Here is a 288,358-nt window from a genome sequence, read left to right on the forward strand (position 1 = left end):
TTAGGTGAATTCATATCTCTGCAAACCATACATTTGGTCAGATAACCATATTTCTCAATCATAATCACCTCTACACATGCTATACTTCTAGCCACTTAGATACAAACATAATTTAAAGTAATAAAATTAAACTTGGAACCAGCAGAGGAAAGCCTTGTCGAAATCAGGCCACCAAGTCGGTCACAACCAGTGAGGGGACTGCGTGGTCAGTGATTTTGTAACTCTTCTGTGATGACAGAACACACTTGTTACCGATGTGTGACACATCATGCAGGAGTACAACCCAGTTAGATGGCTGGGGAAACAGCCGGAATAAGCACGAAGTAGGACGCTCAAACCAGCCCATCACAATCGAATTGCTGGGCACTACTGTGACGTAGAGACTGTGCTACTCTGCACCACACTGGTGACACATAAGCTTCTGCCTCAGCCAAGATACCTAAGAACTGTGTCGAGGGACAGCAAATCATGGTGCCAATTGGATGAGCTGGTCACCTGTGCTCGGTGGTCTCTGATCAAGTTATTGCTGTTCTTTTAGAGCTACACTAAAAATAAAGTGGTATAGAAAATTTTCACCGAAATGCTTGTGTAGGCATCTTCTAGTAGGTAAACATACACATTTGAATGTAAATGTTGGCTTTAATTTGTCATCTGCAAATGGAAAATCTTTAATATCATTTAAGTAAAATTAGGCTTCTAGCAAGCATGTCATGCTCTGCAGCATATTCTGCCACTTGATAGTTAACTCTGTTCTTGGCAACAATTTAGCAGTGGCCATTTGTTAAGATGGAAAGCTGGTTTCGTGGTCATATCCACATAAAACGCCGTGCAGAAAGTTACACAACCGGCCATTAAAATTGCTACACCAAGAAGAAATGCAGATTATAAACGGGTATTCATTGGACAAATATATTATACTAGGACTGACATGTGATTACATTTTCACGCAATTTATGTGCATAGATCCTGAGAAGTCAGTACCCAGAACAACCACCTCTGGCCATAAAAACGGCCTTAATACGCCTGGGCATTGAATCAAACAGAGCTTGGATGGCATGTACAGGTACAGCTGCCCACGCAGCTTCAACATGATACCATGGTTCATCAAGAGTAGTGACTGTCGTATTGTGACGAGCTTGTTGCTCAGCCACCATTGACCAGACAATTTCATTTGCTGGGAGATCTGGAGAATGTGCTGGCCAGGGCAGCAGTCGAACATTTTCTGTACCTGGAGAATGTGCTGGCCAGGGCAGCAGTTCAACATTTTCTGTATCCAGAAAGGCCCGTACACGACCTGCAACATACAGTCGTGCATTATCCTCCTGAAATGTAGGGTTTCGCAGGGACTGAATGAAGGGTAGAGCCACGGGTCGTAACACACCTGAAATGTAGCATCCACTGTGCAAAGTGCCGTCAATGTGAACAAGAGGTGACAGAGACCTGTAACCAATGGCACACTAGTATGTGCGTTCACCGCGATGTTGCCAAACATGGATGCGACCATCATGATGCTGTAAACAGAACTTGGATTCATCCGAAAAAATGACGTATTGCCATTTGTGCACCCAGGTTCATCGTCGAGTACACCATCGCAGGCACTCCTGTCTGTGATGCAGCGTCAAGGGTAACCACAGTCATGGTCTCCAAGCTGATAGTCCATGCTGCTGTAAACGTCATCAAACTGTTCGTGCAGATGGTTGTTGTCTTGCAAACGTCCCCATCTGTTGGCCAAGGGATTAAGACGTGGCTGCACGATCCGTTACAGCCATGCGGATAAGATGCTTGTCGTCTTGACTGCTAGTGATACAACGCCGTTGAGATCCAGCACAGTGTTCCGTATTACCCTCCTAAACCCACCGATTCCATATTCTGCTAACAGTCATTGGATCTTGACCTATGTGAGCAGCAATGTCGCGATACGATAAACCGCGACCACGATGGGCTGCAATCCGACCTTTATCAAAGTCGAAAACATGATGGTACGCATTTCTCCTCCTTACACAAGGCATCACAACATCATTTCACTAGGCAATGCCGGTCAACTGCTGTTTGTGCATGCGAAATAGGTTGGAAACTCTCCCCATGTCAGCACGTTGTAGGTGTCGCCACCCCCATCAACTTTGTGTGAATGCTCTGAAAAGCTACTCATTTGCATGTCACAGCATCTTCTTGCTGTCAGTAAAATTTCGCATCTGTAGCATGTCATCTTCATGGTGTAGCAATTTTAATGGCCAGTAGTGTACTTTTTAATCTAGTTGACATATATACACAATTTTAATTGTATTTGTTTTCTTTTTAATGTCACAGGTGAAATAAATGTGTGATCTATGTATACACTTATTGTATATTACACTCCTGGGTCGGCTGTGTACACCGAGGTCATGAACCTGTAGTGATACACAGTTTAATTTGTTCAGTAGAGAATGTTTGTAGTGCCCCCCAGAATTTTACGAAAGTCTGGAGTCACTTGTGTTCCTGCCGCTTCGAACACACATTATTTTGTAGTGGGTTGTAGCATAAACAGATACACACAGCCGCAGAACTTTATTTGTGCAGGGTAACCGAGAAAGAAGAGCAAAACCGGACCAACAATTGACGCAGACGGTTGCAGCAAAGAGAAAAGATAAACTTCCGGCCCAGAATTCCGTGGAAGAATTTCATGCACGAAAAACATTGGTGATTGTTGTGTGTTGTGGAGAGACAATGGAAGAAAAAAATGATTATTATTAATAGTGATTTGGTTTTGAGCAGACGGAGAATGTATATTAGTAATGTATCATTGAGAAAAAATGTTATTTAATTTGGTTGAATCCAGTCGTGTGCGAATGCCCTAAGAAAGTGTGGGCTTACTGTTTAATGTGGCAGTGAAATGGTGTATTGAATTTTGAATATAGAATATGTTAACAGCAACTGAATTTTGAGAGAGTCTTTATTTGGACTAGATAATAGGATTGTGGAATAGTAGATGAATTTTCACCTTATTCAAAATATAGCATCTTCGAAGAAGAGTTTGGTGCAAGCAGAAGACGCCGGAGCTGCGGGGAAGCTGAGCCTGTATCTGACATTCAAGTAAGTTCACACTGATAGTCCAAGGAGCGCAGCTCTAAGTTTTAGAGAAGATACAAAGGGGCACTGCATAATGTGGCGAGCGGTAAAGAAAGGACCTGTGAAGAAGTTGAAAAGATTGACTAGTGTTGCCATAGCAATGAGTAACAACGAATGAGATTCGAAGATATTTATCGAAAATTGTCCTGTTGGTTAATGATGATAGAAGCAAGGAAATCGAGTAGAATGAACGCCACAGTCAATCCATCAATTATAAATTTTCACCAATCACCAGAAATTTTATCTCCACCAAGTTGTATCTCAGTCCTAGGTAATTGCATTGATGAATTAAAGTCACCCAACCCAGTTGACATAATCTGCCTCTCTCAACACCATGTGACCTCTGGTATAGGAACTAGGCCTAAGCACAATGAGAAACTCAGACAGGAGAGTACTGCAAATGTTAGAATAAGGAAAGGTTCTCATAAAAGTATAATTAAAAATAATCTAAGTATATTTCATCAAAATAATGGGAGTTTGAAGAATAAAATAGATGAGCTTCTGGTATGTTTAGAAGATTTAGAAGCTGAGGATGAAATATGTCTGAGCATCACATTGTAACTGATATGGATATGGTAAATGTAAGTGGATATAAGATCTCTGCAGATGTAATTAGAAAAAATATGGAGAGAGGAGGAGTTGCCACATATGTCAAACGTTATCATTGTGCAAAAAGTATAGAAACAAAAAAGTTTTGTGTAGAGAAACATATAGAAGCATATGCCTGTGAGCTTAAATTAAATAAAGGCACATTTATAATTGTAACTGTATATAGGTCCCTATTGGGAAATTTTCATCTATTTCTGAAAAATTTGCACTCCTTGTTGTGCTATCTCTGTCAGACAGGGGGAAGCAAATTATTATTTGTGGGGACTTCAATGTAGATTCTCTGAAAGAGGATAATAGGAAAATGACCTTGAAGTATTACTCGGTTCTTTCAATTTGACACCCGTTATTGATTTTCCTACTCAGGCGGTAAAGGATAGCAGCTCACTGATAGATAACTTCTTTATAGACCAAGATAAGTTTAACCAGATAAATGCTCAGTCTGTTGAGAATGGTCTTTTTGATCATGGTGCACAGCTAGTTACAATATATGACATAGCTCCATTCAGCAGTACTAAACAGTCCTCCAAAGTAGTACCTTCAGTAAACGATTTAACAATTGCAAATTTCAGGTAAAGCCTACAGCAGTTAGACTGGGATGAGGTGTACCGTGAACCCGACGCCAATTTAAAATATAATTTATTTCATGACACTTTTGTAAATGCATTTGAAAACTGCTTCCCCAAGAAAATAGTTAAATATACTCATAAGAAACCATGTAACAAACCATGGCTTACTAAGGGTATAAAAACAGCTTGTAACTGGAAAAGGGAACTGTATCTGACAGCAAGAAAGAGTAGTGACCCAGAAACTATCAAACATTATAAAATCTACTGTGCTATATTAAGAAAAGTTTTTAAAAAATCCAGAAGTATGTGTATCATGTCTGAAATCAGCAACTCTCATAATGAAATTGAAACAATTGGGAATGTTATTAAAAGAAAAACACGTCAACCAAGAGCACAGGAAGACAGTATTACCATCAAATAGAATGAAAACTTTATGAACAAAAAGTCAGAAGTTGAAAATATTTTTAATAATCATTTTCTAAATGTTGTGCATATAGTAGGATCCAGGTGTTCATTAGAAGATGCTAGGCAGATAATGGAAGAGGCCATTCCTATGCAATTTGATACAATTGAAATCTAACCCACCTCTCCCTCTGAAATTAGGAAAATAATAAACTTGCTTAAAAGCAAAAACTTACATGGAATTGATGGCATTTCCAGCAAAATACTAAAAACTTGTTCTCAACAGATAAGTAAGACTCTCAGCCACCTGTGTAATAGCTCTCTGGAACAGGGCATTTTCCCTGATAGACTGAAATATGCTATTGTTATACCTTTGCATAAAAAAGGGGATAGATCTGATGTCAACAATTACCGTTCAATCTCCCTTCTAACAGCTTTATCCAAAATTTTTGAGAAAGCAATGTATCCAAGAGTAGCTTCAGATATCTGTAAAAATGAAGTGCTAACAAAATGTCAGTTTGATTTCCAGAAAGGTTTTTCAACAGAAAATGCCATATATGCTTTCACCAATCAAATTTTGAATGATCTGAATAACTGAACACCACTCATTGGGATTTTTTGTGATCTCTCAAAGGCTTTTGATTGTGTAAATCACAAAATTCTGCTAGACAAGCTCAAGTATTGTGGCATGAGTGGCACAGTGCACAAATGGTTTAATTCGTACCTAACTGAAAGAGTGTAGAAAGTTGAAACAAGCAGTTCTCATAATATGCAAAGATCAGTACATTCCTCAAACTGGGGAACTATTAAGAAGGGGTTCCACAGGGGTTGTTCTAAATATATATTAATAACTTGCCGTTCTATATTCATGAATAGGCAAAGTGAGTTCTCTTTGCTGATGATACAAGTATAGTAATCACACCTGACAAACAAGAATTAACTGATGAAATTGTCAATAATGTCTTTCAGAAAATTTCTAAGTGGTTCCTTGTAAATGAACTCTCACTGAATTTTGATAAGACACAGTACATACAGTTCCGTACAGTAAATGGTATGATGTCATTAATAAATATAGACCTTAATCAGAAGCATATAGCTAAGGTAGAATATTCAAAATTTTTAGGTGTGTTCATTGATGAGAGATTAAATTGGAAGAAACACATTGATGATCTGCTGAAACGTTTGAATTCAGCTACTTATGCAATAAGGGTCATTGTAAATTTTGGTGATAAACATCTTAGTAGATTAGCTTACTATGCCTATTTTCACTCATTGCTTGCATATGGCATCATATTTTGGGGTAATTCATGAATGAGGTATAAAGTATTTATTGCACAAAAGCGTGTAATCAGAATAATAGCTAGAGTACACCCAAGATCATCCTGCAGACATTTATTTAAGGATCTAGGGATATTCACAGTAGCTTCTCAGTATATATACTCTCTTATGAAATTTGTTATTAACAACTAAACCCAATTCAAAAGTAATAGCAGTGTGCATAACTACAATACTAGGAGAAAGGATGATCTTTACTATTCAAGATTAAATCTAACTTTGGCACAGAAAGGGGTGAATTATACTGCCAATAAAGTCTTTGGTCACTTACCAAACAGTATCAAAAGTCTGACAGATAACCAACAAGTATTTAAGAAGAAATTAAAAGAATTTCTGAATGACAACTTCTTCTACTCCATAGAGGAATTTTTAGATATAAATTAAGAAAAAAAAAAAACAAATTTATAAACAAAGATTTTTAAAAAAGCAAAGAAAAGTTGTTATATTAACTTAATTATGTTGTTATATTAAAAACAAAGTTTCCAAGACTTACCAAGCGGGAAAGCACCGGTAGATAGGCACAATGAATAAAACACACAAACACACACACACACACACACAGAATTTCGAGCTTTTGCAACCGGTGGCTGCTTCGTCAGGAAAGAGGGAAGGAGAAGGAAAGATGAAAGGATGTGGGTTTTAAGGGAGAGGGTAAGGAGCCATTCCAATCCCGGGAGCGGAAAGACTTACCTTAGGGGGAAGAAAGGATAGGTATATACTTGCGTGCACACACACATATCCATCCATATATATACAGACACAAGCAGACATATTTAAAGGCAAAGAGTTTGGGCAGAGATGTAGGTCAAGGCGGAAGTGTGGAGGCAAAGATGATGTTGAATGACAGGTGAGGTATGAGTGGCGGCAACTTGAAATTAGCGGAGATTGAGGCCTGGTGGATAACGAGAAGAGAGGATATATTGAAGGGCAAGTTCCCATCTCCGGAGTTCGGATAGGTTGGTGTTGGTGGGAAGTATCCAGATAACTCGGATGGTGTAACACTGTGCCAAGATGTGCTGGCCGTGCACCAAGGCATGTTTAGCCACAGGGTGATCCTCATTACCAACAAACACTGTCTGCCTGTGTCCATTCATGCGAATGGACAGTTTGTTGCTGGTCATTCCCACATAGAAAGCATCACAGTGTAGGCGGGTCAGTTGGTAAATCACATGGGTGCTTTCACACGTGGCTCTGCCTTTGATCGTGTACACCTTCCGGGTTACAGGACTGGAGTAGGTGGTGGTGGGAGGGTGCATAGGACAGGTTTTACACCGGGGGCGGTTGCAAGGGTAGAAGCCAGAGGGTAGGGAAGGTGGTTTGGGGATTTCATAGGGATGAACCAAGAGGTTACGAAGGTTAGGTGGATGGCGGAAAGACACTCTTGGTGGAGTGGGGAGGATTTCATGAAGGATGGATCTCATTTCGGGGCAGGATTTTAGGAAGTCGTATCCCTGCTGGAGAGCCACATTCTGAGTCTGATCCAGTCCCGGGAAGTATCCTGTCACAAGTGGGGCACTTTTGTGGTTCTTCTGTGAGAGGTTCTGTGTTTGAGGGGATGAGGAAGTGGCTCTGGTTATCTGCTTCTGTACCAGGTCGGGAGAGTAGTTGCGGGATGTGAAAGCTGTTTTCAGGTTGCTGGTGTAATGGTCCAGGGATTCAGGACTGGAGCAGATTCGTTTGCCACGAAGGCCTAGGGTGTAGGGAAGGGACCGTTTGATATGGAATGGGTGGCAGCTGTCATAATTATGTTGTTAAATTAATTTAATTATGTCATGTATTGGAAAATTTGACTCGTTCCACATCATTACAAAATATCATGTTCATGATCCATGGAACTAGTATTAATCTAATCTAATCACAAACGCCGAAGCCGCTGTTTACAACGCCGATGCTGCCGTCTACACCAACAATGACACCGCCGGTAGCAGATCGTCAAGTCACACTGGGTGAGCGAACTTTGACTTTTGTTCAATTGCGCAGTGTAAGACTTGTGAGCAGGTGGTAGTGTGAATGTTGACTTGACTTAAGGCTAAGAAGAATAAGATGGAAAGGGATAATCAACAATCAGAAGAGCATGTTGGGGCTATGGGGATAGGAATCCCAGGACATGATTTGAGTGAATTAATTAAGTTTATCAAAACTCTGTTTGAGTCACAGAACACAAGAAAACACGAACTGAAGGCAGAATTAAATTCTAAACTAGATTTACAGAACTCAGAATTAAAGTCTAAATTAGATTTACAGAACACTCAAATGCAACACCTCAAGTTATACTTTAAGAAAGAATTGTCTGACTCTCTAAGAGAAAGAGTAAATATTTTGTTTAAAGACTTAGAGGAGAGACAGGAGAAAAATTTATGGGAAACAGCCCAGAAATTAGAGTATGATGTCGACTGTAAATGTAGTAGCCTAGAAACCAGAGTCAACAAAAATTTTGATTCCTTGAAAGATGTCTGTAAGATCACATTTGATGTGGTTAAACAAGAATTGCTCTCATTAGTTCAGGCGCAAATTTCAGGAGTTAGCTCACGTTTAGAAACTGTAGAACAAAATCTCAAAGAAAAGTTAACTACAACTGAGTTGATCAATCTAACGAGTATAGAGGAACAGGTGGATGAGCTAATAGAACGAAAAGTGGAAGAAAAATTAAGTGTTGACATTCCTTCGCCTACAATGACCTCCGAATTAGATCATACTAAAGAAGACTTAGATAACCTAAGAAGGGAATTCAAAATTGTTCAGCAGAAACTTGAAAAGAGTACAGTGTCTCAAAATCTTGTTCTAAATAAAGCAATAATTAACAATTTGCAATGGGGATCGAATTCAGGCTTTTCCTGACAGTTCCCTAGGATTAAGCCAGATGGGGAAGTACACCCCACCCATTTCCTAAAATGATTTAATAGGCCATGCCTAAAAGTTCGGAAGAGGCTAAGAAAATAGAATTTCCGATTATTTGGAGGGTGAAGCTTCAGAATGTAGCAGAAAAGATATAAGGAGATATGTACAAAACCCCCAGGGACATTGACATTCTGTGTTAACGGGTGGAGTGACGTCCACCGGTTCCTGAGCTGGAACCGGTGTTGCTTTTACTTTAGTTTTCCTGCACCAGATTCCCTTCACTTCTTCAACTATTCGGTCATCTATTCTCATACTATAAATTGATAACTGGTCATTTTCACTTCAGCCTGAAACGACTGTGCTGACAACTGGGTTCAGGGTTATCTCATTTTTGAATTCTGAAAAAGTAAAACCCGCAGATGTAATCTATGAAAGCTAGGACCCCCATAGACTTGACATAAATTTGTCAACTTTGAAACTGCATTTAGATCTCGACATATTCTGCTGAGGAAGCATGCCGACAAACCAGGACACATGATCACACTATATCACTCAGATAACTGACGATAAACAAGCAGACAAGAACCACCAGATAAGAAGTAACAACCATCATGTGTAAGAGGGGCAAGTAGTGCTAGTCTAGGACTAGAGCAGTTGGGTATGAGGATGACGGTTGCACTTCTCAGGGGGTATGATGCATTTAGAGTAAGTTAAAATAAACTGTTCCTATGATGCGTTTAGAGTAAATTAAAATAAACTGTTCCTAGACATGGTAGTACCTTGTAGAATAAGTAGAGCTAAGGGAAGATAAAAATTAAGCCAGAGAAGAAAACCACTACCAGAACCTGTATCAACAGATGGAGTTCATAAGTTTCTGAGGATAAGAATAGGATTGTGCACCCCGAATAGCCTGATAAGAAACAATAGAGTAATAAAAAATAGGAGGAGGATAATTAAGTGTTAAAGCTATGGAAGCGATCTGTAAGAAAAAGGAATCAAGGAGGACACGTATATTTGACCAGGTAATTTTAAAGAGAATTGTATGAAGAGGTATATGCCAGAGGAGTGACTTATGAACACTGTTGAGAGAGGATAAGCAGGGGGCACCCGATATTGTTGAAATGAGAGAAAGTGACAGGTAGGCAGACCCGGAGGAGGCTGACCTATACTGTGCGGGCAGGGGCACCAAAAAGGGGATTGACCTGTACCATAGTTTTAAGTAAGTGGAAGGGGCGTACCTACCTGTATGTGAGGAAGAAAATTATGTTCATAGGATCATACCTTATGTCATTGATAGATACAGTATCCGCAGGAAATGTGAGATATCGTAATTCTAATTTATTGTGGAAAAGTTTCCCCTGATAACTTTGAATTCTTTTTTCCTTATCTACAGATGATGGATTCTGAAACAACAGGTGGTTACTGTTGCAACCATAGAGTAAAGAAGAAAAGAGTTATTTGATGAGAACAACACCTGAAATTTGTGACTGGCTAAGGCGAGGGATTTATTTTGCATGATTCTAACATAGCCCGAAGGAAGGCTTATATTAGATTAACTGGTCCATATTTGTTATTAAATTGCTTGTACTACTAAGTCTATTGGTAGAATGATTGACCATCTGGGGGAATGATATCAATGAGACAAATGTATTTTTTAGTTCTGTGCTAAAGCTTTTCTGTGGATAATAAGTGCAACAGATAATATATGTTGTATCTAAAATAACAAGTGTTCCAGCTAAGGGGAGGGATATGTAGTGCCCCCAGAATTTTACGAAAGTCTGGAGTCACTTGTGTTCCTGCCGCTTCGAACACACATTATTTTGTAGTGGGTTGTAGCATAAACAGATAAACGTTATTTGTGCAGGCTAACTGAGAAAGAAGAGCAAAACTGGGCCAACAAGTGATGCGCTCAATTGCAGCAAAGAGAAAAGAAAAACTTCTGGCCCAGAATTCAGTGGAAGAATTTCATGCACGAAAAGCATTGGTGATTGTTGTGTGTTGTGGAGAGCAACAGAAGAAAAAAATGATTATTATTAATAGTGATTTGGTCTTGAGCAGACGGACATGTATATTGGTATTGTATCGTTGAGAAAAAATGTTATTTAATTTGGTTGAATTCAGTCATGTGCGAATGCCCTAAGAAAGTGTGGGCTTACTGTTTAATGTGGCAGTGAAATGGTGTATTGAATTTTGAATATAGAATATGTTAACAGCAACTGAATTTTGAGAGAGTCTTTATTTGGACTAGATAATAGGATTTTGGAATAGTAGATGAATTTTCACCTTCTTCAAAATATAGAATCTTCGGAGAAGAGTTTGGTGCAAGCTGAAGATGCCAGAGCTGCGGGGAAGCTGAGCCTGTATCTGGCAATCAATAAGTTCATACTGATAGTCCAAAGAGTGCGGCTCTAAGTTTTAGAGAAGATACAACGGGGCACCGCATGTTGTGCCTCCCAGAATTGTATTCTTTAGGTCTGCTTTTTCATCCAAATGATATTGACAGTTGAGTTAGTTGACTACTTTGATTCTATAAGGATGAACAGTGTAACACACATCACCTAATGACATCCTAGCACTGATATCTGTAGGTCTTATTATAAGATTGTCCTGACTGTAACGAAGTTGTCTAGGTACACAGGGTGTGAACAGACTCCTTATGCTCCCTAGAAAGCCTTTAGTTGTGAAAAAATTCCCAAGGAGTGCTTGGAACTATTTATAAGAACAAAATACTCCTTAGAAACTCCTTATACATATTATCACGATGCAACAACTGCACAACTTCAAACAAGTGTAATACCACTATGGAAATTTTTTTCAATGTAACATGATTGCAAAACAAATGGCAGTGCTCTTATTGCATCGTTCAGCTCAAGCACAATGGTGATTGGATCAGACTCTTCTACAACCAGAAGAGAAAGACAGTTCTTTGAGAGATTCACTTCCCTCCTTGTCCTCCTCTTGTGAAGCTCCAAAAAGTAGTTATCAACAGTGTGGCTTGATTGGGGGTAATTACCCAGAATTTGGGTATTTTGAGTGGTGATCTTAAAAAATCAATTCTCAAATTAGTGCAAAGATTTTTGAAACCAAGATTGTTGAATAGGGTAACTATAGTTGACTTAATAAAAGTTGAATTCAATAATCCTAAGAACCAGCTTCCTACAGAAAAAGTTGACCTTGGGTTTGGTGCTGAGAAACACATTAAAGATGTGGCTTTATGTATGGATGTAAAATCTGTGCTAATTAAAATGGTACCAGTTAAAATTTCAAAATTTCCAATAATTTTCAGAATTATAAGAAATTTATTGTGTTTAATACCAATAAATTTAGTAGAAGAGAAACAAAATTGTATGATGAAGATGAAATGCCTTCTAAGTAGTTTACAAGTATTAAACAATGTGAAAACTGCAGATTGTGATGATATTCATGCAGGTTTTGTCAATGAAACTGTTTGTGAGAATAATGAAGAATTTTTATATTCTGATAAACAATTTATGAGATTTGACAATTTCCTTCCCTCCCAATTAAAAATGAAATTTACAGAGGTATGGCCACGTATCCAGAAGCTTCTTTCATTAAGCCGTTGCCAATAAAATGTGGAAAGACTAATTCTAGCATCAAAAAAACATTTAAATCAAAAGTCTTAAAGAAGATTCATATGTAGCTTCGAGGATAAATTGTGATCATCGAAATAGCTTAGATGGAGATGTAATAAAAGCTATTATCAATAAAGATTTGCTCAGCTCTGTTTTGATTGTAAGACATTGTTGTAACCAATATCTTGAAGAAGTAAAATACACAGAAAATACTAAACAAGACATAAAGACTGAGATTGATGGCCTTACTAAAAATTAATTTAAAATGGAAATAAAATATCTACAGTGCTGCATAGATGAGCGTACAAAATCTGCAGATGAATTTGCTAAACAGCAGAGAAACAAGATGATATTACTAAACAAAATCAGATAGTCTGAGGAAGTCTACAAAATGAGAAAGAAACGAACTGCAGAAATCAGAAGAAACAAATAATTTCAAAGCAATAAATTTGCTTTAATACATTGTTTCATGCAGCATATACTTCTGCCCTCAAAATAGTTTTATAAAAATTTTCCACCATTTTTTTCTTTTTGTATAAATGTTACTTTTATATGTCTTTGCTATAACATCAAGTTGAACACATATATTTCAAAGATGACACAATACATGTAAGTCACAGAGCAAGGAGACAAAGTAAGACATGTGTACACTTTAACAGTCAAATCAGCACTGAGTCTAAGTCTAGCAGTCGCTGGCTGGCTGGCCACTTAGGTGGTGCGGCTGCTGCATGGCTGGCAGACAGCGCCGCATGTAGAGGACGCACGTAACTGCGCGGTGGCACTTTGAAAGATCGGAGAGTCACAACACTTTTCCCCCCCTTTGAATTTTGTGCACTGGTCTTGATGGAGATGGCCTGTAGATTGCTAATGTCCATAGGTATTGTTTGACTGGCTGTAAAGTTTCGAGGAGGAGGCTTCCCATATGGACAGAAGTGTTCCCGATGATAAGTGACAGGAGACGTAGGGGTCGAATCTGCTGGGGTCCCATGCACCAATCTACCTGCTGCGGCAAGTTCGGTAGTTATAACAGGAGACATGGGTGATGTGTCGGCGTCCATAGGAGAAGGAAGCGAGTCGAGTTGCTCCGACAGATGATGGTCATCCGGCTCCTGCATGGGTATGTCTCCTGGTGGCATCCGTGCTTGTGCTGGCACCGAGATGATGGTGAAAGGGCTGTGTTGTTAGTAATGAGACGTGCAAGATCCCAAGCGTCAGGTAGAGTCAAAGGTGGTGTAGCAGCATTCGGAACAGGCGTTGCCAGCACACGAGGCTGAAGCTGGCCCGAAAGACGCACTGCAACACCCATGTCCGTCTGGGTTTCATACAGGCGTCGGCCATGGTGTCGTAAAATGTGGTCAGGACTCCATTTTGGCCGCCAACCATATCCCCTTACTGATAAAACGTCGGCGGCGGTGAACCAGCCAAGCGAAGGCACCCGCGGCCGTGAGGTGGAAGGCCACAGAATATGAAGTAGCATGGGGGGCTGTCGGCCAGAAATGAATTTCATAATTGAAACAAGACAAGTAAAGAGCCCAACGCTGGAGGCGGTGTGCAGCCTTGTCAGGAAATGTTGATGGATGAAACAAGGAAACAAGTGGTTTGTGGTCTGTAACAAGATGAAATTTGGATCCACAAACAAAAACACCAAACTTATGAAGAGTATAAATAATGGCCAAAGCTTCTTTTCCAATTTGAGAATATTTTCATTGGGCATCCGTGAGCATTTGGAGGCATAATCAGTGGGTTGTTCAGAACCGTCAGAAAAATGGTAAGCAAGGACTGCACCAACCCCATATTGAGAGGTAGCCAGGCATGGGGCCTGTTTCAGCATAGTCTTCAGTTTCTGGAAAGCTGCATAGCATGATGTGGACCAGTGAAAGGGCACGTTTTTTTGCAACAGGCAATGCAATGGCTGAGCCACCAAAGCAGCAAACGGTAAAAACCTGTGATAGTATGCGATTTTCCCCAAGAAGGCCTGTAGTTCCTTAACAGATGTAGGGCGAGGAAGGGCATCGATCGCAGCGACAGTTTGCTGAAGCAGACGAATACCATCCCAAGAGAGTTGAAACCCCAAGTACGTGGTAGAAGCCTGAAAAAAATTTGATTTCAGAAGGTTACACTTAAGACTGGCAGTATGTAAGACATGAAAAAATGTGCAGAGATTCTGAAGATGTTCTTCAGTGGTGGAGCCAGTGACAACAATGTCGTCCATGTAATTTATACACCCAGAGACAGGGAGCAATAATTGTTCCAAGAATCGCTGAATGTGAGCAGGGGGCTGGCAACCCCGAATGGCAATCATTGGTATTGATAGAAGCCGAAAGTCATGTTAAGGACCAGAAACTGCTGGGAAGCAGCATTGAGAGGAAGTTGATGATATGCTTCTGGCAGGTCAAGTTTAGAAAATACTGGCCCCCAGCAAGTTTATTGAACAATTCTTTAGGTCGTGGCATAGGGTAAGTGTCGATGAGGCATTGGACATTTACAGTGGCCTTGAAATCGCCACAGAGACGAATATCACCATGTGGATTAGCAACAACAACGACAGGAGAAGACCACTCACTTGAAGTGACAGGAAGCAAGACCCCTGAAGCAGTGAGACGATCCAGCTCCCATTTGACCCGATCACTAAGGGCCACAGGAATGGGCTGAGCCCGAAAAAACGTAGGCCGAGCAGTGGGTTTGAGCCTGATATGGGCTTCTAAGTCATTTGCATGGCATAACCCAGGAGAAAAAAGGGATGAGAATGTCGTCTACAAGGAATCCAATTGAGCATAAGGAATGGCATCAGAGACGATATTGACAGAGTCATCTATGGAGAACCCAAAAACGCAAAAGGCATCAAAACCAAAAAGATTCTCTGTGTTTATATGGTTGACCACAAATATGGGAACAGTACAAACGACGGATTTGTAAGATTCCTCAGCATAAAATTGTCCCTAGAAAGAAATCTTCTGTTTATTGTATGTCCGTAATTGCCTAGTGACAGGTGATAGGGTTAGAGAACCCAACTGAAGATATTTCTGAGAACTGATGATAGTGGCAGCAGAACCAGTATCCACCTGCATGCAAACATCCCGACCAAGTATTTGGACAGTTAGGAATAACTTCCCTGAAAGGGAAGAGGTACCATTGACAGACAACACAGAAGCAGAATCAGCGTCACGGTCATGAACATCAGGTATGCGGTCGGATTTGCAAACGGATGACACGTGACCCTTCATTTTGCAATTGTGACAGAAGGCCCAACATTGGGGACAATCCTCCCATGAATGTTTCGTAAAACACTGTGGACATGAAGGAATTGCCGGGGATTTTGCTGCAGTTTCTTATAGGTTTGTTTACGGTTAGACCGAGGCTGTGCTTGGGAGCGTACTGTGGCCACGTCAGCCAGCGGGGACATGCCGCACACATCTTCAACAGCTCACAGAGGTTGTATTGCCTTGACGTCACCCCACGCCTCTATTTGCACCTAGCAGTGCAAGAAATTTCAAAAGACTTCGCTAAGGATAGGACTTCATCTAGAGTCAGATTTGCCAACTGAAGGACACATTGCCTAATTTCTTTGTCGGGGGCTGACCGGATAATAGCATCCCGTACCATGGAATCATCGTAGGATTCTTTGTGAACTTCAGTAACATATTGACACTTCCTACTGAGGCCATGAAGTTCAGCAGCCCAAGCACGATAGGATTGATGCGGTTTTTTTTGACAACGATAAAAGGCAACACGAGAGGCTACCACATGCGTATGCTTTTGAAAATATATGGACAGAAGTGAGCACATTTCAGCAAAGCACAAAGATGCAGGATCTTTCAAAGGAGCCAATTGCAACAACAACCAATACATTTGAGGTGAAATATGTGAAAGGAACAGAGACTTACATGTTTGGTCGTCCATGACATGAAATGCCAAGATGTGCTGCCGAAGACTTTTTTCGTAATCAGACCAGTCTTCCACCGTCTCGTTGTATAGACAACTATTAAATTCTAATAGAATAAAATTGGTTTGAAATCTTTTTCTGCAAATGGGGCATTAAAATTGCTGTTTGTGCTCATGTTACATACATGAAAAATGTGGGTTAGCTACACTTTGAATACTCCATGATTTTTTCTTGTCAACACTGTATGTTGAATTAAAGCATAATGCTTTAATTTTTCCACTGTCCAGACCATGTATCATTGGTTTCTTCGCCTATTGTGTAAAATCTGTGTGTGGAATTTATACCATTTGTTTTCTGTCTCACAGTGTCAACATCTGCGATGGAGAAACAGTAGAAATGCTGATTCAGTTAGATGGTGCAGCTCTGAAGTACGAAAGGACTGCTACAGTCTGTTAATTTTGTGATGATTGAGTGAATCCATGTTTTCATTTCTAGAGTTGGCTAACTTAGCATCTTGTTCATGTTAGTTGTACTTCCCCAATACATTTTTCACATACCTCATATCTGAATCCAGATGGCCTTTGTCAGAGACACTTTTTAACTGAATACATCAGGGCAGGTTTAAAACTGCTTGCTTTTGGGTTGAATGATGAAAACTTTACAGTCTGAGGTACATGAGCAGTGTTTAAAGAGTATCAGACCTTCTTTCTCACATAAACTAACGCAGTGCAGGAGACTATATTTGCTGGAGATGTGGTGGGGAATTTCTGTTAAGTTTGGAAGGTAGGAGACAAGATACTGGCAGAAATAAAGCTGTGAGGACAGGGCGTGAATCGTGCTTGGGTAGCTCAGATGGTAGAGCACTGGCCCGCGAAAGGCTAAGGTCCTGAGGTCGAGTCTCGGTCCGGCACAGAGTTTTAATCTGCCAGGAAGTTTCATACATTAGCATAATCTGCATTTTCATAAAAGACAAAGGTTGGCCCTCACTTGTAAAAAATATAGCACCAGTTCTAATTTTGTGGTTAGTTTTATATATGTAATTGATTTTCTAATTTATTTTGATTATGCCTAGTAAGCAGCTTTTGTTATAGGGTGAAATTAGTAATTGTTTAGTAATTTAAATTATATTGTTGACTTATAAACATTCTATAACAATTATAAACATTTGGAGGAACAACTAATAGTATTCTAATAGGATTAATTTGGCTCTGTTTGAAATGTGTTAGCAAAGCCAGCTTTTAATCAATTCCAAAGTAATTTAGAGTTTTTTCAAAGGCATTGTTGCATAACTATATTTGTTAATTCCATGATTTAAACAAATAATATGGATAAACCATTGTAATAGACGAAACTGTTAAAAAGACACAATTTTTTGATGTATGCAATTAATTGAAGGAGTTAATTTCTGTGGATTAAACATTGAACAGTGTGTAGCTCCAGTGCCTATTATTGTGATTATATATAAGAGCCAGATTTTTGGTCCCAAGACAGTCTGTCCACGGCCGAGTTTCAGACGAGGAACCTGTATTGGTTAGATCAACAACAATGTATCCACTTAACTATGAAATAAGTGTAATAGGCTGTGTGCTAAAACAGGAACAGTGTCTGTTCAATATGTATAGTATTATGCAGCAACAACTGCATGGTTAGGTTTTTACTGTTCGTAGATGCAGAGGCTTATCTCTCAAGGGTTAAGATTGATACTGCCTACAGGAATATTAAAGAGACCTTTGGAGAAAAGCGAACCACTTATATGAATATCAAGAGCTCAGATGGAAGCCCAGTTCTAAGCAAAGAAGGGAAAGCAGAAAGGTGGAAGGAGTATATAGAGGGTCTATACAAGGGCGATGTACTTGAGGACAATATTATGGAAATGGAAAAGGATGTAGATGAAGATGAAATGGGAGATACGATACTGCTTGAAGAGTTTGACAGAGCAATGAAAGACCTGAGTCAGAACAAGGCCCCGGGAGTAGACAACATTCCATTAGAACTACTGATGGCCTTGTGAGAGCCAGTCATGACAAAACTCTACCATCTGGTGTGCAAGATGTATGAGACAGGCGAAACACCCTCAAACATCAAGAAGAATATAATAATTCCAATACCAAAGAAAGCAGGTGTTGACAGATGTAAAAATAACTGAACTATCAGTTTAAAACGTCAGGGCTGCAAAATATTAATGCAAATTCTTTACAGACGAATGGAAAAACTAGTAGAAGCTGACCTCAGGGAAGATCAGTTTGGATTCCATAGAAATAATGGAACACGTGAGGCAATACTGACCCCACGACTTATCTTAGAAGGAAGATTAAGGAAAGGCAAAACTACATTTCTATCATTTGTAGACTTAGAGAAAGCTTTTGACAATGTTCTCTGGAATACTCTCTTTCAAATTCTGAAGGTGGCAGGGGTAAAATACAGGGAGCGAAAAGCTATTTACAATTTGTACAGAAACCAGATGGCAGTCATAAGAGTCGGGGGGCATGAAAGGGAAGCAGTGGTTGGGAAGGGAGTGAAACAGGGTTGTAGCCTCTCCTAGATGTTATTCAATCTGTATATTGAGCAAGCAGTGGAGGAAACAAAAGAAAAATTCAGAGTATATATTAAAATTCATGGAGAAGAAATAAAAACTTTGAGGTTCGCCAATGACATTGTAATTCTGTCAGAGACTGCAAAGAACTTGGAAGAGCAGTTGAACGGAATGGATTGTGTCTTGAAAGGAGGATATAAGATGAACATCGACAAAAGCAAAACGAGGATCATGGAATGTAGTCGAATTAAGTCGGGTGATGCTGATGGAATTAGATTAGGAAATGAGACACTTAAAGTAGTAAAGGAGTTTTGCTATTTGGGGTGCAAAATAACTGATGATGGTTGAAGAAGAGAGGATATAAAATGTAGACAATGTAGACTGGCAAAGGCAAGGAAAGCGTTTCTGAAGAAGAGAAATTTTGTTAACATCAAGTGTAGATTTAAGTGTCAGGAAGTTGTTTCTGAAAGTATTTGTATGGAGTGTCGCCATGCATGGAAGTGAAACATGGACGATAAATAGTGTGGACAAGAAGAGTATAGAAACTTTTGAAATGTGGTGCTACAGAAGAATGCTGAAGAATAGATGGGTAGATCACATAACTAATGAGAAGATATTGATTAGGATTGGGGAGAAGAGGAGTTTGTGGCACAACTTGACTAGAAGAAGGGATCGGTTGGTAGGACATGTTCTGAGGCATCAAGGGCTCACCAATTTAGTATTGGAGGGCAGCGTGGAGGGTAAAAATCATAGAGTGAGACCAAGAGATGAATACACTAAGTAGATTCAGAAAGATGTAGGTTGCAGTAGTTACTGGGAGATGAAGAATCTAGCACAGAATAGAGTAGCATGGAGAGCTGCATCAAACCAGTCTCAGGACTGAAGACCACAACAACAACAGATGTTCAACAGTAAACTATTGTAGCAGTATATTGATGTTTGCTTGCAACCTATTAATGAGACTTATCGAATGTTGAACAATAGTGGACTTGCTGTATAACTGTGTATTATTAGGAAGGGGAGGGGGGGGGGGGGGGGGGTAGTTGTGAGCAGTCAAAGTAAAGAACTGTGAAACACAAATGTGCACCTGTCAGCTACATCACTTATAGTAGTCAGTGTTGTACTCCACCTCCAAAACTTTTCACCTAGTGTAGCAACACAGTACGTAGACACCGAAGACAATCAATGAAGAAATAAAGCAGGCGAATGCCACAAGCTTACTCATTGTACGGTTAAGCTCTGAATTTTTTCTTCTCTTTTGATAATTTTGAAGGTGTGACTTTATAGCTGTAAACTTGCAATTTGTAATTCTAGCATTTTACATTGCTTCTGCACTTATTTCTACAGTTTAATGTTGTAATGTTGTAGTTTTCACTTTGCATCATTTGTGTCGGGACAGAATGTTCCACAGAAGCGAAAATTTGAATGCCATGTCCTCATATATTTATAGATTATGATTTGTATAGCAGATATTTTTCTTATGTTTCCTGTAAAATATTAAGATTTTGGTTTTGGGATCACTGTAATTATGTTCTGTAATACGTCAATCTAAATCTCTATAGAAATAGAACTATACGTGATTCTTAAGTTGGAGATTTGAAGCAGTGTTTCTGGCATAACTTCATTTTTAATTAACAGCCTGTTACTCACACTCATAAAGATCATTCTGTCTAAAGTATGTTGGATAATGATGTCTATAAACTGGTGTAATCAATATTCTTGTAGTTAATATGATATGTATCAAATACGTCTAGACATATTTGTTGTTTTGACATAGAGAAAGGTACCTCTGCCTGTAGTAGGGCCTAAATTTGTATCAATAGCTTAGGATAGTGACATAGTGTTATCAACATGTATATGATAATGACATAGTGTCATCAACGTGAATACTCCCTGCGTAATATAAATCTGTATAATGTTTTCCTTTTTATTGTAAAATTAATAATATATAAAATTCCAAATGTGTACTTTTGTACTACACTAAATTTCATATGATTTATTTATACATTGTTATGAGAATATAATGATCTTTATACTGTAATTGAACTTATTGACGAAGCCCATTGTATAAGAAAATACTGAACAGCTAATAAAGATTCTTATTCTTATGAATTCTTCTTTATGATGGTTAATGTGCTTACACTTGTGGTGTTTACTACATTTGTAGGAATAATGTTTCACTTTTGTATTATGTTCATTTACATTAAGTTGTTATGGTAATATTTTTCTATAATATTTTAGTATTATTTTTACATAACATTAACAGACACTTAAACCTCATTCATTGCAATTTAAAGATTACACTACATTAGACTTTGGTGACTATTGACCAAGTCACATATCAACATCTTTGTCCTCCAAGCTCTTTGGGGACAGTCTGTGGCCTCGCACAAAACTGTAAACACATGTGTATACAGGGTGTTACAAAAAGGTAGAGCCAAACTTTCAGGAAACATTCCTCACACACAAAGAAAGAGAATATGTCAAGTGGACATGTGTCTGGAAACACTTACTTTCCATGTTAGAGTTCATTTTATTACTTCTCTTCAAATCACATTAATCATGAATTGGAAACACACAGCAACAGAACAAACCAGCTTGACCTCAAACACTTTGTTACTGGAAGTGTTCAAAATGTCCTCCGTTAGCGAGGATACATGCATTCACCCTCCATCGCATGGAATCCCTGATGTGCTGATGCAGCCCTGGAGAATGGCGTATTGTATCACAGCCATCCACAATATGAGCACGAAGAGTCTCTACATTTGGTAACGGGGTTGCGTAGACAAGGGCTTTCAAATTCCCCCATAAATGAAAGTCAAGAGGGTTGAGGTCAGGAGAGTGTGGAGGCCATGGAATTTGTCCGCCTCTAATAATCCATCGGTCACCGAATCTGTTGTTGAGAAGCGTACAAACACTTGAACTGAAATGTGCAGGAGCTCCATCGTGCATGAACCACATGTTGTGTCATACATGTAAAGGCACATGATCTAGCAGCACAGGTAGAGTATCCCATATGAAATCATGATAACGTGCTCCATCGAGCATAGGTGGAAGAACATGGGGCCCAATCAAGACATCAAATGATGACGTGATTACACAATTGTGTGTGGATTCTCGTCAGCCCACACATGTTGATTGTGAAAATTTACAATTTGATCACGTTCGTGATGAACACTAACCTGTTGATGCTATGTACTGATGTGCTTGATGCTAGTACTGTAGAGCAATGAGTCGCATGTCAACAGAAGCACCAAAGTCAACATTACCTTCCTTCATTTGGGCCAACTGGTGGTGAATCAAGGAAGTACAGTAGATACTGACGAAACTAAAATGAGCTCTAACATGGAAATTAAGTGTTTACGAACACATGTCCACATAACATCTTTTCTTTATTTGGGTGTGAGGAATGTTTCCTGAAAGTTTGGCTGTACCTTTTTGTAACACCCTGTATATATGCTTCAGACCAATAAAATCATACTTATTACATGGTGTATAGTGTACGACATTGGATCTGGAAATTCTACAACACTAAACCCATACTGATGATCCAGAATTTATTCACGAGTGCTACAATGAACTCTCATCCCACTGTGCACTACACAATGGACCGTTTGCCTTCTGTTACACTGCACACATGCCAACTAGTTTTCCCAATGGACGCACTGCCGTCATTTTCCAACAACCTGCCTCATGCTCAAAATAATTCGATGCAGTTTCTGAACACACCGACCAGCTGTACTCAACAGGACAGTGTTTCTACATCTCCATAGACAATAACTTTTCGATATCCTACATGACGGTGTCATGAACTGGTACACCGCTACTGCACCCAAGGAAGTTACGCTGCAGTGCTAAAGACAGGGAGTGGCAGCCTCTGGCATACCATTATGCCAAGACTCCCCCATCCATTAGGCTAAACTACTCCTCCTTCGCAAAGACCACCCATGCACACGGTTTGCCTCAGTTGACCACATCCTGCAGCTACAGCACGTCGCTGATGACAACTCTAAATTCCTTTGCTTACTGTGTCACCTCCATGGTGAACCGGGCCTGATCTGCGATTTTGTGGCTTTGCCTCCTGCTATGGACAAATATGCATTCGCCCACTGCATCATCCTTGAGCACCTATCCAGATCTACAGAGGAAGCTATCTGCCTTATCATCAGTAACGAATCACTGGGTTCCAGATCCCCATCACAGCTCCGGCGTCATTCCACGCTCCGATTGACACACATCATATGCCAGATGCTACGTTTTGGACCATCTGGTTGTTCGAGCAGTCTCCGGAAGTTCAAATTCCCCTTCTCCATCTAGCTTTGGTCCCACTGGATGCTAAACTGAAGACAAAGACCAGGTTAACAACATCCTGCCACCCCTGATAACCACCATTGGGAGGCTCTCAGGCCTCAGGGGTTGGCACACCTGCACTGCAGTTTCCATCATCCAGTACAGAGTGCTCACAACTTGCTCCGTGAATGCGAGCAGACCCAACACTGCCTGGCAGCAATGACCATTACTCCTCACCTACCAACTCTACTGCAGCACTGCCGTTGGAGGTACCTACAAACACAACACCCTTCACTGCCACTTCGGCCTCAGGCAGCTCGATGGACGATGCTACGTGCCACTCTGCTTGGTGTTATTTCCATTCCCACTTTGTCATTCCCCATGCTCATTCCCAAACTAATAGCGCAGCCCCATGCAGGTGCTAAGGTCTAATGAGTGTTTGAGCTAAGGGAGAGATATGTAGTGCGCCCAGAATTTTATGAAAGTCTGGAGACACTTGTGTTTCAGCCATTTCGAACACACATAATTTTAAAGCAGAGCTTAAGGATGAGCATGGGATACTGCATCCATTTATTTTTTGAGCAGGGAAAACTGGAAGGGTGATAATTTGTCGGCACTGGCAAGTGTTCAGTGCAACCATCCAAGAATAATTAAATATGGCCTGGAAGCTCCGTGGCTGGCTGCAAAGAGTAATGTAGCTTTGTATTCTTTGTATTGTTGAAAACCAAATGGAGGGACTTGAGATAGTGACTGTTTTATTAGACATTGAACTGCTGTTGAGACTACGTGCACTGGACATGGATAGTCAGCCATGATAAAAGCTAATGTATTAATTGTATTAAAAATGTGTAATTAACTGTTTCTGGGTGCCAGGTAATGTGCGGGCTTACAGCATAAAGTTTAGTGGTTTTTTTTTTTTTTTTTTTTTTTAACAAAGTGGAAATAAATATGTTCTGGTGCATTGAATGATATTCCAAGAGTAGCCTATTTTTTAAATAAGGAGAGAGCGAGAGAGTGAAAATTTCCCCTTCCTAGCAGTGAAATCTTTGGAGAACCGTCTGGTGCTAGCAGAAGACATCAGCGCTGCAAGAAAGCAGAACCAACTTTCTTCAACAAGTAAGTCCGCGAAAACACTTAAGCTGTATAGAGAGAGCTTAACATTACATCGGGCCACAACAAGAACGTGGCAACCGTAAAGAAAGGAACTGGGAAAGAAGGGGAAATATTAAAGAAGAAGCTATAAAATAAAAAAAAAAAAACAGTTGGGAGTTGCCATAGCAACCGATAACAGCAAGGCTGAAGAGCGATTCCAGGATACTTATCCAGAAATATCATGTTGATAAATGGTGAAATGATTAAAGGAATCAAGAAAATCGCACAATGTTGTAGTTAGTCTCAATTCGCTGCCGCCACTGCACACCAATGCCGACGCCGCCATACACCAATGCCGACATCGCATCACACCAATGCTGATGCAGCTGTCCACAAAAGCCGATGCCATCATGCACCTATGCCGATGCCGCCGTCCATAGATGCTGACGCCACCGTACACCAGTGCTGACGCCGCCTTCCACCAACGCCGGGTGAGCTACTACTGACCTTTGATTGTTTGTGAAGTGTGGGGGGTTGTGGAAATAAGCGAGTGTACTTTTAAAGATAACTAGATTAAAGGCAAAACAAAACACAATGGAAAAGGAACATCAATTGGTAGAGTCTGTTGGGGCTATGGGAATTGAAAAACAGGGTCCATATTTAGGCGAATTAATGAGGTTTATCAAAGCACAGTTTGAAACACAGAACACAAAACAGGACTAACTGAAGACAGAATTAAACTCTAAGTTAGATTTGCAAAACACAAAACTAGAGGCTCAAGTTAATATCATAAGTAATCAGATGCAAAAATGGAAAAAAGAATTGTCCGATTCCGTGAGTGAACAGACAAATATTTTATTTAAGGATTTAGAACAAAGAAATGAAGCTAATCTAAAAGGTTTAGTTCAAAAATCAGAATATAATGTAGACTGTAAATGTAGTAATTGGGAAACACAATTTAACGAAAAATACAACTCTTTGAAAAATGTATGTAATGTTACATTTGAGGTGGTTGAATGAGAATTAACTATGCTGAAAACCAATGTCCAGAAACAAGATAAGTTGCTCCCCCTAGTACAGGCACAATTTTCAGGGGTCAAATCACGGGTGTAAACCGTTCAAAGAAAATTTAATGACTGCAGAGCTTATAAATTTGAATGGCTTAGAAGAACAAGTAGAAGAATTAATAGGACAAAAGGTTGAAGAGAAAGTAAGTGTTGATATCTCTTTGCCTATAGTAACTTCTGATTTAGATAACACCAAGACATAGAAACGTTGAGGAAAGAATTTAAGCTTATGTAGGAAAAATCAGAGAAAGACACAGTTTCCCAAAATATTATATTAAATAAGGACATGATAACTGATTTGCAATGGGGATCAAATTCAGCCTCGTCAAGACAGTTTTCTAAATTCAAACTAGATGGGGAGGTACACTCCACCCATTTCTTAAAACGGTTTAACCAAGCCATACCTAACAGTTGGGAGTATGCTAAGAAAATAGAGTTTGCGGTAGGTTATGTGGAGGGTAAAGCTTCAGAATGGGGCACAGTAAATATTGAAAACTTCACATCCTGGGAAGATTTTAAGAGAAAGTTTAAGGAAAAATATTGGTCTTCAAGTGCACAAGAGAAGTTGATCTCAGATTTGTGGGATCCTAAATACCTGGGGAACAATGCGCAAGTATTTTGACTGGCATTTGACAAGTGTGAAATATTTAGAAGATCCTGTGATGGGAGAGGAAAAGGGAATGTATAATGTTAAGGATATAAAATGATATGTACAAAACCCCCAGGGACGTTGATGTTCTGTGTGAATTGGTGGAGTGACATCCGCCGGTTCCCGAGTTGGGTTCGGTGTTGTTTCCACATTAGTTTTCCTACACCAAACTCTCTTCAAATCTTTGATTATCCTGTAATCTATTTATAGGCCTTAAGCTATCCTATCATATTAGTATTAAAAGAGACCAATTATGACTACACAATTATGACTAATTTAAGGAGTCACAATAAACATGAGATAAAACTAACAGGGTCACATTCTAACAGGAGATATAATATGATGGTACTGTTTAGGAAGAATGATACCTAGATGACATAAACTGAACATGGGTATGAAATATAAATTGAAGTGACTAACTGAATAACTATTTGATTATAGTGTATATAATTTCTATTTTTATAGAATTTTTTATATTTTTTGTAAAGTTTGATGTGATTGGGGAGGGTTTATATCTAATTTTGAAAGGGGTGGGTAGCGTAGGCACAGACACGACCTACACACCACGCACTTCATACAATCCTTGCAAACAAGTGTGACTGGTTCTTCATCATTTGCCATTCCATAGGAGTTGCTAAGATCTTCTCTTCGTGGACTTCAAAGGTGACGGTGAGAATGTCCATTCTGCAGGAGACACCGAATGTCATACCTCCTCTGGCTTCTCACTTAAGTACCGGCGAAGTGGAAATCCTGGGGAAGGGGGGTGGGAAGGGTTTCCTGTCTTTTGGACTGTCTTCTTTCTTTCTTTGATCTTAGCAACCAATTCTTTCATTTCCTTTCTTACTTCTCTTAAGAGTACCAATCTATCTTTCCCTCTGTCCACATCCATATTCTTCTATCGCTGAAGTCCTTCTCCTTTCTGTGGTTTCTAAAAATCTTTAACAAAAAACTTTAGTGGCCCAAAGAATCAGGACACACAATCACAATTCCACACTCAAACAATTAAATACAAAGACGCAGACAAGTATTGCACAGGGAGATGTAACTACCGTCACAAATAAGGGGGGAGGTAGTGCTCAGGAAGGGCTCGACGACTTGTGCTAAGTAATGACGGCTGCACATCTCAAGTGAAGTGGTATAGTAAGCTTAAGCTAAAGAAACAAAGGGGGACAAAGTGTATATCCACCTGAGTTCATAGCTATAGTAGTACAAAGTAATATGAATGGAGATAAAAATAAATAGATATTAAGCCAGAGATATCGAGTGAAATAAGTTTCTGATTAATAATAGGATTGTGCAGACCGAATAGCCTGAAGAAAAGAAATAAAGTTACAGCCATGGACAAAACATATTTAGTTATTAAGGCTATATAAGTGAGCTGTAAGCAATGAACAAGCGAAGAATTTAAGCAGGTAGGCTGAAGGACTCAGGAGGAGGAAAGAAGAGGTAGATAGAATTTTTGCCAGGAAATTTAAATAAAATAGTGTGCAGAGGAGTACGAAAGAGGCAAGACTATGAATCATTGTTAGAGAACATAGGGAAGGCACATCCGATACAGATGAAATGAGATAAAGAGAGGCAGGTAGGCAGACCCAAAGGAGGCTGACCTATACTGTGTGGGCAGGGGCACCAAAAAGGGGATTGGCCTGTACCATAGTTTGGTATAAATGAAAGGGGCATACCTACCCAAGGATGAAGAAGATGATTTTCATAGTATCAACCCTTACGTAGATTGGAACCCAAAGGGAAAGGGTGGTATAGTGACCTGAGATTGTAGTGGAAAGCTTCTCCTGGTAAATTGGAATTCTAAAATTTTTTAATTAGAAAAGACGGGTCCTGTGTGAGGAGATTGAAAAATGAGAAAACCCCCAGTACAACTAATGTTTTTTCAGTCCTGGAAAACTGGTGGAAGAGTAGATAAATCTATTGGAAATAGCTAATACTTGTTGTACTATTAGTTTATCATACTACTATGTCTATGGAAGATATTACCAACAGCTTAATTGTTATAACTTCAAGTTGAACAAATATATTTCAAGGACGACACAATAGATGAAAGCCACAATTCAAGTAAACAGAGTTAGACGTGTGTTCACTTTAACAGTCAAATCATAACTGAGTCCGAGTCTAGCAGCCACTGGCTGGCTGGCCGCTTACGTGTCACTGCTGTTGCATGGCTGGCAGACAGTGCCGCATGTAGAGGATGAGCGTAACTGCGCGGCAGCGCTTTGAAAGATTGGTGAGTCACAACACTTTTCCCCCCTTTGAAGTTTTTGCATAGGTCTTGATGGAGGTGGCCTGTAGATTGCTAACGTCCATAGGTGTTGTTTGACTGGTTGTAATGTCTCGAGGAGGAGGCTTCCCATACAGATGGAAGTGTCCCTGATGAGAAGAGATGTGGGGGTCGAATCTGCTGGGACCCCGTGCACCAATCTGCCCGTTGCGGCAAGTCCGGTTGTTATAACAGGAGACATTGGCGAAGTGTCCGCGTCTGTAGGAGAAGGAGGCGACTCGAGTTGCTCCGACAGATGATGGTCATGGGCACGTCTCCTGGTGGCATCAGTTCTTGTGCTGGCACCGATATGATGGTGAGAGGACTGCGTTGTGAGTGATGAGAGATTCCAGTATCCCGAGCGTCAGGTAGAGCTGAAGGTGGTGTAGTGGCATCCGGAACAGGCATTGCCAGCACACGAAGCCGAAGCTGGTCCGAATGACGCACTGCAACACCCGTGTCCATCTGGATTTCATACAGGCATTGGCCACGGTGTCCTAAGATGCGGCCAGGACTCCATTTTGGCCGCCTGCCATATCCCCTTACCCATACAAGGTCGTAGGCAGTGAACAGGCCAAGCGAAGGCACCCGTGGCTATGAGGTGGAACACCGCAGAAGATGAAGTAGCATGCTGGGCTGTCGGCCATGTAATAGCTCAGCCGGGCTGTGGTCGCCCATGGGGGTGAAACAGTAAGAAGCCAGAAATTGGAGAAGTGCATCATCAGCAACAGAAGAAGTCAGGAGTTTCCTGATCTGAGTCTTAAACGTGCGGACCAGTCGTTCAGCCTCACCGTCTGACTGTGGATGGAACAGAGGGGCCGTGACATGCATGACGCCATGACGGGCACAAAAATCTGCAAAATCGGAAGAGGCTAATTGCGTACCATTATCAGCAACAAGAGTAGAGGGAAGGCCTTCCAAAGAGAAATTACGAGCTAGAGCATTGGTGGTTGCCACAGTGGTAGGTGACGTGCAACGGACAATGAAAGGAAAGTTAGAGTAGGCGTCAATAACGAAAAGCCAATAAGTACCTAAAAAAGGTCCCGTGAAGTCAGCATGAATATGCTCCCAGGGCTTCTCAGGTGAAGGCTACGGTGTGGTATACACCACTCCTAACAAACACCGAACAACGTGCTCCAGTACGTGGGCGAGTAATACATTGCTGGCCGCACTTCTCCGGGCGGCTCGCAGCTACCATCGCTGACCGCCATCATGGCGTATGGTAAACATTCCATTCCAGTCCGCGGTCAAGTCGACTTGCCGACGACATACCGGAATGTCACCTGCCAGGTCACCCGCCAGGTCACCCGCCAGGTCACCTTCTTAGTCATTAACAGGGATTCCTCTGAGAATTTATTTGGGCTGGACGCATTTCGGAAATTTGGTTTTTCAATCGACGATTCTGTGAATTTGGTGTTGGACGTGGTTCCATACTCGGATCTGGACAGGCTTTGCCAGGATTATGCAGGCCTGTTCACCCCCGGCCTCGGTTCCGCAAAGAATTTTGAGGCACACATCACACTGAAACAGAATGCGCGGCCTCGGTATTTTCATGCCCGTGCCATTCCTTTTGCTCTCAGAGATCAAGTGAAGATGGAGTTGGACCGCCTCATGGCAAGTGGCGTTCTTGAGCCTATTCCTTCTCGTCAGTGAGCTACTCCCCTCGTCGTTCTTTGGAAGCCGCTAGGGAAGCTCCATGTCTACAGCGACTTTAAAGTAACAGTTAACGCCCAATCAGAGATCGAGACATATCCTATTGCAAAGCTGGAGGAGTTGCTGTCCAAATTGAAGGGTGGAAAATTCTTCTCGAAAATAGACCTCGCTGATGCCGCATTTCAGCAGTTCCCAATTCTCAACACATCGCATGGGTCATATCATCTGAAACGCCTTATGTTTGGGATAGCCAGTGCCCCTGCTATTTTCCAGGGGTTTTTGGAACAATTAGTCCTCCTTAAAGTGGATGAATGCATTTACTATTTGGACGACATCATGGTGATCGGTCGTACGATGGAGGAACACCTTCATAACCTGCAATCTTTATTCTATGTCTTACGGGAGGCTGGCCTAAAATGTAGGAGAGAAAAATGTTGTTTTTTCCAACCTGAAATTGAGTACCTGGGCCACGTCATTTCCTGTTCGGGTGTTCGTTCGTTAGAGAAACATATAGAAGCCATCATCAAGCTGCCACAACCTACAACGCTGACACAAGTTCGTTCCTTTCTGGGGAAGATTTCATATTACCGAAAATTCTTACCCGCGGCTGCAACGGCAACTGCCCGCTTGTCTCAGTTATGCAAAAAAGGGGTGCCTTTCGAGTGGACGCCGGCATGCGACTTCGCCTGCCACAGGTTGAAATCCCAATTACTGCAGGCCCCAGGCCTCACACGTTTTGACCCTACTAAGCAAATCGTCATTGCGACAGATGCCTCGGATACAGGCATCGGGGCGGTCTTGGCTCACAGGGAGGCAGATGGGTCACAGCACCCTGTGGCCTATGCATCAAAAACATTAACCGATATGCAACACTGGTATTCCCAAATTGAAAAAGAGGCACTGGCCATCATCTTCGCCTTAAAGAAGTTCCATGTTTTTGTGTATGGTACAAAGTTTCACCTCATTACGGATCATAAACCCCTCATATCATTATTCAATCCTGCAACAAAGATCCCTGACTGGACTGCTCACTGTCTTCAGCGTTGGGCTTTGTTTTTGGCATGATACCAGTATGAAATCCACTTTCGCAATACAACTGAGCATGCCAACGCTGATGCCCTCTCCTGCCTTCCATGGGGACCGGATTTGGATTTCAACAAAGAGGAAATTCTGTGTTTTCACGTAGATGAAGAAGCACAGGCCGCAGTAGAGGCGTTTCCCATTACCAGCTCTCGGGTAGCAGATGCAACCAGTAATGACGAGGTGCTCCGACAAGTTGTAACGTGCGTAATGGTTGGCCCGAACGACCGCCTCCCACGGCTTCTGCGGCATTTCGTCAGTTCTTTACTGTCCGACATCAGCTTCAGTTGGTTGACGGGGTCCTTCTACTTCTTTCGGACAATGGACATCCACGGGCCATCATTCCTCAGTCTTTATGTCAGCACATTCTGCACCTGTTACACCAAGGTCATTGGGGGATATCCCAGACAAAGCTTTTGGCTCGCCGGTTCACATACTGGCCCGCTATGACTCAGGAGATTGAACGCCTCACGTGTCCCTCCTGCCAATGCCAGCAGGCAGCTCCACGACATTCCTTTGCCTCTTGGCCACCATGTGCTCACCCTTGGGAACGGGTAAACATTGATTTTGCTGGGCCGGTGTTTAATGCCATGTTTTTTATTGTCGTCGACGCATATTCCAGGTTTCCATATATTGTCCGCTGCAACTCCGTTTCCACCTCCACCACTATTGCAGCCTTAGAAAAAATATTTGTCATTGAAGGGCTGCCAGAGGTTCTCGTCTCGGATAATGGTCTGCAGTTCCGCAGTGAGGATTTTCGGGTTTTCTGTGCCCAGCATGGCATTCGCCACATTCCGACGTCCCTCTTCCATCCTCAATCTAATGGCGAGGCAGAGAGGATGGTCCGCACCTTCAAAACGCAGATGAAGAAATACCTCTAAGATCAGTCCCCCAACGCATCTCTTACTTTTTTCTTGAACAGTTACAGGTCCACGCCCATTGGAGATAAAAGCCAGGCAGAACTTCTTCATGGATGGCAGCCCCGGAGCCCCTTAAGTCTGCTTCCGCCGACACGTCGGTTGACTCTGTCGCTGTCTGCTTCTCATTTCCGCCCAGGTACTCTGGTGTGGGCAAAGCGATTCGGCCAACAACCAGCCTGGATTCCGGCCACCATCATCCAGGGCAGGTGCCGGAAAGTCTTCCGGGTTCAACTTCCCGACCGGGAGGTAGTTCGCCATGCCAATCAGCTTCGCCCTCGCCTGCCTTCCCAATCGTTTTTCTCCTGCCCCCCTCAGCATATTCTCCTCCAGTCCCCTGCTTCCCCTGATTCCCCACGCCAACCAAAGGAGGACACACCAGGGTGGTCCTCACAGTTGGCTCCCAGTCAGCTCATGGACGACACCTCCCAGCCAGAGCTTCTTTCCCCGGACGTGGACGAGACCCAGCCACAGCCAGCCGGGGACTCCAAGGTCTCCCACGATCGTCACCCCCAGGTCACTCTGGATGCCGATGAAGACATGCCACTGGTTCCTCCTGCACTGCCTCCTCTGCTGCCGTGGTCCACATGCTATAATCTTCGCCCCCGGCCAGGGCGTTTTCACCCATATGCTCCTGTGCCCAGTCTCACTACCGACACTGAGGTTTCGGAGGAGGAGGACTCCATGGATGTGGCGTTCATTCGAAGCCAATGTTTCCACACTTCCCACAGGGGAAGGGGTGTGGTATACACCACTTCTAACAAACACCAAACAACGCTCTCCAGTACGTGGCCACCAAATACATCGCTGGTCGCACTTCTCTGGGCGCCCCGCTGCTTCCATCGCTGACCATCTTCACACGCATGCTCCCTTACGTGGCCGAGAAATACATCGCTGGCCGCACTTCTCCAGGCGGCTCGCGGTTACCATCTCTGGCCGCCTAACGCGCGCTTGTTTGTCAGCACGCAGCAGTTGGCTACGCCAGGAAACATTGCAGTTGGTTTTCCCTGGGATACAGTGATCCCAGCCGACGGCTCCATTAACTAGCAAGCCTTATATAAACCCGGCCACCGCCACAAACGACAGTTCTCATCGGGAAGTGCAGTACGCCATGTTCCAGTTCCTTGTAGATGACTCGCTGCACCACTTGAGGTTACCTGGCTACTCGGCGGAAATCTTGCAACTTCACTTGGAGAGACTGAACTTCACTGGACTTGGGAATAACTACGGGACGTGCACCCCACCATGCACATTTGGACATCGGTAATTATGCATTACTTCTGAGTGTGAGCCTAGGTAGACGCTTGGCTAACATAATTGTTAAAAAGTGATTTGTGATTTAATAAACCAGACTGAAGAGGTTATTGTGTTATTCCTGGTTATAACACACTGTGACAAAGATAACTTCAGGGTGGCGGCCTGTGATGCAAAAGGGCTGCAGGCAGCGACCATGTGTGCGACTTCAGAGTCGATGCCGGGCCAGTACACATGACGGCGCGCCAGAGATTTTGTGCGAGAGACACCCCAGTATCGTTGGTGAAGAAGGCGCAAGTCCAAAGCACACAAAGACACAGGTACCACAACACACGGCTAAGCATTTTCCGTGAAAAGGAGGATAACACCATCCCTAGCTGTGAGGCGGTAACGCAAAGTGTAGTAGTTCCTCAACAGATCAGAAGTTTTAGCGGACGGACGATCTGGCCAACCCTTCTGAATACAGTGGAAAACCCGGGAGAGGGTAGGGTCAGAACCCGTAGCAGCTGCGAGCCGGTCCCCAGTCATGGGGAACCTGTCCACAACGCGTTGCTCGGCAACGTCCAGGTGGAAACTCAAAAGTTCGTCCCTATCGAATGCCAGATCAGGACCAATGGGAAGGCAAGACAGTGCATCAGCATTTGCATGTTGTGCCGTCAGCCAGAAATGAATCTCATAATTCAAACAAGACAAGTAAAGAGCCCAACACTGGAGGCGGTGCGCAGCCTTATCAGGAAGTGACGTTGATGGATGAAACAAGGAAACAAGTGGTTTGTGACCCTTAACAAGATGAAATTTGGATCCATAGAGAAAAACACCAAACTTATGAAGAGCATAAATAATGGCCAAAGCTTCTTTTTCAATTTGAGAATACTTTTGTTGGGCATCCGTTTGTGTTTTGGAGGCATAAGCAATGGGTTGTTCAGAACCATCAGAAAAACGGTGAGCAAGGACTGCACCAACCGCATATTGAGAGGCGTCCGTGGCAACAACAAGATGTTGGCCAGGTCGATAAGTATCCAGGCATGGGGCCTGTTTGAGCATAGTCTTTAATTTCTGGAAAGCCACATCGCATGATGCGGACCAGTGAAAGGACATGTTTTTATGCAACAGGCTATGCAACGGCTGAGCCACCAAAGCAGCAAACGGTAAAAACCTGTGATAGTATGCAATTTTCCCCAAGAAGGCCTGCAGTTCCTTAACAGATGTAGGGCAAGGAAGGGCATCAATCGGAGCGACAGTTTGCTGAAGCAGACGAATACCATCCCAAGAGAGTTGAAACCCCAAGTACGTGATAGATGCCTGAAAAAAATTTGATTTCTGAAGGTTACACTTAAGACTGGCAGTCTGTAAGACATGAAAAAGTGTGTGGAGATTCTGAAGATGTCGACAATGTCGTCCATGTAATTTATACACCCAGAGACAGGGAGCAATAATTGTTCCAAGAATCGCTGAATGTGAGCAGGGGGCTGGCAACCCCGAATGGCAATCATTGGTATTGATAGAGGCCGAAAGTCATGTTAAGGACCAGAAACTGCTGGGAAGCAGCGTTGAGAGGAAGTTGATGATATGCTTCTGGCAGGTCAAGTTTAGAAAATACTGGCCCCCAGCAAGTTTATTGAACAATTCTTTAGGTCGAGGCATAGGGTAAGAGTCAATAAGGCATTGAGCATTTACAGTAGCTTTCAAATTGCCACAGAGATGAATATCACCATTTGGCTTAGCAACAGTGACAGGAAGCAAGACCTCTGAAGCAGTGAGACAATCCAGCTCACATTTGACCTGATCACGAAGGGCCACAGGAATGGGCCGAGCCTGAAAAAACTTAGGACGAGCAGTGGGTTTGAGCGTGATATGAGTTTCAACGTCGTTTGCACGGCCTAACCCAGGAGAAAAAAGGGACAAAAACGTCATTGACAAGGAATCCAATTGAGCATAAGGAATGGCATCAGAGACGATATTGACAGAGTCATCTATGGAGAACCCAAAAACGCAAAAGGCATCAAAACCAAAAAGATTCTCTGCATTTATATGGTCGACCACAAATATGGGAACAGCGTGAACGACGGATTTGTAAGATACCTCAGCATCAAATTGTCTCAAGAGAGAGATCTTCTGTTTGTTGTACGTCCGTAATTGCCTAGTGACAGGTGACAAGACTGGAGAACCCAACTGAAGATATGTCTGAGAACTGATAATAGTGGCAGCAGAACCAGTATCCACCTGCATGCGAACAGCTTGACAAAGTATTTGGACAGTGAGGAATAACTTCCCTGAAAGGGAAGAAGTACAATTGACAGACAATAGAGAAGCAAAATCAGCGTCATGCTCGTGAACATCATGTATGCCGTCGGATTTGCAAACGGATGACACATGACCCTTTTGTTTGCATTTGTGACACATGGCCCAACATTGTGTACAATCTTCTCGTGAATGTTTCATAAAACACTGTGGACATGAAGGAAGTTGCCAGGGATTTTACTGCAGTTTCTTAGAGGTTTGTTTACGGTTAGGCCGAGGCTGCACATGGGAGCGTACTGCAGCCACGTCAGCCGGTGGGGACACGCCACACACTTCGTCAACATCGCACAGAGGTCGTATTTCTCTGACGTTGCTCCATGCCTCTATTTGTGCTCTAGCGGCACGAGAAATTTCAAAATACTTCGCGATGGATAGGACTTCATCTAAAGTCAGGTTTGCCAACTGAAGGACACATTGCCTAACTTCTTTGTCAGGCACCGACCGGATAATAGCATCCCGTACCATGGAATCGGTGTAGGATTCGTTGTGAACTTCAGTAACAAATTGACTCTTTCTACTGAGGCCGTGAAGTTCAGCAGCCCAAGCACGATAGGATTGATGTGGTTGTTTTTGACAATGATAAAAGGCAACACGAGAGGCTACCACATGCATATGCTTTTGAAAATAGATGGACAGAAGTGTGCACATTTCAGCAAAGGACAAAGACTCAGGATATTTCAAAGGAGCCAATTGCAACAACAACCGATACATTGGAGGTGAAATCCATGAAAGGAACATAGACTTCAATGTTTGGTCGCCCGCGACATGAAATGCCAAGAAGTGCTGTCGAAGACGTTTTTCGTAATCAGACCAGTCTTCCACCATCTCGTCGTAAGGAGGAAAAGGAGGTATAGACAACAATGAGAGACGCCCCACACTTGATGCCGCAATGGAATCATGAATCACATTTGTGAGAAGCATTTGCTGTTCTATGAGGCCTTGCAATAGTTGCTCTAAAGTAGCCATGGGAACAGGTGAGTCAACGATGAAAAAGAAAAATTCACTACCTCGTCGCCAATTGTTATAACTTCAAGTTGAACAAATATATTTCAAGGACGACACAATACATGAAAGTCGCAGGTCAAGTAAACAGAGTCAGACGTGTGTCACTTTAACAGTCAAATCATAACTGAGTCCAGCCGCTGGCTGGCTGGCCGCTTAGGTGGCGCGGCTGCTGCATGGCTGGCAGACAATGCCGCATGTAGAGGATGCGTGTAACTGCGTGGCGGCACTTTGAAGGATCGGTGAATCATAAAATTAATGAAATACCTTACATGGAAGAGAGTTTTTGTACCTAATGTTTTTATGTAGTAATAAGTAAAAAGATAAGTGTTAAAAAAATTATTAAAATATATGTTGTGTGCAAAATAATGTGTGCTTGATCAAAGGGGAGGAATATGTAGTGCCCCCATAATTTTACAAAAGTCTGGAGACACTTGTGTTCCAGCCATTTCGAACAAGCATTATTTTAAAGCAGGGCGTAAGGATGAGCATGGGATACTGCACCCATTTATTGTTTGTGAAGGTGAAACTGGAAGGTAGATAATTCGTTGGTGCTGCAAGTGTTCAGTGCAACCTGCCAATATTAATTAAATACAGCCTGGAAGCTCTGTGGCCGGCTGCAAAGAGTAATGTAGCTTTGTATTATCGAAGAACAAATGGAGGGACTCAAGATTGTGACTGTTTTATTAGACACTGAACTGGTGTTGAGAGTATGTGGACTGGACGTGGATACTCAGTCATGATAAAGGCTTATGTATTAATTGTGTTCAAAAATGTGTACTTAACTGATTCTGGGTGCCCAGTAATGTGTGGGTGTACGTCATAGAGTTTAGTTGTTTTTTTTTTCAACAAAGTGTAAATAAATATGTTCTGGGGCATTGACTGATGTTCCAGGAGTAATGTATTTTTTAAATAAGAAGAGAGAGAGTGAGAGAGTGAAAATTTCCCCTTCCTAGCAGTGAAATCTTCAGAGAAGCATCCGGTGCTAGCAGAAGACATTGGCACTACAAGAAAGGAGAATGAGCATTCTTCAACAAGTAAGTCCACAAAAACGATTAAGTTGTATAGAGAGAGCTTAACATTACACCGGGCCACCACACTGTATAGAGAGAGCTTACCATTACACCGGTCCTCCGCAGTCTGTGTTGCAGCTCACAGACCCCTGTCTCTTAATACTTCTTCATCTCATGCTCCAGGATGCTTGTACGTGAAAGACATAGTGTCTTGTCTTCCATTTTTAGTTGACACGAGGGCTGAGGTCAGTGCCATACCTTTGGCTGCAGGTATTAAATTTGACCTTCAGCCTTTGAGCTGCCAATAATTCTTTGCTCCAATCTCATGGCATAACTAATTTAAATCTTAAACTGCAGTACTCAGTGGACTTTCATTATCGCCGAAGTGGATGAACCCGTGCTCAGGGTAGATGTTCCCTTAGCCAACGCTCTTTCATCTAACCCACAATGTGGTACACTAATCTTTAACTTGCTGTCTCTTAAATCACAAAATGAAGAGCTTCAGGAAAACAATGACACCCTCCACTTATACACCACCACTATGCAAGCCAAGCTCATGGATGCTCGTAAGGTCACCCATCTGTCCCACATGGTCATGCCAACAGCCTCCAAGCCACCTCCTTGCACTTGACGCTGATGCCACATGACTTTTCTACTGCTGGACAGAGGCTGTGTTCATGACACCACAAAGTATCCCACTGAGTTCCACAACAGAGACTGTTGTTGTTGTTGTGGTCTTCAGTCCTGAGACTGGTTTGATGCAACTCTCCATGCTACCTTATCCTGTGCAAGCTTCTTCATCTAGCAGTACTTACTGCAACCCGCATCCTTCTGAATCTGCTTAGTGTATTCATCTCTTGGTCTCCCTCTATGATTTTTACCCTCCACACTGCCCTCCAATGCTAAATTTGTGATCCCTTGATGCCTCAGAACATGTCCTACTAACCGGTCTTTCCTTTTTGTCAAGTTGCGCCACATACTCCTCTTCTCTCCAATTCTATTCAATACTTCATCGTTAGTTATGTGATCTACCCATCTAATCTTCAGCATTTTTCTGTAGCTCCACATTTCAGAAGCTTCTATTCTCTTCTTGTCCAAACTATTTATTGTCCATGTTTCACTTCCATACATAGCTACACTCCATACAAATACTTTCAGAACCAACTTCCTGACACTTAAATCTGTACTCGATGTTAACAAATTCCTCTTCTTCAGAAATGCTTTCCTTGCCATTGCCAGTCTACATTTTATATCCTCTCTACTTCGACCATCATCAGTTATTTTGCTCCCCAAATAGCAAAACTCCTTTACTACTTTAAGTGTCTCATTTCCTAATCTAATTCCCTCAGCATCACCCGAGTTAATCAACCACATTCCATTATCCTCGTTTTGCTGTTGTTGATGATCATCTTAAGTTCTCTTTTCAAGACACTGTCCATTACGTTCAACTGCTCTTCCAAGTCCTTTGCTGTCTCTGATAGAATTACAATGTCATCAGTGAACCTCAAGGTTTTTATTTTTTTCTCCATGGATTTTAATACCTACTCCGAATTTTTCATTTGTTTCCTTTACTGCTTGCTCAATATACAGATTGAATAACATCGGGGAGAGGCTACAACCCTGTCTCACTCCCTTCCCAGCCATTGCTTCCCTTTCATGCCCCTCGACTCTTATGACTGCCATCTGGTTGTAAATAGCCTTTCGCTCACTGTTTTTTACCCCTACCACCTTTAGAATTTGAAAGAGATTATTCCAGTCAACATTGTCAAAAGCTTTCTCTAAGTCTACAAATGCTAGAAACATAGGTTTGCCTTTTCTTAATCTAGCTTCTAAGATAAGTCGTAGGGTCAGTACTGCTTCACATGTTCCCATATTTCTACGGAATCCAAACTGATCTTCCCCGTAGTTGGCTTCTACCAGTTTTTTCAATCGCCTGTAAAGAATTCACGTTAGCATTTTTCAGCTGTGAGTTATTAAACTGATAGATCAGTAATTTTCACATCTGTCAACACCTGCTTTCTTTGGGATTGGAATTATTACATTCTTCTTGAAGTCTGAGGGTATTTTGCCTATATCATACATCTTGCTCACTAGATGGAGGAATTTTGTCAACACTGGCTCTCCCGAGGCCATCAATAGTTCTAATGGAATGTTGTCTACTCCCGGGGCCTTGTTTTGACTCAGGTCTTTCAGTGCTCTGTCAAACTCTTCCCATTTCATCTACATCTACATCCTCTTCCACTTCCATAATATTGTCCTCATGTACATCGCCCTTGTATAGGCTCTCTATATACTCCTTCCACCTCTCTGCTTTCCCTTCTTTGCTTAGAACTGGGTTGCCATCTGAGCTCTTGATATTCATACAAGTGGTTCTCTTTTCGCCAAAGGTCTCTTTAATTTTCCTGTAGGCAGTATTTATATTACCCCTAGTGAGATAAGTCTCTACATCCTTACATTTGTCCTCTAGCCATCCCTGCTTAGCCATTTTGCACTTCCTGTTGATCTCATTTTTGAGACGTCTGTATTCCTTTTTGCCTGCTTCATTTATGGCATTTTTATATTTTCTCCTTTCATCAATTAAATTCAGTATCTCTTCTGATACCCAAGGATTTCTACTAGTCCTCGACTTTTTACCTACTTGATCCTCTGCTGCCTTCACAATTTTATTCCTCAAAGCTACCCATAGTTCTTCTACTGTATTTCTTTCCACCATTCCTTTCAATTTTTCCCTTATGCTCTCCCTGAAACTCTGTACAACCTCTGGTTCTTTCAGTTTATTCAGGTCCCATCTCCTTAAATTCCCACCTTTTTGCAGTTTCTTCAGTTTTAATCTACAGTTCATAACCAATAGATTGTGGTCTGAGCCCACATCTGCCCCTGTAAATGTCTTACAATTTAAAACCTGGTTGCTAAATCTCTGTCTTACCAATATATAATCTATCTGATATCTTCTAGTATCTCCAGGATTCTTCCATGTATACAACCTTCTTTCATGATCCTTGAACCAAGTGTTAGCTATGATTAAATTATGCTCTGTGCAAAACTCTAACAGGCAGCTTCCTCTTTCATTTCTTAGCCCCAATCCATTTTCACCTACTATGTTTCCTTCTCTCCCTTTTCCTACTCTCAAATTCCAGTCCCCCTTGACTATTAAATTTTCGTTTCCCGTCACTACCTGAATAATTTCTTTTATCTCATCATACATTTCTTCAATTTCTTCGTCATCTGCAGAGCTAGTTGGCATATAAACTTGTATTACTGTAGTAGGCGTGGGCTTCATGTCTATCTTGGCCTCAATAATGCGTTCACTATGCTGTTTGTAGTAGCTTACCTGCACTCCTAATTTTTTTTTATTCATTATTAAACCTACTCCTGCATTATCCCTATTTGATTTTGTGTTTATAACCCTGTATTCACCGAACCAAAAGTCTTGTTCCTCCTGCCACCAAACTTCACTAATTCCCACTATATCTAACTTTAACCTATCCATTTCCCTTTTCAAATTTTCTAATCTACCTGCCCAGTTAAGGGATATGACATTCCATGCTCCGATCTGTAGAACACCAGTTTTCTTTTTACTGATAACAACGTCCTCTTGAGTAGTCCCCGCCCAGAGATCCGAATGGGGGACTATTTTACCTCCGGAATATTTTACCCAAGAGGACGCCTTCATCATTTATCCATACAGTAAAGCTACATGCCCTCCGAAAAACAGGGACTATCAGTGGATTACTGTCACTGCTGCTCATCCGTCGACATGGGACACACAAGTGTGTCCATTACAGGTTTGTCATACGCCATCAGGTGTGGGTCCATCATCCCTGTTGGTGTTTGTGATCAACAATGATACTGTCCATAGAATCAATACCATGGGAGGACTACTGGTGCGTGCAAAGGCTAGGCGTTCAAACACTAAACATGCCTAAGCGATTATTCAGAACTTCCAGACAGTTAGACTGTTTGCCCTTCCTCTAGTAGTTGGTTGTCACCCATTCATTTAGTGCCTAAGAAAGATGACACCTTCCATCTCTGCAGAGACTATCGAGCACTTAACATCAGAACAATTTTGAATAAGTATCCCGTCCCTAATATTCAAGATTTTGCTTCCCAACTGCACGGGGGCAAATTTTCAGTGTAATCAACTGTAACAGGGCGTACCACCAACTACAATTGACATTTGAGGACATTGAAAAAACCACCATTAGCACCCCGTTTGGACTGTTCGAGTATCTGTTTATGCCATTCGGTCTTAAAAACGTCACACAGACATGGCAATGGTTCATTGACTCATTGGCTGGAAAACTGGACTTTGTGTATACATACCTGGATGACTTGTTAATTTTTTTCTTCCTCACTCATTGAACATGAACTCCAGTTAAATACAGTGTTACAACTCTTAAAGCAAATGGTGTTGCGGTGAACAAAGCTAAGTCACAGTTCCACCATACTAGTGTCACTTTTCTGGCCCACATGATTTCTGCTGACAGCATCCATCCCTTACCCAAATGGGGTTGAGGCTATTAGTATGGTACCTTGCCCAAAGACTTTCAGGGCCTCCACCACTTCCTAGGAACTGTAAATTACTACCACAAACACATTCTCCAGCTGCCAACATAGGTGCCCCACTAACAGACACTCTCGCAGACAAAAACACTTCAGGGTCTTGGGCGGTCACATGGACTTCGACTTGCAACATGCATTTGATAACCTCTAGTCAGCCTTACATATGGTCATTATGCTCACTCACCCCATCCCTGATACTTCAATCTCACTTACTACAGACACGACTGATACAGAAGTCCGGGTGGTACTGTTGTACAGCGGCTCAGAATTTTCTCTCACAAACTGTCCACTTCTAAATGTTTGACCTTCAGCTGGGAACTATTTGCTCTTTATGCCACTATCAAACCTTTCCAAGGCAATATCAAAGGTCGCCATCTCGTGGTATTTACCAACTATGAACTGCTCATAAATGCTTTCCACAACCCAGGCAAGGACTCGTCCCCGAGATATTTCCATCATATGGACCTCATATGCCAGTTTATGAATGAAATACATTATGTCAGAGGAGCAGACAGCATCATTGCCAAATTTTTATCTCATGTGTTGGTATTATCTTACAACTGGACCTCAGCAAACTCCCTAGCTTGCAAACGGATGATACTGAACTTGCCGCATAATGCTCCAATACTGAAACAGGACTCAAACTCAAGTTACAGACACTTCCCAGGTTCTTGTCACCCATCTGGTGCAACATTTCAACAGGACGATATGTCTGGTGATTCCCGCACCCCTCCACTGAGACATTTTAGGACTTGACACACCCTGGCATACACATCACTGCACATCTGGCATCCAAGTGTTTTGTTGGGCCTGGGGTAATAAAACAATGTCACAGTTGGGCGCGAGTGTGTGTGGCTTGTCTGTGTGCAAAAGTAGGATGTCATGCACAGCTCCCTATGAGTACATTCAACATGGCAAGATTTCAGCACTTACACATTGATATCCTTTGGCCCTTACCCTGCTTGGCCCCCTTTTGTTACATACTGTCATCCATCAATAGGTTTACCCACTGGGTAGAGGTAATTCCCCTCACTACTATCACAGCTGACACAGTGGCCAGAGCCCTTTTATTAATGTGGGTCTTGCACTTCAGCCGCCCAGCTTCTATCTCCACTGACCAGGGCTGCCAGTTTGAGTCGGCCCTCTTCCAGCAGCTTGGTGAACTGTGCAATGTGAAACAATTTAGGACAACAGCAAACCACCCCCAGAGCAACAGGCTTGTAGAATGCTGGCACTGAATGCTTAAAGCTTCACTGCTGTGCCACCCCTCACACACCCAGCAGTTAGTCGAGCCTTCCCTCCCTCCAGATCAAATCTGTGAGTTGACTTTCATTGGTCTTGTTAAGTAGATAATCACTAACATTCATGTGTCCCCTCTTCGGCCACACTCACTTGCCCCTGTATTCCTGAACAGGACTTAGCATCATGCACTAATGTCATGCTGCATGATGACACCATCTGACAGACGCTCAGTCCTCCATACTCAGGCCCCCACAGAGTCACCCGTAACAACATGTTCGAAGTGCTGATTAATGGCACACCTCAAACCGTATCTGTCTGCCGCCTCAAATGGGCATGCATGGTCTCTAGGAGAACTGCTCGATACTCCACCCAGTCAGCCCCCACCTCCTGCTAGACCCGCTTTGCATGAGTTATCTATTGATGGTCCACGGGTGAGTGATGACCATTCCTGCATGTTTGATGTTACCTACTCGCAATTATGTGACAATGCTACAGGTTTGTGTGACATCACCCAACAGAGTGATGCGTGTGATGACTCCCTCTCCAACAGGAAACCCCCCGCCTCTCCCATGTATTTAGTGATGTATCAGGGGCCAGCCTCAGAATGTGTGATGTTGCCGATGATGATTTGTGTGGAGATTCTGTCACCCCCTCTATGAAAGTGGAAAGTGGTAGTTAATGTCAACACTGATTTCATTTGTAGCTCTAAAGGGTTTTTTGCTGTGCATCTTGATAATGTGTTTGTATTCTATGAATGAGCTAGCTTCCATAATGATAACTTCACCCAGATTCACCTTCTCCAGTCTGTCCCCTTGCTGTTTGTTCTAACCTGACAATGGTCAAAGTCCTTTGTACCGCAAAAGGCATTCAGGTTCGCTACCCAGCACCTCACAATCCACTGGTGCTCCCCGAATTTCTCCACTGCTGTATGAGGATTTGCCTGTTTGGGCAGGACATCTGCCCCCCCCCCCCCCCCCCCCCCCCCCCCGCCCCTTGCTGGCTCAAGGACTTCATTTACTTCTGTTATGTATTGTTTCTGTTTAAACACCCCCCTCTCCATTAGGTGCTTCCTTTACATCTTTCGACCAATAAAATCGTACTTATTACACGGTGTATAGTGTACATCATTGAATCTGGCAATCCTACCCCACTGAACCCATAAGACCATTTTGTATGAAGCTAGATATGTTCAAGCAACTTCATGTGAATTTGTCCACAATTTTGGAAATTATCACCATATGTTAATTTTGCCATTTCACTACTCAGGTTTACACTTATTTTGACTGTAGACAAGTTGTAAGCAAGAACTCTGTTTGTTGTAATCAGAAATTTGTCAGATGCTATGTATTTCCTTCTATACGTTTTGCAGTTTTCTGTAAGCTAACCTATACTTTTGTTCATAAGGAAGTGATGACCTTGCAACCTAAAATTTTCTTGTAATTTTGGAATTTTTCTTTGACAATCAGTATTCTATCTTTTGGTATCATTTTGTACACTATTTGGCAAACCTTATAGTAGGTTACAGAATATTGTAAGCACATTATTTCCTGTTACTTGAGTGGGATGTTGTAATGGGACTTCCTCCCCTAGCATTACCTATGCTCAACAGTAGTTGTTGATAACAGTATTATTTTTTGACAGGTCAATATCATCTCAGTTGTTTTCCTGAAAACTATCACATAATTTTATACGCAGTATGTTATACTTCAAGGTAAAAATTATGAAAAGGAATTACTTTATAAAACATTTTAGTTTTAATGTTATAATCGATAAGTACTACACTTCTGGAAATTGAAATAAGAACACCGTGAATTCATTGTCCCAGGAAGGGGATACTTTATTTACACATTCCTGGGGTCAGATACATCACTTGATCACACTGACAGAACCACAGGCACATAGACACAGGCAACACAGCATGCACAATGTCGGCACTAGTACAGTGTATATCCACCTTTCGCAGCAATGCAGGCAGCTATTGTCCCATGGAGACGATCGTAGAGATGCTGGATGTAGTCCTGTGGAACGGCTTGCCATGCCATTTCCACCTGGCACCTCAGTTGGACCAGCGTTCGTGCTGGACGTGCAGACCGCGTGAGACGACGCTTCATCCAGTCCCAAACATGCTCAATGGGGGACAGATCCGGAGATCTTGCTGGCCAGGGTAGTTGACTTACACCTTCTAGAGCACGTTGGGTGGCACGGGATACATGCGGACGTGCATTGTCCTGTTGGAACAGCAAGTTCCCTTGCCGGTCTAGGAATGGTAGAATGATGGGTTCGATGACGGTCCCCTCGACGATCACCAGAGGTGTACGGCCAGTGTAGGAGATCGCTCCCCACACCATGATGCCGGGTGTTGGCCCTGTGTGACTCGGTCGTATGCAGTCCTGATTGTGGCGCTCACCTGCACGGTGCCAAACACGCATACGACCATCATTGGCACCAAGGCAGAAGCGACTCTCATCGCTGAAGACGATACGTCTCCATTCATCCCTCCATTCACGCCTGTCGCGACACCACTGGAGCTGGGCTGCACGATGTTGGGGCGTGAGTGGAAGACAGCCTAACGGTGTGCGGGACCGTAGCCCAGCTTCATGGAGACGGTTGCGAATGGTCCTCGCCAATACCCCAGGAGCAACAGTGTCCCTAATTTGCTGGGAAGTGGCGGTGCGGTCCCCTACGGCACTGCGTAGGATCCTACGGTCTTGGCGTGCATCCGTGCATCGCTGCGGTCCGGTCCACAGGTCGACGGGCACGTGCACCTTCCGCCGATCACTGGCGACAACATCGATGTACTGTGGAGACCTCACGCCCCACGTGTTGAGCAATTCGGCGGTACGTCCACCCGGCCTCTCGCATGCCCACTATACGCCCTCGCACAAAGTCCGTCAACTGCACATACGGTTCACGTCCACGCTGTCGCGGCATGCTATCAGTGTTAAAGACTGCGATGGAGCTCCGTATGCCATGGCAAACTGGCTGACACTGACGGCGGCAGTGCACAAATGCTGCGCAGCTAGCGCCATTTGACGGCCAACACCACGGTTCCTGATGTGTCCACTGTGCCGTGCGTGTGATCATTGCTTGTACAGCCCTCTCGCAGTGTCCGGAGCAAGTATGTTGGGTCTGACACACCGGTGTCAATGTGTTCTTTTTTCCATTTCCAGGAGTGTATTTCTGAATATACAGTTAAAATTATTTTTTGTTGTTTTAGAAACATTTGAAACTATAGATTATTTACACAATTAAATTTTTTATTATTAATTAGGCTATCCTGTACTGTTTGCTATCTTTATTTCTGAATTCATTTATGAAATAATACTCAAAATTAATAATATAACAAAAACTAGTAGGAATTCATTTGTTAGGAAAAATTTTAAACCCTATGGAATATTGTTATTTTTGCAGAGAGCTTGGGTCATAAGCTTGCCTCTGATGTAATTGGACATATTTTTGTATAATAGATGTGAAACAATGTAATTTCAGCTTTGTTAAGGTGAAAAATCAAAATACTGTATGATATACTAAAATGTGAGAAAGTCAGTGGAAATATATTTATGCAAAAAATTCTGCAACAGCAATCTTCCAATTTATTTAGTTCAAACCAACCATGAAGACCTGATATTAGATTTTCAGCTTCAGGAATCAGACCCATAAACAAGAAGAACTAGAGTCATCTCAACACGACCAACTGAGTAAACTTGTAAGTTTATTGTAATCTTCGCTCCTCTTAGTTCTTCATAAAAGACTTTGCTTATTAATACTTGGACTGGGCATTGTTTAATGTGGACAATAGATGGATGAAGGAAGGAGAGTGGGCGGAGGGGGTGAGGGGGGGGGGGGGGGGGGGAGATTATGCTGTTCAGTCATCTTACAAAACTTACCATTATATAAAAAGTAGATTACCTTCACAAAACGGCATAATAGTTTGTTAGTTTCAGGAGGAAAGTGGTACCGATAAGCTAATAACATTAATGTGCCTGCAATATACCATGTCTGTACTGCACTTTGGAATATGTTGCATAACTGTAAAATTGTGCTTTGTTACCTTAATGCTATTTGGTGACTGAAAGGAATTGCTGAAAGCTAGATTGTGATTCCTGTCACAAGGTTTAGGAGCATTCTAACACTTTACTAAGTACTTATTTACATAATTGTAAATGAAGATAATTTTTTTGGCATGACACTAACTTTTCACTTACATAACCAAATGACTCACAACCTATGCTGTGGAACAAATGAATTCATAATGGAATATTTCTGTCTTATGTCAGTTACTGAACCTTTTGGGCCGTGGTGACGGAAGCTGTAAGAAGATGCAAGTTTAACTGCTTTTAACTCTTCAGACTGTCATGCCACCTGACATGGGAGTAAATAAGTAGGGTGTTTCCAGAGCCAAGGTTGCTGGTACTGTTGGTGTTGTGGGTATACACAGCAAGTTTTCAGTGCTTGTGCCAACACAGCTTGAAGTCTTGTCCACTCATTATGATTTAGTTGCACATGCAAACATATCTGTTCATCTTGTAGATGCATGCGATAAAGCTTCAGTTTTCTGCTAGCCTAGGAAAAAAACCTTTAGTGGTAACTAGCTTCACTCTTGCAAGCTATATTTTACTAGTGGCCTGATCCAGCTTCATATTGGTAATATTATGTATCTAATGCCAAAAAAATTATGTGGTATAGCATATTTTGTTTGCTGGCCATCACATAGAGTTATGAATAAATTTCAGAGACAAACATTAAGTAACTGAGTATCATTACTTTCATATAACTTATATGATGTGAGCAGCACACTTCAGACAAGTTGTTTGGAGGTGAGTGTTAGGTGTTCCATATCGAATTGGTATTTGGTATATGGCAATGTTTGGAGCGCGTCATGGTGTAAATAATAAAGTCTGCAACAAATGTAAATATTGCTTGCAAATCTTGGGTGTATGTGTGTGTGAGTGATTCAATATGTACTGGAGGCTGGCTGAGATGGTACAAACAAAAGAAAAAATAAGAAAAGAATATGAATGATGTACATGTTTAGCTTGAGTTAAGCAATCCTCTTGTGACTTTTAGTGCAACCTGTGATACATTGTTGAGTCTCACTACCACAATTCTTTATCCTGTACTCTTCATGACAAAATTCTTTGCCAAGGCATGCAAAGAAGTGTGTCCACATCTATGTCTGATTCAAGGAAGCCATAAAGCTGATTGCTAAGTCATCTGCTGCACTGCTGAAAGAATGTACTGTATGTAAACAAAGCAAAGTTGCTGAAATTCCTAAAGTAGATTTTCAGAAAATGTTTTCCTTGTAGCATAAAAAATAAAACACAACCTATTTGGGATACAAATGTTTTTCACTATGCAATTGTTCTCAAACGATTGCAGGGAAACTATTGGTTAACAATTTTTGATTATTTCTAACTGCAAGTCCCACATCACATTCTGATAATGAGGTGGTTATCTTTTCATTATTAGTCATGTCTGTTACGATAATTCAAAGTTGAGTAATTCACTCCCCATTGTTTGAAAGTTTTTTACTGATTTAAAAATGCGAGTTGCGATTGTTGATCTGAGGCAAGCTGAAATTAACAGTCTGAAACTGTTGTCATATATCTTCTCTTCATTGACAGATGAATTCCAGGTTTGTGGCAGAGCAAAAAAAAAGTTTTTTCGTACTTTAAAGGAACCTGCCTGTCGTCCAAAAGGAGGGCTAGGAGCAAAGGGGGAGGGGTCATAACCCAAGGCCTGGCCACCATGTCCTGTTTGCTACTCCAGAAACCAAAGAAAACACAGGGTACATGGAGTAGAGGCGCAAAGGACATCAATGGTTTTTTTTTAAATTTTTGTTTTATTTTATCTTTTTATTTATTTTTGTTGTTGTAATACCACCAAGCATAGCAGGAAAACAACATATCAAGGAGGACGGTGTTGCAAATCACCACACTTGGTGAGGTTTTCCAATGACGAGAGAATAACTGATATTAAGAGTGGAAAATGCGTGGATCAACTCCTAATTTCAGTAATTGCAATAATTCCCCAACTCTGAGGTGAGTTATGAAAGACACTATAAAGAAAACTGAAGCAAAAATTGTCTGTATTTTGGATTGTGGACAACTGCATAGAATCAGGACATTTTCCTCGCCATCAGCAAACAAGTAGTGAACTGCATATCCACAAACACATGTCATGGTGTGTCTCTTCATATGTGGGAAGTATCATGAGTCTGGTAAGAGGAGCAGACAAGGAGGTATCTCATAAGGATTCATACTGGTAATTGAGACCACTATCTGTTGCACCATGGACCAGACACCTATCACTGATCCTAACAGCAGGCAATGCTCGTCCATGCCCAGAACGTAGCAGGAAGGATGATGAATCCTGTAAACATGCTTCTCATTGACCTTAAGGTTCCACGCAGACTGGATATCAGTGGGTAGATAAGGAGTGCACACCAATTCCCAGACAGCATACCAGTCAACATGGGGACGCTTCCCCTCAACCTGCCCTGCTGAAGAAAGCCACAGACTGCCTTTGTCGACATCAAGTGCACTGGCAAGACCACAGTACAGAGATAGCTCAGTTTGAGGCAAAAAATGGCGGAAGTAAAAGAAGGGCGATGGGATGTCCAAAAGCTGGACAGAGACTGAGAGAAGGCATGGCGCTAGGGACTCCAGCAACAGCTTGGTAAGGCACATGAGACAACAGTGCAGCAGCATTTGGGAGCTGACAAAAAGGGCTATTGCTTTGTCAGAGAGATGATACAGGCGTAAATCATCCCTACACTGCAAGAGGGTGGGGGTCTCATACCATAACTTGAAAAGCAAACCACGGCAAACATTTGATTCCAATGCCACTAGCATATGGCAGGCCATGGATGGTGGAAAGTGGAGTGTCTGTGTCTACTTAAAATAAATTTAGGAATAATAATTACAATGGTAATTTGCTGGCTCCATACAAGAGTGCAACAGTAGTGAGCTTGCTTGGGAGTGTGTACCACAGGTACACTTAGATCACATATCTGGGCATTAATTATAGCTTGCACCAACTCGTCATTATCCTTGTTAAGTTGTTCACATCTTCCCAACACAGTTCTTCTTTCATTTCTAGCACTTGGTTGTATCTAAGGAAGAAATTTGGAATAAACTGCATGCCCCCACCCCTTTTATTGATCTGTGAATGGACGCTTATTGCAACCTGTTTGAGCTTTCCTGATTGGTTGAGCGTTAGAATAAAATTCTCTTTGACCTTGATCCCCACTGCATACATATTTGTTATTCCATTGATTGTAGCTGCCAGGTGGAGGACTGCCGGATGATCATCCATTTTATCATACACATGGTATAGGAATTGTCATATAGAAAAAAGAGAGAGAGAGAGAAAGAGAGAGAATGATTTATATTTCTAACAATTAATTGAAATAACATTTTCTTAATTACACTTTACATATTTTGTCTTCTTTTTACATGCAAGACGAAAAAACAATTACGAAGTTTACACAAAAAAAAAAAAAAACCATGAAGGAAAATAACATTTTCTTAGTTACACTTTAATATTTTCTTAATTACACTTTACATACTTTGTCTTCTTTTTATACACAAGTTGGAAAAATGAAGGTTTATGCAGAAAAATCAAAAGGTGAGCACTATCTGTTTAGATAGCAAAGAAATTCATCAACATTATAGAAACTTTGACCTAATAGTAGCCTCTTTAAGTCTTTTTTAAATATATATGTATAAGTTTTGTATGCTTTTTATTTCTTTTGGTAAGGCAATGAACATTATTTTGGGTAGATATATCACACTATTTTGGTACAGGGATTTTGAATGTATGTTTCTATGGAAATCGTGCCTGTTTCTGGTTTGATAGTTGTGTACTTCACTGTTTCATAGATGAATAAACTAGAGAGGGTCAAAATTTTCAACTCCTTAAAGAGTCCTCTACGTGTATCTCTGTAGGCAACACCCTTCAGAATATCAATAGATCTCTTTTGGAGCTTAAAACAACTTTTTGCTATACCTGTATTCCCCCCAAGTATAATACCATATCTTAGATTACTATATATGTAAGAGTAGTAGGCACATAGTACTGTTTCAAAATTGCAGTTTTCTTTAAGTTTTCTTAATATATAACAGTATTTACTAAGTTATTTATTCAATAGTTCAACATGTTTGTCCTATCTCAACCTATTGTTCAGCATACACCTAAAGATTTTGTAAAAGAAGTTTGTTCTATCAGACATTTCCCATTATCTACTCTTATGTTATTTTTTTACTTTGTTCCTTATGTGCCTAAAATTCATCCAAGTGATTTTTTATTATTTATAATAAAGTAATTGTCCTTGAACCCTTCAGCTGCCTCATTCATTGTGAAGTCATTTTCTTTTGTAGGTCAGCTTCACTAATTCTCTTGATAAAAAGGCTCATATCGTCTGCAAAAAGTACTGATTCTGCTCTTGTTGAATGGTTAGAAAAATATTTAATAAAAAATAAGAAGAGCAGAGGGCCTAGAACAGAACCCTGGGATACACCACAGTTGACTTTACGATATGTTGAGTAATATTTTGTGTCATTGTGTATTATTTCAACACTTTGATATCTGTTGCACAGACACAGTTGAAACCAGCTGTATGCTTTTCCAAGTACTCCATAACAAGAGTTCCTCTAGGAAAATGTCATGGCTGATGAGGTCAAATGCCTTGGATCGATCTAAAAATATTCCGCAGTTTAAGTCCTCATTATCCATTGCAGTTAAAACCCCAAGAAGTGATATACATCTGTTTCTGTAGACCTGTTTTTCCTGAACCCATTCTGTACATTGGTTATAATTTTGCATTTGTTTAGGAAACTCATCTGTCTCTCATACATAACCCTCTCAATTACTTTAGCAAAACCTGACAGTTGTGACAATGGTCTATAATTTTGTATGGTATATGGACAGTCTTTTTTATAAAGTGACTTTATTATTGATTTTTTAAGTGCAGAAGGGAATTCACCAATTTTAAATGATGTATTAATAATATCAACTAGATGCGTTATTATTTTGTTTGCACTACATTTTATGATCTTGTTAGGAATACCATCACACCCACAGGACATTTTATTTTTCAGCTTACTAATTGCATTTCTTACTTCTGAAAGCATAACCAGGTATAAAAACATTGTTTTTTTCATTTGCTGGAACTTTTCACTTACTACATTTTGAGTTCCCCAGGTTCTAGATAAGATTTCGAGAGCACTGTTAATGTAGTAGTCACTGAACATATTGGTTGCCAATACTGAGCGTCTTCAACAACTTCTCCTCCCTTTTTTATGATAAGATTATTGTTTGTCACTTTGGATTTACTAATGTTATGGTTTACGACCTTCCAAACTAATTTGGTTTTATTGCTGTCTTTTCTGATATTTAATATTAAATCATTGTTTAGTTTTTTTGCTGCATGAATAACTTCTTCTGTAGACTTTCCTGTAGCATTTAAGATATGGCTTTAATGCTGCATTAAGCTTTGAATGCCAACCCAGATTTCTATGAGTATCTGCAGATTTCTTAATTCTTGCAGTTAACCACAAATTAGATTTGAGAGACATTTTTAATTTTTGAGGAGGAAAGCAAAATCAAAGCAGTATGTATAATCAGAGAAAAATTACTCATATTTAGAGTCTACAGTTTTGTTTAGGTCTCTGTTCCATTGTGGCAGGAAGTTGCAAACATCCAGCAGTTCGCTCGAAATTTTGTGGAACAGTATGTACACTGGGAAAGTTTTAAATCTCACATCAAGCATCTCTATGGGGAGGAACTGATGCAGTGTATTCGAAGGTTCGATAAGTTACGGGAAAAAAGAGCAAGGCTACTGAGCTCTCTGATATTTTTATTAAGTTGCAGAGACAAGGGTAGTATTCCAAAGCTTGCAAAAATCGTTAATTTTAGTAATAGCACTGCTGCAAATAACATCAAACATAAGGCAAGTATGGCATTAGTGAGAGATAGGAATCGTTTCAGTCAGCATGAACTGGATTCCATATCGAAGGACATGTATTATCTACATTTAGAATTGGCAGCAAGACTATGTTGTCTTGGGGCTGGGTGGATGGTGTGACATAGGTTTACATCTACATCTACATCCATACTCCGCAAGCCACCTGACGGTGTGTGGCGGAGGGTACCCTGAGTACCTCTATCGGTTCTCCCTTCTATTCCAGTCTCGTATTGTACGTGGAAAGAAGGATTGTCGGTATGCTTCTGTGTGGGCTCTAATCTCTCTGATTTTATCCTCATGGTCTCTTCGCGAGATATACGTAGGAGGGAGCAATATACTGCTTGACTCTTCGGTGAAGGTATGTTCTCGAAACTTTAACAAAAGCCCGTACCGAGCTACTGAGCGTCTCTCCTGCAGAGTCTTCCACTGGAGTTTATCTATCATCTCCGTAACGCTTTCGCAATTAGTAAATGATCCTGTAACGAAGCGCGCTGCTCTCCGTTGGATCTTCTCTATCTCTTCTATCAACCCTACCTGGTGCGGATCCCACACTGCAGAGCAGTATTCAAGCATTGGGCGAACAAGCGTACTGTAACCTACTTCCTTTGTTGTCGGATTGCATTTCCTTAAGATTCTTCCAATGAATCTCAGTCTGGCATCTGCTTTACCGACGATCAACTTTATATGATCATTCCATTTTAAATCACTCCTAATGAGTACTCCCAGATAATTTATGGAATTAACTACTTCCAGTTGCTGACCTGCTATTTTGTAGCTAAATGATAAGGGACCTATCTTTCTATGTATTCGCATCACATTACACTTGTCTACATTGAGATTCAATTGCCATTCCGTGCACCATGCGTCAATTCGCTGCAGATCCTCCTGCATTTCAGTACAATTTTCCATTGTTGCAACCTCTCGATACACCACAGCATCATCTGCAAAAAGCCTCAGTGAACTTCCGATGTCATCCACCAGGTCATTTATGTATATTGTGAATAGCAACGGTCCTATGACACTCCCCTGCGGCACACCTGAAATCACTCTTACTTCGGAAGACTTCTCTCCATTGAGAATGACATGCTGCGTTCTGTTATCTAGGAACTCCTCAATCCAATCACACAATTGATCTGATAGTCCGTATGCTCTTACTTTTTTCATTAAACGACTGTGGGGAACTGTGTCAAACGCCTTGCGAGAGTCAAGAAACACGGCATCTACCTGTGAACCCGTGTCTAAGGCCCTCTGAGTCTCGTGGACGAATAGCGCGAGCTGGGTTTCACACGATCGTCTTTTTCGAAACCCATGCTGATTCCTACAGAGTAGATTTCTAGTCTCCAGAAAAGACATTATACTCGAACATAATACGTGTTCCAAAATTCTACAACTGATCGATGTTAGAGATATAGGTCTATAGTTCTGCACATCTGTTTGACGTCCCTTCTTGAAAACGGGGATGACCTGTGCCCTTTTCCAATCCTTTGGAACGCTTCGCTCTTCTAGAGACCTACGGTACACCGCTGCAAGAAGGGGGGCAAGTTCCTTCGCATACTCTGTGTAAAATCGAACTGGTATTCCATCAGGACCAGCGGCCTTTCGTCTTTTGAGCGATTTTAATTGTTTCTCTATCCCTCTGTCGTCTATTTCGATATCTACCATTTTGTCAACTGTGCGACAATCTAGAGAAGGAACTACAGTGCAGTCTTCCTCTGTGAAACAGCTTTGGAAGAAGACATTTAGTAATTCGGCCTTTAGTCTGTCATCCTCTGTTTCAGTACCATTTTGGTCACAGAGTGTCTGGACATTTTGTTTTGATCCACCTTCCGCTTTGACATAGGACCAAAATTTCTTAGGATTTTCTGCCAAGTCAGTACATAGAACTTTACTTTCGAATTCATTGAAAGCCTCTCACATAGCCCTCCTCACACTGCATTTCGCTTCGCGTAATTTTTGTTTGTCTGCAAGGCTTTGGCTATGTTTATGTTTGCTGTGAAGTTCCCTTTGCTTCCGCAGCAGTTTTCTAACTCGGTTGTTGTACCACGGTGGCTCTTTCCCATCTCTTACGATCCTGCTTGGCACATACTCATCTAACGCATATTGTACCATGGTTTTGAACTTTGTCCACTGATCCTCAACACTGTCTGTACTTGAGACAAAACTTTTGTGTTGAGCCACCAAGTACTCTGAAATCTGCTTTTTGTCTCTTTTGCTAAACAGAAAAATCTTCCTACCTTTTTTAATATTTCTATTTACGGCTGAAATCATCGATGCAGTAACCGCTTTATGATCGCTGATTCCCTGTTCTGCATTAACTGATTCAAATAGTTCGGGTCTGTTTGTCACCAGAAGGTCTAATATGTTATCGCCACGAGTCGGTTTTCTGTTTAACTGCTCAAGGTAGTTTTCAGATAAAGCACTTAAAAATATTTCACTAGATTCTTTGTCCCTGCCACCCGTTATGAACGTCTGAGTCTCCCAGTCTATATCCGGCAAATTAAAATCTCCACCCAGAACTATAACATGGTGGGGAAATCTACTCGAAATATTTTCCAAATTATTCTTCAGGTGCTGAGAGCCATGACAAAGCTACGCTGAAACAAATAGCGAAGTTCAACTGACTTTCGACACAGATGCTGGAGGAAGTTTCTACTGAATGATCTGTTATTAACTTGATGACGCGACTATGCCTGTGTTAGCAAGAGGTCTCAATTTTGTTCCTACACCTGTTTCACCACCACTACTGGACTTCATCAGTTCCATCAAAGAAGCTGTGCATCATATTGCTACAGATGAAGCTGAGGAAATGCGCCGGGAGTCTTGTCACCTGTTGACAAAAGCTACACCACCGAAGAGCAACATCTCGCCTCTGGAGAGGGCAGCCCTACAGAACTTGCAAGCAGACCTGGATACAGTGATACTTACGTTGGACATAGGTAATACTACTGTTTTAATGCTATGGGAGGACTATATTAATAAGATTACTGTTTTATTAAGCTACTCAACATATCGCAAAATAGATAAGGATCTTACTACCTGAGTGTTGAGGAAAACAGCAGAACTTCTAACTAACAGTTCCTTACCAAAGGAGGTAATTAAGAAATTAAAACCAAATAGTTCAGTTCCACCTAGGCTATATGGATTGCCAAAGACCCACAAGGATAACGTACCATTATGTCCAATTGTGAGTAATATTGGAGCAGCCACTTATGACTTAGCAGAGTATTTGGCATCTTTTCTGAGACCAATGGTAGGAAAGTGTCCACATCGTATAAAGAATTCTAGTGATTTTAGCAGCAGACTTACGTTACTGCAACTTCAAAGTCATGACTTGTTTGTCAGTTTTGATGTAGTTTCACTTTTTACAAATGTACCTCTTGTGGACTCACTACATCTCATTGGAAATAGGTTTGGAGCTGACATTACAGTGCTGTTTGGGCACACTCTCTCCTCTACATATTTTTTATATAACAACGAGTTTTATGAGCAATCAGATGTTGTCGCCATGGGGAGTCCTTTATCTCCCCTGGTGGCCAATCTTTTTATGGAAGATTTTGAGGAGCAAGTACTCGCCTCGGGCCAGTATTTTGGCCATATGTTGATGATACTTTTATAGTTTGGCCTCATGGTTTGGATCGTCTGCAAGAGTTCCTACAACTTCTGAATTCCATACACAAAAATATAAAATTTACTATGGTGTTAGAGGAGGAGGGTTGCCTGTCATTTTTAGATGTATTGGTGCAACGTAAGAACGATGGCACACTTGGTCATTTGGTATATAGAAACCCCACTCACACACATCTTTACTTGCAAGCTGCGAGTTGCCACCATCCGGCACAAATGATGGGTGTTTTGAAGACATTGGTTCACTGAGCCCACGTTATCTCTGACACTGATAGTTTGCAAATGGAAATGGAACACCTGCAGACTGTATTTCTGAAGTATGGGTACTCATCCCAGTAATTGGAGAGATTGGTGCAGACCTGTAAATGACGGAACAAAGAAAAGGAAGAGGCTTTTAAAACGACTGCCTATTTACCTTATATTGGTAATATTTCAGTGCAAATAGGCAGAATACTAAGAAAATATAAAGTGAAAGCAATCTTTTGTCCCTCCTGCAGAAATTTTGTCACTGTTGGGATCTGTCAAAGACGACCTAGAGCTGCGCAGTTTACAGGATTCCGTGTGAATGTGACAAATCTTATACGGCAAATGACACGTACTGTGCAGGATCACATTGTAGAACATCAGCGGCATACCCGTTTTCTTCAGCCTTGTACGTCTGCCATTGCCAAAGACTGTATTTCCACTGGTCATGCCATGAATTACAGTGAAACAAAAATTGTGGCCAATAGTCTAACTTTTGGAGTTCTATTATTAACGAATCTCTGGAAATATGGATGTCTGAAAATGAGTCTCTTATTAATTGTGACAGCTTTTACCAATTGAATTCAGCATGGAATCCAATAGTCGAAAAACTTCGTGTCCTCTGTAGCTGGCGTAGGTCTGTGATGGAACCACATGGAGACAATTGAATTAATATCGAGGCGGCGACTTTTCACGATGGACGGCGTGTGGCGCAGCAGAATCGAACACGCTCAAGTAGCGCACTTGTAACGCCAAGTGAATCCATCACACATGTGCGCCTTGTGGGTCTTAAATACCAGAGCTTAGGGAATTTTCACCAGTATCACCTGAAGATGGCCAGAAGACTCTGTGCTGAAATATTGTCACAGGAATTTGCAAACATCCGGCATTTTGCACAAAATTTTGTGTAACAATATGTACGCAGGGAAAGTTTTTAATCTCACTCGGTTACAGTGTTGTTTGGGCTTCTGCTGTTGTTGCTAAGACTGTTGTGGTGGTTTCTGGATTACTCATTGCTGACACTGTTGGTGGTGCTGTAGATGAAGCTGGTTGCAGTGTTGGTTGGGTTCTGCTGTTTGTGCTGTTACTGGACTGGGTACTGCTGCTCATGTTGGCGTACCCACCATAGCAATGGTCACTTTATTCTTTTTTTTGTCTAGTAATTGTACAATTTTGGGACCAAGGAGTGACTTTCCACTTGCATGCAAATGCAAACTGTGTTTAGTAAAGTCTTCTCTCTGCAAGAAATCAACAGATAAGAAATGTGTGTTGAGGAATGCTTTACATATATTTTTGAACTGTCTGTTTGCCTTAGCAATTTCTACATTCACACAATAACTTTCTATCAGGTCATGTCTGTGTGGAATTTCAATGACAACTACTGATGCAGTCTTGTTGCAATTCAAGGTTTCTTTCAAGTTATTTGTGTCTTTCATTAATTAATTTTTATATATGTCATTGGCACCCCCAATTATTACAGTACAGAATTAGATGTTTTTGCATCTTTTATGTTTATTGATGCCTCAGCCATTGGTGCACTCGGCTTTACAGAAGAAGTAGCATTTATTCCATGTTCAGTACATAAAGTGTCTATTTGTGGTCGGTTCCTGCCAATTGCTGTATCGGTTATTATCGCATGCTGGTGATGCATTATGAATTTATTGACCATCTGTTCGGCACAACCTTTTCACCTTGTTCCATTTTGTAAATCTTTTTTAAAGTTAGAAATATGAAATAAAATTTAATTTTTATCTTAAAATTGATTGTGACAATTTTCCTGATCAGTACAAAATGTATTCTACGCCAGTATTGCAGGTATTGTTGTCAGTCAATAGACCTATTGCAATTCTGTTTGTGATTTCCTTTGAAACCTCGTCTGTACTTTTGGTTTCCCCCATTGTTGCACGGAGCATACAGTTGCCAACTGTGTTGGATATCACCACCATTGCCATTCTGCTGTTGACTATTTTGCAGAAGCACACACTGCTTATTAATTGTCTCTGGTTACAACAGCCCTTCTTCATATATTAGGTCAATGGATAAGAAATACTCTTATACCATTTTCAGTTGTTGTGTCAGCTTTTCCCTAATATTGGCATGCAGGCAACTTGCCAGTACTTTCAATATGTTCATATGGGAAACTGGGATTTTCCTGTAGCTGGTTTTGTTTAACTATTTTTCGAAATACTTCCTCAGTCCCCCTTGTCTACTATGAATGGTGACAGGTTGAAAACCTCTCAATGTGGCCTCTCTTGGACTGCTGTGGACCAATATTTGTCCAAGAAAGCCCGTTTAAATTGCTCATAGGTATGGCATCTCTCAGCCATATCTGTTTCCCACAATAAAACCTCGCTCTGTGTGTACCCCACAATAAACTGGAAGTTCTGTGCTACTGTGCAGTTGTGGGGTGACTTGTTGTGAAAAGCCCTTATAAACACTACATGACTCATTCTCTTACCCTCTGTTGAAAAAATCCAAAACTGTCTATGACAAAGCAGACTATCATCCACTAATAATGTAGACAAACATGCAGTATTGGCTGTTGCTGTCGTGGCATTGTAAAGGTGCAGATGATTATACTCTGGATATGTTTGTGCAATTGGTATTGAATTTTGCTGTACCTGTTGCATTCCTTTCTTCTCCATCTGAAGGGCTGGTAGCAAATGGTTCATAAATATTACCACTATCTGTCCTGCCCAACTGCAATTGATTTGCTTGCTACAGGCGTCTCTGTAGTGACATCCGCAACATTAATTAGCTGCTCTGCAATTTTTCTTCCATTGCCTTTAAGCCTAGCTCACTCCTAGCAATCAATTCATTCTCCCTTTCCTTTACTACTTCTTCAGCTGCTTCAACATAGGTCTTCTGCTCTTGTATGACCTTCTGTGCATTCACGCTTTGGCTCTGTCCTTTAAATTATTTACCTTCTCTTTTATTTTTTTGTGCTTTCTTTATGAGCTTAGTGCCTAAATTTAAATAACTCATATTTACTGACAGCTCCTATACTTCTTCTCGCAAATTTTTACATTAAGATTGTAACTCATTAACAGTACCTGTCATAGTTTCTAAATTTTTACAAATTTCCAACTGAGACTCTTGCATCTGAGTTTGCACATTACTCGCAACTTTTAGTTTACCCACCATTTCCTCTTGTGCCTTGTCTATGGACACTTTTTGATCTAGGTGGTTTATCTCCTGAGGCAAATTGGCAAATAATTCCACCTTTAATTTCTTCCCCATATCTGCCAATTGGCATCTTAAATCATTAGAAAAGTCAGTGTGTATATTTTGACATAAATTATTGGACCTTTGTGAGAGGCTATTCTTAAAACCAACAAATTTTTGCTTTTGTTCATTTTTAAAAATCACATAATTGTTCATAAAGTTTTTCAGTTTGTTGTGTAAAAAAATTATTAAATAAATTCTTCATTAGGTCAGTAAGATCTTTGTAAATGTCCTGCACTGAATGTATTAATGACAAATTAATGTCTTGTGTAACTATATCTTTTTCCATCATATTTGGAACAAATTCTCATGACTTGGAGAATTTGAAATTTACTAATTCCACTTTAGAGCATCTTTCACTGGCTTCAAGTGACAAAATACTTCTTGATGTGATTTGTAAACTAATTTTGTCTACCATGAGCATGGTAGCATCATGAGATAAGACATTATTGCCATTAGCATAAACTGAATTTGTGTAATATTCCCGGCTGCCTCCAATATGATCAATATTTTAGGTGTCACTATCATTTGTCATGACACCCACTGTGGTATCTCTACATTATTTCCATGAGTCAGCACAACCTTTTCACCTTGTAAATCTTTTTTAAAGTTAGAAATATGAAATAAAATTTAATTTTTATCTTAAAATTGATTGTGACAATTTTTCTGGTCAGTACATAATGTATTCTATGCAAGTATTGTAGATTATTGTTGTTATTTACTGTTTTTACATTTGCAACCAAAAAATAAAAATATTGATAACTCAGATCACTATTGCTTAAAAAATGCTTCAAATTTATGACTGGATAGGATAAGGTACTGATAATCCTGTTAACTGAGACATTTCCAACCAGAGTCATATGAGCTGTAAGTTGGAGTTCTTTCCTACTTTACAGATGATCTTCTTAAATGTTGTTGGTACAATTTCTGAGCTTAACCATTTGTAATTTATGCATAGCATGTGGTGCTTCACCTTGATTTTCTCTTAGCAATATTACAACCATGAGGCAAAGTAAATAAAAAACCAATTAGTGAAATAGAATGCTACATAACATGTTTTATATTATTTAATCATTGGACCTGTCTGATCTACCTGGCACCATCCTAGGAACAGTGACCAGTTCTCTTGATTAATAATATTTTTAAGAATAATAATTATGATGGAAATTTGCTGGCACAGTACACACAGAGAGACACTTTCCAGGTAGTCAAGTTTATGAGTTTTCATACACTCAAAAAAATCTGTAAAATACATATTGTACTATTAATTGATACATTGAGTGCAAGGGAACAGTAGAACAACCATAGACAACATTTTTGTTCATTCCTCATTACTAGAAGGGCATTCTGTTAGCAAAAAGGTAATTGGCCTTTCAGATCATGATGCACAAATTTTAACTCTAAAAGATTTTGTGCTGCAGCACATATTAAATATAGTTATCAACATTTTAGGAAAGCTGATCCAGTTGCTGTAGAGACCTTTGTAAACCTTATCAAGGAACAAGAGTGGCAAGATGTTTATAGTGCTGATACAGTAGATGATAAATATAATGCTTTCCTCAAGACTTTTCTTGTGCTCTTTGAAAGTTGCTTTCCATTAGAATGTTCAAAACAGAATACTAGCACAAACAGGCAGCCGGGGTGGCTGACTAGAGGGATAAGAATATCCTGTAGAACAAAGTGGCAGTTACATCAAAATCTTAGAAATAGTCAAAATCTAAATGCAGCAACTCATTACAAACAGTATTGTAAGGTGCTTAAAAAAGTTATTAAGAAGGCAAAAAGTATGTGCAATGCAGATAGAATAGCTAAGTCTCAGGATAAAATTAAAACCGTATGGTCAGTCGTAAAGGAAGTGGCTGATCTGCAGAGACAGGTCGAGGATATAGAATCAGTGTGTAGTGGGAATCTCCGTGTTACTGATAAGTCGCATATATGTACAGTATTTAATAATCACTTCCTGAATATAGCAGGTGAACTAAATAGAAACCTAGTCCCAACAGGGAATCATACAGCGCTCGTAGAAAAAAGTGTTCTGAGACTGTTATCTGAAATGCTCCTCCATGATACTGACAATAGGGAGATTGAGTTAATAATTAAATCACTAAAGACCAAGAACTCTCATGGATATGACGGGGTATCTATCGGAATACTGAAGTATTGTTCTATGTACGTAAGCCCAGTACTTAGCCATATCTGTAACTTATCCTTTAGGAGTGGTCGGTTTCCTGGCCGATTGAAGTACTCGGTAGTGAAGCCACTTTATAAAAAGGGAGACAGGGATAATGTTGACAATTATAGACCTATTTCTATGCCATCGGTGTTAGCTAAAGTTATCGAGAGGGTTGTATATACAAGCTTACTGGAGCATTTAAATTCACATAATTTGCTGTCAAATGTACAGTTTGGTTTTAGAAATAGTTTAACAACTGAAAATGCTATATTCTCTTTTCTCTGTGAGGTTTTGGATGGATTAAATAAAAGGTTGTGAACGCTAGGTGTTTTCTTTGATTCAACGAAGGCTTTTGATTGTGTTGACCACAAAATATTACTGCAGAAATTGGACCATTATGGAGTAAGAGGAGTAGCTTACAGTTGGTTCATCTCTTACTTTAAGAACAGAAAGCAGAAGGTAATTCTATGCAATATTGAGAGTGGTAGTGATGTTCAGTCCCAATGGGGCACTGTTAAGTGGGGCATTCCCCAAGGGTTGGTGCTGGGGCCACTGCTGTTTCTTATTTATATAAATGATATGCCTTCCAGTATTACAGGTGATTCAAAAATATTTCTGTTTGCTGGTGACACCAGCTTGGTAGTGAAGGATCTTGTGTGTAATATTGAAACAGTATCTAATAATGTAGTCCATGAAATAAGTTCGTGGCTTGTGGAAAATAATTTGATGCTAAATCTCAGTAAGACTCAGTTTTTACAGTTTATAACTCACAATTCAACAAGAACGGATATTTTGATCAGACAGAATGGGAATATTATAAGCGAGATGTAACAGTTCAAGTTCCTAGCCGTTCGGATAGATAGTAAGCTGTTGTGGAAAGCCCATGTTCAGGATCTTGTTCAGAAACTAAATGCCGCTTTATTTATCATTAGATCAGTATCTGAAATAAGTGACAGTTCAACATGAAAAGTAGTCTACTTCACATGTTTCATACGCTTATGTCATATGGTACTGTTTTTTGGGGTAATTCTTCTGATTCAAAAAGGGTATTTTTGACTCAAAAACGGGCTGTTCGAGCTATGTGTGGTGTAAGTCCAAGAACCTCTTGTCGACCGCTATTCAATAGTCTGGGAATTCTGACATTGCCCTCACAGTATATATTTTCTCTAATGTCATTTGTTGTTAGCAATATTAGCATATTCCCAAGATTTAGCAGCTTTCACTCAGTTAATACTAGGCAGAAATCAAATCTGCATGTGGAATGCACTTCCTTGACTCTTGTGTAGAAAGGAGTGCAGTATTCTGCTGCATCTTTTTTCAATAAGCTACCACAAGACCTCAAAAATCTTAGCAGTAGCCCAAACACCTTTAAGTCTAAATTGAAGAGTTTCCTCATGGCTCCGTCCTTCTATTCTGTCAAGGAGCTCCTGGAAGAGCTAAAAAATTAAGCCAATTCCAGCATTACATTGTTGATTTTCTTCATTTAAACTTATGAATTGTTGCCTGAATATGTTACTTATATTTCATTTTATCTGTTTTTACTATCATGTTATAATTTCATGTATTGACTCATTCTGTGACCATGGAGACTTCTCCTTAATGTGGTCCCCGGAACAATAAATAAATAAATAAATAAAAATAAAATGTCCAAGCCTTTAAGTCACACTGAAGTGCCAAAGAAAGACATGCGTATTCAAATACATAGATATGAAAATAGATAGAATATGGTGCTGTGGTCGGCAATGTGCATATAAGACAATTAGTGTCTGGTGCAGTTGTTAGATCAGTTAGTGCTGCTACAATGCGCATTATCAAGATTTAAGTGAGTTTGAACATGGTGTTATAGTCAGCACATGACCAATCTCCGAGGTAGCAATGAAGCGTGGATTTTCCCGTACACCCATCTCCCGAGTGTACTGTGAATATCAGGAATTCCATAAAACATAAAATCTCTGACATCAGTGCGACCAGAAAAAGATCCTGCAAGAATAGTTCCAATGACAACTAAAGAGAATCATTCAATGTGACAGAAGCGCAACCCTTTTGTAAATTGGTGCAGATTTCAATGCTAGGTTGGTCGGTTGTTTTAAAAGAGGGGAGGGAAGGGACCAAAGTGTGTGGTCATTGGTCTCAATGCTAGGCCATCAACAAGTTTCAGCATGTAAATCACTCAATGAAACATCTACGTCTACATGAATACTCTGCAAATGACATTTAAGTGCCTGGCAGAGGGTTCATCGAATGACCTTCACATTTCTATATTGTTCCAATCGCATATAGCGCGGGAAGAACGAACACCTATATCTCTCTGTACGGGCTCTGACTTCTCTTATTTTACCATGGTAATTATTTCTCCCAATGTAGGTTGGTGTCAACAAAATATTTATACATTCGGTGGAGAAAATTGGTGATTGGACTTTCGTGGGAAGATTCTGTCACAACAAAAAATGCCTTTGTTGTAATGATGTATCATTTCAGTGACACTCTTTCCCCTGTTTCATGATGACACCAAACATGCTGCCCTTCTTTGAACTTTTTCGATGTATTCCGTCAGTCCTATCTGGTAAAGATTTGACATTGTACAGCAGTATTCTAAAAGAGGACAGACAAGTATAGTGTAGGCAGTCTCCTTAGTAGATCTGTTACATTTTCTAAGTGTCCTGCCAATTCAATGCAGTCTTTGGTTAGCTTTCCCCACAACATTTTCTATGTGTTCCTTCCAGTTTAAGTTGTTAATAATTGTAATTCCTAGGTATTAAGTTGAATTTACGACCTTTATAATTGACTAATTTATCATGTAGCTGATGTCCAATGGATCCATTTTAGCACTCATGCAGATAACTTCACACTTTTTGTTATTTAGGGTCAATTGTCAGTTTTTGACCATACAGATATCTGCAAGTTTTTTGATCTTCTGATGACTTTGTTAGTCAATAAACGACACTGTCATCTGCAAACAACATAAGACAGCTACTCAGATTGTCTCCCAAATCATTTATATAGATAGGGAACAGCAAAGGGCCTATAACACTATGTTGGGGAACGCCAGAAATCACTTCTGTTTTAGTCAATGACTTTTTGTGTCGCTTACTATGAATTGTGACCTCTCTACACTACAAGTCTCCTGTTTGGTGGTCCCCGGAACAATAAATAAATAAATAAATAAAAATAAAATGTCCAAGCCTTTAAGTCACACTGAAGTGCCAAAGAAAGACATGCGTATTCAAATACATAGATATGAAAATAGATAGAATATGGTGCTGTGGTCGGCAATGTGCATATAAGACAATTAGTGTCTGGTGCAGTTGTTAGATCAGTTAGTGCTGCTACAATGCGCATTATCAAGATTTAAGTGAGTTTGAACATGGTGTTATAGTCAGCACATGACCAATCTCCGAGGTAGCAATGAAGCGTGGATTTTCCCGTACACCCATCTCCCGAGTGTACTGTGAATATCAGGAATTCCATAAAACATAAAATCTCTGACATCAGTGCGACCAGAAAAAGATCCTGCAAGAATAGTTCCAATGACAACTAAAGAGAATCATTCAATGTGACAGAAGCGCAACCCTTTTGTAAATTGGTGCAGATTTCAATGCTAGGTTGGTCGGTTGTTTTAAAAGAGGGGAGGGAAGGGACCAAAGTGTGTGGTCATTGGTCTCAATGCTAGGCCATCAACAAGTTTCAGCATGTAAATCACTCAATGAAACATCTACGTCTACATGAATACTCTGCAAATGACATTTAAGTGCCTGGCAGAGGGTTCATCGAATGACCTTCACATTTCTATATTGTTCCAATCGCATATAGCGCGGGAAGAACGAACACCTATATCTCTCTGTACGGGCTCTGACTTCTCTTATTTTACCATGGTAATTATTTCTCCCAATGTAGGTTGGTGTCAACAAAATATTTATACATTCGGTGGAGAAAATTGGTGATTGGACTTTCGTGGGAAGATTCTGTCACAACAAAAAATGCCTTTGTTGTAATGATGTATCATTTCAGTGACACTCTTTCCCCTGTTTCATGATGACACCAAACATGCTGCCCTTCTTTGAACTTTTTCGATGTATTCCGTCAGTCCTATCTGGTAAAGATTTGACATTGTACAGCAGTATTCTAAAAGAGGACAGACAAGTATAGTGTAGGCAGTCTCCTTAGTAGATCTGTTACATTTTCTAAGTGTCCTGCCAATTCAATGCAGTCTTTGGTTAGCTTTCCCCACAACATTTTCTATGTGTTCCTTCCAGTTTAAGTTGTTAATAATTGTAATTCCTAGGTATTAAGTTGAATTTACGACCTTTATAATTGACTAATTTATCATGTAGCTGATGTCCAATGGATCCATTTTAGCACTCATGCAGATAACTTCACACTTTTTGTTATTTAGGGTCAATTGTCAGTTTTTGACCATACAGATATCTGCAAGTTTTTTGATCTTCTGATGACTTTGTTAGTCAATAAACGACACTGTCATCTGCAAACAACATAAGACAGCTACTCAGATTGTCTCCCAAATCATTTATATAGATAGGGAACAGCAAAGGGCCTATAACACTATGTTGGGGAACGCCAGAAATCACTTCTGTTTTAGTCAATGACTTTTTGTGTCGCTTACTATGAATTGTGACCTCTCTACACTACAAGTCTCCTGTTTGGTACTGTGTCAAAAGCATTGTGGATATGGGCTTTCAAAGCCAAAGGGCCACTCACGTACCCTTGATGACTGCACAACACCATGCTTCATGCCTCCCCTGGGCCTGTTAACACTGACATTGGGCTGTTGCCTGGTCGGACAAGTCTTGTTTCAAATTGGGTATTGAGTGGATTGACGTTTACTGTTATGGAGACAATCTCACGAATCCATGGGCCCTGCATGTCAGCAGGGAACTGTTCAAGCTGCTGGAGGCTCTGTAATGGTGTGAGCCCGTGCAGTTGGAGTAAAATGGCACCCCTAGATACATCTCTGACAGGAGACTAATGCATAAGCATCCTGTCTGATCACCTGAATCCCTTCATGTCCATTGTGAATTACAATGGACTTGGGCAATTCCAGCAGCACTGCTGTCTTGGTGTCTTCTGTGGTTTGTCTAAAGCGTTTGACTGTGTTGATCACCTGATACAGCCGCGCGGGATTAGCTGGGCGGTCTAAGGCGCTGCAGTCATGGACTTTGCGGCTGGTCCCAGTAGAGGTTCAAGTCCTCGCTCGGGCATGGGTGTGTGTGTTTTTCCTTAGGATCATTTAGGTTAAGTAGTGTGTAAGCTTAGGGACTGATGACCTTAGCAGTTAAGTCCCATAATGTTTCACACACATTTTTTTATTACCTGATTCTCTTGCAGAAAGCAAAATTAGTAAGAATAAGTAGTGTTGCAGGCTATTGGCTACTGTCATATCTCCAAGAGAGAAAACAAAAAGTTGTCTTGAATAGCTCAGGTGGAGTATATGAAGTTTCCTCACATACTGAACCGAGTTCCATTACATGTGGAGTGCCACAGGGCTCAATTCTTAGGCCACTATTATTCCTAATTTTTATAAATGATCTACCATCATGCACAAGCCTGCCCTGTAAATTTACATTATTTGCTGATGATACCACAATTTTTGTGAGCAGTAGAACAGATAAAAATTCTAACGCTTTCTTGGATGACAAGAGACAGTGCAGTGTTGGGTTGCATGACTCACATGTCTCTTCCAGTTGACTTAGACATTGAGTGTGCAGTCAATCCTCTTCTTTGGGTTATCAGCTACATTGCTCTTGAATATTATTAACCAGCTCTATATTCTTGCAACAAACTATATACTCATTGGCTCTCGTCAGTTAAACAACAATATACTTTCGACTCTCATCCAGAAGTAACAATTATTATGTACAAACTACAGCAAGCCAACTGATTCCAAGATAAATGTTAGAATCTACTATCCATTCATACAGTTACATACATTCTGCCACATGCAGAGCAAAGACATAAAGTAAAAGTCACTACATAACACACACTTCATCTGTCTCTCTAACAATCCTCATGACACCACACACAATGGAACTTTATCCAGATACTCTTTGACTTTTTGATATAACTTCTAGGAGGCTGCTTGTAACCACTTGTTGGTGCCGCTCGTATGACATGGCTCCTGGCTCCTCATGATAGCTGTCCTTCCTGCACACACAGACATGTGTGGTGCAGTAAAAAGGGTCTCTCACCCTTGTCATTAAAATATTGGGTGTTCTAGATGGTGGAGAGCCAAATGTTTCTAGAATTTACCCCGAAATTCTCGAAGCACTACATACCTCTCCCCTTAGCTCAAACACACAATATTTTACACATATTCCTCATGTACATCAATATCTATCACAACAGTAATTTATATTTCAATCAATATACAACGTACTTCTTAGTACTTGTGTATTTAATACCTAGATTTCCCTTTTTTATTTTTGTTCGTTTCGCCAATAATTATCTGATAATTTCACCCGATGTTGGAGTGAGTACTTTTACATCTAGGGATCATGCAGACCACATTTTGGATTTCCAATCACAAACTCCAGGTGTCATAGACCCTTAATTATGTTGTTCTTTACTCTACTCCTCTGTACTGTTTTTTCTTTAGTACGTATCAACTTCATTAACCACCATTTCTTGTAGCCTGGAGGATTTCTGGGCAAATGAAAAGGTTCTCTCCCCGATGCTTATGAAGATAAAACTTGAAAATGCTAGTGGATTAGAGAGTTTAAACTTACCAGAATAATATCTCCAAAATGTGTGACTTTTGTCATGATACTGCCCTTTTCCTTTTAGGCCCATTACCTATACCTTACATATGGGTTGATGCTCTCCCTTCTTCCATTTTGGTAGGTACAACCCTTTAAACTTTCTAATCTACTATGGTTCAGGTCAATCCCCTTCTGGTGCCCCTGCCCGCACAATATAGGTCAGCCTCTTGCGGGTCTCTCTATCTACCCTTTTCATCCAATAAATGCTTGGTGCACCCTCCTTCTCCTTTCTGAGCATGCTTCATAGTTCATTTCCCTAATATACCTCTTTATGTAAACTATAATTCAAAACTACTTGGAAATATTAAAATCCACCTCACTCTCCCCTTGTGCTTCTTAATACATCCTAGAGTCCTCCATTAAGTTTCCATTCCTACACTTCCAGTGGACATCACACATATATATGTAGATTTAAATATATAATACTCTTACATATGCTGTACTTATCCCACTATCCTACAATTCATCAGAATAGTTGTTGTACTGACATTCCTTGAGCGATTATCACAATCCATTCTCCTCTGGCTTGCTCTACTTACGTATACAATGTAGCATGTTTATAAAGAACCGTAACATGTACCACCTCCTCCAATGTATGAATACCCATGTAATACTGTCATAATAAACATTAACCCTCATAGTTCTTACATGGAAATTGAGAAGGACTTCAACAATAGAAGTGTATGCATATGGAAAGAGGGAAAGAAAGACCAGTAATCAGAAGAGAAGTAAGAAAGGAAAACATAGAAACGGTTGCTAAGATCAAAGAAGTGAAAGAAAACAGCCACAAAGACAGGAAACCCTTCCCCCCACCCCCCAACCCCCAATCCCTTCCCCAGGATCCCTACTTTGCTGGTACTTGAGTGAGAAGCCGGAGGGGGTATGATGTTAAACATCTCCTGCAGAACAGACATTCTCACTTTCACCTATGAAGCCCCCAAAGAAAGATCTAAGCAAACTCCTACGGAATGGCAAATGGTGAAGAATCAGTTACACTTATCTGCAAGGGTTGTCTGAAAGGTGGGGTGTGTGATTAGTGTTAGTACTTACACTTCCCACCCTTTCCAAAATCAATATAAACCCTCCTCGCCTACATCACATCTCTTAAACGGTATAATATTCTACACTAAATAGAAAATTATACACTATAATCAAATAGTTCATTCATCAGTCTCTTCATATTATATTATTCTTAAATATAATACTCTATTCTGATCACTTGAATATCAAGGCTGAGTTTTAATATAGCAAATCCTGACAGTTTCCATCCACATCCAACATTCCTCCACCGCATGCCAATATCTACATTTGGCAGTGATGGCTACACATCAAAAAGTGTTATCTTTCATAATTTGGGACTCACATGTAATTCTTGTTGGAAAGTTTATTACCAATATATGATTATATAAGGTCATCATAATGTCAAAGTCAAGTTTACTCTTATTTTCTGTCACGAAGTTTATATTGAAATCACCTAAAACTACAATATGTTTGCTTTTGCACGTAACCCTGCCAGCAGGAGTTCCATTATATGTAGAAAAGTTTTTATGCCACGTCAAGGTGCCCTGTAGACAGCCAGCACTATTATTGTGCATGAATTAGTTATTATTTCAGTTGCACGTGCCTCAAATTGTTATTCCACACAATATTTCTTAATAACTATAGCTTTGTAAGCTACACAATTCTTAACATAAATTGCTACTTCACCTTGCCTTTACTTTCTCTAGAGTAGTATGTTACTAAACTATAACTTACTGTGGATGGCAAGGCACATTTATCCGTAACATGGTGCTCAGTTAAGCACAAAATCTAAGCATTACTTATACAATCCTTTTCATTAATGTCAATAAGAAGTTGATCTGTTTTGCTTAAGATGCCTCTTATATTTTGATGGAAGAAAGAGATGCCTTCCCTTGGTTATTGTTCTGTCGTTACCTGACTGAGATACCACTGGAGTCTGCCTTGAGACAGGAGTGAGGAGACACTTGACACTACCTTCTGTTTTTCCTTCTTTTTCTTCAGGCCAACACATTAAAATATCGTTGAGACATGAAGGAGACTCAGCATTTCTTCTGCCCAACAAGCTTTTATTTGGATTGCTTGATGAAGATTTCTTCCCATTTGTTGAATGTGGAATTTCCATTTTACCTGTAGATGTCACATCTTTTTCTTCTGCAAGTGAAGACACAGCTTCTTCTGCTGGTGATGACACTGCTTTTCCCCCCTTGCAGGGCAAAGTGATGTTTCCTCTTCTGTTCTTTCATCTTGTGGTTGTTTTGGATCTGTTACTGGATACAGTATTGTATCTTCTATTTCTTCCCTCATTGACGGTGGTATAGGTCTACTTACCTGTTTTTGTGTGCCGCTAATTTTTTCTAATATTTCTTTGCACAGAATTTGTTTAGCATAGTTTTTCCTGTCATAAGGAAGATATGGATCTGACATGGAAAATTACAATAGCCATGTGGGAAATGAAAGATTTTTTTCACATGGAAAATTGTGTCCAGCCATAAGAATTATACAGATATTTATATTTCCAGAGCTGCAGTTGTCAGGAGAGGGTATTTCTAATACTTTGATCATTGTCAGTTGTCAGATTGAGGCTGCAATTGCAATATTTAATTGTAAGTACAGTGATAACATATATGCTGCTGATTTCCTAGGACAATTCTGCATATGCGGTGTGGGGCACATGGCAGCTGTAGCCTGTGGCCAGAATGATTGACATTTCCAGTTTACAGCAGGAGCTGTCTGAACTAGACGGGCTGGAGTACAAGAATGCAGCTGATCTAACCATGTCACCATATGGGCGGGTGAGTAGTGCACTGATACTCAGTATGTGTTCCCCCCTGCAGGTCAGGGGGTAAGAATAGACCTGTGGTATTCGTGCCTGTCATAAGAGGCGACTGATAGGAGTCTCACACATTTTGACCTTTCTGTGATGGTCCCTGTAGGGTTTGACCTCCATATTTCCAAATTTTTCTGAGGAGCAGTCCAATTGGGGAAGGGCAGCTTACATGGTCCCCGTAGGTTTTGACCTCCATATTTCCAAATTTTTCTGAGGAGCAGGCCAATTGGGGAAGGGCACCTTACAGGGTGCATTGTGTCCATAGTGCACTGAGATCTTCAGCTACCTTTCTCGTCAACGCATTGCAGTCCTGCTCATTCTCCATCTCTTGGGCGAGAATACATTCCTGGGTGCAGTTTCTGCCATGCACTACGCAGTGTGGCTTTCTGCACCGACGATGACCATGGACTTCTTTGTGCCTGATATCCAGTACAGTAGCCAGTCCATTGTGGTGGGGACGCCATGTACCCTGTTAGTTGTAGCCCCCTGACAACATAGGGGTCGCTCTGCTGATGCCTGCGCCATTAATTCCCCATGTATGCCAAGGAGTAGATGCTTATCTCCCTGGGGCATCGGGACTCCCGGCAATGGCCATCCTGCCAGGGGGCCACCGCTACAGCTGGGTGGCACTTGTGGGGAGCACCCATTGTCGAAGTGGGTGGCATCAGAGTGGATGACACGCAGTGAAGTGTACCACATCTTCTCTTGTTGGTCGCCAACCACCAGCAGTCTCTAAGTGTTCGAGGCCTCAGTTCAATGCCCAGAAGTATGACCCCAAATTGTTCCCCTCCCTGGCCACACCATGGGAGGAATGAAAGGTTAAGGTTGGCAGTGAAGCTTACTAGTCCCTGTACATAGTATGTACGAGAGTGGATGGGGAGTCTTTCATGATGATGAAGTCTCAGTTCTTTGTAGAGCATTTAGAGGACAATTTTGGGGAGGTGGTGGTCTTGTCCAAAATGCGCTCTGGGTCAGTTTTGATAAAAACAGCATCCTCTGCCCAGTCACAGGCATTACTTGCTTGTGACAAGTTGGGGGATGTTTCCGTTACCATCACGTCCCCATTATATCCCACAGGGATCTTCTTTTATAGTCTGATGATGAACTGCACGCCAGTTTTAGCAGAGCGGTGTTCATTTTGTCCGGTGCATTCATCAGAGTCTGAGGGATAATCAGGTTGCCACCGGTGCCTTCATCTTGGCCTTTGAGGGTGATACATTGCCTGAAAAGGCCAATGTGATCGTCCATCATTGTGATGTCAAGCTCTATATTCCTCCCCCAATGTGGTGCTCTAAGTGCTGGAAGTTTGGCCATATGTCTTCCCACTGTACTTCCGGCCTCACATTTTGAGATTGCAGACTCCCTTCACATCCCAATCCTTCACGTGCCCTACCTCCCATCTGTGTCAACTGCAGAGAGCATCATTCACCTTGCTCGCCAGACTGCAGGATTTTACAAAAAGAGAGGAAAATCATGGAATATAAAACTCTGGACTGACTGCTCTACACTGAGGCTAAGCGGAAGTTTGAATGCCATGATCCTTTTCGTATGACCTCTGCCCCCTTGATGGTGGGGGGCAATTCCCTCCGTGTTGCTTCTGCACCACCTGCTTTGGGAGGAACACCCCCCAACCATCGGGGACATCCATCCCCACTTCTATGTCGGAGAAGTGTCCAACTTCTTTGGCTCCTCTCGCTCAGAAGGGGTCCCTTGGGTCCCTCCCTTCCCAGGTTCCCCCCAGTGGAAAAGATGATGCCTGCCAGTTTCTGAAGTGCCCAAAAGCAGCTGGTTGTAGGGCTTCACCATCCTCCTCTGTTTTGGAGTCTGACTCACTGAAGCCTTCCCAGTCAGGGAAACCCAAGGAGCAGCAATACAAGTCTAAGAAGAAGGCCACTGAGACTAAGGACCTTGCGGTGGCACCCACCCCACCGCTACCTACAAGCTCTGCATCTGAGGATTAGTTGGACATTCTGGCATCTGCTGAGGACCTGTATCTCACCACCTGACCCTGAGGCATAAACCATCTCATTGAATGTTCAATGCCTTCCCAGCCTCACGATCATAGTATCCACCAGTGGTATTGCGGCAGTTTTTTCCACCACCTTGCTGAGCTCCAACAACTTATCAGCGTTCACCCTTTCTTCTGCACTGCTCTCCAGGAAACTTGGTTTCCAGCGATGCAAACGCCCGCCCCCCGTGGCTATTTGGGTTATTATAAGGATCGGGAAGCTTATCTGAGGATATCTGGTGGAGTCTGCATCTATGTTCTTAACTCTCTTTACGACAACACCTTTAGAGGCTGTTGCTGTTTGGGTGTCGACGCCTCAGGCTGTTATTGTCTGCTGTATCTATCTTCCACCAGATGGTGATGTCCCACAGTGTGTACTGGCTCTGCTGATAGCCCAACTGCCACCAACTTTTCTCTCACTGTGCGCCCATAACTCTTTGTGGGGTGGATTGGTTGCAACAGGCCTAGGCACTGTTGTTGAGCAAGTGGTGGCATAACTAGACCTTTCTCTCTTAAATACTTGTGCCTCCACACATTTCAGTGTGGCGCATGGCATATACTCAGCCATCTCTCCAATGGAGCGTACATGACGACTTGTGTGGTAGTGACCACTTTCTGATGTTTCTGTCACTTTGCCAGTATCACTCTTCTTGGCACCTCCCCAGATGGGATTTGAATAAGGCTGACTAGGACTCGTTCACCTCCGTTGCCACTATTGAGCCTCTTTCTCATGACGCCATTGATGTGGTTCACACAATAACCACTGACATCGTTTCTGCAGCAGAATCTGCAATTCACTGTTCTTCTGGGTCCCCTTGGCGGAGAACTGTGCCATGGTGGTCACCAGAGATCGCTGAGGTGATTAGAGATTGCAGGCGGGCCCTCCAATGTCATAAGTGGCATCCATCACTGGAACATCTCATTACCTTTAAAGGACTCTGCCCAAGCCTGACACCTTGTTCATCGGACCGAAGCAGGAGTTCTGGGAATGGTATGTCTCCACCATTGTCATCCATACCTCTCCATCGCAGGTTTGGACCAAGATTAGGCGACTCTATGGGTATCAGGCCCCCATCAGCGTACCTGGGCTTTCCCTGAATGGAGCCGTCTGTACAGAATCAGACACGATTGCAGAACTCTTAGCAGAGCATTATGCTCAGAGTTCCACTTCTACAAATTACCCGCTGGCCTTCCGCTCCCTGAAAGAGCGATTGGAATGTTGGAGCCTTTCATTCCATATGCCCCAGCCTGAATCGTACATTCAGTGAGCGGGAATTCCGAAGTGCCCCAGCTGCTTGCCCTGATACGGCTCCCAGGCTGGATCGCACCACTATCAGATGCTCAAACACCTCTCGGTGGACTGCCAGCAACACCTCCTAGACCCTTTCAACTATATCTGGGTTGAGGGTGAGTTCCCATCTCGTGGAAAAAAGCATTATCATACCAGTGTTGAAACTTGGCTAGAACCCTCACCAACATTCTGTGCAAGTTGCTCAAACGCATCGTGAGCCAGAAGTTGAGTTGGCTACTTGAGTCTCAGGGCCTTCTGGCTCCACCTCAGGGCCGCTCTTTCATTGATAATGTGGTCTGCCTAGAGTCTGCCATCCGTATGGCCTTTGCCCACTGTCAGCATCTGGTTGCCATCTTTATTGACATGCAGAAGGCATATTATATGGCATGCCGACATCACATCCTCACCAAGCTTCATTGGGGTCTTAGGGGCCCACTCCCGACTTGTATTCAAAATTTACTATCGATTCATTCCTTCCACTTGCAAGTTGGTCCCTCCCATTGTTACTCCCAAGTCCAGGAGAATGGGGTCCCGCAAGGTTCTGTCTTGAGTTTCTGCCTCTTTTTAGTTGCTATCAATGAGCTCGCTACAGCTGTAGGAATGTACATATCAGCTACCATGTATGCTGATGACTTTTACCTGTGCTATGGCTCCACTGGCGTTGCATTTGCAAGGTGCAGTCTTGGGCTGTAGTGTGAGGCTTCCAGTTTTCGGCCCTCAAGACTTGTGTCATGTATTTCTGCCGAAGCCACACTATTCACCCTGGGCCATGGCTTTATCTAGCTGGCGAACCTCTTGCTGTGGTGGAGACGCATCGGTTTTTGGGATTGCTTTTTGATACCCGGTTGACTTGGCTCCCTAATATTCGGCAGCTTGAACAAACATGCTGGCGCATCTTAACGCTCTTCATTTCTTGAGTCACACCAGCTGGGGTGCCGATCGGTGTACCCTCCTCCGACTGTATCAGGTGTTGAATCAGTCTCATCTTGATTATGGGAGCCTGGATTATGGTTCGGCATTGCCCTCCAATTGCGCTTGCTTGACCCCATACTTCACTGCTGGATCCAACTTGAAACTGAAGCTTTCCGCACAAGCCCTGTAAACAGCATACTTGTGGAGGCTGGTGACTCTCCATTGCAGATCCGGCTCCAACAACTAATGGCCGCTTAATGCACATGTTTGCAGCTTACTGAGGCATCCAAATTACCGTGTTCTGTTCCCCAACTCGGTCGTCCATCTCCTCGAACTACGGCCCGGTCAGGGTATCTGATTGCGGTTAGCGTGTGGTCTCTTCTCTCTGGGCTTGAGTTTTTCCCTCTTCTACCTCTTTTCTGAGGCCATATTCGTATACCCCGTGGAGTGTGCCTCACCCATGCCTTCAGCTGGATATGGCACAAGGCTCAAAAGACTCAGTCCCTCTGCAGAGCTTGTAGCCATCTCTCGTGCCCTAGAGTATATCCGCTCTTGCTCAGGTGAGTCCTTCGTTATCTGTAGTGACTCCCTGTGTGGTTTCCAAGCTATTGACCAGTGTTTTCCTCACTCTCGTCTGGTGATGGCTATCCAGGAGTCCATCCACGCTCTTGCCCGTTGCGGCCACTCCATGGTTTTTGTGTGGACCCCGGGTCATGTCGGCATCCTGGGTAATGAACGTGTTGACAGGTTGGCCAAACAGGCTATTGGTGAACTGGCCCTGGAGTCTGGCCTTCCAGAATGTGATCTCCAGTCAGTATTGTGGTAGAAAGTCCTTGGTACCTGGGATGCAGAATGGCGCGCCCTATCTTCACCTAACAAATTTCAGGTCATCAAGGAGACTACAGATGTTTGGCGCTCTACCATGTGAGCTCCTCACAGGGACCCATTTGTTCTCTGGCAGCTATGCATTGACCTTACCTGGATGAGGTATGGTCATATATTGCGCTGCGAGGACCCGCCTTATGTCACTGTGGATCAGCGTTGACAGTGATCCACATCTTGTTGGACTGTCTGCTTTTAACTGAGCTCAGACAGATGTTTGCGCTGCCTGATACACTCCCTGCTCTTTTAAGGGATGACACTGCCATGGCAGGCTTAGTTTTGAGTTTTATTCGAGCAGGGGGCTTTTATCGCTCAACCTGAGGGTTTGTATCTTTTGTGTGTTGCATCTAGCCTTTGGCCGATGGTCTTAGATTGGGGTTTTTAGTGTATCTCTTGGTGGTTGGCTTTTCCTTTTTTTTTGTTTCCATGGTCGGCCAACCACTGTAACACTCAGTGTGCTTTTAATTCCCTTTTTTATGGTCTTTGTCTGTGTCTTTCTTTTTCTGTGTCGTCCCTTGTCATCACCGTTACATGTTTTTATTCCCTGTGGGTGTTGCATGGTTATGGAAAAAGCGACCAATGGCCTTTGTATTCTAGTCCCGTCAACACCCACAAACCAACCAATTATCAGTATGTGTTGGGCTACTTTCACGATCATGAGTATTCTCCATGGAAATTTGAGAAAATTCAATATGGGCATGTGTTTGCCCTGGACAATTATTCTCTCCCATATGAATTGTCCAGTTGACTGCTCCTATATATTTCCTGTCTTTATTTGGTTGGGGAAACATCAGTTTTCGTCAGTGCTGTATGCATCTAGATGGTAAAAGACAGGCAGAAGGGACGTTTCCTGGTTCACTAGATATGAGATACACCTTAGTGACTTTATAAAGTAGAAGGATGATTTGAAATCTGTTGTATCAGTGTTATCAGTATTCGTTAAAAAAATACTAGTGGACCTACCAGTTTTCTCTACTTTCTAGCTTTCGCATAAAGATCTTCACAGATAAGTGTCGAATTACTCAGTGGTTTTGCAGCATGCTCCACCTCGCTAACGTTTTGGGTTTCTAGGAAAGTAATTTCCACTCTTTATCTTCAGAATTATATTGTGCAAACAATCGTTAGTATGCTGTTATGTGCTGGATATGGAAAACTATCATGTAAATGATATGATATCCTGGTGAACCACGTGAAAATACTGATGTTGTTGTAATTCCAGAGTCAGTAGATGGCTGTAGAAAGCATGGCAGCAAGCAAGCAGGTTTTGGGCTGAAAACAGTAAGGGCTTTGTGCTAGGGGGGGGGGGGGGGGGGGGAGGGGACACCAGCCCAGCCTTTGTACACCAGTTCGTTGAGTGACGGGGCAGTTGACTTGTGACCACTGGCCGTGGTGGATGACCAACTGATATCACAGGAAATATCTAGTGCTGCGAGGACTGTACACAGTGCATCTGCTTATGTTATTTTGGGATATGTCTGTCTTAATGGTATATGTACAAGTGTCTGGTGGCTGATAGGTACGAGGGTTAAACTTAAATAGTGGCTACTATTTATTCACAACCGATACAAAAGTGTTACATGTTTGCACCTGTTACTGTCACCAGCGTTGTGTAGAACCCATTGAAGTGATGTTGAAGACGTAGTATACCGTTAGCGGAACCTGTTCTGTTGATGGTCTGAATGGAGCGGTCTACTGCCTGTCGAATCTCTGGAACAGTACTGAAGTGAATGCCACGAAGTGGTTCGTTCATCTTTGGAATCAAATCAAAGTCACAAGGACTGAAGTCTGGGCAGTATAGTGGATGGTACAGTACTTCCCAGTCCCATCGATCACAGCCACAGCTTGCGCTGTATGCGACAGCGCATTGTTGTGCAAAATGATGGGTGGGTTACGCAGAGAGTGTCGCCACTTCTTTCACAAAGCTGGTCGCAGGTGATGCTCCAAAAATGAACAATATTCTTCTGTGTTTGCTTGAATTTAATTTGATTTCGTTTCAAGTGGAGCATAAGCCAAGCTGTGACCATTACAGTCAAGCACGATCATAAGGATACATTTTTGCTGTGTTACACGAACATAGACTGAGAGATAATGCGGGACAACAGCATCAATGGCGCATTAAACTTGGACAGCACTGGCCAGCCAGCAGTCCAACTATGGTACCCTGCAACGATGTGATCAATTGCAAAAATGGTTCAAATGGCTCTGAGCACTATGGGACTTAACATCTGAGATCATCATCCCCTAGAATTAGAACTACTTAAACCTAACTAACCTAAGGACATCACACACATTCATGCCCGAGGCAGGATTCGAACCTGTGACCGTAGCAGCAGCACGGTTCCAGACTGAAGCGCCTAGATCCACTCGGCCACAACGACTGGCAATCAATCGCAGTTCAGATGTAAAAAGAGACGAGCAAAGAAACAATATAGCTTCGAATGTCATTTAATTTTTAAAGAGAATGAAATTATATTCAGAGGAACTCCAGCACTATCACATGCTTCTTGGGTGACCAGAAGGAAAGCATAAAATGCGCTCGTTCTCACCTGACATAGTATTCTAATTACAAACAAGAGTGATGAAAATTTCAAAACTTAAACGTAGGGTAATTTTTCTTAGCAAGCTATGTGTAATGCAAAAGCATATCGGTACTGCAAGGATTTCACCGCACCGTTGAAGAATACTGAAGCCACTGTAGGTATTAACAGCCAGCTGTCTCATAATCCCTTAGCTCCTTCCTTATCCGAATTCGAGAAATACACTTCAGTTCTGGAAGTGTCAGCTGCTACGTTGATAACGATCCTATCGACAACAGAATCCCTGAGGCCAACCAGGCGCCATATCTTCTCTTCTTCTTTTCTGACGAGCGTTCTATATACCGCCAGTGTTCGACAGTGACATGTGAAAAAGCTGCATGCGTTAGTTCCAGTATGTGTGGCAGGTTAACAGTCTTGTTACTTATCGGGCCAAATCCCTCGACTTGGCTCCAGATCAGTTCTGTTGGGTTCATATTGTAATGGTACATAGCAAATGTAAAAATGCAGCATTTGTATGATGTGTTCCATGCTGTGAAAATGATTGTTTTTCATGTTTCTAGGACACTTGTCTACCTCTGTGGTATAGAACGACGGACATAGTCCAAATAAAGAGAATTAGGTTTTTCATTATTACCTTAAAAATTAAATTGTTTTGTTTTCTTAATTTAAAAGCAACTTTTATGCACAGTCTTTCATAAAACATCGATAACTAAGAATTTGTATTTGAAATGGAAAGAGGAATTTCGAGTCCAACAAGTAATTAGAAACAAGAAGACGCATATTACTCATAAAAATGATGATGAGTTTTATAATTACGAGATGTGGGTATTTCAGATTGAACGAGGAAAAAAAAAAAAATGATACTGGGAAGATCTGAACTCATGAACTATTAGCTATGACGTAGAATTATGTTGTAACTGTAATATATTCAGAGAATGGGGAAATTTCAAAGCCGATTATCTCTGTAAATTTATGAAAAACATCAAGAACAGCGTATTTCTCGGCACTTTTAAACCGTATTCCACACGCCTGTTTCACTACGGAACAGAAAGCAGCTTCGGCCATTTTCATACTGCGCAATAACAGAACGACAATCGGAGCACAAAGCTGCATAGGCTGTGACTGTACACGATTTTTTAAAAGTAAAAACTGCATAGCCTAAAGGTATTAAGAGAAACGTTGATGGCTATTAATACATTTGAATATCTTAATGTTTCATTTAATGTAACTTAGTAATAATGTATCTAATACGTAAGTAGGACCTACTTCCCAGAGCGTAACGATACCAGTGTGCATGTGCTAAGGCTTCTGACCAGTCACTGCGTTTGCGTTTGTCAGGTTTATTCTTATGATGAATGGATTTTAGATATTTTTATTGTGTGAGGAGTGGATAAACTTGTGTGTGAGTAAGCAAGAATTATTTAATTAAAGAAAGTAGATTTGCAGCTGTACAGCAACTCACTTTATCCTAGAAATAGTGTGTATGAATGTGATATTTGGCAGTAGGTACCGGTATATTCAGATAATCAGCTTTCCATTCTAAAAGCTTCATGGCTCTTTGATCACTTGCCCAAGGGATTCGAGAAAGGAAGTATTAATAAAGAAAATTATGTGTATTACAATCTCTTTTGCGCCACTTGCACGAAGAATAGCTCCAAAATTCGATATGGAATAAATAAAAAAATTCGTAGCATGTGTGTTGCAAGAGTGAAAATATTAGCTTTGTAATTAATAACATCCATTACATTACACAAAAACTTCGAAACTTTACTTTTCAGAGCGCATTATAGGCCTAATCATTGGAAAGATGTAATTGCCAGATGATGATGATGTCCCATAGGGGACGATGCGGGAAAACCGCACCGCTGTACTAGGCAGGGTCCTAGAGGAGGTGGTTTGGCGTTGCCTTCCTCCAACTGTAATGGGGATGGATGATGATGATAAAGACGACACAACACCCAGTCATCTCGAGGCAGAGAAAATCCCTGACCCCGCCGGGAATCGAACCCGGGACCCCGTGCGCGGGAGGCGAAAACGCTACCACGGAAGACCACGAGTTGCAGACAAAATGTCAGATATCAAATTGTCACTTCTAATTTTACTAAGGCCAGAATTTCATCTTTAAGTGAAAATCGAATTTTTTAATAGCGCTCAAATCACACTTCCAGATTAGAAATCTGTTTTGCTGATTTATGTGAAGTTGTGCAGATGTATATCTGTTAACCTTCAGTGACTGTCACTCAGCATATGTGTAAAGACAAACATGAAATCTGGAATAAGATATTCTGAAGCGTAAAGCAATATAGGTGTACCACATTTGCTAACCACTTCATGGAACAGAATAACCAGCCTACCGCCATAAAATCGGCAGTTATCAGCAACAGTAATTTGAAGACAGTTAATGACCACCTACCACAACCCAAAAAGACCCACTACAGGAACTTAAATCGTGAAATACCCCATACTTTTCACTTGAACAAATTATTTTTCGAGGTTATAATCTACACTTAAAATTTCTGATAAAGATTTTGCCTACTTGTGATTTCCAATAAACCTGCGATTACAAATCCTAGATTCTGAGCTGTATCCTGACTATGATGTTTTTCATCCTCAGGATGCACGAACTACTCCTGTGACTAAACTTATTAGTTTCGTGCCGTGTCGTCCATTATTACCAGAAAAAGCAAACTGATTTGAATTTCGCCGATTATCGTCCGAAATCCGTACATTTGGTCGGTGAGGTTAGTTATACTGAGATAACATATGTGGTGTCGTTCTGATTTGAAGAAATCGACAGTCTTCGGACGATGTCGGTCACCAGCGGAATTCACTGATATCGGTGCTACTGTGACGGCAGCCTAATTCGCGGGAGGACACGACGGGACGGAGCGAACAATCGACATATCTTCAGATTCGCGAAAGGTTAGGTGGGGAACGCGTATTGTACTCGACCGACTGGCGCGTCACCGCCTATGCAATTCTGTGGTACAGCTACCACAAGCAAAGTACGTCAGTCTGTTCGAACTGGCGCCGGAGACAGCCGAATACATAAACTAAGCTTGTGGTATTTTGATCTCCTGTACTTTCCGATCGACTAGGAAATACCAAGACTCAGAAGAACACTACTGAGACAGAAATTGAGGAAGCAATGCTCTAGAAAATGGAATACAAGAGTTATAAGCTTTGGTGTATATCTGAAAGTCTCCATGTCCATTCACAAATAATTTCGCCGGTCATTGTGTTCGCCTGGTAACTAACTCGAGAGGTAAATTAATATGTGAAAACTATCGTCCCCGTTTTGACCGTTCTTTCTGCCTCTCACATTTTACTTACATTTCATTTATTTTGCAATACATGTTGTGAGTACAGACGACAGATAAATTTCCACCGAATATATTAGCAGTTGCATTCGCCGTAACATAATACGGAATAACAAAGGCACAGCAACATCATATTTATCCGCCAGCAACGGTCAAGCGACTTTCAATTAAAATGTCTCCCCTATTAAGGAATATACACAATGTATATGGAATACAAATTGTAGACACGTGGTTGACGATGTATGGAGCTTTGGGTCTGAACCCCAGTCGTGCTCGGATAGCCAAATTGTAAGGCGACCACTCGCGATAAGCAGAAAATCTGGGTTCGAACCCAGTGCAGCACAACAGCCTTATACAGCTGATGGTTGTCCACATTCGCAACTGCGAATCTACACTCCTGGAAATGGAAAAAAGAACACATTGACACCGGTGTGTCAGACCCACCATACTTGCTCCGGACACTGCGAGAGGGCTGAACAAGCAATGATCACACGCACGGCACAGCGGACACATCAGGAACCGTGGTATTGGCCGTCGAATGGCGCTAGCTGCGCAGCATTTGTGCACCGCCGCAGTCAGTGTCAGCCAGTTTGCCGTGGCATACGGAGCTCCAACGCAGTCTTTAACACTGGTAGCATGCCGCGACAGCGTGGACGTGAACCGTATGTGCAGTTGACGGACTTTGAGCGAGGGCGTATAGTGGGCATGCGGGAAGCCGGGTGGACGTACCGCCGAATTGCTCAACACGTGGGGCGTGAGGTCTCCACAGTACATCGATGTTGTCGCCAGTGGTCGGCGGAAGGTGCACGTGCCCGTCGACCTGGGACCGGACCGCAGTGACGCACGAATGCACGCCAAGACCATAGGATCGTACGCAGTGCCGTAGGGGGCCACACTGCCACTTTCCAGCAAATTAGGGACACTGTTGCTCCTGGAGTATCGGCGAGGACCATTCGCAACCGTCTCCATGAAGCTGGGCTATTGTCCCGCACACCGTTAGGCCGTCTTCCACTCACGCCCCAACATTGTGCAGGCTGCCTCCAGTGGTGTCGCGACAGGCGTGAATGGAGGGACGAATGGAGACGTATCGTCTTCAGCGATGAGAGTCGCTTCTGCCTTGGTGCCAATTATGGTCGTATGCGTGTTTGGCACCGTGCAGGTGAGCGCCACAATCAGGACTGCATACGACCGAGGCACACAGGGCCAACACCCGGCATCATGGTGTGGGTAGCGATCTCCTACACTGGCCGTACACCTCTGGTGATCGTCGAGGGGGCACTGAATAGTGCACGGTACATCCAAACCGTCATCGAACCCATCGTTCTACCATTCCTAGACCGGCAAGGGAACTTGCTGTTCCAACAGGACAATGCACGTCCGCATGTATACCGTGCCACCCAACGTGCTCTAGAAGGTGTAAGTCAGCTACCCTGGCCAGCAAGATCTCCGGATCTGTCCCCCATTGAGCATGTTTGGGACTGGATGAAGCGTCGTCTCACGCGGTCTGCACGTCCAGCACGAATGCTGGTCCAACTGAGGCGCCATGTGGAAATGGTATGGCAAGCCGTTCCACAGGGCTACATCCCGCATCTCTACGATCGTCTCCATGGGAGAATAGCCGCCTGCATTGCTGCGAAAGGTGGATATACACTGTACTAGTGCCGACATTGTGCATGCTCTGTTGCCTGTGTCTATGTGCCTGTGGTTCTGTCAGTGTGATCATGTGATGTATCTGACCCCAGGAATGTGTCAATAAAGTTTCCCCTTCCTGGGACAATGAATTCACGGTGTTCTTATTTCAATTTCCAGGAGTGTATTTCAGGTTTTTCATATCGACTGTAGTCGCCGCAGTGCGTTTTCCTTCAGACATGCGTGCATCTTAATTCGGAGTAACACAGGAACTGCAGTATCACACCATGAATTTCCTACTTTACGAGTCAACTTGTCGAACTGAAATATAACTTATTACTAAACCTGCGTCGTTTACCAGTCTTGACTGGACATATTGTGTCAAAGTTATATTATTTACCATATTACATATAAATTATTTACGATTATTCGTGTAAGATGTAAGAAAAGTTGTTCACAATCAGTACACAAGCATAACAGATGAAAACAATATTATTTTGTCTAAACACTTCAACTATTTTGCGAGGGCGTAGCCGCTTGTCGCTGAAATTTCATTCGTATACCGATAGATAGCGCACCAGAAGTGGGTTGGAACTGTGTTGTTTGTACACTACAGATTTTCGCAGATATCTGCATTAATAAATTGTTCCATGTGGACCAACCTTAACGAGAACCGTTGACCAGAAAAGGCCGGATTTGAGGTGTTTTTCGATCCACATGCTGCTATTTTTCTGGCCAGATGTAAGCTGTGCACTCACATTTGATTAATTTTGTTCGCAGTTCTCTGCTCAAATTCCCTGTCCATGCGCTATGATTTGTCAGCGCAGATGTTTTTCTTTTTTTTTCAGAGAAAATTCGTAAAATGTTGCCTTGCCTTAGGCAGAGTGTCAAATAGTAATGAAAACTTGCGCAAAACATTCCCTCGCAACGGTGTTTCCAGCAAGTGTGTAGGTGGAAAAACAATTTGGCTCAATGTCATTCTACCTGTCGTAACAATCAGGTAAGTATTGAATCATAGACAGTATTTTTAATGGCGCTTCGACTCGTTGTCTGTACCATCTCTGATATGTTTGATTTGTGTCGTAGCCGTAATGGCGTATCGTGGGATCAAAGTTCCTGATCCTTTCACCTCTAAAACGACGCGAAATGAAAGGTTTGCCCAAATGTCAAAACAAGAGCAACTCATTGAACAGAAGAAACGTGAAATACAAGCTAAACTGGAAGAGCAAAAGAAGAAGGAAGCAGATGAAGCACTGAAAAAATTGCATGGCGTCTCGGGCAGTGGGAAAGCAGGAGCAAACAATAAAGTGTCTGCTGCCGCATCACTAAACAAAAGCAGTCAGAAGCAGAGTGCAAAGAGGTACGGTGTTTACGCATTTTTTGTCGTGCTTATGTAAATGACCCGTAGTCGCTGTTTGGTGTGGAGCCAAGCATTTTGAGTTCTTATGTTTATTTGTAACAATCCAGTTTTAGTCTTCAGATACAGTTGTAGGAACATTAACGTTTGTAATTCAGCATGGGTTGGTCATAATGTGTGAAGAATTCATGCGAACCCTCCGCATAACGCGGTACAAATGTCAAATTCTTGTGTTTCTTTGAATGTTACCTACCAACAGAGGTTGTTCTCGTCGTGTTTATGCCACCAGCACCTTTAGCAAGAAATGAGGGTATTTCAAGTTATCCTCTACTGTGCTCAAATCATTCTGAATATACATATTTGCCTATGGGCACCAGAACCTCAGTGTGAATACAAAGTTAAATTTTTTCTCCCTATTTTGACTATCAGATATCCTTTATTGGAAATGTTCTAAACCCTATTGAAGGATTTAACTTAGTGACTGGATTAATTCTGTTAAATCTATGTTGAATTGATTAAAGATTTTTGACACCATCTCTTGTAAATATTTCACAAACCATTGCTACTTTGTCAGCCTATGATGTATGGTAGTTATGTAGGGCTATCAAAGTCATGTAAATCAACACATTGGAAGTAATGTTCAACATATCATGCATAGTTTGTAAATAATGCACATTGCATATGTATCTCTATTATGTTAGGACAGTATGTTACACACTTTCTTATTTTATTCATGTATTTGTCTTCATTCATCCAAGAATCACCTCACATTGGGAGAGGATTTGGCAAGCGAATACAGTGCAAATCAGTAAGCCAAAATATACAATACACTGCATACATAATATGCTTAATGAGGGAAAGGGCAGATAGCCTATGGGAATAAGACTGGGGGTCAGTCTGCCATTAATTAAGAAACCTTACTGTGATTTGCCTTAGGGAACCAGAAGAACCCAAATCAGTTTTGCCGGATAGAAACTCCATCCTCTCGAATGTGATGTCAGTATCTTAACAGCTGCATTGCTTCATTCAATAATGTTAATTGTATAATTTTCCTTGACTTATACACAGTTTGCTTCAGGTAATTTGCTTCATGGATAACTTTAACTTGATTTTTATAGATAACATTGACTTATTTTGTGATCATTTCCCTCAGTTAATGCAATACATCAACTATCTGAAATTTAACTTGTAATAAATCTCATTGTCTTCATTGATGTGCATAACTACATAATAGAATGGGTTGATAGTTAGTTAACAGTAAATCCGCAGTGCCATATAATCAACTGCTCCGTGAGTAGCGTACTTACATATTCCCTCACCTATTCCAAATTTCCAAAATTATACTATTACACATTTCCTTGTCAGCCAGTGTTCAGTGAAGGTTGGGGTGGCCAACCTAGTTTGCAGCACTCGAATTTGTTGGTGGTAAGAAATTGTGTTGTTGTTGTTGTTTTTTTCCTTCCTCTCTTCCCCCCCCCCCCCCCCTCGATTTGTGATGTTTTATGTATTTATGGTGTATTGAATGTGTTTTAATTTATGTAGGGATGTTTATTAGATTTTTGAGATAGTGGTGTTTTGGGTTTGTTTTTTGGTATCTGTAGTTGTGGTTGACCAGTATAGGTCACGGGAAATTACTGATTCCAGTTTTCGTAGTTTTAGCTGTAGGTGTTTGTGCTTTGGTATCGTGAGCTGTGGTTGGCCTATATAGGTCAAGGGAAGTGCCAGACTCCCGTGGATTTTTTGGTGTAGTGGAATGTTGTAATATCGTTTTTTCATCATTTTGTGTGATTTGGGATGATGGTATTTTTTACTGTTATATTTAGCGTTTCCCCACCCTAAAACCCCAAATTTCCCATAGTTGTCCCTTTAGTTTGAGTGTACTTTTGGAGGGAGATGTTATTGTTTTATCTATATGTATTTTCACGTTTACTGCTGTGTGTATGTAATGATGTCATAGGCTCCATATTGGACATGCTTAGAATAGCCATTACTGCCGTATTGATGACGTCACGGGTCAAAGCAGACAGGTGGAATCGGGCGCTTCTGTAATCCCGTTTTGAACATAGTAACGTAACCACCCACACTCACACTTCCTTGAGAGGTGCTAGTGTCCATTTGTGAACTCCAGGAGCGCATATTCGTTCTCTCTGCCAGTGTGCAGTAAACTAGTGTCAGTGACACTCATTTTTGTCTAATGGCATGTGTTTCTTTTTAACTAGTTTGATAGTACAAATTCTTGTCTAAAAGACAGCAGGGTTCAGTTTTATCTTTTTTATATCTATTGTTTTCATTTGAATTTTAACAGTAGGCTGTATAGGGAGTGTGCATGCTGTCTGTGGATGCAGTCGGAGCTAGCGTAGTTCACACAAACAGCCAGAAGACTACTGGCTGCAATCAGCAGGCTGAAATTTCTGGGTGTAGTGGTGATACAGAAACTGGGGTGTCACAAGCGACACTTCAATTGTTGCTTATTTCACCCGTGGGCTCTGCTCGCAATGCACCTTCCAGCAGGAATTACGGAAGCGTCCGATCCCGCCCGTCTGGTTTTACCCATGATGTCACAAGTATGGCGGAAACGACCATAAACCACGATTCCAATATGGCGCATATAAAGTCGGTCCATACACATTATGAGGACAAAAACACATCGAAAACAAACACACACACTTTCCACAAAAAGCCCAATGACACTAACGGGACAACCACGGGAAATGGGATGTTTTTGGGTGGGGGCAAACTAAATATAAACAAATTTAGACACCCACCCCCAAACAAAAAGACGAAAAACCGGACATCACAAATCTCCCCAAATACCACTAAACACAATATCATCTGGAATCGGACACTTCCCTTGACCTATATAGCTCAACAGCAGCTCCCGATCCCATAAATTAGGAGCAAAAACTTCCCTTGGCCTATATAGTTCAAAAACATCTCCCGATACCAATATCAACATACACGACCACACATTGGGATCGAACACTTCCCTTGACCTGCGCACTGTTAATTTTACCCGTCATATTCATTCTTGAACAAAATCAACCAAGTAATTGTTCTAAAATGTACAATGTATGATGTACAGTGAACAACACTAAATTAACCTTCACATAAAATCGTTAACTCACCGAAACAAATTCCACTACAAACACAACCGACACTCGATCAATTCTGGATAATGAGCAAAAGCAAACTGACCCCATTACACCACACAAACGACAACCCTGATCATACCACCAGAGCGCACAACAAATCACAACACGCCACACTCACAAACGAAACTCCGCGCCGTCATGATGTCGCGCACGACAACACCCTTACGTCGCGGGTCAAAGTCGACACGTGGGATCAGACGCTCTGCCGACCCTTCCAGCATAACCGATGCAGGCCAATCGAGCTCATTGCAGTGATTGGCTTATTGTAGCATGTTTGCTTTGTATTGGGTGGAGAGTCTGGCCTTGCCCACTTACCCTGTGAATGACAGGGCGTCTCTGCTTCAGCAGGGTCTTAGCATACTCGTGGGGAGGAGTTTGCTAGTTGTTAAGAGCTCCATTGTTAGGTGCTCTACAGATTCCCATCCAAAAATAGCATACAGGTTTGGAAAGAAGTCAGTTGTGCACTTGGTTTGTCTGTATCGGGGCCTTTTGTCTGAGACATAGAGGATGCCTGTCTGTGGCTATCCAGGTGCAGTCATATCCGAGTTGTGAACTATCTTGGCACCAATGATGATTGTTGGTCTGGTTCTGAGGAGGAGGAGATTAGTGTTTGACATTACAATGACAATGAGATTATTAGAGGTGAAGCGCAAGCTCGGATTAGGGAGGGATGTAGAAGGAAACCATCCTGGCATTTGCCTTAAACGATTTAGGGAAATCGTGGAAAACCTAAATCGGGATGGTCGGACATGGGTTTCAACTGTCGTCATCCTGTATACGTGTCCGATGTGCTAAACACTGCGCTGTACCGCTCAGTGATTGGGATCTGAGACCCTACATAATTTGTACAGGCAGCTGGTAGAAGTGGTAAAGTCTGCTGGTCTCAGTTGTGGAATGCAAGCAGAGCTTACAGTTTGCAGTGTAGTACCTAAAGTTGATTAAGGTTTTTTTGGAACCGACTGGAGGGCCTCGACCAAGGACTCAGTTGATGCTGTTAAAGTCTTGGTTACCGATTTCTGGATTTGTGTTGTGGGGTGTTGGATTGTAGAACTACTCTGGATAGTAGGTCAGACAAACAGTACACAGAGGAAGCAGCTACTCTGGTAGCAGAGTACTTCAGGCCATTCACAGAAAACCAGTCAGTGATGCTTTTAAGAACATTTTTTACCATATCTTCTGTTTCTGTATGCATGATTAGGTAATGCTAGTGTTATCTGCTGAAAAAACTAATTCTGCACCTGAGCACGAGTTGTCAGGTCTTCGAAGTAAACACTCCAAAAAAGAATTCACAGAATACAGATATTGATGGCTCCAGTTATGCAAATATCAATATATTTGATTGTCTTTTCATGGAGTGCATAGGGGCCTGAAGATGGCTTTAATGAGATGCTGAAACTGGTTGTCTAAATAAAATAACTTCTTGAAACGTATAGCTGTTTGGCAATTTTCCTTGGTAGCTATTTGACTGGCTGCTGTCCCTTATCCACAATGAATGAACAGAGATTGAATTTGTTTGGTGTGATGAATGGTAGCTTGCTGTAGATGCAGAAAAATGTAGTTTAATACAAATGAGTAGAAAAAAAAAAAAAAACAAGCCTGTGGTACAGTGCCAGACTACAGGTCCAAAGGGTTTGCGTTTGATTTCCAGTTAGTCCTGGGATTTTTCTTGCTTATCAGTTATTTCACTTTGGCAGTGTTTGTTGTGAGAAATGCTCACATTAACTGTGGATTGGAATCCATGTTAAGCCATAGGTCCCTATATAACTGGCCGGGTAAGATGGTTCAAAGGTGGGTGTAAGGCAATGGCAATGTCATCTAATAGCTCATGTTTGTTTTTAACAGGTCTGAGAGTGCAGATCCTTTCCTAAAAGACAACAGGGTTAAGTTTTATCTTTTTTGTGCCTATTGTTTTCATTCAAATTTCAACAGTAGGCTGGATAGGAAGTGTGCATGCTATGTGTGAACACATGAGGAGTTGGCCTATTTCACACAAACAGATGAAGACTGTTGACGCAATCAGCTGGCTGAAGTCATTGGGTATAGTTGTGGCATAGAAACAGGTATGTCACATGAGGCACTTCAATTGTCACTTATTTCACCCATGAGCTCTGTTACCAAGGCACCTGTTTGTGGTCCAGCAGGACCACACCTAGTACAGCACTGTAGTGTTCAAAACTATCTTGAGACTGCTGACTGCTTTACTAACAGTGTTTGATGCTGTACTGGTGACGTGCTATGTAATACAGTCATGGTAATTAAATACGTAGGTGAAACATTGCCATGCTATATGTAATGGAACTAACATGTAATGTTGGTAGTAGGCTATCCGAATGGTAAACTTTGGTTTATTGGCAGAGTTTTAGTTTAGTGTAGCTCGTCTATAAAGGAGATTATGTATAGGAAACTAGTGTGATCTGTTCTTGAGTACTGCAAGAGTGTAAAGTGTATCCACCAGATCGGATTAAAGGAAGACGCTGAAGCAGTTCAGAGTCATGCTGCTAGATTTATTACTGAGAGGTTTGATTAACATCCAAGTATCGCAGATGCTTTTTGAGCTCAAATAGAGATTTTTGGAGGGAAGACAACATTCATTTTTCGAAGCAGTACGTTTAGAAAAATTAGAGAACCAGCATTTCCAGCCAACTGAAAATTATTTTACTGCTGCCAGTTTACATTTAGTGTAACGACCATGCAGATAACACAAATTAAGGCTCTTACAGAGGCATATAGATAGCTGTTTCTCCCTCACTTTTTGTGAATGGAACAAGAAGGGGACTGGCGAGTAGTGATACGAGGTACCCTCTGCCGTCCACCGTATGGGTGCTTGTGAAGTATGGTTGCAGGGTGTATATGACGACAAGCAGGAGGTATATGATCATTAACCAACGTACACTTCCATCCAAATGTATCCAAAGTAATTGGAAAAAATTGTGTACACACAATCTTTTAGAAAGTAACTTCTTACGGACAGAACAGCAGTTCTGCTTTCAAAGAAATAAATCCCTCCCTGAAACGCTTTTTATTTGCTGGCCAGATAATAAATACATGTAATGAAAATCAGGTAGAAGTTGTGTGTGGACCCCTTTCATTTTTCATAGTTTATCTATGGTATTTGTTCATCAAATGCATCAAAATACTTGTCAGTAGACCCCAGGGACTCATAACTCTTTGTGTGTGTGTGTGTGTGTGTGTGTGTGTGTGTGTGTGTGTGTGTGTGTGCGTGCGTGCGTGCGTGCGTGCGTGCGTGCGCACGTGCGCGCGCGCTTGGCACAAGAGTCCCCTCCCCTTGCCATACTCATCCCTTTTCCATTCTGCATGTCTTATCCTCCTCCTATTCTTTCTCCCCCTCCCTGGACCTGGTATTGGAAGATTTGGTGGCTTTCATTTTTGTCTCTCCCCCTCTCCTGGCCTATCCTGACTTCTCCTGTCCTCCTCCTGCTTCGGTGTTTGAGGTCTACCTTTTTGTCTTTCTTCCTCCCTGTACATGCCTGAACGCTGGCTCACACATTTGATGTGTAAGGGTGACTGGGTAATGCGTAACTCCCAGCATACAGGTCAACAGGTAGGGCTCGCACATACCCCTTGATATAGGCTAGGCCCAGGGGGAGGGGTGATTGCCTGAGGTGTTACCTTCCCAACTAGTCCCTCTGTCTGGAGTTGGGGGAGATGTGGCCTGAGGTGTGAACAATCACCTAAGGCGTGTTTGCTCTCCTCTTTGGGGGGAGCCCCAGTAGGAAGGAGTGCACCACTGAAGAGACGCTGCCAGTTATGGGGGATTCATCTACGGTGAGTACATCAACTCCATCAATGCAACCTCCACCTAATAAACAGAAATGGTATGAGGATAAAGACATGATGAATCTTCCAGTTGCACTGTGCTGCCTCATGATGTTGTACACAGGAGGTGGTAAAATTTTTTCTACCGTGAACTTGTTTGTAATTCAAAAAGATGAGGACATAGTTACAGGCCCCCTAAAGTCGTGCACTCGCTTATGCAGTGAAACTTTGCTTCTAGAGACAGACAGCACCTTTCAAGCCCAAAAACTGTTTACAGCTTCACTCCTCCACAGGTACCATGTTCATGAAGAGGCTCATCGAACACTGAATTCTTCACATGGTGTCGTATACATTTTGTTGCATGTTGGTATGACTTAGGTAGATGTACAACATTATCTGTCCAATCAGGGCATAACTGCAATCCATCGGGCCATGAAGATGGTTTATCCAGAATTCATGCCTTTTCACACACTTTTCTTAGCTCTGAAATCATCAATGCCGGACTGTACATACCAATCCCAATGCATTGCTACCAACGTAAGTGTTATAACCATACTCGCATTTCCTGTAAAATCACTTCCAAATGTATAACTTATTGCAAGGATGTTCATGAGGGAGATTGCCTCTCCCCTTCTTCTCACTGCATTAACTGCACTGGCAACCATGCCGCAATGCCCTGTGTACCTAGATGAGCAAGCCATTCAGGAGATAAAGGTAAAGGTACCCCCCAATGTTACTTCCAAAATGTTAGCTAGCCAAAGCCTTGCATACCACTATCTGACAGATACAGTACTGTTGTTGTTATGTCATGGCCCGCGAAAGATATGGCCTCACAGACCTGTCTTCCAGTTCAGTGCTACAATTATGAAATCGCCTAGCTCTGAGGTGACATCCTTACCTCCATCCACTACAGTTGCTCAACCTACCACAAAACACCTTCGCCCACACCAGTGAATTCACTTGTGGTACAATCAGAAAAATAGAAATTTAAAAATAAATACTTCTGAGCTGACTTTTTTCGCACTCCTCAAGTCAGAAAACGTTTGGCTCCACATCTGACAAATGAAAAGGTGCTAAGAAGTCGAACAAAAACATACTCTCTTCCACTTCTCCAACTTGGAGATTCTCTACAACAGTGATATTGTATGACACCTCTATCCGATTGACCTCCATTTCGCCAGTGCAAATCACCAATGGATTCTCCAGCCTCAGAACCTTGTAGTAGTATGCAGTTAATACCTTGCACTTGAAAGCCACCGAATTAATTGTCTTGTATAAGGGAAACATCTCCTATCTTCCACTACAGCTGTACTTGAATGGAACGTTTGTGGCATCAGACCATAGAGGACAGATTTACAGCTGCAATTGCAATCAAAACACCCAGTTGTTTTATACCTCCATGAAATGAAATTATGGCCTCAAGACCACTTTGGCTTCTTACACTTCACTCCGATATGTTTCAGCCGACACTTCAAGGATAGAACTCCAGCTCACAGTGGAGTCGCAATGCTCATTTGGGATGTCATCCATAGCCAAATCATTTCATTGTGAACACCCAGCTACAAGCTGTAGCTGTCTGTCTTCCTCTCCCCAGTTACACCTTTTCTCTTTGCAGTATATCTACATACCCCCGTCACCTGACCTGACCAGGGCAGACATACTGCAGCTTACCACTCAGCTCCCTCAACCCCTTTTGCTACTCAGTGACTTCAGTGCCCACCATCCCATTTGCGACTGTCTGAGAACCTGCATGAGAGGCTCTCCTTCACAGATATCCTCAGCTTGCACTGGCGAACCCACATTTCTTTCAGCTTCCACACACGCACTTTCTCGCACCTGGATCTCTTATTCTGTAATGCACAGCTTGCCCACCATCTAGAGTGGTCCATCCTCTGAGACACGCACTTGAGCGACCATTTCCTGTGTGTAATTCATCTGCCAACTCCTGTCCTATCTGTGTGCAAGACCAATTGGCACGTATCTAAAGCTGACTAGTGACTCTGCTTCAATGAACAACATATCCACAGCAGTGATGATAAGAAAGAATACCTTATGAATGATATCCTTAGTGCCACAGAATGTACCATCCTCCAAAACTCTTGCTTACTGCGATGTATCCCAGTTCCCGAGTGGTCGGAGGAATGCCACAATGCGATTCATGCATGAAGACATGTTCTCCATTTTTTGAACACCATCTTACAAAGCAGTGCTATATTAATTATAAACAGTTGCATTCAAAGTGTCATCGCATTATCAGGGATAGCAAAAAAGCTAGTTGGTTCTCTCTCACTAATTCTGTTAACTGTTTCCCAATTCATGGCCTGACTGTAGCGAACAATGTCAGTGTGACCCCTAGTGATATTTTCAACACCTTGTGTTGGTACTTTGATGAGATCTCGAGCTCTGCCTGCTACCATCTCTCCATCCTATCTCGGAAACAAGCAGAGGAGACTTGGTAGATATCTGTCCACCTTAGAATCTTGAATGCTACAATACTGTTTTTACTATGCGGGAGTTTGAACATGCTCTCAGCTCATCATGATCCTCTGTTCCAGGACTGGGCAATCGGTGCCTTGAATTTCAGTATTTGCTAACAAATTTACAATGTGGATTTTGTAATCACCACTCTCCAGTTGATCATCTCGTCACTCTCTCAACCCACATTATGAACAATTTTCTGCAGAAATGCCAGGTTGTAGCTGTGTTTTTAGATTTGGAGAAGGTTTAGGATATCTGTTGGAGGACAGGCATCCTCCGCACAATTCACATGTGGGGCTTCTGAGGTCACCTGCGTCATACCATTCGGGAGTTTTTAAAAGACTGGGTTTTTAAGGTATTTGTGGGTTTGACTTTGACGAACACTTTTATTCAGGAGAATGTGGTGCCTCAGGGCTCTGTGCTGGGTGTAGCTCTACTTGCCATAGCAATTAACCTGATAATAGACAGTCTTACAAGAGGCATCTCTGGGTCTCTCTTTGTCAGTTACTTTGCAGTCAATTGCAGCTCTCAGCTGAACTGTTTACTTGGGCAACAATTTCAGTGATGACTCGGCCATCTTTACTCATAGAGCATCAACAACAGCTTCCCTTTTGGCACAGTCCACCATCTAGGCATTCATTTGGCCACTGGAGTTTTGTACACTATCTCAGTTGTGAGTGTCTGTGAAGATGCTACCAAGCTACCGTCATACTGGCATGGTGTGCTCCTCAGCAGACAAGCAAGCTGTCTGTCCTCTATGCCTAATCATCCATCCTATGCATCCTCTTTTGATGACTCCCTTGATTGCCAATACAAGATAAGCCCAACTTTTATGTTGCATCCTAGTGTTTGCTTTCATATTCTGCTTTGGAAACTTAACCTTACATTACCTGCCACTTTCCCAAAGGGTGAGAGCCCTTCGCAACCTTTGCTTTGTGCAGAGATCTGCATTCACCTTGAACTTAGTTGGCTTCGCAAGTACACTGCTATAGATTTGATCTATCACTGTAAGTTTCTCGAAGTTTGCATGCAACTTGGAAATAGCAACTTTGTCTACAGTGATGGCTCAAAGACCGATCATGGTGTCAGTTGCGCCTTTGTTGTTAGCAACAAACACTTGATACCGGCTTTGAGACCAGTGCTTGATTTTCACTGCAGGGCTTTCCTCCCTCTTTTAGGCCACCCAGTACACCTGACGGCACAGGCTTCTGAAGTGTGTATTATGTTCAGATTCGCTTACTGTCCTCCAGAGCGTCTGTGTACTGTACACGTACTATCCCTTAATACAATGAATCAACAAATGCCTCCACTCACTTGCTGATGTTGGAGCCAATGTGATGTTCATGTAGGTCCCTGGTCACATCGTAGTGTCAGGGAATGAACCTGCCGATGCTGCTGTCACGGCTGCAATCCGACTACCTACACCTTTTAGTTATTCTGTCCCTTCAGATGATATGTGTTTCTGCACTTGGGAACATTGTTCCTTTCTGGCATGAACACTGATATTTGCTAAGTGGGAGCAACCCTCAAGGGTGCTCACTGTTTTTTCATGAGTTTGTGCATGACGTTCATGTGGCCCAAGCTATTGCAGACTATTTTTCCTTCCCGGGTTGAATTTCCTTCTCTGCGCCCCTCCCTCCTGGTCCTTGCTTCTCCCCCTCTGCCCCCTCCCTCCTGGTCCTTGCTTCTCCCCCTCTGCCCCCTCCTTCTCCTCAATCGGTGTTCTTACTAATGTTGACCTGGCTATCTACCTGGTTTTCCTGTACTCATTTCAGTTTTGTTCCCCTTGCATTTTCGCTGTCCCCGTTTCGGGTTTGACCTCCACTTCTAAATTTTCTCTTCATAGTGTGAGCCGTTTAGGAAGAACTCGCTCCCTAGCATCTACAGTGTGGATTCTTCTCCCTCTCTTCCTTCCTTCCCCTCTTCCTTCTCTGATGTAGCCCACTCACACCTCACTATGTCACCAGCATTTGTAGCAGTCAATTGGTGGGACTGTTATCGGCCACCATGCCAGACACCCCTTGTTGTAGTGGGAAGGCACCCGTGGGGAGAGCCCCTCATTGGAGTGGGTGGTATTTGGGTGGATGCTTTACACACGAAGGGTATCAAGCTCCAAAAATCTGGCCATTCTCGTATGGCTGTCTCTTTGAGTAATAACAGATCATTGAATGCTGCTTTGTTTTAACCCTGTGAAGTTCTCTTCCCTGGCTACACCCTTGGAGGAGGGCCAGGCTCTTCGGCTTGGGGTTAAATACTTACCACTACCTGGTCTCTACTAGGACAGGCAGGGACACATTCACTGCCACAAAACTGTTATTTTTTGTGTAAAATAGCAAAGACAAGTTTGGGGAAGTGGAGTCTCACAGTAAGGTGCAGTGGTTTCCCTGTTGATTAAAATGTCTTCTGCCACCCAATCTGCAGGTCATCATGCTTACGATCATCTTGGTGATATCCCCATGTCCATTACACCTCACTAGTGTTTGAGTCATTTATCATAAGGATCTCAGCCCTCAAACTGATTAGGGGGAACCCTTTGCCAATCTGGAATAATGGGGTGTTCATTTTGTGCGGCATGTGCAGAAAGGTCGTAAGTACAACCACACCAACGCCGGCGCCTGTATTCTCGCTCTCGGAGGAGATACCCTCCTAGAGAAGGCCAAGGTTATGTGTTATCAGTATGATGTGAAACCATATCTCCCACCACCCATGAGATGCTGTAGGTGCATGCGTTTCTAGCACGTCTTCGCGGTATATGGGGGACGCTCTTTGTGGTGACTGTGGACAACCATTCCATGAGGAGAGTGCCTGTGTTCCACCACCCATGTCTAAATTGTCACAACCCTCGCTCTCCAACGCTCATCAGTTTGCCCGGCTTATAAGAAGATGCAAGAGTATAAGTCACTGGATCGTTTATCTTACACTGAGGCTTGTCGGAAATTTGAGCAACTTCATCCGTATCAATGACTTTTACTTTTGCCTCTGTAGCATTGTTTCCCCCTCTTTCCTCTTCCTTACCCAGGTCTCGTCCCCCTCTTCTCTCCCTCTCCCCTGTGGTTCCCTGCCCTCCCCTCTGCATGCCTCTCCCCTTCTCCATCCAAAGAAGTTGCCCCATTCTTTGGCACCTGCCAGTGGTGGGGCTCCCTTCTCCATCCAAAGAAATTGCCTCATTCTTTGGCACCTGCCAGTGGTGGGGCTCCCTTCCAGGACCCCCCCCCCCCCCCCCCCCCAGTGTTTCTCAGATTGGAGGCCTGCTACCACAACTCGGCCATGAGACACACAGTCTTTGCACCCAAAGTTCGTCAGCTTTCTTTTGGTTTGTGATCTTGCAGAAGTCTCCTCTCCCTCTGTGCCCTGCCCTCCTCTACACCTGAAAGAGAAGAAAAAGAAACATAAGTCACAGGACAAGGCTCCTGCTGGTGCCCCACCCCCCCTCCCCCCCGAGTGCCATCTCCGCCCTAGTAATCTGAGTCCGACATCTTATTTGTGAGTATCACTGTGTCATTGGTGATGGATGGTGACCTGGCAGTGAAGTTAGCTCCAGCCCATTCGCCTCCCATTTGGATACCTGCTCCACACTTATTCAGTGGAACTGTAATGGATATCAGTGTCATCTCCCAGAGTTGCAATCCCTTACTGCCTTCTACTCGGCAGCTTTCATTCTCCAGGAATCTCATTTTACTGATGATCACTCACTGACACTTCGTGGGTTCTGTGCTTTCTGTTGGGAACGGGTCGGCCCTTTGAGTGCTTCTGGTGGCATCTGCATGTTGGTCTGTAAGGATATTGTTAGTACATGTGTCCCACCTCGTATCCCATTGGAAGCAGTTGGACTCCGCCATCACGGTTTGAAATCTCTATTTCCCTCCTGACAGATCACCTACATCTGTTGCCTCAACTGCCTTCCTTCAGCAGCTTCACCCTTCTTCCCTTCCTCCTCCTTGGAGATTTTGGTGTGCATCATCCTTTGTGGGGCAATGCTTCGTCATCTAGTGTGGGCTTGTCATTGACCAATTACTTGTGGACCACGATGGTTTCCCTACTCATTTTATTGCTGCATATGGCACTTTATCTGCCATTGATCTTCCACTCTCTTCCCCTCTCCTTGTTCCTTCCTTACACTGGTTGCCACACAATGACATCTGTGATAGTGACCGCATCCCATTGATTCTCTTGTTCCCTTCCCACTTGTGATGACCAGGTTACCCCCACTGGGTTTTCCATCATGCTGATTGGTCTCTATATAGATACCAGGTCATGTTTCCACTCTCTTTGTCAGATTGTATTGATGAAGTTGTTCGTGATCTGTCCAATAAGATAATCTGTGCTGCCAGTATTGCTGTTCCCCACCTGACAGGCCTCTTTCTCTGTCAGCCAGCTCCGTGGCAGAATATGGCCATTGCGACTACTACCCATTATGGTCATCGTGCCTTGCAACATCTTAAGTGGCACCAATCCTCCACCGGTCTTATTACCTCTAAATGTGTGTGCCAAATCAAACAGAGCAAACAGGTGTTATAGGAATGCTTTGTTTCCTCTCTAGATACTCCTGTTCCTTTGTCATGGGTGTGGGCTACACACCCTACCTTCCAAGGTTCTAAGCAGTAGTCTTCCATTCTAGGCCTTGCCCTTCCAGGTGGCCTTTGTTCAGATCCATCCTTTCTTGTGGAACACCTCATGACCCATTTGCAACAGCATTGGCATCAGCCTCCTATCCAGCTGCCTTCCTCCTCTGGAAACAGTGAGCTGTAGCTTCCCACTTATGTTTTACCTCTTGTCAGATGGAATCGTACAATGAACCTTTTCATGAATGGGAGTTTCTTCTGACCCTCTCCTGTTCCCACAATTCAGCTCCTGCTCCTGACTCCAGTCATAATGAATTGCTTCAACACCTCAATCCTCCACAATGCCAATATCTCCTCCAGGTGTTTAACTGTATGTGGCACCAAGATATTTTCCCCTCTCGGTGGAGGGGATGGTATTGTGGTTCCTGTCCTTAAGCTTGTCAAGGATCCGTTGTCCCTTGATAGTTACCAGCCCATTAGCATGACCAGTGTTCCCTGCTCGTTGACTCAGTTAGGTCTTTTTATCTCGGGACCTTTTATCTCCTTATGAGTGCGACTTTTGGGAGGGACGATATCTGATCATCTGCTTCAATTGGAAACCACAGTTCAGTAGGCATTTTTTTATTGCCATCTTGTTGCAGTTTTCTCCCATCTTCGTAAGGTCTACGACACACTTGGTGCCATCACATCCTACTTACACGTTCCGTGAGTGGGGTCTTCAGGACCCCATCCTTATTTTTATTCGTCACTTCCTGTCCCACCAGTTCTTTGGAACTGTTCTCAGCTGTCTGCAGATCCAGGAGAATGGCTTTTCACAGGGCTCCATAGTACATGTCCTTTTCTAATCGCTATTGATAGACTTTGGTTTCTGCTGGACTGTTGGTCATCCCTGGTCTGTATGTGGATGACTTCTGCATTTGGGCTAGCTCCCACGCAGTGCACTCTACAGAACATCATCTCCAAGATGCCATCCAGCGTACTTCCATGTGGACACACTCGGACAGTTTTCATTTCTCTCCTTCAGTCTAGGGTGGCACATTTCTATTGCTGTACTATGCTCTGTCCTGATTGAGACCTCTACCTTGATGCACAACACCTGACCGTGATTCCCCAGTTTCATTTCTTGGGTCTTCTTTTTGGCAACAAGCTTACTTGGTTGCCTCATATCCATCATTTGAAGCCCTTCCATGCTGCTCCTCTTGGAATTGGTTCACCAATGTGATATCTGTTTAGCCACCAAAGCCTTTCTCACAAGTCCTGTTGATAGTCTTCTGGTTGAACTTGGGATCCCTCCCCTTTAGATTTGGTGGTCTCAGCTCCTGGTTTCCGATGCCATTACTATTTGCTCCTCCCCTGATTACCCTCCTTTTCTATTATTTTTACAGCTTTGGGCCATCGCCCACCTGCTGCCTGCCCTCAGGTAGGTTTATCAGTTGGGCTTCACCTTGCTTCTCTCCACTGTGACTTCCATCTTCCCTTCTTGTTCTCTTCCTTGTGCCTTGTGCTCTCTCCAACCCCCCCCCCCCCCCCCCCCCTCCCCACCTTGATTAGTTCCTCAGCCACAGATTCTTGTGGACCTCTTCTGGGGTCTGAAAGCCTCCATCACTCGAGTGGTGTTCTGTTGTTTGTTCTGAATGCTGTTATGGTGTTTTATTATGGAGTTGTTTTTTACACTGATGGCTCCAAATTCGTTGATCAGATGGGATGTGCCTTCACGTCTTCTGTTGGCACGGAACATTAGCTGTTGCCTGCCACACATGGGGTATTTACTGCAGAATTCATGGCTATCTATAGGGCCCTCTATTTTATTAAATGGTCCTCCCTGACCCGCATTTTGTTATGTACAGACTCAATGAGCGGCCTTCAGGCTATTGCTTGGTGTTTTTCGTGCCATCACTTGATGTGTGCCATCAATGATCTTCACGCTGCTCTTGGTGATGCTGCATATTTGGTCGACTTCCTTTGTGTTCCTGGCCATGTGTGTGTCCCAGGTAATGAACGTGCTGATCATCATGCGGGGGTGGGGGTCCCAGTGGCAGCCACCTACTCCCTGTTCTCCCTCACCCCTCTGGGGCAGATTTGCGGCTTTACATTAAATCCCTTTTTGCTCAATCATGGCCTGACTCTTGGGCAGCTACCCCCACGTCTAATGAAGTTCGCCCCATCACGGAGGTTCCCACCCTGTGGTGTTCTTCCCTCTGCCTCTCCCAGTGGGAAACTATTAGTTCAGCTGCATATTGGGCACTGCCATTTCAGTCACTGTTATTTGTTAAGTGAGACCCCCCACCACTCTGTGCCTACTGCAAACAACCGTTGACAGTGCACCTTTTTCTGAACCAATGCCGATTTTATAATCATGTACGTTTTTATGTATATTTGCCATCTGAATTATCAGATATTCTAGCAGATACAGCTTGAGCTGTACATTATGTTTTTCTATTTATTCTTCGTGGTAGGATGGCGAAGGAAATTTAATTTTCTATCATTTGAGCATCCACCTCAAAGGGGAAGTGATCATTTTTAGCTGTCTCCCTATTCCATTCAATTAGGCGCTGAGCATTATCAACTTCAGTTTCATCTGGGAATTGACCATTTTAAGTGATATCAACTCTGAACCAAACTATCACCTTTCAGTGCATCCTAGTCCTCGGACTACAGTACAGATCATTGTGTCGCCACAATCAAGATTTCGGTTGATGGGGGAGAGGGGGCTTAAATGTTTCACTTTAGCCAAAAATCACAGCGGTTGCAGTTTCTGGTAACCTCACAAAGACATTTGATCTAGTCAGTTATTTCTGCTCATACCAAAACGGGATGCCTCTGGCATAAGAGGGATTACCATGAGTGATTTATGCGAGAGAGCAACTGGTAGACTCTCTCTCTCTCTCTCTCTCTCTCTCTCTCTCTCTCTCTCTCTCTCTCTCTCTCTCTCTCTCTCTCTCATATATATAACATTAAAAACAAAGATTCCAAGACTTACCAAGCGGGAAAGCGCCGGTAGGCACAATGAATAAAAAAACACACACACAGAATTTGAGCTTTCACAACCGGCTTCTGCTTCGTCAGGAAAGAGGGAAGGAAAAGGAAAGGTGAAAGGATGTGGGTTTTAAGGGAGAGGGTAAGGAGCCATTCCAATCCCGGGAGCGGAAAGACTTACCTTAGGGGAAAAAAGGATGGGTATATACGCGCGCGCACGCGCGCGCGCACACACACACACACACACACACACACACACACACACACACACACACACACACATCCATCCATACATATACAGGCACAAGCAGACATATTTAAAGGCAAAGAGTTTGGGCAGAGATGTCAGTCGAGGCAGAAGTGCAGAGGCAAAGATGATGTTGAATGACAGGTGAGGTACGAGTGGCGGCAACTTGAAATTAGCGGAGATTGAGGCCTGGTGGATAACGAGAAGAGAGGATATACTGAAGGGCAAGTTCACATATCTGGAGTTCTGACAGGTTGGTGTTAGTGGGAAGTATCAAGATAACCCGGACGGTGTAACACTGTGCAAGATGTGCTGGCCGTGCACAAAGACGTGTTTATCCACAGGGTGATCCTCATTACCAACATACACTGTCTGCCTGTGTCCATTCATGAGAATGGTCAGTTCTTTGCTGGTCATTCCCACATAGAATGCGTCACAGTGTAGGCAGGTCAATTGGTAAATCGCGTGGGTGCTTTCACACGTGGCTCTGCCTTTGATCGTGTAAACCTTCCGGGTTACAGGACTGAAGTAGGTGGTGTTGATAGGGTGCATGGGACAGGTTTTACACCAGCGGCAGTTACAAGAGTAGAAGCCAGAGGGTAGGGAAGGTGGTTTGGAGATTTCATAGGGATGAACTAAGAGGTTAAGAAGGTTAGGTGGATGTCGGAAAGACACTCTTGGTGGAGTGGGGAGGATTTCATGAAGAATGGATCTCATTTCGGGGCAGGATTTTAGGAAGTCATATCCCTGCTGGAGAGCCACATTCTGAGTCTGATCCAGTCCCGGAAAGTATCCTGTCACAAGTGGGGCACTTTTGTGGTTCTTCTGTGGGAGGTTCTGGGTTTGAGGGGATGAGGAAGTGGCTCTGGTTATTTGCTTCTGTACCAGGTCGGGAGGGTAGTTGCGGGATGCGAAAGCTGTTTTCAGGTTGTTGGCGTAATGGTTCAGGGATTCAGGACTGGAGCAGATTCGTTTGCCAAGAAGGCATAGGCTGTAGGGAAGGGACCGTTTGATGTGGAATCGGTGGCAGCTGTCATAATGGGGAGGTACTGTTGCTTGTTGGTGGGTTTGATATGGACGGACGAGTGAAGCTGGCCATTGGACAGATGGAGGTCAACGTCAAGGAAAGTGGCATGGGATAGGTGAATCTGATGGAACCAAAGGAGTTGAGGTTGGAGAGGAAATTCTGGAGTTCTTCTTCACTGTGAGTCCAGATTATGAAGATGTCATCAATAAATCTGTACCAAACTTTGGGTTGGCAGGCCTGGGTAACCAAGAAGGCTTCCTCTAAGCGACCCATGAATAGGTTGGTGTATGAGGGGGCCATCCTGGTACTCATGGCTGTTCCCTTTAATTGTTGGTATGTCTGGCCTTCGAAAGTGAAGAAGTTGTGGGTCAGGATGAAGCTGGCTAAGGTAATGAGGAAAGAGGTTTTAGGTAGGGCGGTAGGTGATCAGCGTGAAAGGAAGTGCTCCATCGCAGCGAGGCCCTGGATGTGCGGAATTTTTGTGTACAAGGAAGTGGCATTAATGGTTACAAGGATGGTTTCCGGGGGTAACAGATTGGGTAAGGATTCCAGGCGTTCGAGAAAGTGGTTGGTGTGTTTGATGAAGGATGGGAGACTGCATTTAATGGGTTGAAGGTGTTGATCTACGTAGGCAGAGATATGTTCTGTGGGGAGTTGGTAACCAGCTACAATGGGGCGGCTGGGATGATTGGGTTTGTGAATTTTAGGAAGAAGGTAGAAGGTAGGTGTGCGGGGTGTCGGTGGGATCAGGAGGTTGATGGAGTCAGGTGAAAGGTTTTGTAGGGGGCTTAAGGTTCTGAGGATTCCTTGAAGCTCCGCCTGGAGATCAGGAATGGGATTACCTTGGCAGACTTTGTATGTGGTGTTGTCTGAAAGCTGACTCAGTCCCTCAGCCACATACTCCCGACGATCAAGTACCACGGTCATGGAACCCTTGTCCACCGGAAGAATGACGATGGATTGGTCAGCCTTCAGATCACGGATAGCTTAGGCTTCAGCAGTGGTGGTGTTAGGATTAAGGTTTCTTAAGAAGGATTTAGAGGCAAGGCTGGAAGTCAGAAATTCCTGGAATGTTGGGAGAGGGTGATTTTGAGGAAGAGGAGTTGGGTCCCGCTGTGACGGAGGACGGAACTGTTCCAGGCAGGGTTCAATCTGGATAGTGTCTTCGGGAGTTGGATCATTAGGAGTAGGATTAGGGTCATTTTCCTTCATGGCAAAGTGATATTTCCAGCAGGACAGTAAATTTTTGACGAGGGCTGTTTGGTTGAACCTGGGAGTGGGGCTGAAGGTGAGGCTTTTGGATAGGACAGAGGTTTCGGATTGGGAGAGAGGTTTGGAGGAAAGGTTAACTACTGAATTGGGGTGATGTGGTTCCTGATTGTGTTGACTGGAATTTTGAGGTTTTGGAGTGAGTGGAGCTGTAAGTGGGAGATTGAGTAGATGGGAGAGACTGGGTTTGTGTGCAATGAGAGGAGGTTGAGGTTTGCTGAAAAGGTTGTGAAGGCTGATTGAGTTGCCTTTCTGGAGGTGGGAAACCAGGAGATTTGATAGTTTTTTGAGGTGGAGTGTGGCATGTTGTTCTAATTTGCGGTTGGCCTGTAGGAGGATGCTCTGAAGAGCCGGTGTGGATGTGGGAGAGGAAAGATTGAGGTCTTTTATTAAGGATAGGAGTTGACGGGTGTGTTCATTGGCCGAGTCGATGTATAGATGAAGGATTAGGCGGGTGAGGGCTATGGATTGTGCTGTTTGGAACTGGAATGGGGACTGATGGAAAGAAGGGTTGCAGCCAGAGATGGGAACTTTAAGTGTGAGGCCTTTGGGGGTAATGCCAAATGTCAGACAAGCCTGAGAAAATAAAATATGGGAGCATAATCTGGCTAGGGCGAAGGCATGTTTGCAGAGGGAATGTAAATAAAACTTAATGGGATCGTTGGGGGGGGGGGGGGGGGGTGTTGTGAGGGTGACATGGTATTAGAAGGTGGAAAGTGTAACCTGAGGCTGAAATGAAAATAAAAAAATATATCGGGAAAGATAAAGGTGAACTAGAAAGAAACTGGAGATCTGGTGTGAAAAAAGGCGAAAAAGTGTTGGCTAAACAAAGATTCTGTAACTTACCAAACGAAAGCGTTGGTACGTTGATAGAAACAATAACAAACACACACACACAAATTTCGAGCTTTTGCAACCCATGGTCACTTCATCAGGAAAGAGGGAAAGATGAAAGGATGTAGGTTTTAAGGGAGTTATATGAAATTGAAAGAACTGAATCACTGCTGGTTTGAAAATGTTAACTAATTTCTATGCCTTTTAACTGTGTGTTAGGTTTACAGAGGCCTAAAAGCTGAGAGACTGTTCTTCAGAACGTGTACTACATAATGCTGGGATGAAGATATACTTTCACCATGAAGCACTAATCTAAACATTACGTTAGGGACAGTGACTTGTCAAAATTGATATTTTTGCATGTTTCTAGTTCTGAAGAAAGTAGCCTATGTGAAAATGAATCTAGTAACCAATATCAAGTTTCAGATGGAACTGAAACTTGGTTAAGTTCATACTGGTCCATTGGGTACATTCTGTATAAATTTCAACAGAACTGAAGGTGGATGACCTGGAAGAATCTTTCACTGTGTGCATGTGTATGGAAAGGGGAGTGTAATACTGAGTAATGTTGTGGCTGTTCCTTCAGTGGACTCTATATTCACTGTGGCTCTTTCTTATAGAATTGCTCCCATAGCTTGGTACAAGTTGCACAAAGAGAATGCTTCTTGCATATGAGGGCTAAATCGTTGGACACACCAGTAACTTCTACCATCAAAGAAAAATGCAGTTTAATTTGACAACTCCACAGCCAAAGGCACTTGATAATATTTCCCAGTAAGAGCCACAGTGCTCTTGTACTTCTCCCCATAAAATTGTTGTAATAATTATTACCATTTTGTTGTTGAGCTCTGTGCCTCGTTAATTAGCCTAATGTATTATCCTTTGATACAATTCACAGTATTTTGTCAGTTTTTCTAACTGCCTAAACTTAACCTGCCCTCAACCAAAAGTTTAATTTGAACACCACAAAGCTGTACTCTGCATGATCCTGTTGTAGTTGATATGCACATGCCTTTTTCTGACCTTTTGAACTAACACCCACCCAGTTTTAGAGGGACCTGTAGTTTAATGTGGGCTCCAAACCAGTTGAGCAACTTAAGTTACTTGAGTCATTTCACATGTACATTTCATTGGTAGAGATGAAATACATATTCAGACTGACTGGGAAATTTCAGATTTGTTGTGTGACACTGAACCAATCAATTTCTCACAACTGTCAAGGTGGTATTATAATTTTGGAAGCTTGGAGAAGTGGAGGGAAAGGAGGCTGAAGGCTGAGAGGGAGATCCAGCAAGTGAGTGGGATATGAATGTGGCATCAATGAGCATGCCTTGGTGCAGACGGGGGGAGGAGCTTGTATCATGTAATGGCTGATTCAACTGCAATTCAAACTGGTCAAAAATTGCAACGTTGTGCTCATTATTGATAGTTTCTTGCATGGAAAAGTGCCAGTAATGCCTTTGCTCTATACCACAGTCCAAACTGTAGCTTTGGGAGAACACATCGGTTTTGCTTCACACAAATTGTGGTGTCGAGAACCCCAAAATAGCCAGTTTTGTTGTTCACTGCAGGTGGAAGTGTGCTTTGTCTGTGAACCAGATGCAGCCAGCATCAAGTCCTTCATTATCAATTGCTTTGAGACAATGGTGTACAAATTCAGCCCTTTGTTGCACAGTTCATACAGGTATGGCATGGTGGCTTTGTAATTTGAATAGAACCATGTAGGCTCTGTCTTAGTATTTTCTTCATGCTGGAATGCTTCAAACCAGTCTGTGCTACAATTCATCAGATGGATTCCTTTGGGTTTTGTTAAATAATTCCAGAAACCGTGGCAACATTCTCAGGAGTAACTAAAGTTCTCCGCTAGGTCAATAGCAAAGCTGCCAGTCCATTGGAATTTGGCGAAGAGCTTGCAGATCCTTTTGGAAATTAAATAATGTTTGAAAACTACACCTTGTTGTTGTAGGACAGTGTTTTAACGTGTGGCATTCCAGTACAAGAAAAACATTTTCAGTGGAATACATTTCCTTCGGTACGCTAACCTCCTTTCAAGTTTAAACTGTGGAACTGATTGCTCTGAGATGCACCACACTATTTTAAAGGCAGTGTGTATTCCGACTTCAGTACCATCTGTTAACAGCTTTCTGTATGAAATTTTTAAAGCCTTCACAATAAATGTACCTTTTGTTGCACCTGTCTGTTGGTCTAGTTTTCAAGATATTGAACTTGGACTGGACATTGTGTATGTAATTCTGAAAAGCTGCTATTTTGTGTAGGATTTAGATGATAAAGGTTGTGAAGCGGGACTGCATTCTCCAGTCAGGTTGTATTCTTTTAATACGTATAAAAAAGATGATGTGCACGTCTAAGGTTACTGTTTGAAGAATGTAAGACATTAGTTCTAATAACACTAGTCTCTGTAACGTTCTCATAATTTGGTGGATACTGTAACTGTTCTGTGAGATCACAGATGTCGCATTGTGCAATTCACATGTATTTCCAAATTAACATGGAAGCATGGAATTCTTAATTGCATCAGTGGTTCTATTTCATTTTTGCTTTATGACGTCTTGTTTGCTTTTGACTGCAGTATTCCAACCAAACACTAAACTTACTTTTTCCATTTGAACGAGAATTATGGTACCTCTTTGACTGATGTACTAATTACTCAGCAATGCCAGCGTATCGTACTTAGAAACTTCCCTGTTTAAAACACCATCTTACTGAAAGATGGCGTATTTCAGTATAACCCTTAAAAATCTTGTATACTGAAGTATGTCAACTTTTAAAATATTTTGGATGGGTAAGTATTAAAATAATTTCACTCATGAAAGGGAATAATTTAAATTTACATTATTGAGAACAGGGAAAAATTCCAGCTTCACAGAAAAGTTTAAATAAACAATGTTCTAATATTGTGAGATTCTAAATAGTATCCTGTTGGTAATTTTTAAAGGTGAACTACAATTAATGTACACAGTTTTATTGTGTACTAGTTACAGCCACTGTAATTCTGTCAAACAGTTATTTGCTTGCTAATTCAAGTCATGCTGCTCAGAATGGTAGGTTTACAACTATATAATATTGACGAAACTTTGGTAAATTTTTATTTTGTCTCTCTCAGTTGCATGACTATACAATTTATTGCTGCAGTGGTTATCAGTTTCGGGCTGACTCGCCCATTCTCAAACCACACACTTTGTTAGTAATTGTAAATAGCTGCACAACATGGTGCCAGAAGGTCTGAACTGCTGCATACAAGAAAGTGAAACTGTGAGCAGCAAATGTGGTCATTGATTCGACAGACTGAAGTTCGGTTGTGTCATTTGGGTGAAAAAGCAGACACACAGGCCATCACATATCAGGGATCCTATTTGTGGGCAAGTCAATCCAAAGCCAGTAACCATTGCAGCAATTGATTGTATATTTGTGCAACTGAGATGGATGAAATAAAAATTTATCATGTTTTCCTCATGCATATTATACAGCATTTTCACTACAACCACCACCACCACCAACAACAACACACCACTACTTCTCTGCCAATGGTAGTGTCTGCTTGGAACACAATCATTTTCACATTCTTCAGTCTTCCTCCACCTCTGTGTTGTCACTCCGATCCAGTCTTCTCCTCACTTCCAAATGCTTTCTTCCCTTTCTTCTAGCCACTTGGCATGAAGCAAGGGCTGCCTGTATGGGTAAAGTACAACAAAGGCCTGTGTGCTTTGATTGCTTTACTAACTGTGCAGGCCCTACAGGAACCCTGAAAAATGCCAATAAATGGGAGCACTGGTGAAGCTGTGTTAGGCCCATCAGGCCCACAGTGGATAAAAATGAAAATTCATTTCTCAAATTCTAAAATTGCCTACGTATTTTGCCCATAATAATGATCCAGTGGAATTTATCTTCCATTATTGTGTAGCAGCATCTATTTTATTTATTTAACACATTGCGCATGACAAATGTGAATATCATAAACATTCATTAGTGAGACAGTTTTATACACTCTGTAGATGTATTTCTTTTGTAAATAAAGATAAATTATTGCAAGGTCTATTTACAGCAACCTTGATAGCAGATGGAAGAAAGAACAATCACATACAGATCGTAACTCTTCTCAGCAGAAAACCTCTGGTGCTTTGAACATTTTCTCAAATGATGGAAGCTTCTTGGATCAGTTCAAGAAGATGTCTGGTGTTAAAGGTAAAATAATAGCACTAAGAAATGTTTTGAAGCATATTTCTTTTGGTTTTTGAAATGACTGTTTTTCTTTCAGAAGGTAAACAGAGAAGAGAGGATGCCGCCAGCAGTATTATTGACATAAAGAATACTCCTCAAGCCACTGATACTCATGCATCTGACAAAAGGGATAGAGGTGAGAACGTACATACTTATGGTCTTCTGTGCCAAGTGTATTCACAAAGAATTTGGGGCTGTGCTGTGCAGCTGACACACAAAGTTTGCTGAATTATGTAGATGGTCTAAAATTTTGGAATGTCACAACTACAGGCTAGAACATCTCAGAGTGAAGATATGCAAGAAAGGAAAAAAAAGAAAAATTTTTAAGTAATGTAAACAAATGTTTATTATTAATAATGTACACAAATTATTAATAATAATAATTTGTTTACATCACTTAAATCATCATGAGGCACAATTACAGTTAAAAAGACGTTGTCTCACATCTTGTTTTGGTTGTAGGGCATCACCACCCCAAGGAAGTTTTGTCAGGTGAGGAAATCAAAAACGAAATCTAGTGTAAAATGTGAACTAGCCACCTGAAGATGAACCTATTGATTTGAAACCGGTAATGGCACTGTTTAATATTAATAGATAACTATGTAAAAAGTGGCAGGTTGCTGTAATCTTTTGTGTAAGATTCAACCTGTATTAAATAAATCAGATTCAGTAGAGGGTGAGATGTTATGGTTTATTTTGTTAGATTTGAAATAAAAGTTCACTTTAATCAGCATTGCATTTACTCCCAGGCCCTCATTCTGTAGTATGTAAGGCAAGTCCAAGCTTTTGCAGCCTTGTACTAGTCAGCACTACAACTCCTCTGTAACTAGAAGTTATATAAGATCTTTAGCAACCAATGTTAGGTGCTGTGCATTGCACACATGAGTGTGGAGGACTTCACTTAATTACTGGATTTTGAATAAGTTTGAAACTTCTACTAAGAAGTGAATCTCTAGGTGTGCATCTAGTTTATGGGGTAGCTATGAGGGTTGGAACTTAAATAGTGGTAACTATTTATTCTCAACCGATACAAAAGGGTTACATGTTTGCACCTGTTACTGTCCTTCAAAGTAGTCACCAGCATTGTGTAGAACATGTTGCCAGTGATGTGAAAGTCACTGTATACCATTAGCAGTGCCTTTTCTGTTGATGGTCCGAATGGAGCTGTCTACTGCCTGTCGAGTCTCTGGAACAGTTCTGAAGCGAATGCCATGAAGCCAAAACTGAAATGCCAATCCAGCGAATGGCTTCATTATGGGTCGCCGCGAAAGTCAGTGTGTCAGAGCCCCAGTATGGTGAAAGTTATGGTGATTCTCGTGTACGACTGTGATGGCGTTATCCTAATGCATTACATTCCTCCACGGCAGACTGTCGATGCACAGTATTACTGTTTGTTTTTGGGGCATCACCTGTGTGACCAGCTTTGCACAAGAAGCAGTGATGCTTCCTGTGCAACCCACCCATCATTTTGCATGACAATGCGTGGGTGTATACAGCGCAAGCTGTGGCTGCTCTGTTCACTCAGTGGGACTGTGAAGTGCTGTACAGTCCACCATACTCCCTGGACTTAAGTCCTTGTCACTTTGATTTGATTCCGAAGATGGAGGAACCACTTCATGGCATTTGCTTCAGAGCTGTGGTGCCAGTTCAGTTCCCTCCAGTGACCTACCAAGACCTCATTGCTTCCAGGCCACAATGTGTCGCTGTTGTTATCCATGCCAAATGTGGACATACTGCATATTAGACAGATGGTCATAATGTTCTGACTGATCAGTGTGTGCTGTAGGTATCTAGAAGCATGGCAGTATGCACTACTTTTGAATGATGTCAGTTCTTGCTGTTTTATGAAAGGATGTATTTTATTATGGGTAAGTAGAATAATGAGGCTCATGTGTGAATACATGATACTTGAGTGTATTGTAATTTGTATAATTATACTTTCAATATTGTACACTGTAGTTTTCTGCTGCCACAACCAAACTTTGATCATCTCAAGAAATTCATGTCATAATGTATAAGGGTACCTTTCGTTTGACACATCATATTACTGCTTTCCATAGTTTTTACTGTATTGATTTTATGTATGGTTTATTTTATTTGTTTTGAGGATATGTTTAGTGTATGTAGATTTTCAATGGTCATTGCAGAATGATTTTAGATTTTTCCATTTACATGTTATCGATGGAAAGGACTGCTGACCACATGGATGTTCCATTGCCTTTAGTAAACCAGTGCTAGTATGTAATTGACTACCTCCTTAGGCAATGTACCTGGTTCACCCCCAACTCATTTCTTACATGAGGTTAACCCCCCGCCCCCTCTCCCTCCTCCTTTCAGTTTCTGTGCTAAACGACTTCTACTCTTACCCACACTGTTACTGTCTGTGTCTGGTGCATAGTATTTGCCTACCTGAAAATGCTGTCACCTAAAGGAAGCTTCCAGGTGAAAATCAGCAGGGTGATCTGGATAGTGTGCAGCTGACTGGCTACATTTAAGGCCGGTAACGCACGAGGCAGCCAGGCTGTGGCAGCCGATAAAACAATGACAGTTGATTGCAGGCCGCGCACTAGGCAGCCAGGATTTTGTGGCCGCGCCAGCCGACAGAACACGGGCGACTGCACGGCAGCATGGCAGCTGTGCACAGCCAGTGGCGAGCTGTGGGTCCCACAAAGAGTGTGTGTGGCTGCCTCGGTCCCCGCGCACTTGTCCGAGCAGCCACACCTTTTCTGCACCTCGAGCCAAAAGTTGCAATGGCTTTCTACACCGAGAAATTTATTCAAGAAATTGAAAGACAAAGAGCAATCTGGGACTTACCTTGTGAGGAGTACAGTGACCGTGACGTGAAGAGGAGGAGATGGAAGGAAATCACAAATATAATGTGTGAGGAGAATGTGACGAAAAATGAAAAGAATGAATTCGGTAAGTCATTTATTATTTATTACATAATAAAAATGGTTAATTAAATAGAAAGAAGCTTCCACATGGGAAAAATATATTAAAACAAAGATTCCAAGACTTACCAAGTGGGAAAGTGCCGGTAGATAGGCACAATAAATAAAACACACAGAATTTAGAGCTTTTGCAACCAGCGGCTGCTTCGTCAGGAAAGAGGGAAGGAAAAGGAAAGATGAAAGGATGTGGGTTTTAAGGGAGAGGGTAAGGAGTCATTCCAATCCCGGGATTGGAATGACTCCTTACCCTCTCCCTTAAAACCCATATCCTTTCATCTTTCCTTTTCCTTCCCTCTTTCCTGACGAAGCAGCCGCCGGTTGCGAAAGCTCGAAATTCTGTGTGTGTGTGTTTGTGTGTTTTATTTATTGTGCCTATCTACCGGCGCTTTCCCGCTTAATAAAAATGGTTATACATACAGTAATCAAGAAGAGGGTATCATTGTACACTTAACAATAATTTACGTGAAAGCAGTAATAGTCACCTCCACAATTCAATTAACACGTATAATTTTTACCCCAATGCAATTCTGTTTTGCCATTCCAACAGATTTCCATGTGTAAAATAATCCACAAATAAATCTCTGTATGCTGATGCTGATGAATAACACCCTGCTTTTGTAGGACCTGGGGAAATTTCCAGTTCTGGAGGGATGTACAGTGCGTCTTCAAATTTATAGCCATCTCTTTCTCACACATAAATATGTAAAACACAGCATGCTTTTAATATGGCAATTGCAAATTCTTCCCGAACATCCATAGGGTGATGAAAAATGTCTCCATTTATTTGCCAGAAGGCTAAACGTGCATTCTACAAATCGCCTAGCCCGAGACAGTCTGTAGTTAAAGATACTTTTTTTGTCTTTTACTCTCCTTCCTCTGTAAGGACGCATTAAATTTTCAGACATACCAAACGCCTCATCTCCGACAATGACATATGGCATCGGTATTCCATTGTTTGATATTGAGCTTTTCTCTGGTATATGTAAATTTTTACTTAGGAGTTTTTCATACAGAACTGATTTCTTAAAAATAGATGAGTCACTACATTTTCCATATTCTCAAACATCAATGTAAGTGAATTTCTAATCTGCAGCACATAAAGCAAGTAAAACTGTTGAAAAATAATTTTTGTAATTATAGTAAAGTGAACCTGAATGACAGGGTTTTATTACTCTGATATGTTGCACGTCGATAGCACCGATTCAATTGGGAAAGTTTGCATGTCTATTAAATCCGTTTGCTATTTCAATCCATCTTGCCTCATTTCATTCTGGAAACACTGTCTGTCTCATTTTATCCCAAATCGCCAAGCAAGTTTCATATATGACTTCTCGGACAGTAGCACATCCGATCCGAAAATTGTGACTCAGTGCTGCTGTAGCCAGATATCTGAAATGAAATATATGTTCATATGAAAAAATGAAACCCACATACTTCTGCCCAGAATTTTATTAAATTATTATAATAGATTAGTCATATTAACATCCATAATTTCATCCCATCAGCGCCACTAACATAGACTTTTTTTGCAGGCAACTCTCTACAGCAGAAGTGGAAGACTATTAGGACAAGTTTCAGCGGAGAATTAAAACGCAGAGCAGGTTCCAAAAGTGGATCAGCTGCGTAAAAGCCCTAATGTGTATTTCGAGCAAATACAGTTTCTTAAGGAAACTTTTGTAGACAAGATAAGTCAAGGTAGCCTGGATGAAACTGACGTTGCTGAAAGTAACTATGGGAACTGTGGCATACGAAGTCCTTCACTTCTTCCCAGAAAGAAGCAGAAAAGTAATGACGACAGATTGATTGATGTACTACAACAGAGTATCGCGCTGAAGGAGGAGTGTGAAAGGCATCAAGAATATGATTCAGATAGACTATTTCTGCTTTCATTACTAGAAGACATGAAAAACATTCTGGTACATTGCAAGCTTACTACCAAAATGGAGATTATTGACGTCATAAAAAGAGTACAACTGCGGACTTATCACCCAAGGCTATTCTGATCATGCGTCAGAAACAACAGTGGCTGGAGCATATAGCTGTAGGTACGAACCAGAAGCCTCGAGTAGACAGCCGTTTCAGCATGGATGCATACTACAGCCAAATGATGGTCGAGCAGACTTCAGCAGAGGGCAGAAGGAAAGTCGCCGTGGTTATTCTACGCCTATTACATACAACAGGACACTGCCGCCAAATATAATGAGCTGTCATCGCCCACTAACTCAACTGTGTCAACTCAGGATTCTGAAATACTTGATCTGTTCCAGTCTTCAGTACAACTACTACTTTAATATTAATATTCTTTCCAAATGTTGTTATAATTTTGCATATAAAATTAAAATAATAATGTCAAATCATCATACATGTTGTATTATTTTCAAACTATCACTTCTGTTTTCTGATTTCGTCCGTTTTCAGTTCCTTCAAATTCGTAACTTTAGAATCGAAGGGCCAGCGGAGAAACCGATAATAATTCAAAAATTTTCCATGCAAATTTGGCAGTTTTACTGCTTTGAAGTTTTTTAATTGTACATTTTCTAATACAAGCGACCATTGTTAGTCAGCAACATAAATCTTTGGTGTTGATGGTTGCTGCAGAATTTGGAAAGGGCAATTTTTTTTTCTCTAAAAAGAAATAAATAAATTGTGACTTATCATTTCAACTGCTGGCCAATTATTTTCAAATATTATTAAAATGAACTATCATATTTGTTTTTGAATCCAGTATCTCTGTTTGGTTCTGCGTTTCTTCTGAGACAAAAGGTGGACAATTATTGTGTCTTCCACGTCCCATCTCGCTCAGCCCATTCGTCACGACTAGCCGTCGGCTGGCTGCTCAAAATTGCGGCTGCCGCAGCTTGGCTGCTTAGTGCGTTACCGGCCCAACACCGTGACCTGACCGGTGCTAGCATGATCAGCTACATTACTAGTGTGATTCACCAAGTCATTGATACAGTCAATCCTCAAGTTGTCTAGTCAGTTTAGAAGACAGACACACACTGTGGAGTGAGGAATGCAACTCTGCAGCTTTGGATAGGCAGGCAACTCTGTAAAGATTTGGACATCATGATGGCAGGCTTTAATGAATTCAGTCAATTGTGCATCTTCAACAATCATAATATGGTTATCAGTCAGCAGTATGTCTAGTAAAGATTGATCATTGCTACTTCATGATACACTGAAAGAGGAGAATACTTTAATTTCTTCAAATGAAGCGACCAAGGAATGGTAGGCTGTTTTTCCCCACATTGCATCTAGTGATGCATAGGATCACACTTCCTGGTGTGAGAATGTGTTACAGGGAGCAGTCTGACTTCAATTTTGCAAACTGTAACTTAATCAAAGGAGACAGTCATGGCCACTACAGTTGAACATAAAAAGAAATAGTTGTCAGTTATGTAGGGAATCACAATTGTCAGACATGGAAGAGTCAGTAGGTATGAAAAAGTTTCAAGTATTAACTGCATAGCAAAATAATCATCCTTTGTGTATTATCATTTGCCAAACAACTTATTTTGATGTTTGAAACTGATTAGGAAATATTTAGGATGTTGTGAATTCTGTGACTTACAATGTAGATAAATATGCCACTTGAATTGTAATTGACTCTTAGAGTGCAGAATGAAAGCAACTATTACTGCAAAGTAAACATATGTCTCTTGGTTGATCAGCCAACTGATAGCCTGAGTGACTTGATGGACCATACACAACAGAGAAATACTGAACACACAGATGAATTCAGAGATTTGTACAAGGGTTTCAACATGTGTGTGAGATGTCTCTGTTTTTGCAGCTCTGTACACAAGCTGCAATGTGTGTATGTGATGTGAAAGATTCAAATTTTTGACTGAATTGTTTGACTTGTTTGAAAAAGACTACATAGTGAAAAAATGTGACTAAAATACTATTTTCTACAGAAAGTAAAAATTTATAGCAACAAAGACTTAAATTGGAAGTGGGTATAGTTTTGCTTCATTTACTTTAAAAGGGGCAAAAGAGGGCACTCAGATTCCATTAGTATTTTGCTTTTTGTCCTCCAACCAAGCAGCTTTCCGAGTTTTGTAAGGTGCTGCATGGTCAAGTGAAATGAGACAATGAGCATATGGCATATGAGAAAGAATTATACTTCGGTGATGTTTGTAAACCACCACACATTTCACAGAAACATCAAAATGACAAAGTTACTTTAATTTAAATACAAGGTGGGCAGAATGGACTCCCTAGTTTCAATCAATCACTGAAGAGCATGCGGTGCGGTAGCTGAGTGAAAGTAGCAGCGTTAGGTGGAGGAAATGGTGCGATTTTCAATATTCGATTGCTGTGGTTAGTGAGCATCGGGGCTTTGTCGTATAAACATTTGTTAATAACAATGGCGGCGCAGAGGGCTCTTCACAGTTGGTTTGGTTTGAATTATCATGACAGGGTTTCTGATGCTAAAACCGTTACGAAATGGATTGATTACTAGTGTTAAGGTGACAGGATGTGCACTTCCTAGAAAACCAGTTGGCTGGCCGAAAACTGTGAGGACACCTGAAAACATGGCAGTTGGAGCGTTCATTGAATAGCCTGCATTACACTCTATGTGGAGACATGCTGTTGCTCTTGGAATATCATCCAGAGTGGTAAGGCAAATTTTGCACTCTGACCTTCACTTACATCCCTACAAGTTGATGGTTGTTAAAGTTCTTAGTCCAGAAGACTAGGTGAAACATACAGATGCTTGCAGTGCAATCTTAGCGTCTGTGGAACTCTACACTATTCTGTGGTCTAGCAATGAAGCACATTTTCACCGTTTCAGATCAGTTAAAGGAAAATTTTCGTCACTGGCCAACTGAAACCCATGTGAACTTCACCAAAGACCTCTACACAGACTCAAAATGATTGGTTGGCGCACTGTATCCTCCATAGGCATTATTGGACCTTACTTTTTGAATCTTTAGGTGCAACTGTTACTGTGAAATCTGCGCGCTATTATGAGATGGAGAAATTTTTACTCCCCAAAATGGAAGAGTGTGGTGAGGAATATGACATAGAAAACTTTTGGTTTCAACATGATGGTGCCACAGCTCATACTGCCGATCGTTCATGCCAAATTTTGCAAGAACAGTTTCCTTGCAGCCTGATCTCCTTATGAGGGGATGTTCCATGGTTCCTTCGCTCCCTGGATTTGAGACACAGCGTGGTTTTTTTTTTTTGGGGGGGGGGGGGGGGGGGGCTTTAGGGGATACCTCAATGCAGAGGTTTACAAAGTTCAACCAAGGATCTTGGAAGCTCTGAAGAGGGCAATTACAGATGTCATCACTGGAACAACAGAAGATATGCTGAGAAGAGTTTTCGGAAACTTTTTTGAGTGACTCAATATGTGTGTCGTTCACTAAGGTCGTCACCTGGCTGGTATAAATTTCAAAACCTAATGAAAATAAAATGGCATTGAATGTAGTTTTCAAAAATAAAAACCTTTTTTAATTATCTTTGTTGGTTTTTTTACATTTGATCTGTCAAATCAGGGAGTCCATTCTACCTCACCTTGTATAACAATTAATTCCTAAGGCTGTAAATGCCTAGTTGCCTTGAAATGTTTCCACTCCTTGTGTGGGTTAATTTGTGACTAACTTATCAGTCACCATTGTAATTCATAGTTTTGAACCTGGTGTATTTCCAATGCAGATCCAAAATAACCGTGCAACTCAGCATAAATAGGAATTTCTTACCCTCTGCACCGTCTTCTGTGCTGTAAACTGTAAATTCAAATAGTGTTGCAACTTTCTACAGAGTGATGTAAAATACATCTTCGGTAATCAGAGTATACTGAACTTCGCTTGTGACACAGTGGAAACACTTCACACAAAGATGAACTGAAACATTGTAAGGCAGAACCTGACGACAAAGAATGAACCACTGACCAGCAGGTGCCCCAAAACTTATCAGTACAACTCTTGTTGTTTCCGCTTGCAGATATGTACATCCATTCCACAGCAGATCACATATACAAACAGGGACACACACACACACACACACACACACACACACACACACACACACACACACACACACACCCTTCTAAATTCATTACAAAGTAAAATTTTTTGGTGGTGATCATTTGTTGGTTTGAGAGATGCCATGTGACATGTCGTTTCACCAAATGATATGCTGCACTACATATCCCTCTCCTTAGACGAATGAGGCTGTCGAAGTTTAGAACCAACATCTACATTTTTAAAGTAGTTTATTGACAACTTGTCCATTTTGTTCTTCTTTCTTCGCAGCCTGGGTCATCTGGGTCCTTCCTAACAACACCAGCCTTTCTAAACTGCAAAGGTGGGAACTCACCCATCAATATATCCTACATTCATGTAACCCTCGTGGCCTCAACCTTCATTAGTCACTGTCCTTCACCCACCTATCCCTATCCTTATTCCCATTTTGACACTACACAGCTTTCTATTCCACCAATGCACCTGTAGTCTTTTTACTTCTCTTCTTCTCAAATTCCATTACAAAACCAGCTTAACATTCCATGAGCAGCTTTTCATTCTTTCTCTGGGGACACTGTGAAGATTTATCTGATCTCTCCAGAAGTTAGTGAACATGGCATTAACCTGGGAGTCATTATCAACTGCCTTCTGAATCTCATGGAGAGGCAGAGCAAACTGAGCTTCTCAAGACTGCCATTTATGGGAGCCATATTGATTGTTACAAAGGGGATATCCATTCTCATAAGTCACATTTTTGAATGACTTCAAACACTATTCAATAAGCTATGATGATGGTCTGCTAGAAGGGGTGTAATGTGTTTTATGGATTCATACTTCACCAGTTTTATGTGGGAATGATTTCCTGTTCATAAATCAGAGATTTCTCAGTATGTCATTTCAGTGTTTGTGTGGCAAGAGTTGGTTTTCTACATGGTACCATGAGGTAGGCAGTTGACAGCCACATAAGTATTCTCCCCCTTGAATATCATTCTTAATTATGCAACAGTTTGTGTACTGAACTGCTTTAAACTTAGCTATTTGTTAATATCACTTCAAGGAAAGTAGGTATGATTCTGTAGTAGTGTTTTGGTTGCTTCCTTCTTTGTTCATGTAAGCCTTGTGTGCCTGTGACTTTTAATTATGAGCTCACTTCATTTTGTTTTCTGTAAATATTTATCTGTAACTACGTTCTATTTAGTAGGTTTCTTAGCTCCAGGAATTGAAGATATCATGACTGCTGTTCATTTTGTGCTCCAGCAAATTAAATATCTTTTGTTTGAAGTTTTTTGTTTGAAGATCTTTTGTTTACTTGAACCATTGTCATGTCAACTAGTTAAAATTGGAACTTTGATGTGTGTGATTCAAGTATTTAGGATAAGGTGCCCTGAAACTGATGTAGCCAAAATTTTCCAAAAAATGATACACCCAGTGTATTTTAAGAAAACCATGACTGTCACAACTATTCCTACTGTTATTTATGCTGCCATTGTTTAGGAACAGTTAAGTCATCATTTGTTTTTCCATTACAAATTTCATTTTTGAATAAGTAAACAATTTTGACAAACAATGTTTTTGGATTGAACATAAATGTGTACATAGTTCTAGAATTGTTGCCATATTCTTGAAGTTAATGACTTCGTTTCTATCAAATACCCAAATGCAGAAAATGGTGCTCTGTCTGCTGAGTTATTCATTATCTTCATATTTATTACATGGAGATAATTATCAAGCAGTCAATATAATCCTTAAATACCTTACACTCTGTCCCAAAATGTGAAACAGATGGTTTCCAAAAGTGATGGCCAAAAGTTTTTTTTATCGTGTGGTCCTATACACTGAAATATGTATTTCTTGCTGCTTTTGGCAATAATGCACCAGGTAGTATAGACTGTGCGTTGTACCAGAAAATATAGACTGTTAGGTTTCAAAGCTTCAGCTACATAGCACATTTTATTCCAATGCAGTTTACGGTGCCATGACGTCATCCATCTTTTCAATCTACTTTAGTCATTCCTGTGATACTGTAGAAGTATGACTTTACCTTTATCACGTATGGTTGCCTTACTTATTTCGATCCCAAATTAACTGAAAAAATAAGGAATGGAAAAGTTACAATTGCAAAAGTGCGACTACTCACAGCTAACCAGCTCCAATTTTTATTTAAGTGTTGCTGCAAGCCGTTCAAGGTCACTTGGAATAATGTGTTGATCCAGTGGCAAAGAAGCAATCATAGAACACCATCTAAATCAGAGTTTGATGATATGGTCTGCAGAGCACAACTACATGCTCTGAAGTCTAAAAAACATAATTTCATAATTAAAGAAAACAATAATCTGACCCTTTTATAGGTCACAGTATCATCCCATTCTACTGGATAACAATCTGTCCCTACAAGGGATCATAGTAGCCTCTTCTACTAGATCCTGAAAAAGTTCAGAGATAAATTATGTAAGACGAAACAGAATGAGCTCATAAACGTCACTTGTGGTAGGTGTGTGTCATTTCACAACATTTCTGAAGATGCCTTGTTGTGATGGAGATGAAGTTGAAACTAATGATCTTGAAAGCAAAAATGTAACCTCTGTTTGCTGCAGTGAAACTTCAGCAAGTTCAGCAATTTTTGAGAATTTACTCAACAAACGAGGGGGGGGGGGGGGGGGGGAGAAGTAGCAGAGCCTGTGCCTGTGACCAAAGCTGTGGCAAGATAAGGGAAACTGAGGAGTCCGATTCCAGTGTCTCGCTGAAGAGTGATAGCAGCATGTATGGTGTCAATCCCTTTGAAGAATTCACACCAGGTTCTATTTAAATGACTGATCCGGCAGCTGTAGGTGGGGGAGCTTATATCTTGGCCAAATTTCAAAGGGGAAAGAGGAATTCATACAGCCACAGATGTCTGCACTATGCAAAAAGTACTTTGTAAGTCTGTCTTTGTCTAGAGTCTGCAGGCAAGGACAAAATATATTTTGGATTTGCTATATCATATTTAAAATTTTCAGTCAAAAAATTTTTGTGGTCTACATTTGTAACTTTAAAGAAATAGATGCAGTGTCATTTTAGAGGATCTATACTCCCTTACATACCCAACTTTATCTCAAAAAGTACTCTTTTTCTTTAAAAAATTTCGAAAAATTTGGCGTTCTTTTTATCGTATTTAATTCTCCTCACCATGTTTTAGATTATAGTATCATTTTTAAAATTATTTTTAACAGTTTGTAAATAGGGACACTATGATTATGACAGGGCAAGATGAACTGGCTATCTGGCCATGGTGGCAGCACCATCATGTTTGCATCTGAGAAGTATGGAGGAGAGGTAGTAATAGCATACAGCTGTATGAAGACCTACCTGCAAACCTTTATTCTGCCCTCAGCCTCTCATCGAAGAATGTTCGTAGTGTAGCTGTGAAATTGGTGATATGAAAAGTATTCCAATAATGTGTCCCACACAACTTTTAGTGTGACTTGTCCAACATTTATTGCCACTATAAGCATAGATGACCAAATTTTGTGGCAGACCAATACTCGAACTTGTGATCATTGCTTTTCACAGGCAAGTGCTCTACCAACTGAGTTGCCATGTATGACTCACGACTCTTCCTCACAGCTTTACTTCCCCCGTACTTTGTCCTATTCTGGACGCCACAAAAAATTGTGGGGCTAGCACTCCTGGAAGAAAGGATATTGCAGAGACATGGACTAGCCACAACTTGGGGATGTTTCCAGAGTATCCTTTCTTCCAAAAATCCTAGTTCCACAAGTTTCAGGTGAGAACTTCTGTGAAGTTTGGAAGGTAGGAAATGAGCTACTGGTGGAAGCAAAGCTGTGGGGATGGGCTGGGAGTCATGCTAGTGTAGCACAGTTGTAGAGCACTTGTCTGCGAAAGGCAGAGGTCTCAAGTTTGAGTCTTGGTCTAGCATACAGTTTGAATCTGCCAGGAAGTTTTATATCAGTGCACACTCCACTGCAGGGTGAAAATTTCATTCTAGTACGATGACCTGTTCTAGTTTTCACTTGAAAAGGTTGTTTACAGGCAGACATTTTCACATAGGAAACAGTTTGACAATGGCAAATACAGTGCACTTTCATGCTTGAAGTCTGAAGTTGGTATCAGAATAAACAGTTGTGGGCATTAAGTTTGATGATGGCTGGTAATAATGCACAGAAATGGATATTGTTGAAACGGAGATGTTAGTTGTGTGATTACCATGATAACCAGCTGCAAACTTTAACATAATATTGACTAACTGTGAGTTTTCAAACTTCTGCATAGATTTTGTCTCTAAGATTTACAACACACTACTTAATAAAGACTGGTAAATGAACATATTGCGATTTCAGAAACTGAGAGGGTCATTTCAAAAGTCCTGCATATTGCACATGTGCAACTGTTTTGGCGATGTGATCAGGTTGAAATTCATGTCAGTTGTGAACGAGACTTGAGGTGTGACAGTCGTATATATGGTTGCTGGTTTGGGTGTCTATCATGAGTAATTCAGTGTAAAATGGAAGCTGAAACAGTCAGGTTGGATTACATGTAGCGAGCAGCAGTCCTACATCAAAATCTAATCCATACAAGAACACAACAGAAATCCACAATGCCTTGAGAGAGGTATGTGGGAATAATGTACTGGATCATAACACAGTATCACAGTGGTCTGCTCATTTCTGTGAAGGTCAGATAAGCACTGAGGACAGTCCAAGAAGTGGAAAGCCATCAACTGCAACAGACTACATCTCTCAGGTTATTGTTAATGACATTTTGAGAGAGGATCAGTGAAAAATGTGGGGAAATTGTATATGAGGCCAGAATGTCTTGTCACTTTAGTTTACAGAATCATAAATTAAAAAGTTAAAAGATGAAAAAATTTGCTGCCAGATGGGTTCCTCATGATCTGAGTGAAGAGCAGAAGGCAGGTCGCAGAATAATCGCAGGAGTATTGCCTCATCATTATCAAACAGAAGAACAGTTTCTGAAAAGGATTATTGCACTTGATGAAGTCTGCATATGAGATCTTGAGCCAGAACTCAAGTCTGTTCTCACAGCAGAGAAATTCAGGTTTGCAGTGCCTGAAAAAATTTTGCTGCCAAGAATCAAAGGTGAAACTACTGATGATCTTTGCATATGACACGAATGGAGTTGTAGCTTCAAGTATTGCCCCAGGGGACATCTGTAACAGGCACGTACTACAAGCTATTCTGCAAAATGTTTTGCTGCCGATAATTTGTGAAAGAAGCCCTGACATGCTTGCAACTGGTGTCCTCATTTTGCACAACAATCCAAGACCTTGTAGGCCCTACCAGTGACAGAAAAGCTCAACAAATATGGATGGCAAATACTTCCCCACCCACTGAATGGTCGTGATATGAGCCCAGCAGACTTCGATCTTTCTCTCCATGGAAAAAGTTTTGATACAATTGATGGAGCTTTCAGGGAGGTAAATAGAGTAATCAGACAGCTCAACAATGAAGGTGCCCTATCAGGAATATGGAAGATGCCAGAATGTTGGGAAGGTGTCATAAGCAAGAATGGACATTATACTGAAGGCTTGTAAAGGTATTTTGTAAAATAAATTATTTTCTTCAGTTCTGTCTTACAGTGTGTAGGACTTTGAAATGATCCTCATACATAGAAGTTTGAAAAATGGCTAGGTTAGATTTTAATTTGTATGTGTTCTGTGTTGTAGCAGTAACTTGTTTTACAAAAAATGTAGTCATTTAGGAAAACACAAAAGATCATCTAACCATTTGATACATTTGCATTGCGAATGACATGTTTTCGAGTATAGGAACCACTTTAGATCTGTAGTCATTGATGTAAATTTATAAGAAACCTTACTCACTGCCACTTAATTTGTGAAAGGTGTTACTATCTTAATAAAAAGTGGAGCAACAAAAGTATAGCGTTAAAGTCTGAAATCTAACAAATACAATGACTAAACCTGATCTGAAAAATATAGGTACTTCCTCACTTTAACATTAATTACAGTATCTGATAAGTTAATTAGTTTCAGGATTATCAAACTATTAGATTGGCGCATAAGTTCATAGTATTTTTCTATAAGTTTAAAAAAACAACAGAGGCGTCATCAAAAATACATTCCCCTTCACTATTTACAACAGTCTGCCTTCGCTGGTGCAACTGTTCGATTCCACAACTTTAAAAACTATTGTTTTGAAGTAAAGAATGCAACAAGCCTTGTTTGGAGCATATTTTCATCAGGAAAGGATGTTTCTTGAAGGTTGTGTGATGGATCGTAGAGAAGGTGAAAATATGAGAGTGCAATATCAGCTGAGTAAGTTGGGTGCAGAATGACTTTCCAACCCGACTTCGGAATATTGTTTCTTGTTAGTGTAGCAGAATGCGGATGGGCATTATCATGGAGTAGCACAAATTCACACAGTCTTCCTGGTGGTAGACTGTGTCTGCAAGATGTCTGTTTTTGACAGTTAATGTCAGCTGTGATGGTTACACCTGAGGGAAGCACTTCAATATGCACCACCCTGTTGGTGTCCCATCAGGCGCAAACAGTTATATATTATGGATGTGTGCAGATCTTTGTATGGGAAGTTACTGCTTTCTTTTCCATATTTTAGAATAACACCACCATTTCTCGTCACCAATAACAATACAGAATACGGATGGTCGGTTTTGTTTACGAGCCAGTTGTTGATCAGCAAGCAGAGATGCACATATAGCCACTCACAGATTTTTGGCTCAGTGCACGAAGTACCCATATACCTAATTTTTGAACCTTCTCCATTGCATGCAAGATACTCCTTAAAACAAGAAAACTATTTGCTGCCATTCTCTACTCAGTGGCATTATTCTCATATATGACACAATTTTTCTAGGTGCCGTTGTTGCTGTCACACCTCTGTTGAACTCAAACAGAAGAATACGTCAAAAATGTTCAGATTTCTCAACTTTGGTTTCCATTTTTTAGTGTCTACAGCTCTGCTGTCTCCAAATGACAGTACATAAACAAATAGCAACAGTGAACTACGAATAAAAAATATCAGTCGATAAATAAGCCCAAGGCTGCCAGAATACCAATATGCGGAACAAAATGCTATGAACTTATCACCAACCTAATACAGTACTATAACATCTGGATGCCACTCTTTCTAGTGAATGACGTCAGTTTCCACCTTGTATTATTGTAAAATTTTCCATTGTTAATCATTTTTAATTAATGTGGTTTCCAGCAAAACTAATTACACTAATGGAATCAGCACATTGAAAAGGAAAGCCTGAGTAATAAATCTAAATGAGGTACAAACTGATCGAAGTTTGGATAGATCCAGGCGTATGTTACACATGCACTTAGGACATACGTAAGTGAAAAGATCAGATGGAAGACCCAGCTTGCTCTGTATTACACTCTGGTACTTTTACAAGTGGAGTGATGTCATAAGTACCACCGAATGAAGTGCCCATTGAAAACCAGAACAGAAAGAGGACATGCACATTTTGGCTGCTTACTATCCTTTGTTGGCCATAGGAGCTTATCTATGAAATTTCTTTTGCTGGTGATGTTGCTCTTTCCCATAGGTGTGCCTATTGATTTGTCATCTTCCATCCGTCATGGACGAATCTAAATTGAGCAATCTTATCACATGTTCAGTTCCATTGTCTCTTCCAGTAATCTTGTACTTCTTTGGCATGATACACAGCACTTCTAGTTTTCTAATATCACAGCATAAAAATTAAACTGACAATGTAATCTAGTATTTAGTGTTACTACCCAGTAATGATGGGGGGTCCAGGTTTAAACTCCTGATGACTACCTTAAATGTTTTCTCTTGTGGAAAGAGCCCTGTGAGGCCAACTGAAAAGTTGCTTGGGGAGGGGGGGAAAAATAAGCAAAATTACTCGCAAATCGCTGAAGTAGCATTATGTCAAAAAGGCTTGCACCATGCTAGGCATCTCACAGAGGTTATTTACTATCAATAAAAGAATTCACTGTTATTTTTTCTGATTAGAAAATGTGATGATTGATTTGTTATGATTATGGATGTTGTTATTTGTGAGACTCTCAATCAGTTCTATAAGTTGAAGGACTAAATGGCATGGATACAGTAGAAAAGTAAACATTTTCTTCAAAAATGTTGTGGATAGATTAAAGAGGAGAAGGTTGGCAGTCCTTAATTATTGCCAAGTTGTGTCTTGCCTTCACTCTACAAATTTTTAACTTTATTCTGTCCATTTCTACATGATACTCTGAAGTTTTCCTATTATAGAGGAGAGGTGAACATGAAACAGAACATTACATTTACAACAATGAAAAATTGCCTGGCATTGTTCTTTTTGTTGCATAAAAAAACCAATGTGGATGGTCTTTTCACAATGATGTCCTCTTGTCCACACGTAACTCATTTCATTTTGGCACTTTTAAAATCAAATGCTGTAGATGGAGCAGAATTTCTCAGTTTCTTTGCTAGCATGGAAATCTACTCCTTTGTGATGAAAACTGTGAAGTTTGTGCAAAGATGATATTTCCTTGTAATGTTCATAATGTTGCATAAATGTTGTCTAATAACACATTTATCTAAATTGTCAGTTAAATATTTGCTGTGTGTATTTTACTCTTTTGCTTCGAGACAAATATTTTAATTCTATTCCACACTGATGTACTTAACCATTGCTTGTTTATGTTTTTTTGCACCTACTGTCACCTTTTCTGTTGGCTCTGTCACACCGTTCTCTTCCTTATTGTCAGTAAAATTAGTGACTTAATGGAAAGTTGTTGCTTTCTGTGAAGATATTTTCCATGGTTACTTATGTGATCACTTTTTGCACTCACACTGTGATGTAACAATACTCTCTACTTTGAATTGGAAAGCTACTGTTTCTAGTCATGTAACCAAGGTAGTGACCATTATGGCTGAGTAACCAATTTGCCATGCTAAGTAATGCGTCTTTCTGAATTAACAATACTATATTGCTAACTGAGATTGTAGAGAATGCAAATATATTCTACGGTCCCTAAATATTGCCTAAATTATCTCTCTATCTTTTAGTTTTTATTTATTAGTTAGAAATATTTGTGGAGAGTTTCAAAGCAAACTGTTAAATCTGAGAATGTTACTTTTTTTTTTAACAGAAACAATAGATCGACACGAGAGGAGTGAACGCAGCAGGAATAACAGCGGTTGGGAAAGCTGGCAGTCTCATCAAGTTCGATCATCATCCCCTTATTCTCCCACCAGAGGCACTTCACCTGTCAGTGATTTTTCACAGCCACCTCCACCACCAGTTCAACAGGCACAGCCTCTGCAGCAAATGCAGATTCCAACACTTCCTCTAACAATGGCTCACTGCCTGACTGCTGTGGAACACCCTCCTCAATTAGTACAAACTCCAGCACCACCTCTGGTTTCACCTGAAGCCACTCCAGCATTGGTGCTGGCTCCACAGTCACATTCAGTAACCTCAGTGGCTGCCCCAGTCAGTGGAGCCCCTAATATTGCTCCTCTGGGCATCACACCTTCTGTTCCTCCTCCGACTGTGGTTCTGTCACATCCTCCTCCCATGGCACCACAGTACATGCAGTACCCTCCACCACCGCCAGCACCAGTCCAACTCCAGACACTGCCACCGACAGTACAGACTCCGGCAGCTGCGTCCTTGCCAGTGCAGGGCCCTCCCCCACCTCAGACTTTGCTTGTACCACCACCTCAGCTGGTCTCCCTCCAGCAGCAGCCTCCGCCGACCTCAGCCCCGATGCCGCATCTCGTGGCCGCCGCTCAGCCGCCCCCGACTGGAGGTAACTACTCCACACAGCTGCAGTTGCTACTGCTACAGGTGTAATCAAAACACGGTGCTCATAAGAGTTTCCTAGTCTCCTCAGCTGCAGAGCCCCATGTACCGTCGACAGAAGAGTCTATGAGGGAAGTTGCACGGATGGTGGCGCAGTGTGGGGATGATATTGAAGAAATCATAAAGATACGAAATCCTGATGACCAGTCCGTATGGTAAGTTTCTGTTTAGATGTCGTCAATTTGATTTTGTAATAATGCATGAGAGTAGCTAGTATGTTTGACATTCAGTTGTAAAACTGGCAAACAGATATGTTAATATATACGTGTTACTTTTGGAATGTTGGCTAGCTGTTGCTTTATTGATTCACTAAACAAATCAGGGTAAGCAGACTGCAGATCACAAGTCCAGAGGAGTTGGGAAAGGTGACGTTTTGTTTTGACTTGATCAATATTTTGGAGAACATAACTTTAAATGACTCATTTAAATAGCATAGCAGTCAAAGTAAGCAAAATTGTTGCTATGCCTGTATGCAGCTGTTCGGATGGTGTAGAACACAGGGCATCTGGATAGTTGAAATTTCGTGTTGCATTAATTGAGCTGTAGTGGTGTATCTACTGTGGACTGAAAATGAATTTATCATCTTGTGAGATCATATACTGGATTTGTATGAATTCTTCATTTATGGTGCAGGTGTGCAGGAATCCATTGAGAGCTTTCTCAGTTAGCAGAATTTGTTTACTTTTGTCTCGATATCTTTGAGACCGTGGCAGTTTCTCACACTTTCTTTACATTTTAATGGAGAAAGCAATCCCTACACCATAGCTGCTACAGTTATATTATTGAAATCAGAAAATCACAGTTATTGGAATTTGGTTATATTTTTTATACTACCAGAGTAACTCATGGCACTTTGTTGTACTCAGTGAGCTGTAAGCTGTATTTGAAAAACTTACGAAAACTTCAATTATTAGAGGTCTTTTGACAGTTCAGATTTTTAAAGCTGGTCTCTCTCTCTCTCTCTCTCTCTCTCTCTCTCTCTCTCTCTCTCTCTCTCTCTCTGTGTGTGTGTGTGTGTGTGTGTGTGTGTGTGTGTGTGTGTGTGTGTGTGTGTGTGTGTGTGTGTAGTAATCTTTACATAAAGATTTGTGTGTTATCGTACCCATATGACCTAAGGCTGTAGAAAATTTTATGTTGTTGAATTGTTGAGGATTAACAATTTGCTTTGATGTCAATCTCAGTTTTACGTAATACTTTTTCCCCTTTGCTTTTTGGTGAAACTTAATGGCATGGAATGACTTCTTGTTTTTATTATTGCAAATGGGATAGTAACAAGTAGCAGTGTATAAGACACATTGTTATATCACCCCTTATTAACTAAATATCCATATGCAATTTACGTTGGTAAACACACAACATAGTTTGGTAAACACATAACATAGTGTGATAAAATAATACAGTTGAAAAGTTGGTGAACTGGGAACCTGTCTGACAAGCAGGTTTAAAGTATAGTGATTGGTGCAGAAATAACACCGGGAATGAAAATTTGATTCGCAGGGCAGGAATCAACTCATAGCAAACAGGCTGATTTAGGAAGAAGCCTACACGCAGTTTGTTCAGAAAATACAAGGGGTGATAACATACTGGATGTATTTCTGATAAAAACTGGTGACACATGGTAGAAAATACATGTCATTACTGAGTAAATGGCCACAAGACAGTAGTGTTGAAGTACACTTAGAGAGTAAAAAGCAGACAAAAACAGTAGTTGCTGAATATCACATAATTAATGTGGGGGCAAATAGAAAAGTATCTAGCTGAAACATTCAGTCAGTGGTTGACTACAGCAGATAATGCTAACAATATGTTATCCGACTGTAGCAGATTATATCAGAGTTAAAAGCAAAACATATTCCACTAAAAGTAATAAAGCACATCACCAGATCGGTTTTATTACTAAAGAGCAGTGATGACAGAAAAAAGGATTATGCTTCCTGGAACAGCTAGCATTACCAAGAGAAAAGGAGAAACGTGTATGGGTATATAAGAAGTCATACAGGAGCATTAAGGATTATTCTGATGTTCAAGCAGGTAACAAAATAATACCAAGAGATCCAGAAAAAGCAAGCTACTTAATTAGAAACACAGCAGAGTAGCGGATACAGCTGGGAAGTGTGTTGGGGAGAAGTCGAGGGATAAGAGGGATGTAGTCAACAGATTCACATATAACAACAGGGAAATATATCCTACCATAAAGGGGATAGGTGAAAAGAATTGTTGTGATGTTTGTTGCTACCTCCGGTGCATGATAATTTGTCATGCAGCTATGAATTTATCATTCTCACAAAAGCAAAAGTGCCGTTTTCACTTTCATAAAAAATGTAAATGTAGATCTATATTTGAATGTGCAGGTTTTATGTATTAACAATGAATATTCACACCTCAGTTCTTTATTCACCATGTCCAATGGGAAGTAATACTCTCCAAACTTACTCCCAGTGTCAAGTTTCCTCAGTAATTGCGAAAAGTGGCAGGTTTGAAACAACATGTTGTTTCAATATCACAGCCCATTGGCAATGTTTCAAAGTGTATTCATTTCTTGTTTACTTGAAGTTATCACAGAATCGCATGGCATGGCACAGCACAAAATGGTGGCAATGGACAACAGTAAAGAATGAATTTCCAGGTGTGGCCAACTTATAAAACACGGAATTGTTGACAAAACTGTAAATCCTAGCCGAATTTGGGATAAGTGTAGTGTCCACTAAAAAAAAAAAAAAAAAAAAAAAGTGGCCATAAAAATTGCTAAAATAGTACCTGCTCTTACATAAAAACAAAGAAAATCTTTTGATGAAAGAAAGTCACCAAAGTGTATAGGGTATTGGCTTGTCCTGATGAGGTATAAAGCAAGAAATGACAATCAGGACCAAATAAGCGTGAAATCATGGAACAGTGAAGTTGAATATTCTTGTTTTGGTAGAGGGTTAAAAGGGTGGAGCATTTAACAAAACATCTTCACTCAGTTTCCAGAAAGTATCACTAAATTTAAATATCTGGTACAATAGTGGCAAAACACACAAGATTATGGGTGTAAATTAAGTATCATCTATTGCATGGTATATTATTGTTTAATAACATTAGGGATTCAATGTAATTGTGTGATGTAAAATGTCAAGTTCACCACCTTGATTACATTAAGTTACTAGCTGTTCAAGAAACGAGAAAATTTTAATTGTGGATAGTTATTGAGTACTGAAGGGAGAACGTACCATCAAAGTAAACAAGTCAGCGAATATCCACCAGCCTTCTGTGTCTGAATAAACTCTTCTAGGTGTACAAGTTGTTGCATCATTTCAAATAGAACACTGGAGCTTTTGACAGCTGTCACTGCCATCGTCGTCAGGAGCAAAAAACCACTGACTGCCAGTGCTAGCACGGTATTCCACTTACAAGAGGACGATTGCAAAATCTGGGAGGTGATGTGTGTGTGGACGGCAAGTTGGGAATTCGCAGCCACTTGATCTATGACAGAACGAATTATGTAAGGTGCCCCAAGGTACCAGTGCCACATTTGAAACTGCCACTCCCATCTTTCTTAAAATGTTGAGCATCAGTTCAGTTACAGAATCTATAGTAGATTTCAGATCTCCATCTCTCTGACTCTTTGTACTCACCCTAAAATATAGAAGCAAAAGGATACATAATTTTCAGTTCCCATGTCTCAGTTAATGTGAACAATAGAAAGAATTTAGAGGGAATACACAATTTCGATTGTAACATGTAGAATTGCTCAGGACTCTTGCTAAGTATGTAAGACCTTTAAGAAGAGATTTCAGAGATCAGTTTTGAAATGAAAAGAAGTTGAGGAAAGTGATATGACACTTTTCAGCTCACAAAATACAGAAATGATGATAGATTTACAGATGTACAATTTGTAAATTATGTCCACACAGTACAAGACGACCTAAAGTATATGAAGATATGACGGTTGCCAAACTCGTGTGTTAGGAATGTTTCATGTTAATTATGTAGCAACCATCAGCCCAAGAGACATAATGTATGACTGAAGAGTATCCAAACTTAACTCAGAGCATCATCCAACAAGAATTGAAATGAAATCAGACTTACATCAAATCTTTTCTCTTAAAATTTTGAGGCTGTCCACTGATGAACATCTCTTATGAAATTGGTTGCGGTAAATTACTTTTGAGCAACAAGCAGAAATGTAACTATATGGCGAAATGTTTTAAATATTTCATCAGCTGTGAGACTGCATAGAATTGTGACCTTCTAAGATCTGCTGATTAAACGTCATGACTTGATCCTGACAGATAAAAAGGAAAGAAAAAGATCATAAAAACATCAACATTAACAAAACATCAGACAAAGAATGTATCCAGTAAAAAGAAAGGTCATTGGGAAAAGACACTATTTGTCAGGCATGTTAACATGATTTACAGTTGTGTTTAAAGTGATGCAATATAGTGCCTAGCTTACTATACACTGTGTTTTGTATCATACTTTACAGAGAGGGAACAATGCTCACTGTATTTGAATTTTTAATCAGCTTTGTCAGCTTGAATTGCAGAATCATCTGATATGGTCTTACAGAACTTCACGCCTTATTCTATACAGAGCAACACGTTAGTTCTTATCCAAATGCTACCTTTAAGTGGAAAGTACATTTCACATTTGAAGATACAAAAGTGAAGAACAGTCCACAGATATATGTAAGATGAAACTCACTATGGTTGGACTGCAGTAAAATCTGGCAGTGTTTTATGTTATTGCTTTAAATTGGAAGTGAAAAACTGCTGATGCAAAATATACAGTTAAGTTTATAGTTGTTTCTACATCTAAAGCACGAATAATTTGGGTGTTCCTTCTTTCAATTTTTGATTTCGTACTTCTGGAAGAATGCGCTACCACAAGCTGAAAGAAGTTCGTGTTTTATGTCACCACCATCTCTAGCTCCACAGAATTGTGCATGCCTATTAATAATCAAATTTCTGTTAGGTAATTCATATATAGTGAAACCAGTTGCTGTGTTTTGAAGGATCTTTCCCTGGACCACCCGATCTCTCTCTATCAAGCTTTTAAAGTTCTTCTATATAACAGTGTGTAATATTTCTAGTTTCATTTTGCTATTTAAATTGAAAGAACAATAAAAGGATACAAGAAAATATGGATTTTTAGTTCCCTGTTACTACATACCAACAAAAAGAGGTGGACTAAGGGAAAACACACTCACGGAAATGCAACTCACACACGAGTATGTGCGTGCATGTGTGTGCACGTGCGCGCTCGTGCTTATGTGTGTCTATTGTTGACAAAGGCCATTGGCCAAAAGCTTTAATTGTGAAAATCTTTATATTGTGCCTATCTGCGACTCAGCATCTCTATATATGGTGAGTAGCAACTTTCCTTCTGATAATATTGTTACATTCCATCCTGGATTTTCCATTGTTGGACTACGGGAATGTATTTATCTTGCATCAGTTTGCTTACCAATGGTGATGTTTTTCTTGATTTAAATATGTCGTTAGTGAAAAATATGTGAAAGAGGCTCCTAAAACTAAGTAGTTTGTCTAGCTGAAAGGACGTGTATACAGTGTTCTAAAAATTCTCTTGGGATGCTCTAATAAAATCACAAATGATATTAATCTGTCATACTCCAAGCAGTTGCTGACGTCTACTATTAGTTCTGAATGCTGGTTCCTGTGGCAAAAAACATGGTAGGGGTGTGTTCACACAACATACGTTGTATAAAAACTGAAAAATACTGAATTTGCTACGAGTGCATACTATATTTCTAAGAATGGAAAATAAAATGGAGTTACTTACCTCCTTGTTATAGAACTTAATAGACAGCCTTCTGTTCAGAAAAGTTTGGACTGAGGGAAAAGTTAATACAGTTGTATGCCCTTGAGAAAAAGATTTGTTAAATAAACATTTGGGACAACGGCAAATAAATGGAGACTGTACTCTTCAGAGTGCCTCATTTCCTAATCTAATTCTCTCAGCATCACCTGATTTTATTCGACTACATTCCATTACCCTTATTTTACTTCTGTTGATATTCAACTTACAATCATTTTTGAAGACACTGTCCATCCCATTCGGTTGCTCTTCCATGGCCTGTGTCATCTCTGACTTAATTACAATGTCATTGGCAAACCTCAGAAGTTCGTATTTCTTGTTTTAGAACATTATATCCTACACCAAATTTCTCCTTGCTGAGTGTAAAAAAACAAATAACATCGGGAGTAGGCTACAGTCCTTTCTCACTTTCTTCTCAACCACTGCTTTCCTTTCAGGGCTTTCAACTGTTAGAACTGCAGACTGATTTCTGTACAAGTAATAAATAACCTTTTTCCCCTGTGTTTTATCCCTGTTACCTTCAAAATTTCAAAGACTCTGGTTCAGGCAACATTGTCAAACCCGTTTCTCTAAATATACAAAATAGTTTACAAAAAAGAGTATACAAAATATAGAGTGTAGTTTCAGCTCTCTGAGACTGCAGACGTGTGTGTAAGTTGCACTTGCGTGTGTGTGTGCGTGCGTGTGTGTGTGTGTGTGTGTGTGTGTGTGTGTGCGCGTGTGTGTGCTGCTGACAAAGGCCTTAACTATGACGTATTAAACTGATGGTTTAGTGGTATCATTTAAAACTTTCAGCACCTGTCTTCTTATGATCTGGAATTATTCCTTAAAGCTTTCAACATCTGCCTTCTTTTGATCTGGAATTATTCCATTCGTTTTGTAGTCTAGGAGTATTTAACACATTTTTTACATGTTGCACACCATGTGTAGCAGCTGTTCTAGTGGTGTTGTTTCCACCTAGGTCTTTCAGTGCTATGTCAGATTCTTAAACAAAGTGTTAGCAATGATTAAATTACACTGTGCAGAAAATTCTACTAGGCCGCTTCCTCTTTCAATCCTTTCCCTCAGTCTATGTTCTACTATGGTTCCTTATCTACCTTTTCCGACTACCAAATTCCAGTCACCTAACACAAATAAATTTCCATCTCCATTAACAATGTGAATAATTTCCTCTGTCTCATAAATTCTTTCAATCTCTTCATCTGTGGAGCTAGAGGGCATGTAAACTGGTAATAGTCCAGTGAATACTGGATTTGTGCTTATCAATCCATTCACGTTTTTGTTCATAGTAGCTTTCCTGCATTTTTATTTTCTTATTTGTTATTAGGCCTATTCCTGCATTACCCCTATTTAATTTTGTGTTGATAACCACAAAAAAATTGAGGATGTGTTAGACAATGATCAATTTGGCTTTAGGAAAGCTGAAGGTACCAGAGAGGCAATTCTGACATTTCAGTTGATAATGGAAGTAAGACTAAACAAAAATCAAGACACGTTCATAGGATTTGTTGACTTAGAAAAAGCATTCAACAGTGTAAAAAGGTGCAAGATGTTCAACATTCTGAGAAAAATAGAAATAAGCTGTAGGGAAAGACAGATGATACACAATTTGTACAAGGACCAAGAGGGAACAATGAGAGTATGAGGCAAAGAATAAATTGCTTGGATTAAAAAGGGCATAAGACAGGGGTGTAGTCTTTTGCCTCCGCTGTTCAATGACTACATAGAAGAAGCAATTACAGAAATAAAAGAAAGGTCGAATTAAAATTCAAGATGAAAGGATACTAATAAAAATAATCACTGATTACATTGCTATCCTTTGTAAAAGTGAAGAAGAATTGCAGAATCTGGTGAATGGAATAATCAGTCTAATGATTATAGAATAATAATTGAAAGTAAACTGAAGAAAAATGAAAGTAATGAGAAGTGGCAGAGATGAGAACAGCAAGAAACGTAGCATCTGGATTAATGATCACAAACAGAATAGTGACGCGTTATTGTGGCCAAGATAGACACAAAGCCCACGGCTACTACAGTAGTACAAGTTTATATGCCAACTAGCTCTGCAGATGATGAAGAAATTGATGAAATGTATGATGAGATAAAAGAAATTATTCAGGTAGTGATGGGTAGGAAAAGGGAGAGAAGGAAACATAGTAGGTGAATATGGATAAGCGGTAAGAAATGAAAGAGGAAGCCGTCTGGTACAGTTCTGCACAGAGCATAACTTAATCTTAGCTAACACTTGGTTCAAGAATCATAAAAGAAGGTTGTATACATGGAAGAATCCTGGAGATACTATAAGGTATCAGATAGATTATATAATGGTAATGCAGAGATTTAGGAACCAGGTTTTAATATGTAAGACATTTCCAGGATCAGATGTGGACTCTGACCACAATCTATTGGTTATGAACTGTAGATTAAAACTAAAGAAACTGCAAAAAGGTGGGAATTTAAGGAGATGGGACCTGGATAAATTGACTAAACCAGAGGTTGTACAGAGTTTCAGGGAGGGCATGAGGGAACAATTGATAGGAATGGGGGAAAGAAATACAATAGAAGAAGAATGGGTAGCTCTGAGGGACGAAGTAGTGAAGGCAGCAGAGGATCAAGTAGGTAAAAAGACGAGGGCTAGTAGAAATCCTTGGGTAACAGAAGTAAAATTGAATTTAATTGATGAAAGGAGAAAATATAAAAATGCAGTAAATGAAGCAGGCAAAAAGGAATACAAACGTCTCAAAAATGAGATCGACAGGAAGTGCAAAATGGCTAAGCAGGCATGGCTAGAGGACAAATGTAAGGATGTAGAGGCTTATCTCACTAGGGGTAAGATAGATACTGCCTGCAGCAAAATTAAAGAGACTTTTGGAGAAAAGAGAACCACTTGTATGAATATCAAGAGCTCAGATGAAAAGCCAGTTCTGAGCGAAGAAGGGAAAGCAGAAAGGTGGAAGGAGTATATAGTGGGTCTATACAAGGGCAATGTATTTGAGGACAATATTATGGAAATGGAAGAGGATGTAGATGAAGATGAAATGGGAGATACGATACTGCGTGAAGAGTTTGACAGAGCACTGAAAGACCTGAGTCGAAACAAGGCCCCAGGAGTAGACAACATTCCATTAGAACTACTGATGGCCTTGGGAGAGCCAGTCCTGACAAAACTCTACCATCTGGTGAGCAAGATGTATGAGACAGGTAAAATACCCTCAGACTTCAAGAAGAATATAATTATTTCAATCCCAAAGAAAGCAGGTGTTGACAGATGTGAAAATTACCAAACTATCAGTTTAATAAGTCACAGCTGCAAAATACTAACACAAATTATTTACAGATGAATGGAAAAACTGGTAGAAGCTGACCTCGGGGAAGATCAGTTTGGATTCCGTAGAAATTTTGGAACACGTGAGGCAGTACTGACCTTATAACTTATGTTAGAAGAAAGATTAAGGAAAGGCAAACCTACATTTCTAGCATTTGTAGATTTAGAGAAAGCTTTTGCCAATGTTGACTGGAATACTCTCTTTCAAATTCTAAAGGTGGCAGGGGTAAAATACAGGGAGCGAAAGGCTATTTACAATTTGTACATAAATAAGATGGCAGTTGAGGGGCATGAAAGGGAAGCAGTGGTTGGGAAGGGAGTGAGACGGGGTTGTATCCTATCCCCGATGTTATTAAATCTGTATATTGTGCAAGCAGTAAAGGAAACAAAAGAAAAGTTCAGAGTAGGTATTAAAATCCATGGAGAAGAAATAAAAACTTTGAGGTTCGCCGATGACTTTGTAATTCTGGCAGAGACGGCAAATGACTTGGAAGAGCAGTTGAACAGAATGGACAGTGTTTTGAAAGGAGGATATAAGATGAACATCAACACAAGCAAAACAAGGATAATGGAATGTAGTCGAATTAAGTTGAGTGATGCTGAGGGAATTAGATTAGGAAGTGAGACACTTAAAGTAGTAAGGGAGTTTCGCTATTTGGGGAGCAAAATAACTGATGATGGTCGAAGTAGAGAGGATATAAAATGTAGACTGGGAATGGCAAGGAAAGCGTTTCTGAAGAAGTGAAATTTGTTAACATCGAGTATTGATTTTTGTGTCAGGATGTCGTTTCTGAAAGTATTTGTATGGAGGTATGGAGTGTAGCCATGTATGGAAGTGAAACATGAACGATAAATAGTTTGGACAAGAGGAGAATAGAAGCTTTCGAAATGTGGTGCTACAGAAGAATGCTGAAGATTAGATGGATAGATCACATAACTAATGAGGAGGTATTGAATAAAATTAGGGAGAAGGGGAGTTTGTGGCACAACTTCACAAGAAGAAGGGACCGGTTGGTAGGGCATGTTCTGAGGCATCAAGGGATCACAAATTTGGCATTGGAGGACAGTGTGGAGGGTAAAAATTGTAGAGGGAAACCAAGAGATATATACACTAAGCAGATTCAGAAGAATGTAGGTTGCAGTAAGTACTGGGAGATGAAGAAGCTTGCACAGGATAGAGTAGCATGGAGAGCTGCATCAAACCAGTCTCTGGACTGAAGACCACAAAAACAACAACATTTTATCCAAGAGGAGGCTCTAACCATTAAGCCATACAGTAGATCTACATTGGAAATGTTAGTGTCACTCTCTTGGCCATTGGATTCCTGTGCAAGATAAGTCAGGGGAAATGTTTTTGTATGTTGTGCCTACTGTGAGAAAAGAAAACATAATGGTGGGCCATTTCTCTCCATTGATCAAAGTAACTGCTGCATATCTGAATGTAAACGAAAACACTGATATGAAGATTGCCGAGAAAATGGATTGGGAAGAAGATAAGCTAGGACATCAATGGAAAAAGATTGTATGGCCAGGTGGATTACTATCATAGATTTGTGTGTGAAGTATACAGTAAGTTGTCATGTTTACTATTAATTTTACAGTAAGGAATAGGAACACACAAAATTATTGAGCTCCTAATGTAGCTGTTCCTATTCCAGGGAGGCATGAATTGCTCTTTTACTGTTCTACAGAACATTGTATTCACTGTGGACACTTTTTTAGCTGAAAGCCATTTGTCAAGAAGTTCCAACCTGTATTTGGGTGACGATGGCAACATGCTTGATTTAGGCCCAAATGAAGTGTTACATTGACAGGAATAATAATAAAAGCCACTCTTTCTGCAGTTGAAGTGCTCGTCCACGGAGCAGTTGGTAGTGCCACCTCTTCAGACAGGAAGAAAGCCATCAGTCATATATAATGCATCATGAAAAATGGCAGAATTAAGCTCTTTTGAAAAATTTGGTGAATGAAATAATCACATTATTAAATATTGACACTTGACAGTGTCACTTCAAGGATTTGAATTAGTGATGATTTTAATATCAGTACTTTCCCCATTTTCACCACAAAAAAGTTGCATACACTGATTGAGCGTTTATTTATTTTTTTTTTTTTTTTTTTTTTTTTTTTTTTTTTTTTTTTTTTTGTGCATGGGTTAAGGAACTGCATTGAAAAAGTATATTTTTGTCAGCTCTAATACAAAAGTTATTATGAGAAATTGAGTCAGAGTGAAGTTAATCACAGGAAGTCAGTCATTACCATGCAAAAGTACTCACTCTTATTATTTACATTATAATTGCTACAGTACACAAGATGTGTCATTTGTAATGCTATTCATTGTTCTTCCAAACCAATAAGATAAGTATTATCATGTCAGTTAATATGTATAAATTTTGTTGTTTAAGGAATAAGTACCAAGGCTGATCAGAAAAGTAATAAGTTTATATAAACTTAGCCTTATGTTTATTGTAATGAAACCAAACTGGTGACTGCTTAGCATTTGATGTGCATGCAGAGTGTTATGCATAACACTTGACTGAAATTGCCTCTGGATCATGGGATCCTTGGTTAGATTCCATGCCAGGTTGGGGACCGGGTGTTTTTGTTGTCCTCATCATTTCATCATCATCATCATCATCATCATCATTCATGACTGTCGAGATTGGACCGTGTCAAGATTGGACCATGTCAAGATGTCAACGGAAGATTATTCATATAGGTTAAGAAGAACAGACCTACCAATGGTCATTGTGGGACACCATGTGTTACATAGCTTATCTTGAGGGTAGTTTAAAGTCTCTGACACGATTTCAGTGACTTTACTAGTCTCATACAGATATGATGTTATGTATATAGATTGTGTATATATAAACTATATGAAACCAGAAAAGTCTCTGAAATTGTGTCATTTCATTGTTATGGGTACCCTTCCCTTGGGTTTCAGGCTGGATCACCCATTTACGTTCGATGCTGAGGTGCAATTCCAGAACGTGGAGCGCAACAGCAATTTTGTTCCTGTGTAAGGGGGTTAAAGTAGACTGGGGTGGCAGTGAGAATTTGAATCGAGGAGGGAGGCATGCTAGGGTAATCTGTGCAGTTGTGTGAACCACTGTACCAAGGTGGATTAGTGGCTAATGCACCTGCCTAGTAAGCAGGAGAACCGGGTTTGGATTTTTGCAGATCTTATAACCTGATATCTTTGCATCATAAATGACTGAATTTCTTTTGATTATATGATATACTCATTGTGTTGCATCAAGTTAAGTAAAACATTGTGCAAAATTTTAAAATATCTCGCAGGGTTAAAACGCACGGCAGGTAGATTGATGTTTGCTCATACTTTGTAGTGAATGAAATATAGATAAGGTATTGAAACTTCATTTACAAGTGAGAGCACCCATTGGGTTTCGTATCCAAAGAAACACCCTTTCACATCTTTGTGCATTGCTAATCACGTGGTCATGACAATCATCATGTCATGAATGATTCAACATAGGGGTCATTCCATGTCAAATCAAAACAATTTAGATAAAAATTTGAGCTCACCCTCTTAGATTTTGCTGAAAGTGGGTACTGAAACTAAGAAAAGTACCAAATTTCAATTTTTTACCTCAAACCATTCCTGAAAATGGCTATGTAAACTTTTCAAAAACTGGCCAAAAATGTGTGAACGGACTTTTTTAAAAATTGCCCTTGAAGTTGCCCTAATTAAGCTATAGAGCTGTGAAAGGTATCATTTTTCAGCATTTTTTATGCTCTTCCCAGTGATATACAAAAAAATGTAGCTTCTAAGTAATAACCTTTTTCGAAATACTAATTAATATTTTGGTTTTTTTTTACAAAAAGTACATTATTGAAAATTTTCAAAATATTTCCATAACTACTTCACACTGTTGTAAATCACATGGCAAAATATAAATGTGGGATGATGATGGGTTCATTGGTAAAAAAAAATTATCCCGGACTCTTGTTTTTCACTAACAGTTGTAGTTTGACCAAACTGATCTTAAACAAACAGAAATTTCATTAAAATATACCAAAAGGTAAGTAAAAAAGTACTAGAAGTATCAAAATATCACCTTCTTGAAAGAAAACTAAACAACATTTTCTATAATTGATTGCATATTTTTTTAGTTTCTTACAAAACTAATAGTCTATTAACTGGCAAAACGAAATGTTGAGTGTGGGACGTATAGCTAAGATTTAAATAAGGTGTGATGTAATACTGCTGGTCAAAAAATTCACATTTAATTAGCACAGATTTTAGCCACTGTAGGAGAGCTGAGCATGCTTTTGTTCCTGTCTATGTAGGCAGCAGGCTGTGAACAAGTTGAAACAAGCACAGCTCTCGATGTCTGTGCATTCATTCAGAGACTGGAGCCATTGTTGAGAGGATACAAGACTGTTACCTTCTAAGGCTTAGTGTGCCTGTAGCATTATTGTGCACTGTGGTTTTAGTGCAAAACAATTGTTACCTCTGCGTTGACCAGTTCGTATCTAGTAAATTTAATAGTTCATTTACAAGTAAATCTATAAATTGAAGGAGAGTTTATAAGTGGTTTTTGTAACAATATGGAACCAAGTAAAAAGTGCAGTGCTGTAAGAGTGCAGTGTTGTAATCCATTGAAGAAGTCAAATCATTTTGCTAGAGACAGGAAAAAAAATAGAAATGTCACAGCACGGATTCCCAAATTATTTCCACAAATACCTAGTGGTGGCAGGATTTGTGATAAATGTAGTAAAGATGTAACCACATTGAAAAATACACCAGAGCCCATCAGTGATAAAAGTGTTGAAGATTCTTTTGTATCAGACATAATCATCCCGGACCAAGACCTTGACTTCACTGCAACTTCAGTGGATGTTCAAACACTTAACACATCACTTCAAGAACTAGGTGAGTCCCCAACTGATAAAAAAAGTAACTCCAAATCAAAAGTGAACAAAATCTCCTCATCAGTGACACGTAAACTTTTTGTTGCTGTTGAAACTTCTTCATCAGATACTGATGTTGATGAATCCGTTCTTCAAAATCTCAAAACAAACTTTATTAATTCTATAAATAGAGCAAAAAAACTAACGATTCTTAAAAGTTTACCTGAAAAGTGGAGTGTCAGGAAAATGATGAGGGAATTTAATGCTCCTATTACATTTTTCGGCAGTCCAAACAAATTTTGAAAGAGAAAGGATTCATGGAAGGTCCAAACCGAAAACCAGGGACGTATTTACGAACAGAAACTGTCAAAACTTTACATTCATTTTATGAAAATGATGAAGTTAGCTGGGCAATGCCAGGTATTAAAGATTTTGTGACAATTACAGAAGCAAGTGGAAGTAAAACAAAAATAACAAAGATTTATTTTCTGTAACCTTAAAGAAGCTTACAAAAATTTTAAAGACAAGTTTCCTAACATAAAAATAGATTTCTCTAAATTTACTAAGTTGAGAGAGAAACATTGTGTATTTGCTGGCTGGAGTGGCACACACACGCTGTCTGTGTGTACACAACTCACCAAAACATAAAATTAATGATAGAAAATGCCAAACTAAATACAGTAACACACAACAGTTTAAACAATTATAAGCACTGCCATGGACCTTGCAGTTGGTGGGGAGGCTTGCTTGCCTCAACGATACAGATAGCCAGGTGCAACCACAACGGAGAGGTATCTGTTGAGAGGCCAGACAAACATGTGGTTCCTGAAGAGGGGCAGCAGCCTTTTCAGTAGTTTGCAGGGGCAACAGTCTGGATGATTGACTGATCTGGCCTTGTACCACTAACCAAAGGCCCTTGCTGTTGTGGTACTGCGAACGGTGAAAGCAAGGGGAAACTAAGCCATAATTTTTCCCGAGGGCATGCAGCTTTACTGTATGGGTCAATGATGATGGCGTCCTCTTGGGTAAAATATTCCTGAGGTAAAATAGTCCCCCATTCGAATCTCCGGGCGGGGACTACTCAAGAGGACGTTGTTATCAGGAAAAAGAAAACTGGCGTTCTACGGATCGGAGCATGCAATGTCAGATCCCTTAATCGGACAGGTAGGTTAGAAAATTTAAAAAGGGAAATGGATAGGTTAAAGTTAGATATAGTGGGAATTAGTGAAGTGCGGTGGCAGGAGGAACAAGACTTCTGGTCAGGTGAATACAGGGTTACAAACACAATATCAAATAGGGATAATGCAGGAGTATGTTTAATAATGTATAAAAAAAACAGGAGTGCAGGTAAGCTACTACAGGCAGCATAGTGAACGTATTATAGTGGCCAAGATAGACACGAAGCCAATGCCTACTACAGTAGTACAAGTTTATATGCCAACTAGCTCTGCAGATGACGAAGAAATTGAAGAAATGTATGATGAGATAAAAGAAATTATTCAGGTAGTGAAGGGAGATGAAAATTTAATAGTCATGGGTGACTGGAATTCGACAGTAGGGAAAGGGAGAGAAGGAAACATAGTAGGTGAATATGGGTTGGGGCTAAGAAATGAAAGAGGAAGCTGTCTGGTAGAATTTTGCACAGAGCATAAATTATTCATAGCTAACACTTGGTTCAAGAATCATAAAAGAAGGTTGTATACATGGAAGATTCCTGGATATACTAAAAGGTATCAGATAAATTATATAATGGTAAGACAGAGATTTAGGAACCAGGTTTTAATATGTAAGACATTTCCAGGATCAGATGTGGACTCTGACCACAATCTATTGGTTATGAACTGTAGATTAAAACTGAAGAAATTGCAAAAAGGTGGGAATTTAAGGAGATGGGACCTGGATAAATTGACTAAACCAGAGTTTGTACAGAGTTTCAGGGAGAGCATAAGGGAACAATTGATAGGAATGGGGGAAAGAAATACAGTAGAAGAAGAATGGGTAGCTCTGAGGGATGAAGTAGTGAAGGCAGCAGAGGATCAAGTAGGTAAAAAGATGAGGAGTAGTAGAAATCCTTGGGTAACAGAAGAAATATTGAATTTAATTGATGAAAGGAGAAAATATAAAAATGCAGTAAATGAAGCAGGCAAAAAGGAATACAAACGTCTCAAAAATGAGATCGACAGGAAGTGCAAAATGGCTAAGCAGGCATGGCTAGAGGACAAATGTAAGGATGTAGAGGCTTATCTCACTAGGGGTAAGGTAGATACAGCCTACAGGAAAATTAAAGAGACCTTTTGAGAGAAGAGAACCACTTGTATGAATATCAAGACCTCAGATGGAAAGCCAGTTCTAAGCAAAGAAGGGAAAGCAGAAAAGTGGAAGGAGTATATAGAAGGTCTATACAAGGGCGATGTACTTGAGGAGAATATCATGGAAATGGAGAGGATGTAGATGAAGATGAAATGGGAGATACAATACTGCATGAAGAGTTTGACAGAGCACTGAAAGACCTGAGTCGAAACAAGGCCCCGGGAGTAGACAACATTCCATTAGAACTACTGACGGCCTTGGGAGAGCCTGTCCTGACAAAACTCTACCATCTGGTGAGCAAGAGGTAGGAGACAGGCGAAATACCCTCAGACTTTAAGAAGAATATAATAATCCCAGTCCCTAAGAAAGCAGGTGTTGACATGTGAAAATCACTGAACTATCAGTTTAATAAGTCACAGCTGCAAAATACTAACACAAATTATTTACAGACAAATGGAAAAACTGGTAGAAACCGACCTCGGGGAAGATCAGTTTGGATTCTGTAGAAATGTTGGAACACGTGAGGCAATACTGACTTTACGACTTACCTTAGAAGAAAGATTAAGGAAAGGGAAACCTACGTTTCTAGAATTTGCAGACTTAGAGAAAGCTTTTGACAATGTTGACTGGAATACTCTTTCAAATTCTAAAGGTGGCAGGAATAAAATACAGGGAGCAAAAGGCTATTTACAATTTGTACATAAATCAGATGGCAGTTGAGGGGCATGAAAGGGAAGCAGTGGTTGGGAAGGGAGTGAGACGGGGTTTTAGCCTCTCCCCGATGTTATTAAATCTGTATATTGCACAAGCAGTAAAGGAAACAAAAGAAAAGTTCAGAGTAGGTATTAAAATCCATGGAGAAGAAATAAAAACTTTGAGGTTCGCCGATGACTTTGTAATTCTGGCAGAGACGGCAAATGACTTGGAAGAGCAGTTGAACGGAATGGATTGTGTCTTGAAAGGAGGATATAAGATGAACATCGACAAAAGCAAAACGAGGATCATGGAATGTAGTCGAATTAAATCGGGTGATGCTGAGGGAATTGGATTAGGAAATGAGACAATTAAAGCAGTTTTGCTATTTGGGGCGCAAAATAACTGATGATGGTCGAAGTAGAGAGGATATAAAATGTAGACTGGCAATGGCAAGGAGAGCGTTTTTGAAGAAGAGAAATTTATTAACATCGGGCATAGATTTAAGTGTCAGGAAGTCGTTTCTGAAAGTATTTGTATGGAGGTATGGAGTGTAGCCATGTATGGAAGTAAAACATGGACGATAAATAGTTTGGACAAGAGGAGAATAGAAGCTTTCGAAATGTGGTGCTACAGAAGAATGTTGAAGATTAGGTTGGTAGATCATGTAACTAATGAGGAGGTATTGAATAGGATTGGGGAGAAGAGAAGTTTGTGGCACAACTTGACTAGAAGAAGAGGTCGGTTGGTAGGACATGTTCTGAGACATCGAGGGATCACCAATTTAGTATTGGAGGGCAGCGTGGAGGGTAAAAATTGTAGAGGGAGACCAAGAGATGAATACACTAAGCAGATTCAGAAGGATGTAGGTTGCAGTAGGTACTGGGAGGTGAAGGAGCTTGCACAGGATAGATTAGCATGGAGAGCTGCATCAAACCAGTCTCAGGACTGAAGACCACAACAACAACAAGAAACAGTGCGTTGCAAAAATGCTTTGCAACCCATCATCAGTTGATTACAACATGGGAAGCTGTGAATATTGCTCAGGAGAAATTGTCATGTGTAAAGTTTTACAAGACTTTTGATGAAAACTTAATTGAAAGAGTTCAGTTCCGACATTGGACGTCAGGTGACTGCTGTATTCTAAAAATTGTTCAGAAAACATCTGAAGAATTCATAGATTTATTTTGTAATAAGATGTCTACTTTGATTTGGCATGACCTCATTGCCAAGCAATAATGAACATTCCTTAACTCCACAAGAGTAAATCTTATGGAATCTGAATTTGTTGTCATATGTGATTTTCCAGAAAATTATAGTATAGTTCTACAGGATGAAGCTCAGAGTTACCACTGGACAAGACAATAGATTACATTTCATCCTTTTGTTATCTATTACAAACAGGAAGACAAAATTGAGCATATGAGCTTTGTCATTGTTTCCGATTGTCTGGAGCACAATACAGTTGTGGGTTACACCTTTCAAAAGCAGCGTATTTTTTATCTAACAAATAAATTTCAAAAGCTTCCAAAGAAGATATACTATTATTCTGACAGTTCTGCTGCTCAGTAGAAAAATAAGGAAAACTTCCTGAATCTTTGCCTTCATGAGGAAGACTTCGACATAAAAGCTGAGTGCCACTTTTCAGCCACAGCACATGGGAAATGGCCTTGTGAGGAGTAGGGGGTTCAGTTAAGAGACTGGCAGCTCATACAAGTTTGCAAAGGCCATACCAAAATCAGATCCAAACTCCATTTGAGTGGGCAGTATATAATAATAAAAGACTATGCTGCTTCAGAAATATTTTTAAAAAGCCGGCTTGAAGAGGCATTGACAATCATAGGAACAGAGCAATTTCATGCGTTCCTTCCCAACACTACATCAAAATTAATAGTCAAATACTTTTCAGGTGATATGCAGATTTGGGAGATGGAAGTAACTATATCACCAGACAAACTGAAGTTACAAGATATATCAGGCTATGTCACCACTGTATATGGCAGAAACTGGTGGCTTGTGTACATTCTAGAAAAAACAAAGAACTTGATGAACTGAAAATAACTTTTCTTCATCCAATTGGACCAGCTAAGTCATTTTCCTATCCTGCACATGCAGATGTCCTGTGGGTGTCATTTGTGGATGTTCTCACAAAAGTAAATCCATTTACTCCGATAGGGAGAACATACACTTTTAATGAAAGTGATGTAAACCAAACCCAGTCGGCTTTATTAAGATGTAATATGTGAAGTTCTAAGACAATTTATTGGGAAACTGTTTTCAATCCAAAACTTAATTTTTATCTCAGGTTAGTGCTAATGTACATTTTATAGAAAGTTGTTTCAAAATTACTGCTAGTACCTATTGTGTTAAATTTGACTATGTATATATACCTGTTATGCAAAAACAATTGTTATGTATTTAAATTTTTTAAGAGTTTCATTCCAAACATCATGGACCAGAACTATTATGTAAATACTTGTACTTTTTCATACTTTATTTCAGTTTGTAGTTAAATGCTCAAACGTTTTTGTTTTATCAGTTAATATACTGTTAGTTAAGTTGTATGAAATGAAAATTAGCAATCGATTATAAAATATGCTGATTAGTTTTGTTTTAACAAGGTGATGTTTTGATATTTCTAATACCTTTTTTTACTTACCTTTCAGTATATTTTAATGAAATTCCTGTTTACTAGGGCTGTTAGTGAAAAACAAGAGCTCGGGATATTTTTTTTTTTTTTTTTTTTTTTTTTTTTTTTTTTTTTTTTTTTTTTTTCAATGAACCCATCATCATCCCACATTTATATTCTGCCATGTGATTTACAACAGTGTGAAGTAGTTGTGCAAATGTTTTGAAAATTTTCAAGTATGTACTTTTTGTAAAAAAATAAATCACAATATTAATTAGTATTTTGAAAAAGATTATTAATTAGAAGCTATGTTTTGTTGTGTATCCCTGGGAAGAGCATGCAAAAGGCCATAAAGTGACACCTTTCTCAGCACTCTAGCTCAATTAGAGCAACTCATAGGGCAGTTTTTAAAAAAGTCTGTTCACACGCTTTTGGCTGGTTTTTGAAAAGGTTACACAGCCATATTTCAGGATTGGTTTGAGATTAAAAAAGGTTGATATTTGGAATTTTTTGTAGTCCCAGCACTCACTATAAGTATTCTAAATTTTAGCAAAATCTAAAATGGTGATGTGAAATAGGTGTGCTGATTTGACCTCATATCAAAATAAGGTTTTTTTTTATTCATCAAGATATGCAAGTACTCATCTGCAGCAGTGAGGTCTGTGGCTCAGAGCACTGTCTGACATCCATAGCTTTGTAGGAAAACCCAAACGGTGCATGTATACATGCCCACAACACCTGGGAAATGGTGTATCAGGAGCTGTATACAAGCCCACAGCACCAAAAGGGTTAATCTCTGTAAGAATTGTATTATCAAAACTAGTGTCGGTTCGTGGTGAAAACAGTGCCTGCATGACTAAAACTAATGGTGCTGTATTTGGTTGTGTAATAACGGGTGCAGTGAACTGGCAGGTGTTAAACAGACCTTTAAAATCAGAAAATTTTTCATGTTATGCAAGTATTTCTGCACAGTTGCCCTCTGAACTGCAGAAAAGTAAAGATGTTGCCTGTTGTTATTTAGTAATTTGCAGAACTCTTTAAATTATCAATAAGGACAAATGTTAGTCCTGAAAGGTGAAACTTTAAAGTAACACTAAATGTGCCTTCCCTAGTCACCTAAAGCATTGGCATTCAACCTGTATGCCATGGCTCCCTGGTGAATCATGAATGACGATCTGACATCATGGATTTGTTTTATCGTTGGTGGCAAGGAAGACAGTTGTTATTTCTGGTGTCAAACTGAGTGGTCTCTCACCATTTTAGATGATGGTTAGCATCAGCACTGAGTGATGTGTTTTCAACCAGTCTTTTTTTTTAATATTGTGACTTTGTTATAAATTTGATAAAGGTGATGAACTATGGGAACGTTTTTAAATTTGTCAAGTGGAAGTAAAAAGTTAGAACTTGCTGAGGATGGCAAGAAAAGTGGCAATGAAGAGAGGAAATGCAAGTGTAGAAAATACGCCGATACCTACTTGGATTCTGGTTTTGTGTGCACTGTTGTGAAAAAATGAAAACTGTGGAAAGTGTGTTTTGTGTTGGAAAGTACTTTCTGTTGAATATATGCTACCTAGAAAATTAAAATGTCTTTCAGAAAGTGCCCATAAGAATGACACAGTGAAACAAGTGGCATATGTTTATATAAAAGTTTATCAAATGAAAGAACAAAAATCATCATTTTCTAAGCAGGCAGAATTCTCAAGTAAAGCATTTCTAGCTTCTTGCAGTGTAGCTTACTGTGTAGCAAAATGTAAGAAAGCCCATACGATCGCAGAAAAATTAATACTGTTGTGCGCTGTTGCTACAGCAGAGGTCAGAATTAACAAAAATTTAAAAACAGAACTGTGCAAATACTAAAAGAAGTGTGCAAATACTAAAAGAAGTGTGCCAGGGCTATATACTATCCCCATTACTGTTCAATTTGTATCTGCACAAGATTTTTCAATCCAGTCAAGACTCAGAATTATTTGGTATAAAAGTAAATGGCGTGAAGATCTGGAACTTGTGGTATGCCGATGACACAGCTTTTTTTGCGCCATCTGTAGCTGAGCTACAGAAAATACTTACAGAAATAGATAAAGCTGGTCAGCATTTTGCTCTCAGAACAAATGCCAAGAAAACTAAGTGGATATCAATTAAAAGAACCCCTGGTGAAATCGAGTGCCTAGTCATTAATGGTAATGAAATTGAGAAAGTAACCAAATTTAAATACCTAGAAACTGTGATAAACTCAAAACTTGATTGTTATGAGAAAATTAAGATTCGTAGTGGGATTGCCAAAGAAACATTCTGAAAGATACGAAATGTGCTGATATACACAGACATGTAGCTCCATCTGAGAATAGGGGTGGTACTTTATCCCCATCCTACTCTGTGGGGTGGAAAGTTGGTCAATTGAAGCAGCTTCTGTAAAGAGATTAGAAGCAACAGAAATGTGGTTCTTGCGCCGATTACTAAAAATACCATGGATTGAGAAAGTGAGTAATGCTGAAGTGCTGCATAGAGCCGGGGTGAATAGATAGCCTGTGAGCAGCCAACACACTACAAGTGTGTGACACCAAGAAGAAGAAGAAGAAGAAGTAGTGTGCTGTTGCCATGGTGCCCATAGCAAAACAGCTTTTGCTCATTTTGTTGTCATCAAATTCAAGATTTATGAAAGAATCTTCCTGAACTAATTATAGAACAATTAGGAGGATGAATATTGTTATGCAGCTTGATGAAGCCTTTGATAGCAATAGAGATGCTCATTTAATTTGCTCTGTGCAATTTGTTGATGAAAAAAGTAACAAAACAATGGAAGATCTTACTTTTTGTAAGGAAATAAATGCATAAATGACAGTCAAGGATCTGTTTGAGATGTGGACAATGTCATAACAGAAAATCAAATTAACTGGTCTCATTGTGTTGGTGTGTGTACTGATGGTGCACAATCCATGTTGGGGTATTACTGTGGTCTATTAGCACTTATCCTTGACAAAGCTCCTAATATTATTTGAACCCTTTGCATTATCCATAGAGAAGTGCTTGCTTTGGAACAATTGAGTGTTGATTTGAATCAAGTACTGCAAACTGTCTTAATGTGGAGAACTTTATAACAACTCATTCTCAGAAAGCTAGATTTTTTTTTAGACAGGCATGTTACAATATAGGAGCTGAACATAAATCTCTCTTATTTTATAGCAGGGCTCATTCATTTTCCAGGGGAAATGTTTTATCATGTATTTTTTAACTTGGGTGAAAAGTCTGCTCTTACCTGGAAGAAGAAAATGGTCAGTGCTATGTGCTTTCTCAATGCTGAACTTCTACTAGAGGTTTATACTTATGTGATATATTTGAGAAGTTAAAGCTCACTGAATAAGCTCTTCAAGAAAATGAAACTGAATTCATTCACCTTATTGTCAACAATTCAATCTTCAAAATGAAGCTGCTTCTTTGGAAGAGAAAAGTAAATGATGGAGGAAGATAGGCTAGTTTCTAGGTTTGCAGCCTTTTATAAATGGCACTGAGATTTTCTATGTTATTGTAGGACATTTACTTTCACCTTCCTCAGCTCCTACAGTACCCAAATGTATGTTTGATAGGAAACTGTGTGTGTGTGTGTGTGTGTGTGTGTGTGTGTGTGTGTGTGTGTGTGTGAAAGGCTAAATTATAGCTTCGGGCCAAAGCCTTCTTCAGCAAAGTAAAGAAACACAGATTCACACAAGCAAGCACACATCCTGCACACACGACCGCTGTCTCTGGCAGCTACAACTTGGGGGGGGGGGGATCTATTGGCGATAGCAGTCATATGTGCAATCTATCCTTTTCCTAATATTGTTTATATTCCAATCTAGAGTTGTTATTGTTTAACTGAAAATTGAGCATTTTTTTGTTTTTTCTCTGTTTATTGACATTTGAGTGGTGCTTGTTCAACCGGCATAACTGTGGACTGTCAGTTATGAGGATACAAACATAAGGACAACACAACACCCAGTCCCCAAGAAGAGAAAATCCCCAACTTGTCCAGGAGTGAAGACCAGGCCTCTTCACTTGGCAATCCACTGCACTGACTGTGCAGCTTCCGAGCAGACATTGAACATTTTTCATCATTTTAGATTGTGTCCCAGAAACTCATATTTTCCTAGTAATTGAGGAAAGACAGTTTTGTAATTGCCACTTCCGTATCCATAAAGTAAATGCTGTTCGAGAATGCTGCCGACATAGTGACCAAGGCATCTATCTGGCTTGGGAGCAGAGAACCTTTGTTGAGTTCCCAGATGCAGCCTGCAGGTTTTTTTTTATATTTGTATTTTTTTCTGCGTTGAAATAGGTTGGAGTAGCAGGGGTACTAAGGTAAGTAAGACAATGACGAATAACAAGAAGGTGTGCAAATAAATTTCTCAGACAACTTGAATTAGTAAAGAATTAAAAATTTAATCCTGCTCACTTTACAATGGCTCTTTCACTCACTCTGTTACATGTCCTCAATTTCCATCAAACAACTAGATGTATGGCGAGTGTCAAATGGACATTCATAGGAAATATACTCACAGCACCAGGAACCTTATGAATTTATAGGGATGATTTTCTGAAAAAAATAGTGGAGGTTGGGAGTGTTGAGCCAAAAGGAACCTTATGAATTTATATGGATGGTTTTCTGAAAAAAATAGTGGTGGTGTTGGGGGAGGGGGGGGGGGGGGGGGTTGTTGAGCCAAAATATCTTAATCTGTCAATTTAGTTCTACACAAGCGAGTTGCCAAATATGACACCCCAAATTCGTTTAATATGTCAGAGACTTAACCCTCAGCAGAAGAACTTAACAACTTTTTAAAGAGTGCAAATTATGTTCTTTCCATTGCAATGTCAACGCACGACACGAGTCGTGTGGATAGCTCAGTCAGAGCATTGCCTACAAAAGACAAGATTCTAACAGAGAGTTTCAATCTGCTTGTAAGTTTCTAAATGGCACACACTCCACTGTAAATTAATTCAACTTGGAATACAAACTGTTTGTATGACTTTGGTGTAGGCACATTCATAAGCATGATAAGGGAAGGAAGTCCCCCACATACACCTCTTTTTTCCCATTCAAGCCAGTGAGAGAATCCTGGTAACATACTTAATTTTAAAGGTTTGTGTCTTCACAAGAAAACGTGAGCCATAACTTACTTTTCTTACACTTGAATGTAATTGATTTAAGGAACTAGCTTACTCTATATTCATTGGAAATGTCTTACATCAGTGCTTTGTCTTCAGAATGACTGGTTAGTTCTGGATTCTTCTGGTGTAATGCCCTAACAGAATCTTGTGGTATGATGTGAAAGTTACTCATTACTGACTATTTGCACTATTCCATTCCAGCATGAGCCAATTTGAACAACAAGCTACTTTTAAAAATAAAAAAGCCAGAATGTGTAAGGTAGTGAAAGTAACCAATCAAGTATCCATGGTATGGTTATTACAGATAATGTCCCTCATCAGCAAATGCTAAATTCAAGACTGCTGATGTTTGTGCTCTAGGAACTTCAGCAAACACTTTCTTCCATTGGAACTACACCTCAATGCCTGGAGTCATTTGAAATAATTGATGACTCACTGTTGCATTAAGAAGTAGGAATTTTGATTATATGCTCATGAATAGCGAAGGCTGAAACACTCAGTTCAGTATTCTGAAAATGTTTCACTGCAGAGGGCAGGAAACATGGTACCTTCTTTCAGTCACTGTAGGAGCTCCAAAACGGCAGATATTAAAAAAATTGACTGCGAAACAGAGCACTAAAAGCACAATGGAGGATAGGCAGTGGGAACTAATGATATACCTGTAAGATTCTGTACAGATGATTCTAAATTATTTTTCTCCATTTATAGCAGCAGTGTAATGCATGTCACTCAAATAATGAGTGGTTCTAAGTGATTGGAAAAAGATACATTTCATTCTAGTTTTCAGATGGAGTAGTTTGACAGTTTATCATAATTATAGGCATATAACACTGATGGCAGTCAGGTGTACAGTGTGCCATGGTCAGACCTTATATTCCTCATGCCTCAAAATCCATTCACAAAAGAACAGCTGAACATCAAGTACCGCAGTTAACAGTGCATGATCATATTAAAAAAATATTAGAAAAAGATTTATTGAAAGAGTTCACGATGCCTTCATGTACCGTTCTTTTTATTTAAGTACAATTGTACAATTTTGGCCACCTTCAAGTATCTAAAAAGACAACATTATATGTTGGATATATCAGTGACATTGTGATATTGTTGTAGGAACAAGTCATATCAGATATACTAAGTGCATTATAACTTACTTTATGGATTATTTTTTGTGCCATGTAAGTTGCTACTCTTATGATTCCATGTTATACTCATAAAGTAAATCTGAGATGTTTTATGCTATTGTAGGAGCACATTACTTTTGAGCAGTTGTTGCAAAACTCTTATATGTAAGACCCATGTATTAACTAGAAAGATCATAATTATTTTAAAGAAATTTGTCAATTCATCTGCATATGCTTTTGTTATCAATTATATTTAATTACCACTCATTGTTGGTGGAAATATGGCTGTATGTAATTTCTTTAAAATAATTTGTAAATAATTTTCTTTATTGTGGGAGAACGACATTATTGAATAGTTGGTACAAAGATCTTATATACGAAATCTATAGTAGTACTCTAATGAAACAGTACTGAAAACAGTGTGTCGACTAAAAACTGTTGTATGGTTGCATGGTGTTTGGATTACAATCATATTTATTAATGAATGTAGCAATTTTACATTCTATGGTTCTGTAATGCTCTGTCGTAGAACTGGTAAAAAGTTGTCTAGGAATTTCTTGTTTCGCAGGTCTTTTTGCTCATTTAAAACTCTGACTGACTGCTATGTTAGATGGATGTAAATTTCAATTTCTTCCGTTACATCCACGACTTTTCCATTCTGTAACTTTGTCACAATTAGAGTAATATACAGAAAAAAATTTCTTCCATTACATCCAAGATTTTTCCTTTCCGTAACTTTGTAATATAAAGAATAATATACGGAAAGGAAAAAATCACGGATTTAATGGAAGGAATTGAAATTAGCATCCATCTAAAAGATCAGTCAGAGTTTTAAATGAGCAAAAAGACCTGCAAAGTGGGAAATTCGTAGAAAATTTTTTACTAAATCTATGACAAAGCATTACATAACCATAGAATGTAAAATTATTGCTACATTCATTAATAAATATGACTGTAATGCAAAACACCATGCAACCATACAACAATATTTATTCGACTATCATAGTTTTCAGTACTGTTTCATTAGAGTATTATGATAGATTTCGTATATAAGATCTTTGTACCAACTGTTCAAAAAAGACTTTCTCCCACATTAAATGAATAAATATTTACAAATTATTTTAAAGAAATTATGTACAGTCATATTTACGTCAATAATGAGCAATAATTAAATATGTTTGAGAACAGAAGCATATACAGGTTACTTAACAAATTTCTGTAAAATAATTATAATCTTCCTAGTTCATACATGGGTCTTATATATGAGAGCTTTCCAACAACTGCTCGAAAGTAACATGCTCGTATAATAACGGAAAACATCTCTGATTTTTTTTTTTTTTTTTTTTTTTTTTATGAGCATAACATGGAGTCATAGGAACGACGACATACATGGCATAAAAAATAATCCATAAAGTAATTCCTACATCAAAATCACAAGTGTCAGTAATGTATCCAATGTATAATACTGTTTTTTAGATACTTGAAGATGGCCTAGGGCCAAAATTGTACAATTGTACTTAAATAAAAAGAACGGCAGCTGAAGGCATCATGAACTCTTTCAAAAAGTTCGTTGCAGCTGCAGCACCTATCGTATTGAAAGTTACGAAAAGATTTAGACCGACATTTGTGAATGAATTATCTGAGGACAACACGGAGCAATAAATACCTGTTTGTCTTGCATTGTTGTCACTATTTCCAAATGCTGTCTCTCGCTCAAGCATGTTATTTACTGGTGAATGTGTGATGTATTTCAATTCACATGGGGGAATGCTCACTTTGTCCATGAGATCCAGAGGACTCTACATAGTGATGTGTGGACTGGTACTGTAAATTCTAGGAGGTACTCACTAGTTATCCACTGTTGCCTAATGAAGAAAATATGAGTTTATGGAAAGTCAAATGAGTTGTGTGACTGGATTTGGAACTTCCTAACAGATGAAATTCAATGTATCACTCTTTAACAGGAACAACCATCAGAAGTAGTAGAGGGTAATGCATGCTGCATCCATGGTATTTTTGATAAAGCCATATGTGGCTCTTGGTTGTTCTAAATGGGAAACACCTCAAGGAGTTCAGCCGTTGTTTGCTGGGTATGGGCTAGGTGAAAATCTGTGTTTCCTGAGCTGCGGGGGCCTGGGGCTGGGAAGTGCCACCAGTCCTCTAATCGTAAGCTGTGTGGGTGCTCCAGCAAGTATTGTGTGGTGTGGTGGTGGAACGTTGTGTGCTACAGGGAATAGGGATTTTGGCTTAATATATAATAATAATAATAATAATAATAATAATAATAATAAACCTCATTCTCAAGGAGTTTTGTGTCTCAATGAGATTCGTGGCTGTTGAGGCAGGACAGCTGTTAGCAGGAAACCTCTAGAGAACTGGCCCACCTCAGTTGTATGATGCTTACGCAGGCAATCAAGGTTCTGCCTGGGTGGCGCATTATTTTCCTAGGTGCTCCTGGAACCAAGACAGAACTATCAAATTTATCCCTATCTCATCACAGCAGAACGAGTTTACCATACATCACGGGCATTCTCAAAGAGGAACTGGAAGACAAGTGAGCTCAACTATCTGTGCAAAATACAAACTGATAAAATCAAAAGTCTTGCTTCTTGCATTTATTAGCACAACACTTCTACATCAAAATAGGCACTTCGAAAGCCACCACATGGTTAGTGGAGGGTACCTTATACCAGGATGCAAAATTCCAATTCTGTTGTCACTAGCCACTCTAAAAACTTTGGTCACCACAACCTCTTTATCCCCTCCCTCCCTCCTCCCCTTCCCCCCTCTCTCCTCTCCTCCTCTCTCTCTCCACAGAGACCGTTTGACAGACAAACTATTTGAATGGTATCTTTGCACATAACACCAAATCAAATTGTTTAACAGAGTACTATGGTTTAACATAATAATTGCAAACATATGTAAATACCGGTACCATAGTCTAGTGGTTTAGCACTTCATGTTTGTGTAGTTTTGTCTTTCTGCAGTGAAGGACTGCTTATCAATGGCAGCTCTTGGGTCAGACTCAGACAGAGAAGGTCCATTTACAGATGTTGTTGTTGTGGTCTTCAGTCCTGAGACTGGTTTGATGCATCTTTCCATGCTTCTCTATTCTGTGCAAGCTTCTTCATCTCCCAGTACTTACTGCAACCTACATCCTTCTGAATCTGTTTAGTGTATTCATCTCTTGGTCTCCCTCTACGATTTTTTACCCTCCACGCTGCCCTCAAATGCTAAATTTTTGATCCCTTGATGCCTCAGAACATTCCCTACCAACCGGTCCCTTCTTCTTGTGAAGTTGTGCCACAAACTCCTCTTCTCCCCAATTGTATTCAATACCTCCTCATTAGTTATGTGATCTACCCATCTAATCTTCAGCATTCTTATGTAGCACCACATTTCGAAAGCTTCTATTCTCCTCTTGTCCAAACTATTTATCGTCCATGTTTCACTTCCATACATGGCTACACTCCATACAAATACTTTCAGAAACGACTTCCTGACACACAAATCAATACTCGATGTTAACAAATTTCACTTCTTCAGAAACGCTTTCCTTGCCATTCCCAGTCTACATTTTATATCCTCTCTACTTCGACCATCATCAGTTATTTTGCTCCCCAAATAGCGAAACTCCTTTACTACTTTAAGTGTCTCATTTCCTAATCTAATTCCCTCAGCATCACCCGACTTAATTCAACTACATTCCATGATCCTCATTTTGCTTTTGTTGATGTTCATCTTATATCCTCCTTTCAAAACACAATCCATTCCGTTCAACTGCTCTTCCAAGTCCTTTGCTGTCTCTGACAGAATTGCAATGTCATCGGCAAACCTCAAAGTTTTTATTTTTTCTCCATGGATTTTAATACCTGCTCTGAATTTTTCTTTTGTTTCCTTCACTGCTTGCTCAATATACAGATTGAATAACATCGGGGATAGGCTACACCCCTGTCTCACTCCCTTCCCTACATTGTCACATATCAACAACAAATCCTCCTGTACGCCTGTCTTCAGCCAAGTTCTGTACAGGGTACACAGTTTTTAGTCTGTTGTGACAACTGAAACGTCTCTGACATGAAGCTGCTTATTGACAGAACAGCACAGAATGTGAGAACCTGAAGCAGCTTTGACAGTCTTGTAGAAAAATTTTCATTGTTAATTTTCTTAAGCATCTGATTCAGTGTTTGTGAGGGGGAAAAAGTTTGTATTCTACCACACTGGCAACAGAACATCCACTTTCTCATCAAAGAGAGTAGGATTCAAATACATGAAGAGAATTTTTATTTCGTTATTTCTAAACTGAAGAATTTGTCTTTGTGAGGCCAGCCTAAAGAGTCCCAAAGTGTGAAAAACATGCCGAGAGGTAATAACATTTGATGAGACTGCAAAATTTTTGGTGATGTTCACCTCTGCATTTTTATCGAGTTTCTTTCACAGTCTGGTACTCTTACTCCCCAGTTTGAATGTTTGTCAGCTGAACATCATTCATTTTTCCTGAAATGGATACTTGTTCCTAGAAACCTTTGTTCACTTGGTCCAACAGTAGAATGCAGGTCCTCCAAATTTGAGATGCTGTGTTCAGTTTTCATTTTCAGCGATGAAAAAAGGAGTTCCTTTGTTTGTAGTGCCACACTCAGTGGTTTCAATTTCTGGTAGACGTCGAAGAGTAAGTTGAGAGGCCTGACAAATTTAAATTGCTTTAGACTTTTCAGCAAACACTTCTCTTTAGCAGCATTTTCGTTATTGCCATGGGCTACCGGTTCAAGGTAGGTCACAACAACTTTCCATGATTGCAGGGGAGCTCGAATGGCACTTTATTTGCTGGCTAACCACATGATGGTGTGAATATTGCTCAAGTTATGAATTTCTTCACCTACAGCTTGTGTTGTTGATACATGGTAGAATTTGAAAATATTTCTAACCACTGAGTCAAATGTTTTGGGATGTTCAAATTCCCAATAGGCATGTAAAACAGCTAACTGCAAGTGGTGTGCAAGGCAATGAATGCGTGTCAGTTTTGGGCAAAGAGCTTTCATTTGCACATGTAATCCTGATTTGTGCCCAACCGTATTTGCAACACTATTAGTACCGAAGCCTATAATAAACATTTTTCTCTTTATTCACTTGGGCCTACAGTCTTATCTAAATAATCAGTCAAAGCTGTGAAGTAACCAGAGAAAGTGGAGTTTGGTAGTTTTATTACACTTTAACTGTCCTTCTTTATGTGACTGTCATTTGTATCGATGTGTCTAACACACACATTTGCCTGATCGATTGCAGAATGATCAATGGAACCATCAGTTCAAATTGTGTGTGAGATCCTGCTTCACAGTACTCACTATAAAGTAAATGAATTCTCTGCACTGATGTTCATTGCCCTACTGTGCTAATGTAGTCACATTTAATTTTCCTGCCAAACACAGAAGGTGCACAGAGTCTTCAAATGGAAGACCCAATATAGGTAGCCATAAAAGTTGAATACCAGAGGGTGCCACATTATCAAGAAAGTACTAATGGATCATATGGTACCAGATATTTTTAATGGGTGATGGTGCTTTCTTGTTTCACAAACTAGGACATTTTTTCGTTGTTGCTGACACTTGGCATGGCTTACATACAAGTACAGTAATATAGTACACTAACTGTGCACAGGTTTGTGTTGTCTGTACTATTCTGAGCCTAGCCCTAGTGTTTTTAGAAAACAAAATATAATTTACATGTAAGCCTGAGTTGTGAGCTGCCAATCTTCGGTTGCCAGTGGTGAGCAGGCGACCATAAATCTCGCACCCGGCATTATATGTCTACTAGTCGTTTCCTATCCTTTTCCATTATCAAATAGAGCAAGGGAAAAACTGCTGTCCATATGCTTCCGCACAAGCCCTAATTTCACTTATCTTACCTTTGTGAGCTTCCAGAGCATAACTATGCAGATTTCATTTGCTTAAACATGAGACCTTATATCGCTGGCTCGTGCCAGCGCTTTGGGCACACCACTGTAGCGTGTAAGGGAGAAGCCACTTGGGGCAAATGTGGTAGCCATCCATGGTGTTTGTTTCCTCCAAAATGTGTTAATTAGCTGGGTTCACCTCATCTGGAATAGAGACTGTGTTGTGAAAGTAAGATGCATGAGCTAAAAATGAGGCCCATAGGTGAGGCCAAAGAGATCTGCATGGCCTTACAACATCCCACTTTCGCTACTTTGTTTGCTTCAGCTGTCACAAAGCCTGTTCAATGTATTTGCAAAGGTGCTGTTATTATAAAGTCTGTAACTCCCTCTAGCAAATCAAAAAAGGCCATGATTGCCCACATTTTGAGTGTCTGGCACCTCAACAGACAGACTTCAGTATACAGGCCAGCACTGATGCTGCGGCTGCTACGAAGTCTTCTCTGACAAACAAGTCAATTGTAAAATGTTAGACCACGTAGATGTCATTCTCTCTGTCAGTTCTAATGTTCTCACTTTGGAGACAGTGGAATACAAACTATGCCTGAAGCAAACATTGAGCCCATCGACTAAACCTCCCACCATCATGGGATCCACGCAACAACAGAGGAACAAGGCGAGAGAATAACCTTACCAATCAAATGGCTCCCACACTACAGCAGAACATTGGTGAATTTAGGGCAGTTATGGAGGAACTGAAACTCCTATCACAAGGATGTTCCTTTGCTTGTGTTTACTAGAGACACATTTTAAACTTACTGATTCCCCTGTATTATAGGGCTACACCTGACTAAAGAAAGGGCTGTGGTTGTCAGTAATACACAATACTCATTTACTCTATTCCTAATTACTGACTTGCTAGCAGTTTCAGTTGAAGTTCATATGGGTTAAAGGATCACTATATGCTCTGTGCATGCATCATTCTGTGGTTCTTATAGAACAATTCCTGACCCATGACCTTTTTTTCGTACTGGAAGACTTCAATGTTCGTTATGTACCATGGGGCTCAAAGCCCTACTTGCTCAGTAACAGGGTTTTAGAAAGCCTTGTGATGTCTCAAGAGCTGTACACCCTCAGCAAGGGCAGTCTCACTCATTTCAGCATTCCTACTTGAAAATCTCCAGCATGAGACCTCTCTTTCTGCTCTGTAGCCTTCACAGATTCTGCTGAGTGTGAAGTACCTATTGACCTACATTCAGGTGACCATTTCCAATTCTGGATTCACCTGCCAGGCAGAGAAGTCCTTGAATGGAAGCCGCCAAGATGGCTGATTAGGAGTGCTAACTGGACACACTTCAGTCAGCTGCATGTGTTTGTTTTGATCTTTCATTTGCTTATTTGAGCTGTTTTCAATCAAGGAGATGTCTCAGAGTGCCTCTCCTCACTTTGCTAATTTTTCTCAGGAATGTGATAACATAACTGAATCATTTGTAGTCGTTTGCAATCTTCTCATGAAGGTCAGTGCACATGTTTCTTTCATTCTCAGTGCACACGTTTCTTTAATTGTCATTCTTCCCCGTTGTGAAGATTTCCAGCACCATTTTGGCACAGACTTTTTGCATGTGCAAATCTTCAGTCAAAATTTGATGCACAGTGAAAGTATTCATGTTTAACAGGGCACCCATCATCCTTATTGTTAGACATCGACCTGATCTCACAAGAGTACCCACACATTCAACATTTTCATTAGTTTTTGAAGTTGGAGAGTGGGGGTTCATCTTCAACATGTTCTTGGTCTTCCAAAAATTATTTGTGCCAGTGAAAAACTTGAGCTCTTGATAAGGAATGTTCTCCATAGACCTGTATTCAACTCTTCAGAGCTCACACACACAGATTTCCCAAGTTTAAGGGATGAATAGATCGCTATACGCAGCATTGCCAGATCGTTTGCAGTGTTGTCAGTCGCATCACTTTTATCACACACATTGTACATTGTGAGAAGTTTCTTTCTCAGGTTAAGACCTATATTTTGTACTGAGACACTTCTTTTAGTGAGCAATGGTCTCCTGTGCTAGATTACTTCTTATAGGCTTCTTGCTTTACCCATATGTTATTTTGCTTTAGATGTAACAGAATTCCTTCACTTAATGTGCTGCATGGTCCCTACATTTGGTGTTTAAGTTTATTACAAATATTCCTGCTGCTGCTCACTACTTTCTTCAGTTTACTCACAATCTGTAGTTTGTGCTCAGTAGATGGTTGTGATCCCTTTCAGCAGTTTCTATATTCTTCCTGTTTTTCACAGAGGACAGCTATGTCATTAACTAATATCACTGGGGACCTTTCATGCTGAAGTTTAATCTCATTTCTGCAGCTTTCTTTGAATTCCTTCGTTGCTTCTTTGGTGTTCATGTTGAACAGTCGAGAGCAAAGACTGTATCCTTGCCATGTGCCCTTCTTAATCTGATTGTTTCTGTACCTTTGTCTTTCATCCTTATTGCATTCATCCTCCTCCTCCTCCTGGAACACCTTGGTTTTTGTAGATATTATATATTATGCATCTTTCTCTATAGTGTATACATTTTTTTCTGAAGATTTCAAACATTTTACACCTCTTTCTGTTGCCAAACACATTTTCCATATTGACAAATCCTGGGTTATTCTCTGACAGTTCAAACAGGAAAAAAAGTCCTCACCTACTATCTCAGATTTAGATGAAGTGCAGTTTATTTGTTCTCTTTATGAAGACAAGTAACTATAGCAAATTTTAGCAATTTATCTCTCTCTGTTTCCATTTTATGGTACTTCAAAGTCCATAATTTTTTAATTTTTTTTAATTACGATAGCAGAAGATGACACTTGCTAACATTTTGAATATAAATTACCATTGCTTGTATTTATCACATAATCAATGTGAAATTTAGAGGTTTTACACCATCCATCCAAAAACGTAAGAGACTGATTTTGTTCCTGGCACATATGGAACATCAGTGCAATAACCATTGCGGCAGTTCGAACTGAAATATGTAAACAACAAGTGTGAGTTTGACTAATCAGCTGTGTGCAGGCAGTGCTAAGTAGTGTATGTTTGACCGTTGTTGTGTCTCAAACCACAGTGGAGCAACATATCTACATCAGAAGTTTTGAAGAAGAAAGAAGTTTGTGGAAAGGGTGACCGTCCCCCTCCCTGACTCCTGAAGAAAAATGACGATGTGTAGATACCTGTCATGACTTGATTGAAATGCAAAATGCAGACAATTCTTTTCTGCATAAATTGTCATGAGTGACGAGACTTGGTCTTATCAATATGAACCTACCATGAAATGACAAAATGTAGAAATTCAAATGAAGCTTCAGCGTGATGACATAAAAGACATTCAAGCCAATGTGATGCATGAGGTGAGATGAACAACATCTCAAAAAAAAAGGACCAGTATCACATAGTTGTATGAATGTTCCATTTGTTGTACTCAAGTGGGAGGAGACTGTAAAACAACTGATGGACCAAGAAGCCCCATCGTAACTTTTCTCTTTATGTTCGCCAAGCACCAATGAAGAATTCAGTTAATGTTTTCTTTTTCTCTTAGTAACCCAGTCCCAAAATTTTTTGCCTGACAGGGTGTACTCTGTAGTATAAGGAGAGTAGAAAAAATATCTTATATATTTAAGTGTAATCACCTGGACAGGAAAAAATTGTATACTTGCATTTTTGTATTTCATTCTGTAAACGACACGGTTCTAATGGAGTGTTTGCTCCTTTTTTTTATAACAAAAAATAGTATTTTCATTCCTTGAAAAACTACAGCAAACTATTGAAATTTGAACGGTCTTGAATAACATACTTTCGACTAAATTGAAAAGTTGAGTGATGAAATAAAACAGCCTCAGCCAACAGTATTTTTAAAAAAGCTCAAGCTGATTCAATTTTTTTAACATCAGTACATGTATTAGATATTATAAATAACAGTAATTTTTTCTGAATAGAGCATGCACGGTGATGCCCATGCCCCATATGTGGCTGCGTGCGCATGTCTACCCCCCCCCCACCACCACCACCACCACCACCACCACCACCACCACCACCACCACCACCACACACTCACACACCTCTGAAAATTTGCAAGTTCTTGTACAAAGTTTCCTGTTTTAGGACATTCAAAAACAGGAAGCACATGAGGAAGGGGAACAGGGTGAATATTGTTCCATGTGGCCAATGGAGTGACAGTGAAGGTCCTGAATAATGTATAAACTATATGCAGACACCATGTTCTGTCAGCTTTATTTCAAAGATTGTCCAAAGTACCACGTATTGGAATATTTACAAGCTAAATATCTTGAGAGCCAATTTTTTTTCCTCACAAAGAATGCCAAATTATTCCTTAAATGTTATTCAAGGTGGTCTCTCTATCACTACTGAGCCTCCTTTCTTCCAGTTTCCCTGAACAATATAATGACTTAAACGTATTAAAACTTTTTTAAGTTCTGCAAATCATTGTTAGGTCAGAATGTGTATGATCTATAGACTCTTCAGAAATAAAATAAAACTGGACTTCACTGATGTTAACATTTCAAGACTGAAACAAATCTGATGCAGTTAGTATTTGATTTATTAGGAGTCTATCTATATTCGAATCCCGCTCCAGCTAATGCCGGGTCTGGGTGCTGACGAGTCCTTTCCATTTGGCTCCTGCCTCCCACCACTTTTCTTCCTCCACTTGGTGCCAGGTCACACCTCTCCTTTCAACAGATATTCTCACTCCCATTTTCCACCGTGTTCTTGGGCGCCCTCTAGGTCTTTTCCCATCCATCTTTAGTTCTTCCATAATTTTGGGGAGTCTCTGCCCATGCATCCTCTTAACATGCCCATACCATCTTAATCTCTTTCTTTCAATTTCTTCTCTCATACTTTCTTGTTTGAGGTCCTATCTAATCTCTACATTCCTTACTCTGTCCATTCTTGTTTTTCCCTTAACTGCTCTGAGAAATTTCATTTCCCCTGCTTGCAGTCTGCTCCAGTCCCTTTCTGTCATTGTCCATGTTTCTCCACCATAGGTGACAATAGGGATGTAATAATTTTTATACAATTTATTAGGAGTCTTTGTAAAATTTCCTTTTGTGCTAACCCTTTAACTGATATTCCTGTGCCATCACACTCAGATTTCCCATGGATTGTTGCAAAGAATGATCACTCAGCACTGATTTTAAAGTAGTTTTGATAAAGACAGGTTAATAAAAGTTTGATTTTATTTGTCTGTACACCTCCACAAAAATGATGGATTCATTTGACCTTTGATCATATTTCTTTGATGAATTCAGTCAGTTTCTTGCATTTTTACACCATACAGACACGATTCATGTTGTCAGATATGGAACATATATTTAACTAATCTTTCAGCTTCCGCATTTTTAAAATTAACCATAATAGCATGCACAGAGTCAAATATCCAAGGGCATCATTAGGCTTTATTGTGGATAATAAGAGTAATTTCATGTACATCCATTGATACTGTGGCAATATTTACATCATATGTAAGTCTATAAATCAGATGAAAGTCTTTAAATGATATCCAGTGGGCAACCACACTAAAGGGGGTCATTGCATGAATATTTGAACTTATGTTCACCCACTGCTAGAGCTCCAGATAGGGGATGCTTGCATCTTATCGGCAGTGCTTGCATCTTATTAGCAGTGGCATAATTGTTAGTGGCAGTGCCCTCGTGCCACGGTGGCAGCTGCAGGAAACGCAGTGGCACAACTGGCAGCATGCTTATTTGAAAGTGCGGCAGAACAGATAGCAGCCAATACCGCAGTACCAACCAGACAAACAAACCTGTCAGAAACTTCACAACACCATTCTGAACATTTTAGTTTCTTTAGTCAGTCCAACATGTTGTGGATCTTAGGTAGACAAATGATGGTGAAGAGTGGATAGCTTGGGCATTTAGTAAGCAATTTTGTTTGTGAGGAAGCAATGCTTCTCAAGAATTCTCCCAATGAAACACACAATGGTGCTTATAATTTTGTTCTGAATAACCATCATATTGAGGTATTTCTATAAGATTACTCATTTCAGGTTTATTGTTATGCTGTATTCCATAAGAAGAGATGACTTTCATATACTTATATACATTATTTTCAATTTACTCATGTTTAAAGATCCTTTTTTCCTTTATCTTCAGTTTAGAATACTGCTCTCCAAATTCTCATGCTCATATAAGAGTTTACTGCTTTATAAGTAACAGGATTGTCCACAATCAATGTTAGAGGCTGTTGATTTCAACTAAACCTATTGTGGCTGTATCTCTAAGGCACACTGTGTTAACTTTCATGGTTTATGATATATCCATCCAGAACTTATTATTAAACAATGAAAAGTCCAGGATGGAATATAACAACTTCTTTATGAAAGGGATGGATTGCTACGCACCGTATAGAGGAACTGTTCAGTCGCAGACTGGCACAACAAAAAGACTGCTGTACATTTAAGCCTTGCGCCGTGGTTTCTCTCTCTCTCTCTCTCTCTCTCTCTCTCTCTCTCTCTCTCTGTGCGTGTGCGGGTGCGGGTGCGCGGGTGCAGGCGCGCGCGTGCGGGCGTATAGCAATCTTTCCATTGTGGCTGTCTGTGACTCAATGTCTCCTCTACATGGTGAGTAGCAATCTATCCTTTTAATAATATTATCATCAGAGCTCATTATTGAGTTCTGCCTCGTGAGTTACATATGTTAATGGATATTCTGCAAGTGCGCATGGTATGGGTTAATGAATAGGAGTATTGGCTAATGAATAGTGCAGCACAGATTCAAAGAACATTGCTATTGTACTATAGCAATCAACCATAATTTCATTGCAATCTGATGATGAAATACAGCTAATGTGCTGGAACATTTGTTTTCATTATCATTCCCCAACAATATTTTCACATTGACACAGTGTTCTTCATTATTATTAAAGTTCGCTCAGAAACAACACAGTATCAAAATGCACGAGTCTCTGTTCTAACTTCCACAATGGTATAAATCATCTGGTACTGGGTCAGTTTGATCCATAAGCAAGTGGACCAACAATTTCAGTTCACTCACCAGTTGTACAACTTAATGTTATTTGATGAGTTTATGGATAGTTTCGTCTTCAACTTTCTCAAAGACATCTTCTGAGCTTAACTGTGGTTCTTATGCTGCAATTTTAAGGGTTCTTTTGAACTTAGAATAACCTCTTTAATAATTTCATTAAGTAATTTGCAGTGTTGAGTGCCTTTTATTGTATCTCCTTGCCGTGATTGTTATATATTCATTAGTTACCTGTTGAATGACAGACACACTTTGACATAACAACAAGATTCCTGTAGCCTTTTTTTCTGAAATTGGGTGTCTGGATTAGCTACTTTGATATGAAATTGTAAACAAGAAAACATTTCTTATCATTAATAGTTTCATTAATCATTTGTATTGTCTCTTGTTGCTGATAACTGCACCTATGCTAATTGTATTGAGAATGTCAAGTGGCTAATTACTGCAACGTCAGAAATCTTACCTCCATAGTAGTTTGTGAAAAATGCTATTACAGATAATGTTCTTTTTTCCTCCTGAGTGCAATATTCCATTAGCCTCTGTTTCCCTGTTGTGAACACATTCATCTCTATAAATAAAAATATAAATGTTCATTCGTTCAAAATCATGTATCTCTGAATGTTCTTAACTGATTGCTTTGAAATTTTGACACAATGCACGTTTTTATTTACCTGTGTTTCAAATATATTTAATACGTGAGCTTAATAACAGGAAAACATTATGAAATATTATAGTGAATTGTCATTAGCAAACAGGAAAGCTGTATTTATGGCTTATTGTTTTTCGATTAGAATACTACTACAGAATCTGAATTTAAAATAAAAATAAACAAGGCTCAAGGTTATGGTGGGAAAGGGGGGGGGGGAGGATATGGGCAGAGGGTGTGAAGAATTGGATGTGGAAAACAGGCAGGAGAAGATAGACAGAGGGAGGGGGGCAGGAGGAGGGGGGGAGAAGGTGATGGACAGAGAGAGGGGAGGGAGTAGAAGATGGGGGAAGGTTGGCGCACAGAGAGGGGTGGAGGAGGAGAAGGAGATGGACAAAAAATGGTGGAGGAGGGAAGATGGACAGAGACAGGGGAGAGAAGGAAATTAGGACAGGTATCCAGTTCCTGTACATTTTATAAATGTGTGCTTTCTCTTGCCTTTCTTTTCCATTTAAGCAGACTGAACCACAGCAAAGTGTGGCTGGGTACAGCTAGTTGATAATATTTTCTCAGTTTTCTTGCTCCGTTGGGTTTGAATGATACAACAATCTTTCAGTTGCCTTGTTCATAATTATCAGGTGCTGATCATTGTCGTGAAATTTTGGATTTAACATTCAGCTTAATTATGTGATAGTAGCAGTCTTTAAGAAATGGAACTGCTCACATATACCATAACCTGCGGCTGGCTGTCTTGCAAGGCAGGGATGTGAGTGAAACTTGGATCAAGTTTGCAAGGTGGATTAGTGACTGTGGGCTGGTACACTGGCCAGTGTTAGGCAGTTTCCCATACTAATTTTGGCGAATGCTGGGCTGGTCCCTAAATTGAAAGTCAGAGAATACAGCAGACTAACAGTTAAAATAAAGGGTGAGTCAGTGTAGTGGAGGATCATACTTGGGCTCATTGTTTTCCACTACTGCAGCAGTTTTGTTGCAATGGACAGGTGGAGTGCACCATACCGAGCCTGCATTGTAGATACATTCTTTAAAAATGCAGAATCTGTGACCACCACTCAGAGGAAGTTCCATCTCCAACTCAATGTTCCATGTAATGGTGCAGTTCTGATCCACAGTACCATTCTGCTGTGGGTTAAGAACTGTCGTGAGGCAGGTTATGAATTGAAGAAAAAGCAGGGAGGCAGTGAAAAGATGGCCACGTCATCTGAAAACATTGAAGTTGTGCCTCATGTAGTTCAACAGAGCCCCAGCCAATCTGCAGGATCGAATCATAGTCTCTCAGATTATCAGAGTCATCCATTTGACACATTTTACACCATCTAAATTTTCATCACTACAAAACTGCGCCTGTTCAGGAGTTGAAGTCTCAAGATTTTGTGAGGAGACATTTTGCTGAAATAATGAAAGAGATGCTGGAGGAAGAACTTGGTATTGTGATTTAATGTCAGATGAGGCTCATTTTCACGTAAACAGCGCTGTTAATAAACAAAACTGTCATTAATGGTCTCCAAACTGCCCTCAGCAACTGCACGAATGTTCACTGCATTGTAACAGGGTAACAGTGTGGTCTGGATTATGGAAATTTGGTGTCTAGGGCCTTTTTTTTCTTTGAAGGAAGTCTGAATGTTATTTGACCATGTTACATAAATTTCTCATCCCAGACCTTCGTTGCCATGGCACATACCATTTAAATATTTGGTTTCAGAAAGGCGGCTTGACGGCTCTCACTTTCAATATGTGAATGTCTGACGTAAGTCAGCTGTTTCCAGGGAAAGTGGTATCCAACAGAGATGTTGTCTGGCTGCACTGCTCTCCAGACGTTACTCCATGTGACTTTTTCTTGTGGGGCTTCCTCAAGAACAAAATGTACATCAGGAAGCCATGTACTGTACTTGATGTAAAGGATACCATTGAGAGAGAGATTCATGCTATACCCCATGACATGTTGGAGAGTGTGATGACAAACGTCATGCGGAGGGTCAATGAGTGTGCCAAAAAAGAGGGCCAGTAGTTGAAGGACATTACCTATCACAAATAATTAATTTCTGTAAAAATTAACATATAAGACATTAATTATTATTCATTGTATATCTTTTGAAATAAAATAAGTTGCTATATCTTTAAACAACAGTTTGTACTATACAATTAAAACCCATCAGACAACACTGACTTACCCTATATGGTGATGCACAGAACAAAGTTTACACAAGTAACATACAGAAGGTAAACAACATCCCTCCCTTAGGTTACCTTGATTATTGTGTCATCAGGAAGGATGTCTATCCACAAAATTTAATAATAAAATAAAGTGTTCCAAGTCCTGAAAAAGTGGACCCACTAGTGAAAAGAAGAGGAAACACTCTTTAAGAAGAAAAAGTCGTAGGTATAAACTCACTGCAAAATAATTCACCACATTATTTTCTTTCTGAGAGGGACTGCACATATTAAAATAGACCTAGTTTTCTTCCTCCTCACAATTGATTTAAAATATTTTTTAACCACAGAAGGGGGAAAAAGTGCTCTCTCTCTCTCTCTCTCTCTCTCTCTCTCTCTCTCTCTCTCTCTCTCTCTCTCTCTCTCTCTCTCCCGTCCGGTGTGTGTGTGTGTTTGTGTGTGTGTGTGTGTGTGTGTGTGTGTGTGTGTGTGTGTGTGTGTGCGTGTGTGTGTGCGTGTGTGTGTGTGTGTGTGTGTGTGTGCACGCTCTCAAATAGGTATTGAGTTATATTTGATGAAACAGAAGTATTTTGCCGTGCACAGACCATCAGAAAGTCTTTCATCAAGGAAGCCATTGAGATCAGAAATTGCAACAAGTTTAATATGGGTAGCAGCTATACCCGTAAGTGGTACTTGGAAGTGTGAACTCGATGCTTAGAGACTATAGAGAAAAGTGTCAATTTCTTTACTTCATGGATCATGTGATGGATCAGTGGCACCACTACTAACTTGTCATCACAGACCTCCTCATAATCTCTGTAGCATATGTAAACTCCTTGACAGTTGCATGACATCACAACAAAATAAGCTAGCTGGCTGATTAATGCATGTGTCTCAAACCTCTTGGATCAAATTGAAACAGGTGGTAGTGGGTCGACAACCGATTATACTGAGGTAAGGAACCAGCTGTTGGAAACGCATATTTATTTTGTTAAGGACATGCATAACTTACACTTCATAACAGTAATGTAGTTCATAGTAATTGTTCAGAGTGACAACCGCCAGTCTCAATGCATGCGTGGCCAAGGTGTTTGAAGTTCTGTCACACTCTCTCTGAGATCCTTGGTACCTAATTTTACCAGGAGATAAGCAGCTTTTACCCAAGCGAGCAGGTCTTCATCCAGTTCTACCGTGGTTTCATACGCCAGCATCTTGATGTAACCCCAGAGGACTGAGGTGTGAGATCCGGCAGTCATGCTGGCGACGGGACAGGACTTCCCTTCCTATCTGGTGATGACGGTGTGTATTTAGGTGCTCAAACATATTAACAGAAAAGTGTGCTGGTGTACTGTCTTGTTGAAACCACATACTTTTGTTTTGTGGACAACGAAGGATGCAGTCTCCAAAAATTGTGGTAACACATCTTGGAGGAACACCAGGTAACATAGTCAAATTGAGAGTTAGCAAAAAGATTCTGTTATGTGATCTTGGACAACGCATGCCCGTACGCTATTTATTACCTGCTGCCTCTTCCGTTGTTCAACGGACACTCGAGATTTTTGTGAGAGTGTGGCAGAACTGCATGCATCATTGCAGTATATGCATTGAGACTGCCGGTTGTTGTTTTGACACTTGTTATGAGCTACTTTGTTATTACATAGTGCTCACTGTGTACACTCCTGGAAATTGAAATAAGAACACCGTGAATTCATTCTCCCAGGAAGGGGAAACTTTATTGACACATTCCTGGGGTCAGATACATCACATGATCACACTGACAGAACCACAGGCACATAGACACAGGCAACAGAGCATGCACAATGTACAGTGTTTATCCACCTTTCGCAGCAATGCAGGCTGCTATTCTCCCATGGAGACGATCGTAGAGATGCTGGATGTAGTCCTGTGGAACGGCTTGCCATGCCATTTCCACATGGCGCCTCAGTTGGACCAGCGTTCGTGCTGGACATGCAGACCGTGTGAGACGACGCTTCATCCAGTCCCAAACATGCTCAATGGGGGACAGATCCGGAGATCTTGCTGGCCAGGGTAGTTGACTTACACCTTCTAGAGCACGTTGGGTGGCACGGGATACATGCGGACGTGCATTGTCCTGTTGGAACAGCAAGTTCCCTTGCCGGTCTAGGAATGGTAGAACGATGGGTTCGATGACGGTTTGGATGTACCGTGCACTATTCAGTGCCCCCTCGACGATCACCAGAGGTGTACGGCCAGTGTAGGAGATCGCTACCCACACCATGATGCCGGGTGTTGGCCCTGTGTGCCTCGGTCGTATGCAGTCCTGATTGTGGCGCTCACCTGCACGGCGCCAAACACGCATACGACCATCATTGGCACCAAGGCAGAAGCGACTCTCATCGCTGAAGACGACACGTCTCCATTCGTCCCTCCATTCACGCCTGTCGTGACACCACTGGAGGCGGGCTGCACGATGTTGGGGCGTGAGCGGAAGACGGCCTAACGGTGTGCGGGACCGTAGCCCAGCTTCATGGAGACGGTTGCGAATGGTCCTCGCCGATACCCCAGGAGCAACAGTGTCCCTAATTTGCAGGGAAGTGGCGGTGCGGTCCCCCACGGCACTGCGTAGGATCCTACGGTCTTGGCGTGCATTCGTGCGTCGCTGCGGTCCGGTCCCAGGTCGACGGGCACGTGCACCTTCCGCCGACCACTGGCGACATCATCGATGTACTGTGGAGACCTCACGCCCAACGTGTTGAGCAATTCGGCGGTACGTCCACCCGGCCTCCCGCATGCCCACTATACGCCCTTGCTCAAAGTCCATCAACTGCACATACGGTTCACGTCCACGCTGTTGCGGCATGCTACCAGTGTTAAAGACTGCGATGGAGCTCCATATGCCACGGCAAACTGGCTGATACTGACGGCGGCGGTGCACAAATGCTGCGCAGCTAGCGCCATTCGACGGCCAACACCGCGGTTCCTGGTGTGTCCTCTGTGCCGTGCGTGTGATCATTGCTTGTATAGCCCTCTCGCAGTGTCCGGAGCAAGTATGGTGGGTCTGACACACCAGTGTCAATGTGTTCTTTTTTCCATTTCCAGGAGTGTATATCCGTAACACAATAAATATACATTTCTGGCCATTTGTTACTTGTCTCAGTATAATCGGCTGTGGACCTGCTATCAACTGTTTCAGTTTGACCCAAAAGTTTTGACACACACTGTATAAGATATTGCCACTGTTCCATTCAAAGCTTGAATTATCACTGAAACCGGATGCTGAAAGAAACTGAAGAAAATTTTGTTCATCTACTACTCTTAGTGGCTAGTCACAAAATTTGTGTGCTAGGTTTTCCAAGATCTTACAGAAACAATTCACAACTTTTGATGATAAATAATTTGGGAAACCATTTCCAGTTGACAAGTCTTGAGCAGCAGTCTTTAAGTTGTTACTGTGAAGGCTGGATTATTGTTTCCTTTTTTACTTAATAAACTTGCTTATTTGTCAAACATAGGTTAATTCATGAGCACTCCATGCTTTAAATTTTATGTGGCTGTTGTATCCCAATTGCTAGCTACCTTAACTTTGGATTACATTTTGTTAATATGTCAAATAAGTATACTTGTAAGACTTGGAACTTCATCCTTTGAATTGTGGTTGTTTACAATCATTTACTGAAATAATGTGGTGCAGTTTGGTCTTTTATAAAATTCATCACAAACTGTTCGAAATTACTGAAATCAGGTTACTATTTACAGTTCAGACATGACGCTGCCATGGTGCGATTATTTGGCTTGCTGGTCATTCGTAGAGAAATAACTTGCACTGTTCTTGTAATTTAGACTATACCTAATTGTATATTGAAAGTATGAAGCAGGGTGTGTAGTTAGTTTGTAGCTGTATTATAATTGGAATTTGATCACATAATGTATAAAAAGTGCAGGCTTTAGGTAAGTTACCTTATTTCATATCAAGTGTAACATTACAAAATATAGTGCTTCCATCTGCTTTGTTAAACTTAAAGTAACTTATTTTGTTTGCAAGGTTCTTACGAGATAAGACAGACACTGCATATATGCAGTATCGTTGCTTGGTGGAGAAGTTCAAATCTGAAATGGAAGAAGAGAGAAAACGCGAAAACAATGAATCTAAAGTAAAGACAGAAGTAGATACTGACAATAGTAGGGATAGTGTGAAAACAGAACCTTCAGAGACTGATAACAGGGTGGCAGAGAGTACAGTAAAGCAGGAGCAACTTGATGATGAGAACTCTTGTGCAAGTGAAGGTAAGAAATGTGTGCCAGATGTTTCAGTATACTTGTCTGTTGTGATGTCTTGTATGTGTGAAGTAGATTAGCAGAGGATTGTTGATTAGAGAGTTGACTTCACTATGTTTAAGTGTGTGCAAGGGGGACGGGGAGTCATATTAGAGTCAAGAATTCGTTACTGCGTAGTTAAAATATTCAGAGGGAAAACGTCATTGAATGCTGCAGACAGAGTATAAAGTAACATAATTGGACAATTTCATGTTTTTGTATCAAAATTTTGAAGTGAAATAAGAAACAATTAACACATACAAAATTTTTATGAAGAAAAATTGATCACCAAAAGGATAGCAGAATTAAATATAAATAGAAAAAGCTTTCTGCTTAAAAAGTGACAGCAGTGACAAGCATGAATAGGAGTCTTCTGAACATTAAACTAAAAACCAGTTTCCTTCACCCTTGAAAAAGAAAATAGGAAATGATTGGAACAAACAGTACTAATAAAAGATTAATATAAACATCATCAAGAAACTTCAGTCCATTGATCAAGAGAAGTGATTCAGTAATGAAGACACTCAACATGTATAGCTCAAATAACCATTCATCTAATCTGAAAAATTTCGTTACCAGGTATCTCCTCCATTTTTACCAAACTGATCCACTGGTCCCAACTCTGTTGCCATTGATGCTAATGAGATATTAAAATCTAACCCTCCCCCCATGTTACTCTGGTTCAGCAGAGTACAGCAACAACAAAAGTAGAGTGAATCTATGATGAAATGCTGCCAGTGTATGAGGGTTGAAAACTTGGGAAATTGAAGTAATTGGAGAGTGAAGATGGATAAGAACCCAAAAGGATAAAGTTAGGCAAGAAAAAAATTGGCAATAACAGAGTAAATGAGACCAATAGGCAATAATTGACCAAGGAAGGACAAAGGTGGGGAGCCTGACTTACAAGAGATATATGAAAGAAATATGTAACTGCAAAATAATGGTGAGGGTGACATAAATTGAAAAAAGACCATGACAGGAATAATAAATCTGCTTCTTGTATCATTTGTCTGTGCAGCTGCTGTGATGTTTACTTAGACTTGGAGTCATGAGTGATTTGCCTGAATAACCTATGATTTCCTGAATGAATGCTTCATTCTCCAGTGGAATGTTTGCAATTTGTAGCTTCTGACAAAATTAAATAAGTCCCCCAGACTGGATGTTCATGTGGAGCCTTGCCATCTCTGGGCAGTGCTTTACCAACTGAGCTGTCCAGACATAATTCATGACATCTCCTCACAGCTTCAACTCTGCCAGCACCTCGATCTTGCTTTCTAAATTTCACTCCTGGAAGAAAGGATATTGTGAAAATATCTCAGTAAGACCATTATACATGAAAGACGTCTGAATTTGCTCCTAGTCAGCACAGTTTTAGCCAGAAAGTTCGAAAATGGTGCACAATCTGCTGCAGGGTGAAAGATTTGTTCTGGAAATTGTGAACTATGTAGATTGGTCATTCAGGAGACCAAATAAAGGTAGACATCACAGCAGTTGCTGAATATAGGAAAGATAAGAGAAACCAGAACTATAAGCATGTCTTTTCTGGATGCAGTTCCATAGGCTGTGATTAAGCCATTTCTCTGAATCATTATTTTTCCATGAGTGATAGTTTTGCAAGCAGAGCTTCTGTAAAGTATGAGAAGTATGAGAGATTGTCTGGTGAAGCCATACATTTTAAATAACCTTTGTGTGTGTTCCTATTTATACGTGTCTTCTGATTTTTATAAATAGAAAGTATTTGATTTCAGTGTTAAACTCTTAACCAGATAATAAAATTTAGAGGTTTCTTTGGTACTGATTTGAAACTGTAAAATATGTAAAGTACCTGTCTGACTGTTGTAACTTCTGTCATGGAAGTAATCAGGGTTGGGAGTGACTTACATCATACTTTAAATTCAGAATTGTTTTTCTGTTGTATTCGTGTTTGTCAAAGTTTTTGTAAGTAATTGCAGCATCCAATATATTTCATAAGAAAGTAAGTTTGAACTGTGTGTGGTCAGTTGTACATAGAATGTCACTGTTCCTGCAACTTTTCCATATTTGCATATAACAATAGGTATTTTAAATATGAGGGACTACCTTGTGCCATTCTGTGGCATCAGCAGTGTGTGTTTGTAGTGTCTATTTAGAGGTTGTCAATGCTCATAGAATATTTTGTTTATCTTTTTTAGACAAGTGGTTTTCCTATTTGTTTGTCTTACCTGTTACATTACAGTCTGGTGTGAAGATACTGGCTAGTGATAATTAAAGTGCAGCTACTAACAGAAAGTCAGTGTGGGCTGTTATTTGTAAGACAACTTAACTTGTTAGCTATTCCAATTATTAATGCAGAACCGATTTATGCTGGGGAAAAAAAAAAAAAAAAACTTTAGTGTCAATTTTGCCTACCAGTTGCAAGTCTGGTGTTGTGAATGCAAGAAAAAGTATATAAATGTTTCCGTGTGTAATGGATTAGGAACAGGACATGGGCAGGAAAGGTTATAGAATTGAAAAAGGTATAATGTTGATTTTATTATTAATGACTTCTTTCACAATTTGTTCAATATGAGCACCAGAGATATCGATGAGATGCTACATCTGTAAAACAACATGATCAACAGCTGCTCGGAGCAGTTTTGGTGGAATCCAAGCAACGTGTTCCTGTAAACTGCTTTTGAGATCACATAGAGATCGACATGCCCTTGGTAAACACATTCTATTAGATATCCTGAGAGCCAAAAGTCACATGGATTCAGATCAAGTGGTCTTGCAGGGCATGCATCTGGAAACCCTCTGGAGAAAACATGTTTGTGGAAGGTTGCATTAAGCAGATATTTCATTGGGTGAGCAACATAAAGTGTTGTCGCATCTTGCATGAAAGCAGTGGTTTCCACACAGTTGTACTCTTCCGAACCAGGAATCAAATGCTGTACAAGATTGTTTCAATAACGTGCGTTACGGTGCACCTGGCATGCCCTCGGAGTGTATTCTCTTCAAAGAAGAACGGACTGAGAAAAAAGGTGCTTGTAAATCCACACCACACAGTCACATACAGCAAGTGCAGTGGCTCTTCATGCACAACATGCAGTTTAACAATACCCCAGATTCAGCAATTCTTTGTATTCACTGCACCTTTATTGTAAAATGTATCTTGTCACTCCATGGAATATTGCTTGGTCACATGTCATCAAATTTGGTCTTGCCAGTTACGGAACAGTAAAATCCGAATGTTGTTGTGGATCAAGAGGTTTCAGTTGCTGCATGATCTGGATCTTGTATGGGTGCCAGTGTAAAATAGACCACAAAACTTTTCATATTATTGACCATGGGATGGACAATTCCCATGACACTGTGTGAGCACTAGCACTATCCGTGGCATGTGCTGCATGGTCAGATACAATAACAGCAACCTCTTCAATAACTTTCACTGGGATAGGACTCCTTCCTCTACCAGATGCCACACCAAGCTCACCCCTGTAATCAAATTTCAGTATGATCTTCTTTAAACCATTAAATGATGTTCGATCTCTCCTCAGACCTGTCAGTTGGCGACAGCCTGTAAGTGCGGTGCTGTAATTGGTGCAGTTCCCATAAAACAGTTTCACTAACAGCGCATTGTTTCTCTTTTCGTTAGCTGTACTATCCACTTGCATTATGACTTGTCAAATGAAAGCATGAATGTCATACCATCATACAAACAATTCATAGAACCAGATTTGCAGCTGATGTCCACAATTGGAACTAATTCCCCCTTCCCATGTAAATTGGTTCTGCATTAATGTACTAGCATGTCTACAAATTTTCACTGCCATATGATAATTGCAGCCCACACTGAACCTCCCTGAGTAGCTGCACTGTGATTAAAACCACCTGGTATTTTCCTGATTCATAATTTTGTGTGTATAGCAACAATGTGGAAAACTGAAGATACAAGTAGGGAAAACTCTTAATCTCGTACTAAACTCAGACATCATACAATGATTCAAAAAATTACTACAGTTAATGCAAAAATATGCAAATGGAAAAGAAGTTGATAATGTGAGAATAAATAATGAAAATTCAGTGATAATGCTACAGTATTAAAAGAAAAGGTTTGGATGAACATAAACAGAACAGTATTTGCATAACGCAGAACCAATATCCAAAATACAGGGTGTACATAAATTATCTTTATAACTTACGACTTTAATACCTTTAAAATATATTGGATATTAACAAATGGTGCTCAGTATGTGATAACTCAAAAGATTTGTTTCCTCATTTGTACGCATCAATGTGCGCATCCTTTGTGGCACAGATAAGTCCAGTTGCAATTAAATTTCCCTCCACATATGATTCAGAATCTCCACGGTGACATGTTCAAATGCATTAAAGTCCTGTAGGTTTCTTGCTTTAAAGTCCTGTAGGTTTCTAACTTCGTTTGACTCATCAGGTCCTCTAGGAAACCTCACAGGAAGAAGTCCAGTGGTGTGAGGTCAGGGGTTCATGGTCTCCTCACACATGCCTGCTGTACCTTGCCCAAGTTAGCATCTGAAACAGATGGGTGGACCACCCCCCTTTCATGGAGAACAGTACCTGTTTCCATAAATGACATACACCCAGTCTGAGTAGTTGGTCAAGACAGTGGTTGCCTTCCATACCGTGTTTGAAAGTTTCATTACATTTGAGTATCAGATATTGTCTGTATGAACCAGGCCACACTCGGTGCTTCCTCCTGTGGCATCCACATTTTATCAGGTTTTCAAATTCAATTTTGCATTAAAATTGCATTGACTGGAAGGTAAATAAAACTCTTTGAGTTATTTTTTCACAGGTTGAAAACCATTTGTTAATATCTAGCATAGTTTTAAAGTTATTAAAGTCTTAATTTGCAAAGATAATTTATGGACACTGTATTCTGTTCTTCAGTTTCCAAAAATTTAGATGTTGTACACAGGTTACTAGAAACTTCAAGCTAGGATGAAAAACTGAAGTAATTATTTTAACTGACTGTTCATTGATTTGCAGTTGGGTTTCTTTTTACCAGTTTAAAAAATATTGAAGTTTTTTCTACCTTTATAAACAGCAGTGGTGGCACTTCTAATTTTACGGAATACCCATAGCTTTAATTACTACAGAGACAAAAACAATGACCTTTTTTTTTTTTTTTTTTTTTTAACAGGAAGAAAGTCTGGAGATGAAAGTGATAGTAGTCGTCGTAAAAGGAAGAGACGTAGTCGCTGGGCCCCAGAAACTGAAAAAGTGGAAATTGCTCCTCCTGTTACTCAAGGTATTCTGGAAACATATTGGATGAAGTTTATTTTTGTTTTATCACACAGAACTCCAGGTGAAGTTATGTGAAAACTATACAAGCAGCAACAGAAAATTTTTATTTTTGTGGCTTAAGTAGTTAATAATAATTTAGATAGTACTGTAAAAGTATTGTCAAAAAGTACATATTTCCAGAAACAGCTGTAGGCATTTAGAGACACAGACTTGACTTGCATGGAGGAGAGAGACTAGGTAAGTGCGAGAAGTCAGGAAGCAGAAAGGGGAGGGGGATAAAATAATATTGCAAGAAATGTAATACAATCAGAGAAATTTGTGAAAGAAAAAAGTAACTTGGATTAACACATCAAATCCTGGGTTGTAGTTGTCAAGCTGAAACAGAAAATTAAGTAGTGTGTTTATATATTTTGCAATTTGCAAATAAATGTGCTGATGCTTTTATCATATAAGAAATATGTCAGCTTGAGCTTATTTTTGTAAGTAAAGGATCTTTTAAAAAATGTGCTGTACTTCATAGCATCTCAATCATTTTAATTTAAATAGAAAAGAAACCTGTCATCATTTAATGTTTGTCATTTACTACGTTCAAATGTGGAAAACAATATCTGGTATGCACTGTAATACATCTAGAAGCTCTCACTACATCTGTGAAATTCACACTCTTATATATTGATTTGTTTTATCCTGCTTCTTCTGCTAAAGCCAAGTCATAGTTTGATCTTTGTTACCATAAACTAGTGATTTAATATACCACTTAGAAAAATCACAAATAATTAAATCGCAGTGCTGAGCGAACTTTTGTTAACTATGAAGAGAACTTTGCCATGCAGCAGAGCAAGTGTCTGGAGAGCTTGTGATGAGTGCCTTCGTACTGCTAGTATATACAGGGAGGGCAAAATGAAACTAACCGCCAGTATATTTATAAGACATGATACTGACACTTGCTAAAAAACACAACATCTGCCCTCAGAGAAAATGCTGGAAGGCATGATTTCAATGCAAAATTCAGTTGCTGTAATATGCGTATCTTGTGCATGCTCTCACCATATCACTTCTCGTTGTCATTATGTTTGAGTGAGAAGTGCAGATGTGTTTGGACACCAGTTGAATACAATACAAAATGATGTTATGTTAGTGATAAAATGGTATTTGCGATTCTTCATAGTCTCCCAGTATAATTCATGACAAAATAGTTCATAGTTAAAAGCCAGATATCAGTGTTCAATGGTCATGATATTTCGGTAAGCAGTGACATTGGCATCAGGTAAGCTGATGAACTGAGTGCTTAGGGGCCGGTGCAATGCTTTCTTCTCTTCCCCCGTCCTTCCCTCCGTTAACCCACTCACTCCGTGGTCCATACCCAGCACCTTCGTCCACTCCTCTCGTTGACTCATTGTTTTGTACTCATTTTGCACCCAGAGATGCCTGCTTGCAGCATCTCTACTCTTGCTCAATCTGCCCCCAAAGTAAGTTCAGTGTGTGATATCTCTTTCTCTTTTAATCAGACTAAGTTTTGTGCTAAGGGTCTAGCCAATATCATGATTGGTCAGTGGTTCCCTTACTTGAATTCGTTTAGATTCTTTATTTACACGGTCGTACATGTTAGACATGTGTGTTAGAATTGTAGTGAACCCATAATCAATTCTATGTAATTCTGAAAGGCAATATTCCATGACTGCCAACTTGTTAAACTGTTGCAATCTAATGTGCCACCAATGTTCTCAGCAAAGGTCTTAGACAGTATACACTATCTGACCTATACATGTCTTGCACATTGGCTTTGTATCTGGTAGATGCCAGATTTTCGTAGTTCAAGGTCATCTTGGACACTACCAAGCAAATGCCTGAGTTTTAATTAGTTGGTGGAAGACTGTCTTCAATTGATGTTTCCAGAGCATTCATCCTATCTTCCCAGATAATGCACCACAAAATGGAAAAAAACAGTAGCCACATCCTCCTGAAGTTCTCCTGTTTCTTCTGGTTGTACAATGGGTGCAGGACCGAGGGCTCTCCAAATTTGTCACCCGAAGAAGCTGTCACTGCAGAACACTGTCTTCAAATGTTGAAGTTCTTATTTGAGACTTACATTGGGTGAGAGGGTGCAAGCACTGTGTTCCAATGTTTTTAGCACCCCATTCCTCTATGTCAGATGTTGCCAGCTGTCAGCTTGTAGGTATATGTCAGTGTGCACCTTCATCCTGTACAGGCTGTGGCCCAATGTGCTGTCTGCCTTTTTTTACCAGGAAAGGGAATCAATTGATCCACATTGACTCCCATGGTAAAACTGATGTTCTGTTGCATGAAATTATTCAGCTTGTCTCTTCTGTGTGGCCAGACAACGAAGGTGTTGCCTATGTACTAGGAAAAAAAAAAAAAACAAAAAAAAAACAAAAAAAACAGGTAGGTTTCCATTGGGCTCCTTAGAAAACTTCTTTCTCAAAATGTCCAATATACACGTCGGCGACAACAGTTGAAAGTTGAATCCCCACAGCTATTCTTTCCGTCAGCTTATAGTAACCATCATTGAAGTAAAAGTGTGTAGTTGTCAAAACATGCCTGTAAAGGTTTCTCATCTCGGTCAAACTTCTGGCAAATAAGTTCTAAGGATTCTTATAAAGGCACGCTAGTGAAAAAAAGAGGTAACATCGATGCTCACAAGGATATCGCTATTCTTAAGCTTAGAGTTGTTAAGGTGTTCAACAAAATTCAGAGGTTTATACTTATAATCATCTTCCAACATTAGGGCTAAGCAAATCGTGGAGGAGGTACTTAGCAGGTGAGTATGTCGGGTCACCAATGTTGTCAACAATGGGGTGTAAAGGCACCCCATCTTTGTGAACTTTTGGAAGTCCATGTAGGTTTGGGGAACTGTTGCTCTCTGCCATAGATTCTTAACAACTTTGTCTGGCGAGCTGGATTCTTTGAGAAGCACATAGTCTTCCTCTCCACCCTCTCGGTGGGACCAGTGTGGATCTTCCATTATGCACAGTCTTCTAGCGTGCCATGCATCTTCACAGTCTAATCCTGGTGAGACAGGACCACAGGTGCATTGACTTTATCAGATAATAAGACAACAATGTCTATATCTCCTCTTAGTTCTTGTATGGCTGCCCTCTCTCTGCTGGAGATGTTTGGTTTCATAGGTTTTGTTCGTATGAGAACACGACAGGTTTCACAATGTATTCTACGTCTGCTGCAGGTGGTAGTCGTGCAGCTGCCTGTTACATAGCCCTGATGATGTCTGTGATATGTGCAGATTTAGGAGTGGCTGCAAAATGTAGTCCTTTCTAAAAACTGAAACTACACTCCTGGAAATGGAAAAAAGAACACATTGACACCGGTGTGTCAGACCCACCATACTTGCTCCGTATACTGCGAGAGGGCTGTACAAGCAATGATCACACGCACGCACAGCGGACACACCAGGAACCGCGGTGTTGGCCGTCGAATGGCGCTAGCTGCGCAGCATTTGTTCACCGCCGCCGTCAGTGTCAGCCAGTTTGCCGTGGCATACGGAGCTCCATCGCAGTCTTTAACACTGGTAGCATGCCGCGACAGCGTGGACGTGAACCGTATGTGCAGTTGATGGACTTTGAGCAAGGGCGTATAGTGGGCATGCGGGAGGGCGGGTGGACGTACCGCCGAATTGCTCAACACGTGGGGCGTGAGGTCTCCACAGTACATCGATGTTGTCGCCAGTGGTCGGCGGAAGGTGCACGTGCCCGTCGACCTGGGACCGGACCGCAGCGACGCATGGATGCATGCCAAGACCGTAGGATCCTACGCAGTGCTGTAGGGGACCGCACCTCCACTTCCCAGCAAATTAGGGACACTGTTGCTCCTGGGGTATCGGCGAGGACCATTCGCAACCGTCTCCATGAAGCTGGGCTATGGTCCCGCACACCATTAGGCCGTCTTCCGCTCACGCCCCAACATCGTGCAGCCCGCCTCCAGTGGTGTCGCGACAGGCGTGAATGGAGGGACGAATGGAGACGTGTCGTCTTCAGCGATGAGAGTCGCTTCTGCCTTGGTGCCAATGATGGTTGTATGCGTGTTTGGCGCCGTGCAGGTGAGCGCCACAATCAGGACTGCATACGACCGAGGCACACAGGGCCAACACCCGGCATCATGGTGTGGGTAGCGATCTCCTACACTGGCCGTACACCTCTGGTGATCGTCGAGGGGACACTGAATAGTGCACGGTACATCCAAACCGTCATCGAACCCATCGTTCTACCATTCCTAGACCGGCAAGGGAACTTGCTGTTCCAACAGGACAATGCACGTCCGCATGTATCCCGTGCCACCCAACGTGCTCTAGAAGGTGTAAGTCAACTACCCTGGCCAGCAAGATCTCCGGATCTGTCCCCCATTGAGCATGTTTGGGACTGGATGAAGCGTCGTCTCACGCGGTCTGCATGTCCAGCACGAACGCTGGTCCAACTGAGGCGCCAGGTGGAAATGGCATGGCAAGCCGTTCCACAGGACTACATCCAGCATCTCTACGATCGTCTCCATGGGAGAATAGCAGCCTGCATTGCTGCGAAAGGTGGATATACACTGTACATTGTGCATGCTCTGTTGCCTGTGTCTATGTGCCTGTGGTTCTGTCAGTGTGATCATGTGATGTATCTGACCCCAGGAATGTGTCAATAAAGTTTCCCCTTCCTGGGACAATGAATTCACGGTGTTCTTATTTCAATTTCCAGGAGTGTACATCCTCATACAACTGCTTGACTGAGGGACTGAAGATAATCTTGCAGGCAGAATCTTTGATATACTCTTGAATTTTGCTGTTTGCTGTCCGATGGCCTGTCTTTGTGCGGAACCCATACACCATGTAACACCATCAGTCCATTCTTACATCAAGAAATTTAACTGGTTGGCCAGTCGTAGATGTAATTTCAGTAGTTTTTTTGTTAGTCGAGTCCAGGCACCAGTGCATGAAATGTACTCTTTCCCCTACCAGGAATGGGCTGGCAAATTTCTTGATTCTTCAGGCTGCTGCTGACTCTGTAATGCATTACATGGCAAAGTTTGATGCCACATGTTCTTCACACCAGCTCATAAGGAATGGAGAGGCACTCAGTAAACAGCTCCTGTGGTGCACCTTGTCAAGTCTTTCCATGCTGCTGAAGGAATAACTTCATTTTCTTCACAGTTGTTGTCATTATTATTAGTATTATAATTAATTATTATTATTACTACTATTATTAGTAACTATCAATATGGAAATCAGATGTGCAACCTACCAGTGTAAGCACACTTTGAAGTGAACAAAAATTTAAACAAATAACGTATAATAATACAATACACTGAGAGTAAGACATAAGCCATTTTGTGTGATCTCATGGGCATAGAGGTGAAACTTACAGTTACTTTTGATGAAAGTAATCTCAGCTTTATTCTAAAGAACTAGTTTCCACCACACAACTTGAAGGTTAGGAGAAAGTAAATTTAATTTGCGGAATTAAATAGTCTTGGCTCGTATCCTGTAGTTCAACAATGGGTAGATTTTAGCAACAGATTACAGTGTTTGATGAGACGCTGCCTCACACTTTAAGTCTCTCTCTAAGGCAATGTACATCAATAGATGCTGATTAAAACCATCAAGAAGATATAATTGGAGAAGTGTTCATGTTCCAAAATTAAGCGCTAAGAAACATTAAAGAAATCACTGTACAGGAAACCTATTATGTTAGCACATACAGGAGATTCTTCGGGTAGCATCCGTTCCTTGCGTCCAACAGTAGAGTATAAACGACGGATTATGAAAAGAGGAGATATTCAAGTTATCAAGTGAAATTGACTCGTCTGACAGTGAAGGGAGCCATCACAGTCAGAGAGAAATTTCGCTCTGGGCACAGTTAGGCAGTAAAGGTGTGGACAAACGGCCAGACGTGAAATGGGTAAAGAGTCATTTGTTACTTCTGGTACTTGCTTGTAATTAAATTGAACAAGTGCTCATTGCACTCACTTTTTAACCCAGTGCAGATAAAAGGGCATTAGACTGTACTGCAGAACTGTGAAACCCACTGAGAAAGTGTAGTTCAAAACTGGGGCAAGGAAGATGGGACTGAATGTCTGTGAGAATCTATGGTATACTGGTTCCAAATATGAAACTTCACTGATAAAAAAAATCTCTGGTGAAGTGTGTTAGCAAAGCTTCCAAGCCACATTACGTTGTGCAATTTGAGCTGCCAAGAATGCAATCAGGAGCTGTTTACTGAGCAAAGACTAGGTCTCATGGTGGTTAAGAGTGCATGTGCCTCCCTGAAGGCATGGGGTTCAAAGTCTACACACAGTGGAAGTTACCAGCATGGATGCACTGGAGTAAGATGATGGTACACTTGCTGACGGGAGCTTTGCTGGCCACCGATGTATTGTGAGTGCAGCACGTCGTCTGCAGCGGTGTGGAGACAAGTGAAGGGAGTTGGCACACTGAGAGACAACTTATCCTTGTAGAGGCATGAGGTGCGAGTCTTTAGCTTCTACCACCGTAATTCGTAACAGAATAGTTCACAGGTGAATGCTGATTTCAGTGTCAAAATAGCACAGTATTTCAGCGAGCATTCATGTTGCCATTATCAGGTGTGCTTGTTGAACTGACTGCTCAGGGGCCAGTGTGACGTTTTTCTCTCTCCTCCCTCCAACCATCTGTTCTCTACTCAGTCTGTGCCCACTATCTTCTCCCCCATCATGTGATTTGCTGGACGTCCCTTTGACCCCACATCTGCTCCCCCTTTGGCAACAGTGTCAAGCTGCATGACCGAAGTCAGCACCACCTCAAGGTGTGGTGGAGGATAACCAAATCAGCTCACATCCAAACACATCAATCAGTGTCCCTATACATACTTAAGCTGGCTGAATTATATGCTGAGTAATGGGACTGTGCTTATAAGCACACAAACATGCAAGAAATTTAAGAATTTAAACTAAAAACCACACAGAAAAATCAAAAGAAGTTGTTCCTGGTTAAAAGCTTATAACAGTTCACAAGCAAAATGGTGTGCTCTGTTATAGTGCTACATGGACAGAAGTAGCTGCCTAATGCTGTGCAAAGCAAATTTGATCCACAGGAAGTAGGTAACTGCAAGAAAAATAATACTGAACAAAAATTGCATAAAAGTGTTTATGAATGTGTTTATCTGGTGCATATAATGGATATAAACGTCATTTGGAAAGACTATGGGAAGGTTGTTCATAGATCTCACAAAGAATGATTGGGAAAGAAATGAAGAATAGGAGTCATAAAGGAGTTCAGGATGTTGTGGAAAGGGCAGAGGCTCTAAAACAGAAATGAGCAGAATATACTACACAAAAAATGACAGCAGAGGGACAAAGACTGTACTAAAATGGATTCAGAGAGAGAGAGAGAGAGAGAGAGAGAGAGAGAGAGAGAGAGACCACCTGACCACTGGGATAGAGTGAAGAAAATCTTAGGCTTCAGCTGGCAGAGGACAGCAGGAGACAGAGAGGCATGGAAACAGCGATCAAAATTGTATTTGTTAGTGTCCACAATTTATGATCAAAAATAAGAAGTGTATCAGCATTCCCTCAGTAGCTTGTGCTGGATATGCTTCTACTCATTCACCATAGTCCTGAGACTGTATATCTCAAATAAACACTTTTCCCACAAATAATGTTTGAATATTTGCAACAAGAGAAATAGCAGTAAGAAAATCCTGTGAAGCCACAGACAATGATTGTCCCACTACAATCATGCTCAGTAATGTTGCATACCAATCGTAACAAATATATGCAAATTGGGTGCATCCCACTCAATGGAAATAAAGTTTAATCTCACCTATCCCAAAGAGTAATAATCACAACAATCTTATGATTACCAGCCAATCACAATACACCTTTCACCCACTATATCCAAAGGGTTGGAATATAATGGCTACAAAGAACTGACTGATTGCAAAGGCACTTTAAGCATATATGACAGTGTGTCTCATTTGTGTAAATGTTAATGGACTGAATACTGCACTGTCTAAGGTAAGTGATAGCCTGAAATGCACAATAGACGATCGACATCTGTAAGCTACACTTTAGAAAAGTTTTGGAAACACTAACTTTGACTTCTTGCTTGCAGAATTGTTACTCCTAGAATTTTCAGACAGAGAGATGAAATGGTTTTAAATCTGCTTGAGGAACAGAAAGTAGTTTGCTGTCTGAACTGTCATAGGACACACTCTTAGGTCTGCTGTAGTTCCCCCTTGTATGTCAATGACATCTTAGTACTGTTTTCCTGTAAAAAAATTATTACTGTACTGATGACTTCCAGCTCTACTGTAATGGCAGATCTGAGAATACCAGTACTGGCATCTCATGTGTTAATGATATATTCATTGTTCTGATGAGCACAGAATCTGAGTCCAAATAGTGCACAGATATTCAGAGCCATTTAAGTTTACCACTGTACACTTATTGGTATTTTCCACTCAGATGGACAATCCAATTTTCTCTTGGCCACAATTGAATGGTTAAAGTGCATTTGGTTAGTTGATCCATGCTGTTGCTCTATTTACAACTCAGAGCTATGGTCACAGTGAAGTGTTTAGATGGGGGACGAAACCTTAGTTACAGTGGTGTAGTAGGAGATGGAAGGCGGATGTGTGGAAAATGTCTTTCAGCTGTTTAATCATAATTTTCTAAATACTTATCTCTTGCAACATTTTCTTCCTATTCTATGATCAGCTTAATATGAATCATTTCGTTGAGCTGCAAACTTGATTGTAAAGTTTTATATTTTTTGCCAACAGCAATCACAGGTTCCAGCCCATTACTTACAAAAATATCACGCAATCATCCTGCTCTTATTCAGTATGCAGTTCAAGCGTTTGGAACTAGCAGTCTATCAGAAGAGGACTGGAAGAAGGCAGAGGACCATTACAAGGTAGTATATGTTATCATATAATTATGAGAGTGAGGTGATCATGTATTTATTTTTGCTTCTAATTGTTGATTACTGCACTGCCACATTGATTCATTGCCCATTTATGCAGCATACTGATATTCACCTTTTTTTATAAAGTGCTTGAGCAACATCATTTCTACTCCCCCCCTCCGTCAAATAGTTATGCAGTAGAAGGTGTACAATTTTACTGGTCGAAGGAAACAGATCCCAGACGTTGGGCAGTTAGCTCGTTCAACATAACCTCATTCAAACATAGTTGATTTTCGTCTGCATCATAAAGTTGTTCTTGATTGAAAATTACAGTATACGAGCCTAATTCTTGTCATTTGCTGGAGGTGTTACTGTTTTGTTTCAGTATGAAGAAAACAGCAGCTGAGTCTCATCAAATGCTCTCAAGTACGTATGGTAAAGACACTAATAGTAAAAGAACATGTTGTGAGTGGTTTCAATGCTTCAAGAACAGTGATTTTAATGCTGTAGACCAGCATAGTGGTGGAAGAGAGAATATGCAGTATTGGAGACATTAAAAGTGAAGACTCGCGTCAAACTCGAGAAGAATTGGCATGATTAGTGGGAGTGACACTGCAAGGTATTTCAAAGCATCTCAAGGCTATGGGCATGATTCGGGAAGAAGGAGCTTGGGTTGTTTATGAGCTGAAACAAAGAGACATTGAACAGCGTTTGCGTGTTTGTGAACAGTTGCTGCAGAGGCAGAAACGGAAGGGATTTGTGCATCGCATTGTGACCAGGGACGAAAAATTGGTTCATTGCGATAACCATAAACGCAAAAAATCATGGAGATATCCCGGCCATGCTTCCACGTCAACGGCCAAACCGAATATTCACAGCTTCAAGATCATGCTCTGCATTTGGTGGGACGAGCTCATCGTCGTGCACTATGAAGTGTTAAAACCAAGTAAAACAATCACAGGTGCTCATCAAATGCAATTAATGCATTTGAGCAGAGCGTTAAAAGACAAACGGCCGCAATACAGCGATAGGCACAATAAAGTGATGTGTAATAATTATGAAACATGGGACATGGATGCAAGAAAATGTATGCTGTTTGAATGGGTGTCGCCGAGAGCTTCAGAAAATCACCATTAGAAGTCAGTCAATGTGTCTTCTCATGTGCAACAAAACTCAGCCCCATGTTGCGAAAAGAGGTCAAAACGTACTTGGAAACATTAAAATGGGAAGTCCTACCCCACCCGCTGTTTTCTCCAGACATTGCTCCCTCTATCACCTGTTGAGATCAATGGTGCGTGGCCTGGCTGACCAACACTTCCGATCTCATGAAGAAGTCACAAACTGGATCGATTCGTGGATCTCTTCAAAAGATGAACAACTTTTTTGACACGGGATTCGTACACTGCCCAAAAGATGGGAGAAAGTAGTGGCCAGTGATTGAAAATATGTTGAATGACACATGTGAAACCAATTTGTTTCATTAAAGCCTCAAATGTAGGGGGGGAAACGGTGGAGGCAAAGTTGTACACCTTGTAGAATTTATGGTAATTAAGTCATGATAATTGTGGAAGACTCACTTTTAGTGAAATATTTCGGTTTAATAGTGTGTAGCTTATACCTGCAGGCAAAGAAGGAACACTGTTAATCTTGTATAGTAGAAGAAGCAAGAAAAATGAAACAGGCCTCAAACTGTTGTAGAATGTTTTATCAAATAAATATAATTCACTTTATATGTATGGGTGTTTCAAAAAGAATGGCCTTATTTTGGACAGTAATAATTACAAAACATGGGACATGCAGGCAAGAAAATGTGTGCTGTTTGAATGGATGTGGCCTAGAGTTTCAGAAAATCGCCATTAGATGTCAGTCAATGCGTCATCTCACTCTGCAATCAGTCAGAAGTAAGATGGCGTTAGCTCAACAGAAGGCATTTTGTGTGTGGCAGTTGGGAAAGAGTGAGTCAATGGTTTTGGTCCAGTGTGCTTTTCATTGGCATCTTGGCATTGATTCATTTGCACCCAAAAACATTCATCATCGGTATCAATTTGAAGAGACAGGATGCTTGTGCAGAGGTAAGAGCCCAGGCCAACCTCACACTTCTGATGACACGGTGGAGAGACTCTGCAGGCTTTTGGGCAGAGTGCATGAAAGTCTGCTTGCTACGCAGACAGAGAACTGGGAATGCTTCATGCCTTGTATGACTGACTGGTGAATGTTAAGGCATTGTTTGATCTATAAACCATACAGACTATGATTAGTGCAAGCTCGTCTGTTTGGTGATAAATGGGAACAGATTGACTTCAGCAGTACTCTGGTAGAGGACACGGAAAATGATACAATTTTTACCATGGTTAGTTTTCAGTGATGAAGCAACATTTCATGTTAGCAGCAAAGTAACCCAATGTAACATGAGCGTATGGGGACTTAAGAACCCTTGTTACGTTATTGGGCATGAAAGAGACTCAGCTGAAGTGAACATTTTTTATGCCATTTCTTGTGAAAAAGTGTACAGCCCCTTCATTTTTGAGGAAAACAGTGACTGGAAAGAGCTATATTCAAATGCTGCAGAAATGGCTTTTTCCACAACTTGAGGAGTACTCTGATGACTCCATTTTCCAACAGGATGGAGCTCCACCACACTGGCACAACAACGTATGTCAGTATCTCAATGACACTCTGCTTCAACACTGGATTGGGCGCATGAGACCCAGAGATACTGCACTGCATTCTTGGTCTTCGAGAATGCCAGACCTGACTGTGTGTGATTTTTACTTATGGGGATATATGAAGGAAATTGTGTTCATCTCCTGTTTACCTCATGATACAGCAGAAATGAAGAACGGAATAACAGCCGCCATAACTTTTGTAAAAGCAGATATATTGTGTAGAGTTTATTATCATTTAGACACTGTTCATGCTGCTTATGGTGGACACAAGGAGCATTTGTAGTAGCATACCTAAAACTTTAAGATTTTGTGTGTATTTTGCAATTTATTCCATGTTTTTGAAACACCGTGTGAACAAAAATTCCAAATAATTGGATATTAATAAAATGAACAAGAGCATTGCCAGCCGGTGTTGAGCGGTTCTAGGTGCTTCAGTGTGGAACTGTGCGACCGCTACGGTCCCAGGTTCAAATCCTGCCTTGGGCATGGATGTGTGTGATGTCCTTAGGTTAGTTAGGTTTAAGTAGTTCTAAGTTCTAGGGGACTGATGATGACCTCAGGTGTTAAGTCCCATAGTGCTCAGAGCCATTTGAACAAGAGCATTGAAGAGGCAGAGAGGCTAATAGACACTAGTTTTGATAAATTTAATGAACTTTTTTTAGAAGTCAGGATAATCAGCAGACATGGAAAATATTATTATCTGCACCAAAAGGAAAAGTCACTTGAGAAAACTATAAAATTGTGAGATAGAATAGCATGGGTTAAGAGGAAGGAAAATGAAATTAATATTACAGTACCAAGTTCTTGGAAAAAAGCACAGATCATATCCATGTACAAGGAGGGAAGTATAAGTGATCCACAAAACTGCCATCCAATCCTTGACATTGATTTGTTTTAGAATCTTAGAACATGCTCTGAGCTGAAACATAATGAGATATCTGAAACAGAATGACCTCCTCTGTGCCAACCAGCATAGATTCAAAGAAACATCGATCATGGTATAACATCCCAGCTTCCTCAACCAAATTATAACATTTCAGCTCCTCAACACCAAATTAAAACGTTGCATTAGGAGGTGTCTGCTTCGTGCAAAAGGTCTTGAGTTCATATTGACGACAACAAGTAATTCTTCATTACAGACGTTTATTTACAAACAGAGCTGACAGACTTCACAGACTCAACAACTGACTCTTCGAGCTAACCGCACTACATATCCGAACTGGCAACTGACAACTCCTAGGTGTATTAATATCTTTCCAAACAATGAGAGTCTTTAACAATGTTTTGTTTACAATACGATAGCAATTCACGACCCAAAACTAAATTAGACATTACAGAATTTTAGTACAGATTAAAGTAAGTAAAAGGATCAGTACATATAAATTCTTACAAGCATAATTTCCAAATAGATTTTATAACATTTTTCTACCAGCTTCTGGATAACCTTCACCAGATTTGTACCGATGTTTCCAGAAATATCTTGACATTTGATTCTGGATATTTCTTGAGTGATTTAGAACAACTATTTATATGTAAAATGATTTAAATCATGTTTCAAAACGTAAATAAATCTTTTTAGCAATATTTCTTGATACAAATCGTCTTTCGAAATTAGGTTATGGAACAGTTTTCACAAGTTTTCGTATTTTTGCGATCATAATATAGAATTTCTCCATAGAAAGCTCCAGAAGTGTGCATTAAACGTTCATTTAGAGACTTTCTCTTTAGCTGGTGAGTTTTTAAAAGTATCTTGTCCATATTATACGAAATAATTTAGCTCAAAACAGATAATTTATACAATTAATCAGAGCTACAGCAAACAGTGAGTCTTTCTTTTACAAAATGAAATATAATTACAAAATTGAATGAAAATAGGTTACTAGCACTAATATATATTTACATTAATTCTATTTTTGTTCTTTCTGTGCAAAATGTCCTAATATTGACACAGTACAATATTTAAACATCACCAAAGTTTCCCTTTACATTTTGCATATCTGTATCGACATCCCCTAAAAGTCTACAGTATTGAATACTTCAATATGTCCCAATATGTCCTGTAATGTTACAATGGGAAATCCAACTCGCAGTTTTCACACTGAAAGCTTTTTATCAACACAGTCAGGTAGATGCAGTATTTCTTGATTTCCAAAAAGCATTTGACTCAGTACAACACCTATGCTTATTGTCAAATGCACGATCATATAGGGTGCCAAGTGAAATTTGTGACTGCTTTGAGGACTTTTTGGCAGGGAGAACCCACCATGTTATCTGGGCTGGAGAATCCGTCGTCAGATGTAGAAGTAACTTCAGGCATAAGCCAGGGAAATGTGTTGGGACTCTTGCTCTTCATGTTGTATATTAATTACCTTGCGGACAATGTTAATAAGGAGCTGCATAAATATTTTGTCAGATCTTGATAAGATTCCAAAGTGGTGCACAGATTGGCAAGTTGCTTTAAATTTTCAAAAATGTAAAATTGTTCACAGAACAAAAAACAAAAACATGGTACCCTACAAGAATAATATCAATGAGTTCATACTTAGAATCGTGTAGCTCATACAAATACTTGGGTGTACTTCATTGGGATATGAAATACAACAATCACACAGGCTCAGTAGTGGTAAAGCAGATTTATCAGTTTATTCGTAGAATATTGGAGAAGTGCAATCAGTGTACAAAGGAGAGTGCTTATGAATCACTTATGCAACCAATTGTAGAATATTACTCAAGTGTGTGGGTCCCATACCAGGGTGCCTATTCTGTATCTTTCCGCTGTTGTGCTGATCTTTCGGTGCTCAAGAGCACCGAACGGTCTAGTACTCGAATTAGAGCCCCTGCATTATTCAGTATGCATTTCAGAAGCGATACCATTCGGATCTCGAGAACCGAAGCGCTGTTGTCGGTTCATGTCACTCAAGCCAATCAAAAGAAAGCGGCCGCAGATCTGTGCATGTGAGCTGCAGCGCACACAGCGCCACAAACACAAAGCGGCTAGCAGACGACAGAGGTGTGCTATTCTTCAAAGTACCGAAAATTGTGTTTATGTTGCCATAACATATGACGCCACATTCCATTGAGCTGCGGTACTCACCTTCATTGCTCTTGCCTCCTCTTTAATAGTATCAGGTGCAGTATATCCATTTCCATGATTCTCAGCTGAAATGCATAGAAATTTTTACAGATTCCCTGATCGCATGTTTCCATGCATGCATAATAATGATAGTGTATTTGACTGTATTCTGCAGATTAATTTTAATTTTAATAACCTATAGCCTCAGTTACAACATTTACCTAAAATTTACCTAGATTTCAGTCAGGATAACCCCACATTCTTCAGAGTAAAAGTAACTACCGTTTGTCCATAGTGGACATCGTCAAGCTAAAACTACAAATCCATAAATTATCATCAGACTGTTAAAACTTATCTGAAACTGCCTCAGTCCCACTTCGCGACCGCGATGCGGCAGCCATGAATGCTGTACTGGAACTGACCATAGCGTCATGAGCCCCACCTAGGCGGACACAATACCTTGCGCCTGCGCATAAACTGTGTGATAGTTACTTGTTGGGGCAAGAAGCAAACCTAACTCCTGACCTTGAATTTACCAGTAAAGTGAAATAAAAGGTATAGCTGAGGAAAAGGGTGTATATGTTATCCTGTGCAGAACGTACTTAGGTCGACTATCTTAACATTTGTGAAGTATTCATTGGTCATGATATGAGGAAGATATCATGTGCTTACAAGGTATGGCCTGTCTAGGAAAATTTTGTGCTTAAGCACGAAGTTTAATCACCTAGAAAAAACTTAGGAGTGGGAAGGATAATATAAAGCCAGCATTGTCATTATTATGACTAGGTCTAGAAATTTTTGAGACGTATATGTTAAGCTCTTGCTTAGCTATGGTTACAACGCATGAACGTCCTATTGACTTAGCACACAGATGATCATGATTGAACTTATGAACAAGTCTAAATCTAATCTGTAACATCCGGCAATACGAGCCATATAAAATAGATGGTCATTATTCAAGGTTAGTGTATTTGACCTGAAATGGTCTAAAATCAAGTCAAAACTAATGCATGTGCCTGATTGAGCTTCTTGATGAAGTTATGGTTATGAATTACAGAAAACACTAAAATAGGTGATAATGTGGTGGCAATGGGGTACTTAGTTTGCCTTCATGGATGTGATCCACATACATACTGTAAAATCTTTGTGTGGAACACTGCCATCATAATTCAGGCCTGGTGACCACTGCCACTATTTTATATGGTCCTCCAAAAATTGCTTCTGAGAATTTCAAAGAATAAGAAGATAAACAGAATGTGGTTATAACTCACTCCTAGAGATCTAAATGATTAAGTAGCCCACTTACCTATATGACACATCAACGACTTGGGTCTTAAAAACAAAATTGAAAAAAAGTGTTTTTGAGAGCTCCTGCAGCATCGAAGTTCATAACGTGCATCTTACGAATGAAAATGTTTCTTATATGGTGTTACAGTCTAAAATATTACGGCGGAGATCTATCTTCTCTGTCTATTGTTGTTGAAGATTCATTTACAGATAAATACTTGTGACAAGCAAGAATATGGAGATGACTGCTGCTAGTTACATTCCCAGTAATTGAAGTTGTGTTCTTAGATTCATGAGTAACTGCACACTTGGAAATCGCTACATATTCGGAAAAAATGGTGAATTATTTCTGACAAGAAAAACATAAAGGTCGCTGTCAGTTGCTTCACTCACAATAATTTGATCTCCAGCAATTTCATATTTCGGTTTTTAAACACACAGAAATCACAAAATCATTATTGAGAAAGTGTGGTCTTACATATAAGTAATAACGAATATTGCAGAAAAATCTTACATGAATAACAATGTCTCAAAACATGTTGCATATATGAAGATGAAAAAAAAAAATTTTTTTTCACCCATCCATGCGCAAACCCGTGTCCTTCCGTATTGCATTCCGGCGTGCTAACCTCTTGGCCATGCCAAACAACAGAAGCACAGTGCTCAATTCTCATACTATTGTATAGAGGAACATAGGCTGACTTCGTTGACAAACGGTGCTGTGTTAAGTCATAAATGCATTATAGTTTGGAAGGTTTCCAATATCAGGCTTCACATAACTGCTTTCCATTGTTACTTGAAAGTTGTAAACACAATTCGATAATTACTAAGTAAACCATTTGTGGGGAAAAGTACATAAAGTCACTAGTAATGTCAGTTCACACTCATGCAATATACATAAGCAGAGCTGATATCTTTATATTTAATTATCTTTAAACTCTTATTTGCATTAAAAAACATGTATTTTGAAAGAATATTGACCAAGAACGTTTTTTTATGTAATTATTCACAGTAACAACCTAACCATATTTCTAACAGAGGAAAATAGTCTATTATGAACTCACTTTCCAACCGGATACGTCCTCTGGTGATTCTTTAGTAACACAATCACTAAGTCCAAAACTAAGACTACTAAATATGTTCAAAATAACAAATTATAGGTGTACGTAAACCACTCACCGATTGACAGGGCCACACCGAAATCGAAAACCACTCGGTACAATTGTCGTAAAATCAGTGGGAGGACCGTTCGGTAACAGGTCTCAGAAGCTTACTGAATAGGATACTTCGATAAAGAATCAAAAATGACATCGCTACCGAGAGTAACCTACTACACCGCTCGGTATGAACGATACAGAATAGGGCCCCAGGTAGGGCTAACGGAAGTTATTGAATGTATTCAAAGCAGGGCAGCATGAATGGTCAAGGTTTTTTTGATCCATGGGAAAGTGTCACAGTGATTCTGAAGGATCTAAACCCACAGACTCTTGAAGACAGACATAAACTATGCTGAAAAAGTCTAGTAACAAAGTTTCAAGAGCTGGCTTTGAATTATGACTCTAGGAATATACAACAACATGAGATTAGAATAACTGCAATATACATCAAGGCATTCAGACAATCATTCTTCCTGCACTCTATACATGAATGTAATGGCAAGAAACCCTAATAACTGATATAACCGGACATAACTTCTGCCGTGCACTTCACAGTGGTATGCATAGTGTGGATGTAGAAGTAGATATAATTGTTCAGATGATCATGAAAAAGTAAAACTCAGTAAAGAAAATGAAATAGTTGACTAAAATAAAAATGATTGAACTTAATTAAAGAATCTGAAATTGAAGGCCATTTAAAGAGAAAGATTCATTAATTTATTTAAAAATTGCTTGTACATTAAGAGGTTTTCTTACTTTTATACTGGGTGACTATAATTAAAGTGCAGCTACTCACAGAAATCCAGTGCAAGCTGTAACTATCTTATTGCAGTGACACTTGGGAGAGATTCCAATGCATTAATGCAGAACTTCTTTGTGCTGGAAAAAATTAGTTCCAATTTTTGCCACCAGGTTCAAATTTAGCTCTGTGAATGCAAGAGATGTATAGAAATATTTCCATATTTGATAGATTACGAATGGGATGCGGGCAGAAAAGGTCAAACAAATGAGAAAGGCATAAAGTTAATTGTATTATTAACCACTGCTTACACAGTTTGTTTGATATGAGCGTTGGAGATTGTGGTGAAATGCTGTATGGTGCCAGATATACACCTTGTGACCAACATAAATCAGTTATGCATTAATGGATTAGCATATCTATCAAGTTTCTCAGTCATATGATAATTACAGGCTACACTTTACCTCTGTGAGTAGCTGAACTTTAATTGTAACCATCCAGTACAACTACACAGTTCAGAAAAGGTGGTGGGGAGGGGAAAGATCCAGGGGGCTCGGGTAGTGAAGCAACCATTGAAATCAAGTGTGTTATCTTCAGATGCCTGTTGTGCCACAGGGTGGTCTACTTTGCTCTTGGTCACAGACTGTACTGCGTTTGACTGCTATTATCCCATTCACACCAAAAAATCACTCCCGCAGAGCCTGGCCACCCGGTTAGTGTGTAACTGCAATGACAAAATGCCCTTTCTCAGTATGTTGAGGGTCTCACTAAAACCTGCACAGATGGGCTTTACCCCCAGACTTGGTCCACTGCTTCCCCTCAAACCCCAATCCTCCCACTGGCCCCAAGAATGAGCCACAAAGGAGTGTCCCCTTGATCACCCAGTACCACCCTGGACTGGAACAACTGAACCACATCCTTCGCTAGGGCTTTGATTGCCTATCATCATGCCATGAAATGAGGGACATTCCGCCCAAGATACCTCCCACCCTTCCTAAAATGGGGTTCTGTCACCCACCCAACCTCAACAGCATTGCTATGGTAGCAGCCCTGTAAACAGCTAAAGCTACCATGGGATAAAAAATGAGATATTACCTCCTAGTCTGTGCACAATATGTCCATTGACATACACACATCAGCATTACCATTTGCAATGGTGCTATGAGTGTAGGAAGTGGACCAATGAAGAATGGGGTCACATGCTCTTCTTGGATGAGAACAAATTCAGGCTGAGTAGCGATTCTGAATGTTCCCTCATATGGTGGAGGTGCGAATGCGTAATGCACTCAGGAACATTGTCGAACATGGTTGTTTTGGTGGTCCAGCTGTTACGGAGTGGGGAGGTATAATGTCACTTGGGGATACTGACTTCCCAATCTTTGAAAATGATACACTGATCGGACAACATTATTGTGACACTGTATCCCTTCCCCACATACCTCATTTCGGTGTTGCATTCGGCCCTGACTTCTTTTTAATGCATGACAGTGTCCAACCACATTAGATAGGGGAGATGGAGCAGCCCTTGGAACGAGAGGATATTCGACCAGTTGACTGGCCTGACCGTTTCCCCAACTTAAAGCACATCGAGTACATGTGGGATGCATTAGGGAGATGTATTGCAACATGTCCACATTCACAGCAAACATCCAACAGTTGTCAGCTGCATTGTTGGAGGAATGCAATGCCCTACCACAAGAACTCCTTCCCAACATTGTGGCCAGTGTGGAAGCACATTGCAGCGACATCCATTGCTGTCTGTGGTGATCATACAACCTATTAAGATCCATGTCCCACCTTTTGCAATGTCCAAGGGACCATCCTAAAGTACGGTGACTTAGTGTAGTTATTGTTTTCGAATAAAAATTTTCAGTTTGTCTCACCAGATTTTTTGTTCAGTTACTTTCTGTAATGTATTTTAGCATTTCTTTCCCTGTAGGTTCCAAGTTTCGTTGAGCTATGTTATTTGCCTGTGACACAATGTGCAAGTTACTTCCGCTAAGTTTCGTACAGCAGTGTACAAGTATGTAGGGGTAATACTGAGGAGCTGTATTAAATAGGACAGTCACATCAAATCATTAGCATGGAGGGGGAATGGAAGACAGATTGTCACACCTCGAAATGAAAGTCTATAAGATACGCAACTGTTGACTTCTAGAATTTTGTTTTAGTGTTGGGAGTCAAGGAGGCATGACAATAGAAATTGAACAAATTGGAAGAGAGCCTACTATGATCATAATAGGTTAGTATAGATCATACAAAAGTCTAACAGAATTGTTCCAGGAACTTGAATGATGATGATGTATTCTTGCAAAATTGTGTTGGGAAAATTTAGAGAATCTGTATTTGGAGAAGACTATGCGACCAGTATGCTTGCCATTACCATATATCCCATATAGGGATCATGAGAATAAGATATGAGACATTAGAGCAGGTAGAGAGACAGTCATTTTTCCCTCTCTTGATATGCAAATGGAATATGACAGAAAATCAGTAACATTTGTATGAAATACTTTCTGCCACACACTGTACGGTGACCTGTGGAGAATATATGTAGATGAAGATATCTCTCACTGAAAATTTGTTAATTTGTGGGACCTTGTGTATTAAAACATTTTGTAATTAAAATTTGTTTGATTGTCTGTGTGAAGGCTCATTTTAAAGAAACTACTATTATTGTATTGATGTTTTTGTTTGATACTTCTCATGATCACTGTGGATTCTTTTGTGTAAATCTTATGTATTAATGATGTGTTCTTTTGAAACAGATAAATTTGCTTTATCAAGATATGCTGCGTAAGCGACAAGAAATTGAACGCCTTGCACGCGCTGGGAAGTTTAAGTATGAATATGACAGTGATGAGGAGACTGATGGAGGTACTTGGGAGCATAGATTACGGATGGCTGAAATGGAAGCCACGCAGTTGTGGGCTGAAGAACTGACTAAAAAGGCTGAAGGAAAGCATCATATTGGTGATTTCTTGCCACCAGATGAACTGGAACGCTTTATGGAAAAGGTTTGTAATTGATTTAGCTCCTGAAACATATGGTGAGCAATTGTTAAGAGTTCTCACCTTTCAGAGTTAATGCCATGAGGATGTTGAGCTGCTACTCCTGCTGTTTTGGCGTGTGCTGTTCTAAAACTGTAAAGAAACACACATTGTAATTTTGGTACACATTCATAATTTGTATCACTGACAAATAGCAACAAGATGGTATTTAAATGATACTGATTTTTTTAAAGATGTAAATATGTCACTGCTAAATATTATTCTAAAATGAACTTTGTATTTATTGTCTTCTGCTCTCTTATTTGTTTATGGATTTTGCAGTACAAATTATACAAAATATATCTCTGTGAAAACAGTTTACAAGGTTGATTGGGTTTGAAAGTGGCTTTTCATAACTGAAGACTAATATGTATTACAACATAAGATTGGGTTATTCACCTTCATATGACTCTTTTGTGACTTAAGTTTAACAATATGGCATGTTTTATGTTCAATGGGTTCACAGCATGACATGTACAAAGTAATGAGAAACAATCCTTTAAAAAAAAACAATACTTTTAGAGATAATTTCCTGGAGTACCAATTATTATTTGTTCAGTAACTTGTTCACTTCCTCAACCCCCCTCCCCCCCCCCCCAAAATCTTGAAGACCCCTTCCTCCTTTGCTCCCTTGGACGTCCGTACATTCCCTGACTGCCCCCTCATGAGCACACGTGACTGCTGCCGCCTCCCCCCCACCCACCCACCCCAACTTAATGTGCCTGGACACCCCCTCATTGCTCTTGTGCCCCCAACCCCTCCCAATTGCTCGCATACCCCTTCCCTGCCTCTCGTAGCTTGCACGCACCCTCCGTGCCTTTCATAGCTCACACACCCCTCCCTCCCTATAGTTACCCACACACCCCCTCCACGCCCCTTATTGCTCGCACACCTCCTCCCTGCTGCTCGTTGCTCATGCGTTCCTTCCCCCCCTCTCATTACTCGCACGTCCATTCCCCCCCCCCCCCCAGTGCTCACATGCCCCCTCCCCACCCCAATGGCATGTTGTTCCAAAGGAACATTGGCTGCATATTTGAGGTGGAGGTATAGCTACAGAACAGTTTAATATTGGATATGTTACAGTGTGACGCTTACTATAAATACGTATACATGTACGTTTTTAAAAAATTTTGTAAGAAGTTTTCTTTACTATTATATAAGGCTGCAGCATAGTAACATTTAATGGCTAATTTTTTTTTAAGTGTCAAACATAAATCAATAATAGAGGAAGCATTGATCCACAGACAGGCTCAATGAAAAGACTGCTAAACATTTAAGCCTTCAGCCAGAGGGCCTTCAGAAATAGAAAACACAAGCACATCTCACACACACGTTGGATACAGTCTGTGACCACTGTGAACACTATGAAAAACTGTGATCACAATTACTTAATTTTGACAATATTCTGCTGTTCTGTTAGCAATGAATAGCCTGTATCCTGAGGATGGAAAAAATATCGGCGGTATTTGATTGATAATCACCCGAAAATTTACTGTGCATTTCATGTTGAGGGCAGGATGATAAATATGTCGAGGCTGTTAATCTTCATTCTAACATAAATGTCTGGCAGGACAAACTTAACTGCCACTCATTGAATCACTGTACGTAAAAACCACACACACACACACACACACACACACACACACACACACACACTCACACACACACACACAGAGAGAGAGAGAGAGAGAGAGAGAGAGAGAGAGAGAGAGAGAGAGAGAGAGAGAGGGGGGGGGGGGGGGGTTCCTCATGATTGATTGTCACCACTATTAGATTCGGAGCATGTGGCTTTCTTATACTTGTATACAGATTATTCTTATGTTTTTTTTTCTGTGAACCAAGTAATGGATGAAATCAACACATTCATTTATAAACTGCTTCAGTTTAAATGGAAAGCTGACCAGCATAGCAGAGTGCCATAAAAGGGCTTTTCATGGGTCAAATATAATGCTAGGTTTCTTTTTTAGTTTCAGGCCTTGAAGGAAGGTCGAGAACCAGATTTATCTGATTACAAAGAATACAAACTTAAGGAAGACAACATAGGTTTCCAGATGTTGCAGAAACTTGGTTGGACGGAGGGCCAAGGTCTTGGCTCTGATGGAACTGGAATAGTTGATCCCGTTAACAAGTATGTTGAAATATTTTGAAATACAAGTACACCTAAATTGATTATTTACAATATACTAGTGGTTTACTTATATTCTAACATAAACAAACCTTGTGTATTTACATGGTACAATGTACACCCCAACACTTTTATGAAAAGAGACTCTTACCACAAATCCTTATGCTCATACATGATTCAGTGACTATTTTATTTATTTATTTACTCTACATTATAATCAATTATATAATTTTCTGTACAAGGTCATATTTGCTGCCTAATTGGTGTTTGTAGATTTAGTTTAAATAAAATAATAACTCTGTGGCTACAATATAGCAAAAATTATTAGTATTATTATTATTATTATTATTGTTGTTGTTGTTGTTGTTGTTGTTGCTATCCCTATTTAATGCTGCTACTATATCTACCTCTGCCATTATTATCTGTTATATGTAACTATAGAAAATATTCTTGCTGTTTAACGGCTTTTGCATTGTAGATTCTTCCGTCATTCAGTGGCCCCCTAGTCCATTCACTGTTGGCTCAGTGGGCACTGCAGAGGACACTGGGAAGGAATCTGAAATCTTCATCCATTTCAATTAAGGATGCATTCTTTCTTTGTCTGAGCATTTTACTCCTGGATGCAGTCTTTCTTTGCCTGCCCATTTTCCTCCTGAGCTCCCTGGTCACTTTTGAAAATCCTTTCGATGATAGACAGCGCAAACTTCGTTAATCCATTTTGTTAAATTTTAGATCAGCAACAAAACAGTTTCTTAAAAGAATAGTAGAAAGTCACACAGGTAAAGGTGCTAAATGCGTAACTACTTTCTAGAAGACATGTTATTGACAGATTAGGGAAATACTTGCACTTCCAAATCTCTCTTTGATAATGGAGTTATTTGTTATTGGAATTAAGGGGTTTCCACAAACAGACGGAGTTTGAGGTTTTAATTGCCTACCATCACATTGTTCCTAGGGCACACTGTCTTATTCAGTGTCGATCTTTGCTGTGTGACAACCCATGTCATCCTATCTAGGATTCTTTCAGCATGGAGACCTGTACTTCAATATTGCTGCTGTTCCAGTAGTGCAGGGGGAATATATTGGTTTAGATGATGATGTGCCTCCCAACCCATTTTGGACACAGCATAATCAATATTGTTGAGGATCTGCTAGGTTAACTTGTGGTTAGTGTTCCCAAATTATTTTTAACCAGATTCAGTACCTTTTCCAAATGCCACTCAAAAATTAAGGATCAATGAGTCAAACTCAGGACACATTGAATTACTGTTGATATAGGCTTAATAATGATTTATTTTCACATAAACTACCACACCACTGATGAGAAATTAAAAGCAGAATTGCTTATTCAATTTAGATGTAAATAAACACAGATGTCACACATTCTGCATTGAAGATGATGATACATGCTCCTGGTCCTTCAGTTCTTTGTAATGGTGTGTATTTGCTCTAAGAATTTATTTTTGCTAAGTATCAAATTGTAGAAGCCCATATAAATCAGGAAAACAAACACAGTTTTTATCTTTGTCAGAGCTTTTGTTATTTCTAATTTGAGTCTGTTTTTATCTGCTCACAAGCTTTAATTGCATTTCAATAGCTGCATTAGAACCTAGAATAGCTAGTGAAAATTTGATTGAGCTTTTAAAACGTTCGTTTTGCTTTTTGTGAAAATCAGTAAAAATTCCATGCTATTTTTCATTAAACCTAACATTTGATTTAATATTACATCCAGCAGTTAACTCCCTCCCCTGCGTATCCGGGGATAAGAATAGGCATGCGGTATTCCTGCCTGTCATAAGAGGCATTTATGTAATGGTCCCCTGTAGGGTTTGACCTCCATACTTCCAAATTTTTCTGAAGAGTGAGCCAGTTGGCGAAAGGAGCCTTCATGGTGCATCGTGTGCATCGTGCATTGAGATGTTTCACCCCCTTGTTCATTGGCTTATTGCAGTCCTGCTCATTCTCCATCTCTTGGGCGAGGATATATTCCTGGGTGCGGTTTCTGCCATGCACTATGCAGTGGCGCTTTCTGCACCGATGATGATCATGGACTTCTTTGCGCCTGATATCCAGCATGGTAGCCAGTCCAAGGACTCACTTCAATGTGCAGAAGTATGATCCCCAATCATTCCCCTCCCTGTCCACACCATGGAAGGGGGTAGGGGGTGAAAGGCTAAGGATGGCAGAGAGACTTATTCACCCCAGTTCCTAGTTTGTACAAGAGCTGATGGGGAGTCTTTCATGGCGATGAAGCCTCAGTTATTTGTTGAGCATTTAGAGGACAAGTTTGGAGAGGTGGAGGGTTGGTCCAAAATGCGCTCTGGGGCAGTTTTGTTAAAAGCAGCATCCTCCACCCAGTCACGGGCATTACTCGCTTGTGACAGGTTGGGGGATATTTCTGTTACCATCATGCCCCATAAGAGGTTAAATATGGTCCAGGGCATTATATTCCGCAAGGATCTTATTTTGCAGTCTGATGATGAGAAAGCTTTTGACAATGTTGACTGGAACGATTTTTACCATCCACGCTGCCCTCCAATACTAAATCGGTGATCCCTTGATGCCTCAGAACATGTCCTACCAACCGATCCCTTCTTCTGGTCAAGTTTTGCCACAAGCTTCTCTTCTCCCCAATCCGATTCAATACTTCCTCATTAGTTATGTGATCTACCCATCTAATCTTCAGCATTCTTCTGTAGCACCACATTTCGAAAGCTTCTATTCTCTTCTTGTGCAAACTATTTATCATCCATGCTTCACTTCCATACATGGCTACACTCCATACAAATACTTTCAGAAACGACTTCCCGACACTCAAATCTATACTCGATGTTAACTGATTTCTCTTCTTCAGAAACACTTTCCTTGCCATTGCCAGTATACATTTTATATCCTCTCTACTTCGACCATCATCAGTTATTTTGCTCCCCAAATAGCGAAACCCCTTTACTACTTTAAGTGTCTCATTTCCTAATCTAATTCCCTCAGCATCACCCGACTTAATTTGACTACATTCCATTATCCTCATTTTGCTTTTGTTGATGTTCATCTTATATCCTCCTTTCAAGACAAAGTCCATTCTGTTCAACTGCTCTTCCAAGTCCTTTGCTGTCTCTGACAGAATTACAATGTCATCGGCGAACCTCAAAGTTTTTATTTCTTCTCCATGCATTTTAATACTTACTCGGAATTTTTCTTTTGTTTCCTTTACTGCTTGTTCAATATACAGATTGAATAACATCGGGGAGAGACTATAACCCTGTCTCACTCCCTTCCCAACCACTGACTCCCTTTCATGTCCCTCGACTCTAATAACTGCCATCTGGTTTCTGTACAAATTGTAAATAGGCTTTCGCTCCCTGTATTTTACCTCTGCCACTTTCAGAATTTGAAAGAGAGTATTCCAGCCAACATTGTCAAAAGCTTTCTCTAAGTCTACAAATGCTAGTAACGTAGGTTTGCCCTTCCTTAATCTAGCTTCTAAGATAAGTCGTAGGGTCAGTATTGCCTCACGTGTTCCAACATTTCTACGGAATCCAAACTGATCTTCCCTGAGGTCGGCTTCTACTAGTTTTTCCATTCGTCTGTAAAGAATTCGCATTAGTATTTTGCAGCTGTGACTTATTAAACTGATAGTTCGGTAATTTTCACATCTGTCAACACCTGTTTGCTTTGGGATTGGAATTATTATATTCTTCTTGAAGTCTGAGGGTATTTCGCCTGTCTCATACATCTTGCTCACCAGATGGTAGAGTTTTGTCAGGGCTGGCTCTCCCAAGGCCGTCAGTAGTTCCAATGGAATGTTGTCTACTCCCGGGGCCTTATTTCGACTCAGGTCTATCAGTGCTCTGTCAAACTCTTCACCCAGTATTGTATCTCCCATTTAATCTTCATCTACATCCTCTTCCATTTCCATAATATTGTCCTCAAGTACATCGCCCTTGTATAGACCCACTATATACTCCTTCCACCTTTCTGCTTTCCCGTTGCTTAGAACTGGGTTCAGGAACCACACGTTTTTCTGGCCTCTCAATAGATACCCCTCCGTTGCGGTTGCACCTACGGTACAGCTATCCGTATCGCTGAGGCACGCAAGCCTCTCTACCAACGGCAAGGTCCATGGTTCATGGGGGGAGGATCAAGCCTATATCCCTCCCCCAATGCGGTACTTTAAGTGCTTGAGGTTCGGCCATGTCTTTCCACTGTAATTCCATTGTCACATGTCGAGATTGCATCAGTCAGCTTGCTCGCCAGACTGGAGGATTTTACAGAAAGAGAGGAAAATCATTGAATATAAGACCCTGGACCAACTGACCTACACTGAGGCAAAAAGAAAATCTGGAAGGCTCCATCCGATATGCATGCATGACAATGTCTTATGCCGCCGCTACAACTGCAGTTCCATCCCCATCCGTTGCACGGATTCTGGTCTACTCTCAGCGCTGTAAGACTACACCTGCCCTCTTGATGGTGGGGTGCGCTTCCCTCCCTAATGCTCCTCCACTACTACTTGAAGAGCAATTCCCCTGCCCCTCCCCCCAACCATCCTGGATGTCCGTCCCCAGTTATAAGCTGGAGAAGCTTTGGCTCCTCTTGCTCGGAATGGGTCCATTGGGTCCCTTCTTTCCCAGGATTCTCCTAGTGGGAAGTATGACGCCCGCCAGTGGCTGAAGTGTCCAGAAGCAGCTGGTTGTAGGGCTTCACAATCCTCTTCAGTTCCGGAGACTGAATGCGTGAAGCTCTCCCAGCCAGAGAAACCAAAGGAGCAACGAGAACAGTAAGAAAAGAATACCCCTAATACCAAGGAGATTGCGGTCGCATCCTCACCACCACTGTTACCTACCAGCTCTGCGTCTGAGGATGAGATGAAGATTCTGGTACCCACTGAGGACCTCAATCTCACCTCTGCCTCAGACGTGATGGTTCTAGATTCAGGCTCTCCTTCGGTGGCAGTAGATGACTCGGTGGCATAATCTGCCTACTCGATCCCTACACGCCTTTTTTGGCCACGGACAATGTCGTTATTCAGTGAAATTGCAGCTTCTTTTTTTTTTTTTTTTTTTTTTTTTTATTTTATTTTTTTTCCCCCCCACCATCTTGTTGAGCTCCGACAAGTTATCAGCCTTCACCATTTCTTCTGCATTGCTCTCCAGGAAACTTGGTTTCCAGTTATGCGAACACCCACCCTCTGTGGCTCTTGGGGTTGTTATAAGAATCAGACAGCTTATGAGAGGATATCTGGTGGAGTCTGCTTCTACACCCTTAACTCTATTTACAGCGAGTGTGTCCCTCTTCAAACGCATTTAGAGGGTGGACACCTCAGGCTGTTACTGTCTGCAGTCTATCTTCCACCAGATGGTGATGCCCCACAGCATTTATGGGCTGTGCTGATAGCCCAACTGCCGCCACCTTTTCTGTTAATGGAGAAACTTTAACGCTCATAACCCTTTGTGGGGTGAATTGGTGGCAAAAGGCCGAGGCACTGTCCTTGAGCAAGTGTTGGCACAGCTCAACATTTCTCTCTTAAATAATGGTGCCTCCACACATTTTTGTGTGGTGCATGGCACGTACTCAGCCATCGGCCTTTCAGTTTGCAGCACTGGCGTTCTACCATCCGTCCACTGGCATTTGCATGACAGCTTGTGTGGTAGTGACTACTTTCCAATCATTCTGTCACCTTCACTCTTTTAGGTGCCTTCCCAGATGGGCTTTGAATAAAGCTGATTAGGACTCGTTTGCCTCCATTGCCACTGTAGAGCCTCTTTCTCATGACACCCTTAATGTAGTGGTTCACATGCTCTGTCTAGTAATGACAACTGGTTTTTCAGTCACTGAGAAGAGACAATAATTTTGGAATCCACATAAAGTGCAAATGTAAACGAACAGCTATACGAAACTTCCAGTGACTAAGTTTTAGAAAATAAATCTTTCTCACCAATAAATTTCTGGTTAAGCTTAAAGACGGAGTTTCCAGTGCCATCAAATAAAGCAGTAACAAGTTATTACGTGTCTTGTCCACATACCTGTACAAAAAGGCCTTTCCTTCTTACATGTGTATAAAAAATAAAACCAGAAACAAACTTAAAAGCGCTTGAAACTGTCTTTACCTTCTGTGGATCCTGATTTCAAAGTTATGTCACATGCAAAGCAGACGGATCTTCCTCAACAAATTCTGAGGAAATGTTGAGCTAGTTAATTTCCTACTTGAAACTTTCAAATTAACAGAAAAGTGTAAAATACTTTAATATTGCATATTATACCTATCCATTCCGCAAAAGCTTCACCAGACCTTTTGATGTGTGCAGGTGAAATATAAAGCATTATAAAAGCATTAGGGCTATTAAACTCTTTGCTTTGTATTCAGTTACTTCCATGTTACTGTAAGTTCTTTTTTGTGTTATGTCCATGATTTCACATTACACATTATTTTTCTTTGTAAAGGATCAAGAGCACCTTGTTCCTATCATATCAAACCTTCATGATTATTAAAGGAGTGCCAATGATTCAGAAAGCAATTCCATGCTTCTGTGGCCAGTCTTCCCAGCACTTCCCTGTTCCGCCAAGTCCTGTTGACATCCCGGCTTGGCCATGTACCCAAACGAACCGTGTGTCTCTATGGCACATCGCTGCCTGTGCGCTCAGTTGCTGATACACTTGAACTTGACTACCCAAGGTGTGGACAACAGGACAAAGCAGTCAGCCACAGCTGGGCTCGAGCAGAGAAATGTGGCGCGACTCACGACTCTGTTAACAATCATATTGTTTGGACCTTAAGTGATTTTAAAACAATGACCTGATCAGATGAGTCCTTGTTTCAGTTGGTAAGAGCTGATGTGGTAGGGTTTATGTGTGGTGCAGACCACACAAGTCACGGACCCAGGTTGTCAACAAGGCGCTGTGTAAGCTGGTGTTAGTCCATAATGGTATGGGCTGTATTTACCTATAATTGACTGGGTCTTCTGGTCCAACTGAACCAATCATTGACTGGAAATGGTAATGTTTGGCTACTTGGAGACCATTTGCATCCATTCATGGACTTCATGTTTCCATGACAGTGCACCATGTTACTAGACCGCATTTGTTCACGATTAGTTTGAAGAACATTCAGGACAATTCAAATGAATGATTGGCCACCCAGATTGCACGACATGAATCTCTTCAAACATTTATGGGACGTGATCAAGAAGTCAGTTCATGCACAAAATCCTGCACTGGAAATACTTTCACAATTATGGATAGCTATAGATGCAGTGTGGCTCATTATTTTTGCAGGAGACTCCAATGACATTTTGAGTCCATGCAATGTCAAGTTGCTGCATTATGCCAGGCAGGAGGAAGTCTGCCATGATATTAGGTGGTGTCCCATGACTTTCGTCACCTCAATGTAAAAAGCTGTGGTGATAGCGTTAAATTGAGTAAGATCCACTCACTTTCCACCTCCTTTACACAGTGGATGAAGTATTTAACTGGCTTGAAAGGAGTTGAAGGATGATAAAGGAGAGTAGATTTTTTTGAAAAAACCTTCAGGTTGATAGGACACTTATCAAGGGATAGGAGGTAGGATTTTAATGCTTGGGAAAAATCAGTGACTCTTTCAACTGCTGGTTTTATCACAACTTAAAAGTCTCTTGCATTTTACTTCAGTGAACTCACAGAAAGCTGTTAAGTTTTAAACACCTGCAGCATAAATATGTAAATGTTGGTAGATTTAACCAATTGTGGTTGGTATATCAGTGGGTAAACCCACTGTTGACAGTTTGAGTTGCATTGAGCACAGTATGAACATGACATCCTACACCTATTAATCATCATCACTCTTTATGCACCTTAAAATAAAGACAGTTTTTACCTTTCCTTCTCTTTCCTCCATAATTGGTATTTGTGGTGTCAGCCAACATTATCAGTTGAGATGGCCAAGTAGTTTGCACACTGGACTTGTATTCAGAAGGACAGTAGGTTTTTTCTGGTCTTCCTACAGCACTTAAAGCAAAAGCCAGTTTTTGACTTATTTTCCCCATGTTGCCCTATTCTGAGTTCGTTGTTCCATCTCTAATGGCCTTGTTGTCAACTTCATGATAATCACTAATCTTTCTTCCTTTCTTCGTCCTTTTAGCTAGAATCGCTACAACCTCTTTCTTAAGATAGAACTTTTCCAACACCTCTAAGAAGTCAGATGCTTTGCACCTCCAACACCATGGTTCACCAACTCCAACACTCACAGTATGATGCCTTCCATGAACTTGAAACACATGTTATGCGCCACTTTGTAATATGCAAATCTGGTTTCTTACACCAACAGTTTCTTATCCATATCTGAATCTATCACTGACAAGTGATTAACTTTTGATCTTGAGGAGTTAACTTCAAATCAGGTCTATGCTTGTTGGACTTACTTTTATTGAAGATATCAATCACAGCCATTGTCTCTGTGCGGTAACCTGAGCAGCCTCAGATTAAGACCATTGTATCACCTCTTTTTCCTATATTGGAGGAACTCTGGAACTCACTTTTCATTATGGTGCTCGGCTCCTTCGGGGATCATGTTTTTATCTCATCAGTGGTGTCAAAACGACGCCATTTTATGGGTGTCTTCAGCCTCAAGAGTAGAAAGAAATCACAGGGGATTGTCAGGTGAATATAGTGCTGAGGCAACATAACAGTTTCATTTTTTCTGAAAAATCATGAACAGTCACTGATGTGTGAGTGGGAGCACTAACAAATGGAATTTCCACAAGTGGTTTTTCCAGAATTCTAGTAGTTTTCTGCAGGTTGCTTCGTGTGAACAGTGCACAACTTTCAGGTAGTATTCCTTATTGACCATAGGACCATGAGGTAGAAACTCATTGTACACTGTCCCATTGTAATCAAAGAAAAAAGTCAGAAGAACCTTAACATGCGATCAAACTTGTTTATCTTTCCCCCCCAGGCCGTTTCCATTCAGATAATTGGACCTTGGTTTCAAAATCATACCAGTATACCCATGTTTCGCCATCTATTGTAACGTTCTTGAGAAGTTCTCTATTAGTGTTGACTTCCATCAGCAATTTCTGAGCAATATCTTGTGATGTCATTTTTGGTCAAAATTCAGTAATTTCAGAACAAATTTTGCTGCTACCTGTTTCATACCCAAACTATTAAAAAAAATACAAAAAAGTGACATCATCAGCAAATTCTCTGATAATGATTCAGAGACTTACCTGAATCATTTTCTTAGTTTCTTTCACATCGTCATCAGTAATTGCTGTGCTAGGGCATCCAGAGCAGTTTTGGTCTTTGACATCTTCTCAACCTTCTTTGAAAAGTTTATACCAATCATAAACTTTTACTCACAGTAGATCTGCCAAAAGCCACAGTCAGCATTCCTAATGCTGCGCTGCACTTCATTTCAGTTTTCAAGCAAAATTTAATGTACATTCTAGGATCCATTTTTTTCTAAAGTAAAAATTCATGGAGAGCTTAAACACTCAAACCTTTCCGACTGTCAACAATAAACTAAATATTCAGAACAGCTGAAAATGCTAGTGTACATCAGCAGCATGTGTTCCAACAAGATAAAAAAAAAATTGTATGTCAGATGTATAAAGCTCGCAAAATGAATTCCCTTGTGATTTTCAGTTGTCAACTATTCTGATTGCTCTACAATCGGATTGTACTGGGGGGCTCCTGTGGCATCAGTCAGCAATTATCAAAGGGTGGTGCACTTTGATAGGGTGACACAGCAGTATTGGGCTCTTTCTCCTATGAAGAGATTTCTGATTTGTCTTATCTCCTAAGTTGTTTGTGAATGTAAGGTGTTTAGTGCCATAGATAGACACATCACATTGTTCACCAACTGCAGCTGACGTTTACCAAGCTATGCCTTGTTATGTTGCATATTTGTTTGACAAATCTTTCTCATTACTGCCTAGAATTGCACTCTGGATGCTTGTGTGGGTAAAGTGGGTTTGTAGCTGTCCATAGCTAGACTTCTTGTAAATCGTTACAGGCAAAGACTCTCATAGTACCTTCAAAAAGACTACAGCTGATTTCCTGCCCATCTGTCTCCACTTATACTTTATATACAATGGTCTTTTTTAACTGTACATTAAACAGTGAACTCTCTATCTTCTTTGAGAGCTGCACAGTCAGTAATGGTATATTGGCCAAATGCTTATTATGTGCTTTGAGGCATCATCAGGCACAATCAGCTGTCCTATTAGGTCTCCTGTGACTAAACTTTCACTTAAAAAAATGTATTGAGCATAACACTGTTCTGACAAGAAGTAATTCAAGAGTCTCTTGGTTTGTCCCAAGTCAAGCAAACTACAAAGGTACCTGCCATTGACATATTCCTCAGTCCTGACATACACTTGATATGTGACTCAATGAGCAAGGATACCACCAATTGTATTACACATGTAATCAGTCCTAAATCATGTATCAATTTAGGAGAGTGTCTGATGTTCACAGTTGAGATAGTTTGTGTATTGCCAACTTTCTTTGTCATGTAACATCATGATTGAAATTTGCATCATGAGACCATTTCTCATGGAAAAGGCTGCGAGTTAAATAGATACGTAATAAGGAACTTTAGATTGTTTACCTGAAGGAGTGAGTGAGACTTGCTGGAGAAAAATTTAATTTTGTGTTTTTCCCCAAAAACAAGTGAAATTTAAATTTCCTTACAGAATTTGATCAGCATATTACCATAATAAGACAATTACAAGTTCAAAGTCAGAATAATCTTGAGTGATAACTGTCTCTCTATTCAAAATAGATCCTACTCAATGCAATATGTTAATCGGCATGAGTTTTCACTTTTTCTCCTTTCAAAATTTCATTCGAATTTTTATGTCGCTGCCTTCAGGATTTCCTTAAAATAAGTTGAATCTTCAGTTGGGCATCCGATTCTGGGAAGAGTAAATAACCCAGAGAGGTAAAAAACATCGTGAATAAGATGGATGGTGCCACAATGAGACACTTTTTTTTTTTTTCACCAAGGATCTGGCAATTCATTGCTGCCAAATGAGCCAGGGATTATAAAAAATAAACCACACAATTTAAGAGACTTTACTAGTCTCACACAAATATGATATATATATTAAAAACAAAGATTCCAAGACTTACCAAGCCGGCAGACAGGCACAATGAACAAAACACACACACAGAATTACTAGCTTTCGCAACCGATGGTTGCTTCTTCAGGAAGGAGAGGGAAAGACGAAAGGATGTGGGTTTTAAGGGAGAGGGTAAGGAGTCATTCCAATCCCGGGAGCGGAAAGACTTCCCTTAGGGGGAAAAAAAAGGACAGGTGTACACTCGCGCGCGCGCCCACACATACACACACACACACACACACACACACACACACACACACACACACACACACATATCCATCCGCACATACACAGACACAAGCAGACATATTGTCAAGGCAGCACCGGACGCCGTCGCGCACGCATATCCACGCCGCTCCGCTCCGCTCTATAGCTATGGCCCGGACAAAGCAAACGGCCCGCAAGTCCACCGGCGGAAAGGCGCCGCGCAAACAGCTCACCACCAAGGCGGCGAGGAAGAGCGCGCCCGCCACCGGCGGCGTCAAGAAGCCCCACCGCTACAGGCCGGGCATCGTCGCCCTGCGAGAAATCAGGCGCTACCAGAAGAGCACAGAGCTGCTCATCCGCAAGCTGCCATTCCTGCGCCTAGTGCGCGAGATCGCCCAGGACTTAAAGACCGACCTGCTTCCAGAGCTCCGCAGTCATGGCCCTGCAGGAGGCCAGCGAGGCCTAACTTGTCGGCCTCTTCGAAGACACCAATCTGTGCGCAATCCACGCCAAGCGCGTCACCATCGTGCCCAAGGACATCCAGCTCGCGCGCCGCATCCGCGGCGAGCGCGCCTAAACCTCACACCACTCGACAAATTGAAAAAAAAATATGTCTGCTTGTGTCTGTGTATGTGCGGATGGTGTGTGTGTGTGTGTGTGTGTGTGTGTGTGTGTGTGTGTGTGTGTACACCTGTCCTTTTTTTCCCCCTAAGGGAAGTCTTTCCACTCCCGGGATTGGAATGACTCCTTACCCTCTCCCTTAAAGTAAACTGAGGCAGCAGTGAGTAAACTGAGGCAGCAGTGAGAATTTGGATTGAGGAGGGAGGCAAGCCAGGGTAATCCATGCAGTTGTGTGAACTGCTGTGCCAAGTTGGCTTAGTAGCTAATTCACCTTCTTAGTAAGCAGGAGACCTGGGTTCAATTCCCAGGCTTGGTACAAATTTTCACTCGCCACTTCAGTCTATATACGTAAAAAATATTACTGGAGAAGTAGGAAAAAATCAAGATAGGTGAAGAGGTTGAAGTGAGCTCATTGAATTCAACCTAACATGTCTACCATTTTGGTTTTGAGGATGTTTTAGTTACCTGTATGGAGTTCTGACATTTTCCAAAGGTTATAAGTAGGGACCTGAAAAATTTGCACTTTGCAATAAATGCAAATATAGATGTGAATTCCATGTGAAAATGCAAAATTACATGTTAGATGTCATTTCATGATTGAATGTATCCAGGCAAACTATTTTATCAGAGATAATTTGAAATAGCTTTATTTTATGCAAATGAATATAGAGAATGTAACCAATTTTAGGTTACTGGTGTTGCACATCATCTGGTGAAGTCTATTTTGGAAAAATAATATCCATATGAAAATTTTTGCAAAATAGAAAGTACACAAATACTACATCTACGTATCAGTGCACTCAATTCTACGGAGCCATGCCAATTCTGTGCGGCAGAATTGTCTATAAAATACATGCCATGTAGTGGAGTGTATTGCTTATCCATGGGACCTAGCTTCTTAGAACAAAGAAATACTTCAGCTTGTCTGCTAGCTTGAGTTCAAAAGTTGATATAATGCGAAAACTTTTAACTGACAGTTTCAGGTGGCAGGTGTTTCGAACAGCGATTGAATCAGGTACAGTGCGAGATCAGGCCTGAACTGCCTCATTTACAGTACACTACCGAACTCAGTATGCAAATGCACAGTAGCTGTTCCCTTGCTCATTGGTTTCTTTTCTTATTTTTAAATGATTGAAAAAGAGTAATCCGGTCGCTCAGAATGACCACACTAAAGCAGGATGTATATGCCCCGAGACAACTGGGATATTTGGGAAAAACCCAGGAATTTTTCATTGTTTTAGTTTTCAGTTAAATTTTTGTAATTTTGAATGGTAAGAACTGATATTGTAACAAATAGTTTTATGTTAGCCCACTACTGCAGAATAAAATTGAATCCATAAAACATAACGAGAGAGTAACACCGAAATAAAACTTCAATAAAACGAAAGTGCACCATATACAACAACAAAACACAGTGCACACACAAGCATCTGCTGACAGCAAAATACGTCAAAGACTACGCAAAAACTTCAGAACAACAAACTTCTTTGATATGTCTCTTTTGTGGGACTCGTTTCGATGAGCATGATGTCACAACTATATACATTTCTAACAGGTCACGGAAAAATATTTTGAATGGTGGTTTGAGAAGCATTACATTTCACAAGATGAATTATGTTATATGTGAGAATGTGCGATGAATTTCTTAAATCATGGAGCGGTAGACCCTCATTCAAAACTTATCATTGAGGACCAGGCACTTGAAAAATTTTAAGCCCAAAAGACCTGCCATTTATATCATTACTTAAAATTTTACTGGCACATTTGTGTTTGGCGTATCTTAAAGGGTTACACACTTCAAAGTTAATTTGTCATATTCATTTTAGTTCTTTCATAGATTACAAATTGTGCAATAACAATGGCAAGAAGTATAATTATCCTTCAAAGAAGTGGAGAGTGAGGTCTTAAGGAATTTCACATGTAATTGGCTTTTCTATGGAAAGTAGGTACTTGACGGAACATGTATTCAGCCAGGTAACCTACAAAAAGTTCGGAGCACAGTAGTGAAATTTATAATTGTGCTTGTCAGTAGTATTCAGCTGCTGCAGTTTAAGCTATGCTCTTAGGATCCTGCCTAAGTGTACCCTTGGGAAAAAAAAAAACCTTTTTGACAATCAATATTATATGTGAAAGCTTATCTTTTCTTGTAGCTATATGATTGGATATTTATTTAAACCATCAGTTTTCCTTATTTATGTTAGTACTACTAACAATGATGCTGCTATTGGCTAACTACATCACATGCCCTGTGCTCTGAATATGTGCTGTCATTGGCTGGCGAGATCACATGACATGAATTGTAATTGGCCAAAAAAATTGTGTAGCAAATTAGATTTCAGTGCTTCGGAAGCTTCCTAGCTGTATTTGGTGGAATTTGTGTTTATATTTCATAATATGAAAATATGCAGTGTAAATGTTGCCACGCATTAAATATCTTTACAAAACATGTTACTTTCTGGTGGGTTTCATTTCCTAAAGTGTCAGGAAGTACTATGCCAATGTAGAAAACCATCACTATTCAAAGAACTGATAAGCTTTACAGCTCAGAGGGAAAGTATATTGTCACTTAATATGGAAAAAGCGAATTTTCACCTGAGAACAAGTGTATTTTTAACTGAGAAATCTGGGAAAAATTAGGGAGAATACTCTTGAGAAACCAGTCTATTTGTCTCCCTTATCCTCACAACACATATGTCCTTCTCATTACAGGTCCTAGTGATCTGTCCCTCCTTTCCAAACTTCACAAACCTATCACTGTTGCCTCCCTGAGGAAGAAGCTAATAGTTCTGCAAGCTAGGGTAGATCTTATTGTTTTTATATCTCTCAGTAATACAGGAATTTTGCCTCCTGAAGGTAAGTTCAATCAGCCACTGTCTCTCAGTATAATTTTAAATGACATAATTCAAAAATTATCTGGTGTACAGGGTTATTAGGAGCACTGCACATCAGCTCCATAGCATACTGAAAAACTTCCACCTGTTCACCACATCAAATCAGCAGAGAGAGAGAGAGAGAGAGAGAGAGAGAGAGAGAGAGAGAGAGAGAGAGAGAGAGAGAGAAAACATAGGAAAGGCAACCAGCATTGTGTAAACTGTATAATGTAGTTATTTTTATTATTAGTGTCAGTTTCTTGAATAATGTGAAACAGATTGTGTTATGTGGTAGTGAGCATAGTTTGTAGTCTTTAATGTGTGGATTATGTAGTTTGTTTACTAGAGTTTTGCTCTAGTCTATAAAAAGAGGAAAAAAATTGTAGAATTTTGCTCATCTGTGGAGGGAATAATGAGGGTATGACAGTTCATTTTGTGGCCTTAAACCTCTTTGCAAATCTTCAGATATAACAGGTTCGGTTCATTGGATTCCATTGTCATTCTGCAATGCTATTTTCAAAAATTAAAGCTGTCAGGTGGTTCCATATTTTTTATTGCATGGAGTCATCTATAAAACAACATTATGGATGAATCTGGCAGGACACTCAGACCACACAGTATAGGTATACGTTTCCTAAAATACAACTTAGTTATGGAATCAGTGTTGTGATATCCTACACAGACCTTCAGAAAAAGCTTTTAGGAATAATTCCTTAAAGCCTGGAAAGCAGAGATAATCACTTAAAAACAATTTGTAATGATTCCTTAAAGGGACTTCTTCCCTCTGCAATTCTTCACATGCGTCACAGCCAATTGAAACTGTGTTAGTTTCTTATGGTCTCTCCCTTATGGTCTTTTTTCCCAATATCTTGGCCCGATATTTTCTTTCTGCTCGTACTGCTAGTTGATCCCTTTCTGCCTGGTTTCTCCTTTCTCTGCCTTACTTTTTATTTCCTTTATACATCTTTTTATTATTATTATTATTATTATTATTATTATTATTATTATTATTATTATTATGTGTCTTCCTCTCTGTTTCACAATTCATCATCAGTCAATTAATTTGCCAGTTGTGGAGTTAATTAGCTCTTACCTCTAGCCTGCGCTAGTGTATTATTGATAATGTGAAATGTAAATCTACTGGTCCATTTAATGTGACAACTTAGATTTCATCATCATACTGCTAATAAGTAGATAGTATTTTGTAAGAGCTACATAATTCACATCTTTCTGGTTTTCTTAGTGAAGCTATTGATTTACAAGTTTTTTGGATTTTTTGCCAAGTTCATATTTTTACACAATAACTCAACAGTTTTCCTAGTTGCCTTCTTCATATTTTGCTGCTCATGATAGGACTCAAGCCAAATGATGTACTCGGTATACTACATGCCACCTTAGAAATTGTTTCCTGGTGGTATCAAAAGAATAAAACAGTCTCATAAAAATTTAAGACCAACCAAAAGGACACGGAAAATATATATAAAAAATGTGATAAGGAAGGAATAGTCAATGTGTGTACCCTTCACCTAAATATGTGTTAATAGACATTTATCTAGGACCAGAGAGAGGGCACTGATATGTTTGCCTACATGTTTTTAGCAAATTAAGCTGCATATCCCACTTTACTCTGATGAAATACCTTATTTTTTAGTTATATTTTACAGGGCGACAACACGACCAGAAAACCATGGTTTGGGCTTGGAACGGCCAGAAGATGTGTCCAAGGGAGATGATGAGTATGACGCTTACAGGAAAAGAATGATGTTAGCATACAGGTTCCGACCTAATCCATTGGTAGGTATATAAACTTTTGGCATAAAAAGTATTTCGCTGTGCTATACAGGCAATGTTTTGTGTATACAAAGTTTTAAAGTCATAAATAGATTTGATATGTCTTGTTGCTGAGAATCCCCAAACACACTCGTAAAAACAATAAACCATTTCATCCAAAAATGCTTAGACAAAATTGTAAATTAAGTTTTACACACAAAAAATGTTGTTATAATGTAGCAGTCGTGATTTACAGAACTGAGACAGTGATTTATGTGAATACGTGTGTGTGTGTGCGTGTGTGTGTGTGTGTGTGTGTGTGTGTGTGTGTGTGTTTTCTGCTTCAGAAGAAGACCTTTCGGCTGAAGACTCAAAGGTATAGCAATCTTTTTTATGGGAGATTCCATGAAAGATGTAATAAGGCTCCACTGCGAAAGGCAGCACTTTTGGACTGGGAAAGACATGCTTTTGCTTTTAGTGTTGATGAAGATGGACTGCAGAGTGGAAGAAAGAAGACGAGAAGAAACATGTACTAGAGTATCTGCTTTAGTTGAACGATCTCCTATGAAGTCAACACACAAGTGTGCTTCAGAAATTGGTATATTGAGAATGACTGCGATATCACATGGAAAAAAGACCGTAAGCCATAAGGTCAGATCTGTTCGACTGATGTTTGTAAACAAGTTACTAGGTACAGTGAGGAATGAGCGCATTTTAACACGCTGTGCTTTGTTGACTCAATTTTCAAATGCAATGAACCATGCCAAGGGTATGTTTACAGATTAATGTGCCTTTTGTTGCAGCTCATGTGCTAGAAATATTGTCATTTGGGCCAAAGAGAATCCTCATTACACAGTATAGTTGGAAAGGAATTTGCTTCACATGAAGTTATGGGCAGTGATGACATCACTTTTTTAAAGGGACTGTTAATGGCATAACTTATTTATACGTGTTTCAAACATGGCTAATACTACAGCTTGAGGAAAGGGACCTCACAGAACACATATGGTTGCAGCAAGACGGTGTGCCTCCTCACTACACTCTTTCAGTGCGTGGAATTCATAAATGAACACTTTCGAGGGCGGTGGTTAGGCCATGGTTCATCAGGAAAAGTGGCTCCCTTGAAATGGCCACCAAGAAGACCTGCCTCACCACACTTGAAAACTCATTATGGGAGTAATTAAGGCACATATATCTGCACATCACTAAGCTAGGAACAAAGAACTGTGCCATGCTGTTGAGCATGTATTTCGCACTGTAACACTGGACATGCTCAAAATATGTCAGGAAGATTGTTGAGGTGTATGGAGATGTGTTTGCAGCATGATGGGGAACATATCAATATATTGGACGTTTAAGTATGCACTTGTACTAAAATAGATCAAACCCATTATAGCATTCTATATTAGGAGGTATGAGGACTTTTGCCCACTATGTAGATGGAGACCAGGACCAGCAGCGTAATATGTGTCTGATAACAACATGATTGTTACAGTAGGTACACCAAATAGCTGCTTATAATAAGTAATATTTATTTTCATTTATGACTGTTTCTAATCTCCATTTTCAAGTACGTCTACATTGATGTGACGTCCATATTGCGTCATAAGTAGGCTGTTGTGTAACTGTCACTGCCTTAACGAGATTGTAAATGTTGTTAAGATGTTGAAATTAAATGTTAATTACTACGTGACAGCAGTTTGACAGTTCCACTATTACAACACTATATGCTTACAGTGTCGTGTAATAGTGGAACTGCCAAAACAGTTGTCATGTAGTAATTAATATTTAATTTCAATATCTTAACAACATTTACGATCTTGTTAAAGCAGTGATAGTTACACAACAGTCCACTAACAACGCAATATGGGCGTCACATCAATGTAGACGTACTTGAAAAGCCGAAACAGATTGATTTAAATGGACATAAAGATTACTAATTATAAGCAGCTATTTGGTGTATCTACTGTAATAATCCTGTCATTATTAGATGCAGACTGATTAGTGATGCCTCATAGGCACCCAAATAAGACTATTTGTGTGTGAAACTTGCAAATTTCACTCTCAAGCAGTTTCTTGTTTTCCTCCTGACTGTTGACATCCACATCTTTTGTGGTCTTGCTGAAATTGAAGGAAAGCATAACAGCTTAAATAACAGTTGTTATTATGTGTATTATATATATCAGCACCTGGTGTTTGATTTTTCACCCAGTATAAAATTTGTTCTTGTTTTGCATTTCCTGTTCTTTTTTCAGATATAAACAGAGATAATTGAATTACTGCTATGTCGTGTATTATGTAGCATTAGTTTATTTATAAAGTATGTTTTTTTTGTTCATTGTGATGTCGTGTATTTTATCTGTTTGTGTTGGATTGTGTGTGGTTTAGTTTCATATAGTTATAGCAGAATCTTAACATTACAAATTCAGGTTTGTTATTTTGTTGTTGTTCTCTTCAATATTTCATTCTGCACACTTAGTGTGAGTTTTATTGGTCACTAAGATTGCTACTTCTGTTAAAGGCGTTATTAGCTTTTGTGGAAACAGCAAATCACCAATTGCTTGGAAATTGTCTTCAGTCTATAGTGAACAGGAGAAATATAGCAAATACTACGCACCCAGGACTGAAAGGGCACGAATATACAAAATATCTTTTGTCTCCAATGTAATACACCTTGGAACTTTATTACATGAAATGGGAAAACAGCACATATCGTTCCAGTCAGTGAGACACTACATGAATTTGGCGGTAAACTGTGGGAGATCACGTTAAAAAACCATTCAGTAAGGAGGTTTACAGGAGGAAATCAAGGCGTTAAGAAATGGATGAAAATACTGCCTCTTGCTGAGTGCCGCTGGAGCTAAGAGGCATTGTTTAAGAAGGCGACACTAAAATTTCACAATATTTCAAAGGAGCACCTACTCCTCATGCAAGCTACATATTCTGCTGTGACAGTTAGCACCTGGTTGGGGTCTTTGCCAAACATTAACATCACCTGAAAATGGTTGTAGGTGCTCTGTTGAAATAATGTAAGCAGTCCTCTTGAGGCAGTTCTGATCCATATACTTCCATTTCATAAAAATCTAAGAAATCCCAGAAATTAAACCTGAATCTGTAGTTAGGGATGTCCATGTCCAAAACATGGCACAAGTAATTTCTACCATTATGCGTGTAATCAGGAAACTGAATTCCACTTAAATCATTTGTGCACTGAACAGTTTCATTTCTAAGTATCCGTTCCACCTTCTTCTCTCTTCCAACCACTTTGTTTATCCAACTTGGTGGTAGTAAGAAATGAATATTGCATCTAATTAGGCCAAATGGGAAATACCACCAAAATAAGTTGCTTGTATTAGTGCACACTTACTCCATTGAAATACTAGGGTAGTTCAGTAAATAGGGTAACAAGGGCTCTCACAGGTATATAAATTTCCCGAACAAACTAAATTATATGGTCAAATATATTAAAAACAAAGATTCCAAGACTTACCAAAGCGGGAAAGCGCCAGTAGACAGGCACCATAAAATAACACACAAACACACACACAAAATTTCTAGCAACCAATGGTTGCTTCTTCAGGAAAGAGGGAAGGAGAGGGAAAGATGAAAGGATGTGGGTTTTAAGGGAGAGGGTAAGGAGTCATTCCAATCCCGGGAGCGGAAAGACTTACCTTAGGGGGAAAAAGGATAGGTATATACTCGCGCGCGCGCGCACACACACACACACACACACACACACATCCATCCATACTTATACAGACACAAGCAGACATATTTAAAGGCAAAGAGTTTGGGCAGAGATGTCAGTCGAGGCGGAAGTGCAGAGGCAAAGGTAATGTTGAATGACAGGTGAGGTACGAGTGGCGGCAACTTGAAATTAGCGGAGATTGAGGCCTGGTGGATAACGAGAAGAGAGGATATACTGAAGGACAAGTTCCCATATCCGGAGTTCTGACAGGTTGGTGTTAGTGGGAAGTATCAAGATCACCCGGACGGTGTAACACTGTGACAAGATGTGCTGGCCGTGCACCAAGACGTGTTTATCCACAGGGTGATCCTCATTACCAACATACACTGTCTGCCTGTGTCCATTCATGAGAATGGTCAGTTCTTTGCTGGTCATTCCCACATAGAATGCGTCACAGTGTAGGCAGGTCAATTGGTAAATCACGTGGGTGCTTTCACACGTGGCTCTGCCTTTGATCGTGTAAACCTATCCATCCATACATATACAGACACAAGCATCTACCAGTTCTTCCATTCGTCTGTAAAGAATTCGCATTAGTATTTTGCAGCTGTGACTTGTTAAACTGGTAGTTCGGTAATTTTCACATCTGTCAGCACCTGCTTTCTTTGGGATTGGAATTATTATATTCTTCTTGAAATCTGAGGGTATTTCGCCTGTCTCATACATCTTGCTCACCAGCTGGTAGAGTTTTGTCAGGACTGGCTCTCCCAAGGCCATCAGTAGTTCTAATGGAATGTTGTCTACTCCCGGGGCCTTGTTTCGACTCAGGTCTTTCAGTGCTCTGTCAAACTCTTCACGCAGTATCTTATCTCCCATTTCATCTTCGTCTACATCCTCTTCCATTTCCATAATATTGTCCTCAAGTACATCGCCCTTGTATAAACCCTCTATATACTCCTTCCACCTTTCTGCCTTCTCTTCTTTGCTTAGATTTGGGTTGCCATCTGAGTTCTTGATATTCATACAAGTGGTTCTCTTCTTTCCAAAGGTCTCTTTAATTTTCCTGTAGGCAGTATCTATCTTACCCCTAGTGAGATAAGCCTCTACATCCTTACATTTGTCCTCTAGCCATGCCTGCTTAGCCATTTTGCACTTCCTGTCGATCTCATTTTTGAGACGTTTGTATTCCTTTTTGCCTGCTTCATTTACTGCATTTTTATATTTTCTCCTTTCATCAATTAAATTCAATATTTCTTCTGTTACCCAAGGATTTCTAGCAGCCCTCGTCTTTTTACCTACTTGATCCTCTGCTGTCTTCACTACTTCATCCCCCAGAGCTACCCATTCTTCTTCTACTGTGTTTCTTTTCCTGTCAATTGTTTCCTTATGCTCTCCTTGAAGCTCTGTACAACCTCTGGTTCTTTCAGCTTATCCGGATCCCATGTCCTGAAATTCCCACCTTTTTGCAGTTTCTTCAGTTTTAATCTACAGGTCATAACCAATAGATTGTGGTCAGAGTCCACATCTCCCCCTGAAAATGTCCTACAATTTAAAACCTGATTTCTAAATCTGTCTTACCATCTTACCATAATATAATCTATCTGACACCTTTTAGTATCTCCAGGATTCTTCCATGTATACAACCTTCTTTTATGATTCTTGAACCGAGTGTTAGCTATGATTAAGTTATGCTGTGTGCAAAATTCTACCAGGCGGCTTCCTCTTTCATTTCTTTGCCCCAGTCCATATTCACCTACTACGTTTCCTTCTCTCCCTTTTCCTACTACCGAATTCCAGTCACCCATGACTATTAAATTTTCGTCACCCTTCACTATCTGAATAATTTCTTTTATCTCATCATACATTTCATCAATTTCTTCATCATCTGCAGAGCTAGTTGGCATATAAACTTGTACTACTGTAGTAGGCATGGGCTTTGTGTCTATCTTGGTCACAATAATGCGTTCACTATGCTGTTTGCAGTAGCTTACCCCTATTTGATTTTGTATTTATAACCCTGTATTCACCTGACCAGAAGTCTTGTTCCTCCTGCCACCGAACTTCACTAATTCCCACTATATCTAACTTTAACCTATCCATTTCCCTTTTTAAAGTTTCTAACCTACCTGCCCGATTAAGGGATCTGACATTCCACGCTCCAATCCGTAGAACGCCAGTTTTCTTTCTCCTGATAACTACGTCCTCCTGAGTAGTCCCCGCCCGGAGATCCGAATGGGGGACTGTCTCTGACAGAATTACAATGTCATCAGCGAACCTCAAAGTTTTTATTTCTTCCCCATGGATTTTAATACCTACTCTGAATTTTTCTTTTGTTTCCTTTACTGCTTGCTCAATATACAGATTGAATAACATCGGGGAGAGGCTACAACCCTGCCTCACTCCCTTCCCAACCACTACTTCCCTTTCATACATCTCGACTTCTATAACTGCCATCTGGTTTGTGTACATATTGTAAATAGCCTTTCGTTCCCTGTATTTTACCCCTGCCACTTGAGATCTGGTGTGAAAAAAGGAGAAAAAGTGTTGGTTAAAGCTGGGCTATGTTGCTCCTGTGGTGAACTTGGGTTGGTAGACAACAATGTGCATAAAGGTTAGGTGGTTGTGTTACCGCCAAAACACGTTAAAGGATGGAGAAATTAGGGAAAATTTCGAAAAAAACTACGTGTAAATGTATTAAAAGGAATGGTTTAGTGGTGGCATATTAAGAAAATGAGGATAACAATTGTCTGACGAAGAAATAATGACGTTAAAACCTGTGTGAAGCGGCTGAAAATGATCAGTCACCTGGGAAAAACGGAAATGGAAATAAAGCAAGAGTTATTAGAACTAGCCGAATTGGTTGTTTAATAGGTGAAAGGAACTGTTAGTGAACTAGAAATGGTTGATTTTATAGTGGCGGTAGTGTTGACAGGGAAAAAAAATTTTTTTTTTGTTATGGTTTGGAACTGGGTTACGTATTATTGAGTATATATAGGCGGGATAAAATTGTATAGTAGATTACGGTAAATACAAAGTGAAACTACTGGCAAAAACAGAAAGAGAAAATAAGACGACAGAAAAGATTTCTAAATGGAACAGTAACAATAACAAACATAATTGTTGAGTTCAAATTAATGATATGAATATAATAGAGATGATGTGACTTACCAAACAAAAGCGCTGGCAGGTCGATAGACACACAAACAAACACAAACATACACACAAAATTCTAGCTTTCGCAACCAACGGTTACTTCTTCAGGAAAGAGGGAAGGAGAGGGAAAGACGAAAGTACGTGGGTTTTAAGGGAGAGGGTAAGGAGTCATTCCAATCCCGGGAGCGGAAAAACTTACATTAGGGGGAAAGAAGCCTAGGTATACACTCGCACGCACACACACACACACACACACACACACACACACACACACACATATCAATCCACGCATACACAGACACAAGCAGACATTTGTGAAGGCAAAGAGTTTGGGCATTTGCCTCTGTACAGTTGAACAGAATGGACAGTGTCTTGAAAGGAGTATATGAGATGAACACCAACAAAAGCAAAACAAGGATAATGGAATGTAGTCGAATTAAGTCGGGTGATGCTGAGGGAATTAGATTAGGAAATGATACACTTAAAGTAGTAAAGGAGTTTTGCTATTTGGGGAGCAAAATAACTGATGATTGCCGAAGTAGAGGGGATATAAAATGTAGACTGGCTAAGCCAAGGAAAAAGTTTCTGAAGAAGAGAAATTTGTTAACATCGAGAAAAAATTTAAGTGTCAGGAAATCTTTTATGAAAGTATTTGTATGGAAGTGAAACATGGACGATAAATAGTTTGGACAAGAAGAGAATAGAAGCTTTCGAAATGTGGTGCTACAGAAGAATGCTGAAGATTAGATGGGTAGATCACATAACTAATGAGGAAGTATTGAATAGGATTGGAGAGAAGAGAAGTTTGTGGCACAACTTGACTAGAAGAAGGGATCGGTTGGTAGGACATGTTTTGAGGCATCAAGGGATCACCAATTTAGTATTGGAAGGCAGCGTGGAGGGTAAAAATCGTAGAGGGAGACCAAGAGATGAATACACTAAGCAGATTCAGAAGGATGTAGGTTGCATTAGGTACTGGGAGATGAAGAAGCTTGCACAGGATAGAGTGGCATGGAGAGATGCATCAAACCAACATCTCCAGTTGCTTTCTAGTTCACCTTTATCTCTCCCCCTATATTTTTATTTTCATTTTCATTTCAGCCTCATGTTACACTTTCCACCTTTTAATACCATGTCATCCTCACAACAACCCATTAAGTTTTATTTACATTCCATTCTCAAACATGCCTTTGCCAAATAATCCTTTTTTCCTGAAGAAGCAACCGTTGGATGCGAAAGTTAGAATTTTGTGTGTATGTTTGTGTTTGTGTATGTTTGTGTGTCTATCGACCTGCCAGTGCTTTTGTTTGGTAAGTCACATCATCTAAACTTCCACATGGGAAAAATATATTAAAAACAAAGATTCCAAGACTTACCAAGCGGGAAAGTGCCGGTAGACAGGCACAATAAAAAAAACACACACACAAAATTTCGAGCTTTCGCAACCGGCGGTTGCTTCGTCAGGAAAGAGGGAAGGAGAAGGAAAGATGAAAGGATGTGGGTTTTAAGGGAGAGGGTAAGGAGTCATTCGAATCCCGGGAGCGGAAAGACTTACCTTAGGGGGAAAAAGGATAGGTATATACTCGCGCGCACACACACACACACACACACACACACACACACACACACACACACACACAGACACAAGCAGACATATTTTACATTATATCTGCTTGTGTCTGTATATGTATGGATTGATGTGTGTGTGTGTGTGTGTGTGTGTGTGTGTGTGTGTGTGTGCGCCCGCGAGTATATACCTATCCTTTTTCCCCCTAAGGTAAGTCTTTCCGCTCCTGGAATTGGAATGACTCCTTACCCTCTCCCTTAAAACCCACATCCTTACATCTTTCCTTTTCCTTCCCTCTTTCCTGACGAAGCAGCCGCTGGTTGCGAAAGCTCAAAATTTTGTGTGTGTGTGTGTGTGTGTTATTTTATCGTGCCTGTCTAACGACTGTTTCCCGCTTGGTAATACACTCGCGCGCGCGCTTGTGCCCGCCTACACACACACACACACACACACACACACACAGACATTTGTAAAGGCAAAGAGAGAGCCCAAACTCTTTGCCTTGTGTGCTTGTGTCTGTGTATGTGCGGATGGATATGTGTGTGTGTGCGCGAGTGTATACCTGTCCTTTTTTCCCCTTAAGGTAAGTCTTTCCGCTCCCGGGATTGGAATGACTCTTTACCCTCTCCCTTAAAACCCACATCCTTTCGTCTTTCCCTCTCCTTTCCTCTTTCCTGAAGAAGCAACGGTTGGTTGTGAAAGCTTGAATTTTGTGTGTATGTTTGTGTTTGTTTGTGTATCTATCGACCTGCCAGTGCTTTTGTTTAGTAAGTCACATCAACTTTGTTTTTAGATATATTTTTCCCACGTGGAATGTTTCCCTACAGTACAGTGTTAAAGATGAATATTTCTATTATTTACCGCATTCCCTTAAATGGCACAACATGCATATATTATATTAATAGATTTATTTATTCCTATTCAAGAATTCACCTATGGTATAGGAGGAGTTGTCAAGGAGATACTGTTTCAGTTTATTTTTGAAGCTATTACTGCTGTCTGTTAGACGTCTTATTTCATCTGGTAATTTGTCAAAAAAAATTATAGCAGCTTAATTTACCCCTTTCTGTGCCAAAGATAGATTGAGTAAAGAATAGTGTAATTCTTTCTTTTTTTCTGGTATTATAATCATGACTGTCACTGTTGCTTTTAAACTGATCCATGTTGTTGAGAACAAATTTCATTAGTGAATAAATGTAGTGTGAGGCTGTTGTAAGAATTCCCAATCTTTTAAAAAGATGTCTACAAGACGTGCAGCTAGGAACCTCACACATTAATCTAACCACTTTTTTTGAGCAGTGAATACTTTTTGTCTAAGTGTTCAGTTACCCCAAAATATTATTTCATATGACATCAGAGAGTGAAAGTATGCAAAGTTATGTTAACTTACTAATTTCTGTAGCCTCAAAATTATCAATTACTCTGATTACAAAAGTTGCCGAACCTAGTCGCTTTAGAAGATCCAGTAAGTGTAATCAGGTTTTTGAATTTAAAGGAAACTTCCCCAGCTGCAGTGATAGATCAACTAATGAAAGTTAATGGAGTGAGAGAATAGCCACAAAAATAGGTGTGGTTTTGATCCCAAGAATTTGATAATGCAGAACTGTTGAGCAAGAATAGCAAAGATCAGGGTGAGAAGCACATGCACCTCAGTTGAAAGTGTGTGCCATGTTGAGGGGTTAATTCAAGCCAGTATTCGCATTCATGAGAGGCAGACTGCACATACACGCTCAAGATCTGATCTTTGTTGGTTTTGTAATAGATATTGTGCGCTATATATTAGACTACTGAAATATTTGTTCTTTTTGGGCACCACAGCAACTCGGACAAGAATTAAATCAAGTGATTGGTGTTGTCTTAACAGCACTTATACGGTAACAGTTGGAATGTGTTCCATTCCTGGACCATATCATCGAGGGAACAAAATGTGGGTGCGTCATGCAACACATGAGATGATGGAAGCACCAGTGTCATTCCACTCCCACATCCACACTCCACCCCCATCCCCAAATGTGCTGTCAGCCCAATAAAAAGTTCTAGACAACAGTATTTGTGAAGAAAGTTCCTGACACACTGTTTTGGGGCACACAGGATATATGCTGGTTGATTTCCTCATCCCTCAATGCTATCAGTTATTGCTCCATGCTGGAACAGTTGAAGTAAGGTATTAGGAGGAAATGACAAAGATTGCTTTTGGGGGTACCATATTGTTGCATAACAACACTCAGCCACATATGACCTATCTCAATGTATGTTTTGGTCCACCATTTTCAATGGACTGTTTTATAACGCACTTCATATAGACTATATCTCACACCAAGCGATTATGATCTCCTCAGACCATTATAGAGGCACCTAACCAGTCTGCACTTCTAAAATGGCGCCAGACTTCTGGAGGTTCCTCGTCCTGGGCCCTATTCTCTTTTATGCCAGTTTCAACTGACCAGTTTACCAGTGAAACAAATGCTTTGACAAACATGGTGATTATATGGGAAAGTAATATGTACCTCTACATTAGTAACTTTATGGACTACTTTGATATCCTGAGTGAAGGACTAGTGACCTTTCCTTTTACCGAGTTAGGTGGCACAGTGGTTATCTTATCACACTGGACTCACATTCGGGAGTATGTCAGTTCAAACTCACCTCCAGCCATCCTGATTTAGATTTTCCTTAAATTACTTCAGGCAGATGCTGGAATGTTTCCTTTGAAAGAGCACGGCTGACTTCCTTCCCCATCCTTTCCTAATTCACTGGGACCAATGACCTCAGGGTTTGGTCCCCTCACCCAAACCAACCAACCAACGTACTTTTTGAATAACTCTCATGGATTGTGATGATGCTGGCAGTATTACACACATACATTAAATAAAACAATCTTTATCTCCATTGAAATTGGTGCGTAATTCACCTCCATAGTTTAGTGACCAGTATATTTGACTGCCATGTGGAGCCTCAGGAGACCAGTTGCAGAAAAACTTGAATGGGAAACTGTGGCTGCAAGTTGTAGAAAGCTGAAAAGTCAGGAGATCAGTGTGGTGACCCTATTCCCTCCATACTGCATCTGAATGATGATATGTGGCAGAGGATGACATGGCAGCCATTTGGCATTGTGTGATCCGATGAATGAAGGAGAAACAAATATACCACTGAAAGTCTACATACTTTCTTGGACACAAATTTTTGCAGTTCAGTGTAATTGCTCCAAAGTTAAAGGATTTTTAAAAGCGCTCCTTTGTCGAACTCTGTTGAATCAGTGTGTAAGAATAGAGTAATTTCAAATTCCACCCCTGTATGCTACTGTGCTATTTCCCCCCCCCCCCCCCCCCCCCCATTGATGTCAATAGGGCATTTAACCCTAAACATACTTACCTCCTATTCTATCTAGTCCTTGACAAATACCAAATAAGATCAGTAAGCAAGATCTTGACTGTGAAAAGGATGCCTGATTATTTCCCTTTCACATTTATTTGGTTTGTTTGTAAAATGTAAACTTTCCTAGCCAGAAATGTTACAATAAATACCATGTTCTGAGCTATTATGCCGTGGTTGACTAGATTTCACTTAAAAATCCAGTGTTTTGTCCTCACTTGCGGAGGACATTTTCAAGGGGGAGCCTAGCTTTGTTGAACATCCGGTTCACACCCTGGCTCGCTACTGACTAGCCCTCTGCAGATGGGGACAACATGTCAGATTTTAAAGTGAAATCCATTCAATCACGGCATAATAGCCCAGAAAGTTCTATTAATTGTGACGTATTTTGTTTGTTCCTTCATAAATAGGCTACATAAGGACATCGGTTTGTATTGATAACTATACACATTTTACAGTAGACAATGGATATCTGCTATGAAAACATCTTTTCTTAAATGAATTCAGTCACTAAACATTTTGAAGTTGTATGTCACAGTGACCCATTGTCTCATAATGCATGTTATTCTTCTGTTTAAAAAAGGAATTGTCATTATGAGTTCAACATGTTATCAGTAGATGGTTAAGATGAAATAACATTAATTGAGAAATAAATTTCATTGGTATCTTTTATTATATGCCTCAAGTAATATTGCATTAAATATATGGAAAGGGTAGACTGTTACTCACCACATAGAGGAGACGGTGAGCCACAGGGTGACACAATGTAAATGACTGGTAAAATATTAAAATTTTGGACAAAGTCCTTCTTCTGGAGTTGTGTTGGTCTCCAGTGCCAGAGACAGTGACCATGTGTGAGTGAGCTGTGCCTTTGTTGTGCCCTTGTGTGTGGGGGGTGGGAGGGGGGGGGGGGGTGCACCACCGCCCCTTCCCCACCCACATTAAAACTGTGTTACGAAACAAGACTCGAATTTGGGACCTTTGCCTTTCGCAGGCAAGTGCTTTACCAGGAAGCTTCATATCAAGTTCTTTGTTTGTTAAGGAATGGTACCATGCCATTTTCAACACTGAAATGGAACTTAGAATTTCAGCCCATTGATTACAATAAATAATCTGTGGGTATAAAGTGTGTACCGAAAAGTCTCTAAATTTTGAGTTTTTTACATAATTTTTGATGTAAAATGTGATAGATAATAGTCATAAGATGCTGTGGTAGTGTTTCCTGAATTGTACAATTACTATTTTTCAGAACAATCCAAGGCGGCCATACTACTGAATACCTGCAAGAAAAGTTTTCAAGATGTGTGCCACTGCTTGTACAGTAGACTGTCAAGAGAATATGTACTTCAGGCTGGGACATATGTATGAATTAAGATGCTTTGACCCACCACTGAAGCACATAAAACATCCATGCATCAAGTGGTTAGATTTTTGTATGAACTGTTGAGAAAGCTGTGTTGCTTTGCCTTGTGCTGCAGATATACTTTTTATAACATAAACTCTTTACTGTATTTGAGAGATTTACTTTGTGTACCAATAAATGTCTATTTGTATGCTAGTCATCATAATTGGAAGTTCATGGGAGACTGGAGGAAGCTTGCATGTTACATTTCATTATAAGTATCTGTCATGTGTAACTATTTTCCCCACTTGGTTGTATTCTTGTGAAATGCAAGGTTTGTCACAAAATCTGAAAACTTTTTTTCGTGAAGGGGGAAGAAAATCAGTTACATTAATGCATCTGACAATTTTTTTACTGTTGTAAATCTATTTTGGAAATTCTTACTGGTCCTAAATGGGTGAAACTTCTTACCTTCATAAAGTAGTAGCAACCTATTGAACTATCATTTCTTCATTTTCGTTTAAACAGTTTATAGATTGTCCAACCATTCGTATAACATGTATGAATTTGCTGGATGTTCACTAAATTGTCATTTTCATATCCAAGTCTATTTTTCATATAAATATTATGAGTGTGGTGATAACAGTAACAGTGGGCATGAAAAGATGTTGTGACTGAAGATCTTTTTTGTGTAAATACTGAAAGGATGATATTTGTGGAAATTGTTTTTGTGGTACTTCTTATTTGCATCAAATTGTGAAGTTATAACCACCAATAAATACATATTGCATTAGCATTTCCATTTTTTTGTTTAATATCCCTCTCTCTCTCTCTCTCTCTCTCTCTCTCTCTCTCTCTCTCTCTCTCTCTCTGCATGTGTGTGATTTTGTGTGTGTGTGTTTTTTTTTCCCCCAGTTAAATGTAAAGCTGAAAGAAAAATATGAGAGATGCAGATAATGTTGTTGGTATTAGCTGAATGTGCAGATGATTGAGATTTGACCAGTAGAAGTACTTTAAAAATATGTTTTCTCTGCAGATTGCACATTGGGCAGGAAAATGGCTTATAATCAGTTCAGGAATACAGAAGATTTGTAGAGAAAACAAAGAATGAATGAAATTGCATTTATCTGCATCATTATCTGCTTGTTAGGCTCAGGTCTTTCCTCCTCCTCCCCCCCCCCCCCCCCCCCCCCCCCCACACACACACACAAATAGTTTTGTTACACTGAATTAACTTTCTTCGAACTAAGACCTTGATACTTTAATATACTGCTGCTGCTAACATTTTTTTTCCCGGTCTCCTCCTGCTCTCTGGAATCTGGCAACTGCAGATCCACTCAGACATTCCATTGAAGTTTCTTGGAACATCTCACTCATTCAAAAATTATATCCTTTGCAGATCTGTGTAAGTGTTACAGATCATATAAAAGTAATTCAAAATTTCTAAAATTACTATTTCCAAAATTACATGTCTGATGATTTTCTGATAATTACAAAGAGATGATATTCGTTGAAATCATTCATAACGTTGCTGAGGCAGGTCATTTATTCCTCGTAGGCTTTATTTTGGAAATCAACTAGTGTAACATCTGTATAAAGGAATATTTTACAACAAAGAGACAAAATCTTTATGAGACCTGCCAACTTTTATGGTTTATCTATAAAATTTATGAAAATTGCGACATTTTATGATTTTGTGGACAAAAATATGAAACATTAACAATCGATAATCATCACAATTTGTACAGATGTTTGTTTGGGTGGCTCAAAGACGAATCTATGATAGTCGATAACTCTACTCTTTGATATGATTGGTACTTTTAACCATGTGATGTTTGTGTCATCATTGGAATTGAATTTAAAGCAGGGATAACAGTTCCTCCATGTGAATCTTATGTGTCAGCAGGCTATGCTCTGCAAATTCTTTGTTCCGCTCCATAAGCTTGTTGTGATTTAACCCACATTCTTTGACCGTGTATGGACTAATTACAGTCGTTCCATGTGTGTGTGATTTTTCATTGTTGTTTTAATTATTATTATTATTATTATTATTAGTACTACTACTACTACCATGGGCAAGTCATTTGTTCACGATTGGCATTGTATTTATTTAGTGGCTTACGACTTTGTGTGCTTTGACCTGTTTCAATGAACTGTTTCACTGAGACTTTGTTATAAATTTACGCAACATTCAATGATCCAGATTCCTTTCGCTATTTCAGTACATATTGAGACATTTGTTCTCAGGCACAGAGCCCTAATTATGTCACTGTCAACATTTCCAGACTTGGCCAAAAAGGTGTTGATTTTCTTGTCATCTTCCTTCTATCGAACATAACTTATGTGCTTACCGCACTTCACATGATTATTTAAATCGTTTCTTCCACCATGTGGAATATTAACAACACACCTACGTACCATGCAAAAGGCAATTTTTTCTCCCTTTCTAGCTCAACTGCAGCTGTCAGTGCTGTATATCCAACATCTACAATTCCAAAAAGTGCAATCAGACATTTCCCTTGACCTATATATAGGAGATAGGTAAAATATTGTGAACACCTGTACTTTCTTTGGAATGGTTTATTAATAAGGGATTTGACGTCCATTTACCCACAATACAGCTAAATTTCTTCGAATACTGGCATGTAATGATTGTATAGTCATCAGTGGAGTGTTATGCCACTCTTTGATCAAAACTACTTCTAACTCTCATATTGACGAGGGAGGCAGAAATCTGCTTCAGAGTCTGTGCTTCAATACAACCCACAGGGGTTTGAAAATGTTCAAATCCGGGGACAGTGGTGGCCAAGGGAGACGCTGCATTTCAATGGCATGCTCCTCATACCACGGTTGTACTTTCCTGTCTGTGTGAATGGTGCATTATCATCCTGAAATATAGCATCATTGTTGGGCATCATCATTTGAATCGTGGGAAGCATCTGATACCTAAAATGTTCACATAATCGTTGGCTGTAACAAGGCCTTTGAGAGTAACGGTGGGACCAGCAGAATACCATCATATGTTTGCCAGGACCATCACACTTCCACCTTCATGTTTAACCATTGGAATCAAGGAATCAGGATTGCAGGCGTCTTTTGGCATTCTCCAGACTTAAACCAAGCCCAGTGTTGGATATAACATATGACGTGTTTCCACTGATCAGCCGTCCAGGGTTTATGCTCCTGACACCATGTTTTACGTTTCTTTGCATTGGTTGTCATCACTAATGGTTTCAGTATAGCAACTCATCCACGAATATTCGCTTTATGGAGTTCTTGGCAGACAGTGTCAATAGATACAGGGTTTCATAGATGGCTACTGAACTCTGCAGTCACTTTAGCTGCTGTAGTTTTGTTTGTTTTGACACAGTTCGCATTAGCGTATGATGGTCTTGGTCATTTAGTTTTGATTTGCACCCACTGTTGCGTTTATATGAAGATGACTTTCCATGTTTCGTGGAGGCTGTCAGGACTGTTGAAACAGTTGCTCTTAAAACATTCAATAAGTTGGCTGTCTTGGTTACTTATGCTCCAACTAATCAGGCCCCCACAATCTACCTTCTTTGGAACTCTGTTAGGTCTTTCATTACATGTCGGCCTCAGCCTCTGAATACAAGTACGAAGTGTGCATTACTTGTAAACAACCTGCACTAGCGCCTAGTCCGCACTGAACACACACAGTACAGTGCGACACGTGCCTTACCTGTGTTGCTGACCATCAAACACAACCATCCCGTTACTACCACTGTTCACATTATTTTGCCTATCCTCTGTAACTCTATCAATTCCAAATAACCAACACCGACAGCTCCAAACAATGGAACGAAACCCACAGCACTTAAAAAACTCTTTGTTCACTACATCAATTAAAACACAACAGACCTGCCATGAGTATACAACGCAATTACTACAGAATAAAACCAAACTAAAAATTACTTATCAACAGAAGCCTCCAACAGTACCATCTTGGCCACCACCTGCACACACCAAAACAAAAAAATTTGCTAAAACAGCCACAGCCTGCCATCCGTCCATCAACCAACCTTAAATCACTTGAATCACCCCCCCCCCTCCCCCCACACATACACACAAATAAACGAAAATCAATCACACCTTATAAAACAGCAAAAATCACAACCAAACGGGTCCTCTCCAATATAATCTCAAAATACCCCCCCCCCCCCCCTCCAACCCATAATCTGCCCCACTAAACTCGCAACAAATACCCACAACCCCCTCCCCAAACACCCAACCCCCTTAACTCATCACCCGCCTACACATCCTTCCCACAGCCCTCAAAAATCGTGAAAATAGTAATTCTCAGGGCACTCTTCCACCAACACTACTCATCTAAATGAGATTGCACGTTGGAAGAGCACCTCTATCCCCTACCTGTAACTGATTTAATTGTCCCCCAAAACCCTCTATCATGTTAGTACAAGCCCCAGTTTCATAATCCTTAAAATCAATTCAGTGATTAACTACTAAATGATTACAACACCTTGTCCCCAAACACCTAGAAGATGAAAATGCTTCAGAAACTATAATGATACCCTCCTCAGTATATTCTTCAATCAAATCCACCAATTCCCCCTGACTATGATCTTACAAAATCCTAAAAACACAATCGACATTCCCCCTCCCCTGATGGGAGCTCCCACACCCACAGACCAACTTTAGAACTGCCCCTCCAATACTTCCTCTTACTAAACTGCGATACAATCAATTTAACAACCCACTCCCCAATACTTGACATACTCCGAACAACCCTCTCGACAAAACGAAAATGAATCCAAAACAGTTCTCTTACTGTCACTAGTCTCGTGCGGACAAAAACTTAGAGGACCTATAACAAAAAGTAATAGGCGGGCAAGACAATCTCTCTCATGGCCAACCTAGATTTCTCAAACGAGGTACCACATCTAATCATACACAGATATTATCGCGCCGACAATGCCACATATATGCGTCCCAGGTTTGTGCCGCAGGAACTCTTGTCAGCCTCATGTTGTTGCCAAAAATGTGACACCTTACATATTCTGCAATAAGACCAAACATCTGCAGAAATTTCGTGACAGGCACCGTATCACCTCTGATTGTATGATACACTCGTGAACTTTGCTGTCATATCCATACCTAACAAAAAAGTAATAAAATGTCTTTCCGCACAACAAACACCAAACTAATAAGAGCTAACAAAACCAGAAAACACAGAAAAAAAACACCTTGTTAACTCACTGAAAACACTTTCACAACCTGTGTCACTGCACCAGTTCTGTAAACTCAATCATGATCAAAACCAAACCTCAACGAAAGCCGATATGATACGTTAAACTTGGCATGTACACATACACAACTACAGGGCTACACCAAACACAACAACATGACATCTACAAACACAACCAACTCAAAAAACTCCTCGCCTATTATGTCACAGGTCAAAGCAGACGGGTGAATCAGACACTTCCATTGTCCATTCGGTGAGATCCTTGTTGATATATGTTATTTCTTAGAGAAGAGTGTCAAAAGAAAAGAATGCCTTCAGAACATGCACAATAAAGAGGCAAAGAAAATTCTGAAGGATGTATGTACTAGGTGGTTATCTGTAGGCAGATTTTTGGATATACTACTGGACCAGTGGGACATGCTTCTTTCTTTGTTAAAGGGGGAAGTAATATGTACCCAAAACAATTCCACAAGCTTGACATCTTTCAGAATACATAGAGTTGAACAAAGTGGATCCAAAGATTACACATGTTCCTAAAAGAATAGCATTTCCTTTCAGATTTGACAAACCCATTGTAAAAAGTAAGACTTATGTTTCAACACATGAGGAAAAATTGTTTATGTTCAACACTGCCCTTCATGTGAATGTTCCTTTATTTGACAAGTTGAATGTTGCCCTTCAGACTACTTCTCCACAAGTTCACTTTTCATTAGACCTTCTAATGGGTTTGCTGAAGCAGTTACTCACCAAATTTGTTAAGCCCAAAATTGTCAAAAGCTCATCACTGCTTGAAGTTGAGTACAACTTGATTCAAAATCAAAGAGGTGATGAAGAGTTAGATATTTCAGACGACTACAAACATATTGAATGATCTCCAGGATAAAGATAAATCCCTTTTCTTTTCATAAGTGAGAAACTACTTTTGTACTGCTTGTGACACACATCATCAAGTTTCCTCTCAAGGATGATGTGATAAAACATGCCCAAGTTGCCAGGTTAGACAAAATTGAGAGATGCACAGTTTTCTTCCATCTGTTTTTTTGGGAAAGTTTCCTTTCATATTAGATAAGGAAGAGAATGAAACTACAGATGAGGTTGTGAATGAGCTTCAGAGGCATTTCACAACTCTTCAGGCAGATGACATTTTGGCTGCAAATCAAGATGCTGCAAGTGATTCCAGTTGGGTACAAATATCAAGAATTTGTGGAGCTAAATTTCTAATGCTCTTTATTCTCACCATTCCTCACAGCAATGCAGAATGTGAACATGTTTTCAGCCTTGTGAAGAAAAATAGAACAGAGTTCAGATCATCCATGTCCAAGGAATCTCTGAAATGCATTTCTATTTTTAAGACGAGGAGTTCTGGTCCCTGTTACGACAAAACATTTTCTCAAGACTTTTTGCAGGAAGCTAAAAAGGCCACAATCCTCCTGGCCTCAACCTTCATTAGTCACTGTCCTCACCCATCCAGCCCCCTCCCTGTTCCCATTCCAGCACTACACAGCTGTCATTTCACCGCCACATCCAGTCTTTTAATTTCTTTTTATTTCTCTCCTTTCTGCTACTTACCCCCTCCCCCTCCACACCTCTCCTGTCCTCCGTCTAAACTACAACATTTCATTGTCCCCCACTCCCACAATACTATCCCTCCCCCTCCCCACCCCAGCCATCTCCTTATCCCCAGCGCGCGCACGCGTGCGTGCGTGTGTGTGTACTGCTGACAAAGGCCTTAATGGCCTAAAGCTATAATTGTGTGAATCTTTCTGTTGTGCCTATTTGCTACTCAGCATCTCCACTATATGGTGAGTAGCAACTTTCCTTCTCTGGTATTGTTACATTCCATCCTGGATTTTCCATTGTTTGATGTAATCATTGGCCTACGACTTAAGTAGAAGTGATTTCATTGAAGTATTTTGATTAAAGCATGAATTATTGTATTTTGTTACCCAGTAAGATTATTACTTTCTTCAAGCCAAGGTATGACGAAAATCAATAGATTTTTTGTTGCACTTGAGTTTTATTGATAGCCCTTTTGAAAAGTTGGCAGGTATGTTTATTGTTAACATATACTAGGTGTTCCAAGAGGAATGGTAAATATTTTAGGAGATGGTATTACAGGTATTTCTGCTGTTCCATCTTCTGGGGTATGTTTGGTTTAGATGATGTGTCACCTGTCTACCGGGATGTGTGAGCACCCAACTGCGAAAGAAAAGCTCATCCCAGTAGCTTAAATAGATTTTTCCAGTAATGTCTCAGTAATGGGACCTGTAAGATGATGCAGTAACACAACAGGATCAGCTGACTGACTGTTTATCACACCACAGCTGTAAAAAGAAGTATTCTTGAAAATGTGTCTCCACAATCGGATATGACGTACGAGTGTCATTGATACCATCATGAGTGAAAATGGATTCATCAGCAAATAGTATTAATAGGATTACTGAATGATTTGTAATTAGTCAATGACAAAATTCCAGGTGATAAGGGTAGGGGCATGCATACTTAATGCCAAACACAGTCTTGTAGTCGGAACACTGATACGTGTAGAAATTCTGTAAGTGCTTGTTGAAGGAAGAAGTTTCAGCAACTGAATGTCTTATATTTCATCTATACGCATTTCATTTGCATGTTCAGATGTAATATGACTGGTCACTGCACCACCAATCTCAGACACTCTAGCGAAAACACACGTACACCTTGAATCTGGTACTCTGCAGTTTGTAAATTGTTTACAAGGAGAAACAGCAGCAGCAGCATTTCCATTACAGAACCTGTATACAAATACCGTCTCAGCTTTTGTAATCCATACAACATGATTAAACGATACAGTAGAATTGAGTCATAAATCACAGTATCCGTTGAAAAATTCATTAATTTAAATTTGAGCACAACTTCAACTTCAAAATAATAATCTTAGTCAATAAATAAACCCTTAGCAACTGGAGTGACAAAAGGCGAAATGAAAACTTACATCTGTGATCAGCTTAGGTCTGTAACCACGAAAAGTAGAACACGCTTTATGTGGAATCTTCTTTTTGAATTAGTATATAGTGCCACCTCCTAAAACATTTAGTATTCCTCCTGAAATATCTTGTATAATAAGGAAAAGTTTCTCTAGTGTGGAATCTTAAGGCACACCGCACTTAACATCAGTGGTTTCAGTTTTAAGCGTTACAAACTGTTTCCCATTAAGTAGATAAGATATAATAAAATCATGCATAATACCTCTTACACCAATATTCAACAATTAATTTACAATGTGCTATTACACAATGGAAACTCCTGGTAGGAACATCACCAATGTAGGAAAAGACAGATTGCAACTTACCGGAAAGGTGACACGTTAAATTGCAGACAGGCACAATGAAAAGGCATTTGCATAAAGCTTTTGGCCACAGCCTTCATTCACACAAGCAAGCACACCTCGCGCACACTTGTTTGCCAACTCCAGCAGCTCAGACCAGAATAATGTCGGCATTGTGGCCCAAACTGCTGGAGTTGGTGGTCATGTGTGCCTGGGGTGTGCTTGCTTGTGTGATTCTCTTTTGTGGATGAAGGCTGGGGCCGAAAACTTTGCATAAGTGTCTATTAATAGTGCCTGTCTGCAACTTAATGTGTCATCTTTATGGTAAGTAGCAATCAATCTTTTTACTACATTGTTAATATGCTATTAATATTAACACAGCTAAAAGCTTTTCCAAGATCTATCATGTGTTACTTGCTTCCCATAACATTCGTCAAGGAACTGATTAGTTGCTCCTCTGGTGGATTTATTTTTTAAGAAGCTGCTAAAGAGTTACAAAGTCTTCTCACAGTTTATAAGACAAAGCAAATCGTAATAGAAGATCATAGGTTGAGGGAACTTATTAAGGTGAGTGAAGCTAGTCTGTGTTCTGGTCCTCTGGGTTTGGTGCTAAGATGTTGGAACCACAATCCACACTGTCGAAGAGAGAAATCGTGAAACATTCGGAACAAACCTCAAAAATGAAATCATATGTTGACATACATTCCAGTGGAGAAGGATTATTATAAAAAAATCTATGGCTTGGGAGAGGGAAAGTTCAAATGTTGAATGTACGAGGTGTCTGAAACAAATTTTGGAAATACAATTTTTATGTGGTCATCTTGCAAAAGGTCAGATAGAAGAGGAAGATGCACAAAAGGGAAAGAACTACCCCACCTTCCAAAGAGGAACTGGAAAAAAGAAAGAACAGTGAGGGACGGTTACGGCAACCGACAGTACAACAGTGCATGCTGTACTTAAATTTGAAGTAGTCATTGAAAAACTCTGCTACATTAAAATCAAAGGGCAGTTGAAGAAAGTATCCATCCTCATTGTAAATGTCCTTACAGAAGAACAGGATTATTTTTATGAAATGGTAGAACAAGTATGTGGCAGGACACCACAATTCAACATGAAGATGGTAACAGAAGATGCAAATGAGAAAGTCAATGGAGAACTTGCAAACAGATCAGTTAGTAGACTATATACCTTACACAAAGGGTATGTGAGGTAAGACTGATTATGTTTGCTGCAGCAAAGAATTTTGTAGATAACCAGTTCAATATTCCCATCCAAAAATGTATATTTAGTAACATAGATGGTTTTGGAGAGAGGAATACAAATTAGATTGACCCTCTATTGGTGCAGTCAAGACTTGAAACTGGAATCAAGGAGCAGACATTGGAAGTGATCACAACTTGGTTGTAACTAAAGCAAACAAAAGAAAAGATTACAAGAGCCAGCACAGCAAAAGAAACATAGATATAATATACAGGGAAATAGAGGAGAGGAAGTAAATACCAGTTAATGTTAAAGATCCAATTTTAAATCCTGGAGGAACTAGAAGAAAATGTATAAGAAAATATGAAGGGAAGAAAAACTGTTAGGAAAACCTAAAATCAGTAGTAAACTAGACTAAAGTAGCATGTAAGGTGGAAAGCCAAGGGAGGGAAATAGCTTCAGTGAAATACATCAAAGCAGCAAGGGAAACCAGACAAGTAATATGAAGAGAAAAGAAGCATTTCACCAACAAGCAATGAAAAAAGGCTGTGGGAGACAGAAGTAACAATAATATTATTCTACAGGTGTAAAAGGTTGTTCAAAACAAAGTATAGACCACAAATCACAATGATGGAAACTGTTATAAAGTGGCTTGGAGACCATCCAAGAAGAAAATACAAAATTGTGAAAGGGTTACTGAATGTTTCCTAGAAAACAAGATGATGGAAAATATTTAACGAGTCCTGGAACATCTATGAGAAAGACATATTACTAATCATTGCACGGGGAATGTTCATTTCAGTTGACAAAAGTGCTGTCTCTAATAAGGTCGCTTTTGAGTGCAACTGTGAAGTTACCTGTATGTGTAAAACAGGTCTAGATGAAATCAAGTTAATCACTAGATGTTTCTACCAACCATTTCATTCCACCATTGACAGTTTTGAAATCATTCACAGAGAAAGACTATATTTAGTAGTGTAGAAATACCCAGGTCATGTAATATTTGTTGGACATGACTTTAAACTACCAAATATAGAATGGGACATCCATATATTCATTGCATACTTCTGAATACATTTTCTGAAAAATGAGTCTTGAGCAGCTAGATGAATCTGGAGTGGCAATAGAAGATAGGAAAAGGAAAGCTGAAGTTTTAAATTTCAAGTTTAAGAAATCGTTCACACAGGGGGGTCTTACAAACATATAATTTGACCAGCACACAGACTTCCATATGGAAGACATAGTAATAGGCATCCCTGGCATAGAGAAACAGTGCTGGAAACAAACAAATCACCACACCCATACGAAATCCCAGTTCTGCTTTACAAAGAGTACTCTACAGCATTGGCCCCTTACTTAGCTTTCATTCATCATTAATCTCTCAGCCAGCGTAAAGTACCAAGTGATAGGAGAGAAGCACAGGTGACTCCTGTATATAAGGAGGATAAAAGAACTGAACTGCAAAATTACAGACCAATGTCCTTAACTTTGGTTTGCTGGAGACTTTTTGAACATATTCTCAGTTTAAATATAATAAAGTTCCTTGAGAAGGAAAAGCTTGTGTAAAAACCAACTGTTTTAAAAAGCTTTGCTCATGCAAAACTCTTTTATTTCTTTTCTCACATGATATCTTGTGAACTGTGGATTAAGTGCAACAGGCATATTACATATTCCTAGATTACCAAAGAGCATGCCCCACTGCAAGCTATTAATGAAGGTAAGAGCATTCAGAATAGCTTCCTAGATATGTGAGTGGCTCGAAGGCTTCTTAAGTGATAGGACTCAGTATGTCATCCTTGATGGCGAGCGTTCATCGGAGTGCCCCAGGGAAGTGTGATAGGACCACTTTCATTCTCTATATACAAGATGGACAAAGTGAACACCAATCTGTGGCTGTTTGCTGATAATGCTGTGGTGAATGGAAAGGTGTCAATGAGTGACTGTAGGAGGATACAAGATCACTTGGACAAAGTTTCTAGTTAGTATGATAAATGACAGCTAGCCCTAAATATACAAAAATGTAAGCTAATGCAGTTGAGATGGAAAAAATTCCTCAATCTTCGAATACAGCATTAGTAGTGTGCTACTTTAAGGAACTTTTGGAAAGTGTAGTTCACCTGAGACTGCATATAGAACACTAGTATGACTCATTCTTAAGCAGTGCTTGAATTTTTGGTATCCACACGAGGTCAGATTAAAGGAAGACATCAAAGAAATTCAGGAGTAGGCTGCTAGATTTTGTACCATTAGGTTCAATTGGCACACAAGTATTACAGAGACCCTTCTGGAACTCAAATGGGGATCCCTGGAGGGAAGGCAATGTTCTTTTCGAAGAACAATATTGAGAAAATTAGAGAACCATTTGTAGCTGACTGTGGAGCAGTCTTACTGCTGTCAGTGTACATTTTGCATAATGTCTACGAACGTAAGAGTAATTAGGGTGGTTACGGAGGCATATAGACAGTCATTTTTCCCTCACTATTTATGAGTGGAACTAAAAGGAAAATAACTAGTAGTGGTAAAACGTACCCTTCACCATGCACCATACAGTGGTTTGCGGAGTATGTATGTAGACGTACATGTGGGACCTATAAACGACATGAACCAAAATTGTAAGAGCATATAGTAAGAGAAGTGGACAATGTTATGGCAAATGAAGAACAATAAAACATCAGGAACTGATGGCATTGCAGTAGTACTAGAACAAGTTGGTGCGTGCAGAGAAGCACTGTATGGTTTGATTCTCCAGGTTTGAAAGACTGAAAAAATGCTCGATGAATGTTAAGAACAAATAGTATATCAAATATATACGAAAGGGAGAAGACCCAAATATGAGAGAATTACAGGGAAGGAGGGGGGTGGGGGAGTGGGATGGAGATCACCACCCTAAGATATTGGTACACACTCTCCTACAAAAACCATTTTTTTATACAGGGGTAAACTTTGAATAACACCAGACCACCTTTCTGAAGTCATCTTAGTGACAGACCATATACACTCCTGGAAATGGAAAAAAGAACACATTGACACCGGTGTGTCAGACCCACCATACTTGCTCCGGACACTGCGAGAGGGCTGTACAAGCAATGATCACACGCACGGCACAGCGGACACACCAGGAACCGCGGTGTTGGCCGTCGAATGGCGCTAGCTGCGCAGCATTTGTGCCCCACCGCCGTCAGTGTCAGCCAGTTTGCCGTGGCATACGGAGCTCCATCACAGTCTTTAACACTGGTAGCATGCCGCGACAGCGTGGACGTGAACCATATGTGCAGTTGACAGACTTTGAGCGAGGGCGTGTAGTGGGCATGCGGGAGGCCGGGTGGACGTACCGCCGAATTGCTCAACACGTGGGGCGTGAGGTCTCCACAGTACATCGATGTTGTCGCCAGTGGTCGGCGGAAGATGCACGTGCTCGTCGACCTGGGACCGGACGGATGCACACCAAGACCGTAGGATCCTACGCAGTGCCGTACGGGACCGCACCGCCACTTCCCAGCAAATTAGGGACACTGTTACTCCTGGGGTATCGGCGAGGACCATTCGCAACCATCTCCATGAAGCTGGGCTACGGTCCCGCACATCGTTAGGCCGTCTTCCGCTCACGCCCCAACATCGTGCAGCCCGCCTCCAGTGGTGTCGCGACAGGCGTGAATGGAGGGACGAATGGAGACGTGTCGTCTTCAGCAATGAGAGTCGCTTCTGCCTTGGTGCCAATGATGGTCGTATGCGTGTTTGGTACCGTGCAGGTGAGCGCCACAATCAGGACTGCATACGACCGAGGCACACAGGGCCAACACCCGGCATCATGGTGTGGGGAGCGATCTCCTACACTGGCCGTACACCTCTGGTGATCGTCGAGGGGATACTGAATAGTGCACGGTACATCCAAACCGTCATCGAACCCATCGTTATACCATTCCTAGACCGGCAAGGGAACTTGCTGTTCCAACAGGACAATGCACGTCCGCATGTATCCCGTGCCACCCAACGTGCTCTAGAAGGTGTAAGTCAACTACCCTGGCCAGCAAGATCTCTGGATCTGTCCCCCATTGAGCATGTTTGGGACTGGATGAAGCGTCGTCTCACGCGGTCTGCACGTCCAGCACGAACGCTGGTCCAACTGAGGTGCCAGGTGGAAATGGCATGGCAAGCCGTTCCACAGGACTACATCCAGCATCTCTACGATCGTCTCCATGGGAGAATAGCAGCCTGCATTGCTGCGAAAGGTGGATATACACTGTACTAGTGCCGACATTGTGCATGCTCTGTTGCCTGTGTCTATGTGCCTGTGGTTCTGCCAGTGTGATCATATGATGTATCTGACCCCAGGAATGTGTCAATAAAGTTTCCCCTTCCTGGGACAATGAATTCACAGTGTTCTTATTTCAATTTCCAGGAGTTTATTTATAGAATGAGATTTTCACTCTGCAGCGGAGTGTGCACTGATATGAAACTTCCTGGCAGATTAAAACTGTGTGCCTGGCCGAGACTCAAACTCGGGACCTCTGCCTTTCGTGAGTAATTGCTCTACCAACTGAGCTACCCGAGCACGTCTCACGCCCCATCCTCACAGCCCGCGAAAGGCAAAGGTCCCGAGTTCAAGTCTCGGCTCAGCACACAGTTTTAATCTGCCAGGAAGTTTCATATCAGCGCACACTCCGCTGCAGAGTGAAAATCTCATTCTGGAAACATCCCCCAGGCTGTGGCTAAGCCATGTCTCCGCAATATCGTTTTTTTCAGGAGTGCTAGTTCTGCAAGGTTTGCAGAAGAGCTTCTGTTAAGTTTGAAAGGTAGGAGACGAGGTACTGGCAGAAATAAAGCTGTGAGGACGGGGCATGAGTCGTGCTTGGGTAGCTCAATTGGTAGAGCACTAGCCTGCGAAAGGCAAAGGTCCCGAGTTCGAGTCTCGGCCCGGCACATAGTTTTAACCTGCCAGGAAGTTTCATATATTAATACTCCAATAAATGACATAATATTTGGGAATTTGGTAAGAAGGTATACAGTCTATTTATAGATTTCAAGAAAGCATGTAACAGTGTAAAATGGGAAAGCTTGTGGAAGACAACTAAATAAACAAGACTTTATTTGAAACTGACCATACGTTCTAGTATGTACACTGAGGAACCTAAGGGCTATAAGAAGATTAAACTTAGGGAAGCCGAATGTTTCACTATGGAGAGAGCTGTGAAATAAGGAAATTGCATCTCCTCCAACCTGATTAGTCTCGTGTTGGGAAAAGGCTTGAAAAATAGCAGCATCAGTTGGCACATGTGAGCAATGGGTTATGAGGTGAAATTCTCAGCCTCTGCCAATATTCTTCTTCTTCTAGCATAAGGGTAAGACAAACTAAAAAGGACAGCTAGTCAAGAAGTGGGTTTAAAGAGCAACAAACAGAAAAGAACTGACTATGATAGCAATAATGGAAGATAAAAAAAGTGGAGGGTACATTGGTGATGTGAAGCTTGCCATTTAAGAAGACTTGGTCCTTCATATATCTAGGGAAGCGTGTTAATTGGCATAATAACAGAGAAATGCAAGTTTGTAATGAGTGAACTAGTCACTGCTAAGAAGAATATTAAAACTCCAAATTTACACACTATGACTATGATTGGTCTTAACATATGGAGCCGAGATGTGGACACTTAGGAAGGAAGAGAGCACATTTATTATTTTTCAAAATGCGGTGTTAAAAAAATAGACCTGTGTTTGAATTTGGTAGTTACAGAAGGAAAACACAGAAACCCATGCACTGTTTAATGAGCCATATGTGACAGCACTAGTACAGGGCAGGAGAAGAGTGGAACACCTCAGGCAGGCAAGGAGCATCAGTCATGAACAGAGTAGATAACACCAAAGCCAGGACTTCTGAAAGGCAGAATGAGGGGGTAATCAGCATATAGAAACATCCTTAAAATTTTACTTTTTGTTTCATGGTAGGACTGTTATTTATAATCCTTGACAGTTTTTCACCAACTCCAATTTCTGCCAGTATGATAGCCCATTATGGTCAATGGTCATATGACTTTTTAAGATCTGCTGGGGTATATATACACATTCTTTCTCTCTCGCTCTCTCAGCCTCAGCAATAATATCATATTAATTTTTTCAGATTCAGTTTCTTTTTCCTATTGTCAACTGACCTATCCGAAATCATCCTTTACATTATTCCAGTTTATGTTTAACTTGTTCTAGTTGTTTTTCAGATGAGTAGTGGCAATAATGAGTTACTGTGGTAATTATTCACCTCTACTTTTTCTTTCGTATACAAACATTGAATCATGGGTAATTTCCCGTCATCATGTAGTTCTTTCTCCCATGTTTTCTGTGAGATGTGAAACATCTATTCCTTATTCAGATGCAAGCTTCCATAATTCTGCAGCCTCGTTTTTTAGTCTGGGTATTGCATTTGATCTCATGGCTACATGGGCAAGGAGACAGCTGATTTTGATTTCCTGGTTATTAGTTCTGATTGGATCAACTGATTTTCACAACTTAGAAATTTCTTAATTCAGCAAGAATTTCAACATTTCCTTCACTGGCTGTTGCTAATGTTCCATCTTTCCTCTAAAAATAGAGGAAGGTGGGTGGGTTGTGTCCCTTTTTTAAATTTCCATTTCTGGGACTCATTTCATTGAACTATTGGACAAGATAGATTCAAACTATCATTTCCAAATTTCCACTTCTCACTACACATTTGATTTGCTGTTTTTGCTCCTTGGGTTATATACATCTCAGACATTTTTCTTGTTGGACATATGGTATTTTCTCCAAGCAGTTAAATGATCCTTCAATGCCTCTTCACAGTAATAGCATATATGTTCTTCCTCTTTTTGATTCCTGGCATTTCTTTTGTATCCTTTTTGTATTTTTGAAGTCTTTCTTATTGACTTCTTTATCTAGACTAAGGGTTTCAATTCAGTTTCTTTTGCTTTTAGTTTCTTGGTGTTGCCTCAGGACATAACTGTTGTGCTGCTCTCTCTATTAAGAGTAGGTCTGAACTTTATTACTGAAACTTAATGGTCAAATCTTTTAGACTCTGACATTCATTGTTTCTGTGCTGTGTCTTTGACAATGTCAACATGCTCTATTTGGAACTCTCCTATTGCTGTGTTGCGTGATTATGATGATGTCTGCTTTCTGAAATGGTGCTGAATGTGGATCGAGATTAGTTGATAATTATAGTTTTCGTGTAATTCAATACATTAGATTACATAATTCAATACATTACATAATTGAATAAATTACATTACATTGCAGTCAGCTCAAGACAGATAACCTACAGTAACAGATGTTAAAAGCTGCTGCAGAAGATGGCCCTCACAAACGTCTTAATTCAATAAGGCATTTTCCATTTTTGTTGACCTTCAAAACTTATTAATTCTAGAAAAGAATGGATATCTGATTGGTGAAGATACCGAAATACCAACAAGCTTCTTACTGGTGATATAATGATCAAATTGGAGGGTAATTAGGTATACGAAGAACTGGGTAGCTTCCAACAATATTCCTATACTTAATCCCCGCACCCAATTTGAGGATTATACTCACTTAGTAAGATGTTCATGGACATTTTGGGATCTTTGTGATTCTGATATCCACTGTATTCCTGAATTAATCAGTTTTCAAAGACCTTATGACTTTTCATCTCCCATTGAGGCATGGAAATTAATAAAGATAAAGATGTATGAAAATGGTAATGTAAAGTCCTGGTGTGTAATGGAAATTATTTAAGGACTAAAGGTAACAACTCATCAAACAGTAGGAATGCTGAGTCATTGAAAAGCACATAAACAAGACAGAATTTTGCTAATTTTTGGATCAATCCTATTACAGAGTTACAAGACTGGTAGTCCACTGGAAGCGAAGTGTTAGGCAACTATACTTGATTACGAATCGGGCAACTATACGTGGTTGGTGTTGTCAATTGCAAGTGACTTCTTATTACTATCAGTCCACGCTTTTGCTACACAGATCAGTGGGCTGTGTAGTCTACCGGTTTTTGCAGTTCTTCACTGATTTTTTTTTTTAAATGTATGATGTGAGGACTTCATGTACTTTTTGGAGAGGTGTCAGATATGAATCTGCAACAGAACAAAGTCAATGGGAGATTTCCGCCATCTGCATGATTTGCAGATTTATACTTACAATCCTCTGATTATTACAGGATGCATCCAGAAGTTTACTACATTTTGAATATTATAGAGCCATCATTCACCAAAATATGGAATTCAGGGGACAGTGTCACCATGGAGCAGCTAACTGTGACTCTGAAGTAAGTGAAATTAACAATAAAAAGAAAGAATAGATTGCTATTCACCACAAAGAGGAGATATCAAGCAATGGAAACTCCAGGATGGAATGTAACAATATTAGAGAAGGAAAGTTGCTACTCACCATGTAGCGGAGATGCCGAGTCGCGATAGGCGTAACAAAGAGATTCACAAAATTATAGCTTTCGGCCATTAAGGTCTTTATCAGCAATAGACACACACACAAATGTGCACACACACACACACACACACACACACACACACTCACGGAAATGCAACTTGCACACACATCTGCAGTCTCAGACAACTGAAACCACACTGTGAGCAGCAGCACCATTGCATGATGGGAGTGGTGACTGGGTGGGGTAAGGAGGAGGCTAGGGTGGGGAAGGGGAGGGTTAAGGGTTAGTATGGTGGGCAGTGAAGAGCTATAGTTTAGATGCAGGGGAGGGGGGTTGTAAGTAGCGGAAAGGAGAGAAATCAAAAGACTGGGTGTGGTTGTGAAATGATGGCAAAGTACTGTTGTTACATTAGGCATATTTCATCAGGTTATCTGTAAGTAAATGGTACCAAATTTTGGGAAAAAGACTATTGATTAAAAAACATTATTATAAAATTTGTTATATATGTCAGATGGGTTCAACATCCATACATAATTATGGTTCTGTACTTGACTCGAAGAAGGGATTGGTTGGTAGGACATGTTCTGAGGCATCAAGGGATCACCAATTTAGTATTGGAGGGCAGCGTGGAGGGTAAAAATCATAGAGGGAGACCAAGAGATGAATAAACTAAACAGATACAGAAGGATGTAGATTGCAGGAGGTACTGGGAGATGCAAAAGCTTGCACAGGATAGAGTAGCATGGAGAGCTGCATCAAACCAGTCTTAGGACTGAAGACCGCAACAACAACAACAACAACAACAACAACATGGTTCTGTTGCTTTCTCTATGTTTTCATTACACTGCATTAGTGTTCTTGAAGCAATAATGGTTGGTTATAGTAGATATGACTTGTTATCTGATATAATTTTCAGACTGTCTTCCTTTTCTTTAGAGCGATAATTATGCAATTCCTTATTCGACAGATGTACCAAAATTACAGCATGTTAAACAAAACTTGATTGTAACCATACACTGTCACAAGTAAATCTGTCAAATAAGCTGTCACATAATTATTGCTCTCAAGGAAAAGGAAGACAATCTGAATATTATAACAGATAACAAGTCATATCTAACAATGGAAAATCCAGGATGGAATAATGATAATATTATGAAATAGGTAGTTGCTACTCACCATACAGCAGAGATGCTAAGTCGCAGATAAGCACAACAGAAAGATTGTCAAACAAGTAAACTTTCAGCCAAACAGGCCTTCATTGGAATTAGAAAACACACACACACACACACACACACACACACACACACACACACACACATGAGGCCAGGTCTTGGTAGCCATAGACTATGGTCATGTGTATGTGAGTTGCAGTAGTGCACACACTCGTGTGTGTGTGTGTGTGTGTGTGTGTGTGTGTGTGTGTGTGTGTGTGTAATTCTGATGAAGGCCTTTTTGGTCAGAAGCTTACTTGTTTCAACAGTCATTCTGTTGTGCCCATCTGCAACTCATCATCTCTGCTATACAGTGACTGGCAGCTATCCTTTTCATAATATTGTCAACAAGTCATAGCTAGTATAACCAACCATTGTTATTCCAAGAACATTAATGAAGTGTAATTAAAACAGAGACAGAGACAGAAGCACAATAATGTATGGATCTCAAATTCATCTGAAGTATGTAACCAATTTTATAGTAATGATGATGTAAATAAAATAGAAAGAAACTTCCACATGGGAAAAATATATTAAAAACAAAGATTCCAAGACTTACCAAGCGGGAAAGCGCCGGCAGACAGGCACATGAACAAAACACACAAACACACACACAGAATTACTAGCTTTCGCAACCGATGGTTGCTTCTTCAGGAAGGAGAGGGAAAGACGAAAGGATGTGGGTTTTAAGGGAGAGGATAAGGAGTCATGCCAATCCCGGGAGCGGAAAGACTTCCCTTAGGGGAAAAAAAAGGACAGGTGTACACTCGCACACACACACATATCCATCCGCACATACACAGACACAGCAGACTGGTCTGCTTTTGTCTGTGTATGTGCGGATGGATATGTGTATGTGTGCGAGTGTACACCTGTCCTTTTTTTCCCCTAAGGGAAGTCTTTCCGCTCCCGGGATTGGAATGACTCCTTACCCTCTCCCTTAAAACCCACATCCTTTCGTCTTTCCCTCTCCTTCCTGAAGAAGCAACCATCGGTTGCGAAAGCTAGTAATTCTGTGTGTGTGTTTGTGTGTTTTGTTCATGTGCCTGTCTGCCGGCGCTTTCCCGCTTGGTAAGTCTTGGAATCTTTGTTTTTAATACAATTTTATAGTAATGTTTACTAATTAATGTTTACCTATAATGTTAGAAATACTGTACCAAAACTGTGTACAGCTAATATGATGGTGAAAATTGGCCGAAATAGTCTATTGTTATGAATAAAATTATCCAACTTAGCAGCATTTTTGAAATTGTAATTACATAATGTCCCTAAAAGATATGTACCATTCAGTGGGCCCAAAAGACTGCAGACAGACAGGATGTTAGTTCAAGGCAATAGAAGCTCAGATATAGCCGTTGTAAGAGTTGTTTAAGGTACATAAAAGGCAAATTGGGAGCAACTGCAAATTATATGTAGTTCCTCCCATAGGTGAGCAGCTGTAGTCCATAGTTAAACAGTTATGGAGTCAGTAGAAATTCCTTAATTGTGTTGACTGGATCAATGGGAAACATGTGCATACAAAATCTGTGTCATGCTGGCAGCATGTGCAGAAATTGTAAATAGTTTTACTATATCATGTTACAAGGTGGCATGAGATCTGGTAAAAAGCACAGGATTAATTATAAATCAGTTTATAAATACTGTTCTAGAAGTATTAGACAAAGGATATCAAGTTACAGAGATTTTTCTTGACTTCACCAAAGCTTTTGATATAGTGGACCACAAAATACTGATAAATATCTGGATGCACTAGAAATAAGGAACATAATAAATAAGTGGTTTCATTTCTACCTAAAAAACAGAGTTCAGTGGATGGAAGTCTCACGAACGATCTTTAGTCATACCATGAAACATCTTTCGAACCCAGAATAAGTTAAAGATTTGAGTCCACCAAGAGTGTCTGCTGGGCCCAGTTCTCTTACATCATATTTTAAAAATGGATTAAAAACTGTCTTAACTCCAATAAAATATTTGTTTCTGATGGTTACTGTTTACAGTCAGAACATGACCATCTTCAGACCATTTACACCATGTTGGCAGGCAGTGAACAAAACAGCATATGTGACTCCACAAATGTCAACTGCTGAAGCAGTTGACATTCATGTAGTCACAATGCTGCATTTCCTCCCGTGTATGTGTGTGTGGTGTCTTGGCTGTAACACCATGAGTAGGGAACACTGCATGGTGGATCTGTCAGTGTGACATGGTCTAAGTTACATTTGATTGTTCTTTTTCCAATACAGCCGGGTTTTAGTTTTTTTCTCATGGTCGGGCTTCTCTGAACCACAGCAATGCACAAACTTATTCTTCTTGACTTTGTATCCACACCGGGTGATGCTGTATGTGTTTCACACTACTTCCAACCAATGAATGATGAAGCTGTTTTCAACGAAAATCTTCTGTATTGTTCCAACTACTTACATCAATTGTGAAGATAGATCCAAATATCAGTAACTAATAAATGCAAAAACATTGATTAATACACTCAACCACATCAAACTCGACTTTAGATCTAAGATTTACAATCTTCATTTGTCTTGGGTGTTTACATTGTAGCATGTCTGATTTCTCTGAGGTGACCATGACACCTTCAAGGGGTGTCACCAAGGCATAAACACCCACATCCAACAAGTACTGCTGCACTCGCCACATCACTCCTTGTCCCTGTTATGTTACGTCACAGCATACGCACCATTTGCAAAGATCACAGAACACCCAGTAATTTGTTCCCACTAGATGAAATGTTTGTTAAGAGACATGGCCATCTTTTGCCAGCTTGAGTGTCCTCACTGGAGCATACGTCATCCTCTTGAATAACCCACATTACACTACAACACCACCTACTCCATTCATCACCATGGTGCAAATGATCTGAAGATGGTCACATTCTTGCCAACACGGATAACCCTTGCAAATAAACATTTTATTGCAGTCAAGACTGTTTTTAATCTATTTTTAAAGTATTTTAGCCAGACCCTTGTTTTTCTCCATTAGATGCTTACATCTTCTTGATATACAAGATGTGATCAAAAAGTAACAGGAATTTTTGTTTTTCTTACAGAATCTTTATTTATCCATCAACATCAACATTCTTCCCTTCAAAGTAATCTGTCTCAGATACAATATACTCGTGCCTGCTCTTTTTCCAATGTTGGAAGCACTTCTGGAACTCACTCTTCATTATGGTGTTCAGCTCCTTCAGCAATTCTGTTTTGTACCTCATCAGTGACGCCAAATTAATGTCCTTTCATGGCTTTCTTCAGCCTTGGGAATAGAAAAAAGTTGCAGAAGACCATGTCTGGCAGATACAGTGGCTGAGGCAATGTAATAGTTCTGTTTCTTACCCAAAAATCACGAATAAGCATTGAGTTGTGATGGGAGCACTTGGCTTTTCAGGTAGTTTCCACAGAGATGATTGAGCCTTGTTTCATCACCATACCCATGTACTGATGTTTCATCAGCTGTTATAATCTTCTTTAGAAGTTCTGGATCATTATTGACTTCATTCAGAAGCTCCTGAGTGATATCTGTGCAATGCAGTTTTTGGATGAAATTCAAAAATTTGTAACAAACTTTGCTCCTACACATCTCATACCCAAAACATCCGAAAAATTGCTTGGCTTGAGCCAATAGATATGTTAACATCATCAGCAACCTTTCTGCTGGTGATTCAGTGATTTTCCACAACCATTTTCTTTGCTGCTTCCATATTGTCATCAGTAAATGATGTAGGATGTCCAGAGCAGTCATCATCTTCAGTGTCTCCTTTACCCTCTTTGAAATATTTATACCACTTAGAAACTTTTGTCTTACTCATAGTGGATTCTCCAAAAGCCACAGTCAACGTTTCGAATGTGGTACTGTCCTTTACTCCATTTTTCAAGCAAAATTTGATGCAAATTCTTTGATCCATCATTTTGGATAAAGCCCACAAAATTAAAAAAAATTCTGTTACTTTTTGATCACACCTTGTATAACAACAAATTTCTTCAGAGGGCAACATGGTGATGACAGTAATATTCCAATAAATTTTAAGTTATCAAGGGTACTAAAGAACAATGCTGAAGAAAAACTCATGATTCTAATCATCTTAGGGTTGAAGCTCTTTTTTCCCCTGTATGCTTTAACAGTACATATGTTTTTAGATAGGGTCCACCTTTAGCAAAACACAATTTTGTTTTTTAATCCAAAAATGTTTCACTGCTGTTGCAGCATCTTCGGGTTTGAGCATATGTGAAAGTTCTTCTCACTGTTTTCTTTGTTTACAATAGGATAGTGCATCATGAGTTCCTGCCAGTCGTACAGTCAATAAGGAATACTACCAGGAAGTTATACCCCATTTGTGTGATGCAATGCAAAGAAAATGACCAGAACTGCAGCAAAATCTCATGGAAAGTGTATCACAATAATGCTCCCAATCACAACTCAAAGTTTATTCATGATTTTTCGGCAAGAAACAGAACTGTTACATTGCCTCAGCCATTCTCTTTGTCAGATATGGTCTTCTGCAACTTCTTTCTATTCCCGAGACTGAAAAAGGTCACAAAAGGACATTAATTAATTGTGTGTGTGTGTGTGTTTGTGTGTGTTTATATTATGTTTCACTTACAAATGTAAGTGAACACACTGTCAAACACTATATATTGAGCTGTCACTGTCCCAGTTTCACTGTTTACTGCTGTAAACAGTGTAACAGTGACAGTGACAGCTCAATACATATTGTTTGACAGTGATGAAGATAAGAAAAAGAAAATGTAAGTGAAACATAATGTAAATACACACACACACACACACACACACACACACACACACACACACACACACACCATTCAACCCTTCTGCCTGAAGAAGGAGCCACCGGCTCCAAAAGCTTCCTTTGCAACCGTTTTTATGTGTGTGTTCTGTTGCCACTTGGTGAGTACATCTATACTCTGCAAGCCACCTTACAGTGTGTGGCAGAGGGTATTTTGTGTATCAGTGTTACTTCCCCCCTTTCCCTGTTCCAGTCATATATGGTTTGTGGGAAGAACAATTGCTGGTAAGCCTCCATGTAGGCTCAAATCTCTCTAATTTTATCTTGATGACCTTTTTGCAAGATACATGTAGGAGGAAGCAAGATATTGGTTGACTCTTCTAGGAATGCACACTCTCCAAATTTTAACAGTAGACTGTAACTCTTTTGCAGCATCTGTCACTGGAACAGCTTGAGTGCCTCCATAAGACTTTGGTGCTTACTAAATTAACCTTTAATAAAATGTTCTGTTCTTTGGACCTTCTCTATTTTCTCTATCCCTCCTGTCAGGTACATAGGCCATATTGAAGAGGAATTTTAAGCTACCTCCTTTGTTATTGGACTACATTTCCTGAGGATTCTTCCAATGAATCTCAGTCTGGCATCTGCCTTATCACAATTAATTTTATGTGGTCGTTCCACTTCAGATCACTCCATATGCATACTCCTAGCTATTTTATGGAAGTAGTGATTGTTCTACAATTTTGTAACCATACAATAAAGGATCTTTCTGTATATGTATTAACAATATGTTACATTTGTTTATGTTGAGGGTCAATTGCCATTCACTTCACCAAATACTGATTGTGTTCTGGTTTCCTGCATTTTGCTACAATTTTCTAGCATTGTGACTTCCTTGTATGCAACAGAATCTCTGCAAAAAGCCTCATGGAATGTCTGAGATGATCTAGTAGGTCATTTATTTTTATTTTGTGCAAAGTAATGGTCCTATAACGCACTCTTGGGGCATGTCCAAAGTTACTTTTATGTTTGAAGATACCTCTCTCTTCACAATAACATGCTGTGTTCTGTTTCCTTGGAAAACGCAATTACTGCAGTTGAAAGTAGGCAATTTGTGCCACAGATGTCTAGCAAATATTTGTGAAATTTTGTATACAGACAATGATAACTCTACATTCCTTGGCCGGCATTAGGATGGCAATTGTAAAGAAGAAAACTATGTTAACTATGTGTGTAGGAAAATAAGCATGCATTGTGCTTGCTTAGCCAACTGTTCAAAGTTGTATGTAATAAAATACTAAAAACAGGGTACTAAGGGATGATTTTCCCATTTATAAGTTATGGGTTAGAGTTGCAGGGATGTGCCACTGATGAGCACTTGAACAGAATATTGCTGTTACAAAAGAGAGCTATTAAGTTCATACAATGTTTGGGATACAAGGAAACCTGTCACGATATCTTTAGCAAAAATCAATATCTCACTGTGTACTCATTATATGTATAAAGACATATCACACTTTTTTAACCCATTAGAGTCACACACAAATAACATGATGTACATAGTAATAACAAAAGAATAAGAACAGTTATTATAGACAAAGTACAAAATTAAAAGTAACAGAGTGCATTCTGTCAGTAGCTCACTGTGGTACTATAGCATCCCTTTTTTCATATACAACATATATATTTCATAATGCAGATATCATACAACAGTAATCAGGGTAATACACCCAAAGAGAGAATAAAAAATTAAAGTACATGTAATTACACCACAATAATTAATCTTTGTTTTTGGATTACAAAAATAGTAATAATATCAAAGTTGGGCTTGCTCTGACTGTGAAGCTGATTAAACTCGTGTACTATCTTGGAGGTCATCCCTTCTGTAAGTGTTTAATATTATTGAGATAATAATCAAGTTGGTTTAAATGTGTTACTGATTTAAAGTTACCTTTCCCTTCAGTCCCACAGTTTTTGAATAAATGTAAATGAGGCCACCTGTCATAAATGGAATTGATCTGTGTTTTTTTAACAAAGTCGGTGTTGATCACCATTTCGTCGATTTTGATTTTCTCACTATTTGCGAAATATAATCTGCCGAATTTTGTAAAGAAGTCCAATTGATTTTCAGATTAAATTCATTTCCAGATTATCATTTAGAAATCCTGTGCACGCTATTTCAAAATTAATCAATAAAATACAGTTGACGACCATACCTATGAATGTGAATATTCACTAAAAGAGACTTTTGAGTAAATAAAGACTTTATTAAAATGATTAAAAGCATTTACATGCCACTGCACATCAGCAAAGAGAGGGGAGTATTATGTTTTATCTATTTTTGGCTGAATTCCTCGATATGAATTTCAGTTAGAAAAGGATGGACACTACAGATCTTGTAGCATATGGGTGAAGCAGAGTATAAAATATTGCCAGAGTCAATAAGAAAATATACTGGGGACCCATTTAAAACAAAATTAAAAACTTTTCTTGTAAATAAATGTCCCCATTCACTGAAAGAATTCAAAGCTGTATATATTATGTATTAATCTTTGCAGTTAAGTACATTATGTATTAAATCTTTGTGTGCAAATGTGACATGTACTATGCCTTTATAACAACATGGAATTTCCAAAAGCCATCATTTGATGACTATATGCAAAATCAAAAATTAATAAATAATTGGTGGTGCATGCAACACACTTCTCTAATACTGTGTTCAAAATTTCTGAAAAACTTCAATACACATTGATTGCAATGTTTGAGGGCAGTTTTAACAATCATTTTATCCTGTTGATTTGATTGGTACCATAACAAAGTCCTCTTCTCAATAGAACGTCCATACAAAAACGTCACCAGTTGTTTATATTTTGCCCTTATAGACTTCAGAGATTTTATTCATTCTGCTCATCTGTAAAATAAAAATATGTGTGGGCCTTGCCCTCCAAATGAGAAATTATTTTATATGAACTCAGTGTCAGACACTATTTGAGTTAGGCAATATATTTGAAGTATTGCATGAGATATCAGTTTGTTCTTAGCTGTTTGATAATGCTAGTTTCTTGTAAATGTGCTCCACAATTCTGTGAATAAATACTGTTAATACTCTTCTTGCAACCAACATCGTTCCTGCCAACTAGCTACCTGGAATCGACATTGGTTACCTGAGGTAAGTAAGCAAATTATTTTCGGCAAAATTTGAGATATGCAATGGAGTGCTTTGCAATGACAAAGGCCTGTTGTAATGAACAACATTTACTTGGACAATTTTACGAGCTTGATGACTTTAATTGTGGCTCTCCAAATGCTTTCAACAAATCTGCACAGAAAATAAATGTTATGAAACTGGAAAGTGACAAACTTGGTCAGCCTCCTCCTAGTGTCAACAATACAAAACATTTGCACAGACAATATTCAGCATAGTTTGATCTTCTCAGTGTATTTAGAAATAACACATTCCAAAAGTACAGGGCACTATTCACATAGGAAATTCTGTGTGCCCTGGTAATTCACACCAGTGCAATAATGCTCCATTTACTTTTATTAGTGCATCTCCACTGCGATTAATGCAGCTAAACCCATTAACACAAAAATGCAAGCCCAGCCAGCTAGGCTATGTGAAAAAATTTCCTGTGATGCTTGCACATTGTGTACAATTGATGAGGCTTTATTTGCCAAAACTCCCCAGTGGACAGAGTAAATGCCAAACAGAAAGTATTTTTGCAAAGTACATGTGAGGCAGTCCTTTCAGCCTAAACACTGTCTGGCAACCATGGCATAGTGAAAGATGATTTTGTTTTGCTGGACTCCTCAGCAAAGTCAGAGAATATGCTTACATTATTAGTGATGTGATACAGTCGCTGCCTGCCACCAGCAAATTTGATACGGCAAAAGCAATGTTGTTCAATCAGTTTGCTGGATCACCAGAATTCCATACACAACCAGTGGTATATACAGAAAAATTAGACAGCAGAATGCTTTCAGAGTTTTTGAGGCAATTACATAAACCTATAGATCCAAATAATGTGTCAGACACCACACTTTGGGCACTTTTGGTAAATAAGTTATCACCACATATTCAAACATTGATGATTCTGCATAAAAATCACTTGTGAGAAATTAGATTACAAGTAGCATATAGAAATTTTGCAATACATCAACAACAGCAGTACTATTGTGGATGAGGCAACAATTAAAGCAGCAGCAGTTCCCAGTCCACCTGCCACAACAACTGAGAACTCATGGAAATTCAATCAGTGAGAGTACAAAGTGCTAGTTGTTTACATCAAACATGCCCTCAGCTGACGGGGACAAAGAATAGACATCATTGTCTTGGTTTCATACACTCTTTGGGAATCAAGTACATGAATTTTCTGTGCCATCCATCCACCCAAACACGAGACGTTGCTTACAACAAGTACTAAGGGTCATGACACATCAAAAATACACCACCAATACAGATGGGTTGGCCAAACAATCTACGCAGTACAGTTGCAGATCGTACATCCTGGACAAGATAGCAAAACCAGTATTTTCTTATTGACACCAGCTCAGAGGTGAGCACCCTTCCCAAAGAAGCATCTCAAGTACAGATTCTGGATACCGTACTCCATTTGTTTGCTCAATGACATGCACATCAAATTATATGGAACAGTCACACACGCACAATTGACCTCAGATTGCGAGAAACTTTCACCTGCCACTTCATAACGGCTCGCATAAATGAACCAATAATGGGAGCAGCCATTTTAAGAAGTTCCACCACTCTTCTGGTCTAGCAGATGGCACACTTCGACACACCAGCAGTGAAGATTTGGTGAGAGGAGTCATCAGCAGACCACCTACACATACAAGCACGCAGTCTACAACTGTGGAACAGTGAGTAAGAGCAACAAGAAAATGAAAAAAGCAAGGATAAGCTTCCTCCTGCTTGTGCAAAACAATGGTCAGAGCAAATACACAACAGTACAAGCAACGGAAAATTTGAAAGATAGTATGAAGATATACCAGATTTGAGTAAGAACACAGAAAACAATGTCACCTCATCTGAGATTTTCCATACAAATACAGTGAAGCTACACACAGTCAAGATGAAACCTGAACCCCCAGAATTTAATCTGAGGACCTTTCATAATTAAAAAATATGTATAGTGCTTTGAAATCTAATCCCAGTGTCATGAAAAAGAAGTAGGAAACTAAAAGAAAAGGAAAAGAAGAATTATATGAAGAAAACAAATATTTAAAATCCAAGTTGTCTACCATAGAAAGGGAACAGCTACTAAAATGGAGTTAAAAAATTGAAGAGGGGAAAGCATTCGTCACAAAAAATAAATTGAGGGTCACAAGATGATGCCATTATGAATTGAAAGAACTGTGGATGACTAGTGTGAGAACCCAATGCAAAAGTATCAGATGAAATCAAACGTTAGGAAATGGAGCATAATTTTGTTCAGAACAATGCACAAGGAACTCATGAGGAACCATGCTTGCAGATTGATACAGGGAACATACATAACAGTGCACATGCCCATCTCCCAATGTTATCAGTGTTACAAATGTTTCTAGAACAAAGAGAAGCTTTAGACATGATATGGTATATAGGGTTAATTTTATGTAAGGCCCGCCAGTTTTTCACAGGTCTCACTGGCTAGTCACAGACAGGTTACAGGTTACTATTGATGATTTTTACAGCCTTCATGCAAATTGTGGGTAAGCGCCATACATTTTGTGGCATAAAAAGATGATTTGTACCACCCATGTGGGTATTACCAGTCTTTTAATTTCTGAATAGTATCTGGTAAGTAACCAATACCTAATACACAAGATTTTGCACACACATCAGCAAGTGATAATTAGACTGCCAGACAGTATATTTGTAAATCCCAATGGCCCCCACAGAAATACCAAAAACCATGATAATTATGCTGTTTAGGGGCCAGATGAGTTTCTGTTTATGCCCTAAGGATTAAAAAAAAGCCATTCAGACATGGCAATGTCTTAGAGGTAAAATCCTCCATAAATTTCCATTTTGATTTTCTTACCTGGATGACATTGCTATGTCCTCCAAGAAAATTAAGAGCACATTCATCTAATTAAGACACAAAGGGATTACAAACATTGGTTGTGAGTGGGTATTGATTTAAATCTATGGGGAAAGTCGAAATTTTTGCTGTACTGGGACTCAAACCCAGGTCTCCTACTTGTAAACAGATGCCCTGACCATTGAGCCATCTAGGCACAGTGCTCATAACAAGCACATGATGTGTAACTGCACTGAAGAGATAATTGGCCGGAACCTTGGAGCAATTTGTAGCAGTTGTAAATGAGGAAAAATGTCAATTCCCATAAACAAGAAGCCATCTTTCTTGGACACTCTGTGACAAAGAAGGGGATACAGATCTTGTCCATCAGATGCCTAGGCAAACAAAATTCCATGAATTGAGACACTTCCTCAGCATGATCAGCTTCTACCATCAACACAACCTCAGGGTGTGGAAATACAAGCAATGTTAATTGATGCATTGGCAGGAAAATATGCTCTTGGCAAACAAACATTGTCACAGACCAGTGAAATGTAACTTGCACTTGACCAAATAAAAGACAGTGTATGCCAAGCCATTACATTGATGCATGTGATATCTTCAGCACCATTCAGTTGGAACAACTGCTACAGTTTTTTTCCCAAAGCTCAGGTCATCCCAGCCTAAGTGGCCAGCTTACAACTGGGAACAGTTAACACTTTACAAGGCTGTCAAGTATTTCCAAGAAGACATCTATGACAAACCAGTCACAATTTTTACAGACCACTGGTCACTAGTGGACACTTAAACATACATACCAATTTCAAAAACATATTGAACAGATCAGTAACACAACTCTCAGTTCATCGAGGGAAAGACAGTTAACAAGTTAATTATAATGTCAGAACCAGTAATATCTACGTCCTGAATGATGTAATATGTAAATGATTAGGGAATACCAATATAATAAACCTGTGGATCTCAGTCAATTGGTAGGAATATCTGAAACAGTCATATTATGTTTTGATTAACACATAATGAAATCGTGTTATACCACATCAGCCAAAATACTTTATGTAATGTTTGGAAAAACATGAGAACTGCTGTTATCCATCTTTGTACCTAATGCATGTAAAAAAAAAAATTACTAATTTTTGAAATAATGGTGAGACTTTGTGAAATAATGGAACCCACTGCATGTAAACAAATTGTAAAAAGACACTTTCAATATAAAGGACAGAATTACTGTTAATATCGCGAAAAAGCTCTAATCAAAGATATACCAAAAACAAAGTAGAAATACAGCTTAATGTTTTATTGTGTAATTCATGAAATTGTTTGTTCTGAATATCTGATGTAAATTCAAATGATAACATTGTTTTCTGGCTGATTTGTATTTACCAAGGGAACATTAGCTATTGTAACATTTCTGCTCATATGTCAAATTAACTTGAAGAGATACTTTTTAACTGTAATAAGTAAAAAAACTGAATACTGGCAATGAAGTAATTGTTTGAAAATGTATATAAGAGTGGAGTTTGGGGTTCACTGTTGATCCAATATTCGCAACAGACTGCCTATGTCATTCTGAGTAATAAAATGTCATGTTTACTTACATCACCTAGCATGCTGAATGGTTACACATCCATATCATGTTCCTGGAAAGAATTCCAGGACATCATATAAGAACGGGGCAAGTACTTGAGTTGCACTGCCCATCTGAACTGTTCATGTTTCATGGATTCAAAACTGCAATCAGGTTATATCATTTCAGTGTCAAGAAATAAAATACATTGGTTGAAGAAGGCAAGGACTGTATCCTGTACTGATTCCATCACCTAGATTTTACTGACCAATTTGCTAGAGATGTTCAGCATCTTAAGGGCACAGACAAAATGTTGTGGCTAATTTTCTCTAGGGAATAAATGCAGTAACAGTCAGCATCCATTATGAGTATCCCTCTGCAGCACAACAGAAATTCCCACAAATCAAGGAATTACTACAAGATTCTGCTAAAGAACTTGACTTAGAGCAAGTGACAATCCCCAGAACTGCTAATCAATTCTGGTGTGATGTCTCCCATGTTACACCTGGTAGTCCCACAAACATATCAGAAGACTGATTTTGAGAATCTGTAGATAGTGACTCACCCAGGCATACAACCAATTCCATTATTAATAAGAGAAAGTTTCATCTGTCCAAAAGTGAAGAGGGACTGCAAGCTGTGGATCCAAGCTTGCATCAAGAATCATGAAGTAAAGTAGGGTGCACATCAAATATCACATACCAAAAGTCTGGCTGCAACATGTTCAGCTTGATGTCATAGGACCTATGCCTGAGTAAGAAGGTTATCACTACATACTTTCAGCAATAGATTGCATTACTCACTGGGTAGGAGCAGTGCCACTACCTGATATTACAGCCAAAACAGAAACAGCATTCCTGCAAACCTGGATTTTCGGCTGTCATGTATCTGTTGCAATGAGCAAGGGCTGTCAGTTCTAGTCAGTCCTGTTTTGAGAGATTTTGTAATCTTTGTGGTGTCCACCATTTGAGAATGACAGTTTATCACCCAGAGAACAATGGGCTCCAGAGTGTTGGCACCATACCCTCAAGGCAGCAATTATATGCCACAAAGAGCAATGTACAGAAACCTTGCCATGTGTGCTCTTAAGACAACTTTTACAGGTATCATTATATTTGCATCTACACCTATACTACGCAAAAACTACCATGAGATGCATCACAGAGGGTACATCACATTGTACCAGTTATTAGGGTTTGTTGCTGTTCCATTCACGTATGGAGTGCTGTAAGAATGATTGTTTGAATGCCTCTGCGTGTGTGCAGTAATTATTCTAATCTTATCCTCATGACCCTTACGTGAGTGATATGTAGGGCTTTGCAATATATCCCTAGAGTAATCATTTAAAATGGGTTCTTCTTGAAACTTTGCTAATAGACTTCCTCAGGTTGTTAGTGACAAAGAATTGGCTAAGAACCAGTGATTAATGTCCACAAATATTTTATTAGCTGACCTTTCTAAGACTATGCTTGATTTGCTATTTATTGGAATGTTTATATCATCGGCAAACAAAATGAACTTGGCATCTGGTAATGTTACAGATGAAAGGTCATTGATATACACAAGAAAAAGTAAGGGCCCTAAGATGGAACCTTGTGGGACCCCACATGTAATTAGTTCCCAGTTGGATGATGCCTGATAGCTTAATACATGTCTCTTTCCTAATAATACTCTTTGTTTCCTGCCAGAGATATAAGATTTGAACCATTTTGCAGCATTTCCTGTTACACTATAATACTCTAATTTACTTAAAAGGATATTGTGATTTACACAGTCAAATGCCTTTGACAGATCACAAAATATACCAGTTGACTGCAATTTTTTGTCTAATGAATTAAGCACATTTTCACTGTAAGTGTAGATAGCTTTCTCAATATCGAACCTTTAAAAAAACCAAACTGTGACTTTGACAGTATATTATTTGAGATAAGATGGTTATAAAGCGGACTGTATATTACTTTTTTGAAATTTTTTGAGAATGCTGGCAACAGTGAAATTGGACAGAAATTTGATGCTATTTCTTTATCTATCTTCTTAAACAGTGGCTTAACTTCAGCATATTTCAGCCATACAGAAAATATTCCACTGATAAATGACTGGTTACACAGATAGCTTAATATGTTACTTAGCTCAGAATCACATTCTTTTATTAACTTTGTTGATATTTCATCATACCCACTAGATGTTTTTGATTTTAAAGATTTTATGATGGACATTATTTCTGTTGGGATAGTGAGGGTCAAATTCATATTATGGAAGTTGCTTGAAATTTCTGGTCTAAGGTATTCCATAGCAGCATCTACCAAACCTGACAACCCTATCTTTTTGGTAACAGTTATAAAATGTTTATTAAAAGGTTCTGCGACACTATACACATGTGTCACCAATGTATCATTTACTCTTAATGCTATTTGTTCCTCTTCATGTCTGGTTCTACCGGTCTCCTCCTTCACTATATCCCATATTGTCTTTATTTTGTTATCTGATATGACTATCTTTTCCTTGTAATATATTTGCTTTGACATCCGTATTACAGCATTATCAGCATCTGACAGAGTTTGAAATATGCCTCATTCTGAATCTCCATTCAGCAAGCTGGTCGAGTCATGTAATATCCAGATTTGGGGAACATTCTGGCGTGTCAGTGCCCTGATGTCGGGTAGCTTGGGGGTGTGAGGGCAGGAACACTCATTGTCAAGGTTCAGGTAGACAACTTCTGATGACTACAAGGGAGGAATGCCATATTGTGCACCAAGCACTTTACAACCCTTTCGCATCTGCAGGTGACATTTGAGAACAGGTAATGACTTCCTGCAACATTCTGTGTCATCATACACTATTGGTCAGAAATGAGCAGCAGCTGGTCTAGGGAATTACTGTCCTTTATGAAGGACAAATGGGAAGCATAACCTGCTGTTTAATGGTATTTCATTGTGTTCGGTGACGAATCACAATTTTGCACTACCTCGGATGACCATTGTTAGCTAGTACAACAGTGACATGAGGAGAGAACCCTTTCTTCCAATGATCAGGAGAGGTACAGCAGTCTTACAGCTGGCATTATGGTGTGGGTAACCCATCAGGTATGATTTATGATCATGGCTGATAGTGACTGAAGGAACTATGACTGCTTAATAGTATGTCACATACCTCTTGCATTCTCATGTGTTACCTTGTATGTGACAGTATCATGGTGCTATTTTACAGTAGGCCAATACTTGTACACATATACTGTTTCTGTGAACTGTCTGTGTGAAGTTGAGGTACTTCCACTTCCACTGTCTACAGTTGCCATAGTTATAGCCAGGAGCTGTCAACAAATGATATTGATTGTTGGATAATCAGATTTGAGTGGCACTATTTATCATTATTTGAGCCTGAACTATAAACTGCCAAACAGAAGTCCAAACTGAACAACTATTGGATTGGTTGGCCAATGTTCACTGAGTATGGTTGGACCAGGTACAAAACTTTTACTACAGTGTCATTTCCTCAGTCAGCACCCACATGATTCCAAACCTATGACATCCTTCCTGCTCACCTTAATCAACTTTATTCTTACCAACAACTATTTCATCTTTGGGGAGTAGACATACAAACAGACCAGGGGTATGGCTGTGGGAACCAGGATGACTCCTTCCTATGCCAACCTTTTCATGGGTAACTTGGAGGGGTTTTAGCTGGGAACTGTAGGCCTTCAGCCCCTGGTTTGATTTAGATACATTGATGACATCTTTGTGATACAGACTCATGGTGAGGCTGAACTTTGAAATTCCTGGCATCTCTAAATACCTTCACCCAATTAAATTTCACATGGTCCTATTCTGAAACCCGTGTCACTTTCCTTGATGTTAATCTCATTCTCACCAAAGGACAGTTAAAAAATTCTTTCCGGCCTTTTGATTATGGTAACTCAAGTGATAAAAACTTTGAGAAATTCCTAAATAGTTTTCTTGCAGACTTTAATGAAACATTTCCACCTAGACTCTGCAGCAATAAGATAACAAATACAGTAAAGTGGATTACCCAGGGCATAAAAATTTCCAGTGTAAGGAAAAGGCAACTGCACAGAGAACTAAAATATAATAAAGATATAAATTTCATTAAATATGTTAGACTCTATAAAACCATATTTAAAAGAGTTGTCAAGGCAGCAAAACAACTGGCAAACAACAGGTTAATTTTAAATCATAAAAATAAGACAAAGGCTGTGTGGTCAGTCATTAAATCTGAGTTAGGTGTTAAAGCCTGTAACCAAGAAATTCCAAAAATTGACATTGAAGGAAAAACTGTTGTAAATCCAACTCAAATACCAGAGTACTTTAATGAATTCTTTATAAATGTAGCAAAATCTGATGTAGATGTAGCAGATTATCACAACAAAGTAAATCCCTTTGGCCTAGGCAAAAACTCTGAAAACTTTACAAAATTCTCAAAAGTTTCTTTTGAGGATGTAGAAAATGCTATTTTAACATTAAGAAACAAAAAATCTGCAGGTTGGGATAGAATACCCACCAAAGTTATTAAAGTGGTACACAATAGAATTGCAAACCCACTAGCTCAGATAATAAATCAATGTTTTGAAGAGGGCTGTTTCCCAGAGGTACTGAAATATGCTGAAGTCAAACCACTCTTCAAGAAGGGATCAAGAGAGATCATGGGAAATTATCGTCCTATCTCAATTCTCCCAGTCCTATCTAAAATATTTGAAAAACTTGCTGTTGCTCAAATCCAAAACTTCATTGCAAAATATTCTGTTATTCTAAACAATCAATTTGGTTTTCAGCAAGGGAAAAACACCGTAGATGCAGTTAACAGTTTCATTGAGAAAATAAGTACGTCATTAGACAAGAGAAATAAGGTGGCAGGAATTTTCTGCGACCTCACAAAGGCATTCGATTCCGTAAACCACGCATTGCTTGTTTACAAACTTGAAAAGTATGGCATTGGCGGCAGTGCCCTACAATGGCTTAAATCCTACTTATCCAACAGAAAGCAAAGAGTTAGCATTTCTTCAAATGGCGCATATTATTTTTCTGACTGGAAAAAAATTACTCAGGGTGTTCCACAAGGCTCCATATTAGGCCCAGTCCTATTTCTCTTTTATGTTAATGACTTACCATTAAATATCAGCTCCCCATCAGTTCTGTTCGCAGATGATACTTCTGTCTTAGTTGAAGATCAGGATTCAGAAAAAATTCTCAAATCTGTGATCAGTACCCTCAGTACCTTAGAAACTTGGTTTCAGCTAAATGGGCTGAATCTAAACATATCTAAGACTCACGTGATGCAGTTCAAAACCAAACAGTCAAAATGTGAGCAAATTAAGATTGTACACAACAACCAAGTTATAGAAGAAGTTGACTCAGTCAAATTCTTAGGTCTAAAAGTAGATGAAAATTTGAGGTGGCAGGCACACATTGAATACCTTGCAAACAAATTGAGCAGCTTTGCATTTGCAATGCAAATATTATCAACTGCAACGGACATTGACACGCGGAAAGTAGCATATACAAGCTACTTTGAATCCATTATTAGGTATGGTATTGTTTTTTGGGGTAACTCGACAAACATAGTGCGGATACTAAAAATACAGAAAAAAATCATACAAAATATGTGCACTGCCAATCACAAAGAACCATGTCGACCATTATTTAGGAAACTCAAAATATTAACTCTGCCATCCTTATACATATATGAGATTATTATATTTTTGTACTCCAGACGCGACTTATTTGAGGGAAACCATTTTGTCCATTCACATGATACCAGAAACAAAGAAAATTTTATGCTCTCCACCCACCGCCTCAGACTGTTTGCCCAGGGACCTCAATACATGGGAATGAAAATTTTTAATACATTAAAAGGGAACAAGTTGATGCAGATGAATTTAGGTTCACTTAAAAGAAAGCTATATGAGGTACTGACAATGAAGTGTTATTACTCAGTGGATGAATTCATGCAGGACAATCTGGAAATTTGAGCTGGGTACAATGTGTTACATGTTCCAAGAAATATCCTTATAGTGTTGTTATTTATTATAGTGCTATCATTAATTAATGTAAAAATCATTGTAATTGTTTTATAAATTTTTGACATGTCTCCTGTACGCAAACCAAATGGATTGCAAATGTACGTCATGAGATGAATAAAACACAATTCACAATTCACAATTCACCTACTAACAAATAATAGCACTTTACATTTTGACAGTTGCCATCCTTTCCAAGTCAAATGTTCCCTCACATACGGCCTTGGCATATGAGGCAAACATATTTGTTTGGATGCAGAGTCTTTACACCATTCTCACCTCAGCCTTTTTTAGACATAATTATCCCACTGACACTGATACTGTTGATCCCTCCAAAAAAACAACTTCGGCGCACTCCATTTGTCACTCAGTATTATCCTGCTCTTGAATGTATTAACCAGTTACTTTTGACAAGGCCATGACTTCTTAAAATAATGCCCTGAAATGAGATCCATTCGATCTGAGATTTTGCCCACCACACCTAGAATAGCTTTTCCTCACCCTCCCAATCTCCGCAATATCCTTGTCAGATTCTATGCTCCTGCTGCATCCATCTCCCACTCTATGGCTCTGACCTGGGTGACCATTCCCACTGCAAGACTTGTCCTATGCACCTTCCTGCCACCATCTACACCCGCCCTGCAACTGGCAAAACATATACTACCAAACGGAGGGCCACCTGTGAAATGACACAGCTGTTATGTAAACACTGTTCAGCCTTTTACATCAGCATGACTACCAAAAAGTTATCAGTTAGGATGAATGGGCATAGGTAGATTATGTATACCAGTAACACTCCATATCCTGTTACAGAGCATGCTCTACAACATGACAGTTGTGACCTCGGTGCCTGTTTCACTACATGCACCATTTGGGTTCTTCCCTCAGATCTCCGCAAGTGGGAACTAGTGCTACCTTGGTTCTCACCCCCACTCTCTTGCTGCCAATGTACATTTTGCATAAGAACTTATAGAGGCATATACACTGAAAAGCCAAGGAAAGTGCTGTAGGCATGCATATTCAAATACAGAGATAAGTAAGCAGGTAGAATACAATGCTGTGGTTGGGAATGCCTATATAAGACAACAAGCGTCTGGCACAGTTGTTAGATAGGTTACTGCTGCTACAGTGGTGGGTTGTCAGGATTTAAGTGTGTTTGAATGTGGTGTTATAATCGATGCTCAAGTAATGGGACACAGCGTCTCTGAGGTAGCAATGATTTGGGGGTTTTCCCATACAGTCTTTTCACAAGTGTTCCTTGAGTATCAGGAACCCAATAAAACATCATATCTCTGACATCAATGTGGCTGGAACAAGATCCTGGAATGATGGGACCAATGACAACTGAAGATAATCATTCAATGTGACAGAAGTGCAACCCTTCAACAAATTGTTGTAGATTTCAATGCTGAGCCATCAACAAATGTCAGCATGTGAACCATTCAACAAAACATCATCGATATGGGCTTTCAGAGCCAAAAGCCCACTCGTGTACCCTTGATGACTCCATGACACAAAAATATATGTCCTGTATGGGCTCATCACCACTGACATTGGACTATCGATGACTGGAAACATATTGTGTGGTCAGACAAGTATTGTTTCAAATTGTATCGAGTGCATGGACATGTACGGGTATGGAGACAACCTCATGAATCCATGGACCCTGCATGTCAGCAGGAGACTGTTCAAGCTGGTGGAGAGTCTGTAAAGGTGTAGGTTGTGTGCAGCTGGAGTGATATGGGACCCGTGATACGTCTAGATACCACTCTGATAGGTAACATGTATGTATGCATCCTGTTTGATCACCTGCATCCATTAATATTCATTGTGCATTCTGACAGACTTGGGCGATTCCAGAAGGACAATGCAACAGCCCACATGTCCAGAATTGCTACAGAGTGGCTCCAAGAACACTATTCTAAGTTTAAACACTTCCGCTGTCTACCAAATTCCCCATACATGAACATTATTGAGCATATCTGGGATGCCTTGCAATGTGCCGTTCAGAACAGATCTCCACCTCCTCATATTCTTACAGATTTATGGGCAGACCTGCAGGATTCATAGTGTCAGTTCCCTCCAACACTACTTCAGACATTAGTTGAGTCCATGGCATGTCATGTTGTGGCACTTCTCCATGCTTGTGGGGGGCCTACACAACATTAGGCAGGTGTACCAATTTCTTTGGCTCTTCAATATAGATAGTCATTTTTTCCCTCACAGTGTTTGCATGTGGAATAGACAAGGGAATTACTGGTAGTAGTACACGGTACTCTCTACCATATGTCATATGGTGACTAGGGGAGTATGTATGTAGCTGTACATGTAGAAGAAAATTCAGAGTGGGTAAAATATGCAATTGTGATACGTGCAGTTACAATGATGTAATTATTTCTTAAGGCACATTCTCTCCTGCTTTTGGGAAAGCTACTTTCCTAAATAGTGATCTGTCTGCTCCAAAATACCAGACAACAGCTGTATCTTGTTTGGTAGAGCTGCTCTCTCAAACAGTAGTGGAGCCATTCCAAAGTGGGACAGCAGCATCACAAATGTGTGGTCATGTTACTGATTGAACATACTGGTGTAGCTGCTGCTGCATTCTTGGGAATGCTGCAGTCCCAAATGGGGGAGCAGCATACACAAGTAATGAGATTGCTGCTAAGCATTGTGAAGCCTAGCAACTGTTCTATGTGGGAAAGCAGCTCCACCAGTTTTATGTTGTATTCACCACATAAGTTTGGTGCCAGACATAAATTGTATAGCAGGAAGAAAATACCCTACCAAAGAAAAGTAGTTGCTGTATTTATGTGGCATGCCTGCACACTTGTAATTAAACTCATGACAGGACTAATTCACCCAGAATGTAAATATACTATAATTGGAAAGATAAAAAATCTACTCGGGCAGCAATGGCAGGGGAAGACACATGTAAAAAATTGTTTTACATATGCAAGCTTTTGGAGCCAGAGGCTCCTTCTTCAATCATAAGGGTTGAAGGAGAAGGAAGAGGGGTGAAGGAAAACCCACTGGAGAGGTTTAGGAAAAAGAGTAAAGTTAGGAAAAGTCACCCAGAACGCTGGGCCAGGGAAGACTTACAGGACGGAATGAGAAGGAAAGACTAATTGTTGGGAACTGCACCAGACAATATTTGAAAAACTAAGGGTGGAAGACAGGGTAACATGCAAGACAAAATTACTGCCAAAACATCATACACAAGTTAATAAGAGTGCATTATATGTAACAGATGTGGGAGGAGCACGGAAAAAGACAAATAGGTCAGAAAATGAAAGATGTAGAAAACTAAAACAGAATGAAGAAAGGAGTAGTTACTGTGTATAAATGGTGAGATGGAAGTAACAATATGAAATGGAATGAACTTGCAACTGGTCAAGCAACATATCACTAAACTGTATTTTAACATTTACCGAATTGTTTTCGCTATTCATCTGCATTACCCTACATTTTTCTAATTTAGAGCAAGTTCGCATTCATCACACCAAACAGAAGTTCTGTCTAAGTCAGCCTTCTAAAGTCATTCTACAATGATACTTTCCACTACATTACAGCATCATCAGCAGACAGCTGTAGATTTCTGCTCACCATATCTATAAGTCCATATATGTATACAGAGAACAAGAGCAGTTCCTATCACACTTCTGTGGGGCACTCCTAATGACACCCTTGTCTCTAATGAACATTTGCCATCAAGGAAAACATATTGGATTCTATTAATTAAGAAATCTTTAAGCCACTCATATATGTGGAACCTGTCATATTGTACAGATATCACGTTCCTACATTAAAGTTGGCAATGTGAATCAATACTGCAGACGTTAGTAAGGGCTTGCTGCAATCCATAACTACGTGCAGGAGGAGCTCCTGAAGACCACGTTTCCACTCTCAGTGAAGCAGTGCCCCCACACTGTGGTCAATATAGTGTTGTGCTAGAGCTCAACATCATCAAGTAGGACAGTGGCAGTAAAGTTCCTGATGACATGTACTGTATAATGTTCAACATTGTACCTCAAGAGAGCAGTTGTCTATTAGAGCATCAAGTGATTCTTTGCCACTCCCAGGCAGTTAGCAGTCATCCAGTATTCCAGTGGCAAAGAAGTGTATCAAAGTTAAATAAATCTTTTATTCATTTATGTAATAAAGTGAACCAAAATTTCATGTTCTAATCTGACGTGTCATTTCACCGAGACATTGTTAGTTTAAATATTTGTGTGGAATCTGCTATACTGACAGGTTGCGTGATACCATTACTCAGAATTGTGAGACACATGGATTCATGCTGCAAGTCTAAAACTGCCTGACCATAATTTGAAAACAGTTCTGTCTATAGTGGAATCTCAAATAATTGTTGAATCAACAGAGTTGATTTGTATTTCTTGTGTTCACAGTGCATTAGACGCTCAGTCTTTTGTACAGCACACAGCATTCAAGTAGTTCAAAAAAGAGCTCAGACAAAGAGTAAGACCAGTAAGAAGAGTGAAAGTAACAACTTAAACTTATGGAACATCAAGTGTGTTACCATACTCTGAGAAAAAATTCTGAAAATGATAGTTGAAACTCACCATATAGTGAAGATGCTAGTTGCAGAGAGGCACAACAAAAAGACAGTCACAAAATGAGCTTTGGCCAACATTCCTTTGTTAAAAATAGACAACAATCACATATACACACTCATGAAAACATGACTCTCACACACATATGATCACAGATTCCGGCACCTGAAACCAGACTGTTGTTGTTGTGGTCTTCAGTCCTGAGACTGGTTTGATGCAGCTCTCCATGCTACTCTATCCTGCGCAAGCTTCTTCATCTCCCAGTACCTACTGCAACCTACATCCTTCTGAATCTGTTTAGTGTATTCATCTCTTGGTCTCACTCTATGATTTTTACCCTCCACGCTGCCCTCCAATACTAAATTGGTGAGCCCTTGATGCCTCAGAACATGTCCTACCAACCGATCCCTTCTTCTAGTCAAGTTGTGCCACAAATTTCTCTTCTCCCCAATTCTATTCAATACCTCCTCATTAGTTATGTGATCTACCCATCTAATCTTCAGCATCCTTCTGTAGCACCACATTTCAAAAGCTTCTATTCTCTTTTTGTCTAAACTATTTATTGTATACAATTCACTTCCATACATGGCTACACTCCATACAAATACATTCAGAAAAGACTTCCTGACATCTAAATCTATACTCGATGTTAAAAAATTTCTCTTCTTCAGAAATGCCTTCCTTGCCATTGCCAGTCTGCATTTTATATCCTATCTACTTCGATCATCATCAGTTATTTTGCTCCCCAAATAGCAAAACTCATTTACTACTTTAAGTGTCTCATTTCCTAATCTAATACCCTCAGCATCACCCGATTTAATTCGACTACATTCCATTATCCTCATTTTGCTTTTGTTGATGTTCATCTTATATCCTCCTTTCAAGACACTGTCCATTCCATTCAACTGCTGTTCCAGGTCCTTTGCTGTCTCTGACAGAATTACAATGTCATTGGCAAACCTCGAAGTTTTTATTTCTTCTCCATAGATTTTAATTCGTACTCCAAATTTTTCTTTTCTTTCTTTTACTGGTTGCTCAATATACAGATTGAATAACACTGGGAAAAGGCTACAATCCTGTCTCACTCCCTTCCCAACCACTGCTTCCCTTCCATGCCCCTCATCTCTTATAACTGCCATTTGGTTTCTGTACAAATTGTAAAGAGCCTTTCGCTCCCTGTATTTTACCCCTGCCACCTTCAGAAATTGAAAGAGAGTATTCCAGTCAACATTGTCAAAAGCTTTCTCTAAGTCTACAAATGTTAGAAATGTAGGTTTTCCTTTCCTTAATCTATTTTCTAAGATAAGTCGTGGTGTCAGTATTGTCTCACGTGTTCCAACATTTCTACGGAATCCAAACTGATCTTCCCTGAGGTCGGCTTCTACCAGTTTTTCCATTCGTCTGTAAAGAATTCACGTTACTATTTTGCAGCCATGGCTTATTAAAATGATAGTCCAGTAATTTTCACATGTGTCAATCCCTGCGTTCTTTGGGATTGGAATTATTATATTCTTCTTGAAGTCTGGTGATTTTTGCCTGTCTCATACATTTTGCTCACCAGATGGTAGAGTTTTGTCAGTGCTGGCTCTCCCAAGGGTTTCAGTAGTTCTAATGAAATGTTGTATACTCAATGAGGCTTGTTTCGACTCAGGTCTTTCAGTGCTCTGTCAAACTCTTCACTCAGTATCATATCTCCCATTTCATCTTCATCTACATCCTCTTCCATTTCCATAATATTGTCGTCAAGAACATCACCCTTGTATAGACCCTCTATATACTCCTTCCACCTTTCTGCTTTCCCTTCTTTGTTCAGAACTGGGTTTCCATCAGAGCTCTTGATATTCATGCAAGTGGTTCTCTTTTCTGCAAAGGTCTCTTTAATTTTGTTGTTGTTGTTGTTGTTGTGCTCCTTAGTTCTGAGACTGGTTTGATGCAGCTCTCCATGCTACCCTATCCTGTGCAAGCTTCTTCATCTCCCAGTATTTACTGCAACTTACATCCTTCTGAATCTGCTTAGTGTATTCATCTCTTGGTCTCCCTCTACGATTTTTAACCTCCACGCTGCCCTCCAATGCTAAATTTGTGATCCATTGATGCCTCAGAACGTGTCCTACCAACCGGTCCCTTCTTCTTGTCAAGTTGTGCCACAAACTCCACTTGTCCCCAATTCTATTCAATACCTCCTCATTAGTTTTGTGATCTACCTGTCTAATCTTCTTTCCTCTAGGAAGTATCTATCTTACCCCTAGTGATATACACCTCTACATCCTTACATTTTTCCTCTAGCCATCCCTGCTTAGCCATTTTGCACTTCCTGTTGATCTCATTTTTGAGACATTTGTATTCCTTTCTGCCTGTTTCATTTACTGCATTTTTGAATTTTCTCCTTTCATCAATTAAATGCAGTATCTCTTATGTTACCCAAGGATTCCTATTAACCCTCATCTTTTTGCCTACTTGATCCTCTGCTGCCTTCACTATTTCATCTCTCAAAGCTACCCATTCTTCTTCTACTGTATTTCTTTTGCAAATTCTTGTCAATCGTTCCCTAATGCTCTCCCTGAAACTCTCAACCACCCATGGTTCTGTCAGTTTATCCAGGTCCCATCTCTTTGAATTCCCACCTTTTTGCAGTTTCTCTAGTTTTAATCTACATTTCATAACCAATAGACAGTGGTCAAATTCCACATCTGCCCCTGGAAATGTCTTACAATTTAAAACCTGGTTCCTAAATCTCTGTCTTACCATTACATAATCTATCTGAAACATGTCAGTATCTCCAGGGTTCTTCAATGTATACAACCTTCTTTCATGATTCTTGGACCAAGTGTTAGCAATGATTAAGTTATGCTCTGAGAAAAATTCTACCAGGCGGCTTCTTCTTTCATTCCTTACCCCCATTCCATATTCACCAACTACATATCCTTCTCTTCCTTTTCCTATTATCGAATTCCAATCACCCGTGACTATTAAATTTTCGTATCCCTTCACTATATGAATAATTTCTTTTATCTCATCATACATGTCATCTATCTCTTCATCATCTGCGGAGCTGGGTGGCATATGAACTTGTACTATGGTGGTAGGGGTGGGCTTTGTATCTATCTTGGCCACAATAATGCGTTCACTATGCTGTTTGTAGCAGCTTACCTGCATTCCTATTTTTTTAATTAATTATTAAACCTACTCCTACATTTTCCCTATTTGATTTACACTCCTGGAAATTGAAATAAGAACACCGTGAATTAATTGTCCCAGGAAGGGGAAACTTTATTGACACATTCCTGGGGTCAGATACATCACATGATCACACTGACAGAACCACAGGCACATAGACACAGGCAACAGAGCATGCACAATGTCGGCACTAGTACAGTGTATATCCACCTTTTGCAGCAATGCAGGCTGCTATTCTCCCATGGAGATGATCGTAGAGATGCTGGATGTAGTCCTGTGGAACGGCTTGCCATGCCATTTCCACCTGGCGCCTCAGTTGGACCAGCGTTCGTGCTGGACGTGCAGACCGTGTGAGACGACGCTTCATCCAGTCCCAAACATGCTCAATGGGGGACAGATCCGGAGATCTTGCTGGCCAGGGTAGTTGACTTACACCTTCTAGAGCACGTTGGGTGGCACGGGATACATGCGGACGTGCATTGTCCTGTTGGAACAGCAAGTTCCCTTGCCGGTCTAGGAATGGTATAACGATGGGTTCGATGACGGTTTTGATGTACCGTGCACTATTCAGTGTCCCCTCGACGATCACCAGAGGTGTAGTACGGCCAGTGTAGGAGATCGCTCCCCACACCATGATGCCGGGTGTTGGCCCTGTGTGCCTCGGTCGTATGCAGTCCTGATTGTGGCGCTCACCTGCACGGCGCCAAACACGCATACGACCATCATTGGCACCAAGGCAGAAGCGACTCTCATCGCTGAAGACGACACGTCTCCATTTGTCCCTCCATTCACGCCTGTCGCGACACCACTGGAGGCGGGCTGCACGATGTTGGGGCGTGAGCGGAAGACGGCCTAACGGTGTGCGGGACCGTACCCCAGCTTCATGGCGACATCTGTACACTACCACTTCTCGAAACAAAACTGTGAAGATACATGAATTAATAATTTGAAGTGCGCATTTCTTACTTTGTTTCAGAGATATATATTTCAAGATGTATCAAAACATTATCCTTGCCACAAAACAACACGTTAATTTTCCTTTGGTGATGTCTGTAACTCATTCATTTTACATTTAGCTTATACATAAGAAAAACAGAGAACAACAAAATAATATGATTCAATACAATTGCCCCTGATTGTGTACTGACATAATATGGAACTGCATTGTGTCTGAGGTTATTTCCCTTTTTCACAGTTGATAATCCTGGCCAATACGGGCACAGCCTTTATGTTTGGCCATTCGAGTTATCCTGAATGGTTATCAAGTTATATGGGCATGTCACCTTCTTTCAAACATATGAGGTGGAATCCAAAATTTTCAGGACTGGTGCTGCCATCTGGAAAATAGTAATCTTTGCCCCGCTAGGTGGCGAGAGCTGCATATCTGATGAGTCAGTGTGCGGAGTGGCATTCAGCTGGGAGGATGTGTTGTGTGTCCACAGTGATTTCCATAATACTCTGTGTCTAGTGTGTGGCGATTTTACGATGGATTCATGAACAGAACAGCACATGTGTATCAAATTTTTCTGACTTCATCTGATGATTCGACCTTCTTGTTGTGGGTTATTACTGGCGACAAGAGCTGGATATACGGTTATGAGTCAGAGAGCCCAGGCTCTCCAAGACCCCAAAAAGAGAGACAGGTGAAGAGCAAAATGAAGAACATGATCATTGTTTTCTTTGATACGAATGGAACTGTGCACAAAGAATTTGTCCCACCCAAGCAAACAGTGAATTCCGCGTACTACTGTGACTTTTGCGATGGCTCCATGAAAACAGGCAGTGACAATGGCCTGAACTTTGGCGTCAAGGGAATTGGCTGCTGCATCAAGTCAATGCACCCTTGCTGATCAGGACCTTTTTGGCAAAAAATCAACATGGCGGTTATACCCCACTCACTGTACTCACTCGATTTGGCACCTTGCAACTTCGAGCTATTCCCAAGACTGAAACTAAAGTTGAAAGGCCGTCGGTTAGACACTCTAGAGAGGATTCAAGAAGCATTGCTTGAGGTGATAAACACCCTCAAAGAACAGGACTTCCAGAAAACGTCTGGCCAGTGGCAGAAGTGCTCCGACCAGTGTGTACGTGCGAATGGGAACTACTTCGAAGGTGATGGTGACCATTAACCAAAGGTAAAGTTTCAACAGATGGCAGCACCAGTCCTGAAAATTTTGGATAGCACCTCATACATATATAAGTTTTCTCTCCTAATAAAATTCTTGGTGTAACTGCATAGCCCCAGTGTTGTCAGTCAGCATCTGCACAGTGTTTAGCTTGTAAAGTATGCGCATGCAGCACAATGTCTGTCACCATCATAGTTTGTGCTCATATGTTCAGTACAAGGCCAGAGTGTCCATGTCGTATGTTTGCAGTGGCTTTCACAGCACAAATTTGTGAACCTCGTGTTTAACGGCGTGATACTTGTGAAATATTCTATGCGGTGACAACTAGTTTCCATATCAGCAGCCTGAGGAATTTATTTCACCTCTTCCCTCTCTCTTATTCCATGGGGAGCCCAGCTGAATATTCAACTTCTGTCGACAAAGTAAGTTCCTTACTGCTTTTTCGACACAGTTGAGCACAGAAAATTGATATTATATGAAGTATTGCCATTTTTAGTTTGCCACAGGTACAACCATGTATTGTTTTAACAGATGTACACTTAACACTTTGTACCCACGTTTCATATGTATTTGCACTTGGTTTTTGAGTGTCTTTCATACAATTGCATTACATAAAGTCTCTGTAGTGTCCTTTCCACATACTGTACACATAACATAATAAAATACAAATACAATTACAAAATACACTTATCCTACTCATTTGCTGACATGCCATTATCATTGCTCACATACATTATAGTCTGTAACATATTATCTCCACGTTTTATATACAGAACCATTATTTGTCATTTTGTTTTAGCACAGTTTGTTAGATTTCATTTTCATTACAGTATTTGATTCCAATTATATAAGTACATATTTCACTCTCGTTTGGTTATACTTGCTTCTTTTAGCATTCATACAATAGTATATTCTGTTTTCATTTATAGCAAAAATTGACATACATTTCATTTCAATTTACAATGACTTCTTGTTGGAACACATTCATTAATTCAAAAGAATCAAAGAAATACACAGTAGTCACTACAATAGATACTATGCGCCATTCATATAACTACACATGGCCTCGCCTCTCTAGCATTCTCCACAAAGGATCTACACACTACAAGGTTGCATAAATTTGATGGAAAGCATTTATGTGCTCAGATACGTCTCATTAATAGACTTAATTGTGATCCCAAGAACAAAATAGTTTGTTGTTTCTATGCACAACTGATATCTGACCATAGCAACCATATCAAATACTTATTCAGTGTTTAAAAGTGCAGCTCAATATTTACTTGTTACATTCATTTGTATAAAGGATAACCATTTTATGGGCTGAGGTTTACAGAGTTGTATCATCAATATGATACGTTACATATAATGAGCATAAAACAATGTTCACATAAGTAACAAAGGTGCATAAAAATTTCAATGTGATTCAGGTGTTTGATGCTTTCATGCATAGTCGATGCTCCCAGTAGTTAGGTTTTTGACCCCTTGATTATGTACCGCAGCTGTTTTCATCTTCACATACTTTTGCACTATCACTTTCACATTTATCATAAACTTACAACAATATTTACTTGCAGTGTGGTCCATTCTTATGTTTACATGGTACCTAACACGCTACAAGCATTTATCTTCCTTCACTTTAGGGCATGCCAATGCATCGTTCCCTGGAAGAAAAAACTTAATACTAACTTAAAAGTAGATATTTGTAGATAGTGTATAGTGGTTCGATGGACTACTAATACCTTTTTCATATATTCAACCATGTATTCATTCACTTCAGTGTGCAGTCATGCTATCACAAAACTTATTTAATGTCATGTATGCATCTCTACTTACTTTATAAATCTGGAATCTTATTCTGTTTACCACTTATACTCTATTTGCTTGTTTACCTGGATCAAGTATAATTAGTGCTTGAACTTTCAATACTTAAATTTGTAAATATTGTGCATGTATAGATATAAAGTATATCATAATGTAGCTTAAGTAAATATCTCCTACTTTAAACAATGGAAAATCCAGGATGGAATGTAACAATATCCTTCTCTGCTATGTCCCTGTTTATTCAATAGGCTTTACAAATGCTAGTGCGGGATGTAGCTCATCAGGTTTGTTTGTTTTGGGCAATCCAACACTTCCAGGTGTGCCTGTCTGGTACACAGGCACTTGTGGTTTGTTGACCATCTTGCTCCCCTGTGTGCATACGCTGCATCATGTGTCATTCAGATATCACTTGCGTCGCAGTGAGTTATTGTATAGCATGCTACCCTGCGTTTCACAAGTTCATTTATCTGTTTACAACTGGGCTACATGCAAGGTGAACTATTGTATTTAGAGTATCGTCATCTCTAGACAAACATAAAAGCAAAATTCTTCCTTGTTAAAATAACTTGCCTTACTGCTTACACATTTGACATACAAGAAAAAAAATAAAAACAAAAAAATTTCTTAACAACTAACTATTTTGGCTTTAATAGTAGCTTGTATCTTGTCATCTGTCAAGTTTTCCTGTGTATCCTCATTACTTTGATACAGATCATCTTTCACAATAGAAGGGAGAACCGATAGAGGTACTCAGGGTACCCTCCGCCACACACCGTCAGGTGGCTTGCGGAGTACGGATGTAGATGTAGATGTACCTTATTGTATCTGATGAAGCAAATGTTGATCAAGCTTGTGGCCCCACTTTCCTCCCAGGTTATAGAACGGGGGCCTACTGTGACTGGTTCAAGTTTTCTGGCATCGCTGTGGTATCAGTCTCTGGGTTAGGCATAATCTCTACTATATGGACTGTTCGTGTTTGATTACACCAGTTAGTATCCTCTGAGGCTCTCAATTGAAATTCTCTCTGTCTTTGCATGTTATTCGGCACATTTACATTACTTTGCTGGCTGAATTACACTGTCTGTGGATTATTTGACTGTCTAATATTGATTCATGTTCGCCAAGTGATCAGCTGATTATTGCCAGTAACTTGTATCTGTACATATTGTACAGACTGACCATACTCTACTTGTCCGTTATAGTTGTTTTTGTTAAACTTTTGCCCATTTATTTTATATCTGCCCTTGAATTTATGACTTCTGGCATAGCCATTGTGATTATCACCACCATTACTATTGGTCTGTGTGGGGTAAGGTTGCAATCCATGTTGTACTATGAATCTGTTGTTCACTTATTGGTCTATAAATCTCTGTGGCACTATCTGCATATTAACAGGCTTTGGCTGTACTGGTCTCTCTTCATATATCAAATCTGTTGAGTCCAGTACAGACAGAAAATATTTGGTGTCATGTTCCAGAATGTTAATGAGATTTTCCCCTAATGTGGGCAGGAAGACGACTCTTTAAAATTTTCAGCATGTCTACACTGGGTTCGTCCAGCATCAGGTTTTATTTAAATATTTTTCAAAATAGCCCCTTTAGCTTCCATAGTTGCTATTGAATGGAACTGGGTTGAATACTTCATGTCTGAGCCTCTCTTGTACAGCCTCAGACCAATATTTATACAGAAAGACACTCTGAAACTGTTCATAGTAGTGGCAATGTTCCGCCATGTCCGTAGCCCGTAGTAGAATGTCACCCTGTGTGTATCCAACAACAAATCTAATTTTCTGGGCTTCGGTCCAGGTATGAGGTAAAACATTCCAAAATGCTCTGATAAAGACCATGGGGTTTGCTCTTTTCCCTTCAGAGGAAAATACCAGAAATTGTCGATGCCTAAGTAATCCCTCATTTGCAAGTAATGTTGACAAACATGCCATACTGCCAGTGACAGACGTGTTTATGTTCGCTTGTGACGTAGTGTATGGCAATTGTGCTTGCTTGACAGGTACAGCTGCTGGCAAGTGTTGCTGCGTTCTGCAACCTTTGCTATTTCCCTTCGATGGGCTAGCCATGTGTTGTGCATCACCAGTGAAAGTATCTAACTTCTCTAAAAGAATGTGTTTGTTTTCGGTCAAGTTTTGTTTTAGCCATACTGCCTCATAACCTTTCTTCTGCTTCCTTTAAATCTGAATCTATTTTAGCTAGAAACTTTCTTTCTCTTTTAGAGCTTCTTATACTGTATTTACATAATTTTTGCACTCTGACACTACCTTATCAGCAAGGGTGCTGTCCTTGTCCAGCAGCCCGCCTTCAGCTTTTTCAGTTATTTCCTTTACTTGTGCACATATCTTATCTCTCTGTTTTTTGGCAAATTTTGACTGTAAGCTTAACTGGTCTACTGTTAGACATAACTTTTGTACTTCTGTATGTGAGTTTTAGCACGTCTTGTGGCTCGCTGACTGCATCCATCACATTTTTTACCAATGTATCTTACTGGGATCCTGAATTTAAGAATATGTTTCACTAAGGTTCTGTAACTCACCTGCAAGTTGTTCCTGTTAATCATCTACAGATGATACTCTTTCCGTTACTGTATTTATATTGTGGGATATGTCGGTAATTATTTCTTGTTTTAGTTGTTTACCTAGCTTTATCAACTTATTGGATAGTTCATCAGATAATTCAGTGCATATAGTTTTGCTCACATCACTAAACTGTTGACTAATACTATTCTTGAAATTGTTAAATGCCTGATTTTGCTGTGTAAATTGTTGTCCTATAGTTTCCTGATGTTTTGTGAACTGCTGTGTCACACCCTTAAGTTGTTGTGTTACACTTTCCTGAAATTCCTGTTGCTTTGTAAACTGTTGTATCATTTGTTGCATGAGCTGTGTCAAAGTGTGTGTCCCACTAGCATTTACATTGTTTTTATGAACTGTTTCCTGTTCTTGCATTCACAACGTCTTGAGCAGGTAATCAAAGGAATTTTCACTGTCGCACCCTTCAGTTTCACTATTTGAAAAAAAAAAAATGTTTGCTGATGAGAACTGAAAAACTGTCTCATCAAGTGTCATAAAAGTGACATCATGATCAATTACATTATCAGTGTCATCATTTGTTGATAATGGGACGTCAACCTTGTTGTTTAAGTTTCCATTGGCCAGTTCACAAGTTGGCAAGTTACCTTCAACTGTTGCCAAGCTCACATTTCTGACATCTTCGCAGATTTCATTTTGTAATGAAATGGCCATTTCCTTTGGCTCCATTGCAAATAGTTTTTAACAAAATTATGAATAATTGTTTTTCAAAAATGAAATTTTTTCTGTATTGGTACTTTCCGATTAAAGTAGGTTTAGCTGTGAATTTACTAATGAATCTGATTATTATCTGACACAGTTTTACAAAATTTAAATGACTTATTTTGCATTTTAATGGTGACTTTGTACAAAATGTTGTCTTTTATGTTAAAATGCACTTTAAGTAAAGGATATTAATTAGAAGGAAAAGAGATTATCTACCACCAGAAAGATGGCAACAAGCGTAACCATATAAGCATACAGCGTAGCAGCTGCCTAGCTTTATCACTGAAATCAGCATTCTCAGCTCATCTCATTTGTAGGCAGAATTTAAGTTTAATCTGCTCCTCATTTTTTTTTTTTTTTTTTTTTTTTTTTTTTTTTTTTTTTTTTTTTTTTTTAGTTCCAATCTCATGGACACACAACAATAATATGAAGCTGTTCCTTGTAACAATAACATGAATCATTTATCTCAAGTCCGCCCCCGGTAGCTGAGTGGTCAATCCTAAGGGCGCAGGTTCGATTCCCGGCTGGGTTAGAGATTTTCTCGACTCAGGGACTGGGTGTTGTGTTGTCCTGATGATCATCATTTCATCCCCATTGACGCACAAATCGCCGCAGTGGCGTCCAATCGAAAGACTTGCACCAGGCGAGCAGTCTACTCGACGGGAGGCCCTCATCACACGATATTATTATTATTATTATTATTATTATTATTATTATTATTAATCTCAAAAAATTTTACCTCAGCAACTGAAAGGCCAGTTCACATTTTTCTTGGTGCCATCCCTTAAACAGTCACCACTGATCAGGGATATGGGAAAGGAAATGGATTAATAATTGCTTGAACAATTGGAAAAATTGATTGGAAAGAACAGTTGAGAAAATTTGGAAGGTAATTTATGAATTGAACTTTAACTTATACCAATATCAACAGACTTTTAATATCAATACATTCAAGGTCAATAAACATAATTTGCATAATGTACTGCTTCACATTAATTCCATTGTGTTTAGTCTTGATTGTGACAATGTTGATGCAGAAACGCTCCTCCGGATACCACGTAAATTATTCTTGTCTGCACCAAACCTCTTGATGCAGGATGTCAGCAGCAAGTAAAATGATGAAAGATAGGAACTGACCTCTTAACTGTATGAATAAATATTGCTTTTCTAATAACTTTTATAAACTTTTAATGAACTTTGAAATACACATTTTTAACAATGCTGGTATGATGGATCCAAATATACATCTGTACACTACCACTTTTCGAAACAAAACTATGAAGATACACAAATTAATAAATTGAAGAATGTATTTACTACTTTGTTTCAGAGAGATATTTAATGGTGTATCAAAACATTATTCTTGCCACAAAACATCTCGTTAATTTGTCTTTGGCAATGTCTATAAATCATTCAGTTTACATATAGCTTTTATATAAGAAAAGAAAAGAATGAAAAAATAATATGGTTCAATACACCCTCCCCACCCCAGACTCTTCCTTACCCCCATCCGGTTGTCCCTCCCATCATGTGCTACTTCTCGCAGTCTGGCTTCAGCTGCTAGAGACTGTGGTGATGTGTGTGACAGTTGCTTTTGTGTGAGTGTGTGTACATGCCTGTTGTCTATTTCTGACAAAGGCCTTGTTGGCCAGAAGCTCATTTTGTGACAGCTTTTTGTTGTGCCTATCTGCAACTCAGCATCTCCACTACATGATGAATAGCAACTATCTTTTTCATAACATTGTTACATTCCATGGTTTAAGAGAAAATTCTTAAGTTTTTTTAAGCATGATAGGAAAAATTGTCAATGCTTTCAGTGTTGATGTGAATGTCACATTAAAACTGTATATTTATGTGGCAGCATGCAATACTGTTAACATGTATACACAGTACGGGCCAGCCATTCAATTGGGCATGAGTCGAACCAAGTAGTTCCGCATAGCGGAAAGCTTCTGCTGCAAAATGCCAGCAGGTGGACAAACTTTTTGTACATTTGAAAATGAAACATATAAGAATTAAGTGACAGTTGCACTGTGGTGCTTCAGTTTCCCTAATAAATAAAGACACTTATGCCACAATCAGTAGCCCAATGCTACACCAACCTACCTCTATATGCTCTGCCTACAACACATAAGTAATTCAGTCCTTGGCTTACGTAGCTGTGCCTCACACTAACATTTCCGTCTTTTGTAATAAGTACAAGGAACAATTTCAACCAGGTATAGGTAGGGCAAAAGTCTTTGAAACACAGATGAATGACCTGTTCCCTGGGCAATATGTGTGCAAGGACGGCGAGACACTGGGATTATGCAACCCATTTCTGCAAGCTGATAGGCATCATGCATAATCTTTCTGAAGAAGCCTTTAGGTGGTTTACA

The 288,358-nt window shown here is 40.2% G+C and overlaps 1 protein-coding gene across 1 annotated transcript; it reads left to right on the forward strand.

Moving 5' to 3' along the window:
- The first annotated feature begins 85,303 nt into the window (after positions 1–85,303).
- On the forward strand, positions 85,304–234,051 carry LOC126281233 (SURP and G-patch domain-containing protein 1). Its single transcript, XM_049980004.1, has 14 exons — positions 85,304–85,432; positions 85,540–85,691; positions 85,778–86,051; positions 110,434–110,573; positions 110,647–110,745; positions 128,639–129,301; positions 129,377–129,509; positions 175,061–175,302; positions 180,473–180,580; positions 189,348–189,481; positions 201,163–201,411; positions 203,412–203,572; positions 220,028–220,157; positions 233,163–234,051. Exons 3-14 carry the CDS (start codon positions 85,783–85,785, stop codon positions 233,187–233,189), a joined length of 2,355 nt encoding a protein of 784 aa, XP_049835961.1. The 5' UTR covers positions 85,304–85,432; positions 85,540–85,691; positions 85,778–85,782; the 3' UTR covers positions 233,190–234,051.
- The last annotated feature ends 54,307 nt before the right edge of the window (positions 234,052–288,358 follow it).

Source organism: Schistocerca gregaria, chromosome 7, assembly GCF_023897955.1.
Source record: "Schistocerca gregaria isolate iqSchGreg1 chromosome 7, iqSchGreg1.2, whole genome shotgun sequence".
Taxonomy (NCBI): Eukaryota; Metazoa; Arthropoda; class Insecta; order Orthoptera; family Acrididae; genus Schistocerca; species Schistocerca gregaria.

Excerpts from the sequence above, each read along its gene's own strand:
- LOC126281233 (XM_049980004.1), top strand. The coding sequence starts at position 85,783 with ATGGCGTATCGTGGGATCAAAGTTCCTGATCCTTTCACCTCTAAAACG. Across the intron at positions 86,052-110,433 it reads CAGAAGCAGAGTGCAAAGAG|CAACCTTGATAGCAGATGGA; the intron begins GTACGGTGTTTA and ends GTCTATTTACAG. Across the intron at positions 180,581-189,347 it reads TGCTCCTCCTGTTACTCAAG|CAATCACAGGTTCCAGCCCA; the intron begins GTATTCTGGAAA and ends TTTTGCCAACAG.